The 285,825-nt window shown below is 44.0% G+C and overlaps 13 protein-coding genes, 3 long non-coding RNA genes and 2 pseudogenes across 27 annotated transcripts in view; 8 read left to right on the top strand and 10 right to left on the bottom strand.

The window, feature by feature from the left end:
• GPX5 (glutathione peroxidase 5) overlaps nt 1–4,778 on the bottom strand; it is a gene marked incomplete at its 5' end in the record, with an annotated part of 7,393 nt that extends 2,615 nt beyond the window's left edge. The window contains 3 exons of the mRNA XM_084794658.1: nt 1–117; nt 1,917–2,070; nt 4,692–4,778. The exon at nt 1–117 is cut by the window's left edge and continues 1 nt beyond it. Of these exons, the coding sequence (XP_084650784.1) occupies nt 1–117; nt 1,917–2,070; nt 4,692–4,778 (358 nt within the window). The remainder of the gene's footprint in view (nt 118–1,916; nt 2,071–4,691) is intronic.
• A 13,049-nt stretch (nt 4,779–17,827) lies between these two features.
• Nucleotides 17,828–25,208, top strand: GPX6 (glutathione peroxidase 6). Its single transcript, XM_084795117.1, has 5 exons — nt 17,828–18,073; nt 19,580–19,733; nt 22,034–22,151; nt 22,612–22,711; nt 24,254–25,208. Exons 1-5 carry the CDS (start codon nt 17,987–17,989, stop codon nt 24,458–24,460), a joined length of 666 nt encoding a protein of 221 aa, XP_084651243.1. The 5' UTR covers nt 17,828–17,986; the 3' UTR covers nt 24,461–25,208.
• A 17,692-nt stretch (nt 25,209–42,900) lies between these two features.
• On the top strand, nt 42,901–53,179 carry LOC311604721. Its single transcript, XR_014781623.1, has 3 exons — nt 42,901–42,915; nt 52,378–52,442; nt 53,121–53,179. It is a non-coding gene; the product is annotated as an uncharacterized lncRNA (long non-coding RNA).
• On the top strand, nt 51,366–52,180 carry LOC311604714 (olfactory receptor 2B11-like; annotated as a pseudogene). The gene has a single exon. The product of its transcript is annotated as an olfactory receptor 2B11-like (transcript).
• Nucleotides 53,180–56,264: 3,085 nt separating the features above from the next.
• On the top strand, nt 56,265–70,955 carry ZSCAN12 (zinc finger and SCAN domain containing 12; the record flags this gene model as incomplete). The annotated part of the gene is made up of 6 exons (XM_084796738.1): nt 56,265–56,336; nt 57,258–57,325; nt 63,849–64,105; nt 64,695–65,101; nt 67,246–67,390; nt 68,887–70,955. 6 exons carry the CDS (start codon nt 56,265–56,267, stop codon nt 70,029–70,031), a joined length of 2,094 nt encoding a protein of 697 aa, XP_084652864.1. The 3' UTR covers nt 70,032–70,955.
• Nucleotides 70,956–82,141: 11,186 nt separating this feature from the next.
• LOC311604704 (zinc finger protein with KRAB and SCAN domains 3) lies at nt 82,142–100,346 on the bottom strand. Of its 3 annotated transcripts, none has more exons than XM_084794764.1 (6): nt 100,250–100,346; nt 90,015–90,492; nt 88,462–88,609; nt 87,860–87,924; nt 87,490–87,613; nt 82,142–83,840 (listed from the first exon to the last, which is right to left on the bottom strand). In XM_084794764.1, exons 2-6 carry the CDS (start codon nt 90,429–90,431, stop codon nt 82,933–82,935), a joined length of 1,662 nt encoding a protein of 553 aa, XP_084650890.1. In that variant the 5' UTR covers nt 90,432–90,492; nt 100,250–100,346; the 3' UTR covers nt 82,142–82,932. The 3 variants fall into 3 exon arrangements, with proteins under 3 accessions (XP_084650890.1, XP_084650891.1, XP_084650892.1); XM_084794765.1 differs by lacking the exon at nt 100,250–100,346 and adding an exon at nt 99,971–100,243; XM_084794766.1 differs by lacking the exon at nt 100,250–100,346 and adding an exon at nt 98,819–99,179.
• Nucleotides 93,306–96,540, top strand: LOC311604718 (ubiquitin-ribosomal protein eL40 fusion protein-like; annotated as a pseudogene). The gene has a single exon. The product of its transcript is annotated as a ubiquitin-ribosomal protein eL40 fusion protein-like (transcript).
• A 4,885-nt stretch (nt 100,347–105,231) lies between the features above and the next one.
• On the top strand, nt 105,232–130,823 carry LOC311604719. Of its 2 annotated transcripts, XR_014781620.1 has the most exons (4): nt 105,232–106,455; nt 110,116–110,240; nt 111,421–113,846; nt 130,812–130,823. It is a non-coding gene; the product is annotated as an uncharacterized lncRNA (long non-coding RNA). The 2 variants fall into 2 exon arrangements; XR_014781621.1 differs by lacking the exon at nt 130,812–130,823 and having other exon boundaries at nt 111,421–116,570.
• Nucleotides 117,882–118,918, bottom strand: PGBD1 (piggyBac transposable element derived 1; the record flags this gene model as incomplete). The annotated part of the gene is given in 5 exon segments (XM_084795325.1): nt 117,882–118,117; nt 118,120–118,198; nt 118,201–118,356; nt 118,360–118,422; nt 118,424–118,918. Coding segments are annotated over 5 exon segments (924 nt in total). The 5' UTR covers nt 118,814–118,918.
• LOC311604715 (piggyBac transposable element-derived protein 1-like) lies at nt 120,856–135,484 on the bottom strand. Its single transcript, XM_084794783.1, has 7 exons — nt 135,304–135,484; nt 133,524–133,655; nt 132,165–132,633; nt 130,614–130,762; nt 129,426–129,521; nt 121,991–122,048; nt 120,856–121,317 (listed from the first exon to the last, which is right to left on the bottom strand). The coding sequence occupies exons 3-6, from the start codon at nt 132,504–132,506 to the stop codon at nt 122,033–122,035; spliced, it is 603 nt and encodes a 200-aa protein (XP_084650909.1). The 5' UTR covers nt 132,507–132,633; nt 133,524–133,655; nt 135,304–135,484; the 3' UTR covers nt 120,856–121,317; nt 121,991–122,032.
• A 619-nt stretch (nt 135,485–136,103) lies between these two features.
• ZSCAN26 (zinc finger and SCAN domain containing 26) lies at nt 136,104–166,018 on the bottom strand. 5 transcript variants are annotated; one of them, XM_084794768.1, is made up of 7 exons: nt 165,883–166,018; nt 148,220–148,461; nt 143,891–144,077; nt 143,732–143,791; nt 142,675–142,992; nt 142,271–142,388; nt 136,104–140,122 (listed from the first exon to the last, which is right to left on the bottom strand). In XM_084794768.1, the coding sequence occupies exons 3-7, from the start codon at nt 143,903–143,905 to the stop codon at nt 139,221–139,223; spliced, it is 1,413 nt and encodes a 470-aa protein (XP_084650894.1). In that variant the 5' UTR covers nt 143,906–144,077; nt 148,220–148,461; nt 165,883–166,018; the 3' UTR covers nt 136,104–139,220. The 5 variants fall into 5 exon arrangements, with proteins under 5 accessions (XP_084650894.1, XP_084650896.1, XP_084650897.1 ...); XM_084794770.1 differs by having other exon boundaries at nt 143,891–143,966; XM_084794771.1 differs by having other exon boundaries at nt 143,891–143,963.
• NKAPL (NFKB activating protein like) lies at nt 158,129–159,755 on the bottom strand. The gene has a single exon (XM_084794777.1). The coding sequence runs from the start codon at nt 159,612–159,614 to the stop codon at nt 158,415–158,417; it is 1,200 nt and encodes a 399-aa protein (XP_084650903.1). The 5' UTR covers nt 159,615–159,755; the 3' UTR covers nt 158,129–158,414.
• A 4,007-nt stretch (nt 166,019–170,025) lies between the features above and the next one.
• On the top strand, nt 170,026–175,700 carry LOC311604707 (zinc finger protein with KRAB and SCAN domains 3-like). The gene is made up of 3 exons (XM_084794776.1): nt 170,026–170,695; nt 172,559–172,715; nt 174,030–175,700. The coding sequence occupies exons 1-3, from the start codon at nt 170,279–170,281 to the stop codon at nt 174,887–174,889; spliced, it is 1,434 nt and encodes a 477-aa protein (XP_084650902.1). The 5' UTR covers nt 170,026–170,278; the 3' UTR covers nt 174,890–175,700.
• A 30,885-nt stretch (nt 175,701–206,585) lies between these two features.
• ZKSCAN8 (zinc finger with KRAB and SCAN domains 8) lies at nt 206,586–225,073 on the bottom strand. 3 transcript variants are annotated; one of them, XM_084794761.1, is made up of 6 exons: nt 224,932–225,073; nt 219,960–220,462; nt 218,620–218,788; nt 216,029–216,120; nt 215,600–215,723; nt 206,586–214,415 (listed from the first exon to the last, which is right to left on the bottom strand). In XM_084794761.1, exons 2-6 carry the CDS (start codon nt 220,377–220,379, stop codon nt 213,454–213,456), a joined length of 1,767 nt encoding a protein of 588 aa, XP_084650887.1. In that variant the 5' UTR covers nt 220,380–220,462; nt 224,932–225,073; the 3' UTR covers nt 206,586–213,453. The 3 variants fall into 3 exon arrangements, with proteins under 3 accessions (XP_084650887.1, XP_084650888.1, XP_084650889.1); XM_084794763.1 differs by lacking the exon at nt 215,600–215,723 and having other exon boundaries at nt 214,224–214,415; XM_084794762.1 differs by lacking the exons at nt 215,600–215,723; nt 216,029–216,120.
• A 5,339-nt stretch (nt 225,074–230,412) lies between these two features.
• Nucleotides 230,413–231,360, bottom strand: LOC311604717 (putative olfactory receptor 1F12P; the record flags this gene model as incomplete). Its single annotated transcript, XM_084794784.1, has 1 exon — nt 230,413–231,360. The coding sequence occupies exon 1, from the start codon at nt 231,352–231,354 to the stop codon at nt 230,413–230,415; it is 942 nt and encodes a 313-aa protein (XP_084650910.1). The 5' UTR covers nt 231,355–231,360.
• Nucleotides 231,361–235,346: 3,986 nt separating this feature from the next.
• On the top strand, nt 235,347–241,673 carry LOC311604720. The gene is made up of 2 exons (XR_014781622.1): nt 235,347–236,045; nt 239,931–241,673. It is a non-coding gene; the product is annotated as an uncharacterized lncRNA (long non-coding RNA).
• Nucleotides 241,674–244,136: 2,463 nt separating this feature from the next.
• Nucleotides 244,137–245,267, bottom strand: LOC311604709 (putative olfactory receptor 2B8). Its single transcript, XM_084794778.1, has one exon. The coding sequence runs from the start codon at nt 245,140–245,142 to the stop codon at nt 244,162–244,164; it is 981 nt and encodes a 326-aa protein (XP_084650904.1). The 5' UTR covers nt 245,143–245,267; the 3' UTR covers nt 244,137–244,161.
• A 12,368-nt stretch (nt 245,268–257,635) lies between these two features.
• Nucleotides 257,636–258,556, bottom strand: LOC311604713 (olfactory receptor 2W3-like; the record flags this gene model as incomplete). Its single annotated transcript, XM_084794782.1, has 1 exon — nt 257,636–258,556. One exon carries the CDS (start codon nt 258,554–258,556, stop codon nt 257,636–257,638), a length of 921 nt encoding a protein of 306 aa, XP_084650908.1.
• Between the last annotated feature and the right edge of the window lie 27,269 nt (nt 258,557–285,825).

Here is a 285,825-nt window from a genome sequence, read left to right as displayed (position 1 = left end):
TGAGCCCAGAGAGAATCTCTGCAAATTCTCCCGGTTCTTGCTTTCCAAACTGGTTGCAGGGAAAACCCAACACAACGAAGCCTAAGGGCTTCAACTCCTCCTGGAGAGCGTTCAGTTCTGCGGTGAGAAAAGAGACAGCATGAAGGCCTGACCTGGCCTCCCCGTATCCATGAAGGACCCCTTGGGTCTGTTTCTACCATAACCAACATATGGGAATTTATGTAGCTCTGGCTGACCGGAGGAAGATCCTATGGGTTAGTCATCTCACAGGGAAGGAAACAGAAGGAGAAAACCATGTGTCGCTCGGAGTGTCATGACTGCAGTTAGACGCGCATTCCGAGCCCGTCATCAGGGGGCCACACTTCTCAAACTCACACTCACACGCAGTTCTTTTACAAACAGGGATTCCCAGGCCCTATTTCCAAATTCACTCCTTTGAGTTGCAGCCCAGCCACTGTCGTTACTCAAAAGCCATACAATATTTAAACAAAGCTAGCTCCTCAAAGTTGAACCAAAGCACAAACCCCTGTGCTCCCATCCACTGCCCAATTGTTCTGCTTGGACTTGGATGGTTGTTTTCTTTGTTAACCTTTTCTGGCCTCTATGCCTTTAGTCTGTTGACAAATGTGAGCCTGTCACACTAGGATTCAGCTTGACCAATTGGCATCTCTCAAAGGCCCCCTTTAAAGTTAGAGACTGCCTCCCTATTTCTACACTTTCTCCTCTCTTGCCCCCTACCCCTTCTCGTCTCTACCATAAAACAAAACAAAACAAAAAAACCAACAACAACCAAAAAAAACAAGCCTACCTTCAAGCTCTTTAGTAACTCTTTCCCAGGTTTACTTATCTGTTAAATGCCAAGTGGAAAGTAAGTAAGTAATTTTTTAAATTTTTTTATTTTTTATTTGTTCTTTGAGATAGAGTCACCCTAGTACTCAGGCTGGCTTTAGGCTCATGACCTTCCTCCCTCAGCCTTTGGACATAGCAATAACAGCTATGCACCACCACGCCAAGATATAATTCATTTTTAAGGTCCCTATGAACTGATAAGGTGAATTATGGGTCAACTAAAAAAGCACAGGGAATTGGACTGAGTTTAAATATATGTTATTAATTTAGAAGACATCAAATGGTGCTTACAATATTAACAACGGGGCCTTCAGAACAAAAAGCATCCCTCAGCAAATGAGCTGGTATTCTCAGAGGGGCAGGAAGTGGACAGAGATTTTTCACTCTAAGACTTTTTGTTCCTTTGACTTTTGAGCCTTGTGAATACAATGTTTCTAAAAAGCACATGCATACCATAATAATCCACAAGAAGGACTTATTAGTTCAAGCAGCCAGGAGTCCTCTCCTGAAGTTCCTACTCTGGTTACATGCTACACCAGGGAAAACCCCCTGTGCCCCTTTTGTGGTTATTGTAATGTTCCCTGGAAAAAGTCTGGAAAAACATGGATCTTCTCTCCCGTATTTGCCAAGAACACTTGTGGAATTTTCTGATTCGTTGATATATTACCAAATACATTGGTAGATGTTGGTTCCAGGGGGAAATCTTTAAGCAGACACCAGGCCTACCCAAGAAAAGGGCCAACAGTTTTGTTTTCTTCTGTAAAGAGCTGGATGCTGTTTCTTTGAAGATCACGTGCTGCCCATCACTAGTATCTACACAACTACTGGCCTCTGCATGAGGATGTGAAGGCCGCCATAGGACAGTATACGCTGTGCTTCAGTAAGGTCCTTTAAAGAACGGGCAAGGTTTGATATGTGGGGTGTCGCCTGCCAGTTTGAGACACTGGGGAATGAAGTAAATTAAATTACCACGACCCAGAATTGGAATAGACTTCCCAATGTAACGACTTAGAATATATCCAGCTGGGAATTTTCATCATAGCGCCATATGGCTCTGGATTCCTTACCAGGGTACTGACTTGTCAGACTACAATAGGTAGCCACGTTGACAAAGAGGACGTGCTTGCCTGCATACTGCTTGAACTGAATGCGGTTCCTCCCACCAAGAGGGAAAGCATCGTAGTCGTAGATGGTCCCTTTCACGTCTTTGTAGCAGTCCATCTGGAAGGAGTTTGAAAGCTTTGTTATGCGTGACGAAAATGCCCCACATCTGTTTCATCACTCCAAGCTCACGTGAACAACAAAACAAAGGTCTCTGCCAGGACTCGGGGAACAAACGGGAATTGTGTAAGAGTTCAGAAAACTGGAAAGTGGGACTCATGTAGAGAGTGACACCTGTCACTCCACAGCAGTGACAAGTAGGTGGTGGCATGGAAAGGAGACTAGGCCGGGTGTAGATGAGTCGGGCTGAAAGGAACTTGAAGTAAATGATGTCACAGAGAAAAGAAGCCTAGCTTTTCAGAGAATGAGGCTGCAAGCAGCTGTGGATTAAAGGTACACTGCCTGGTTGCTCTCCGAGCGCTCCAGATGTTCATGGCTTGAATGCTTCAAATGGCTGAGTTACTTCTCTTTCCCCATGCCTTCTGGGTTCTCAGCCAGCTTGTGAACATGAGAGAATGGAAAGATCTCCAGCCTGGAATCCGATCTACCATTCAGTGTCTGTGGTTTTGGCAGCTCTCATCCCTGAGCCTCAGAGCTCCCAGGTTTGTCACTCTAGAATCTAGTACAGTTTTCTTAATGGAGTTCTCTCTTCTGCCTCTCTTACACGTATGGCTGTCTTATATGACAGCACTGTGAAAACAAACTGTGTATGTGCCAAAAAAGGATATGGAGAGTCCTAAAGTCTTATCTCATATGGAGATGGACTAGCCAGTCACATCTGAAGATATCTGAGCACATCCCCACATATCAGAAATAAGTTCTACAGGAAATTCTCATTGCACACCCTATAATGTAGGTCTTAGCTTTATGTTTCTGTCTCTGCCCTGGCTGGGTCCCTACAGTGTGAAGGTGGATGGATGCTCACCCGCACAGCCAGACCCACTCACTCTGCTGGGGGCGGGCAGCTATAAATTGCTCATGGAAGACAAGGAGTACACAACACAGGAAAAGAGAGCGGCAGGTCTAAGCCACCCACTGAGAAAAGCATCACTGAGCCAGCTAGAAGAAACATCAACACAGGCTTTCCCTATGAGCCAATGAAGGTCCAGACGGAGGCAAGGATTCAAGCCGGACTTCCTGGAAATGCTGCGGGCTGGGAAGGACGGAGACAGCACCATCTGCTCCCACCCAGAGAAGGAGCACTGCAAACCGGAAGCCTAACCTTCCCACTGCTGTACAGCTGATGGTTCTATCACTGGCATCATGCCTTTGAGGGGGGGGGGGCGAGGGGAGTGGGCAGGGAGCTACGGCAATGGTCATGATGTTGCGCGCTACAGTGCAGCATCTTAGAGAGGATCTGAACTTGAAGATTCATCTTAGCTCTCTGGAGGAGGGAGGGTTTGAGGCAGGGTCTCATTTTAACTTGGCCAGGCTGGTCTTCACATTCATGGCAGTACCCTGGCCTCAGCTCCTCGAGTGCCAAGTTCTTAGCAAGAACCACCCATGCCAAGATATTCCAACTCTTTTTTTCTCTTCGAAAAATTATATTTATTTCATGGATATGTGTATATGTGCAAGAGTATGTTTATACGTACATTGTGTGTATGTGGAAACAAACAGAGGTCAGAAGAGGTAGTTATAGGTAGTTAGCTGTATAGCTACCATGCTGGGGCTGGGAATCGAACCCTGGTCCTCTGTAGAAGCAGTAAGCACTCCTAACTGCTGAGCCATCTCACCAGCCCCTCCAGTTTATTCTTGATGTTGATTGCTCTGCTCTTTCAAGTGATTTTGAGCCTGGATGTTAGGTCTTCAAGCCTCTAGACCATCTTTTATTTAAACTCTGAGTCTCCGTGGCCAATAAGGCTGCTCTGGGTAACATAAAAACCCTATTTCCCCCAGCAAGTTTTCTTGTCGGTTTTGGTGTGAGATAAAGTCTTCCCAGACCTGCCTTTTGTAGAACAAATTATGTGCATAGTAATTTGATTTCCCAGCCAAGCTAGATAGTAGAACCCACAGATTAGGAAAGGGCAGAATTTATACCCCAGAATTTATGTCCCACTGTGTGAATGAGTGTTTGATGGCATCTACTGTCCCCTTTCCTCCTGTGGACGGCCCCTTCTACTGTGACACAGATGGAGATTGTTGACAAGGCAGCTGAGCTCCAAATTGAGAGTAGGGCTAAGACTGGGTTCTCAGACACGTAGTGCTCCAAATCAAATTGCTTTAGGATTCCGGGTCTGGTTCCCCCACGCATTCCTTTGTCTTTAAAAATCTACATTAGTTTTTGTTGTTTCGTTGTTTTCTTGTTGTTCATCACTGTATCTGCGACTGTTCAGCTCAGCCACTGTTCCAAACCCCAGTCCCTATCTCCTTGATGACCACAGCCATTCCAACTTCAGACCTGCTCTGATCTGATGTGGCAGGTAGGGGCATCCACTAAGGGATGCAGGGGAGAAAGAGCCGTTGTTAGGGGGCACCTTTCCTCTTTACCCATGTGCAGCTCAGCAACACCTGTTTATGAAAGTGAAGATCACCCAAGAAGGGAAGAAAGGTTTGGGGTGACCACCAGGAGAGTAAGACAGAGGCGAGGCTCTTGCAAGAAGGGATGGAGGGGGTTCTGGGAGCAGAGCACAAGAGCTTCCATGATCAGCCCCACCGAGCTCTCTACGGACCTTACTCACCTTCATCTTTTCCGGCTTGGGGATTGTCTGCACATAGCTGGCTAGAAGAAGTGGAACAAGATAGAAAATTCTTGACTGTGTAGTCATGGCTAGCATTGCAGATGGCTGGTCTGAGGGCCTGAGGTCTTTGTCCTCAGTTTTTTGATACCTTGACAAAGACCAGCCCATGCCTCTTGAGACCAATCACAGAGCAGCAAGTATTCCTGCCCAGTAAACCTAGGGAATTAAGTCATACCCTTGCCCACGCACGCCCCCATGAGCACTCAGGGTTCAACAATGTGGCGAGGGTCTAGAACTCATATAAATTCCGGCAGAACTGTCAGAAAGTTGTGGCGAGCCCTTTATAGACCCTGGAAGTCTTAGCTGTTTTTTCTGAGTGGATGCAAATATTGAGATAAAGTCAAACTCCCTTGTGAAACAGTTGAAGTGGACTTCTAAACTCTGCTTCTAGGGCTCAAGATGTGTAGCTTAGTGGTATACTGTATGCTTAGAATGCTTAAGCCTCTGAGGTTAGTGCATAAAAACAATGACAACAAATCCAACCAAGTATTCGACCTAACATTAGCTCTTTTTTTTTTTTAAATAAGAGAAATGCTTATGTAGCACACTGCTATATTGCATAGGGTTGGGCAGTGACTGAAACACTGCCTATTATTTTAGCTTTTAAAAAACAAAACAAAAGATAGAAGTTGGAGAAATGGCTTGGTGCTAATAGTACATGGTAGTCTTGCAAAGGACTTGAGTTTGGTTCCCATCACCCACATCTGGTGGCTCAGCAACTCCAGCTTTAGGGGCTCTCAAGCCTTCTTCTACTTCTGGGGGTGTCCACATGCACATATGTGTAGACAGACACACATGCATAAACAAATAAAATTCAAAAAATAAAATTCAAATAACCCTAAGGAATAGACTCACCTAGGATGTGTTCAGGAGAGGGTTGGGGAGGGTTGGAAACAGAGCACAGCCCACTGCTATGCTCATTATGGAAACACTCTCAAGGATTTGTAAGTCAGTAACCTGAGGAAGAGGGAAGTGGGCACAGCCCGGGAACTCAGTGGTCCTGTGGTAGGAGACAATGTTCTTTCTCAACAATAATCAAAGAAGAACAAATAAGAAAAGACATATCTGCGTTTATCAGATTGGCACAAGTTAAAAGGAGCGGTGGGACCCAGCCTGCATATATTCTGGCACTGGGTGCTCTTGCACACCAGGTGGGTGATGGGAAAATCCGAACATTGTCAACTGTTTGGGTGGCTACTCTGAATGCAGTGCTTTCTATTTCTTATTAAATTTGAGGGTTTATTTGTTAAAAAGCATATAAAGTAATGGGTTTCAGGATCATATTTTCACGCAAAACTCTGTTTCTGTTGATTGTCCCCTCCACTGCTCTGTCTCCTGCCCTCCCATCTACTTCCTGCTTCCAATAGTTTCTATCTTTTTTTGTTTTGTTTTGTTTTTTGTTTTTTTTTCAAGACCGAGTTTCTCTGTGTAACAGCTCTGGCTGTCCTGGAACTCTCTGTGTAGAGCAGGCTGGCCTTGAACTCACAGAGGTCCACCTGCCTCTGCCTCCCTAGTGCTGGGATTAAAGGCGTGCGCCACCACCTCCCGGCATCCATCCCACTTTCATGACCTCTGTTCTCTATTACCTTTCATCTCTCCCCCATTTCATTAAGACCCCCCTTTCCCTTTTCATGGTTTTCTTTCTAGTTTCATGACCTATATTAACCCTTCATACACACACACACACACACACACACACACACACACACACACGCACACACACACTCACATACTTGAAAGAAATAATATGGTATTGCCTTTCTGAATCTTTCTGAATCTGGGTTAATTTGCCTAACATAGTAATTTTCTTTTTTTCCCAACATATTTTTATTATTTGGAAATTTTACAGTATGCACCCAACCATGCTCACTTCCCAGTTCTCCCATGTCTGCTCCCATGTCATTGTTACTGCCCCCCACAAAGAAGAAAGAGGCCCCTTTGTGTTACCCATATACTCACTGGAGCATGGTCAAACTCCCAGTGGCCAGCCTCCCAAGGACGCTGAGTCTTTCCCCACCTGCACCCCCATGAAAAACTGTCACTTCAGCATCCCTGTCACAATTTTAAGGGTTCTCTTTTTTTTTTTTTTTTTTTTTTTTCTTTCTGGTTTTTCGAGACAGGGTCTCTCTGTGTCTAGCCTTGGCTGTCCTGGACTTGCTTTGTAGACCAGGCTGGCCTCGAACTCACAGCGATCCGCCTGCCTCTGCCTCCCGAGTGCTGGGATTAAAGGCATGCGCCACCACGCCCGGCTAAGGGTTCTCTTTTATGGTTTCCTTTTGGGGCTGTTACTTGGAGGGGAGTGCTGGGGCGGGGGGTGGGGGTGGAGATAGGGGTTGTAACCGAAGCCTTCTATGTTCCTCTTTCTCAAATGTGTCTATAGTCATCAATACCACCGCAAGAGGGGCTTTCTTGCCCTTTGCAATCAGCGGGACTGTGGCTCCTGGGCTTCTACATGGTGTCTGTCAACAGCACAGACCACATTAGCAAAATACCCTAAAATCATCATGATTGTTAATTGTAAGTTCTTTTTTTTTAAAAAATTTTTAAAGTTGTAAGTTCTTATTGCACTCTTTCTGATGTTCATCTTCCTGAACTTAAGCAAAGAAGTAGTCATGAGGCCATCTGACTCCTTTATTAGCAGCCGTTGGACTCTGCCACGCTGCCATGGTTGCTTTGAGCAAAAAGGCTATGGGTTAAAATAGCTAGCCAGACGATCCTTACCAACATCAGCCACCTGGAACTCTCTATAGACAGCTTGGGAACGTGATGTAATTATCAATCCTTGAGAGTGATTGTCCCAGCCCCTGAAGGCCCATCTCCAGCCAGGGCTGTTTGAAACAGCTTATACCAGACTTTTTGCTATGACAAGCCTTGATGAACTCTAGGTGATCCGGCAACCGTTTCTGCCTATGCCAGAGGGGCATTTTTTCTGAGGGCCTAGCAGAGGGACTACTGTGCTTGATGATAAAAAAGGTAAGGCTTTGGATTGGTCCACAAAAGCCTACGTGATTGGATCAGAGCAGAGGCTTGATGCTAAGAGGCAAAAGTGTCATTTGTCTAAACAAGTGGCTGTGATTGGTCCAGATGAGCTCAGTGAGCAGGCTCTTCCACACCCCACACTGCCTTTTCTAGTGTTGCAGCATTACACATTTGCAGTTAAGGCTGAGCTGTTAACACAAGGAGAAAACCAGCATAGCGAAGGCAACAGGAGCTCCTGTTGACATCTCGCAGAAGAGCGCGGCACCCAGCGCCTAACCGCTGAGAGTGGAGAGGCATAAAGGGCTACAAAGAGCCAGAGAAGAAAAAGCTGCAGGTTGCTAGGAGAACTGTAAAGACAAGGGCCTCAGACCCCAGGCCAAGAGCAGGGCCCTGGCCAGTGTTAAGGGCTAAGGGTCCCAATACCTAAGACCTGCACAGCAACTGCGACACTAGAGGGCACCCCTGCTGCCACTCCAATTGGCCTATTGCTGACACCCGATTCTCCCAAGCGCTAAGAGAGACAGGGTATCAGATAGGAGCCACCCGAACTTGTCCTTGCTTACACACCAATTCTATCTGGATAGACCAAAGGACTCCCAGCTAGCTGCTAGCTAACACTGCCACACAGATGGCTCATCACTGACGGAGAGACCCTTACACAGTTGCATGGATGTATGTGCATTTGAAGGGGCCAGAAGTTTTCCACTGAAATGACAAGGAATATAATTGTAACAGTTAAAAATCTCAGCTGCAAGTAGTTGGACATGCGCCTTACATCAAGTCTGGAAAAGCCAATCCAACGCTAACCTAAACTATGTCTTGAAAAATCTTTAAAAGCTTCCTGACTTGAAAACTCCTGTCTTCTTAAATGTGGTGGGAGCCGGAGTGGGAGGAGTCAGACCTGGTTTTCTTGCTCTGTTTTTCCCAGTCAGACTGTGGTCTTCCTGGAAGCTGGGATTCAGATGAGGCTAGGCAGTTTGCTCCAGGTCACATTCCCAGTGAGCAGCAGTTTGGATTTTAGTTTTTGTTCATGACATAACCCCACCTGAGGTTCCACACGAGGTTTCTGGTTTTAGTTGTTCTTCTTTTTGTTTTTAATTTTTAAATTTTTGTTTTTGTTTTAATTTTGTTTGTTTGTTTTAGTTCTTTCGAACACAAAGGGAACACATGCCAACCCTTTTGAGACACGGTACACTTCTCTCTCGCAGATTCGAATGGAATCTTCTGCAACTTCTCATATTCAGCTCAGACACTTCTGTTCACCCACCTTTTTTCCTTGGCTGTTCTGAGTTAGACCCTTTGTTGTTGTGGGTTTTGTTTGTCTGTTTGTTTTTGTTTTTGTAGATGCCCCATTCGGGCTCTTCCTGTCCTCTAGAATTCAAGAGTGAAACACAACCCCCCCCACCTCCCACCCCTACCCCCACTCCCGCTCCAGCCCTGCCTGCTGTCAGGGATGTCACTTCTGGTTACATAAATTGCATAGTGCACGAACCTGCTGAACACCAGGATCTCATTCGGCTTTACCACCAGCCAGTTACAAAGGCGGGGCAGACGTCATTCGCCCAAATCTGCAGTGGAAAAAGCAAGTTCAGAAAGGCAAGATGACTTGACTGAAGTCTCGAAATGGTGGAGATCCAGACCGGAAACTTGAATTCTTATTCAAATCGACTTATTTCTCCCCCTCCCAAGCCCCCACCCCCTCGCACCTGGTGGAAATCCCCATAATACATGTTTGAAAACAACTGTCCTTTTGTATTTAATGTTCAGGCTTATGTTTTCTAAGCCTTCTGAGCCTCCCCACCTCTAAGCCTGGTGTGATAAAGGTTAGGGAGGTATGGCCAAATTGTGGCTTGAGGCTTCACTGAGGCAGCTGGCTTGCTACAGACTTCCTGATAGGTCTGTCATTAATGCCAAGTGTCCCTCCTCCAATGGGCTCCAAAAGGAAATCTGCTCCTTGGAGGCTGAGATAGGGAAGTGGTGAGAGGAATAATGTGTCTTCTCGGAGGCCTTGTTCTTGTCCATTACACCCGATTGACTGGGCCGGAGATGTGTGTGGGAGACGGTGCTGTGTTCATGCCTAACTACAGGAATTCAACAACCCACACCGTTCTGACTCAAGTGCAAGAGCGGCGAGAGCAAGGGAGAAAGGTTTGCAACAAGCCAACACTACTGACTCAGGGGCCTTTGGATGAATTTGATTCTTTTGGCTTTTCAAGGTCTGACGGGTGTTTCACTGGATTGTCCCTTGGAACAAAGGGACAACATGTTCCAAAATAACAACTTAAAAAAAAAAAAAGTAAGCAAATGCTTGTCTCAGAAACCCAGAGTTTGGAAATCAAAGCATAACAAGAAAGTGTGCAGTGTCTTCACCAAGTGTCCTCACCAAGTTCTTGTGGACAGCTAATGGGAATGGAGACAGTTCGCATTGTGTTAGGGGTTTCTGGGACCCCACCAACCAACAGCATCTGGCATTGGACTTTTTGTGAATAACCTATGGTTTCTAGGAGAAAAACAGCCCCCAGGCAGGGGAACTCCAATTAAACTCTTCCTTTAAAATATTACTTTTTAGGAAACTTATAAAATAGTAGGTTTCTGTATGTTTTTTTCAAGTGTCTTAGTGTTAATTAACCCTACAGCCTCTTCTGCTATAACTCCCCTCATTTCCACCCATTTTTCTCCCTTACTCCTTCACACACCTGTGTGTTCTCCTATCTCCCCCACCCCCCTCCTTTGGCACTTTATATCCTCACCCATAAAGGCCCCTTACTAGTTTCCGGGATGCTATAGCTACTCCAAGCCAAACACAGATCTAAAGATTGGAAGCTGGGATCTGCATATGAAAGAAAATGTGGGCCTAGGGAGGTGCCTCAGAGGTTAAGAGCACTGATTGCTCTTCGAGAGGTCCTGAGTTCAATTCCCACCAACTCCATGGTGGCTCACAACCATCTGTAATGTGATCTGATGCCCTCTTCTGGCCTGCAGGGGTACATGTAGGCAGAGCACTGTACACATAATAAATAAATAAGTTGTTTTTTTTTTTTTTAAGGAAAGAAAGAAAATGTGGTGGTTTTATTTCTAGGCCTGGGTTACCCTACTTAGTATAGTTTTGCCAGTTTCATTCATTTACATGGAAATTGCCTATTTCTTCATAGCTCAGGGAAACTCCACTGTGTGCCTGTATTGTGCTTTGCTTACCCAGTCTTCGGTTGATGGATATTTAGGATGTTTTCATTTTGTAGTGATTGTGACCAGAGCAGCAATGAGCATGTTGTGGTACTAGGAATACACACGGCTGCTGGGGTAGCGCACGCAGAGCAGGCAGTTTATAATGTCTGCACAGACAGTTTGCAATGTCAGAGCAGCAAACAGGAGCACAGCGAGCATTTTAAAATGTAGCCTGAGTTCCCGGGTCTCAAAAATGTGACCAAAGAGGGCGGGATTACACCTGCCTCACGTGGGTTGCATTTCGGGAGAGTCATTCTGAGTGCATGAGGGAAGAGCAGGGCGCATGTATACCTTCCACTCCCACCCTTCCACACCCCCCACCCCCACCCCCGACCCCGTGTGGTAGAGAAGAGCTCTCTCTACCCACAGCGTGCAGGCAAACCTTCCCTTCCTGAAGCGGGTATGAGTATTTCCCGTGTTGTTCGCTGTAGAAACTTTCTTCACAAGATCGTCCAAGCGACAGCCGCTTCCTGTGCTGTGACGCGCAAGAATCTGCAGGGACTGTATTTCACAACGGTGTATGATTATGAGCTTATTTAATAAATGCGATTAGGAGGAAGAGAGCTTTATCTTATTTCCATGCTTATCCAAATCCTTCATCCAACTTCCCTTTATTAAAACAGAGGGAAGGCTTCCTTTCATCTTACACTTCATCACTGGGGAAAGTCAGGGCAGGAGCTCAAGACAGGAACTGATGCAGAGGCCTTGGAGGAATGATGCTTACTGCCTTGATCCCCGTGGTTTGCTCAGCCTGCTTTCTTAGAGCACCTAGTATGACCTTCTCAGAGATGGCTCTGCCCACAGTGAACTGGGTGTCCCACGTCAATCACCCATCAAGAAAACTCACCACAGGCTTGTCCACAGACCAACATGATGAGGGCATCTCCTCAGTTTAGCTGGTGCTTAGGGCAACAAGTCCAACCCTTGTTTCAGGACATCTCCAACTTCTTATCAAACCACATCAACAGCAACCAGGAGCAGCAAGGGGAGGCACCAGCATCCTTCTTCTTTCTCTGAGTCCTCAGTCTCTCTCTGGGTCTGGCATTTATCCCCACTGGCAAAGACCACAGCCCTGCATGAGGCAGTTCACTGCTGACAAACATCATGTACCCTCTCAGGAGGCAGTTATCAGTTGAGGACAAACTGGAGCAGGGCCCCCCCCATATCCCACAGCTGGGATTAAGACAAAAAAAAACTGTTGACATATAACCCAAAGCTTCCACACCATTTAGTCGGTGTCCCGGTTTCTAATACAGGAGTCCAAAAGGCCTCTGTGATACCTGAGTGACAGGTGTGCCTTCTGTTTGCCAATGAGATGACTCAAATGTGTCTTCAAAATGGTGCTAGTTGTTATAGAAATAAAGGCACAATTAGAAACTTGATGCCTTCACTTCTACCTTCTTGCAAAGAAGCGATAGTGACTTGAGATTTAAATCAATCATCAATGACCAATTTAAATAGTAAGGTTCAGGAAATGTAGCCTCCGTAAAATGCTCTAAACAACAGTGCTCGGAGCTTCTGAAGTGGGGCTGAGAGACGTGTGTACCCACAACAAGGTGCCGGAGCTCGCATCTCCCTACCCCATGTCCCGCCCTACACATTACTTTCATTTGCCCGTTCCTCAGTTGCATCTTTTATAATAGTCCAATCGATGTGAATAAAGTGTCCTCTTGAGTTCTTTTTGAGTTATTTAAAGAAAATGTTGGTGCTATTGAAGAAATTGTAGGAACACAAAATTTATTGCTGTTTGATCAGAAATACAGGTGGTCTTTTTTGGGTCTTAGGACTAGGCCCTAAAATGGGAAAATCTTGAGACAATGCACCTTTCGTCTTTAAGATATGGAAAAACAAAACAAAACAAAAGCAAAAACCAAAAAACCAATGAACAAAAACCCAAGTTGGTGTCTGCTGACTCACCTACCCTTCCTCGCTACAGGAGACCTTTAGATCAGGACTTCATCGCAGAGCTCAGACAGCAGAACACACATTTGACTCTGACTGTCAAGGGTTTAGCATTGTTGGTCCCTTAGCTCTCAGTCATTGTTAAAGCCAAGTTTGTGTTCTCTCTGGGCCATATACAGATGAGCAAAAGAGAAAGGCATAAGCAATGAAGATGTGTGTGTGTGTGTGTGTGTGTGTGTGTGTGTGTGTGTGTGTGTGTGTTTATGTGTGTGTACGTGTGCACATGCGTGCGCGTGAGCATGTGGGGCCACATAGTAGGGTAAGAGACAAAGGGTTTTAGTCTCTGGGACTTGTAAATGTACTTATAGGGCAACAATTTTTGCAAAAATGATTAAGATAAGAATTTTTTAGATGGAGGGATTATTCTGGGTTATCTGGATTACTCTTAAATGCAGCCACATATATCCATGAGGGAGGCAAAGGGACATTTTACTACACGAGACTGGGTGGGGCAGGCAGTGAAGGCTGTTCTGATGTTCACTTTCTCCGGCGGCATGCATCCCCGCCAGTACTGCGCTGCCTTTCCCACATATCCATCCTAGCAGGTGTGAAAGTGATGTCTCACTGGGCTTTACATTTGAAATTAGATGTTGTTTGGTCATGTTGATTTTTTTCATGTACCCTTTGGTCACTTGCATATTCTCTCTCTCTTTAAAGACAAGGTTTAAAGACATAAGTACGTATCCCAGACTAGCCTCAACTCTGTGATCCTTCTACCTCAGCCTCCTAAGTGCTAGGATTATGTGTATGCACCACACTTGTCTTCTACTGAGACTATCTATTCAGTGCCTTTATCCATTCTTTCAGCTTTTAATAGTATTTCGTCATTTCTTGTTGAACCCTCACCAGAAACACCTGCCACAGTCACATGATGCACCTCAATTTTTTAAAAGTCTCTGCTCTTTTTTCACTTCCAGAGACTTTACTCATGAATCTGTTAGAGTTGCACCTCACTTTCTACGAAAGTCTGTGCTACTTTCCTGTAACAAATCACCACACATTTAGTAATGGGTAAAGACCTTCTCAGGACAAAGAGAGTCTAGGCAGCATGATCAGTACTGATTGATGACCCTGGAACACAGACCACCCCAACAGAAGGTATGTTACCATATACAGGAAACAAAGGGGGTACAACATAAGTGGGGGGCCAACGGAGGTTATGAAAGGCACTATGAACGTTGTGACTGGAGTTACTAGGGTCAAAAACCTCGATCCTGGAAGTCCCAGTAAATAGATTCAGCCACCTCTCCCCAGCAGGCCAATTACAGAGACAACAGTGAAAAGCAGAGAAAGAAGAATTCATTCATTGTGGCCACACGGGAAGAGGAACAAGTAAAGAGGTCTCATGGCCCCCAGGCCCATTTCTGGGATATTGAACTGAGGTTTAGGTTTGCCTAGAGGGTGAGGGGTGTTCTTACCTAAGAAGTCCTGATCGATGTGTGCTGCCTGAGTTCTGGTCTGTCAAGCAAGCTGTCAGTGCTGTGTGACGGCTGTAGCTGGGAGTCAAGCTCTTCCTCTGGGTAATAGCTGAGCTTCCGCCTTTCCCTGCCCCCAGCACAGGACCCTGGGGAGATATTAATTCTTTGCCATCTGTTGGTTACATCTTTAGAGTACTTACAGTGTTTCAGATGCTGCGGTTATGTGTGGACACGGTGGCATCTTCCAGGCACATTACAGTGGGAACAATGGCCACCAACAGTTCCCAGGAAGGCATGTGTTTATCTTTACACAGTCTTTCTCTTGTGTCACCAACCACTAAAACATTCTCTCCTGATGCAGATGAAGTTAGGAGCTCTGGTAATAACAGAGCCTCAGGAGGACGTTAAGTCAGGGCCAGTGGCCGTCATAGAAGCTCAGGGTTAAAGCCACTGCCAGCCTGGATCTGAGTTTCCCTCAAGCGTTAGGCAGTACAAGAAAAATGTGCACACACACAAAAAAACATAATAAAGGAAAAACTACCACAAATCTATCACCATTAAGCCAGGTGGTTCATGCCTGCAACTCCAGCACTTGGGACATTGAAGCAGAAGACTCGCCATGAGTTCGAGTCCAGCCTGGGCTACATCCTAAGTTGCAGTCTAGCTAAGGTTACAGAGTAGGATCCTGCTAATAAATATAAATGAATAAATGAATGCATGAATGAGCAAATATGTACCACTCTTCACTTTCTCAACACGTCTAGTTAGTGCATCTGAAGAACAGAAACAAACAGGAAAAAAAATAAAGTCATGTGACCTTTTATAAATCTATGCTCTCCTTTGTAGCTGGGAAAAGGCATCACTGTAAGGCTCAGCCGTTCTTAAAGCTGAGAATGGGAGAAGGCTGAGGAACTTGGAGATGTGCGCCAAGAGGAACGCCTTCTGCACAGCTGCCCCAGGGGCCCTGGAGACCGGCATGGCTGAATCAGGTGTCTGTGACCAGACTCTGGATTACAGGCTGCCGAGAGCAGCACAGAGACCCCAGATAACAAAAGTGTGACTCCTAAGAGCTCACAAGAATTGGACTCCATCCTGATCCCATTTCCAGAGAAGGCCTTTTGTGTGAGCTTGGAAGGGGCAGGGCAGGTGGCAAAGAACTGGAGAGGAGGGGCTGGCTCGTGAACAGAAGTTGGCAGTGAAAACCAGGTAGATGGGAGAGGGTGCAAGAGGAAGCAGCCAGGAAATACAATTCTCACACCCACCTCAAAGGTTTTGGAACAACATTGTGGTTGTTATCTTATTAAAACTTCACAGTGATCCATTTTTTTAGGATAGGCAGGCAGAGATGACTACAAGTGTCTGCAGAGGAGGAGACCACAGCCCGGGCAATTCCTACCTCAGAGCCTGAAGTTTTCTCCTCAATAACTTCCCACTAGGAGTGTGCGCCCCTCATTTTTACCTGTCCTCTGTTAAGGAGCTCTTCCCCAGGGGCCAGAGTGGGGGTCAGAGTTCCGGACATTTAGCGCCAAAAGCCTGGCTTCATATTTTAAAAACTCGACTTTTTTTTTTTTTAAATTGGTGAAATTTCAAGAGACAGGACAAATGATGGTCATCCTGAGGCAGAACAGAAAGATGGGAAACGACTGACAGGGACACAAGAAGAGAAAGATCCTGGGATCCAGTTTGCCAGTTCTGGTGCCAGAAGGGCAAGAGATCCCAAAACAATGCATCAAGCCAAAACTGCCTGCAGAAGTAATTTGTATTTTCCTAAAAACATATCAGAGAAGAATGAATGTTAAAACCAACCGTTGAGTTGTTGTTACTTTGGCCAGAATGTGCAGTTCTGAGCTTTATTGTGCTGGCGTTCCTCATTCACCCTTAAATATAAACAGTAAGGCTTGCTAAAGAGCTTTGCAATTTCATTTTTAAAGTGGGTGAGTAGGTGGGTGGGAGGGACTCTTTAAGAAAACTATGGGGCTGGAAAGATGGCTTAGCAGTTAAAAGCACTGACTGCTGTTCTAGAGTTTTGAGTCCTAGCAGCTGTGTGGAAGCCCACAACTGTCTGGAACTCAGTCCCAGGGGATCCAAAGTCCTCTTCTGGCCTCTGCAGGCACCAGGCATGCATGCGGTGCACATACAAACACTGTGATAAAACACCAAAAACATAAAATAGAGGAAGAAAGGAAGGAAGGAAGGAAGGAAGGAAGGAAGGAAAGTAAGTGGTGTACTGGCTAGTTTTATGTTAACTTGACACAGGCTGGAGTCATCAGAGAGGAGAAAACCTCAGCTGAGAAAATGCCTCCATAAGATTGGACTAGCCGCAAGCCTGTAGTGCATTGTCTTAGTTAGTGGGTGATGGGGGAAGGTCCAGCCCAGTGTGGGTGCTGTCATTCCTGGGTTGGTGGTCCTGGGTTCTATTTAAAAGCAGGCTGAGCAAGCCAGTAAACAGCACCCCACCATAGCATCTGTGTCAGCTGCTGCCTCCAGGTTCCTGTCCTCTTTGAGTTTCTGTCCTGACTTCCTTCAGTGATGACCAGCTGTGGAAGTGTAAGCCAGACATCCCTTTTCCTCCCCAAGTTACTTTGGTTACAGCCATAGTAATTCTGACTAAGACAGGATGGCTGTAGACACTCACTCAGTATACAGGAAGCAAGCCCTGGGTGTAACAGTCAACGTCAGAGAACACCAAGTGTGATGGTAAACATCTGTATTAGCCCAGACCTGAGGACCAGATGTTCAAGGCCATCATCAGGTGCATGAAATCTTGCCTTAAAAAAAAAAAAATCAAGCCATGAATGGCAAGATAACTCCGTCTGTAACAGGTGTTAGCCTCACAAGCCTGAGGACCTGGGTTCAATCTCTGGAGCCATGTAAGGCTGAAGAGAACCAGCCCCACAAAGTTGCCCTCTGACCTCACATGCACACTCACACATCACATACAAAATACTAAATTAGCATTTAAATCTTTGCAGACTAAACTAGCATGTGTGGTTTTTAACTGTTAAACCTTACTTAAATCCTGAGCTTCACTCAGTTGTGCTATAAATTACAAGCTTTGAGAACTGGCCTAGGAAACGACAGCCGTATGTGCAGCTATGTTTTGGGCGTGTGCACTGCCTTCCCTATATGACTCTTTTCTAAATACCTGAGAAACTCACTAACTGCTTTGTTGTGTCTGATCTCGAAATCCTTTGCTGCAGCATGGGCAAGGACCTGCCTTTCCCTGAGCAGAGGTCCCCAAGGGGGAAGAGAGTTCCCCTGGTCGGGAGTACCTGTGTCTCCTGGCCACATCACTGTTGACAACCAGGGTCACTGCTTTTCAAACTTAGCTCGCATGCAAGCCTCATGAATGCTTTGTGGAAAAGCAGGCTGCGATTCAGTGGCACGAGTTACTGCAGTCACCGGGAGTGGGGAGGCATGGCATCTCGGGTTTCAGACAGAAAACTCATCCACCTTCACGTCACCTTCACCTGCCAGAACACGTGCCTACCCACCTGTCTCCTGTATCAGAAGTGGAGAGCGGGGAGAAGGTGGAGAGTGAAAGCAGCCCGCTGATTGGCTGTACATCTTCAAACTGGTGCCTGCCGGGGATAGTCAAAAGGGGTCACAGTTCCTAAGGTTCAAGATTCACCCGTTATTCCTTGTACAGCCATGGCCAAGCAGTTCTGGGCTTCCTGTCTTTTTCCATTGTTTTTGGCTGCCTTGGCTCAGGAGACTCTGAATCCTCAAAAATCGAAGGTAAGAGCCCTATAGGGGGTACCTAAACTGATTCTAACATCTGATAAGTAACATGGCTACCATGGGTTTCAGGGGTCTATCCTGTTCTCGAGGGGAGAGAGCTGCCTGACAGCCTTTCTTTGGAGCCTTCGGCCAATGGCCTTTCTGCCACAGCAGCTTTTCTGCCTCTAGTCACTGTGCTTTGCCACGTTTTCCATGCGTCTTCCCTGCTTCTCTGCACCCCATGGATCTGTGAAGTGAATACGGCTAGGTAACCTCCCTCATCCCTCCCTGATGTCTTTTCCAGTCCTCCTTGGTGGCTGCTTGACACTCCAGCCCCTGCCCTACTCCATGCTGGTCTGTGACTGGGAGCAGCCTACTGTTCTAGAAACAGTGCTTAAGCAGCAAGTGAGTTGGGAGGGAGGGCAATTTTTCTTAGACCAATTGAGCCAAACTCAGAGAGAGAGAGATAGAGAGAGAGAGAGAGAGAGAGAGAGAGAGAGGGAGAGGGAGAGGGAGAGGGAGAGGGAGAGGGAGAGAGAGAGAGAGAGAGAGAGAGAGAGAGAGAGAGAGAGAGAGAGAGAGAGAGAAGAGGAGAGGAGAGGAGAGGAAAGGGCAGTGGGTCTGGGCTCCCAGAGCCCCACGGGTAGGGAAAGAGGCACAATTTTCTTCAGTGCCTTGGTAGGGGTGGGGGATGTGGAAGGTGAAGACAGGGCTCAGCTCAGTATAAGGACTTGTCCTCTGATCTTAGCGCTGTTCTAAGGAGCTGGACAATCGCCACACTGTGGGGCAGTAGCCAAAAGTCCTCACAAGGAGCCAGGGGCAGGGGCTGGTATCCAAGCCTGTCCACATGGGGAGTCAGGCGCCATTCCTGTAAAAAAAATGCATGCATACGTCTTAGAAGGCAGAGTAGGGCTAATGCAGATGACTTGACCGACTGATATATTTGAACTTTAAAATCAGAGAAACTCATTGAAAATCTCAACCTCACTTGTGGCTTTGTTACTTATGTATCCTTTGCCAACTCCAGCTCTCTTCTGTAGAAGGTGAGGGACCCTCTCCTCACAGAACACTGTGACTCCCACACCTTAGCTAAAGTGAGAATCCACTGGTGATTGGGTCCCAGTCCTGGACTTCTTGATCCTATATGCCTGTTTGGGAGCCTAGCATTTCTAAAGTGCTCTCAGGATGTTTATACATGTCCTTAAGTCTGACCTTTGAGCTTGAGCCTCTTTGTGGGGGCATGCAAAGGGTAAAAATGCATGTAAAATTGATTGGCAGCTGTGAAGCTATAGGTTGTTTATTATCGGGTGAGATCACAACTCACTTGAGAGGGCGCCATCTATGGGCACCCAGGCCTATTCACCACCGATGCCCGCTTGGGTGTGGAGTTCCTCAAAGAGAAATTGTTCAGTATTTAGAATGTTAAGATATTGCATGAAGGATCTTCAAGTGCTTTGAGAATGCTGACGGGTGTTGAGGCGTACTGCGTATCAGGCCACTACAGTTACTTGTGCTATATCACAGGTGGATTGCAACAAAGGCGTGGCTGGAAACATCTATGAGTACGGAGCCAAGACCTTGGATGGCGGAGAGTACGTCCAGTTCCAGCAGTATGCAGGAAAGCACATGCTCTTTGTCAACGTGGCATCCTTCTGTGGCCTGACAGCGACGTATCCTGGTAAGAACTCAAATTCCAAATCCCTCCCGGAACTAGCTTGCCACATCACCCTACTGTGAGCACAGAGGCTTTTACTGTGTTGCTGGGACCTAGCGCTGAGAAAACACAATGACTGTGAGATGGGAGTGGACGGGGAAACCTGAAGCCACTCCCCCCCCCCCCCCCAATTCAGCCGCTTCTAGTGCCTGGATTACCTCATGCCCCTGAGCTGGCGTTGGGTAGTGTGGAGGAAGGATTCAAGGAACTAGAGCTTTACTCCGGATTAAGCACTGACAAGAAATGAAGAAGGGGGCAATTATGTGAGTGCTTATCTCAAGAGATCATAGCTATACAGTGAGAGAGACAGAGAGGCTGAAGCTGTACCTGGCAAAGCAGCAGCAGTCATTTAATACTGGCAAGGTGATGTGTGGGGTCATTTTGTGGTTTAGACTCTGAGTGTGTGTACGTGTGTGTGTGTGTGTGTGTGTGTGTGTGTGTGTGTTCGTTCAGACATGACTGTGGAGCATCTTCATTTGTCATGGTTGACCATAGTTGTGTACTATGGTGTTGATGGTCTGTGGAGTTCACTGATAGGACACCAAAGCCTCCCTGTGACTCCCAGGCCAGAGTACTGGAGACTGGTTTGCATTAAACCAAGAGTGAAAACGGGGAGTTATAGTACAAATGATGTCGCTGGAGATACAGCCCAGTTGGCAGAGTGCTTACCCAGCATGCACAAAGTCCTGGGTTTGGTCCTCAGCGATGCTCAACACAGCGCACAAACCTGTCATCGCAGCACTCGTGCGCTAGAGGCAGGAGGATCTGGAGCTGGAAGTCATTCTCAAACACTGGACGACTTCTTACGACCCTGCGTCCAAACCAAACCAAACAGCAGCAGGCGAGGGAGATGGCTCAGTGCATGACGTACTTGCTGCACGCATATGAAGACCTGTGCTCTGTTCCTTAGGACCTACAAGAATCCACACATGGTAGAGGCACACGCCTGTAAGCCTAGAACTAGGCGACAAGAGGAGAGGAGGCTGGTGGATTCTTGGGGCTGCCTGGCCACAGGTCTAGGTAAAACAGTGATTCCCCCTGTTCAGTGAGAAACTGGATTTCAAAAAATATTATATATATATATATAATGTATATATATATTAGAAAAAATAAGATGGGACCATCTACCCTTGGTCTCTGCACATTTACATGTCATACACACTCACACATATACAATGCCGCTGCCACCGCTACCACCACCAGGAAAGAAGACTGAGCTTTTATTTCAGGAGGCACCCCCAAATGACAGAGAAGAGGAAGAATGAAGGCCCCCCCCCCGGCAGCTGTAACTGGAGTGAGTGGGCAATCTGGGGGTGTGCTCCGTCCCTCTGCTGTGTCCATCATGGAAGAACCTTATATTCTTGTTGATGCAAATAAAGTCATAGTGATTTCTACATGAATTGTGCAAGCCACAGATATACTTTGACATGCTAAGAACTTTGTTGTTTTAAGAACGCAGAGATCCACCTGCCTCTTCTTCTAGAGTGCTGGCATTAAGGGCATGCGCCACCACAGGCCTTTGTAAGAATGTTTGTATACAATATTTTTATAGGCGCTGAGTTGGCCGTGTACTTGCCTAGCATGTATGAGCCCCAGGTGCAAGGCCCAGACTCTTTCTCCCAAGCACTAGGATTATCCACAAGCACAGTGTCAACCATGACAAATTAAGATGCTCCACAGTCATGTCTGAATGAACACACACACACACACACACACACACACACACACACACACACACAGTAGTGTGCAGCCGGACTTGGACCTTCTCTTTCCTTCTATCACTTCCAATATGCAAGGGCAAAGAAGCTTCTGGGAAAGTGATTACAGTGTCAGAGGTGTCATCAAAAGACATGGTATGGGGACAGGAGGAGGGTACGTCCATTTTGCCTGCCTTGTCATTAAAAACAAAAACAAACAAACAAACAAAAAATCTGGTCAAACCAATCCACCGGCGGATGAAGGCAATGCAGTCTGAGTCTAGCTTCCTTTTAGAATCCAGTAGGATTTTTCATAAGTCTAATCAGCATATGTCTGTTTGATTTAAGTAAACTCTGTGTGTGCCAGGCAAAGGACAATGAGACTGGGGAAATCCGGCAGCCATTGAGAGGCGTTGTCAGGGATCTGTGTCACAGCTATTTGCTCAACCTACTTAATGCCTGTAGCTTCTTAGAGTTCTTAGTGAAAGAGAGGTAAAGCCAGCTGTCCACCTCCTGAGTCTTGAGCAGGAAGTCTGCCCATGCTGTTGACGTTTCTTTTACCCGCAGAACTGAACGCCCTGCAGGAGGCGCTGCACCAGTTCAACGTCGTCATTCTGGGCTTCCCGTGCAACCAGTTTGGAAAACAAGAACCTGGAAGGAACTCAGAGATTCTCCTTGGACTCAAGTGAGTGTTACGCGGAGCCCTAGAGATGCCCTTCCCTTCATCGGCCCAGATACCTCCCCATTCTAGAATCTTCCAGAGTAGGTGACAGAACAGTGAGTGGGCTGAAGGCTGTTGTCACGGTGCCTGCCTTGGATTTCATCTTGCCCTGCAGGAATGGCCAAGTACTCTTTCCACACTTGGCTTCCTTGGGAAGATCCAAGGAAAAGACATTTGGGAGAAGGAAGGAAATAGAGGAAACAGAGATGAGCCAGAGCATCTGAAGTCAGACTACCCTGTGCCTAATGTCAGGGCTCCTTCAACTCCACGATATCCCTTGCTTGGGATCTTGATCCCAGAGACCCCTCCTGCTCCTCTCTCTTTCTGCGGTCCTTTCCGTCCCGTCGTGAGGACCAGTGCTGACCTTTCCTATCCCACCTTGACTTAACTTGGATTTTGTCAGGAACACTTTGCTTCCCTGTAGATACGTGCGTCCAGGCGGCGGCTATGCCCCCAATTTCCAGCTCTTTGAGAAAGGTGATGTGAATGGAGAAAACGAACAGAAGTTTTACTCTTTCCTAAAGGTGAGTGAGCAAACCTGGATCGGCCAGGTCGGACTCCCTGGAAGCAGTGGGGCTGGTGCCTGTGATGAGAAGGGATTCCTTAAAAGGGGGTACGTTCATGGAAATGAGGCGTGAAGCCAACATACATGATAGCTCTGACCTGGACCCACCTCCCTTTCTGACTGCTAATGATTTGTTCATTCAATAATCATTAATCAAATCCAGACTTTATTCAAGGAATTGTGTGATACAAGTTAACATGTATTAATAGGTTACCTGAAGGATCTCTCTTTTTTTTTTAAAGGTTTATTTAAAACCTAAATAAAAACCTAAATAAAACCTAAAAAAAAATAATTATTTTTTATACAATGTTCTGCCTGCATGTACACCTGCACACCAGAAGAGGGTATTAGATCTCATTATAGATGGTTGTGAGCCACCATGTGGTTGCTGGGAATTGAACTCAGGACCTTTGGAAGAGCAGACAGTGCTCTTAGCCTTTGAGCCATCTCTCCAGCCCAAAGATCTCTTATAAAGTCAGGAGATGACACAGACATGGATGAGAGAGAGCGTGCCAAAGGACAAGAACCACAGGGTAGCTGGGCGTGGTGGCACACACCTGCCATCCCAGTACTTGGGAAGGCAGGGGCAGGCGGATCGCTCTGAGTTCGAGGCTAGCCTGGTTTACAAAGAGAGTTCAGGACAGCCAAGGATACACAGAGAAACCCGTCCTGGGCGGGGTGGTGGTGGTGGTGGTGGTGGGGTGGTGTGTGTGTCAGAGTATTACAACCACAGAACACAGGAAAGAAGGACACGAGGATTACTTAGTCACTTGTCCCCAGAGAATGGTCTGCAGAACCAAGTTCAAGTTGTCCCTGTGGGTATTTTCACTCATCCACAGCAAGCTGAAACAAAAGATCAGCTTACTGAATACAAATTACTTATTCCAACAGGAAGGTATGGTGAGGCTACAGCACATGAACTGCCTTTTGTAGCACAAAAGATGAACACGTGAAAACTTGGTAGCTCATAACTCATACAGCCAGTCCTCACTATGCAGAGGCAGGAGGATGGCTCTGACTGCTAACTTAGTCTAAATAGTCCTCTCCAGGCTAGTCACAGCTACATAACATGGTCCTGTCTCCAAACAAAGACATGATCCTTACAGAGCTGTCTAATATGGAAAAGTCCTCTCCAGTGTGGAGGCTCATGCCTGAAATCCCAGCACTTTCACTTGGGAGATTAAGTTTTGTCAGCTTGACACACACCGAGCTTCAGACCTTATTGAGTGAAGTTATATATCCTTTTCCTAAGACATCATGATGAAGTCATAGACTAGAGGAGAGGCAGGACAGTGGGTGCTTTTCACTGTCAGACAATCTGACCTGGTTAGAATGGCCTTGGAGTGCTGGTGGCACTACATTGATATGTCTGTGATGGACTTGAAACATATGAAGGAGTTTAAAACATGAAGAAGTACAGTAATGGGCAGAGGAGACCGGGCAACATAGAAGCAGAAATGAGATTGTCTTTTCCATTTTTTTTTTCATATCCCTGCTCCAGAACTCCTGCCCTCCCACCTCTGAACTTTTGGGCTCTCCAGAATATCTCTTCTGGAATCCCATGAAGGTCCATGACATCCGCTGGAACTTTGAGAAGTTCCTGGTGGGATCCGATGGAGTTCCTGTCATGCGCTGGTTCCACCAGACTCCTGTCAGAACTGTCCAGGCGGACATCATCGAGTACCTAAACCAGACCCTCACCCTGTAGGACATGCTTTACAAGTAGTGTCTTTGCTCTACTCCCTCAGCAGCCTCCAGGTGACCACAGCACGCGCAGCACTACCTGAGTCCCTACTAAGGCGCAGGTGAGCAGCTCCTGACGAACTTATATAGAAGTTTATTTGTGGTAGACAAAACATGCTTGGAAAATAAAGTCAAAGAAAAAAAAATATGCCCAAATATCTGACTCTGATATATTGTTTTCCTAATCTACTCCAAAAGAAGGTCACATTTTAGAGTTGATGACCCAGACAATTCTATATATCGAAGAAGTGACCCACAAAGATCTTAATCTATCATTCACTGCCCTCATGGGTTAAAGGAAGTGGGGACGAGTGGCCAGATCCTCTGGGTTCCCTTCCCAGCCTCTGCTCCTCCCAATCTGGGCATGTGGTGCCAAGTTGTTGTTCTGTTTAGCCCACTTGGTGACACACCATCCTACAGTTTTCTTAGGGGATTCTGAAGATTGAGAGCAGAACCCTGCCTCATGAAGAGAGGAGCATCCCCACAGTGCTGTGTCCCAAGGTCCCCCTGGGTCAGACCCTCTCAGAGCCTCCCTGGATGCCTTTCTGTTAGTGATTTCTGGTCATGGTACCTGGACACAGATGTTCTTCACACCAACGGGTGTACTTTGGTCTCAGCCGAGTGTTCCCAACTTCAGATTCTTTCCTATTATCACTATCGCAAATAATAACAATAGTCTAATAAATAAAAGAACACACAGCAGATGGACTCGGAGTGATGTTTTTCAGCGACTATTATGTGCTTTCTTGACCTTCCTCTTACATCTTCAACATTCTGGTTTTCTCAGAAGTGTTCTAGAATCTTCCCTGGTACTGTTAAAAGCATCAAGCTGTACTGCAGACACATGGAAGCTCAGATCTGAAGCTCAGACATAGGTATGTAGCCCAGGCTGGCCTTGAGTTTCCAATCTTTCAGTCTCAGCATTTCAAGTAGCTAGGATTACAGGTCCTGCAGTTATGCCCAGTTCAGATTTTTTAGAGCCAGCCTGCTATGCTGACCACTTAGCTAAACCTTGCAAGCCCCTACAAGTTCATACTTATAGTTAAGCTATGGAAACATATAAACACAAAACAAAATATCAGAAAGCAACTAAACCTGATCTTGAATCAGAGGTGCCACAGCCCTACAGGAAGCCCTGCTGTCAATGGTCAGCTGGCTAAAGAACTTTGTTCTCTTCAGATGGAGAAGTAAGTGGGAGAGGTAGCTCTTCTGGTCTCTGCAGTTCTGGTCCTTGAGTGTCACAGCCCTAGTGAGAGGCTCTAGGGCTTGACATAGGTACAAGCCTAGAGGACCACAGGCTTATGGCTCTGGGCTCGACAGTGCAGTGATTTCCTGTTCCAGGTGTTAAAGGTGGGGAGTTATTACTCTGATTTGCTTGCCAGCAGCCTGGCACGTGAGAGCAGTTGTCATCTTTGGCTTTGATCTGGAACTGGTGGTGGAAGCAGTCAGTGCCAGGCAGTGCTGCAGCTCCCACACCCTAGGCACTGCGATCCAAAACTAGGGTTGCATCATTTGAGTCATGGATGGTCAAGCCCCTTGGTTCTTACAGCAGCTAATGCTATAACATCTGGGCCTAGAAATTTGGGACACTTGACTCTTAGGGCTTGGAGGCTCCATGAAACTCTTCTAGCAACGTTGGAGGGAGGTGGGGGTATGGGGGATGGAGGTGGGGGTATGGGGGATGGAGGTGGGGGCATGGGGGATGGAGGTGGGGGCATGGGGGATGGAAGTGGGGGCATGGGGGATGGAAGTGGGGGCATGGGGGATGGAGGTGGGGCATGGGGGATGGAAGTGGGGGCATGGGGGATGGAAGTGGGGGCATGGGGGATGGAGGTGGGGGCATGGGGGATGGAGGTGGGGGTATGGGGGATGGAGGTGGGGCATGGGGGATGGAGGTGGGGGCATGGGGGATGGAGGTGGGGGCATGGGGGATGGAAGTGGGGGCATGGGGGATGGAGGTGGGGGCATGGGGGATGGAGGTGGGGGTATGGGGGATGGAGGTGGGGCATGGGGGATGGAGGTGGGGCATGGAGGATGGAGGTGGGGCATGGGGGATGGAGGTGGGGGTATGGGGGATGGAGGTGGGGGTATGGGGGATGGAGGTGGGGGCATGGGGGATGGAGGTGGGGGCATGGGGGATGGAAGTGGGGGCATGGGGGATGGAGGTGGGGGCATGGGGGATGGAAGTGGGGGCATGGGGGATGGAGGTGGGGGCATGGGGGATGGAGGTGGGGGCATGGGGGATGGAGGTGGGGGTATGGGGGATGGAGGTGGGGGTATGGGGGATGGAGGTGGGCATGGGGGATGGAGGTGGGGGCATGGGGGATGGAGGTGGGGGTATGGGGGATGGAGGGGGGCATGGGGGATGGAGGTGGGGCATGGAGGATGGAGGTGGGGCATGGGGGATGGAGGTGGGGCATGGGGGATGGAAGTGGGGGCATGGGGGATGGAGGTGGGCATGGGGGATGGAGGTGGGGGCATGGGGGATGGAGGTGGGGGTATGGGGGATGGAGGGGGGCATGGGGGATGGAGGTGGGGCATGGAGGATGGAGGTGGGGCATGGGGGATGGAGGTGGGGCATGGGGGATGGAGGTGGGGGCATGGGGGATGGAGGTGGGGGTATGGGGGATGGAGGGGGGCATGGGGGATGGAGGTGGGGCATGGAGGATGGAGGTGGGGCATGGGGGATGGAGGTGTGGCATGGGGGATGGAGGGGGGCATGGGGGATGGAGGTGGGGCATGGAGGATGGAGGTGGGGCATGGGGGATGGAGGTGGGGCATGGGGGATGGAGGTGGGGGCATGGGGGATGGAGGTGGGGGCATGGGGGATGGAGGTGGGGGCATGGAGGATGGAGGTGGGGGCATGGGGGATGGAGGTGGGGCATGGGGGATGGAGGTGGGGCATGGGGGATGGAGGTGGGGGCATGGGGGATGGAGGTGTGGCATGGGGGATGGAGGGGGGCATGGGGGATGGAGGTGGGGGTATGGGGGATGGAGGTGGGGGCATGGGGGATGGAGGGGGGCATGGGGGATGGAGGTGGGGGCATGGGGGATGGAGGTGGGGGCATGGGGGATGGAGGTGGGGGCATGGGGGATGGAGGTGGGCATGGGGGATGGAGGTGTGGCATGGGGGATGGAGGGGGCATGGGGGATGGAGGTGGGGGCATGGGGGATGGAGGTGGGGGCATGGGGGATGGAGGTGGGGCATGGGGGATGGAGGTGGGGGCATGGGGGATGGAGGTGGGGCATGGGGGATGGAGGTGGGGCATGGGGGATGGAGGTGGGGGCATGGGGGATGGAGGTGGGGCATGGGGGATGGAGGTGGGGCATGGGGGATGGAGGTGGGCATGGGGGATGGAGGTGTGGCATGGGGGATGGAGGGGGGCATGGGGGATGGAGGTGGGGCATGGGGGATGGAGGTGGGCATGGGGGATGGAGGTGTGGCATGGGGGATGGAGGGGGGCATGGGGGATGGAGGTGGGGGCATGGGGGATGGAGGTGGGGCATGGGGGATGGAGGTGGGGCATGGGGGATGGAGGTGGGCATGGGGGATGGAGGTGTGGCATGGGGGATGGAGGGGGGCATGGGGGATGGAGGTGGGGCATGGAGGATGGAGGTGGGGCATGGGGGATGGAGGTGTGGCATGGGGGATGGAGGGGGGCATGGGGGATGGAGGTGGGGCATGGAGGATGGAGGTGGGGGCATGGGGGATGGAGGTGGGGGTATGGGGGATGGAGGTGGGGCATGGGGGATGGAGGTGGGGGCATGGAGGATGGAGGTGGGGGTATGGGGGATGGAGGTGGGGCATGGGGGATGGAGGTGGGGGCATGGGGGATGGAGGTGGGGGCATGGGGGATGGAGGTGGGGGCATGGAGGATGGAGGTGGGGGCATGGAGGATGGAGGTGGGGGTATGGGGGATGGAGGTGGGGCATGGGGGATGGAGGTGGGGGCATGGGGGATGGAGGTGGGGGCATGGGGGATGGAGGTGGGGGCATGGGGGATGGAGGTGGGGGCATGGAGGATGGAGGTGGGGGTATGGGGGATGGAGGTGGGGCATGGGGGATGGAGGTGGGGGCATGGGGGATGGAGGTGGGGGCATGGGGGATGGAGGTGGGGGCATGGAGGATGGAGGTGGGGGTATGGGGGATGGAGGTGGGGCATGGGGGATGGAGGTGGGGGCATGGGGGATGGAGGTGGGGGCATGGAGGATGGAGGTGGGGGCATGGAGGATGGAGGTGGGGCATGGGGATGGAGGTGGGGGCATGGGGGATGGAGGTGTGGCATGGGGGATGGAGGTGGGGGCATGGGGGATGGAGGTGGGGGCATGGAGGATGGAGGTGGGGGTATGGGGGATGGAGGTGGGGCATGGGGGATGGAGGTGGGGGCATGGGGGATGGAGGTGGGGGCATGGAGGATGGAGGTGGGGGCATGGAGGATGGAGGTGGGGCATGGGGGATGGAGGTGGGGGCATGGGGGATGGAGGTGTGGCATGGGGATGGAGGGGGGCATGGGGGATGGAGGTGGGGGTATGGGGGATGGAGGTGGGGGCATGGGGGATGGAGGTGGGGCATGGGGGATGGAGGTGGGGCATGGGGGATGGAGGTGGGGGCATGGGGGATGGAGGTGGGCATGGGGGATGGAGGTGGGGGCATGGGGGATGGAGGTGGGGCATGGGGGATGGAGGTGGGGGAGTCAGAAGCCTGCACTCTCTCACCTTCAGCCCTTCAATAGCCTGAGAATCTAGGAGGTCTCAAATCTGTTGCTGCTCTGAAAAGATGCAGATTCTATGCCTCTGGTTAGGAGAACCTAAACACTGTTCTGAGGAGCCAACCTTAGTTATCCTTCTGGCCAATGTGGGGGGGGGGGCGGGAATTCATGTTGGTTATTCGTTGATTGCGCCTCCGGCAGCTTGGTGGTGTTTCCCGGGCAGCAAAAGTAAGTAAGTGAGGTAACTTCAGAAAGCTCATAGGGACAGGCCGTACCCCATAAGGCTTGCCCTGAAGTGCCCTGCATCCTAAACCTCCCCCTAAAGCCACCATCAGCTGAGAATCAGGTGTTCAAACGCAATGTCGGTGCTGGACATGTCACATGCAAAGCACAGCCAAGCCAAAGCCAGGGGAAGCAGAAGCCAGAAGTTTCCTTGCTGTATGAGATGTGAGTATCCGTTTGGGATGTGTGACCAAATGATGACAGTACTGATAATACTGTAAAAGTACTTATAAATGCAACAAAAACTTTCCATTTCTCTCCTTGTCCAGTTCTTATGACTGGTCTTAGTTCTCAAGGAAAATTATGCACAAAACCTTCTAGAAAGAGGCAAACTGGCCAGGTGTGTGGCAGACACTCCAGCCTGCTGTAGTAGTCTGAGTATTAATATTACTCTCCTAGTTATCACCACCATAAACACTATCGCTGGAGAAGTTTGCTTAAGCCAAAAGTTCCCACAACCATCATGTGACCAGACACACTGTGCCTGTCCCACAAACACCTTAATGGGCAGTTAGCATCACAGAGGGAGTGGGTCACAAAATATTTAATGAAGAATCAGGTTCCGGGACGATGACCTCACTTAGTCCCTGGAAGGTCTACATTTCCCTGCTGCAGTCTGGAGTTAGTAGCAGAAAGTTCTGTTTGGGTGTTCGTTTATTTTTAAAACAGAGCTGTGTAAGGCGCGTTGGCCTCAGACTCAAGGCAATCCTTCTGCCTCAGCCATCCCAGTGTTGAGATTGCAGGTGTACACCACCACAGGCTTTGTTATTTTTAACGAGAGCAGCAAGAAGAAATCCCCCAGCCTTCTGCTTGATATTATAAAGTCCTTACGGTGAAAGCCCTTTGCGGAAGGTGTTCTGGGAGCTCTTAATTCCCCCATTTGCATTTGTTGGCGTCTCTCCAGGTCCTCCCCAGCCCTTAGAAGATGTGTCCTGCCTACCCCACCTCTGTAGAGCCGCTGGTTCCTAGAAGCCCATCCTTTACCCTGAATCCCTCCTCCTACCCAGCAACCCCAGCACCGCAAGCTTCCTGGCTCTAGCGCTGCCCTCCCTCCACCGCCACTCTGAGGAAACCAAGCCATTCCGGTTCCCAGTGTCCAGGATGCAGGCTCCGGCCTCCCCAACCCCCCTCTCCAGAGGCTTCTAGTGAACAAGTCTTTATGGTCCTTAGAATCCGTTTGATGAGGTTCAAAGACGTCATAACCCTGTGGACACCTGTAGCTGAAGATCGCCTTTACAAGCCCGCTCAGTCGCCAGCAAATCTAGCAGGCGAGCACGGTACAAATGGCGGCGTTTATTGTTATTTTGTTTTGATGCAACTTCTTAAGGAAGCAAACCAATAACTCACACGGCACGCACACGTGCCACACCTACACATTTTTCTACTACGCCTTGGGTGGTCTTTGTCAGTTACTCTATTCCCCCACCCACCCAGCCCCCACACAAATGCGGGTCCTTGAGACAAGAGGAAAATATCAGACACGGGGACTGATTCCTTTCGTGTGTGACGTCTGCAGCCTGACCAGAGAAAATGTAGCATCTTTGCTGATTCTTCTTTGAAAAACAAAACAACTACAACAAAATCCCCACAAAACAACAACAACAACAAAAACCGGGCATCTTCAGACAGTGTAAACTAATTTTCTCCCTCCACCGTGTAGAGCTAAAATGGGATAGATCCATCTGTCTTTCCCACCTGCCACCACGTGGCTCCATGGCTTAGCTGGTTAAAGCGCCTGTCTCGTAAACAGGAGATCCTGGGTTCGACTCCCAGTGGGGCCTTGTGTTTTCACATCTTTCCTACCAATAAAATGGAATTATTAAAATGTTACCTATATGGTCCTCACACTTTTAGAAACAACATAGTTTTTATGGAGATGAATGAAATTCAAACTTGGCCGAAAAAGAACAGGTGAACCAGATGTCATCACTTTTCATAAATTTACATTAAAATTTTGTAAGATATTTAGGGGCAGTTACAAGCACAGATATGCCCTATCCAGATCCTAAACATGTCCAGCACAGTCAGCCATTAGAAGAAAGGACTAGAATGTTTGTAGGGGGAGCTGGGCCCTTTGTCCACCTTCTCTGTTTTCACCTTGTAGGAGGAAACCCAAACCTTCAACTTGCCAGGCAGCCTCTGGACTACCAAGTGACACAGCCAGCTCTGTCTTTGGCATTTTGAAGACTCTGGGAAGAATACAAATTAATCCTCTCAAGGAAATAACCAGAAAGCGTTACAGATAATAGACTGGAAGTTAAAATTGCCTAGACCCAAGTATGCCTAGAGCAAGGAGAGCAAGCGAGGCAGTGCGGGGAGAGCAGATTGGAAAGCTGTGCCAAAGTCTCCCATGGTCTCATCCACTAACTCAACAAGTACTAACTGTTCGCCTTTTCTGTGGTAGGCATATTTCCGAAGAGAGGAAACACAGCTGTGAGCAAAGCTAACCGGAAACTCCGTGAAGTCTTACATGCCAGTGTAGGAGTGACATCCACAGCAAAATGAATATATACAGTAAGGAAATGTGTTGGCTATTGTGTCTGCTGGGGAGATGGACTTAAAAAATGTGTATGAGGTGGGAGTTTGAGTGGGTGAGAGGTGTGGCAGGTGAGAGGTGTGGCAGGTGAGAGGTGTGGCAGGTGAGAGGCGTGGCAGGTGAGAGGTGTGGCAGGTGAGAGGTGTGGCAGGTGAGAGGTGTGGCAGGTGAGAGGTGTGGCAGGTGAGAGGTGTGGCAGGTGAGAGGTGTGGCAGGTGAGAGGTGTGGCAGGTGAGAGGCGTGGCAGGTGAGAGGCGAGGCAGGTGAGAGGTGTGGCAGGTGAGAGGTGTGGCAGGTGAGAGGTGTGGCAGGTGAGAGGTGTGGCAGGTGAGAGGTGTGGCAGGTGAGAGGTGTGGCAGGTGAGAGGTGTGGCAGGTGAGAGGTGTGGCAGGTGAGAGGTGTGGCAGGTGAGAGGTGTGGCAGGTGAGAGGTGTGGCAGGTGAGAGGTGTGGCAGGTGAGAGGTGGGGCAGGTGAGAGGTGGGGCAGGTGAGAGGTGTGGCAGGTGAGAGGTGAGGCAGGCACCTAGAATCTGCTCCAGTAAAATCACTGGCACATGTTCTGAATATTGTATAGGCTTATTTGTGTGTGTGCACGTGTGCATGTGTGTGGGTATATGGAGGCCAGAGGACAACCTGTGGAGTCAGTTCCCTCACCATGTCAGTTCTGGGGACACAACCATGTCGTCAGGCTCGGTGGCTTGGTACCCATACCCCTTGAGCCATCTCTCTGGCCCCTTGTTTAAAATTTTCCTGCTCAGTGGAAGGTGTCATCGTGTCACCAATACATCACTGTAAGTACGATGAGTAGCAGCACAAAACAATCAGAAAACTGCCGGTAGCTGTGCCTGGATCTCTGTTCTGCTCGTTCTGATGGGGACCCTGTTGAAGTAGATCCCAGCCTCTCTTACCCTCAGCTGCCCACACAGGGGTTGAGGCCTTGCTTTAGCTCAGTGGGCAGAAGTTATAAGCTCTCCAAGTGGAGTCAACTAGAGATGATGGATAAATGTACCTGAAATATCTGAAATGAACACGACGCATAAACAAATGGTCAGCTACATTCTGTCCCACCCCATACTTTTAATTTTTATTTTTATTTATTTATTTTTTTTGAGACAGAGTTTCTCTGTGTAGCCCTGGCTTTCCTGGAACTCACTCTGTAGGTCAGGGGGGCCTCAAACTCAGAGGGTCACCTGCCTCTCCCTCCCTAGTTCTGGGATTGAAGGTGTGCACCACCACTGCCTGGTTTGTCCCTTTTTTACTTTAAATGTACGAATGAACACTCTAAGCATGTTTTGATGGATTGTATCTCCCTCTCCCGAAAGATATATTAAGTCTTTAATCCCTTGTGCCTTGTATTAATGTGACTTTATTTGGAAATAAACTTCTTTGCAGATGCAATCAGCTTTTGCTGCTGTTTTGTTTTAATCTGTTTCATTGTGGAATAGGGTCTCTTATAGACCAGGCTGACCTTGAACCCTGACCCTGCTGCTTTCAATTCCCAAGTGCATTCTGCTTCACCTAGCAGGAAGAGCTCAGTTTTGATGATGTTCTTAGTGGATTAAGTCCAGTCCAGTGACTGGAGATTTTTCAAGTGTAAAGAGGAAGATTTAGATTCAGGGACAGGCATGTAAAATAAAGCCCACATGAAGATGGAGACACAGATTGCAGAGACTTGTCACAAGCCAAGGTTTTCCAGGTAGCTACTGTTAAACAAACATGATAGGAAGTCACTGTGTTAGGCTAAGCTTCTCCAGGGGGTCCTTATAGAACAGACACAAATAAAAACCAGAGTGCCCTCCCGAAGTGTGTCACTGAGGGAGAGATTGGGGCTCAGAGTCAGAGGAATTAAAAGTCCAAAGGCTTTTATTTATTTATTTATTTTATTTATTTTTTTAGTGTGCGTGAGACTAGCTAGGTTATCTGTGTTTATTAGCTGCTGGTGACTGCGAACTAGGAGTCCTGTCGTGGAGTACTGGAGAGTGAGGTCTTATGCTTTTGATGTTATGTGCCTGAGAATGGCCTTTAAACTCTTAAGAGACACTTCTGTGCTGCACAGATGTGTTTTTAATCATCATAAGCCCCGTTTTGGTAAAAGCCCACTGAATGTTTGTGACCTATTGCGCAAGGATTTGGTTTTATACACAGAGCAGAGGTATTGGACAGAAGGCAGAATTCCTCATTCTGTCAACAGATGATTGAGAGCTGTTGATTACCAGTCACTCGGGACTCCCAAACTTAATAAACCCCGTTGGTCTTGAGTGACCTGCCCAATAACATTCGAAGCCTGGCATGGTGTCTCATGCCTGTGACCTCAGCACTTGAGGAGCAGAGACTTATTTAAAGACAGCCTGGGCTACATAGAGCGACCCTGCTTACCCCCCTACCCAACAATCAATAATAGCAACCTCTGCAGTCTCCACCACAATAAAAGACAGACTGTATACTTTTTTTTAAAGGACCTATGTGACCGTGCCCATGTGTTGAGAGAGGAATGTAACTAGTCAGTTTGTCCTCCCAGAGGTTAGCTACTGATCACCAGGTGATGGGTTACCAAGGCGGGTCCTATTCAGTCCTTATTATGTCACTGACATTGACAGCTGGTCCTAGGGTCTCCTAAACAACAAAATCCTATAGGAGCTAATGTAAGTGTTTCTTTGGAGTTGTTATGATTATGTCATGATGTAGAGCCACTTTGGCGTCCTATAGCAGATCTTGGCCTGTAATTGCGGCAGTGACACACGGAACTGTATAGTAGGTAGCAAGGTCTGCTAGCTGGCTTTTTGAGACCAGGTCTCAGCCTAAAGCTTGTAGCAATCTCTCCTCGGCCTCCCGAATGCAGGGGTTACTGTCGTACACCACCACACTCGCTTTAGTGGGTTTTACTCTTAAAATTTTAAAACTTGAAACACAACTATAAAGCCCCTAGCAACTCAAATCAATAGTGAAAGAAGTTTAACGGAATTCCTGATACGTCAATTCTCTGATTGGATGCCGACAGGCGCCCTGAAAAGGTTCCGTGGTTCATTTTTTCTCAAACTCTGCCACCTTGTGGTAGACATCTGAATTTGCAACTCCGGGTCAACTGACCACGGACCACACACCCCAAGTCCCTCGGAGACTGAGATATAGCCCGACCGAGGCGTGACTTCACAAGAACAAGATAGCGTATCTGAGTTATTCGAAGCCTCCAGATTTGTGTCAGTTTTCTAGAGCGTTAGTAGGTAACTGTCAGATGTATATTAGGCACATACTTAGCTTTATGTAACGAATTATGGTCGGTATATTAAAAACCGTCCAGTAAACAAGAGGCACTGAAGTAAAAAGAAAAAGAGTTCAACGGACTACATTATAAGGCCGTATTACATTCATGGTATGAGTCAGCTGTCAGAATCTAGATTTCATATAATAAAACTACAGGTTTGAGAAACGTTATTTGCCGCCAGGCTTCTTAATTAAAAAGCACTTGCCCTCTCTGAGGCTCGAACTCAGGACCTTCAGATTATGAGACTGACGCGCTGCCTACTGCGCTAAGAAGGCACTAAAAGCCGGCTTTCGATTAAAACTATTGATCCTAATTTTTTCACATTTCTATGATCACTCCGAAGTCAGATTTCCTCCCCCCCCCCTTTCTTTCAAGGAAGTCACCCCAAGCTGCAAGAAACTACCTACATCTGCGATACAACCCATCAAAACCATCAACTCACTTAAAACACTGAAATATTGTTTGTTTCTGTGCAGTTCGTGAACGTGAGCGAACTCTTTAGGTGACAATAGAGGGCGGAAGCTGCCGCAGGAGCAACCAAGCTTGTTTCCTAACTCCTGAGTGCCTCTACTGGTTTAGGCTCTAAAATAGAGGTAATAAAGAGGAGGTGAGCTAGTTTGGGGGACTAAAGAAATGGTGGAGCCGAGAGGCAAGTCCGGAGGGGGGAAGTAATTCGCGTGGTTTTCTTGTGCGTGTAAATTATTTTAAAGCTCCATTATCTGAAGAATGACACAACACCCCATGGTGTCCTCTAATACACTAAACACTTGTCACAAATGAGCTGTCGGGAATACAAGTGACACAAATAAGGACACTAAACTTGGCTATCAGCTGGGAACTCCTCAAATAGCTTTTATATATTCTCTAGAAATGAAATATTTTCTTTTGCCTTTGGGAGTTTTGTTTTGAGACAGGGTTTCAGTCTGTAGCCCAGGTTATCCTGGAATGTATGTAGCCCAAATACTCAGCCCTCAACCTCCCGAGTAATGAAATTTAAGAGGTAAAATAAAACTGTTATCAAAAATTTAGCTAGGTTTTATTGTCTCCACTTCATTTGTGAAGGAAAATGCTAGGGAGTTTAACCCGCCTCCAACGGTGTGTGAGTGAGAGAGGCGCAGAGACACACGCAGCTCTTTGGGGAGTACGCGTGTCCCACAACCTGCTGAAGCTGAGCACATACCTCCAAAAACCTGCCTGTGGGCTCCGGTGTTTCACCCCTGCTTTTGGCAAAGATTACCAACCCCTGATGAAGCCTGAGATTTGGGATTTGGAGAGTGAGCCCTTGATTTCTAAGGAAGGCTTCTACTGAGGACATCTTTGAGTAGGCTGCCGAGGCTGCCAGAGGTGTCAACAGGAGGGGGCGCCTGTTTGTAGATTCTGTTGGTGGTTGAGACGCCTACAGAATCAGTCATATGTAAACATACTTTCCTTTGACATCACTAAGGTCAGTCGTAGGAATTTGCTTGTGTGTAGTGTGCCAATGGGGTCTAAGGGTGCTAGACTGAGATGCCATTACTTGCAGATGTGGCTTCAAATCTCACCCCTGCCAGTCTTATTGTGAGCCTTTATGCATAGTGGCTTCCAGCTTTAGGCCGCCTTAAAGAAACGTGTTACTCTGCAACAAGAGCATGAAAGTGCTGTTTGTAAATCTGTCCCTTTTTGTCTTTAAAACCTTTGTTAAAAAAATAAGAAAAAACTGTGGTTCATAAGTACTGCATGTTACACTTGCCTTCATCGCTCACTCCCACGCAACCCTCCCTAAGCACTGGCGTCCTGAGCCCCTGTATCCCCAGAGCCTACAGTTACAATCACCCCGTATTGTCTTTGTTCACACAGGCAGGCGTGTTCAATTTTATGGCTATGTTACTGCATCTTACCATCCAGACCATGTTACAAACAAGCAACCCGTATGTTGTGTTGTGTGCCAACGTCCTACCCAGGTGAACCCATATTAGGACTCAGGATATTAAGGGGAGGTGAAACAAAAAGATGTTCTAAAGGGAGATAAATGTTCCATATTGCAACGAAGTTCCTTAAGCTCACAAAAGAAATGACTCAGGAAGTCCCTAAAACTGACCAGATTCACTAGGCCCCACCTTCCCCAAGCATGTATGTATGTACACACACACACACACACACACACACACACACACACACACACACACACATACACACACACTTTTGGGAGACTCTCAGAGTCTCTGGAACACATAAGAGAGAGCTCAGCCATATACCACAGAGCTTGGCCAATACATGGATTTTGCTTTCCACACTTCTGGCTTCCGAAACAGAAAAAATAAATTTCTTAGCAGCAAGCATGCTAGTCTATGCCTGTAACCCCAGCGCTTGAAAAATTGAGGTAGGAGAGTCATCAGGTGTTTGAAACCAATGTAGGCTAAATAGGGAGAGTTCCAGGTTACAGAATGATGTCCTGTCCGAACAGAAACAAAACAAAACAAAACCAAAAAAGACATATGGAACATATAGATCTATGCAGGGACATGCACATAAATAAAAATAGCAAAAAAAAAATCTTTTCAAAGGAAGATTTCATTTGTGGTAATTTATTAGAAACCCTCAGAGGACAAATGTTCTGTTTATTTGCCAAGTTATAGTTACAATCTTCTCTCTCACCAGGATCTACAGTTGAGCCCCCCTGCAAAGGGTGATGCTGGGAGCATGAGTGATCTACACACTGTAGACATCAGATTCCCCCCCCCCCCCCCCCCCGAGACAATGCCTCACTATGTATCCCTGGCTGACCTGGAACTCACTATATAGACCAAGCTGGCCTTCAGCTCAAAGATTCACCTGCCTCTGCCTCGGGAGCACTGGGATTAAAGGCGTGCTCCACGATATCCCTCAACAGGCAGAATGCATATAACGAAGTCATCGATTTTTACTTCTGATTTTTGTATAGGAATAGTTTTCTATTCCAAAGTTATACAAGATGTCTATCTTGGCATTTCTAGTGATTATACTTGTGGTTTCTCATTCTTTAAATTTTTTCTATCTATTCAGAATTTATCGTAGTGTCACATGTAGCATGTTAATGTCAGCTTTCATGCACCTATACACACAGTGATCCAGTTATCCTGACATGTTGCTTTGAGCAGCCCATCTGGGATGGTTACTTTTGTCAACTATGTAGACTCTAGTCAACCTAGAAGACTCTAAATATCTGCGAGGTGAGGAAGCCAACCCTGAATACAGGAAACACTTCCGTGGTTTAGGGGTGAATGCAAAGGAGACAGCTGGATGGGGCGTAGCTCAGTTGGCAGAGCCTAGCTCCTACCCCTGTCTCTCAGCTTACACATGTCATCTTAGCTCTCTAAAAGGAAGAGCAGAGGATCACAGGTTAGTCTGGCATAGAAAGGAGGCACAGTATCCCACACCAAATAAGGAAAGATACCCATCTGAAGATATCCACCACCACCGCTCAGGTGGATGCCCCATCCTCAGTTGCATGCCTTGGTACCAAAAGCCAAAACCACGCAATTACTACTCCCTAGCTGTGGTTCTGCTAGATCCTGTTCATAGCGCCAATTGTCGTGTGACAGACTTTTCCTGGGGAGATACAATGCACACACCTATGCACTTTAGAAAGGGAGCTTCTGACAGACCAATATAATGACTGCGCCAACATCCAATTTGGGGTACCAATGAGTCTTTTAGTGGGACAGGCATATGGGAGAGGGGTTCCTTAAAAGGACCATGGATAATCCAAAAACATCTGATGATTTTGCTGTCTTATACTCAGCTTATCCCAGATGCAGAAGGATAAATAGGCCCTCCCCCCTTCCCCCCTTACAAGGAAGCCATACCCTGATAAACACATCATAAGTTAAAGATATTCTTATCATGAGAACAAAATTGACTTTTGACAATCTGATCTGCTCTTTAGACTTTGGAAGAAATATATACTTTTTTCTCTTCATCTTTCTTATTCGGAGAGAGAGGCTCATGTAGTGTAGGCTGATCTCAAACTTGCTATGTTGTTAAGGTGGACCTTAAATTTCCGATTCTCTTGCTTCTGCCTCCTGGAGACTGTCCCAGGCATGCACTGCCACACCCGGGAAAGGTATATGCACTCTTAGACACAGCTAGTGAGAATATAGCATGGTGTGATTTTTATAGACGAGAATTGGAGAACAGCTAACAAAAATCACATGTGATTACCCTCCTACCAAACGCATTTACAGAAATCTATTCCAACTGTACACTTGTGAAAATGCAAAATAATACATGTACATTGCCATTGTTGCTGTTTATAACTGAAGACTAGAAATAATTCAGAAGTCCACTAGTTAAGGATTAATGAGTACGTGGTGTTATATGCCGGCGGTGGAATGTACTATGGCTCCTAAACTTTCATATGAAGTTTCTTGCCATGCTGTAACACTAACACTTCAGGAGAACACACTCCATAGACAGAGAGCACAGTTCTATGTATGTCCCCATGCGGAATTCGTCCTTTTGTGAGAAGCTGGAGAGGAGTAAGACACAGTACACTAACAGTGGCACAAGAGAATCGTAGGAGGGAGACTCAGAAAGAAGAGCGGAAGACACCATCTCCTCCAGGCCTTGCGCGTTCGTTGCATTTGTCTGAGACTTGAAGATCACTCTGGCCTCAGTGAGTCTTGTCTGACATTCTCTTTCTTCGTGTACGTGCTATGTTGTCTCACTGTTTGCCAGCTCCAGTGTTTCTCCTTTGCCATCAGATTTTATATCTCTTGGGACTTGCACTTTTCCCAAAGGATTGTTTTTTCCATTTTCTTTGAAGATCAATTGTTTTTTTCCTCCTGTGTTCAGTTTAATTTGTCTATTTTTATTTTAGGAAATCATTTTAAAATTATACTTTTGATATCTTCTCTTTTCTTTCATGGTCTTCCTTACTGATTATTATCAGATAGGTAAATCATTGATAGATGATAGATAATAAATAATAGATCTGTGATAGATGATTTTATTGGTTAGAATTCCTTAGAATAACAGAATTTGCCAGGTGTGGTGGCACACACCTGTAATCCCAGCACTCAGGAGGCAGAGGCAGGTGGATCACTGTCAGTTCGAGACCAGCCTGGTCTACAGAGTGAGTCTAGGACAGTCAAGCATAACACAGAGAGCCCCTGTCTCGAAAAGAAGAAGAAGAAGAAGAAGAAGAAGAAGGAGAAGAAGGAGGAGGAGGAGAAGAAGAAGAGAACTTATAGATTGAATCCCTTTCTTTACACACACACACACACACACACACACACACACACACACAGAGGGGGGATTTATTAGAATGTCTTACAGACTGTGGTCCAGCTAATCCAACAATGGTTGGCTATGAATGGAAAACCCAAGGATCCAGTAGTTGCTCAGTCCAAGAGGCTGGATGCCTCAGCTGGTCTTCAGTAGATGCGGGAACCCTGAAGAAGTACTGCTGGTGAGGAGAGGGCAGGCAGGCAAAGATCAAAAGCTCCCTCCTTCCATGTCCTTTCACAGGCTTCCTGCAGGGGGATGGCCCCGATTAGAGGTGGGGCTTTTCCCAGCTCAAAAGATCTGAATTTAAAGTGTGTCCTCCTATCTCAAAGATCAGAAATTGATCTTCCCACTTCAAAATAAGCAAAAGTCCCTTACAGGTTGGTTCTCCATTTTTGAATTTTAGTTAATTCTAGATGTAGTCAAGTTGCCAATCAAGAACAGCCATAGAGAAAAAATTAATAATGGCTTAACAAATCAATGATAGATAATAGAGAGTAGATAGATGACACATCAATAGATGATATATGATTGATAGATAATAAAGAACAGAAGATTAATAAATAGAAGATAAATTGATAAATAGTAGAAAGCAGATAAATAAAAGACGGACTGATGATAGATATATATGACAGACAATAGAGGACAAGTTGTTTACTTGGCTTCTTTTCTTGAATGAGTACTCTTGTTTTATTTTGCCTTAAAAAACAAACCCAAAACTTTTCCCTAGTAGCTTGATCTTTGCTATTCAACTATTCTAGCATTTTTCTGGTTTAGTTGCAATATTTTTCTTTTAATTCTTTACTGGGGTCTATCAGTTCTAACTCTATCAGTTCTAAATCTCTGTTTTGCACAAGTATTTCCCTTTTATATTTTAATTCTTCTTCTTCTTCTTCTTCTTCTTCTTCTTCTTCTTCTTCTTCTTCTTCTTCTTCTTCTTCTTCTTCTTCTTCTTCTTCCTCCTCCTCCTCCTCCTCCTCCTCCTCCTCCTCCTTCCTCTTTCTGAGACAAAGTGTAGCTTTGGCTTTCCTGAAACTCCTGTAGATCAAGCTGACCTCAAATTCACAGAGATCTGCCTGCCTCTGCCTTCTGAGTGTTGGGATTAAAGGTGTGAACTACCTCTGCCTGGATTATTTTTATTTTTTCCAATTCTTTACAGTTCCTATGATTTTACCCACTTTTTGTTGCTTTTTTTTTTTTTTTACTGTATTTATTTTGTGAACAGGAGTTTGAGGGCAGGGCATGTGTGCCATTGCTAGCATGGAGGATGGACTCGGATTGTCAGGCTTGGCATCTTTTTTCTTCTTCTTCTTCTTCTTCTTCTTCTTCTTCTTCTTCTTCTTCTTCTTCTTCTTCTTCTTCTTTTTCTTCTTCTTTTTTCCAGGCTTGGCATCTTACAAACCCCTTTCTATGATTTTCTTGCCTCTTTAGTTTTTGTTTGTTTGTTTTTTGAAATTTTAAGTGACAGATTACACACCCTTTTTGGGCATATACTTACTTTACCTGACTTTTTTCTGAATCTTTGTTTACTTACTTTTTTAAAATTATGAATATGTGTCGAGGGAGGTATGTGCACATGAATGCAAGTACCCAGAGAGGTCAGAGATTCCCACTGGAGCTGGAGTTCTAGGGAGCTAGGGTTGCAGGCAGTTAGTTGTTAACCACCTGATGTGATGTGGGTGCTGGGACTTGAACTCAGGTCCTCAAGAGGGGCAGTATGTGCTCTCAACCCCTGAGCCTTCTCTCCTCCCCTACTTAGTGTTTTTGATCTAGTTTCATGTAGCTCAGGCTAGGCTCAAACTTGCTTATGTGTTGTGAAAAATTGGTTACTAGTATTTACTACTAATCTATATAATTATTATGACAGTTAATATTTAACCAGCTATCAATCAATAAAAGACACAGACACCTGTTAGATTTTTTGTTTTGAGACAATGTTTCTCTTTATAGCCTTGGCTGTGGTGGAACTGCTCTGTAGACTAGGCTGGCCTCGACCTCAGAGATCCACTGGTCTTTGCCTCCCAAATGCTGGGATTAAAGGCATGCGCCACCACTGCTCGACCACCTGCTAGGTTTTAATAAGCCTCATTTCACCTGAGGCTGGGCAGATATTAACTCCCTAAATTATCTCCTCATCGCCCAGTGCCACATCCAATTTTCTCTGATCATTCCTATCTGGGCTGCTTCCCATCCAAAATAAAATAAATACTTGCATATGCTTTCCATCTGGGCTTTTTCTCACCAGCAATGCAGAGCCTCAGAGCCGGCTCCTCCCGGCCATGAGCGTCTCTCCACGCTAACTCATGGCAACTCTCCTGTCTCTTCTGTCATCCTCTGTCCTCCAAGCCCTCAAACCTTGTCTGCTTGGCTCTTCTCTACCCTGCCCAGGTATGTAGGCAACTTATGTAGCCAATCAGGGATAATTTGGAGGCAAGGTTACACAAACGTCATTTTGGTAAACGTGAGAGGGTTTGTTTGTCGAACAATACGGATGGGGGGAGACGTTAACATCTGCATACAAAGCACCAGCACTAGACCTTATTGTACCTCGGATGGCTCCGAGGATGAGCTTGAACCCTTGTTCCTCCCATCTCAGTTTTCCCAGAGTGCGTGAATTACGGATGTGCGTCCCCGCCTGTGTCTGGCTCTCAGGTAGTTTCTGTATAAGGTTGGTGCATCACAGGTGCAGAACTCATAAATAAGAACAAGTGATATTAATAACTCATCTGAATAAACATAATGTCATGGTTTTATGAGAAAATCACATCCACTGCCTTACAACATGTATTGGGGGCCTTTAGCACGGCTTTCTAAAGTTTCTCTATTCCTTCTGCACCGCTTGCCTGCATCGCTCCATCTTATATTCTGTCATATACACAAGAAGGCATCTCTGGTCTTTCCTGAACACGCGTTGTTACATAATGGCCTAGGTTCTTCCTTGTCCTTTCTTTTTTGGAGAGGGAGAAAAACAAATGTCCCCAGTGCTTAAAGTCTCTTCCTAGATTCTGATGTAATTTGTTATTGACATTAGATAACCAGCCTTGGGTTACCTGTTGTGCATACAATTTTCCAGATATTCCTAAAAAATTATTTTTAGTTTGCTTTTTAAAACAGGGTTTCTTTATGTATGTAGCCCTGGCCAGCCTGGAACTCTCTCTGTAGATGAGGCTGGCCTCGAACTCGGTATCCATCTTGCTTCTGCTTCCTGACTGCTGGGATTAAAGGTGTGTGCCGCCACAGCTCAGTGGGCATTACTGAATTTTAACCACAGTCTTTTTTTTTTTCTCTCTCTCTGTTTATATGTCTTTAGTCTTCAGAGAAGGCTTTTAGTCCTTAAGGGGATAAATAAATTAACCCCAATGGAATATGAACTTTAGTTCTGCAATTGAAAAAGCAGTCTGATTCTCTAATGCAATGACTCTCTGTTTAAGCACACACTTGTATTGCCTAGGGGACTAGTTAAAATACACTTGCTTTGGGACTTGGTCTCAGAAATTTTAATTTTATTTGGTCAGTGGCCCATAAATGTGTATTTTAGTAAGCACTCTGAGTGCTGTTGGAACAAGTGACTTTGCAAAACACTGGGTTATAATAGTGAACAGGGAGGCGATCTTAAATTGAGTCCCTCCTGTACCAGCGATGTTGTGCACTGACTCGTGAGTTGCATCTCTTCTCTTATCACCACATAGACAGAAGAAGTTATTTACCAGTATTCATTGTATCCATTTTTTTCCATATGGGATTTCAATTACCCAGTAATCTTATCAACCTGGATTTTGAGAATGAAGACAGAGGTTTATTGACGTTCACTGTAACAGAGTAAATGGCCAAGTTCAGTTTCAAAGCCAAGACGGTCTCATTTTGGAACCCATTACCTTCTCATGGTATCTGTCTTCCATCCCCTTAGATCCAAGGATGAAGTTTACAGCCATCAAGTAAAACAAAGTAGCAAGTAAAACTGAGTACTTAGACTAATCTCAAACCTTAGCCTTTTCCGCCTTAAGAATCATAAGATGGGGTGGCACGGGGCCGCGCAGTACGGGGTCTTGGAGTTCAAAAGATGAGGTCTTCAATGCATTCTGAGGAGGATGATTGTGTTCCAGAGCTACACAGAAATGTTCACCCCCCCCCCCCCCAAGAACGGCCTGATTGGGAGGAAAGACTTAGCGCAATGTATTAGAAATACCCAAGCCGAGATCATCCAAGATGGCGTCCATCACACACTGTGTCTGACCCACAGTACAGCAGTGACTGCAAAGCCACCAAAGGGCCATACTGAGGGCTCCAAAACACAGTGCTGGTGTTTCCCAGAAAGAAGGAAATCCCGTCATGTGGAGAGCCCATGCCCTTCCACCACAGGACCATGGACCATGCTCCCATGAGTTCCCAGGGACCCCGGGGCACCACTGCTGCCTCTGCTTTTCGGATTGTGGTCCAGCTGCCGTGCAGGCCAAGGAGATGGCATTCGATCCAGCTGCCGTGCAGGCCAAGGAGATGGCATTCGAGGAGGGGGTGCTGTTCGAGTCGAGCCCAAGAAAGGACTGCACTGCCCACACCACAGGCCGCATGGACCTCCTCTCACGGCTGGGGCCATGCTCAGTACCGAAAGCAGGATCATGCAGAGGAGGATACTAGGGGCAGCACCAAGGTAGGGTGAGGTGGGGTGGGGGCTAATGGCAGATGAAGCATGCAATGGAAACAGAATTGGGAGGCGTGAATCAACAGAGCAACAAGTTCCCCGGGACAAGAAGCTGAGCTGGGCCAACACCAGTGTTTTCTGTGAGCACCTCAAATGATGACTTTAAGGGGCCTTCACTTGCTACCTGCTTGATGGCCCACAAGATCGAGTACCCACAGGATTAGGAGGCCATCCAGGCCTTGACGGACAGCAACAATCTGGTGAATTGAACGAGAGCCAGAGAGCTGGCCCTGACGACACAGAAGCAGGAGAGCTGACCCTGAGGACACAAGAGCAGGAGAGCTGGCCCTGGGGACACGGGAGCTGGAGAACTATCACTACCCTGAGGACACAGAAGCAGGAGAGCCAACCCTGACCCCAGGACATGGGAGCAAGAGAGCCAGCCCTGCCCTGAGGACACAGGAGTGGGTCAGCTGGCCCTGCCCTGATTGAAAAAAAAAAGGGGGGGGGGGAGTGGGAGAATGTGCCCTGCCCTGAGGACACAGGAGCAGGAGAGCTGGCCCTGCCACAATGACACAGGTGCGGGAGAGCAGGCCCTGCCCTGATCCAGGGCTCTGAGTCAACCTCACTCCAACATCTACCCCATGTATAATGTATGACCTGCTGGAACACATGAAGAGGCCGGACCTGCAAATCCAAAGATTAAGAATCTCCTTGACACAGCAACAATGGGATATCTGATAACAGTCCCAATGAGGATCCGGTAACGATAATGTGGGCCTCAAACCAGACCTAGGACTCATAGCAATGAACATTTGAAAGTAAAAATATGTGGACAAAAGTTTATACTGCGTGATACACTACAGCTTCAATGACAAGATTTTTTATTTGTCTGTTTTATTTTACTGAGGGGAGGAGAAGGATTTTGGTGCATGATGTGTAAATCATAGACATTCAATAAAAGTAAAAAAAAGAATCCTAAGATGGTTTTGTTATTTATTCTTACGAAGAGAATGCACCACCCTAGTAAAGTATTGTTTAACTCCATTTACTCCTGAAGAAGGAAAATATAGAGTAAAACCTCAGATATCTGTATAGGAGGCCATCTATGAAGAACAAACTGATAAGGCCAGGCATGGTGTCACATACCTGTAATCTCAGCTCTTGGCAGGTGGAGTCCAGGGTTGTCTAGGACCCAGTGAGATGAAGGCCAGCCTGGGCTACACAGAACCCTATCTTAAAATACAGAACCAAACTCAAGTGGAAGGAAGGAAGGGAGAAAGTCAAGAAAATTCAGGTTTTGTTTTGTTTTGTTTTTTATCTCTTAAGCTGTACCATGCTGCTTCTGCTGTGTGCATTGTCTGTTTAATCTTCCAGTTCTTCAGATTCACAAGGTGGAGTGGGCATGGTGGTATGTTCCTGTAGTCCCACTTGGGTGCTCGGGATGGAAGGCTCAGAGGTAGACATCATCTTCAGCTACGTAGTCAGGAGTCATAATAACTTGGAAGGATAGCCAAGGGGTCTGGGAATAGGTGAGCTGCTTAAGTGTCTGAGAAGGGGTGAGCTGCCTAGGTGTCTGGGAAGGGGGAGCTAAGAGTCTATAACCATCTTCAACCTTGTCCTGAGGAGCAATTTACTCTGAGAAACTTTTCTTTCTTTCTTTCTTTCTTTCTTTCTTTCTTTCTTTCTTTCTTCCTTCCTTCCTTCCTTCCTTCCTTTCTTTCTTTCTCTCTCTCTTTCTTTCTTTCATTTTTTTTTTTTGAGACAGGGTCTCTGGACTCACTTTGTAGACCAGGCTGGCCTTGAACTCACAGCAATCCGGCTGCCTCTGCTTCCCGAGTGCTAGTATTAAAGGTGTACGACACCACACCCGGCTTCTGAGAAACTTTTCATGTGATAGAAATGGATTAAGACTGTACCAGATCATGTAAGAAAGAGAGAATCTAAATGTTTTTAAGGCAGTTAAAAAAAAAATCTAAATCTTGACTACGGTGAACCTGAACAAATGAAATCGGTGTGTGCTTCACACACCACTGACCTAAGAAGCTACATCTGGACTCTTATGTTTGCAGTGCCTTCACTTAGTGTTTGAATTCTGAAAAAATGTGAAAATTTTATAAACCCTGAACAAATGAGTTAATTTCTTCAAGCTTCAGGGTGTAGGTGAGGACCATCATAATGCCTATATTAGAGTGTGTGTTAAGTGATTATTATTGTTACTATGTGAGTTTGTGTGTGTGTGTGTGTGAGTGTGTGAGTTTGTGTGTGTGTGAGTATGCTTGTGTGTGGGTGTGTGTACGTGGATGTGAGTAGGAGTGTGCATGTGTGCCTGTGGAGGCTGGAAGAGGTCAGCCCTAGAGACAGAGTTACCGGCAGCTGTGAGACACCCAATGTGAGTGCTGGGAATCAAACTCTGGTTCTCATCTCTCAGGCCCTACTATTATTGTTACTAATACAATAGCTTGATTTTTGAAAATTGATGAGGTAAATTCTTCTCTCCCTTGATAGCAAGGTGAGATTAATGGATGGAAAAAACTGAGGTAATCTCTAATTGTAGCCAAGTTGGTAAATATAAAATGAATGCTCCAGGGAGGTTGACTCACCAATGACAGTCCCTCAGGGACGGCTGGTGCACTGTGTGGAAGCTGGTTTTATATGGCTCCGTGTCAGCCTTAGAATCAGGAGAGAATGTTTTCTATCACACGACCGGCCACATCTAGACTTGAGAGGCTCTCACTGGGTCCCTAGCCTGATCCGACCCACTCATCTCTCTTCAGACCTGAGGAATCTGGTCCTCCGGCAACATTTCTCCTAACTAGGTTTCTATAGCTGACCACATCCGCTCAATAAATCCAAACAAATAGAGGTATGTGCCAATGGTGTCCTTTTCTATCAACACAAGACTAAGTGTCCCTGGATTTGTTTCCTTTTATTTGGTTTTGAAAGTGGGAAATACATGAGAGTTCTGAGGTATGCGAGATCAGCCCAGCTAAGATATTTTCAGCTAACTGAATTCTTACTCTCCCAATGAAATTGCTGGCACTTGTTCATGTCACTTCAGTGAAGAATGAGGGAGAAGGTCATGATTACACACATTCCTTAAAATATAACACATTGATGATCAATTCAAGAATCAAATTTGGTGACAACGGCCAACAAGTCAAAAATCTTGAGGACATTTTTGAGAAGACAGGGCGTCATTCTTTTCCTCTGCTACGTTATCTGTGAATGCATGGTCCCCTCTGATGACTGTGCTATCTTCTCTAGTTGGAGACAGTCCCTTGTCACTGCCTTTGTCTCCATATGTCCCTGATTAAGTGAGTTTTCTCTGGTGCTTATCTTCACACAGCTAATTTCTGGTTGTTTGTGGGTCTAGTTTCTGAACCTCAGCCATGTTTTGTGATCTTAGAGGATAATATCTACTTTATTCAGCTACGTGCCCCAAGCCCCTAAGATCCGACTCACATAAGGACCAAAGCATTCCTACTTAATAATCTCCTGAGCTATGAATACCCCTTGAAGTGTAATCCAAAGGTGACTCATGTTGTCTCAAACATGGGCAGAAATGCTAGTTTCCAAGTCTAAAAAGGTTCACAGAACCAAAAAGCCTATGAAAAGGGAAGACTTGAATCTGTATTTTAAACCTTTAATTGACAACTGTAAAGTTATGACGAAATGCTTAACTACACAAAGGCAAAGCACAGGAGGAGGACAATGAAAAGTCAGCGCAGCCGTTCATAGTTCATAGGGGAACAAGAAGGAAAGATAAGCAGGTGTGAGTTGGGTTCACTTGGAAGGGCTCCTTAGGCTTGATGGACTGACATAAATAAAGCAATGGCTGTGTAATAGGTAGAGGTCCAGCAAGCTAGATCAGTGGTGTGCAAGGTCTATGGAGAGGCCTCACTCCCGCTTCAAGTCCAAGTCCAAGAAGAGGCCCTGAGAGGGGGAGCAGGAGAATCAGGACTTTCAAGCCAACTTCAGCTACACAGAGAGTTCGAAACCACCCTGGGCTACATGAGAGCCTGTCTTGAAAAGAAAGAGGATGAGGAAAATGAAGAGGAGGGGGAAGAGGAGGAAGAGGGAGGAAGGGAAGAAAGCAAAGCAGATAAGAGACCCAGAACGAGAATCCATTGTTCTAATTATGTTTGTAGCCTTGATTAGACCATGACTTAGGTAGTTGGCTCTTGCTTCCCGTGACACGAATGAGGAGCCACTCCTGCTTTTTATGTTATTTTCCTTTGTGTGCTTATGAAGACAGAATGATTACAGAGCTAAAGCACTCTGTGTTGGGATCTGGCCTTTAAAAAGAGTGGGTTCTTTGTATAGACCCACTACCATATGTCACTCACTTGAAACAGGTTAACTAAGGGTCCAGCCATGGCTGTGGATGAGGTTCTTCCTTTTGAACCCACTGAGCCATGGCTGCAGTAGCCCTGTCCTCATCACCTGTCTGGTATGATCAGTGGACATGAACGTTCTCTATAATCCTCCCACGATCCTCTATCACACACCATAGGGACACTAGCTAGTCAACGACATTCAAGTATGTCACTTCAAAACCAGATTTCAGTCATGTAACAAAGACAACAATTAAAACAACTGCCCCAGCTCAGCCAGTAAACCCAAACACATCTCTCTCATCACAATAAATTCACAAGCAATTCCTTTGGCTAAAATTCCTTAGAATTAAATCTTACACGTGATATCTAAATCTCTGTCATAAACTAGGACATCTCTACATTCATTTTTACATGTATTATCCTTTTCCTCAGGCTTCTCTTTTAATTGGTTCCGAGTGGGCTTGAGTGGGCTACAAGAAGAATTCATTTTCATTTGTCATATACCCTTTTCAATGGACAGATAGATTTTTTTTCTTCAAAATTTATTTTAGAGACATTTTAGGCTAAGAGAAAAGTTGAGCAAAGGTACAGAGATTTCCCATAACCCCCTCACCTCTGCACATATACAGCCTTCCCTTTCCTCCCACCACAAAGGAACACTTATTGTGATCAATGAGACAGCATCAATGGATTCCTGGCAAGTGAGCCCAGAACTTTCCACACACTGGGCAAGTGCTGTAAAAACTGGCCACATCTCCTGTTTTGTCTTTTGTATTACATCTTTTGCGTATGTTTCTCTTTTGGGGGCCACCTTTTCATTTTCCTGAGAGGTATAACATTTCAAGGAAGGTAGCTTCATCAGACAGAAGAGGAGAACTGCGTTGCGTAGGATGGGAGGGCAGGTGGTGGGATAGCGTGGTGTGCTGGACGCCCTAATGATGCTCATTCGGGTTCTTCCCCCATCAGTGTCCTTACAAGGGATCCAAAGTATATTTAAATTTGCTCTCTGGTACTGATTTCCTTATTGGTCAGGGTACCTAGTTGTAAAGGAGATAGTGCTTCTGATATCATAAGTAGAAAAACAACTAGAAAGGTAGTGCTTCACCGGATGGAAAAGATAGAGAAGAAAAGTTAGCAAAGAAAGAAGGATGGAAAAAAGCAAAAAGGGAAGGATGGAGGGAGAAGATGATACAGATGCATTGTTAGGTGATGTCACTATAGGTATTAGTCAGGAAGTTGTCCGCTCTGAATTTCTTAAGCCCCTTTCCTTTCTTCATCCCTTGTGTTATCATTCAACTACATTCAAGTCTTGGGGACTAGCATCTGATTGGATAACCCTGAATCACCTGCTCCCTCAGCTGCGAGGAATCTGGGAAACAACGCACTGCCCACCTGCCTTTGACGTTTTTAGTCAGAGAGAAGAAATATGTAAGCAATGCTACTGACAAGTTTTTCTAACACACCGAAGTGGAGAAAGAAGTTAACACATTGTTTGAATCCTGATTTGTTCAGGTGTTTCAAATTCCCCAATGAGAACTTTCTGTTAAAAAGGGAGTGGAGAGAGGCGAGCAAGCATTATATAAAACAACTTTGTCCCTAGAAAGAGCTTTCCATGTATTTGAAATGTTGCCTATAAATTATTGCATTCATTAGCACTGCTGTGATTTCTGTGGATGGCACATACCAGTTCTTTCCCCATAAAAATGTATTTTTTTCCTAGTGTCTTCAGAATTTCTGCCTACTTGTGATTTTTTTCCCCTCCCAAATCATTCTTTTTTTCCTTGAATTTTATCAGGCTTCTTTCCTTTGAACATTCAATGAAGCTCATTAACGGAGATTTTCCAGATGATTTCATTCTCATGGGCTTCACCAAATACCCATGGCTGGATCTTCCCCTCTTCGCGGTCCTCCTGACCTCCTATGTGTTCACATTACTGGGGAACATCGCAATTATTCTCGTCTCTCAACTCGATTCCCAGCTTCAAAGTCCAATGTACTTCTTCCTCACCAGCCTTTCATTTTTGGATCTCTGTTTTACCACTACGACTGTCCCTCAAATGCTGTTTAACTTACAGGGGCCCAACAAGAACATCACTTACATAGGCTGCATGGCCCAGGCCTATGTGTTTCATTGGCTAGGCTGTACCGAATGTGTGCTGCTTGGCATCATGGCCTTAGACCGCTATGTGGCTGTGTGCAAGCCTCTGAGGTACTCTGTCATCATGGACCACAGGCTTTGTCTGCAGCTGTCCAGCACTGCTTGGCTCACTGGCCTGGCCAATTCGCTCCTACAGTCTACACTCACCGTGCAGTTGCCCCTGTGTGGGAACCAGATGCTGGACCACTTTTTCTGTGAGCTGCCCGGGCTTATTAAGATGTCCTGTGGGAACACCACAGTCAATGAGATTACTTTATCAGTGGTGGCCACATTCTTGATAATGGGCCCCCTCTCCATGATACTTGTATCTTACAGTTACATTGCCCACACTGTATTTCGAATTCCTTCTGTGGCCGGGAGACTTAAAGCTTTCAACACTTGCTCATCACACTTGCTGGTGGTGTCTTTATTTTATGGGCCGGGAATCTACATCTACATGCAACCGTCAGAGGATGGCTCCCAAGACCTCATCAAGGTCTTGACTCTGTTTTACTGTGTCATTACTCCCATGGCTAATCCGTTCATCTACACTCTGAGGAACAAGGATGTCATAGGAGCTTTGAAGAGGCTTCTGAGGAAGGCCATTTCAACTAAGGAGATATGAAAGATGTTTCTTTATTTTGAATGGAAAGGCCCAGCAATAATATGAGACATTCTTTTCTTTTCTTTCTTTCTTTCTTTCTTTTTTTTTTTTTTTTTTTTTTGGTCTGAAGTAGGGAATTGCTGACCTTGAATTTGTGAGCTCCAGGCTGCAGCTTCTACAGTGCTGGAATTACAGGTGTGTATCACCACACTCAGCTTAAATGCTTCTATCAAAACCGCCCCCCCAAACTCCCAGTGCCAGGAATGGGTTACATCTTGATGAGTTGTTGGCCAAAGGGTCCCTAGACTCCCCCAGACAGCACAAGATATTGCCAGGGCTATTGGTTGTCCCCCACAACAAGCTGATAAGGTCCTATTGATAAACACATCAGTTATGTCAAGAGCATGAAGAAACTGAGCTGGTGCCCCAACTAGGGGCCTGGAATGTACTCTGCACACTACGGGATGAGAAAAATAATCAATATCACCCAGCTTGAAAACCTGCAACCATAGCAGCAGCTGCCTACAAAAATATACTGGTACAACAGGGGCATAAACGGGAGTAACCAGCTACTGCTTTTTTCCCCAATTACACGTAAGGCCCACTCCATGAGATGAAACCCATATCTGACACTATTAATGAGATCAAGAACATGAGCCTAGACAGATCACAGGCTTAGGGAAAACCTACTACTATTATTCTGCTAAATGAGCACAGCAATAAAATGAGATCAATAACATATTGCTGTGTCCGGTTACTTAACCCTCATCAGAGAAGCTTCTTCTTGCAGTAGCTGGTACAGCGTGCAGAGAATGAGACATTTTGAGCATTCCTCGTTAAATAAGATGTCTTTATTAAACCCCTCCCTTCAAGGCTCAAGGATCTATGCAGAAGAGGAGGCAGAAAGATTTCGAGAGTCAGAAGTGGAAGACAATTCCAAAGAAACAGTATGCTCCAGACACAGCAAGGTCGGTCCACAGAGACTGTGACAGCATGCAGAAGGCCAGCACAAGTTCAAAGCTGAAAAAAACCTAACGTGGAGAAGGGAAAGTTGGCATGAAATCCAACCCCTAACCAAGACACTATTTGATTTTTTTTTCTGAAATAGGGTTTCTCTTGTAGTCCTGGCTGTCCTGGACTTGCTTTGTAGACCAGGTTGGTCTCCTGCCTGCCTCTGCCTCCCAAGTGCTGGAATTAAAGGCATGTGCCACCACGCCCAGCCCAAGACACTATCTGAAATTGATACCTCAGGAGACAGGGAAAATAATTTTTTTTTCACCATGGAATGCCTCTGAGGTATATCAACCATTCTGAAAGGAGGAGCATCAGAGGAACTTGGATGGCCTAGGAAACAGGGAACTGGCCTCATGTGCTCCAGCAGCTTATCAATAAGGTAGATGTTGCAGTGGGCCAATTCAAAGCCCTGCATCTGGTCCTGCGAGGCATCTGAGCTGGTCAGCCCACAGGCTCTCCTGCTTTCACTCAGCAACCCCCAGCGCAGGGCCAGCTCTACCCTGCTTGCAAGGCCAGGTGCAGGGCCTGCTCCCCCAGGTGCACAGCCTAGGGCCAGTTCTCTCACTCTGGTGACCCAAGAGCCATCTCTTCCACCTGCCCCTGCCGTAGGTGGCAAGGGCCGAGGTGGGGAAGGAAGCTGTCTCTCCCTCATCTTCGCCACCACACAGCAGACAAGAGGCAGGGCCAGCTCTCTTGTGCTCACACCCCTGGGGGCTGGCTCACCTGTAACCTCCGCAGGCAGGGACGGTTCTCTGCTCTCATAACCCCAGAGCCAGCTTCGGTGAGGGTCAGGGAGGGCACCCCACCCTCTGCCACTCTGCCACACGGCAGACATGTTGCAGGGCCAGCTCTGCCATGTTTCTTTCTTTCCTATTAAGGTCTATTCAGGTCCTTTCACTAATTTTAAATTAGATTCTTTGGTTTCTTGTTGTCTGTATACTTAGTGTTTTAACTACGACACACCACTTGGGGGAGGGTTTTTCTGGTCTTGTCTATTGAGTGTTCTGTGTGGCTCTTGTGTCTGGGTGGGTGTGTCTTTTCCTGCCTTGGGGACGTTTTCTATGATTTTTGTTGAAGGTCTGTTCTGTAACACTGACCTGGCATTCTTCTCTTTCATCTATGCATATAATTCAATGATTTAGTCTTTTCACAGTGCCCCGCAGTTTCAACATGTTCCTTTTAATTTTTTTTAATTTTTTTTTTCTTTGCTTGTGTGGTCTAAATCCTCCACTTTATCTTCAAGTCCTGATATTCTATCTTCTACTTATTCTACTTGTAAGGCTTTCACTTTTCTAGTTGGGTTCTTAAGTGGTTTAATTTTATGTTCACTTTAGCCGCGCTTTCTTCAGGATTTCTTTCTGTGTAGTGAGTTTGGTTTGCACACACTGGATAGTCTTTTCCATGCCCACGAGCATTTTTTTTGTGCTTTCTTAGGCGCCACTTGGGGCTCATGCTCCTTAAGTTCATGGAGCTCTTTCTGTTTGCATGGGGTCCTCTGGAACTGGAGTGACAGATGCCAGCTGCTGATCAAACCTGGGGGCCTCTGGAAGGACAACACATTCTCCTAACTCATGGGTTGGCTCTCCAGCTCCTACAGTCTAGTTTTTCAATGGCCAAAAAACTTACTTTAAACGTAAAAACTCCATTTTGGGGTATAACGTGTTCAGATGGTAAACAAACAAAATAGCTTGAACCCCATTTACTCTAGCTAGAGATAGCCAAAGCTTTGGGTTAACTCTTTTGATTCAAATTTATGCAAAATGTATCAAACTCTAATAAAACCATTCATGGTATTTTAAGCCTTAAGAACTGGTGTTTCTTAATCAAATTAATGTGCAGTGTGTACACTGCAATTGCCCTACACTAAAATTAGCAAGGTTTAAAGAAAATAAGCAGCACTTGTATATTGCTAATAAAAATGTCGATGTGGCTGCTTAAAATGCATGATTCCTTCATCCACTACTTTAACTCCACTAGGCCAATGTTCTTGATTATTTTAAGTATAATAGCCCTATTATTTTCATGTGCCAATTTCCTTGAATTTTATTTATTTTTTCATCCTGACCGCAGTTTCCCCTCCCTCCTCTCCTCCAAACTTCTTTTCAGAAAAGGGCCAGCTTTTTTACATCAACTGGTGATGACATTTCAAGTTGCATTAACACTAAGCACTTCCTTTTCTATTAAGGCTAGACAGGGCAGCCCAGGAGAAAAAAAAAGGTCCCAAAGGCAGTGAACAGAGGCAGAGGCAGCTCCTTTTCCCATTCTTAGGAGTCCCAGAAGATCAAACTATCATGTGTCGCTTTTATTTAGATACCCAAAACAAAAATGTTTAAAGGGCCAAATCCAGATCATGATGGCAAATCATTGTGATTTTTAAACAAAATAACCTTAGCCTCGTTTACTCTAGCTAGAGATACCCAAAGGTTTTTGTCATTTCTTTTGTTTTTTCTTAATTATACAAAAGATATCAGCCTGTAATAACAACATTCATGGTTTTTATAGTAACAGAAAAAAAAAAAGCCACAAATTAAGCCACTTCCCGAGTCCATTGCAGGAAACTGCAAAGCAGAGAACTCCCAGTTATAGGTTTCAGATGACCTCTGATCAACCTTAGCCTTTTGATGTGTGGAACTGGATTTTGTTAAGCTAACCTATTTCAAGAAGTTTATATTTGTTGGTGACAGGATGTTAGGTCTGATACAGTGGTGGGCAAGCAGTAGCTATTTACAGGGCTAAAGGTGTCCATGCAAACTAACAACAACAACAACCTTCATGAAACTGCTTCCACACTGGGATGTAGAATTTGGGATAGCCCAAATCTGTGTTCCTAGTGCAAGGCTGCTCATGTTTGGTTTCAAAATAAATTCTTATTTTCCTTATGGTGAGAGCTGTGTTTTTGCTTGACAGTCTATTGTACAAAACCCAAATTTAGTCTTCTGTATGCTACTGACCTGTAAAAGGAAACTTGGCTTCAGGGAACAAGGACAGAGGCAGGCTTAAAACATGACAGTATTGTTAAAGCCTGATGACATGTCACTCAACGCCCAAAGGAAAAACTCCAAGACCCCGCTGACGGTGAGGGTCAAATTTTTCCACAGAAGACAATGTGTACCGACCAAGCACGCTGCAATCTTTTAAACAGTTTTTTTTCTTGCTGGGCAGGCAGCCGCAAGCCAGCAGGTTGCAAGGGTCAATGAAAAGCGGTTAGCTTGAGCTAAACCACACATTTTTAAAAGTTTAAAATAACAGACATGGTTTCAGGTGTGACCCAGTTTGAACAACTTCTTTGAGTAGATGTTATCTCACCTTCTTTACAGCACACGGAACCTGGCTACAGAACACTTTAGCCCTGAGTCTATTTTATTTTATTATTTTTATTTTTTGGAGAAGACGTCTTTTTCTCAGGTCACATCAGAATAAAGTGTACCTGGAATATCTTATGTGACAAAGTAAAATGGACAAAATACTGGGGCTTATTAAAGCACGTAGAACCAGTCTGAAAGGGCTCTAACTGACCACATTAGAACTCCCTATTAAATACCGAGTGCAATTGTAATGTCCAATCTTGAGATGGTTTAATGTGAGAAGCAGGCCAAGGAAACATCTTCTTTGCAATAGATGACAACTAATAAATGCAGAAGAACTAGACAGGGGTTAGCTCACTGGGCTGCTACGTACAATAAGCTAATTAATACGTATAAAGTCCCACGTTATGTCTGCGTATTGGTCGGGGAAGAGAAGGCAACAACACCCTAGCATCTCGCTAGATTGGAAAAGGATCCAGCAAGGTGACAACACACATCTGCTTGCCTCGGTGTCTTAGAGAAGTGTGCAGCTGTTTTTCGGATGGGGGTCGGTGTGGTGCACTTCCGGCTTCTGTGCTTACCGTGCCCCCCATCGCCACCCGGCTCCCCACTTCTGTGTTTGCGCGGCCAGTCGGAGGCGGAGGCCGGAGGCCAGAGGCCTCGGTGAGCTTTCGTCCGGGTTTCTTCCCAGAGCGGCCGAGCCCTGGGGAACCCGGAGCCTCTCACCCTGCACCCTCTGCACAGTTTTCTGGATGGAAGGCAGGCATTTTATTTTATCTCTTCCATTGAGGAGACTAACTGCAAGATAAACCTTCCTGTTTTCCCTGGATGTCTGTGGTTCAAGCACCTTCATGCTCCCCACAGTTAAAAAAATATGAAGGACATTCCAATCTTTAATACTGTACTTACAGAGGGGAAGGCTTGGTGAAAAAAATATTATATTCCTCTGTACTCTTTGGAATTAAAAATAATTATGAAGAGATAGCTGTTATGATGGAAGCAATGGACGAAGCAAAGTCATATCATGCAACAACTCTCATGTGGGAGGTTTCATTGATGAAGGGGTATTCAGAGGATGCTTCCAGTGAGGACGGAGGGAAAGAAAGAACACGGAGAGCAGAGAGAGGAGGCGCTTGGTTTTTATAAGGGGATATGGCGCATGCGCATAGGGAGGATATCTGACTCATGGCCACAGTGGCTCAAGTTACGTGAAAGGGTTTGACACAAGAAGGTAACGCGGTAAGTGAGGTGTTGAGTCATAATGAGGAGCTGAGGAAGAGCGTGGCTGCAGCCAGGTGCAGTGGTCCGCAGTGCCAGCCACTCAGGAGATGGAGGCCAGAAGATAAGTTAGTTGCACCAGTGAGTCTGAGACCAGCCTGGACCATGTAGTGAGACAGTTTCAAACAACAACAACAGAAACAACGACACCCAACACCTTACTTTTTCCTTAAAGTGAACCAAGCCAAGACGTGAGACATGTTAGAGAGACCACTGCAATCAACCACTTTCTGACTCATCTGTCTGAGCGCTTACTGCTTTCCCTGTCCTTCCTGAGTCATAGTGTCAACTCCCTAAATATTTTGAGCTCACATAATCGCGGGTGACACTATGACTTAAGAGGAAAAGAAAGTGTTTGTTTACTTCCATTCAACAACAACAAAAAACTTACTATGATTCTTAATATCTTGCCATTCAAATGGAAATCTAGTATACTTCACTTGAGTTGAACTGTTTCATTCAGGATAATTACAGTGATATCTACCCATCAGCAAACTATGGAAACTTTATGATGTTTTATTTACGTTTCTTCTTTATTACCTACAACAGTGTTATCAATATGTATTTATAGAAAGGGGCTGTTTTTGATATACCCCTTTACCTGTCATTAATTTTTCTGATTTTATCTATTTTTCTCTTTGCAAATTTTTTTCTGACTTTTTGGGGTTGGGTTCTTTGTTATTTTTGTTTGTTTTTTGTTTTGTTTTTGTGTTTTAGAAGAAATAATCAAGGGAGAATAATCAAAACTAGATCCAATAACAAACAACAGCAATTAATAATAACCTTAAAATGGCCAGATGTGGTGGTGCACACCATTAATCCCAACACTTGGGAGGCAGAGACTGACTGGATTGCTGTGAGTTTGAGGCCAATCTGGTCCACAAAATGAGTCCAGGACAGCCAGGGTGACACAGAGCAACCCTGTCTCAAACAAACAAACAAACAAACAAACAAACAAAAACAACAAACAAACAAACAAAACTTTAAAATGGCCACTTTCTTGGCCCTTAAGACTATGCAGAAACAAGGAATTCTGAAAATGAAAGTCAAGGAGAAGGAAGCGCATGTTCACAGGCCAAATTCTAGCAGGTGGAGAAATGGCCTTCAAACCAGCACAGCCTTGGCAGAGGCTACAGGCAGTTCTGCAGTCAGGAAACTCCTGGGCCAAGAGAGGCTCTCAGAAGCCTGTAGGAGCTCTGCTACCAATGACTGCACCCTGAGGCCCACAACCAAGGGCAGATTGTGGAGCTGCTGGTGCTGCTCCTCCTACCTGAGGCTCTTGCCTGAGGAGCTGCAGGCCTGGGTAAGCATGCACCACCTTGTGAGTGCTGATGAGGAAGTGACTGTTCTAGAAGATTTGCAAAGAAAAACGGGTGAACCAGGAGAACAGGTAGGAAAACGGAAGGAGTTTGCTTCCGTTATGGTTTAGATATGCAGTGCCCCCTCCTAAGGGCTCATAGATGGGGCCTTTAATAGTAGCTCAAGGCTCTTGCTAAAATGTGAAATTTCATCTGAGGAAGGCAGGAGATGTAAACATTCAAGCTAAGAAACAACTTGTAGTTAAAAGGATGTGTATAATAAGTAATCTTAATTTGCTGCGATGTGCTATGTATGTTGTTTGGGTTCACCTCTTTATTTAGTTAAACAAAATAAACAGTAAGCTGGTATGAGAGAGAGTTGTTAAATTGTTGAAAGAATTAAAGTATGCGGTTATAGTTTTTGTATGATAAATAAGGTTTTGTTTTGTGTTTAGAGATTTATTTATTAGGTATACAGTGCTCTGCCTGTTTGTACCCCTGCAGACCAGAAGAGGGCAACAGATCACATTGTAAATGGTTGTGAGTCACCATGTGGTTGCTGGGAATTGAACTCAGGACCTTTGGAAGAACAGACAGTGCTCTTAGCCACTGAGCCATCTACCCAGACATAATAAATAAGGTTTTTGTCCTAAGAATAATAAATAAAATAAAACTGTAAAAGGTTAGAGCAGGTCACAAAAGGTCTACATTGGACAAGGTTTGGTGACAGTGATATATGTTTGATGATTACAATTCTCAAAGTTGTGCTTATCAATGAATGTTTACATTTGTAAAAACAGACTTAATGAACAAAAAGTAGTCTAATCAAGATAATTACTTATACTTCTGCTGATTTTGTTAGATTTTAATCACTTGAGAAAACTGAGTCACACACACACACATTATTTAAAATCAAGGTTCTTCTTGTTGTTGTCTTATTATGCTTTTTTGTCTAAGCTTTATGTTACCCAGAAGTTAAAATTATAAAACTGATAATGCCATCCTTCTGGGAGTTCAACAAAGCTTGGAAGCCTGCACAAATGAGGATAAGAAGGTCAAAGGAGAGAACCGGTATTTTGGTCCTTGCCTTCTAACATCAGACAGCACTTAGAACGACAGTGGTTCTAAGGAGTGTGGGCAATATTCACATAACACCTTGCGTGGCCTCCTGCATCCTGTGTGTCCATAGACTTCCTCACCATGGAAACTAAGAATACATTTCCTAGAAATTATGTGCCAGATCTCTCCTCTGCTTTGCTTTTTTCTGGGTTCAAGGCTGTCTTGCCCAGACTCTTCTGCTCAGGTTTCCTGCCCATCCTGACAAGCTAGGGATCAGGTACTTATTAATATAGAAAGAGAACAGACTGGAACTAGTCTGGGCAGAGCCCTTTCTGGTGATATCAACCACTGAAGATGTGGTTAAGATAGCTGAACGAGAGAGGAGATGTTGGGGACAATAGGCCATATATATGGCCAATGCTCAGCCATCTTGTCAGAGCCTGCACCTTTAAGTCTCTGTTTTTCCCAGAGCTTGCCTCTCACCAGAAACTAGCTGACCCGGTTGTGGGTCAGCAGTTAGACTAAAGACAGATAGAGATGGAGCAACCCTGTTATGGTTTAGCAGTTAGACTGGACAAAGAGGGAGCCAGATACCCTGTGTGGCAGGACATTATGACCCTGCCTGGAATTCCTTATGTTTTGAGAAAGGCCTGCAGTTGGGTTGCTATAGCAGTATGCTTCCCTGCCTTCCGACTTATAAAAGCTGCTGCCTAACTAATAAAGTTTGAGAGTTTGATCAATCAGACTTGTTCTCCTTCTTTGTGTCTTGCATTTTCTTTCTTTTTTTCTTTCTTTCTTTCTTTCTTTCTTTTTTTTTTTTTTTTTGGTTTTTCGAGACATGGTCTCTCTGTGTAGCCTTAGGTGTCCTAGTCTCACTTTGTAGACCAGGCTGGCCTCGAACTCACAGCGATCCACCTGCCTCTGCCTCCCGAGTGCTGGGATTAAAGGCGTGTGCCACCACACCCGGCTATGTCTTGCATTTTCAACAGGTGACCTTCCTCCCAAGTTTTAGTGGAACCCCGCAGGATACATTATGCTCACATGAAGAAGGCTACCGGCAAAAGAGACAACGGGGAATCTTACCACAAGGAGACCCTTTGAAATTAATATTAAGAAAGAACTCTTTTTAGTCAGGTGAGGTGGCACATGCGTGTAATCCCACCACGCAGGAAGGCAGAGGCAGGTGGATCTTTGTGAGTTCGAGGCCAGGCTGGTCTACAAAGCGAGTCCAGGACAGCCAAGGCTACACAGAGAAACCCTGTCTCAAAAATAGAAAAACAAACAAACAAACAAAACCCCAAAACTCTTTTCAATGTTTATTATAAGAGGAACAGTTAATGGGAATCTTGGCAACGAATGCAATGAAGACACCCTTTTTGCTAACTGCTCAGTTTAATGCATGCCTAGTCTAACCCTACAGAAACTTAGAAAACCAGCAAGAACTTTCATGGATGGGCAAATATTTTGTATCAAGCTTTCCCCATGGATCATCTATGCAGCATTTAAAATGAACTCTGAAAGGAACCTGATGATACTGTGGTTGTTTGAATGAGAACAGCCCCTTTGGGCTCATCTAGTTGCATGTTTGGGTCCAGTTGCTAGACTGCTTAGAAGGATGGCGAGGTGGGGCCTTGTTAAAGGAGGTGTGTCACTAGGAGCGGGCTTTGAGGTGGCCAGGCCTGGGCTCTCTTTCTGCCTCTATCCTATCTTGCTTTCAGCTTCTTCTTCAGTGCCGTGACTGCCTGCCTGCCTGCCACCACGATTCCTGCCACATGGGTTATGGAATATTGGCCCTTGGTGGGCTATCTACCTTTGATAGAAGAAAAGATTTCTTATGGGAGAGAAACATGTACGGAAAGCTTTCTGACCTCCACACTGACATCCTGGCATAAATACCATAATACACACTTGCAAACACATACATGTTGAAAATAAAAATTCAAAGCAAAAATAGAAAAAGGGGCAGGCAATCGAGCAGTTCTAGATGTAGGGATGGGATAGTAGAAGAGACTGAAGGGGAGGAGATTTATGTCTCTTCTGCCGCCTGTCTTGCATCTCTCATGGCTTTGTGTTCCCAGTCACGTAAAGTCAACCTTATGTGGTTGCGGACAGATATTGCTAAGCGACCAGCGTACTCACGCACAGAGCCTGACCCAAAGCTAAAGCAGCAAGTGGGGTAGATGCGGTGAGGACAGAGATAGGAAGTCTTTTGATTCTGTTCCAATGACCTACCAAATATGCAGGCATTTTACACTATCACAGGAATCTCACTCTGGACCCTTTTGGCCTCTCCGTCCTTGGATTTCTATTGAAATAGTTTAAATGAGACAAACGGAGTAGCAGCATAGCAGGTAGACAAGCTTATTGTCCAATAGAGGACAGCACCGTCATAAGAGGTGAGGCTGGACAATGGGAAATAGCTTTCCTTACACTGTAGGGAAGCTTTTTACAAAGCCTCTAGGCCAGACACCCCCTTTCCCGAGGGGTGTTTTCCCATTCCCGTGGTTCACAGGCCCATTTGGACCAGAGTGTTATAAAGGGGCAATGTTATATCTTTCTCCTTTACCAGAAAGGCTTTGGCTACTTATCTTATAAAGCTTACGTAGTCATCCATTAGCAACGTTATGTTAATAGCCTCAGACGTGTGACGTAAGTACTATTCTTTTGAGCAGTAACCAGAGTGCTGCAGTTTCAGTTCTTGACTATGAGGTGGGGGTGGGGTAGGGGTGGGGTGTCTAACCCTAATCACATCCAGGCCTGCTAATATCTACCTTGTGTGAACTGATGTTCCCAGGGGGGAAAATAGCCCATCGGTGTTAGATTCTACAAGACTGACTGAATGAGTAGAAATTAGGCGGCTGCAGAGAGTTTTAAAGTTGCAGGTCCAGAGACAAATGGGCTTGTTCTGCATTTAGCTCTCGTTATACCCATTCATTGCCTGCCTCTCCGCCTGACTTAATGACCTTCTGTTTGTTAGGTTCTAACAGGTTCCACCATTCCAAAGGCTAAGAGATAGTTATCACCCACCCAACTCACATTTCCCCCAGTTGTTTTTCTAAGTCGTCTTGATTTATTAATTTTTCTTCTGGTAACCTACATCCAAGTTCCCGAGCCACAGTCCGCACAGTTAGCTCCATAATAAATTATGCCTTTGAGAGCTTGTGTTGCAAACATATTTAAGTACTACTTTGTTGAGCTTTTTTATCCAAGAAAAGAGTATTGCTTCCTGTTATGTTCATATTTGGCTTTTAAAGAGTGTTTTAAAGTTTCTCCCAAGTAAATGTGGCACATCTCTTGAGTATTTTTGTTGTTGCTTTTGTAGCGGAGGCCTTTTCATTCACACAGGTAGATACGAAGGCTGATTTTAAGGTTGTTTATATGCTAACTTACTAAATTATCCTTTTAGTATATATTTTTCCCTTTGACCGTCCTGGCTTTTCGAATTTACAATCATACTGTCAGCATAAAAAAGGACACGAGTTGTGGTTGAGGAGACTATCCGCGCTGAGGAAGCTTGCTCAGTCGGAAAGGATCCGGGAGAACGTCTCTTTGATGCATCACTAATCTCAGAGATACCGAGACGCAGACCGAGTTACGGGTGATCCTCTACGTCCCCCCCCCCCCCCCGCCCCGGTTTTCTCGCGCAGGCGCAAGGAAGAACCACCGAGTAGAAGAACTCCACGCTCCGCAGAGTGGCTCCGGGAATGCGGGCCTAGCGACGCGGCTCCACCGCTTCCGGCCTTGGTGGTTTCCCGCGATGACTTCCGGTTCCTGGGCGAGCTGGAGTCGCCTTCTCTGCGCAGGAGCGCTGCGGTGAGCGAGCTGGAGCTCCCGGCTGGCGGGAGGGCGCTGCCTGGCCTCCGCTCTTGGGGGGAAGGTCACCAGGGCCGCGGCGTGGACGCCTGTGGGTACACCTGGGGCTTAGAGCCTGCGGGGACCTAGGCCGGCTGCAGAACGTAGGTTTAGACTCACAGGAACGGAGGGGCAGAAGAAAGGCAGAGTAACCTCTGCTTAACCTTTAGGGATAGATTAAGTCCCGGCTAACGGCATTTAGAAAAGTCTCAAAAGAGCAGCAAGTCGTGCGAACCCTAGCTGTCTAATCTTCTTTTCTTTCCACTATTTTTTATGATACTGGTATTGAACTTCGCACTTGGTAGGCAGCACTTGCTCTTCCCTAACGCCGTCTACTCAGTCTAAAGTTGTTTTTTTTTTAATTTCAGTTAGTTGTGTTTTACTCTACGAGTTAAGTGGAGATAAATTTCTTACTAAGCCTTATTTCCTGAAGTTGACTTGCCATCTTTTTCACTTTTGTCTCTCTTTGTGAAAGTACTTGTATTGATCCAAAAATTAACTGGAGGACAGGCTTTCACCTGTCCCACTTAAATTCTTAGAATATGTAGTATTTGCTTATGGTACTTTGTGTTGATAGTGATGGCGTATCCCTTAGGTCCGCAAGTGAGTTGACTCGAAACACTGATAAATCTTTCATACAGCTGTGATGGCTTCTCCTGGTGATCCCAAGACCTGTAAGAACCAGGATGCGCCTCTGGAGAGCAGGCTGGAGGAAGAGTGTAAGTATACCACCAGACAAGACTGGAGCCTAGAAAGGAAGACTTACAACAGAGAAGTTTTCCGAAAACACTTCAGACAGTTTTGCTACCGGGAAACATCTGGACCCCGGGAAGCTCTGATCCAGCTCCGCGCACTTTGCCATCAGTGGCTGCGGCCAGACGTGCACAGCAAGGAGCAGATCCTGGAGCTGCTGGTGCTGGAGCAGTTCCTGACCATCCTGCCGGGGGAGCTGCAGGCCTGGGTGCGCGAGCAGAATCCTGAGAGCGTGGAGGAGGTGGTGACTGTCCTGGAGGATCTAGAGAGAGAGCTTGACGAACTAGGATATCGGGTAAGGAAAAAAAAAAAAAAGGAGGGGGGTGGGTTCTGTCTCCTAAAATTAATTGTGAATTTGTAAGCCACGGGGAAGTAGAGCATTTTCTCCCAAAGTGTATTGACACGGAAGTGGATCCAAAGGGACGTCAGTGTCATGGGAGCTTGGTTTCATGAGAGTTTCCTGGGTAGAACTTGTATGTTACATACACAGCCTTGAGCCTGTAATCTTCCTATCTCACACATAAGGCTGAGATTGCAGAGATGTGCACCACCACTCCTGTCTGGTCTTAGCTTAATGTACGGTGATAACAGTGCGCATGGTGATGGGGCTGTCTTCCCCTAAAAATTCCCCGGTAGAAACACTGGTGGAGGACCAGCTGTTAATCCCTCTGTCCCCCAGCTGTTGGTGGACAGCAAGAGTCCAATGCTTTGATGAACTCCTCACCAGGGACTTGTCATCCTGGCATCTAAATCCCTTCAGCTGGGCTGTAAGCAAGTTCAAGAAACTCATCGGCTGGCCAAGCTAGATTCAGCTGGGATCTTTATTTGGCCCTGCTACATCTTCCCAGGAAAAGTCATGCAGTATGTGTCTGCTGCCCCAATTCTGCATTAAACCAGAAGAGAGAAAATTCAGAGCCCCTATCCTATGTGAATGAGACGTGGAAATGAATGGCTGCACGGTTAGATGGGAGGGCTAGGGTGGGCAATTGTGCGTGAGGTATAAAAAGCCCATTTGTCTTGGAAAGGCGAAGTTTGAGTAGAAAAGTTGAGATACAGAGTTCATGACATTGACCATAAGCCTCTCAGAGTAAGTTTCCTTCTAGGACAAAGGCGTTAAGTCTTCTCTCCGTAGTGTACGTGAGCTGGACAGATTACGTAAAAGAGGCAGAAGAGAGACCTTCCTTATTCTTGTCTTCACTATGACAAGATTCGTTTTCAACCAGTGGAAATTTTGAGCCAAAGAGGAAATAGGGCAATTTCTTAGAAAAAATATTGGTTGTTATAACTGATGATTCTACACGTCCTACCGCACACAGGCAGGCAGCCTCAGACAGCAATAAGTGAATTGGCCAAGAGCATGTCAGAGGAGCTGAACTTAAGAAATCTCGGTATGCAGAATACGAACCTGTGAGGTGAAAGTGTAGTCTGACATTCGGGTATGAAGCAGACGGGAGAGAGAGAGGAGGAGTCCAGCAGTTTGAGACAGGGTCATGAGATCATGGCTGCATGAGGAGAACTGGTGAAGACATTCCTGACAGATGAAGACTGTTGGTGGCCATTCTGCAGGCTTTTGAGGACCACTCGTTTTGTGCCACACGCCATCAAAGACACTTGGAATGCAGCCGTGAACACCGTGTTACAAGGTCCTGCGTAGAGTCTAGCCTTCTAAGATGAATCTGCTAAAAACAGTAGAGAAAATGAGGTCGTGCCTCTCAAGAGACGGGTCACAGAGCTTTCAAGCAGAGGCAATGCTAACTACATAAGCCTTAAGTGATGCTAGTATGTCTAGGGTAGAAATACTTTGTTGAGAAGATGAAAGAATTAAATTGTATTATATATAGGGACTTACAGGCCATTATAAAGAATTTAGATTTTGGTAGATGGAAAGTCAGTGCCTAGCTTTGAGGAGAAGAAAAATATAAAGTAAATTTTGAAATAATCATTCTGGTTACTATCTTGGGTAAATTCTACAGTGGCGGTGGAGAGGCCTGTAGGTCAAAAGTAGAGTTAACGGAATCATTTTAGGAAGCTGTGCCTATTAGCAGACAGCCGGACGTCACCCAGGGTGGATCCCGGGAACCCTGCATCCCAGTCCTCGGGAGAGCAGCAAGTGTTCCTAGCCGCTGAGCCATTCTCCAGCCCTTGCCTCCTGGGTTCCTTTTTTCTCTTTTCATCTCTCCTTCCATCCATTCCCCATTTCCATTCTTTAAGCACCAGACAAAGATGTAAAAGTAACAGAAAATGAAAAGAAAATTAGCTGGGGAGGCAGGGAAAAAAGTTCCTGGAGAGGGTGACATTTTAAAGTGACCTTGAAAAATGAGTGAGATCCAGGCAGGCTGACTGCTGTGAACGAAGCCATTTCGGGCTTGCGCAGGCCGGGTGCCAAGGCTGTGAACACTATACCCTTGTTTGCTGTAGTGCGTCTCTCATTTCCCTCAGGCCGCAGTCCAAACAGAAGAGCAGGAAATGCCCTTTCAGGAGATGAAGCCTCTAGGAGCAGAGCAAGAGCCCAGTGCCTCCCTTCAGTCTGTAAAAGGCAAGCTGAAGTGTGAACCTGCAGAATGCGACAGCCAGGAGGAGCAAGGTAAAGAAAAGAAAGGGCAGGGCCAAGACAGGAGCCGGGGCTCATTTGCACTTCCCGCTGTTTCACTAAAGTCAGGCACGCCTGTCCAGAAACCTGATGCTCATGTGTAGACTTCCATGTGTCATGGTTTGTCACCTTTTCCTTCCCTTTTTTCCTTCAAACCCAGAGCCTCATGCATGCCAGGCAAGCCCTGTATCTCTCTAAGGTACCTCTGCAGCCCCCTTTCTTCTTATAAAATGAGTAATTTTCTAAATTCTGGCTTTATGTTGTTTAGGTTTACTTAATTTTATTCTTCTGTCAGCTATAATCCTTTATTCTGACCTCTCTGCTATTTGCAGACTTTGACCTATTTAGCAGCATTTCTGTCTTTCACTTGGACTACATCCTCAGTCCTTTTAGTAAATATGTTTTTGTTCTATGGTATCTGCAGCTACATGGTAGTCTGAGAGAAAAAGAAGTAGTTACTTACAAGTGAAGGGACAGCAAGATGAACGGGGCAGACATGGTCACGGTGGTGACTAAACGTTGACTCACTGCTGTACTCATCTCTGCTTCCTCTGGTCTTTGATTTTTTTTTAATAGGTAAACTGTCTTACGGCTTTAAAAGGATTTATAAAAAATATCCAACAAATAAATTTCTGTGCCATTTATTCACCTAGTCTCCTCCCCCAACTCTGAAGTAAATTGTCCCCTTTTTAATGTTTTTATGTTGACCTTCTAGATACTTTTTATAGTAAACAGTTTCTTCTCCTTTACACTAAGATGCTAGACTCTTGCACTTTTTATTTTTTAACAGTTGCTGATGGCATTTGTCTTTGGTGTTTTCTTACAATAAATGGTGCTACAATAAAGAATGTAGCATAGATTCCTATCTGTCGTTCTGTCGTGCCAAAAGTTATGTACTCTTACAATTTCAGTAGTTAATTGCAAAATTGCTTTCGGTAAGAATTTGGATGCATTTATATCAGCAATTTGTGATACCCATTTTGTGTGTATGGTGTAATGCCAAACTAATTAGGTAACTTCAGCGAGTGAAAAATTATACCTTGTGCTGCCAAGATGGCTCAGCAGGTTAAAGTACTTGCTATGCAAAGCTGACAGCCTGAGTTTATCCCCACAGTCCATGCTAGGAGAGAACCAACTTCCAAAAGCTGTCCTCTGATTACCAAACATGTGCACACTCACACATGAAATAATAAAAAAAAAATTTTTTTTTAACTGTATCTGTGCCTTTTACCTCATTTTTGCCTGATAATGGAGTACTGTCTCTCCCTGTGAGGAGGACTGTCTCCTATCTTGCCAACAGTGTAGTTTCCCTTTGCCTGGGTTTCTGGTGAGTTATTTTTTTCCTGTCTCATGTCTTGAGTGCTGTCTCCATCTGACTCCTCCTGTGTCCTGATGCAGTTTTACAGTTTGTAGTAGAATCTGGGGGCTGACGGGACTTTCACTTGAGTAATTTTATGGACAGTGGGTAACATGCAGGTTCCGTTTTGTAGTTTCAGGTGTGGAGGCAGGAAGTGAGTCCAGGAATGCAACTCTAACGCAAGGCCTTCGTGAAGGAATGGAAACAGAGGAGACTCCCTCCGGCAGATTAGCAAAGGGTGCACTGCAGTGTGAAGAAACCCAAGACCCTGCGGAAGAGCCTTCCGGTGCTTCCGGTGAAGACAGCCAGCCGCTGCGGAATGAAAATGGGCGAAAGCTGCATGGGTGTGAGGAGTGTGGGAAGACGTTCAGTCAGCACTCGCGCCTCATAGAGCATAAGAGGGTGCACACTGGAGACAGGCCCTACAAATGTGAGGAATGCGGGAAAACTTTCCGGTGGAGGACTGTTCTTATTCGGCACAAGGTGGTACACACTGGAGAGAAACCGTATAAGTGTAATGAGTGTGGCAGGGCCTTTGGCCAGTGGTCAGCTCTCAATCAGCATCAGAGGCTTCACTCGGGAGAAAAGCACTACCACTGTAATGAGTGCGGCAAAGCCTTTTGCCAGAAAGCAGGCCTCTTTCACCATCTCAAGAGCCACAGAAGAAACAGACCGTATCAGTGTCTTCAGTGTAAGAAAAGTTTCAATCGCCGCTCCACGCTGACTCAGCACCAAGGAGTTCACACTGGTGCGAAACCCTTTGAGTGCAGCGACTGTGGGAGAGCTTTTGTTTACAACTCGTCTCTGGTGGCCCATCAGGAGACCCACCACAAGGAGAAATCCTTCGCTCCCACTGGTCCTGCTCAACACAAGAGGAACCGCACCAGGCCTCATCCCTACAAGTGCAGTGCATGTGGAGAAGCCTTTGCTCAAAAAGCCAGCCTTACAGAACATGAGCGGACGCACACTGGAGAGAGGCCCCACACCTGTGCTGAGTGTGGGGCGGCCTTTACTCACAGATCAGCACTCACGGAGCATCAGGCAGTCCACACTGGGGAGAGGCCCCGCCAGTGTGATGAGTGCGGAGAGACCTTCAGACAGAGGTCAGACCTTAGTAAGCACCAGAGAGCGCATGGCAGAAGTACTCCCTATACGTGCAGTGAGTGTGGGGAATCGTTCAGGCAGAACTCAACTCTCATCCTCCATCAGACTACTCACAGAGGAGCCAGAACGCTCTCTGTGGTGACCACAGGGAAGCCATCTCACAGTGTAGGCTGATGAGGAATGCTGTATTTGTAACGCTTGGTGGCAGTGCTCCAGCCCTTGGTGCTATACAGAGACCATAAATATTTGATGAGCGCCCACTGTGTACTGTCCATTGCATGGGGCTGGGAAGGAAGGAAGTCTAACTCCAGAGTTCTAGAGCGTTTAGCCTGGGGTGTGAAAATCTGCCATAGTTACAGTAGAAGGGCCGTGGAATTGATGATGCGGCTCAGCATGTTTTGGAATAAAGTGGTGGAAAATAAGTATCAAATTTTGCAGGACAGATTCCTTGTACGCCTGCTCAGGAAAGATTTCTGAAAGATCTGGTTGGAAATGAGGGTTTGATGGGTAGGTCTGGAAGACGGAAGGGAGGGAACATGTAGGTAAAACCAGTGGCAGAAGCAGGGGTGCAGGTCTTCTGGAAGCCATCTTAAGTGCGGAACTGATGGGCATTAGCCGCAAATAGCGTGGGGGCAGGAGGAGGCTGCAACGCCAGGAACACTCTTCTCTCCTGTCTCTAAAGTATCTCCGAGTATAGTGTACTCATTTTAGAAATGATGTGGACATGCATGCTTGTTTATACAGCACTCATGATGCTAAGGCAGGTGGATTAGGAGTTCAAGGCCATCCTTGGTTACATAGGGAGTTCAAACCCAGCCTAAATACATGAAGCCGAAAGAAAAAGAAAACAAGATACTGGGGGCTGGAGAGAAGGCTCAGCAGTTAATAACTTTGTTGCTCTTGCAGATGGCCTGGGTTTGGTTCCCAGCACCCACATGGTGAGGGCTCAAAACCATAATTCCCGTTCCAGGGCATCTGATGGCTTTTTCTGACCCCTGTAGGCATGAAGCACACACACGATGCACGTACATACATACATGCAGAGCACTCCTACATACGAAAATAAAAATGACAGCTGGAATACCACATGGAGGAAAAGACCGGAAACCAAGTTCTTTTATCTGGCTTGTAATCCTGTCTTTTAACACCTGTGATACCCCAACATGGGTGAACCTGCAATGTCACGCATTTAAATTATCTGTGTGCACTGAAATGAGGCCCTGGGTTCAGGCCCAAAGCTTTGAAGTTCTACCTGAGCATGGGTGTGTTCAGCCGCTCAGAAGGCTGGGGGAGGATGGCTTGAGCCCACAGTTTGAGGCCAGCCTTGATAACAGTGCGCACCTCTTTAAATAGCAAGTGCTGCTGTCCCACTCAAAGCATTCATGCTCGAGGTGTTATTTTGAATCCTATTAAAGAAGAGCCACTATAGACTCCCAGAATACTTGTCCCCAGCGCCACAGAGTGGACATCGCCAGGGCCTAGCACTAGGGTTTTGGTATGGTCTTTGCATCCTTTCAAATTGAAGTGTATTATGGCTGGGGAGAGGCTGGAGAGATGGCTCAGTAGTAGTTAAGGGCACTGGCTGCTCTCAAGAGGATCCACACCAGATCCTGGCAGCGCAAAGCCACTGTAACTCCAGATGCTGGGAATCTAATGCAGTCCTCTGACCTCCACAAGCACCAGCCACAAAGATGGTGCGCAGATATGCATGTAAACAAAATTTGTACACATAATTAAAGACATTTAAAGGCTCCCAGGGGTCTTCTGAATTCAAGGCATGTGCCTTAAAAAAGAGAAGGAAAAAATAAAAAGACCAACATGGGGCCTGGAGAGGTGGCTCAGCGTTAAGAGCACTGGCTGTTCTTCAGAGGACCCGGGTTCGTTTCCCAGCACCAGCATGGAAACTCAGACCTGTCTGTAACTCCAGTTCCAGGGCACGTCACACAGACACATGTGAGTAAAACATCCTATTAAGCCCCTTATTTTCCTCTTTCCTACCTTGCCACGCAAACATGCTGCCCCTTAAGACTATTTCTGAGCACAACTGCAGTCTACTCTTAGCTTCTGTCCAGCTAGTCAGTGGATTTCAGGTCATGTGTAGGGACAAAGGGAAAGAAGACAGAATAATCATCCCATTCTTTAGGAAGTCCACTCCTGGTTATAACAACATGTCCATTTCCCCAGTGCCTTTCCCACAGAGTAGCATAGCAAGGTTGGGACCGAATGCCTAGTCATGGGAACACGCGCTCCCACAGACGTGATAATGGTTGTAGTGTTGTGGCTGTGCTGCTTGCATGTCACATTGGCTTTGTTTATTTTGTATGTGTTTGGGTGACACCTGCTATGGTGTGTGTGTGTGTGTGTGTGTGTAAATCAGAGGGCAACTTGGGAGAGTCAGCTGGACCTGGTGGGACACACTGAGGAGGCTGACTCAGAAAGATGGGAAGTTTCCAAGCTGCGCGATTTAGACCTCTCACAAAGAAAGGAAAGGGAAAAGGGCAGAAGACAGCTCAGTGTCGGAGTACTTTCTGCACATTAAATCTCCAGTACTGAAAGCTAAAACTGTGACTGCCCCCGGCCTTCCCGAGCAGCAGCGTTTGAGGAGCAGCAGGCGGACAGCAAAGCACAGGACCCCAGCTTAAGGCCAAGAGCTGCGTGTGTGGAACCTTTTCTCCCCTCAAGCTCACCCTGCCTCCCGCTAATCTCATGGAAGCTCTTTTTGTGAGAATATCCTCCTTACCAGGTTAATGCTGGCAGCCGTCCATCTACTCAGGAGCCACAGATGTGCTACCCAAACAAATGACTGCATAATAACCAGAGCTGCCCTGCTTGCTGGAATGCAGCTCTCAGAACTGCTTTCCATTCCTGAGTCTTGCCATTTTTTTGCTTTGCTCACCATGTGTTAACATTACATAGATATTCTTTCGGTTTCTTCTCTGCACACTATTCGCTATATCCTAAATATTTTGTAGAAACAGGCCTTGAGCAAAACCAATGGAATATGTTGTTCTGCTGAGGGATATAGTTGGTAACTTGTTTAAAATGTAGGAGCTTTGTTTAGCTTTTTGTACTTAAGAATACACCGTACCCCAAAAGGAGGGATATGAAATGTCCACATAGGCATCAAAGAGATCAAGCCTTGTCCAATGCAAAGAAAATATAGTGGAATGTGGCTAGGTAGAGCCAGATTGGCAACCCAGAGTCAGGGTGAAGTGGAGGACATGACAGATGTCAGGTGTGTCATAGGGGTGCTGTAGTTCATGACACAGTAATATCACAGCAGGACATTTCATGGTAAAACAAAAGTATATGGAGTGGTTGGGCAGGGCTGAGTCTCTAAAGCAGTGCAAGGAAGGAAGCTAAAACATGGTCTGAGTCTGCACTCTACTGACTCCAAGTCACACAGTACCCAAGCAGCTTTGTTCCAGAGCATGTACTTATTACAATGCATATTTCAACTGGAAAAAACATACATTGCATTAGTATTCAGGACTTGAGTTATTTTCTATAGAACGTTCTCAGTTCCTTTTAGTCTATGTAGGAGAGCCCAGACGCAGGTCCAGACACCTCGGTATTATGGTCTCATTATCTCTCCACAGTAAATCTTGTGTGATTTGCCCAGTGTGCCATAAACATCCTCCCATGTGGTAATCTGGACAATGAAGATTTGCAGAAGGCATTCTACCTCAAAGGCGAGCTCTCATTTAAGGGTCTGCCGTTAGCCCACAGCTGTTCAGACTGCCATTCGATCACGAAGCAAGATTTGTCTTCTCAATACAAGTCCTAGCTAAAGAGATGCTCCAGATGGTGTTCACTCAGCATGTCTGTAGTTAGTGAGGGCTCTTTTTAATTTTATAGTGTAGCATTTGCCGGAAGGGGGCATATAGTGGTGCATATCTGTGACCCCAGCATCCAGGAGGCTGAGGTGTGAAGATCACTTGAACTCAGTAATGTAAGCGTAGCCTGGGCAATAAAAAGTTCCAACCCCAAGCAAGAAGAAAATGTGTATGTTCTGTAAAGTGGCCCCTAGTCTTGGGAAATTGGAGAGTGGCGTGCATCATCTTGGACTTGGTTCTCAGCACTGAAAAGAGCATTTTCATTGGCTCCAGCTGTACCTCCCAGAGGTCAGACGGTGCTCCATTAACTCTGGTGGTCACACGTTCTTGAGTAACACCTGGGAATAATCAGTTGCTAACCTTTAGTGGAATTGCCTCCCAGCTTTTATCCCTTACTGGAAACTTCTCATACACAACCCTTTCTGAAACCCATTTTACTAGTTTTTTTTAATCTCTTCCAAATGTTCCTTGGGATAATTGGTAAGGCATCCTTGTACATTTTTGTAGATATAGAGTGTTTTTGTATATTTTGTATAAACTATGTGGGAATGTTCTGTGTGTTGTGTCTAACCTTCATATCATTCCATTTCATGTGAGCAATTTAATTGGCCCCCTAACTTACCTTACAAGAGCACCTTGGAGAACCTTTAGCTTCCCTTTGAGTACAGGTCACCTGTTCATATACACTATGACTGCGTGTCTGGAGCTGTTCATTTGAGCCTCCCAGAACTTTCATCATTACTGTTCTGTTACTTTGAGCCATCTTACCAAGAGCTCCTAAGTGGAGGCTATTTGTACCCTGTATTTATGTTTAAATTTCCATTACTCCACTCTAAACTTAATGTACATCTTATGTGTGTGTGTGTGCGCGCGCGCACGCGCCTCCATGGAGGCCAGAGGAGGCCGTTAGGTCCATTGGCACTGGAGTTACAGGTGGTTGTGAGCCTTTCACACTCGGTGCTGGGAACTGAACTCAGCTCCTCTGTAAGAGCAGCAAGAACTCAACTGCCAAGGTCTCTCCAGCTTCCTCAGTTCCTGTATTTTGCAGTTCTAAAAAGTCTCAGTTTGAGTTTCCACCCTAGGACTTTTGTTTCAAATATTTTAAATACTTTTATGATAAATTCTTGAGAGCTTTTTTTTTCTTTTAAAACAGATATATTCGTTTAACTTTCAGAGTCTGCATGTATATATGTGTACCTCATACATACATGTCTGGTGCCCACAGAGGTCAGAAGAAGACATTGGATCGGTCCTCTGCAAAGAACAGTAAGTGCTTTTGCCCACTGAGCCTTCTCTCCAGTCTCTTGTTTTCGTCTTCTGGGAAAGGATCTTCTGTACCATGGGCTGGCTGCCAGCCTGCCACGTAATTGAGGATGCCCTTGAAACCGGCGCTCCTGCATCTACTCCCAAGTGCTAGGATTACAGGCCGGAGCACCACGCCCCGCTTCAAGTTGTGGAATACAGGTGGCTTTCCTTTTGTTTTCTCCTTGACTTAATAAAGTATTTAGGACTGGGAGTGTTAGCTTAGTGGTAGAACCCTTGCCTAACATACACAACACCCTAGATTCAATCTCCAGTGCTACAAAAAAGTATCCTGGTTATTACAGTAGTTTGGCTATGATTTCACGAGCCCACTTCAGCAGACTTCTTCTGTATGCCACTCTCAGTAATTGACAGACATGCTAGACAAAAGTTCTGCAACGATATTAGAAGTGAAGAATGCCATTAACTTTTCAGGAAATACACATGAAAGAGTAACAAAGAGATGCTATATGTCGGGCCATACTACAAAGAGAAAATAATTAACAAGAATTGAAGTCACAGTTGACCACAGTGGAACACAGAAATAAAGTGGGAAGCCCATAAGGATTTAAAGGCTGAGCAGAATGCTTGTAGATAATGCCCAAGTCAAGGAAAAAGCCTCATAGGCAGCCTAGCCTTTAAAGAACCTAAGATGCAATGGTTGAGAATATGTGAGGCAAGGCTAAAGGGTGGGGGCAGTCAGCAAGATGGCCCAGTGGGTAAAGGGCATTTGCTGCCAGGTCTGACAGCCTAAGTTTGAATCCAGAACCCACATGGTAGAAGGAAAAACCTGCATCCCTTAAGTTGCGGTCTGGCTTCCACACACGTGTGCATGCATATCCACATACAAAATGCTATCTTAATTACTTTAATATGCTTAATTTTTGTGCTGTGTGTGTGTAGGTTATATGCGTGCCAATGCAGTTGCCCATGGAGGCCAGAGGAAGGCATCAGATCCACTGGAGCTGGAGTTCCAGACAGCTGGGAGCTGCCTTATGTGGGTGCTGGGAATTAAACCCAGGTGCCTGAACAGCTGTAGACACCCTAACCTACTAAACCATCTCTCCAGCCCCAAACTTAAACAAAAACAAACAAACAAACAAACAAAAAAATCGCTGAGAGGGACAACAGAACACTGAATGTTTATATTAGAAAAGAATATTCCCTAATCTGTAAGTTCCCGCTTCAATAAACAAAATGACCAAGAGCAAAATATTAAAGGCAACACAGGGAATGAAAGGATAAATATTTGTGAACCATGTCTCTGGCTGAATACTTTAGAACATAAAAGAACTCACTAAATAACAATTCATTTAGGTGTAAAGAAAAGCTGTAAACTGATATTTTACGGCTGGAGTGCATGCCCAACCAATTCTTGTTTTCTGGCCCATTCATACCACATTACCTCCCATGCACCTTCACAAAATTGCCTTGACTTTTTCCTCTTTGCAGCTTTTTTTTCCCAACCACCAATCAGCTGTGTTGAAAGAGAAGGAGGAGTAGAGAAGAGAGACAGAGACAGAGTTGTGTGATCACAGTGTTAAACAGCAACTGTCAGGAGGGGATGCTGTGTCCTCGGCTGGAATGTAGATACAGCGGGTCAAAAGTCCTATGGGGTGGTGCTCAGGCAGAGGTGCCCACAGCATCACAGAGCCCTTTTCCTTAAAGTGGCTGAGACTGGGCCAGAGGACAGTGAGAGATCCAGGGTCACAGGATCACATCCATACCAACATAGCAACAAGCACAGATTTACAGTAACATTCAATCTAAGTAGGAAGCCAGATGCCTATCTTCACAACACTTGGGAGGCTGAAACTGGCAGATTACAAGTTTAAGACCAGCTTAGGCTACATAGCAGACTGTCTCAAAGCAAAACAACCACATAGGCTCAACATATTGACATCAGGCAACTAAATTAATTCTGCCTTCTGTGAGTTAACCTCCAAACAGAAAAATATACCGTTGGATCAATGAGACTCTCTTCATATCTTGTAAACTACCAATGAAATATAGGCACAAACAAAGGAAAACATTTCTTCCTCTTTCCCACCAGTTAGCCAAGACTGTGCCACTGGTAGGATTCTGCTTCAGTCTGCCTACCTGTGATGTCATGGCTTACCTGCCCAGGGCTATATAAAAGGACAGACCCTCCTCGTGGCTCTCTGCTACCTCTGTCTTTTCTCTTCCTCTCCCTTCCTCTCTGTCCTTCTGTTTCTGTCACTCCCTCTGTCTCTACCTCTGGGCTACCCCCTTGCCCTTTCCTTTGCTTCCCACGCTCATGTAATATAATCTAATATCTGCTGCCTGGCATCTGGCATCTTATTATCTTATTTCTTATTTTTAATTATAAAAACTACCACATCCCAGTGAATCCTCACGTACCACTACCTGTACATCTGCATCTCTCTTTTCCAAAAGGGCATTGTGACACTACTGTCCCAAGCTGGGCATCAAGTTTGACAAAAAAAGGTAAAGTCATAAAGGAAACAGATTTTGGTGGGTTGAAAGTTAACCTAGAGTAAAAACTAAAATCTTGTGTCTCTTTTCCTACAGTCTATTCAGTTCTCTAGAGGGAGAGAGAGAATATGAGAGGGAATTATAACGGCTGGCTTACACAGCAGGGGGCTGGATTATGAAATAGTGACTGGACACACTGGAGGGGCAGAGAACCAGCTGGGGTCCGGAGGGTCTGGAGCTTAAGGCCATCCTTGGCTACTAAGAGAAGTTGAGGTTAAACTGGGATACAAAATGCACACCAAAAAAGTGTGGCAGCATGATGCGAAATTTTGAACGGTCCTGCAAATCCTCAGCTGCAGCATCATGTCTGCTGGACCACATACTTTGAGGACTGTGAAGGTGGTTCAGGAGATTAGCATTTGAATCCTGAATTCAGTAAGTACACTGTCCTCCACCTCAGCCCTCATCCAATCAATTAAAGCCCCGAGAGAATAAGAGCTGACTCTCCCTAAAAAGCAATACTACCAGGACACTGGCTTTATTAGTCCTTGGGTACAAATGGAACATTGTTCTTGAGTCTGGAGTCATTTGACTTTTGACCTGAAATTCACATCCTCAGTCTCCAAATTTCAGAAAGCAGCCTTCATAACCACACCACTCAAATCCATAAAGATACACGCCCCCACCAACACACACACATACCTGTTCAGAAAGCTCAGAAACCATGCCAGGTATTTTTTATATTTAAGAGCTCACACAATAGCTATGCGGTTTATTATTGAAATGCAAACCACTTAAATGAGAATCTGTTAAGACATGTGTCTATAGGTCTGTGAAAACCTTGATATAACCGAGCCTTGGAAACTCACGAACACAGAGGCTAAGATGAGCCTGTGTGGGGCACGGAGGCTGAGATGAGCCTGTGAGGGGCACGGAGGCTGAGATGAGCCTGTGTGGGGCACGGAGGCTGAGATGAGCCTGTCAGGGGCACGGAGGTTAAGGTGGGCCTGTGAGGGGCATGGAGGCTGAGATGAGCCTGTGAGGGGAACGGAGGCTGAGATGAGCCTGTGAGGGGCACGGAGGCTGAGATGAGCCTGTGTGGGGCACGGAGGCTGAGATGAGCCTGTGAGGGGAACGGAGGCTGAGATGAGCCTGTGAGGGATACAAGGCTGAGATGGTCCCGTGAGGGAGGTAGAGAATAACTTGATTCCCGTTCAAAAAAAAAAAATGCTTACTATTGTCCTTGGTTAGTGCAATAGTTTGAGCAGACCACCCTAGGCCCTGATCCAACTATCATGATGTTCTTCTTGTAGGTTTCTAGGACCCTTTGGGTCCTTCTATTTCCCCACCTCCTATATTTCTCTTACCTGGAGTCTCAGTAGGAAGTCCACACATCTATCCCAACCTCCTGGTAAATAAAGACTTTCATGGGACATGCTTTTTGGGCTAGTGCCCAATTATAAGTTAGTATATACCATGTGAGTCTTTCTGCTTCTGGGTTAACTCACTCATTATGATCATTTCTAGTTCAATCCATTTGTCCACAGATTTTGGGATTTCCTTGTTTTTAATAGCTGAGTAGTAGTCCACAGTGTAAATGTACCACAGTTTCTTTATTCATTCTTCAACTGAGGGACATTAGGTTGTTTCCAGGTTCTGGCTATTATGGATAAGGCTGCTATGAACATGGTTGAGCATATAGTAAACATCAAACCCCTACTTTGATCTACCCACTGGACAGGACATTCTCCACAGTTATGTGGAGAACAGGGACTGACTTTGACATGAACTTTGGTGCTCCATATTTGAGCACCTCCCCTTGGTGGGGAGGCCTGGTGGCACTCAAAGAAAGAATAAGCAGGCTACTAAGATGAGACTTGATAGCCTATGACCATATAGTAGGGGAGGAGGTCCCCCTTGGTCATAGACCTAGGGGAGGGGGATAGGGTGAAAGCAGGAGGGAGGGAGGAATGGGAGGATACAAGTGATGGAATAACAATTGAGTTGTAATCTGAATAAATTAATAAAATTTAAATTAAAAAATGCATTGTCGAGAAAGAATATATTATCACATAAGCAAAATCATTGTGAAATCAAGCTACAAAAGTCTGTTATATCCCAACTCCAGAATCTCAACACTGCTATTGTAACTATGGAAGGCTGCTGATGCCAGAAACCAATTGAGAAGTATTAGCAGATACAGCAATGGGAGCATTTCTATCCTAGTAAGTGTTAGACTAATGGAAGTTTGTGAGAAAGCAAGCAGGCATCCTGAGACTTTTGTAGAAATGACTCCACTTTAAATATATGTAAATAAATCCTTTCACAGTACTGACTTCAGTTGACAAGTGTAGGCTTTGAACTACTTTATTTGAGGTTCTTTAATGCTTACACCTCCCTTCCAACCCACCTACCCTAGATAGGAGAGAAAAGAGGTTAATGGGAACAGGAGAAACCTGACGCGACCTCCTGCCAGCAGGAAAGACGCTCGACACCAGGATCCTTCCCAAACACGCTTTATTGGGAGCGCCCTTGAAGCTGAAGCGAAAGACCCTGAACTCCCCTAGAGCTTGAGCTTAAATACCATCTAAAGTGGCGTGTTAACACCTCACAGGTTCAGGCAGAATGCCTAATTAACATATGAGTGCAGATAGGTCAACAGCTTACACAAGCGTAGTTACAATTAGCATAGTCCCCCTGACGGGAGGGGCAACTGGAGATAGCTCTAGCAAACGCATGCGTACTGGCAATTGTTTACAGGTAGCAGCACACAGACCAGCGCCATTATTGGGTGTGGCTGGCTCCTTACAGAAACCGACCTTTTTAGACTCAGTTCCATGGAGCAATTCTACTCTTCATAGTCAGGATTTCAGCAGACCTGTTTAAACAGCAAGCCAGCAATTCAGCAAAGGTGACTACTACCACAACCTCCGCAACCACAATGAGTTCTCTGGAGTCGTTCGCTCAAAGAGTGATGAATCCCCAACAATAAGAAGCCAAAAAAGCCAAGCCTCTTGTTTTGGAACTCATGTCTATGCCTATGTCTATGTCTATGTCTATATATATATGTATATGTATATATATCCTCTCAGAGTCTGAACTAGGATGTTTATCAGTTGGCAAAGACCATGCCCTGGCAAGAGATGGTTCCTCCACTAGTGAGCAAACATCACCTGCTCTCTCACACGTCTGTTTTCAATGGAAAAACACTGCACATCCTCACACAAGTCTGTTTCACATCCCACATTTGTGATCAAAACAAAAACATGTTTCCATCCACTACAGACAAGTCTGAAATTTCCACTGTGACTAAGGAAAAAAAGAGGCTGAGCTGCTGTGTCCAAGGGGAGTGAGAGTGAACATAAAGGTAATCACCATGCGTGGCATTGGTTACAGATGGTTTAGAGTGAACACAGAACTAGACAAAGATTGTTGTACTCATGGTGTAGTTCTGGATCCAAAAGCAAGCAATTCTTTTTTTTTTTTTCTTTTGGTTTTTCAAGATAGGGCTTCTCCATGTACCCCTGACTGCCCTGGAACTCACTCTGTAGTCCAGGCTGGCCTCAAATTCACGGAGAGCCACCTGCCTTTGCCTCCCAAGTGCTGGGATTAAAGGTGTGCGCTGCTACCACCTCCTGGCAGCAATTCTTATTTTACATATTTAGTATGAATTTACTGGCTTACCAAAGTGTGGACTTGGGTGGGGGGGATAGGGTCTGTGCAGCTTACTATCAATATGTGTTACAGTTTGTTGAAATGTCACATTCCTGAAACTCCCTTTAAAAAGATTTTTAGATCTATGAGTGTTTTGCTCCTATGTATATCTGGGCACCAAGTGTGTCTGGTGCCCCCAGGGGTCAGAGGCAAGTATTGGTTCCCTGCAATGGGCTATGGGTAGTTTCAAAGCACTGTGTGGGTACTGAGAATCAAACCTGGACCATTGGACCATCTGCATGAACAAGCACTCTTAACCTCTGAGCCATCAGCCATCTCTTCAGCACTCTACTGAAATGTCTTTTTTTTTTTTAGACAGGAATGGTTTGTGTATGCCTGAATCTCTTGGAACTTGCTCTGTAGTTCAGGCGAGCCTCAAAGTCACAAATCCTCCTGTCTCTGCCTCTCAAGTGCTGGGACTAAAGCCAGCTACTGAAATATTCTTAAGGAAAAGACTGAAGGCCACACTATGAATGTGACATTAATATAATTCTGGATTGTTTTGTGGTTCTTCTTGCTGTATATGGCTTATTTTATATAATGTGTAATAGTATAAATGTATATGTTAAAAAAAAAAAAAAGACTGAGAGCCAAACCAGAGTGCTCACAGCAGCACAGTAGGAGACAGGCAAACATCTGCAGTTAGTTCTTCCTTGGGAAGCTGGTCATACAAGGACAGAGCCAGCTAGCAACCCCGCTCCCTGTACTAAGCAGTGTGCAACAGAGCACATCCAGAGACCAGCTGCTGCTTATCCAGTGGTAAGGCTCCTGCAAACTGCTGCCCCACATGTACTAGATCCTTGAGTGATCTTGCTGTACCACGTGTACTTATGAACCTTCCCCAGCTGAGGGGTTGTTTTTTTCTCTTGGTAACATAACCCACTGCCTTAGCACAGTTGAGCCTGCAGATATGACATATGGAGAGGAGGCAGAATCTCTTGATTAGACCCAAGAAGTGAGAATCAAGAGGCTAAGTCTTAGACATTGATCACTTTATTCTGAAACTGGTTTTCACACTACATGAGTAGCAAAGTTGTTTTTTTTTTTCTATTTTTCTCCCAAGAGTAATAAAATTAACAGAAAAAAATATTAGTGGAATTCCATGGGTGGCATATTCACAATGACCTAATGCTAAGGAAGCTGTTTAAGGCACTCTCACAGAATTCCTAAATTAGGTAAAGAATTAAAAGATTCTAGCACGGTTACCTCACCTTCACCCCTGCCCTGCCAAGTAGGGGTTCTTGGCAAAAAACAAAAACAAAACAAAGCAGTACTACACTTATTCAATCTAAAACATCATTTTCTTTTTCTTTAAAGATATACAAATGGCCTTGGTGAGAATTTCCAGATAATAATGGGTTTTCAGAGCTATGTAGGAAATCTCACCCCTATACTTAATGTTTATTAGCACCTGTATACAAGGCACAAAACAGGACCTACGAGTTCCAAGTCTGACCACATGTGAAGGACTCATTAGCCTAATGAAGGGTCAGAGTAACAACCCCAAAGCCTAAGCATTCCCTCAGGAGACATGACGTGCAGGCCAAGGGAAGGCAATGTGTCAGGCAGGAAGCCCATCGGAATCCAGTGGTGAGAACTCTCGCAGACAACTCTCATAACCGCCTGTGATTTCAGTCCTTTTTTCTAGTCACCTTCTAGAATGTAGAAGCTAACGAGTCTCAGGCAGGTCCCTAAAATCTCAGGATGTGCACTATTAAACAGAGCCCGGCCCGTGCCTGCAGGTCAGCGAGAACTGTGGGTTGGCTTCAGTTCAACGGCAGGGGAACACTAACTTCGGAATGTACAGCAGGGGTCACTGTGACAGAAGTCTTCTTCCCCGTGTGTCGTCTCTGATGCTGAATAAGGTAAGAAGGTCGGGTGAAGCCTTTTCCACATGTTTGGCACTCAAAGGGTTTCTCCCCAGTGTGGACTTTTTGGTGTTCAATAAGGCTCGTAATCCTACTGAAGCTCCTCTCACAGTCATTGCATTGATAAGACACAGGAGTCTCTATGTTCTCCCAATGGCTTTCCACCCTACTCTGGCTTTCCCAGTAAGGTTCTGGAACAAAATAATCTTTATCCCCAGTGTGGGTCCTCTGGTGTCTCAGGAGATGTGAGCTGCGCCGAAAGGCTTTGGGACACATGTTGCACTGATACGGCTTCTCCCCGGTGTGAATCCTGTGATGTTCAAGGAGGCTGCAGCTCTGAGTGAAGGTTTTCCCACAGTCCTCACACTCGTAGGGCTTCTCCCCGGTGTGGGTTCTCTGGTGCTTGATGAGGTCTGAGCTGTGGCTGAAGGCCTTGCCACACTCTTCACACTCATAAGGCTTCTCGCCAGTGTGAACCCTCTGATGAATGATGAGCGCTGAGCTCCCGATGAAGGCTTTGCCACACTCCTCACACTCGTAGGGCTTCAGTCCAGTGTGGATTCTTTTGTGTTTACTTAGGCCTGAACTCTGAGCAAAACTCTTTCCACACTCACGGCAATAGAAGCGCCTAGCTCCTGTGGCACTCTTCTGTGTTGTCTGTAACTTGCCGTCCTGCTCACTGGCTTCCGCACCTGCAGGAACCTGGACAGCGTCGTCCCCCAGGAAGCACACTGTCTGCTCGGGCTTTTGTTCCGTGTGTTCCCCAGCTGGAGGCAAGTCCCTAATCTTAGCCTGCATCTCCTGGTCTGAAACACAAATGCCAACAACTGTTAATTATGCTTTGTGTCGGAGCACGGAGACAAGAATTTCCAAGGCCCAGCATTTACATGGAGAAATTCAGATTGAATAAAAAGGAGGATAACAGAAAAGCTAGGGAGACAGGAACACAGGAATGGGGTGTCGGAGGTTGGGCTGATGGATTTTTATGCTAATTACTGTTTGCTGTCTCTGTGACCCACTCGGACCTTGCCTAGAGCCTAACCTGTTTGACCAATAAAAGGCCATCACACCTGTGCAGGGCAAATGTGACAGGTGTTCCAGGGCTTGGGGAGAGAGAGGCTTGAGAAGAAGAGGGCTGGAGGAGAGGAGAGGAAGAAGGAAGGCTGCCAAGGGTGGAGGAGAAGCACATGGCTGGCGTGGATGGAGAACATTAGGAAGTTTATGGGGTTATGCATGGGAGGTAGCTTGCTAGAAATTATTAGAACCAGATGGCATAGTATTGGGACAGGGATCCCATACCATTCCCACTATGGGAAGTAGTTTAGGGAATTAATATCTGCCCTGCCCCAGGTTAACTAAGGCTATTTTAAAATATAACAGGTGTCTGTGTCTTGATCGATTGCTAGCGGGTTAGAAAATAACTGTCATAATAATAATTATAGGCCTAATAGGAAACATTGTTAGGTGATACTGGTAAATCAACCACAACAATGGGGCTGTTGGGAGAAGAGCATAACCAAGAGTAGTGGAAGTGGAGAGAAGGTGGTGAGAACGGGGGACTGCTGTGCATACACAGAGGAGGTGTGGGGAACCCCCAAAGCTGTAGTAATAGAAAGGCAACACAGACATATACCTAAGATTAAATACGCCACTTTCTCTGCTGGAGAGCAACAGGGCTGACCAAGCTATTCAGAGGCCGGACTATCGTTAGCAAGTCACAGATCTTGGATACTGAGCTACAAGATTTGAAGCTATCCTGCTAGACTGGGCTTTGCTTAAGTGTGATTGTTTTTATATCCTAGTGCTTCCCTTTTGGAGTAAATTATTTGACTTGTTCTTAACTTTACAGGACCCAACAGTTAAAGAGACTGGATAATTTTTTTTAAAAGACTGAATTATAAAGTGTTGATATTTTTAAAAAAAGACAATAAGATTTATAAAATTATACTTTTTATACTGGAATGTTAACACAAGGGTATGTCAACTGAGGAAGCACTGCCATCAGACTGGTTTGTGGCAAGTTGGTTGGTGGCATTTTCTTGTTTAATCACTGATGTTGGAGGGCCCAGCACATAGTCAGCGGTGCCGTCCCTAGGCAGGTAGTTCTGCCTGTACAAGAAAGCAAGGGAGCATTTCTCAATGGTCTCTGCTTCAATCTCTGCCCTTAGGTTCCTGTTTGAGTTCCTGCTCTGACGACCCTCAACAAAAAGACTGTGGCATGAAAATAAACCCTTTATTCCCTCAAGAAGTCATTGTATTTGGGTCATATAGTATTTATTAGAGTCATAGAAAACAAACTAAAAGAGATGTGGCAAGGATTGAGCACAGGAAGCAACAGAAAAGACTCTGTAGTGTTCACATCTATTTGGGATAGACTGTACTGGTTGACTTTGTGTCAACTTGACAGAAGCCAGAGTCATTAGAGAGGAAGGAGCCTCAGGTGAGGAAATGCTTCCATGAGACCCAGCTGTAAAGCATTTTCTCAATTACTTATCAATGAAGGAGAGCTTAGCCCATCGTGAATGGTTCTGTCCCTGTGCTGGTGGTCCTGGGTTCTATAAGGAAGCGGGCTGAGTAAGCCAGGGAAGGAAGCCAGTCAGCAGCACCCTCCACGGCCTCTGCATCTGCTCCTGCCTCCAGCTTCTTGCCCTGTGGATGACCACCACAGCAGCAGGGGAATGAGGCCAGCTGGATGCTAGAAGATCAGCCATGTGTGATGCAGAGGGCACAGCCGGAGCCCTTTGGAGGAGCCCGGAAGACTGTGAGTGAGCCTCAGATAATTGGACACTGTGTTATTTATACTGTTGGGGTTTGGCTTTGCCTGGTTACAGATTGGGATTGTGCCCTGGTTCTTCACTCTTGAAAAAAGGTTTTTAATTTAATTTTGATTTTTATAGGAGCCCACAGCTGAAAGACTTTGGACTTCTAAAGTTATTCATGATTTTAGTGTGAGATCGTGGGAACGAATAGGAAACGAAGGGTGGTAGCTTAACAGTGATGTGTTTGTGTGTCACGCCGACAGGGGTGGTCAGTTGCAGTGGTTGGTTTTGTGTCAACTTGACAAAAGCTAGAGTCATCAGAGGAAGGACTCTCAGTTGAGAAAGTGCCTCCATGAGGCTCAGCTGTAAGGCATTTTCTCAATTAGTGATTGGAGGGGAGGGCCCAGCCCACTGTGGGTGGGGCCATCCCTGGGCTGGTGGTCCTGGGTTCTACAAGAAAGCAGGCTGAGCAAGCCATAGAAAGCAAGCCAGTAAGCAGCATCCCCCTGTGGCCTCTGGATCAGCTCCGGCCTCCAGGTTGGTGCCCTGTTTGAGTTCCTGTCCTGACTTTCTTCAGTGATGAGCAGCAATGTGGGAGTGTAAGCTGAATAAACCCCTTTCCTCCCCAACTTGCTTTTTGGCCATGATGTTTTTTATAGCAGCAATAGAAACCCCAACTAGGACAAAGACAAAGGCAGTTATAGTGAACTATGCCCCGGCAGTGGCAGGCACACCAGAACGGAACATCAGTTCTCTGAGACAAAACTGGAGGTCCAACCATGCCACCAGTGAGTTGTGTGATGTCTGACAAGCCTGGTAGCCCTCTGTCCTTGCCTCTAGGGCCAGGGCTTGTAGCAGGGCCATGTGTCTAATGCTGCTTCTAACTCTCACACTGACTCGCAGTTCTTGTGGGGAGGCTCCTCAGCCTTTTCACTAGTCATGGATGGGAACAGGGAAGGGCAGGGAAGACTTTCTGTAGTTCACCGAAGCCATGTTCTCATGCATGCTCGGCAAGTGTGTTGTACTCTGAGATCGCAGCCCTGTACTATGACCTGAGCATCCCTCAGAGCCAGAACATTCGCAGGGATTCTCTCTGCCCCATTCCCCATCACTACAGCACTCAGAGGGTATGCTACTTGCCTTTTGTCAACTTGACGCAAACTTAGATATATCTGAGAAGGAATTTTAACTGAGAAGATTCCTCTATAAAACTGGCCTGTAGGCAAGTCTGCGGGGGCATTTTCTTGATTAATTAATGTGGGAAGGCCTAGCTCAGCAGGGCTAGCCCTGAGCAGGTGTTCTTGGAGTGCACAAGGAAACAGGCTGGCTAAGCCATGAGGAGCAAGCCTAAGCAGCACCCCTCTGGAGCTTATGTTTCTGCCTCTAGGTTCCTGCTTTGACTTCCTGTCCTGAATTCCTTTCATGGTGGACTATGATGTGGAACCGTAAGCTAAAATAAACCCTTTCTTCTCCAAGTTGCTTTTGGTCATGATGCTTTGTCACAGCAATAGAAACCATAATTAAGACAGGACAAAGAATCACAATTACAATCATTAAGGAGCTAGTCAATAATAGGCCTTCAAAGTGTGTATATAATTCCAAACGTAATGGGCTCAACAGCTTTTAACAGCCTAACAGGGGAAACAGGTTCTTTATATAAATGATAACAAGAAGCCTGAGAAGAAATTAGTCTTACCCAGGGAGACCAGGCTCCCAGGGTTCTCCTGCATTCCATCTTTGTAGAGGTTCATCTGAGATGAATCCTGTTCCGTCCATCTGGGGGAAAGGGCTGGGGCTACATCTTCCATTTTCAGCAACCCCTAAAAGAATAAAAGTCCACCAAAAAGATAGAATAGGGAATATCTGGGTTGCGATCCCACAGCCTCTCACACCCCACCCCACATGGCATGCTATGCGGAGTTAAACAGTGAACACTCCTGGAGATGGATCCACTAGGAACAGGGTGGAGGACGGAGGGTAGGGATGGAGACAGAGTGCTGAGGAGGGAGGACAGAGGGTAGGGATGGAGATGGAGTGCTGAGGAGGGGAGGACAGCTCTAACTCACCTGCAACTCTGAAGTGAGCCTGGTAGCTGACACTCCATCTTCTCCGCAGTGGCCCCCCTGGGTGACTACAACAGAAAGAAGCTCTAAGTGAGACTCACACTAGCACCCAGCACCTGTGTTACAGAACCCAGGGTAAAACCTTGACTAATAAATTTATGCAAATACAAGTTTATAAAATATTTCCCTTTCCAAATACCGATTGCTACCAGATCCAAAGATGTTCTCTAAAGATACATAAAAGCTCTTGGAGAGCCTGCATATGGGTCCTTGGGGAAAGCATTTGCTTAGTATGTGTGAAGTCCTGGGTTTCCTCACATGCATCATCACAAAAAGGAAAAGTAGGGGCTGGAGAGATGGCTCAGTGATTAAGAGCACTGTCTGCTCTTCCAGAGGTCCTGAGTTCAATTCCCAGCAACCACATGGTGGCTCATAACCATCTATACTGGGATCTGATGCCCTCCTCTGGCCTGCAGGTATACATGTAGATAGAGTGCTCATATACATAAAATAAATAAATAAATATTTAAAAAAAAAAAAAAAAAAAAAAAAAAAAAAAGGAAAAGTAAACAAACGCAGGAACCATAAAGCCTGGTAACACTAACCTCTGACTTCTGACGGCAGGCCTCCCAAAGACTCCTGCTTCAGCAGAGGCTCCATGGGCTCCACCTGGCCACTTTCTGAGCCCTGAGCTGATGACAACAGTACTGCCTTGGAACAAAGGAGTTCCTGCCCATCGTCATCATCTGGAACCTAGAAGTCATTCATTTATTTTTATTTTCCATCTGCTTCTTAGACATTTTCAAAGCACTTTCCGTCAGCTTGGTGCTGTATCCAACTTCAATGAGCACGCCCTCACTTAGCACACACAACTACTCCAAGGGCACAGCTCATCCAAGATCACTGTACTAAACAGTAAGGCTAAGCTGGGAGCCCAGGCAAACGTTTGCACAGCTCCTTCATTGCTTCTTATTACACACATGGAGATTGTGACCTGTTAGGAAAATGGTGACATAACTGCACAGCAACCCCTGGGGTGGTGGCTCTAGGTTAGTCTACAGAGTGGGGCAAACAGTAAGATACGAACACGCCCAGTAGGGTGTGGTGTGGGTTACCAGACCAGGTTCGCTTCTAGATCATGGAATCAGTTTCCAAGCTCCTTTCTCTTCTGACTTTCACATCTTTTATACAAAATGAAGTTCACAGACTTACGGTGACTTTTCACTGTTACAGAACTCAGGCAATAACTCCAAGTCCAGAACCTTGGTGTTGGTCACTAGTTAGAAGGCCATGAGTCCTTTGATACAAAAACACTAGTGAACACAAAGTGGAAATTGTCTCCTCAAACAGGCCAGAAGACGCAGGTTAAACACCTCCTGTTTTCTACCAGGGGTTCAAACAGGGGATCCATAAATTTGAATAGGAAGAAAAAACAAAACAAAACAAACAACAAACCCTTTTTAGATTCTAAGAATACTGTAGACTTTCCCTCCATTGTCAATGGGAACTACAAGGGGGTGGGGTGGAGGAATAAACACCACAGCACTGCCAGCAAGACCCTGTAGCTGTTGTCACATAAGGCAAGAAGATGCCTACAAAGTATTTGTATGTATTGCCACTGTGCTCAAACCTGTGCTTGTGCCTTATTTAACACAGGAATATCTAGCCGGGTGTGGTGGCATTCGCCTTTAATCCCACCACTAGGGAGGCAGAGGCAGGCGGATCGCTGCTGAGTTCGAGGCTACACAGAGAAACCCTGTTTTGAAAAACAAAACAAAACAAACAAAAAAGGTACATCTATATGCCAGGCACGGTGGTGCACGTCCGTAATCCTAGCACTCAGAGACGAAGAGGCAGGTAAATCTCTGTGAATTCGAGGCCAGCCTGGTCTATAAAAGTGAGTCCAGGACAGCCAAGGATACACAGAGAAACTGTCTTGAAAAAACAAAACAAAAAGTACATAAGCTTTTACCATCCTGCTCAACATATTCTATCCTAGCTTCTCTAAGACTGAGTTCTTCCATAATCCTTACACTTTGCTTCATGCATTGAACTAAGGGGTCCAGGTCACTTCGCAGGCTCGAAGCAGTCTGCCTCCCGCCCTCTCCAACCCCCACCTCCCCGTTACACACAGGACATAGGTCTCAGACCCTTCTACCTGCGGAGGCGTCTCATCCAGCTGCCTCTCCAAGTACTCCAGCAGCGCCACCACCTCCTCCCCACTGTCGGGGTGCTGCTCGCGCACCCAGGCCTGCAGCTCCCCCGGCAGGATGGTCAGGAACTGCTCCAGCACCAGCAGCTCCAGGATCTGCTCCTTGCTGTGCACATCTGGCCGCAGCCACTGTCTGCAGAGCTCGCGGAGGCGGCTCAGCGCCTGCCTGGGTCCGGCTGCCTCGGGGTAGCGGAAAGCACGGAAGCGCTGGCGGGAGCGGTCGGGCCCGGGGCTGCCCAGCCAACTGGCCTCCTCTGCCAAGGGGGAGGCCTCTTCCTGTTCCACCTTTATGACCAGTAGCTCCATCTGGTCCTCTGCAGAGTGCGAGTCCAGGGCTGTGCTTTCCCTTGGTTCTCTAGCCATCCTGAGCCAAGCAGTTCTCCCGTTTCACTGTAGCTGTGAGTTGTATTTCTGCAAAAGACTTCTGAGAGGTGGAGATGACTATCAGCCACTGTAGTTGCAAATGTTCCCCTCCTCCTAGGCCCAGGACCCTAAGGAAACTGCCAATGGGCAGGTGAAGGGATCCCCGTGTTCAAAATGCCTTTGTAGCTTCTAATTCCGTACCATCCTGGGGGGGGGGGGGGGCGGGGCATTTAGAGTCAACTACGCATGTCTGTGAGAGTGTTCTGGAGAGGTTAACTTCAGTCAAAATATTCACCGTGACTGTGGGTGGCATCGTTCTATGGGCTTGGGTCCCACACAAAAAAGAGCAACTGGAGCAGGTGTGTTCATCTCTGCTTCCTCACTAGACAGAATATAAGCAGCTACCCTCATGTTGTACTGTACCCTCAAACTGTCAACTAAAATAAACCCTTTGTATGCTTCTGTTGGTATTTTGTCACAGCAACAAGAAAGTAGCTAACAGAACTAGTGCAGAGGAAAGGCCATTGCTGTGATAAAGTTTACCGCGTGTTTCTTACACGCCCTGGCTTGTGGAGAGAACAAGACAATTTAGGGGTGTAGGCTAAAGCCCTGTGGCTACAAGATAAGCTTAGCAGGCCCTGCTGATGGGGCCTGCAATTCTAGAATGGCAGAAATACGTGAGCAATGGAGGCCTGGTTGATGGAGCTTCAGAGTAGAATACGGATGCTTTCAGGGACTGAAATAGAATCTGTTCAAGTTTACATCCTGGCAAAGAATCTGGATGCATTATGTCCATGCTGTGAGCACTTCAGAATGAATTAAAAATAATAATAATTAGAGTAATTTATTTGGCAGAAGAACATTCCAAACAGGATGGCATTCAGGCTACGGCATGACTAGTGCTCACTGCTCTTACTCAAATCAATAGGGGGAGAATCCAAAAATATATGGAAAATGTGGTTTGTTTAGGAAAGGTGTACTAGTGTAATGTAACAATGAAGTGCATGCAGACAAAGCTTCTGGAATTGCCAAACAAGCATCACAAAAGAGAAATCTTGTGTTCTACATCTGGAAAATAGAAAAGGTTCTATGAAGGCACAACCCACCCACCCATTCAAAATCCTAACATGTGAAACTCCTTTAAATAGAACATCACCACAAAAGTTCAGTGATTCAAAATGGCTGCCATGAAAGTATTTCCCCAGGGTCAGCCTCAAAGGCACACAGCGACCACTAAGACAGTGACACAAAGGAATCAAGCTACAATTCAAGCAAGCAGTACTTGAAAGCATCATCCACATAGTACTGGTTTACAAGCATGAAAGATAGAAAAGTAAAGGGATCACAGAGGCTTGCAGAATTCCAGAAAGACTAGGCAATGTGTGGTCAGATTCCCTGTAAAGGCCATGGCACGAAGCTGGGAGCATAAAGCCTGAATTGCAGTGGAGACTCCAAAAATGTAGGAGATGCCAGGATCACGGGATGGCTGCTGAGGACGGAGTAGAGCTGGCACAAGAAAGAGGTCACCTGAGCTGGAGAGGTAGAGCTGCCCAAAGTTGCTAAGCCCAGATGATTCCATCAAGAAGCCCAGCTGCTAGACACAGGAGTGCAGGACCTGGTGTCCTCCTCCTGGCCTTCAGCCTTGCTATGGTCAGACACAGGAGTGCAGGACCTGGTGTCCTCCTCCTGGCCTTTAGTCTTGCTATGGTCACAGCTTTCCCATCCCGAATAAGAATGTTTACTTTGTGACAGTGTACATTAGAACTATATTACTTGTATTATTTTTACAAGGGCTCAAAGTTAAGTGATTCCCTGAGTTGCAGAAAAAAACCCTGCTCTTATGTTCTGAAAAGTGTTGGCACTGTTAAGGACATCTGGAGACAAACTAAACACATTTTACAGTATAAGATGAATGTGAGTCTAGGGGCCAGGGTTAATATGTTATGATTTTTAAGTGTTGGATTTAGTTATCACAAGTTAATCTTGTTGACTTGACAGGGCTTGGGGTCCCTTAGAGGGCTCTCTGGGGGTATTTTAGAGAATGTTAACTGAAGTAAGAAGGCTCACTGTGACCATGGACAAAGGTCCTAGATCAAATAAAAAGCACAACATAAGTGCACCAGCATTCACCTCTCTCTGCTTCCTGATTACACACTTCAGCTGTCTGCGTCTGACTTCCCTACTATGGGAGACAGTATCTCCAAATAAACCCTTAAGTTACTTTTTGTTAGGTATTTTGCCAAAGTAATGAAGGAATCTGAACCCCACAATGAGCTCATCAAAGGCCATTCTGGAAATGGGTCTGAACACCTCATAGCTCTAGAGAGAGAATTTGAGGCTGAGGCAGCCACGTTTCAGTGAAGACACTGTCTGAACTCTCTAGAACCCTTCCTAATTAGTAACTGGCTCAGAGTAATACCATTAGAACCCCAATCTATGGCTGGCCCACTTCTTAGAGATGATCCCAAAGACTTGCTGTCTTAAATAATCACCACAACATTGGCTATGACACACTCAGAATGATCACACTGGTCACAAGGAGCTGACTTCTACCAGGAGCACCAATGAGCTTTAGGTGGATTTCAGCTAGAACCTACAGCTCCAAGCCCGGCTCCATTAACACTTTGACCCTGGCTTTTGTTTGTCTCTAAACAGAGAACTCAGCTGAGCCTGCCTGGCCTTCTAACTTACAAATAAAAGTGACAGGCTTTGTTTGTGTGTACTGAGGGTAACTTGTTAGGCATCAATAGGAAATGAGTATTTAGTTTTCCTCTACATTACATTTAGGGAAAGCAAAGGACCTCTATCAGAGGAAATACAACTGAAATTTTAATCCCTAGGTGCCTGTCTTAATGAGACTTAAATTCTCTCTGATAGCTCTTCAACGAGCGGCCAAGCGGCAGATGCCAACATGCAGATCTTCATGAAGACCCTGACGGGCAAGACCATCACTCTTGAGGTCTAGCCCAGTGACACCATCGAGAATATCAAGGCCAAGATCCAACACAAGGAAGGCAGCCCACCTGACCAGCAGAAGCGGACATTCGCTGGCAAGCAGCTGGAAGATAGCCACACCCTGTCCGACTACAACATCCAATAAGAGTCCACCTTGCACCTGGTGCTGCGCCTGCGTGGTGACATCACTGAGTGGTCCCTTCGTCGGCTGGCCCTGTAGAACTGTGATAAGATGATCTGCCGCACGTCTGCACCCGCGTAGTCACTTGCCGCAAGAAGTGTGGCCACACTAACAACCTTCGGCCCAAGAAGAAGGTCAAATAAAGCTGGCCCGTGACGCAGGAACCAAATAAAGTTTCCTTCCATTGACTGGAGCAGTTAAAAAAAAAATTCTCTCTGATGTGAGCTTTACCCAAACAAATGGTTGAAGACTGAAGCCTGGGTTCAAAGTAGTTTGTCAAGCAGGGTCTCTGAGCTTTGTACGAACTTTTGTTTTCTTCAGAAACATTAAAGTGTCAAGATACATCTCCAAGTCCGTATCCTGAGGGATGCAGTGACACCTTCTCAGTCGGCTACTCTGTACCCCTTCAAGACCAAACTTCTTGAAAGCTCTCCAGACTTAAAACTCCAGTTCTGTCTTTCTACCAAGGTTTCAACACAGATGTAGAGCACACCATAGGCCTCAGGAGTCTGAAAAGCTTCCTCCAGTTTCCACGTGCTACGGCTTCTCAGGCAACCAGGCTGAAGTTGCTGTCTGCTCCCAGCAACTCCCTTGTCCCTGGGTTACCGAACCTTTCTCTCGTGTCGTCTTTTTCTTCAGGACCCTCCTTCAGTCTGACCACTATCTCTATGCCTCAACTTCCTCATATGCAAACAGGTTAGTGCCGGCAGGTACGCTGTGAGCATTGTTTGTGTATTAATAAAGCTCTTGGAACGGGGGTGAAAATGTGGTGAGCAGTAAGCCAACGCCAACTAAAAAAAGTGGTACAGTAACATCAGGACAGTTCTGCTGCCCGTTCTCAAGTGAGAGTGGGCTTCTGCACTCTGTTCTTGACAAGCCCTGCCCTTATATCCTGACTCCCTTGCAAGATTTTAGCTCCTGTTTCTTAAACAAGGACTCCTGATCCCCATCTTAAGGTGCTCCCACGGTAGTTCTAACTGGAAAGTTTACAAACAAATCTGCGTCAATATGCTTCCAACAAGGCTAATTTTCTTGCTTCCTCCCCATTTTTCCACTGCAGCATTCTCTATGCACAGCAGCTCTTCCTATTGGCCTCCTCAGCGTCATGTGACTGCCTCTTCTCACTCAGTCCCCACAAGGATCACCTACTCCAATCTGTTCTTCCCTGGAACATCTCTCAGATCTTCTGTGTCTCTACCCTCCTAGTTACCAGCACTGTTGTCTCCAGTCTAGAAAGTAAGTGTCTCTCCTCTCTTTCCCCTCCTCTCTCTCTTTCCTACCACATCCTCCCAAGCTTCCATCAGACAGCACCTAAAATTCCTAACCAGGGCATGAATGGTTTCATTCAAGCTAGCACTGGTTTCTATATACCGTATTTTTTCAGACCATAAGACGCACTCTTCCCTGCCCCCAAACCATGTGTGGGCGATTAAGGTACGCCTTATGGTTTGATTATTGTTTTTCTTGACTGCTCTAAAAACTGGGTGCATCTTATGGTCTGTAAAATAAGTAATGCCTCCTGCTAGAATTGAACTTTGGGATTGTCAAACTCTAAAACTCATCAGAGACAGAGACAGGACAGGTGCATGTGCAAGACCAGTCTACTCTACATAGCTGAGCTCCAGGGCACTCCAGGCTATATAGTAAAACTATGTCTCTAAATAAATAAATAGTCTATGTTAGTAAACAGGCAGCAATACAGCCACCCCTAAAGGCTCTGGTGACCATGGGAAAACAGACAACACCAAAGCCACCGTGGAAGCATGCCATCAGAAACATGTCACCCCCAGCCAGCAAGATTCAGGTATGCACCGTGCGTGCGTGTGTGTGTGTGAGTGTGTGTGTGTGTGCGTGCGTGCACTTCCTGCACATGCGCTAGGTCGACCTATAAAGGGAATTCCTTCCATCCCGACATGTGTACGCCTACACATGCATGTGCGCTTTCTGCGCATGCGCTAGGTCACCTATGAAGAGAATCCCTCCCATCCCGACATGTGTACGCCTACACATGCATGTGCGCTTTCTGCGCATGCGCTAGGTCACCTATGAAGAGAATCCCTCCCATCCCCTGACATGTGTACGCCTACACATGCATGTGCGCTTTCTGCGCATGTGCTAGGTCACCTATGAAGAGAATCCCTCCCATCCCCTGACATGTGTACGCCTACACATGCATGTGCGCTTTCTGCGCATGCGCTAGGTCACCTATAAAGAGAATCCCTCCCATCCCCTGACATGTGTACGCCTACACATGCATGTGCGCTTTCTGCGCATGTGCTAGGTCACCTATGAAGAGAATCCCTCCCATCCCCCGGCCTTTCTTCCTTGTTGTCTCCCGAGACCGTCTCTGTATTTCTTTCCATTAATAAACCTCTAAGGGATCTGCTGCGTGGTGTGGTTGCTGTTTCACAGCATAACCCGCCCCATACATACAATCTAACCTGAGTTTCTTGAAAACAACTGTCCTCATCTTATTTTTCTATTCCCTAGGTACTAATATATCATAGAAACAGAATACATTTGTTACTGTGTAAGAGAAAGACTGGCTGGGTGGTAGTGGTGCACGCCTTTAATCCCAGCGCTTGAAGGCAGAAGCAGGAGGATCCCTGTGAGTTTGACGCCAACATGGTCTACAAAGTGAGTTCAAGACAGCCGAGGCTACACAGAAAAAGAAGAAGAAGAAGAAGGAGGAGGAGGAGGAGGAAGAAGAAGAAGAAGAAGACAAAGAAGAAGAAGAAGAAAACGATAAAGACTGAATGAGCACAAATGCATTAGGTAAATAGTTATTTTTCTAAATTCACGCATTTATAAGTGAGGTTACTTACAAGGTATAGAAAAGAGGGGACTAGCTTTTAATTATTAGAATGTTTAGCAGCACTTCTGGTTTCTACCCACTAGGTGACAATAGCAGCATCAAAAACTTCAGAGTTGCTGTTACCATGGAAACTATACACCACCACCGCAAGAGTGAAAATGTAGGGGTGGGGAATATGGCTTAATCAGCCAAGTACCTGCTGCACCAGCTTGAGGAGCTGAGTTCAGATGCCCAGCAACCACGGAAGCACCAGATGGTGGCATGCACCTGTAATTCCAGCACTGGGGATGGAGAGACTAGAGAAACCCTAGGGTGTGACGGCCAGCTCTTGCCCAATTGGTGAGCTCTAGGTTCAGTGAGAGACACTGCCTCAAAAACATAAATAAAAATAAATGTGGAAAGCAATGCAAGCAGATATTCAACACTGATCTCCTGCTTCCATGTGCACCCGTGTGCATGTACCAGTATAAACAAATGCACAAGTATTGGAACACAATCATACAACACACACCAATGTCAACTTCAAAATTGGAAAACCAGCTGATACATCTCAGTATTATAAGCTTACAGAGAAAGTCATGTGGTAAGAAGGTGGGGACACAGGCTGCCCCCAGAGCACAGACAGGCACACGTATTTCCTGTGGCTGGACGACAGACAGCAAACGGACAGGCAGATGTGTTGGAGCTCTCTGAGCCATGCGGACTGAATAAACGGAAGCACCTTTCTTTGTCCTTCACTGTGTAATCACAGAAGCTGTGTCAAATGGGCACCTAGTGGCAGCCCAACGTGCATGTGCCTCACAAATGAGCTCAAGTAGGCATAGCCCGTGCCAGAGAAGGCTGGATGGCGTATCCCACCAGAGTTAGAATGCGGGCACTGGACTAAGACATTTGTGAATGTCTTCTCTCCACCACTCTCAGATGTGTGACCTTGGAAATGCCACATAGTAACCAGTCAGTGGCTCAGTTTTTCACAGCTTCCGGGAGGCTGTGAGAACTGGGCTTCCTGAAAGGGATGGAAGATCTGATTCCTTTGAATCAAAAGGAACTGGGTTTTAAGCAAGAACTGACTACAAGGTTCTGAGCACACTGAGGTGGCAGTGCGCTCCTCTTTCCTCAGTGGAATTAGGAGAGCAGAACAAGGAAGGCTAGCATGACCAAGGGAAGGAGTTTCTATTTCTCACTATTTTCTGCACTTCAAGGGATAACATAGGTGATGGAAACTAAGTAACCTTGACTCATCCATTGTAGTTTTTCTTTTTCCCTTTTTTTTTTTTTTTGGTAAAAGACAAGGTCTCACTCCAGGCCAGAGTAGCCTTGAGTTCACCATGTAGCCCAAGATATTCTTTAACTCAGGGTAATCCTCCTGCCTCAGCCTCCCAAGAGCTAAGATTACTGGTGTGAACCATCATACCTGGGTGAGCATTCTATCAACTGTTACAAAGAACCAGAAAACACTCCCTCCTAATTAGCTGTCACAAGAGATCTGGGATACTATAATTTTATTCAAGTAAGTAAACCTAAACTTAATTGAACCTCCACATCCAAGAACATGTTTTACATGTACAGGTAAAAACATGAGAGCAAATTAAAAGTATTGAAGTCACGCTACACAACAGAATCACTGAGAAGCTTTTAAAGCCTCGTAACAGTTAGGTAGCCACGGCCAACTGAACCAGCCTCTAGGGTGGACCACAGGCCTCAGTATCACACACTTACTGTGTGATGCAAAGTGCAGCCAAGTGTGATCGGTTTTTGTGTTTCTTCTTCTTCTTTTTTTTTAAAGTAACAGTAGGATAAAGCAATTTATATGAGAATATTGAAAACCCAAGTTCTCCCACAAATAAATAGTGTTCCTAAAGAGGAGGACCAAGGGAAGGTGGATTAGCACAGATTACAAAAGACAGCAACTCAAAACAAATTATGTAGTTTAAACATCACCCACTTGTAAAACGACACGTGTGGGCCAATCAGGAACCATGAATGCAATACTGAAGAATTACAGTCAGTTATGTGTATTGTGATAGTGTGGCTAAATTAAAGTTCATTTTAGCTCTGACGCGCCTGCAGATGTATGGCTATGGTGTCTCTAGTTAGCTGTAAAAGGATGAAAGAAAGAAGGGAAGGAGAGAAGGGAAAGAAAGGAAAAGGGATGTAGAGGATGGCAGATGGAGGGACGAGGTAAGGGAAAGGCAGGAAAAACATGAATAAAAACATCTAAAAGACTGGCTGAATGCCTGGCCTACTACTGCAGTTTTTCTCTGACTAACATTTAACTCTTTACTAATACAATTTTAAATATCAAAGAAAATCTCTTCTTTCCTGGATACAGTCCAAAGCATTTTGTTGGTATAAGGGAGGCTAAGAGTAAATGCAAGGCTGAAAGGGAGTGGGGCTATTGGGAGAGGCTCTAGCGAGAAAAACGAGCATTGATACCTTCTTAATAATCAGTTCAAGCACTCATGTTCCATCACCTCTCCGATCTGGAGTCTCAGCACCTGCGCCGAGTACAGAAGTACAGGACCAGAAGACCATTTACCAACAGAAGCGTTTGCCAATAAGTAAGCCAAAGACAAGGGTTTTGATTTTGGTTTTTTTTGTTGTTGTTTGTTTGTTTCTGTTGTTAAGTTACAAATAGAGAAAAGAATGCTACAGGGATCCCTGTATATCCTGAGAATATTAAAGCCCAAATTCTTTAAGAAAAAGCAGGCAGAGGAAAGGACTTTCAAAGATCGCAAGAGGTATCAATTCAACGATAATGGTAAACTGTATTATGATCAAAGTTAGCTTTAAAAACCTGCAAAAAGAACACAGGGTGTTAGTGTGAACTCAGTTTCACATCTGTCTCTATTGACTTTACCGCCGATTTTCCTATCTACCAATCAATCAAATCTACCATCCATCCTTGTGACCCTCAAGGCAGGGAGGGTTCTTGGTGAGGGTCAGAAATCTGGCAGCTTCGCAGCACAGAGCAAAACAGCGATGTCTGCTTACAACAGGGTTCTTCTTCACTGCTGGCTACCTCTCACTGCTCCTATGTCTCAAGCTCCTCCTCCTACTCAAAAAATAAAAATAAAAAATAAAAAATAAAATCCCCAAAGATTTTAAAACTCCGTGAGTCTGGGCATCACAAGACACTACACGAACCACTTTTAATCTTTGCTTTGGGACAGGCTCTCCTCCAGAATGTTTTATTTTCCCTCCTAAGATACACAAATCACCCATTACAGAGAGCACTGGTAAATAGCACTAAGATTCAAAAGACAACAGCCAGTACGAAGGTTAGTCACTGAAAATAAGTGCTGTCCTAGTTAGAAATAGCAACAGTAATAATAACAACAGCAATCTTTACACTGTGTAGATTACCCTGTGCCTGGTACTATTTTAAGCACCTTGCACAAACGAAGCCATTTACTCCTCATAACAATCCTGTAAATTAGGCGATACCATTATCCCCTAAAATAGCAAAAACACAGAAAGGTTAAGGGAGAAAGTCACAAAGTACCAGAGGCCAGATTCCACCAGGCAACCTGACTCCAAAGTTCTGGCTCTCTTCCAGTGCCCCAGAATAAAGACCTTGGAACTGACCTTGTCTCCGGGAAAAGCAAAACTGTGACGTGTCCCATTTTCAAAGCTTAAGTACATGACCCAAGAACCCCATCGCCAAACACCCTGAGACTGACCATACACCCGGAACCGGCCCGAGGCGAGGCGCCCGAGGCCCTGTCGGGCACTGGGCCCAAGTGGCCACCGAGTTTATTTTCCCGGCGCCGCTAGGCCGCGGAGGAAGGTGTTTTGTCCCACCCCCACCCCCCATTAGCAGCCGGCCCCTCTGGAGGACGATAGCAGGAGGAGACCCGAACCCACCCGCGAACGCAGCACCGCGAAGCACCCCGCAGTCACAAAAGTACCCGAAAGTCCGACCCCCGGGGGGCGGAGCACAGGGCACTTCCGGCCTCTCTAGGCACGAGCGACACTCTGTGGTTCGTCCCCCCTACTTCTCCCTCCTCTTCGTGGCTGCTTCCTAAAAAAGACTTGTCTAAAAAAAAAAAATTTAACTGCTCCAGAATTACATCACTTTCCCTCTTCCCTTTCCTTCCTCGAGTCCTTTCGAAGAAACGCTCCCACCCTCAAGTTGATAGTCTTTTTCTTCACTAATGTTACATTCATCTATGTGTATATATGTATGTGCACAAATGAGGTATATATCCTGAGCTGGCTAAGTCGGATTTTTGTGGTTTGTGTTTCAAGGCTTATCACTCTGCATTGGACAACTACCAAGAGGGCTCATCCCAGGAGTAGACTACTCCATTTCTCAGCAGTCAATGGTGGCTTGTGGTTTTTTTGGTTAGGGGTGGCACCCTGTGAAATTTTACTCCCTTCCAAGTTAACAATGATACTGCCATTGTTTCAGTCGTGTGTGTGTGTGTGTGTGTGTGTGTGTGTGTGTGTGTGTGTGTGTGTGTGTACCACCGTTTCTAGGAGGGACTGTTTCACAGCTGACTTCCTAGTATTTTGGCTTCCGACCTTGTTTTTTGTTTTCCTCCTCTTTCTCCAAGGTCTATGAGCCATAGTGGGAGGAGCTGCCATGTGGATGTATGAGCTGGGGCTGGGATCCCCATGATCTGTTGTTCAGTGTATTGTGTCCAGTTGAGTTTTCTGTGATGGTCTCCATTTGTTGTAAAGAGAAGCTTCTTTGATCGGGGTGGTTGTTACATTTATGCAGGAAAATTGGCTCTAGCACCAAGAGAATTCCAAGGATTTTTCCAAGGACAACTAAGGGAAGATAGCAACTTAATGAGTCCTTGTATAGCCTGACATCTCTGTGAATAGAAAAAAGGAAAAGGAGAATTATATTTGCTTGTGTTAGCAAAAGGAGTCCTAGGAAAATGCCTAAGAAACTTACCTAAATGTTTAGAAACTGGATGGAAGGAGGAAATAACAGTGGGGGCAATGTGTTTTTAAAAATATTACAACTAGTTGCATTTTCTATTTCAATATTAATTATAAGCACATAACAGTTAAGAGTACCATTCTGAATGTCTTTTAAAGAAGATATAAGATAACTTAATTTTCAACTTAAAAACTTGATCATTTTTCATGACAAACACAAATAAGAAAACACCGCCTTAAAAAGACAACCATGCCAGTAGCAAGAAAACATAAAAGGAACTTCAATAGAAATAAAAGACTTAATTTAGTAAGGATAGATCATTGAGAACCAGACAGATATGTTGGCTCATGCCTATAATCTCAGCGTATGGGAATCTGAGGAAAGAGAATCAGTTCAAGTTCCAGGCCAGCTTGTTCTACATTGTGAGTGCCGGGAAAGTGAGTAAGAAAATATTTAAGCTATTCACAGAGTAGAGATTTTGAATGGCCATGTTGTTGCATCTAGAGCCTTAGTAGGCAATCCAGGCCTGGTACTTCCTAGTGATTTCTTTGCTCTGGAAAAGATGGTGTGACATGTCCCAGATGACATAACTCAGGTCTTTACTTATGTGAGTGGGCCTGTGTCTTCATTGGAAATATTTCTGTCCTATAGCAAATGTATTTTATCAAGGCCTTTAATATATCACATTTTGCTCATGTTTTCTGCATGATTTATAATCACTAGTGACAACAAACACAACACAATTGAAATTGCCCTGTTACTCCTGGTCCTTCTGACTATAACATGCTGCTTAGGAAAGGAACTGTCTGAGTCACTGTTCGATTTCTGTGAAGAGACACCGTGACCACAGCAGCACTTATAAAAGAGAATTCTACATCTGGATCTGGAGGCAGCAGGGAGAGAGGGACCCTGGTATTGGCTGGGGCTTTTGAAACCTCAAAGCCCACCCCCAGGGACACAGTTTCTCCAACAAGGCCACACCTACTTCAACAAGGCCACACTTCCTAATCCTTCTCAAATAGTGCCACTCTTTGATTACCAAGTATCCAAATCTACACGCCTATGGGGGCCATTCTTATTTAACCACCACATGAACTCTGGGAAACACCAGAAATTAAAAAAAACAATTTGTCCATCTTTTGAAAATATGAATATCTTATTCTCCTTTCCAAAAGAGATAGAATACACTTACAAAATCCATAACAGCATCTTATGTGTCAGATGTCCTACTCATCTGTTTTTTAGAATACATACCACACCTGGCACTGAAGCTTTGAGTGAGGCAACTGATTTGTTTAGTCTGCAGTACTTAACTGTCACTCCCTACGCTCTGTCTGGTTTTTCGGAGGAAAGGCAGTTGAGAAAAAGGAGGGGCATGTTGAGGACAACTTTGCACCCCCAACTATCATTTTCCTTTGGTGAGTGTTCATTGTACAGGACACTGGGTCATATAAGGACATTGATCAAATAATTATATAATAAATGCACTTTGAGCATAGCCCTCCTCATGTCCCTTCCCGCTATGCCCCCCCCCCATGTTTAGTACCCCCACAGCAGTGGTTCTCAACCTTCCTAATGCTACAACCCTTTATATTGTATCCTGCTGTAGTGACCTTTGGCACATGCCTTTAATCCCAGCACTCGGGAAGCAGAGACAGGAGGATCGCTGTGAGTTCGAGGCCAGCCTGATCTACAAAGCGAGTCCAGGACAGCCAAGGCTACACAGAGAAACCCTGTCTCAAAAAGAAAAAGTTATTTTCACTGTAATTTTGCTACTGTTATTAATTGTAATGTAACTATCTGAGGGTCTTTCAACCTCCAAAGTGTCGTGACCCACATGTTGAGAACCACTGATCCAGACAGTTTTGCTTCTATTTTTCTGTCATAAGCACAAGATTCTGTGTATCTATATGAACTCTGGGAACTACAAATGAAAGCATGCAATATTTGTCTTTCAGAAACTGAATTAATTTGTTTAGTATGATTATCACCAATTGTATTCATTTTCTGTCAATAATATAAGTATGTTCTTTACAGCTGAGAAAATTGTTATATATATGTATATATATGTGTGTATGTATATATATATATATTACTGTTTTTTGTTTTGTTCGAGACAGGGTTTCTCTGTGTAGCCTTGGCTGTCCTGGACTTGCTTTGTAGATCAGGCTGGCTTTGACCTCACATTGATCCCCCTGCCTCTGCCTCCCTGAGTGCTAGAATTAAAAGTGTGCACTGCCCCGGCCATACAGTACCGGATTTCCTGGAGCTGGAGTTAGTGGTGGCTGTGAGTTGCCATGTAGGTGTTGAGAATCAGACCTGGGCTTTGGCAAGAGTAGCAAATGCGCTTAACTGGTGAGCCATCTCTCTATCCCCTGTTTCCGGAATAATTTAACCAAGAAAATTAGCAGACAGAGGCTTAAGATGCAGTTCAGCTGGTAGAGCTCATCCTTAACATGTGCAGAAACCTGGATTCAGTCCCCTGTACCCCAAACAGCATGGGGGCACATGCCTGTAATCCTAGCACTTGGGAGATAGAAGCATTCAAGGTCATCTTTGGCTACACATTGAGTTTGAGGCCACCCTAGGAGATATATATCATACAAATAAGTAGTCCAAGGGCTTAGAGTCAAAAAAAGTGAAAATATTGTAGATGTCTGTCAAACATTTACATAATTAAAATTAATTATGTAAAACATTTACATAATTAAAATTTTACCTTCCTGATTTTGCTTGTAATGTCTGAAAGACCTTAAAATCTATAACATATGACATGATTTTTCCAGACTAAGTCTGCATTTGGTACCTATGTTTATAATTTTAATTTATTTTTCTTAGCTATGGTCTCCCACATAGTATTTTATTTTATTTTATTTATTGTAAAATTCATGAGAACGAGGGATTCATGTTCATGATTATTATAGAAGGCCCCAAAGCAAACCTTTAGCACAAGATTTATTAAGCAGACTTTGAGTAGGTAATAAAATTTAAAAGTCAGTTAATGGCATAAACTTGTAATTCCCACAATTGGGGGTGCAGAGGCAGGGAGATCAGGAGTTCAAGGCTTCCTAGTCTGACTAGTGAGTTTGAGGTCAGACTGAGCTATATGAGATTGCCTTACAAAGAAACAAACAAACACACAAACAAAGCACCCACTTAAGCTTGTGACATGCCTCATCTGCTCCTTCTGTTTCTGTGGTCACTACCTTGATTCCCACTCACAATAACATTCCTAGGTGCAAATGTAACCATCTTGCTCAGATTCCTCTTTTAGAGATACCAGAAAAGTAAGTGTTGGTGCTCTTTGCTGCACATTCTACCTTGTAGTTGTGCAGAATTGCTCCAATCTTCAAATGCATCGAGTATCTCAATCTGGCAGATTAAAATGGCAGATTAAAAATGACTTAACTTTCCCAAACAGTACTTACTTAAGCATTTGAAGTATTGCTAAAGCACTTTCAATACTGTAAAAGTTAGTGATAGGGCTTTATTATTACTTCTTTTAATATTTTCAATCATACTGAAGGCTGGGGCTATTTGACTCACTAATTCATAGCTGTTTTTATTGTTCCCGTTGGTCCCAGCTGCCTTGAGCAAGGAATATTAGTCACAGCCAGCTGGCGTAATCTAACGTGAAATCTATGTGCCGTAAGGGCCCCAAGGATACCTTAAGGAAACTACATGTTAACTTCAGCTGCTTGCTCAGAAGGCATCACCCAGCCCTAACTGCTTCAGTGTATGCATCGCCTTCTAAGGCATCATATGCTTTGGTGACCTCTAACAGTCATTTTCACCCAGGCCAGAGGGGAATTGCTTTCTCTGGTGATCCAACAAAAGAAAGATGTCGTGATTGGCGCAAACACTTCCTGCATCAAAACCTGTCATCATTGGCGCACACGCCATTGCATCGTTCTAACTATAAAGTAGGCTGTTCAGCTTACTGTTTCCAGCCAGCCCGGAAACATCCTCTGATACATCTTCGTGGGATTATCAGTTTGTGGAGCCCTCTTTCCTGGTTGTCCATGTGGCTGCAGACTTAGGACCGTGATTTAGGACTTTTGGGTGACATTTCAGGATCAGGGATAGGAAGTAGCAAAAGCTGGCCCTAAGTACTTCCGTTACTGGTTTCGTTGTGGCTTTAACTTTGAGGGGGATGAGTATCAAGTTTCAGACAGAAACTGCTTAAATGATTAACATATCTGTCTGCAGAGTTGAGCAGGAACCTGACGTAGACAATACAAAAAGAAGGAAGAAATGCCAGGCTTTTTATCATCGTTTAGTTACCTTGTGGCTCCAGGTGGGGTCTACTTTAAAGCAAGGCAGTTTCTACATTACCTGCCAGACATACATATGATGTACCCCTTAACTGACCGACAGATACTTAATTCATCTCACATTTAAGTGCTCTTCTCTGTTTCTCTCCTTCTTTTTCTCTCTGCTCTCCCTCTGCTCTCTGTCCTTTGCGCTCATGGCCCTGTCCCCATCTGCCTGTCCCATCATCCGTCCCCTATCTTCGTCGATAACTTCATAACTGTAATTTTCTACGGTTATAAATCATAATGTAAATATCTGATATGCGTGCTATCTGATATAGAACCCCTGTGAAAAAAAGGTCTTTGACCTCCAAAAGGGTCGCGCCCCTCAGGTTGAGAATGCGACTCCAAAAGAGAAATACGAGAGTTAGGAGAAAACAAAACAAAACAAAACCCGAGTTTCTGTTTTCGCCACCTCTCTCCTCTCTTCACACTGTCGGCCAAGGCTGGGGACCGGAACTAATGAGTACGAAATACAAGTGGCGAGCTAGCAGACTCTTCCGGTCCCAGTTTTAGTTCTCGTGGCCAGAACAGCGCCCCCTACAAACTTGGCCTCCTGCAATTTGGGCCCAAAGCGGGCAGCCACACGCCATCAAGGTCCAATAATCTTTTAATTCCCGAGAAAAGCTGCTTTTAGAAAGTGGCTTAACTTGGAGCCTGGACTCAGGACCGATGACGCATTTCCCGTCTTTGTGGCAGTCAGTTGCTCCGGAGCCGGAAATTTGGGACAGAGAGGCTTTGCTGACTCTTGGTTTCCAGGAGACATGAGGCCCTTATTTGGAAAGGGGTGAAGGAACAATTGCGCAGGCGCGATCCGACCTAGTTTCGGTGAAGTCCCGAGGAGGCTGGATCTTCCCAGCCCTGAGGTACCTGAGACGGGTAGAGGTGCTGATGATTACTGATTGTGCTGGGAGTGGAACCCATGGCATCTTACCGTAGGCAAGCACTCTCCCGCCCTAATTTCTGTTTCATGATGTGGGTATTGATGCCAGGCTTGTGCTGGGTACCATTCTAACGGTGAGACCATTCTACCGATCGAGCTAGACCTTTAGCCATAGCAGCACTCTTGTTTCATAACCGTAAACACGAGGTAGCATTTGGTGCGTATACTTTTCTTTGTTGTCAAACAAACTACAAGTATCATGACATGTTTCCCTCCCCATTATTTTTTTTAAAATAAACATTGTTATTTATATGTTTTTGTGTTTCACCTTGAACGTGTGCACGTGCACTGTACGCTGTCTGATGCCCACGGAGGCTAGAAGGTATCTGGTACCCTGAAACTAGAGCTACAGACGTTTTGTTAGCCGCTACATGTGTACTGAGAACGGGGTCCTCTCCAAGAACCATCGAGCCATCTCTCCAGACTTTAATGCGTTTCCAAGGACATTTTCCCACATCATATTATTTGCACACATAGTTAAGAGCAGGACCATTCCCTAATATGACACCTAGTTTACACTCAGATTCCCTCTGTCTATCTCAACAGATCATCCCACAGATTTTTTTCTTTTTCTTTTTTTTGGCAATTGATTTGTACCAACTAACATGCAATTGTAGGCCCCTTTTGTAGGCAGTTTAAAAATCTCCTTTACTTACAATCCCACCCCTCCCCTTGTTGAAGGGACTCCATGGGCTCTCTTCTAAATGACCTGCTTACAGATTTACTTGAGTCTTCGGGGGGTACTTAACTTACTCCTCCATTTCCTTGTAATTGTGACCTGTATCCTTTGGGGATTATGTTCCGACACAGGTGGTTGACATTGTTCTGTTATTGCTAAGTATGCCAAAGCTAATGAGGAGATGTTCTTACACGTTTATGGTTGTAGTTCACAGTAGGAGGGAGATGGGAACACATCAAACTGTAGTTGTTTCACTGCCTGACACACAGTAGGCACTTAGTAAATACTTATGAGAGGGTTTCTTTGTGGGTTACAGAAACTGTTAAATTTAGGAAGGATACTAAGGATACAGGGAAATACCTTGAAAACACCTTTGAAACTATAGCTTTTCTTTCAGTGTGTTATAATTGTATACAGGAGCTATAAGTTAATCCCAGACCTATAGGCATCCATTGAATGAGGGAACTGCGGTTTCAAAACTTAGTTTCTTTCAGCTGTATCTGTTTTCCAAAATTGTATCTTTTACAGGTCATGGTGAGGTCTTAAGTGGAAGTCTTTCTAGGTTCACTGCAATACCTTGTCTCTATTTTCTTCCAGCTGTGTTTCAGGCTTCTACTCTTGTTTTTGTTCTCCTTTTTTTACCCAGCAATGGAACTTCTTAGTGCACAAATCTAATCTTCTCACTTTCTTTTTCCTGTTAAGCATTTAGAACTTCCCTGTTCAGTCATACAATTCAAGCTCCTGTGTTCTTCATCTGGCTTGCCAGCCTAGTTCTTTGCCACTTTCCTCTTCCGGTTTCCAGCCTCCTGTCCTTGCTTTGGCCTGTGGCAAGACCTTTGAGGAGTCTCCCCGTCCTCAGGCCCAATGTGCAGCTCCCTCCTTTGCACTTAAGGATTGATTCCACTTTAATGATATTGAACTTCCCCCTTCAGTTTTCCATGAGAGAGAGTCCAACATTTTTAGCTTTTTATTTTAGCCTCGTGAATCATGTAAGTTAGTGTTTGTGTGCGCACATGCTCCAGTGCTGTGGAAACCAGAGGACGACTTTCGGGAGCTGGCTGTTTCTCAGTCTCTAATTCAGTTGTGAGGTATGGTGGCAGGCACCTCTATTGGTGGCATTTGCTGGCCCTCTTATGCATCTTTTAAACATCTTATATCACACATTTTGTTTTTTACTCATACTTACATTTTATAGCTAAGCCACCAGAACGCCCCTGACTGTCCTTAGAGACCTGATGTGCACCCTTAAATTACTTTCGTTCATGTCTTCTGTCTGGTCTGTGATATTGGATCCACCTCATGTGTCTTTTCTCACCAGACGATCTCAATCATTTTAAACTAATCCTACTGAACTTGCTTCTAATCCATATTTTTCAATGTTCTATGTCCAATGAGAGTTTTTTAAAGCGTCCTTTTTGTCCTTTCTTTAAACCTTCATTACCTTTACCTAGAGCTACCATATAGTACCAGATATTTCAGTCATTACACTCTGCTTAGAGAGGTCTTGAAGGACACTTCTAGACAAACATGCTTGGACCTAAAGTGGAGGAGCCAAACCCTCCTCCAAAACCAGCTTTCTAGTGAGCTCAAACAGCATATGTCAATTTGTAAGGTAAATTATATGTGATAAGGTGTATTGCGATAGGATTGCTTGCTATCAAGGCATGTCAGCTAGTTTTCTCCAGTGCAGCGAAAGCAAGGAAGAAAAGCCACAAAGCTTTTAAAAAATGACCGTTACACAGAAGCTAGGCACCATCGATTCTGCCATATTTCAGTAGAAATGTGCCATGAGCACTCAAGGAGAGGAAAATCAGATTTTCCCATCCTCCCACCTTTTTTTTTGTTTGTTTGTTTTGTTTTGTTCTTTCTGGTACTGAGGATTGAACCGGCTGCCTTGCTCAAGCTAAGCAAGTGCATTTCAATTGCACTATATCCTCATCCCCTTTTAAGTTATGCACCTTAACACAAAGTCTCATATTGCAGGATATTTGATCCCACCGTGAAGTGTAAAAATCTGTTTCTAATTGTGGTATGGCGTAGTCTTGGATCCTAGAGCTTTCTGTTTACTGTAAACAAGCACTTGTGATCTGAGCACACACCTTTACTCCAAGAGCTTTCTGTAAACAGATTAAATAAAATTAACCCTAGGTCAAGAGTTGAGTAAGTAACCAGAATGACAGGAAGTGAATGTGGGAAAAAATTAACATAGTGAGAAGTCTGGAGGATGGATAGGAAGTAGAAAGGAGGGACATTGAGTTGAAGGGTAGTTAAGAAAGTGTGGGGAAAGAGAAAGAATTTTTTTTTTTGAGTCAGGGTTCCTCTGTGTAGCCTTGACTATCTTGGACTTGCTTTATAGACCAGACTGGCCTCACAGAGATCCAGCTTCCTTTGCCTACCCAAGCGCTGGGATTACAGTAGTGAGCCACCAATTCAGACACATCAGAGGAGAAAGAGCTTTTGCTTCCCGGGACGTGAGTGGAATAGGAAGGTCAGCTGGGTGCTTTCTCTGCCTCTCTGAGCTGACAGGTTTTCACCCCAGTAGCTGGCTCCTGAGTCTTCATTAGTAAAATAGAATTAGTGGGATTTTGTTTTTTTTTAAAACACCATCTTACTAAGTTCTCCAGGTTGCTTTGAATTTGAGATCTTCCCCAGCCTCCTATAATTGGGATTTCAGATCTGGGCCACCAACCTCCACTAGATTTCACTGGTTAAAGGGAGATGCATCGAATAACTTGACCTATTTAATATGACCCCAGTTTATTGGCTCACTTTTTCTTTCTTTTTTTGCTCTTGGTGGGATATAGAACTTGGGCCCTTCCATTGAACAATCTTTTTTATAAACTCCACACTGTCCCTTGTATTAACCATTAGTTCAGGCTCTGAACATCTCTTATAAACCCACAGGCTCTAGATCAGAAGCATGGGCATTCAGAAGCGCCCTCAGAAGACGTGATGCTGTTGAAGGCCAAGCAGGAATCATCAGTTACCCAGTCCATGGAGACACAGCTCAAACCTCCACCAAGAACAAGGTCAGGACTGCGCAGGCCCATTCAAGGGAACGCTGGCGGCTTGGCATAGGGCTTAGTGAAGATTATGATTCTGAGGCCAAATTCCACGGGTTGGAACTAAGCATTGCAACGAAGTAGCTCTCAACAGTAGACAAGTAGGCAACCTTCCTGTTCTCAAACTTTTTATATATCTGACAGGGAAAAAAAAAAATCTGTGTACCTCCAGTAAGGCATTACATGAAGCTTTAACATGTTACTATGCACAGAACACTTAGAACTGTGCCTTTCATGTAGTATCTGCCTGTGTATATCCTTTGAGCCTTGCTTGTTCTTCAGCCATTTCAGATGTAGAAATGTGATAACTCTAATATCCTCGTTTAACCCATCCTTACAGTCTAACTTCAAGTTTTGCATTCATAGAAGGATTCTTCCTGATGTGGATCCTGTTGTAGAAAGATGGGTTCTTCTTTTGTTTTGTTTTGATTCAGCGTCTCTCTGTGTTAACCTTGGCTGTCCTGGACTTGCTTTGTAGACCGGGCTGGCCTCGAACTCACAGTGATCCACTTGCCTCTACCTCCCAAGTGCTGGGATTAAAGGCGTGCGCCACTATGCCTGGCAAATTATTCTTTATATATTAAATAATACAGTAGATTATTACAGCAACAGTTTTCTTTAGCCAGCTAACTTCCCAATGATTGACACAGAGAGACTATGGTTTATTTTTAAACTGTAAGCACTATGCTCGGCACATTCCAAGCTACTCTAATCCTACTACTTCTAGAACCCACACTTGCCAATCACTTGCCAATCTGATGACTCCTGGGGCGGCTTCTGCTCTATCAGTCTGTTCCTGCAGTCATGTGCTCACCACCATCTTGCCTTATAGGGACCTCTCTCTCTCTCTCTCTCTCTCTCTCTCTCTTTCTCTCTCTTTCTCTCTCTCTCTCCCTCCCCCACAAACCCAAGCTGGGGCACCTTAACTCTACCTTCCTCTCTTCTATCTAGTCATAGGCTTCAGCATCTTTATTTAGCCAATTAGGGATAACTGGGGAACATTCCTTTTCATCACATGGAGATAGTTCAGCATTCATAACAATGTCCATGACAGGGAGGTATCCAGATCTCAAGGCATTGGAATTAACATTTGAAACCACAGTTGGGTCTTCCTTCAGCAGGATCATTTATTATTGTTCTGTTTCAGGTGGTGAAACTATACCTGTAAACCAGGGGTTGCCGTCAAAGCTAGAAGTCTTCAGGGAATCAAAACATTTGGGGGCTATTACACTCCAAAGAGATGCTCCTCTGGATTCTAAGCACAGAGAAACTTGTAAACATAAGAGGATGGAAAGGCATCATCAAGACCCTGCTGGAGACAGATGATAGCGGTGCAGTTGGGGGGGGGGGAAGCTCCTGCACAGCTCAGTCCTCATTCAGCACCAGAGACTCCACAGCGGGGAGAAGCCACATGGATGGGAGGCATGTGCGAAGGCCTTCTACCAGAGAGTAGGCTGGAATGAACATTGTCGGAGCCACACTGGCGAGAAGAAACCTAAACAATGTAAGGAGGAGTGTGGGGAAGCCTTCAGTGGTCCCCAGTGACCTCATGAGCCATGGAAGAATCCACACAGGGGAACAGATCCCATGAATGTGAAGCAGGAGGGAAGACTCTCCACCTTAGCTCGCACCTTGTCCAGCATCAGCGGATACTCACTGGAGAGAAGCGCGATCAGTGTACCGAGTGTGGCAAAGCCTTTATTCAGAACGCAGGGCTGTCCCAGCATCTTCACATCCACCCCGATGAGAGACCTCACCAATGTAGTCAGTGCAATAAAAGCTTTAGTAGCAGAGACTCCTTATGAGTCACCGGAGAGGCCCCATTGGAGAGAGACCTTAGAAATGTGATGGATGTGGGAAAGCCTTCAGTCATCACTCATCAGGCATTTCACAACTCACCCAGGTGAGGAGTTTGACTAATCCTATGGACTTGTAGTCCTTGTATGTGAGGGGGTTCAGTAAAGAAACCGCCAGCATGACTGCTCGACGATATGGTTAAGATTTTTATTGTACATATGAGAGAAAGAAAGGAGAGAGAAAGAGAGAGAGAGAGAGAGAGAGAGAGAGAGAGAGAGAGAGAGAGAGAGAGAGAGAGAGAAGCCAGAGGCATCTGGAAGCCCAGAGCAGAGAGACAAAGAAGTAGACTGAAAATGGTCCTCTGACTGGCATGGCATTGCCAGGGCCATCTGTGAGAGAAGAGAGACTAACTAGGCACAGAGAGGAGGGGGGAGAGCAGTGAGGGTACCTGTAGTATAAGGAGTTTGAGCAGCTGTGGGCGAGGGAAGCCTGTAAGATGGAGGGGGTTAGGCTAGAGGAGAGGGGGAGACGAGCTAGGATGTTACTTTGGCCTTCGAAATGTACAGCAGCTACTCAGGATACTGAGGAAGCCTGGAGGCCAGCCTGGGCTTTGGTATGCTGGCAGGCACCACAGCTAGCATATGCCCTCTCTTTCTACCAGAGGGAAAGGAATGACTTCTTTTGGCAGGTGGGAACTGGTTTCGCAAGTTCCTGAGGAATGCTGGCTTTTAGCTAACTGCCTCAACTCGTACTTATTTGCACTGCCTGTGGGACCGGACAGTCCTCTAAATCTTGGAAAATAGGTTGTCTGTTCTGTTCTTACCTTTTTGTTTGTTTGTTTGTTTGTTGTTCCTTTGGAATGACTAGCTTTCTAAGAACCAGATACTTGTGTCTTCTGGATCTTTCATCTACGGATCTTCCAGTCAGCTTTTTGATTCTCAGGTTTTTGGTTCATCCCTAATGATTTCCCTTAAAGCAACCAAACCTTGAAATACATTTGGATAGAGAAGCTGTTCTTGAATAACACTGAACACTCTAAGTATTTGTGTGCGCTTTGTAAAGGTTGGGTGACTTTAAAAGATACTATGCAGTCGGGTATTTTTCTATAAGACATAAATGGACATTTACACAGGTAAAGAAAAGCTCAGACCTAGGCATGGTGGTACATGCCTTTAATCCCAAATGACAGTAAAGTTAATTTGTAGAAGGAAGCTTTTAAATACCAATGAAATATGAGATATGAAATAATGCACCACTGTGGCCTCCCTTAACAATGTGATGGGTGCAGCCTGGGTGGACCATTGGGGACTGAGGGAGTTCGGGGACTCTGGAGGGTAGCTGAAGCAGAAAGGGATTGAGACCTGGGAAAATGGAAGGGCAGAGAACAGGAGGCACACTAATCTTCAACACAGGTGCAGCGTTTTCAGGAACTTTTGTTTCACCCCTGCGCCCCCACTATTTTAAGCATGTACACCATGTTTCAGGGGTCAAAAGCCATTTTTTTTTTAAATTCTAGAGACCTTTAGAGAGAGAAAGTCAGGATCTAGAGTGGGGCCCCGTGCCGTGCGTGGGCATGGGTGCGCATAGTCTGCACTCAGGAGGCTGAGGTAAAAGGATTTCTGAGCCCATGAATGCAAGACCAGCCTGGATAACGCTGGCACCTTATCTAAACCATAAAAGACTAAAATGTTCTTTCATATAGATATGATTTTTATCATTTACTAAAAGGAGAGCAGGGTAGGACCAGTAAAGAGGCTCAGCTTGCCACCAAGACTGGTGATCTGAGTTCATTAGGAGACCCACAAGGTTGATGAAGAGAACTGACCCCGCCAAGTTGTCCTCTGACCTCCACATGCATGTTACGGTACACATAGTCGTACACATACATTATGCACATACACACTAACTTTAATATTTTTCCAGTGAGAAAACAAATCAAAGTTGTGAACTGGTGAGCTGTGTTTGCTTATGTTTTGTGTAAAAAAATTAAGTCTTGTTTGCTATTGTAGGATATACTTTCGAAGGTTTTTAGAGTTGTAATTATTTAGGAGTACACATGTGCCTGCGTGTATGTGCCCCATGTGCACGCAAGTGGCCTCTGAGGCCAGAAGAGGGAATCAGATCCCCTGGAAGTGAGGTTACAGGTAGCAGTAAGCCACCCAGTGGGTTCTGGGAACTGAACCCAAGTGCTCTGCGAGAGCATCATGTGTTCTTCATGGCTAGGGCATTTCCCCAGCCCCATCCACTCCCTTAACCGTCTCCTCTCTCTTTTCTTGTCTTTCTCTTTCTTGTTTCTCCCCCTCTCTTCCTCTGTCTCTGTCTCTCTCTTTCTGGGGAACCCCCTTCCTTCTTTCCCATGTTCATATAATAAACCTCTCAATATTATATCTATTGTGTGGTGCATTATTTCATCTCTCATATTTCATTTGTATTTAAAAGCTTCCTTCTACAAATTAACTTTACTGTCATTTGGGATTAAAGGCATGTACCACCATGCCTAGGTCTGAGCTTTTCTTTACCTCATACTTGCTCTACACCAGACTGGCCTGGAACTCCGACTTGTTTACCTTTGTCTCATGGATTAAAGGTGTGTTTGCATTCCAGCTGGACCTAGAAGGTCTTTGAATGTGATCTCTTGCCAGAAGAGCCATATTATTAATTAACATTTAGCCACTAAGCTATTATTTTTTGAGGATTTTATTGTATTCGTATGAGCATTTTGCCTCACTGTCGGTATGTGCAGCACATCTGTGTCTCCTGGTTTCTCCTGATTCCTACCTCAGGGCCTCTTTGCAGTCCTTCACTGGTTCTCAAGCTCACAATGACTTCATTTGCGTCATCTTCCCTCCCTCAGTATGGGAAGCGGCTGACAAATGTCTTTTATATTTCAGAGGAAGAATCCAAAGTTGGCCTCTCATTTCTGTGTCCTGGGGACTGAACCTTAATCTGTGTAGACACTCTGTAGTGGATGTACACATGTGTTTGGCTTTTGTTTTGTATCCCAAGTGTGGTATATGTAGTGGATGTGAACATGCTTTTGTTTGGATCCCAAGTGTGGGATGGGGAACGGACTTGTGGGAGAACAGGTGATGTTTATCCACTGAATCACCTAGTGTGGGGGCTTGGCTTTTGCCAGCTGAAACACATCTTAGTACAGACTCTACAGACTCTGAGGATATATATATATATATATATATATATTCCCAAAAAAGGAGGCAGGGCTTTTATATTTGGCTGTTCATCCATTTTGAGATGTTCCTAGAGAGAACCACTTCAGAGAATGTTTCCAGGCTCCAGGTTCTGGCTGCTGTTCCTGGTTCTAGCAGCATCTTTGGTTGAATTGCTGGTCTGCTGAAATCCTGCCAACTACACCAGGGGAATTGCTCCCAGGAACTAAGTCCCAAAAGGTCTACTTCTCCTGTTCCTGTTAACCTCTTTTCTCTATCTAGGGTAGGTGGGTTGGAAGGGAGGTATAAGCATTAAAGAACCCTGAATAAAGTAGGTTTGGAAAACATCTATTAAAGTTCAAATCTTTCAACCTAAATATCTTTCTAGACCTAAAAGTATCTTTTTAACTCCTAAACAACTAAGTTTAATTTTACAACTATCTGGTCTTTAACCCATCAGAGACTTGAGAAGGAATAAATATAATTACCTGAGTAAACAGAAGTGCAGGTTAGCAGCTTCTAAAATGAAAAACTGACAGAGACAGTTCACTGCCTGAACAGACACCACCACAGAACGTTGGAGCATCATCTTCAGCCTTCTGGCTCAGTATATCTGACAGACATATTTGTGAAGCAGGAACCATTGAGGACTTGCTTGCCCTGTCTTGGCAGAGTCTGGCCGTTGACTCTGCCTGCATCCAAGCTTGCCCATTTTTAGGCAGAACTCTGTAGGAGAATGAGGACATTTTTGTCTCGTGGCTGTTTTGCCACACTCGAAGCCATCTCCACAAGGAGGTTTTTTTTGATGCTCATCTTTTTTTGTGGTAGAGTGGGTATTGTCAGGAGTCAACCTGTCTTATTGTCAAAGAATCCTTAAGTTAATAAAAACATTTTAAAATGCCATATATTATAGGTTTTTGTCTTACCTATTTATAGAATTATATCTATCTGTTAAACCTAGCATGTATATTACTATATTTGACATGACCCTGAGTTGATCAACAATTGACTTGTATTACTTAATTATCCTAAACAGCCTACAATAATACTATCAGAGTACTGGAAGTAAACCATGTATTAATTGAGTTGTATGTGTATAATACCTCATATCAGAGTAGAACTATAATGTGTGAATAATAATATTAAATTTGAATTCTATTTTAATGTATCAAAATTAAACTTATTTTGTACCAATATACAAAATTCCATATTAATGAATTAAAATTAACCTTATTTGTGAGTAATAATTAAGGCCTTACATTGAGTAGATTCAATAATCTACTTTTTGTCCTATCATCCTATCTATACTCCCCTTTGTTTCTTTACAACCCCTATCTCCATACTTCTTAATGACAGTATACATCTATAGCCCAAGAAAGCAACCAAAAATCTATTCAACCCGTTTCTGCCCGCGCCGGCGCGCATGTGTGCGCACACACCACACACACACACACACACACACACACACACACACACACACACACAAATCACACAGCTATTTCATGACTGGCCCTGTCTCAAGTACATACAGTGCGATCCAGCTGAGACATTTCATTCCTTACACTTATGTCTTGTTTAGAACATTCTTTCCTCATGAGTTGTATATCTGTTTTGGACTATGGATTCAGTGCTGTTCTACAGAGCATAATATTGCGTGCATTTTCAAAATGTCACTCTTTAAAACAAAACAAAACAAAACAAAAAACTAACAATGGGGAAATGGTAGGGTTTGGCTTTGCTCTTTTAATATAAAAAATAATTTAACAAATAAGTGAAGCCAGGCATGGTGGCGCACGCCTTTAATCCCAGCACTCGGGAAGCAGAGGCAGGCGGATCGCTGTGAGTTCGAGGCCAGCCTGGTCTACAAAGTGAGTCTAGGACAGCCAAGGCTACACAGAGAAACCCTGTCTCGAAAAACAAAAAAAAAAAAAAATGTTTTCATATAGTTGACACAAAATTAGACATAAACGTAACATAAATTCAATACTCACAAAATGTTTTTTTAAAAACATTATTTGCTGTAACAATCTTTGTTGTAAAAAAGACCAGTTACCTACACCATCTCCATTACATTTGCTTTGGTAGGGTACACCTAATTACAGTTATATTGTGTGTGTGTGTGTTGTTACTGTGTACTTTATCTGCCCTAACCAGTCAGATTAATGTCATATCCCAAGTAAAAGCATCTTCAGAACCCAGGAGATTAAAGGAGAGCCTGGGTTACAGATTCTGTGCAGCTGCCATGCACTGTTCATGGCTACATCGATCAGGTAACTCACCAAAACCGAATACCCTTTCTTACTTCTTAATCCCACCCTGTACGTGGAAATAATTTGAACCGTTTTAGCCACACCTCCCCTGCCTTCCTCATACAATTTCACTATGGATGGCTGGCTCAGCTGCAGGAACTCTTCCTCAGCAGCTGCACAGCTCACTTCACTGACAGGTTCTATGCCCACAGCATTTGAACACAGACTGACGAAGCCATCACCATGCCAACGGCAGAACATTATCTCATCATTTTCTTCCACTCTGAAATCAAATTACCCCCTGCTCATCTTTTTCACATGCCTGACATTCATAAGGGGACATTTTTCCATTCTGTTTTCACGGATTGATCCTGTAGCCTTCACTCCCTTCTTCTTCAAAGCCGACTTGTAAAGAAGCTATCAAAACACAGGTGATAGGGATAGTGACCTTTCTCCAAAAGGACATCAGCAAAGCTCGTTATTAGATTTCCACCTAGCCCAAGGTCTAGCTCCTTATCTGTTTCCACAGCTGAGTTTTCTTGGTAAGGCTCAAACCAAACCAGATAGCTTTCTGTGGTTGTACCACACCACATTTTATAGCCAATTCTAAGAGGCTTTGCATTCAGCAATCAGTCACATCACAGCATTTACACAATGACTTGTCAAAACAATAGTATTCTTCTGGGGGGGGGGCGTGTACAAGAGGAAATTTTTATTCATTTGCCTTATGAGAGGCCTCAATTTTGAAAACTTATCCTTTTGATCTAGGTGGCTATTATCTGCAAAATGCAGGTATGAGAAAATCAACTCAAATCTGTCCCTTTTAATTGCATTTCTAATCAGGGTCTGATCAGAATCAGACACTTCCCGCTACATCCCCCTCCTGGGATGCCTTACGAATCTGCTCCAGAGCAGGACACCAAACACACGCCGCCGTTTCCTGCACTGTGACTTGCAAGTTGACATTTTTCTGAGAAGCATAATTATTGGTTTCATTGACAATCAAGTTGAACGTTTCATCATCAAAAAACAACTCAAAGAGCTCCACTGGGTTCAACTTCTCACTTTTGAGATTCAGAGGCCAGGAGTCCAGCGCCGACCAGCTCGGAAAGGTAGACCTGATGTCTCTTTTAGTCCAGCCTTTCGCGGGGCCGCGGGACGCCTTTAGCTTCTTCCTCTCCGGCAGCAGGTCAGGCTCATTGTCCTCCACCTCGGAGTCATAAGAAAATGCAAGGCCTTGAAGCAGCTCACTCACCCGAGACTTGTCTTTGCCCCTCCCTTCCCGACTAATGTCTCCCGCCGCATACTGCAAAGACGTAATGTACATCCTGGCCCAGGAGTCACGGGGAGGGTAGCAATTCCTGAGAGAGTTCAAATTTGAGACCGTCCTCTCAATAGGGAAAGTAGTAGGTCCAGGAATGTGGCGTGCACAGTCTCTGGGAAAAGAAGAACATATGCCACAAAACAAAACAAACCCCCAAATCTCTATCTTCCACACATGATAAATACAAAGTAGGACCATTTCCTGGGGGCATCTACTTGGACCTTTCCTGTTTTCCCGGGGAAGATTTGCTCCACTTGGCATTCTGACACGCCCCTCGCGGCCCCCGCACCCCACCCCCGCCTTTGCACTCACTCCTCAGGTGTAATTGCTGAACCTGAGAAGCTGGTGCTGGGTGCACAGCCCCTCCCCTACGGCCCTGCAGGAGCAGGACACAGGCTTTCTGGGCTGCTTTTGGCATGTGTTGTGCTGGGCAGGCCTCTACAGGACACACTCTTCCACTGCGAGACTTTGTTAGCTCTGCCTCTAAGCTCCTTAGCCAGGCTAGCTCATGTCAGCAGTTACTTGAGCTTTCCAGATCTGCTCAACTCTTGATTCCCTGCTCTCTCTTAACTTGGACGCGATCTTGTGTCAACTCACAGGTCTTCTCGGAGATCTCAGGATTTCCGAGCAAGGATGACTTAGCACCCCTTAGCTTTACACTCATCTGGAATATACATTTCTCTGAAGAGAAGCAAAAAAAAAAAAAAAAAAAAAAAAAAGAACTCAAATTCATTGGACTTGAACTAATTTGTGTGGGATCTACAAGAAAACAAGCTAACATTAGGATGGAAAGTGTTATTTCATTATACTTACACAATTATGACACAATTGAATTATGTATCACTATTGTGTGAGTGTACCATAGTGCTTGTGTGGATGTCAAAGGACAACTTAATAGAGTCACTTATAGCCATCTCCATGTGTGTTCTGGAGGCTGAACTCAGACCATCAGCTTGAGCGTTCTCTTTACCTGCTACCGAGTCAGCTCGTCTTTTCATCTGTTACTCTGGGACTTGGGGGAGGAAGCCCGGGAGTACCTGGGTAACGTGTGGCAGTCAGAAGACAACTTTTGGGAGTTGGTTCTCTCCTTCCATCATGGGACCCTGGGATGAAACTCAGTTGGTCAGACTGTAGTGGTGAGAGTGTTTGGGTGCTTTAAAAACCTAGTTATGTTATGTGAATATCTCTTTGCTTTAATCCCAGATGTGGAACAACAGGCTGCTTCACAGAGGGTTATTATGATTTGCCTCATACACCAGCAGAGTGGTCATGAACAAAGAGACAAAGTAGAAGCAATTGGATAGCCAGTCAGGATCAACCCTGCCCCAAGGAACTGGATGTCCCTAGTGAGCCGGAAGTAGTTTAAAGAAATCTGCATCCCCTCTCCCCTCTAACCTTCTTTCTGGCCTACTTAGTGTTGGAGGCTTGGAAGGGTTTAGGGTGGAGAAGGACGGTAGATGTAAGAACCAAAATGAAATAGCTTGCGAGAATAAGCCTACAGTTGGACCTGCACGGCAAGTATTCTTAGCCTGCTGGGCCACCTTGTTGGCTTTCTGTTTTTAAGATGTTTATTTTTTTTTGTGTGTGTGTGTATGTGTGCGTGCGTGTGTGCGTGTGCGTGTATGTGTGTGTGTAATGTATATGTGAGCTCAGGTGTCGAAGGAAGCCAGATGTACCAGAACCCCTGGATCTGGAGCCACCCAAAGTTGGTGCTGAGAACTGGGCTTGTGTCCTTTGAAAGAGCAGCGAGAACTCTTGCCCACTGGATCATCTCCCTAACCCTCTGTTGCTTTTTTTTGTTTATTTTTATTTTTAAGTTGTATTTTATTTTATGTTTGTGACAGTTTCTCTCTGTAGCCCATGTTGGCCTGGACCTTATTCTGCAGGCTAAGCTGAAGCTGAAATAAAGGCAATGCTGTTTTCCTGTCCCATCCTTGTAAGCCCTGGGAATACAGGCATGAACCACCCCCCACCCCCCACCCCCCACCCCCCACTTGGCTCTTGGTTCTTAAGATGATGTTATGAATTCCATCATGACATGCCTTTCAGTGCTGAAATCTAAACTCTAAGAGCTATGGTGCCTTAAGGCCAATACGGTGAGGTCAGGATCTGGGAGAAGGAAAGGGGAAGAGTGAGGTAAGGGAGTGGGGTAGGATGCGGGACTGGAAAAGGAATGTGGTGTTGCCAGAGGCTGAGGCTCTGAAATCATAGCAGGTCTGCCACACCAGGCTGTAGCTCCCTCAAAGTGTTTGTTACATGAAACAAGGTATTTTTATTCTGATAGGCACTATGAGTCATGGTTTCAGCCATCTGATGCTGCGTGGGAGCAGATTCCCACATTCCAGTTATAACTCTGCCAAGTTGGTGGGTGTCGCATCTTGTCCTACAGTAGGACTCAGCTCATCCTCACGAGCTTAACTAAAATTTCATTCTTCTTCATTTTAGCTTCCAGATACTTGTATTTTAGAGGTCGTGGTATAGCTTAGTGGTGGAGTATAGAGGATTTACTACAAGGAGGAAGAAGAGGAATAATAAAGAAGAAAAGAAGAGAGAGGTTTATATGATCTCAGAATTAGCTTCCTCTTTCCCTAAGATGAGTAAATGTGAGCATGGGGAATCTGCACACCCTGCCCTGTGCGTGGCTAACTATCACACTTTCCATCCGCCTGCCCCACACTCTCCCTCAGGCGCTAGAGAACGTCACCGCTTCACTGGAAGGCAGCCATCTATCTGCCTGGCATCTGCTCCTTTCCTCCCAGCTTTAGGAGTGTGTATGTTGCGTTCTTGTCTGCTCCCACACAACACTTATGGAGCACCTACATTTCCCAAAGCGCATTTCCTTTTGATCCATCCCTGCCTGTCTACCTTCAGTCCTCTCACAGCTCTGACGGCTCCTTCTCGGCTGTCCTGGCAGTTTTACTCCTAGCTACACATTTCTCCATTTACACGTGCATGAAAATATAAGAGTGATCAGGCAGGACAGAATCCTGAGGAGATGCTGGAGGTAACTGCTGCCTCGAGCTTTTGCAGTTGTTCCCTACTGACGAGGCATCCCTGCACTTGGGTCTTCGGATCACAGCAGAGGGGTGCCTCCTCTGTTGTTCCAGGGAAGCAGGCTTTGACTGGCTTTTCTGCTTCCATCCAGGCAGGATCTGGACCACTCAGGACATAGACACTTACCTATTGAGTGTGCTTGAGTTCTTCCCACCTTGTACCACTTCTTCAGAAGTGTCCTGCTCTAAATGAACAAAACTGTCATTAGTTGCAATTATGCTAAAACAACACGGTAACTATTATCCCATAAGTTACAATTAAATTAATAATTAGTCTATAACTCAGAAATATAAATGAAAAGAGGACAATCTCCTGGAGTATTGAATAAATGTTTCCAATGAAAACAAGTAAAAAATATCAACATATATCACAGGAGTGCACAGTTGCAATCGGAGAAAATGTAGCCCAGGGGCTGGGGGTAGTAACGCACTCTTTAATCCCAGCACTTGGGAGGTAATGTCAGGCGATCTCTGTGAGTTTGAGGCCAGTCTAGTTTACATAGTGGGTTCCAGGCCAGCCAAGGCCACATAGTGAGGCCCTGTCTCAAAACAAACAAATCCAAAGAACACCGGCCCCTCCCAAAAAAGAAGAAATTGTAGCACAGAGGGGGAGATAATAAGAAAGGCCAACTCAGGTACCAGACCAAGTAGAAAGCGGTCCTAACAGGGCAAGGCGTGTTTAAGGGAAATTATACATGGACAGTAGTGTTCTCGGTCAGGAGAACTTCTCTCGAGGCAAAAGGGACCAGGCAGAGGCACTCATGGGGGCTTTGACGTATGAAAGGATATCTGAAGGTATCAAGCTATATGGAACCAGGATGGGATTGAAAAGGATGCAGAGAAGTCACCGATGCAGTGAGTGCGTAGGGACAGAAACTGTGGGTCACAGGGGAAATGAACAAGCAGGGCCATCAACAGGAGACATGACTGGGAAGGGTACAAAATGGCCAGGGCTATGGCAGGTCTGCAAGCAGCAGCCAGGATGAAGGGCAACAACCCATAGCAATGTGAGGTCCCCAGTGGCCGAGGAGGCGGGGTTAATGACGAGAATAGAGACAAAATGGAGCCAGCCACAGCCTGGCTTCACTTATTACACCCATGGCCTCTTGCTGAGCTGAGCTCCCACTGAGCCTCCTCTGAGCCAGATGGGAGCACTCCTCTGAGGCAAGGGCCTGGGCTGTTTCTTCCCCAGTTTTCACCAGTGGCTAAAAGGAAAAGAAAAACTGGATGAAGAGCTACAGATGGTGTTGTTCTTTGGTAAGAACGGTGTGGTGGCACACACCTTTAATCCCAGCACTTGGGAGGCAGGGCAGGCAGATTGCTGTGAGTTCGAGGCCAGGCTGGTCTACAAAACGAGTCCAGGACAGACACTAACACAGAGAGACCCTGTCTTGAAACCTACATCCACCAAAAAAAAAAAAAAAAAGGCCCCCATAGCCTTATAGGTTTGAATGCTTGGTCATCAGGAGTGGCACTACCTGAGAGGCATTAAATAGTGGGTCTCAACCTTCCTAATGCTGCCACCCTTCAATACAGTTCCTCATGTTGTTGTGACCCCCAACCATCAAAACAGTTTTGTTGCTACTTCATAACTGCAATTTTGTTACTGTTATGAGTCATAATGTAAATATTTTTGGAGACAGAGGTTTGCCAAAAGGGTCATGACCTACAGGTTGAAAACCACTGGATCTCAACAAGGTGTGGCCTTGTTGGAGGAAATGTGTCAGTGGGGGTGAGCTTTGGGTTTCAAAAGCCCAAGTCAGTCCTAGTGTCTGTTCCTGCTTTCTGCAGATGCAGATATAGAACTCTCAGCTTCTTCTCCAGCACCATGTCTGCCTGCATGCTGCCATGCTCCTCACCCTAATGACAGGCTACCAAGAAGAGACTTGATACCCTATGAGCATATACAGGGGGAGGAGGTCCACCTCAGTCACAGTCATAGGGGAAGGGAGTCAGGGGAAAATGGGAGGGAGGGAGGAATGGGAGGATACAAAGGATGGGATAACAATTTAGATGTAATATGAATAAATTAATAAAATATATTTAAAATAAAAAGAAATTAAGTCTCAGAGGCTAAAAACATGCTAGGCCTAGGTTAGATTGTATGGAGGCTAGAAGCTTCCAGGACTAGGCCTAGGTTAGCAGAGGGAGGCAGTAAGCCTCCCAGACAACATTGCAGCCAGGAGAATAGAAGTTCCTTTTATATTCTGTGGGCAGGAGGTTTTTGTGTAGTTTAAATTCTGATTTCCTGTCTAAATGTTGTGTAAACTCTTCTCCCAAATTTGTCTCCCTGATATGTCAATAAAGCAGCTTACAGCCAATCAATGAGCAGGGGGAGAGAATAGGGCTGAACTTCCTGCCAGCCAGGAGAGGAGGAGTTAGGAGAAGAAACAGGGGTTTCAGCCACGGGTAGAGATCCAAGGAAGACCAGGAGGAAGGAGCTGGAGCCCAGGAAAGCTACAAAGTGCAAGTATGGCTGGGACGTTTGCTGGGAGTGAGACAAAATAACATAGAGGGCTAAGGATAGACGTAAACTGCTCACGATTGTATTGTGAAGCTTTATTTTAAACAAATATAAAAGGGTCTCAATTATTTCTGTGATAGCTGGGTTAAGAAATAATCACTGTTTTATAAAAACACTGTTTTATAAAAATAATTTCTACAACACTCCAGAGATAAGAATGCTTTAAAAAAAATGGAAAGCTCCTGCCTATTTTAAAGCAGGTTGCTTGGGAAGGGTCTTGTGGTATTTTTCTCTATGACCCAAGACAAAGACCCACATCAACTGGGTGGCCTTGAGCTACCCTACTGTAAAGGTGAAATGGTTTAGCCCCTACTGATTTGGCTTGGAGCCCCCCAACCCCCATGATAGTGACATGATTCAGTCTTCCAAGGGTGTAGGGGAAGAGCTAAAGACTTCTTCTATAAGCAATTGGACCTTTGACAGTTCCCTCTCTCTCTCTCTCTCTCTCTCTCTCTCTCTCTCTCTCTCTCTCTCTCTCACAGTCTCTGTCTCTTGACTTGGAAGAACCTTTTTGGAAGAAGCTCCAGTTAAGATAGTAATCCTCACTTTGGGCTTGCAGAAACAGCACAGAAGCAGCTGGCACGATCAAGGTAAAACAGTATTGTAGGAAAGAGAGCTAGGGAGCCTTCTTGGATTTGAAGGAGCAAGCAAAAGGAAAAGTAGTTAGATAGAATGACAGAGATAGAAAGAGATTTTTAAAAGAGCTAATAGTTTAGTTGTAGAATCAGGCTTGTAAATAGATATATTGTATATAGTTCAGAAATTAAAGTTACCTTGCTGAGCTAGCAGGTTTTTACCTCAGTATTTGCCTCCCATGTCTTCATTGGTATAAATGTTAGATAATTTAAACAGTTACAAGATTGCCTTGAGTCTCAGAAGAGACCTTGAACTTTGGAACAGTGTAGAAGCTGTTATAGACTACAGAGACTTGAAATTGGATGGAAAACTTTTTTTTTTTGGTATTATTTTATGGCTACAAGCCTATAAGGGGCCAGGGAGTGGAAAGTACTGGTTTGAATAAGAATGTCCCCCATTGGCTCACAGATCTGAATGCTTGGTCATGAGCGGTTGACACTACTTGATTAGGAGATATGTCACTGTTGGAGTAGGTGTGGCCCTGTTGGAGGAAGTGTGCCACTGGGGATGAGCTTTAGGGTTTCAGAAGCCCAAGCCAGTCCCAGTTATCTCTCTCTTTCTGCTGCCTGTAGCTCCAGATGTGGAACTCTCATCTGCTTCTCCAGCATTGTGTCTGCCTGGGTGCCACTATGCTCCCTGCCATGATGACAAGGTACTAAACCTCTGGAACTGCAAGCGTGCCCTAAGTACATGCTTTCCTTTGTAAAAACTGCCATGGGATGGCATCTCTTTACAGCAATAGAACACTGACTAAGACAGACGGTGTTAAAGATGTTGAATATTGAAGGGCAATGGTGGTGGTGGTGCATGCCTTTAATTTTAGCTCTCCAGAGGGAGAGGCAGGCAGATCTTTGTAAGTTTGAGGCTAGCATGGTCTACAAAGCAAGTCCTGGACAGCCAGTGCTACACTGAAAAACCCTGTCTCAAACAAAACAAAGCAAAGCAAAACAAAACAAAAAACAAAAACAAAAACAACAAACCAAACCAACAACCAACCAAAACAAAGCAAACCAAACCAAACCAAACCAACCAAACCAAACCAAAAGACGTTGAATATTGTAAACCTGTGGTGCAGCCACTCAGGGCCCTTTGTAAATGTGTGGGAACTTTGGGGTGTAGTGCTTATGCTCAGATCCAGCACATTCCACTGCTATTCAGGGCCGAGCAAACACTGGACATGTGATGATGTGTGGAACAGCCCACAGAGCAGCAAACTGTCCCAAATGGTGCAGGGCTTTGGAGTACCCTGCTAGACGAAACCTGTACCAATACACTTATACTGCACCTGGGCATAAGATGCTTAAGACTGTTTTAAAATAATACTGGAAACAAAGAAATTAATTTAAGAGTGTTTCCTAGAAGAAAGCTTGTATAGCATAAAGACCCTGTCACAAACATGGACTTGACTGTTCTGGTCAACATAACTACCTGCTGTGGCTGAAGAGCACATCAAAGACAACATGGACTTCTGAGGCTTCTTTTAATAGATTTGGATCCTTATAAGTCTAGAGATCTTGCAAATTTTCATAATAAAAATTATTTAAAATATTTCAAATCCATATAATTTAAAAAAATTATATGCTGTAATAATAATTTTGGTGGCTGCCTGTGGTTCTTCATCTATATTTGATATTGTCCCCAAAAGTCTACCATCTAGCTTTCCATTAATCTCTTAATTTTTGGTTTCATGTTCTTATTTATGCAGTTTTCCCATTGCCTGAAAAGGACACACTATCCCATCTTTCCCAGACTGATGTAGGCTCTCATAAGGAGGGCTAGTAAATTTCAAGATTGGATGACTTCTGTTTACCTTATCTCTACCCTATCCCAAAGGGCACAGACTTATTTTTATACCAAAAGCTTTCCTTTTTAAAAAACATTACTTCTCTTATGTTTCAAAATTACAATGTGATCACACCATATCCCCTGTCCCTTTCCTTCCCCCAAATCCTCTCATATACGCCTCCTTTCTCTCTTTCAAATTCATGGCCTAGTTTTTCATGAATTGTTGTTACATGTATATATGCATAGTTCTATTCCATATACATTCCTAAATATAACTTGCGCAGTCTGTGTAACGTTACCGGGATGTCTGTTTTCAGCCCTGACCATTTGGTATTGCAAAGATTTCCTTGTTTAAGTAATATTACCTCTTTTTACCATCTCCCCTTTATCTACATATAATTTGCCTAGAAATCTATATTGGTTCCCTTAGTCTATTATAAGGGCACAAAATTGTTAGCTTTAAAAAAAAATGTATTCTCTCAATGTCCCAGAGACTAGAAGTCTAAAATCAAGGTATCAGCAGGTGCCAGCAGGGCCATGTTCTCTTGGAAAGCCCTAGGAGAGGGTCTTCCTTGCCTCTTTTCTGGGATTCTGGATGCTATTAGTAATCCTTGGTATTTCTCTACTTGTAGGAGTAAGATGTTACTTGGTGTTGGGGAATGGTCTGATGTATTTTGATGCTAATTATTGCTTGCTGTTTCTGTGACCCACCTTTTGCTTAATAAAAAGCCATACCACCTGGGCAGGGTAAAGGAGATAGGTGGGGCTAGGAGAGCGACCTGAAGGGAAGAGAGGAAGGCAACCATGGGTTAGATGGAGGAGAAGCACATGGCCGGCATGGATGGAGAATCCGGCCCAGATGAAGAGCATTAGCAAGTATTTGGGATTATGGATGGAAGGTAGCTCAATAGACTTTATTGGAAGCTGATGGGATGGGATTGAGGCATCGATCCCATGTCTGCGCCACTATGGGATTGATAACTGCCCTGCCCCAGGGTAACTAAGGCTATTTTAAAATATAACAAGTGTCTGTGTCTTGACTGATTGCTAGCCGGCCCTACTGATAATACAGATAATACAGGTAATTTAAAAACAGTATCTCAGCCTCTGTCATCACCGGCATTCCTCCTGTGTATCTGTCTCCACCATCCTTCACATAAGGCCGTTCGTCATGGGGTTTGGGCCCACTCACCACAGTATGACCTCTTTACTTCATTATATCTTCAAAGAGATTCATTTTCAAGTCAGGCCATCTTCCTTGGTACCCACAATTAGGACTTACCATATCTTCTGAGGGGACAAAATTCAACTCCCATGTTAGCTCAGCTTCAGTTAAATTTCTATCTGTTTGGCCTTTTATAATTTGATTCAACATTAGTTTTCATCTTCATCTACCCTCTGACTTTCTTGGTGTCCTCATATTTATTCCTTCTTAATTTGTAATCATTGATTATACATTGGGGCAAACATCTAACTACTTTGCTATTTCCTCACATATAATCATACTGAAGCCTTTATAGTGTGGAATATATACTTTACTTTTCAATACATTTTTTAGTTTTTGGATTTTTTTTTTTTTTTTTTTTTTTTAGACAGAGTTTCTCTGTGCAGCCCTGGCTGTCCTAGACTCAATCTTGTAGACTAGACTGGTCTCAAACTCATAGTGATTCACCTGCCTCTGCCTCTTGAGTGGTAGGATTAAAAGCGTGCACCACCACAGCCAGCCTTTTTAATAAGTTTAAAAAAGATTTATGATATATATAGTGCTCTTCCTGCATGTACACCTGTAGGCCAGAAGAGGGCATCAGATCCCAGAATAGATGGTTGTGAACCATGATGTGGTTGTTAGGAATTGAACTCAGGACCTCTGGAAGAGCAGAGAGTGCTCTTAACTGTGTGTGTGTGTGTGTGTGTGTGTGTGTGTGTGTGTGTGTGTGTGTATGTATGTATATATGTGTATATATATATATATGTATATCTATACATACACACATATATATGACTGTTTTCTTAAATCCGTATTATATTACATTTATAGCAATTGGCTTTATATTTAAAGTATGTATATGTGGATGACATTTACAAACAGGTAGTTGATAAAAACATGAGGTATTAGGTCTGATGTGATTAACAAGAGGTCACGGAAGAGCAGAGAAGACAACAGCATAAAGAACAAATTCAGCAAAAGACCCAGGGAAGACCCTCCCCATCCTATGCGCACCTCCCTGCATTTCTGTCTCTTTCTGTTTCTGTATCCACAAGACAGGGTATGACCATGTAAACCATGCTGACCTAGAACTTGCAGTGACACCCGCCCCCCCCCCCACCTCTGTTTCCCAAATGCAGGAAGTATAGGTGTGTGCCGCATGCCTGGCTGAACAGAGAATCTTACACCACCCTCTTTACTCCTATCCCTTGAAATCTGAACGCACAGACTAAGGCTGAAGCCATGAGCATAGGCTGTCTGGATGATGAGCACACGGTCTGTGATAGTCTGTGACAAGTGAGCATGAGGGAACTGCACCTTCAGGCTGAGAGAGTGGGCCAAGAGAAGGGCAGCTCCGGCTCGAGGCAATAGGATCACTATTAAGCTCCTATAAACTTGACAGCTGCTCACCTGGAGCCTAGCTGAGTTAGACTCGGGGCACTGCTGCAGCTGCACTGTCTTTGGAACTTCCTTCCTGGAGACAGGCTATTCCTGGAGGAGCACATCCTTTAACGAGAGAAGACAAGAGCCCTCGTGATACACCACTGCCCTGGAAGTTGCCTTTGTTTGGATCCAGTCTCCTAAATCTGCCTTCGGTTTTAAAAACATCTAAAGCAAGATGCAGATTTTACCAACTGAGATAAAAGCACTGCAACTGTTTCTAAGCCTCTGATGCTTGGTTGTTGCTCAAGCGCAGAACTGAGCAGGAGGGAGACTTGGGAGTGCACTTTACTCACATACATTAATACAGTTAAAACCATAGATAAGAGAGGAGGAAGAAGCTGCTGGTGCATGCTGCAGCATCTGAGTAACATATGGTCCACTATGGTCAATCCTCACACAAGACAAACATCTAGTAGACAAAGGTCAAAGGTCAGGTGACTTACATTTTAGAAGTATCTTAATCTGTTGAATTAAAAAAACAAAGGAAACAAACAAACAAAACTCCACCCCCTACCAAAAACAATAACAGCACACACACACACACACACACACACACACACACACACACACACACACACTCTAAATAAATGAAGACAAAAAAATTTGAATGTACCAGTGATTTGATTTTTAAAAAAAACAAAAAACAAAAAGTAAATCCTGGGTTCAAGCAATCTTTCCTTAGCCTCGTGAGTAGCTGAACTACAGCCATATGTTACTAGGACTGATTTCATACTCAAAATTTGTTGAGTGGATCCCAAATATTTTAAGTTTTAAATGGTTTTATTTATGTGTGTGTGTGTGTGTGTGTGTGTGTGTGTGTGTGTGTGTACCCACACAGGCATGCACATAGAGGTTAGAAGACAACTTGCAAAGGTCAGCTCTCTCCTTCCACCATGTGGGTCCTGGGGATTCATCTTAGGCTGTCAGGCTGAAAGGCAAGCATGCTTACCCTCTGCGCCCTTATATATTTTACACAACACATACACACACACACACACACACACACACACACACACACAGAGAGAGAGAGAGAGAGAGAGAGAGAGAGAGAGAAAGCTTGAGACCTGACACACACTCAGGTCCCCTCTAGGGAGACAATGCATCTATCAGTGCCCTTCTTCCAGCATCCTCACCAAACTCACCTCTGGTACCCACCGCTCCGACTCCTGGGGGAGCTGTGGAGGGTCACATGTCAGGGAGCTGACCCCAGGCTGAAGGAACTGGAGGCTCTGATACTCCAAAGAGGCTCCTGGATACTCTGCCACCACTAGGTGCATGTCCTGTTCCTGACCATAGAAAGTAGCCTGGAGACAAAAGATTCACCTTGGAAAAGCGTCCTGGTGGGAGCCAGAGGTTGCCACCAAGGGATCGCAGAACACGCTCCACTGACCAATCCAGAGAACGAGCAAGGACAGACACAGATTCACTCAGCAAGTTAGCACTGCAGACTCACTCAGACGGGCCCTCCTCAGGGTCTGGGGACCCAATCAAGGCAGGCAAGAGAGACAAAGGTCTATCCCCAGAAAGACACAGAGATAGCGTGCCTGAGCTGTGGGGAAAAATGGAGTGAGGACTAGGGTCTGTACACTATCTCAAAATGTCTTTTAAAAAAATCGCAAAATTACCAAGGGGAAAACCAATAATTCTCTAGAGAAGAAACTTGACAAGCACTACCATGACCTGTGCGGGAAGGGCAGAAGCATCCCTGTGTGCCTCCTGAAAGGACTGAGGAGAGGACACCCTGGGTTGCAGGACCATTGATTCCACTGTGATGCCTGAGACTGTGAACTGTTAAGCGCTTGTCTCTTGTTTGGTGCGGTTGAGCCCTAGCGCATGCCTCTAATCCCAGAGCTTTCTGTACACAGGATTTCATAAAGTCAACCCTACATCAAGAGGTGGAGCAAGAAACCAGCTGACAGGGATTAAAGAACAGGAGGGACTTTGAGTTGAGGGGAGACTTAAGACAGTGTGTAGAAATAGGAGTTTTTAGGCTCTTGAGCTCTTCGGCTCCGTTTTTGGCTTTTTGGGCTTTTGAGGTAACAAGCCCTTGGGGTTTTTTTGGTTGGTTGGTTCGGTTTTTGTTTTTTGTCTTTTTTGTTTGTTTGTTTTTTGTTGTTGTTGTTGTTTTTGCTTTTCCTCCTAGGCTGTCAGCTGAGCTAGTGAGCCTTTGGGGACTTTTCCATCTGGATGCAAGCTGAGAAGGAAGATCAGCTGGGCGCTTTCTCTGCCTCTCTTGAGCCAGCAGGTTTTCACCTCCGCATCTGGCTCCTGAATCTTTACTGGAAAAATAAAACGTCTTAAAATTTCGTTTAATACAACCCTGCCCTCTGTGGTAGATATCTAGCCAAAGTGTACAACTTGGTGATCATATGCAGATGGTAAAAGCATGTCCTTTGCTCTTCATAAATACACACCAAAGTATTCGGAGGTAAAGGGACATACTTACAATTATCTGCCATCTGGTTCTATGTGGGAATCTGCATAAATGTGCATGCCTATGTACAAAAAATATGCGTGGGGTAGGTGGGGCACATCATGGAACCAGGGTTACCAACAGCTCAACCCGGGTGAAGAGTACAAGCGAGCTCTATGGTTTTTGCGGCCCTTCTTTAAATTATGAATTATTTCAGAAAGTAAGGTTAAGCATTAGCAGATATGCATTCTCCCCTCTATTTCTCCCTTACTAGCACATTGTTATGCTCTCACCTGCTGCCCCGGGTCTGGGTCTCCGTGCTGCGAGGCTAGAGTCGCCAGCAATGTTGCTGCCTCGTCACCGCTCCGCAGAGGACACCTCTGTATCCGGGCTCGGAGTTCGTTGGGCAGGATGGTCAGGAACTGCTCCAGCACCAGCAGCTCCAGGATCTGCTCCTTGCTGTGAGTCTCTGGCGGCAGCCACCGATGGCAAAGTGCACGGAGCTGAGCCAGAGCTTCCCAGGGCCCAGGAGCCTCCTGGTAACAGAACTGCCGCAGCGGGCAGAGTTCCTGAGGGTACGCCCCACCCTCCTGTGAGTTAGCTGGCTGCTCCCAGGTGGGATCTTCCGCCTTCATGGTCACAAGGCTGCCTTCATTCTCGGGAGCGGAACCCGGCAAAACCTCATAATGTTGAATTTAGAAGTCGCAGGAAGGGTCATTTAGCTGAAGTCTATGCTTCAGAAATGTATTTATAAATGAACATCTACAGTATAAGAATTGAACACAAAGTTAAAGTCAAATTAAAACCCTATGAAACATATTCTTATTTTTGTCTCCTCTATGCTGTGCTCAAAGGCTAACCCTATGGGTCAAAAATCATATCCTGAGCACTAAAGGAGTTGAGCCTAGAGATTAGGGATATACCATGAGAGAAGAAAGGCTAGCAATCAGAGTGACGGCCCAGGCATGGTGGCCTGTGCCTGCAACCCTGGCACGCAGAAGCTAGTGTGGACTACACAGTAAGTTCAAGGTCAGGCGGGCCTGAATAAAGAGAGTCCATCTCAGTGGAGCTGACCACAGCAAAACCTTCCACACCAAATGTGCTACACACAAGCTAGAGAGTAGGGACAGTTTGGCATATGGAGAAGCCAGAGAGCTATCTTGGCAGAAACACAGGACAGTTGAAAGGCTGATTATCGATATGCATCGACTATTTCACTTTACGTGCAGACATGGTACTGTGTTTCCATAGTTTCATATCACCAATGCTTTCTATACTGAGCTTGATCTTGCATTGCTCCTATAATTCCTGTCTCAAAATCTGTGCTGACCTATAACTTGCTTTGATAAACAGAGTAGAAAAGACATGACACAGAAAAAGGAAGTGCCCCTATAGCTCTCAGGACACTGCCATAAGACAACCATACTATGAGGAGACCCAAGTTTGTCACAAAGGTCACTTGAAATCAGGCCTCCTAAACTAAAGCCGAGCTGCCTCTAGAGCCTAGATAATTTATTGACTAAATACAGCTATATGTGTAACTCCAAGTAGGGCCAGCCATAGAACTGGGCAGTAATCCACAGACCCTCAAGAAACTTTTCATTATTAGTGTTTTATTATCTATCTATTTATTTTTGTAGAACAACAGATACCTGAAACAGTACACATGAGTACACATGGAGCAACTTCTTTATTCTTCCCTCATCTCACTTTTTCCATTTGTGATCTCAACTTCAGCAGATCTCTTTCAAGGACATGTACATCTTCTTCTGGTTCCAAGTTTCCTGTAGACTCCAAATTTCCAGTGTCAGCAGAATGCCTCCAGCTTCCCAAAAGGAAATCAGAGTCCCCTCACAGAGGGTTCATTACGTGTAATTCTCCACTTCTATTGCTGTCAACCGCTTTCCATGCCTTTAGGCTCTATATCAGGGCCTCTCTGATCACTGAGTTTGCCTAAGGGATGCTCTTACAGCTGTCCCTTCCTGTTTCCTTAGTCATCGCTTTCGCCCACTGTTACAGTAATTTTATTTCTTACTTCTGTCCTTCCATCATTCAGTGATTTATATTTCCTAAAGCTTTGGATCATTCTTGAACACATCGCCTGTGTTTGTGTGAAATACATTTGGCATTTACTATTTTCTTGCTTGTAACTCCGAAAATCCTTTGGATGGGATAATGTGTGTGTTAAAATAATGACCACTCAACAATTACTCAATTAACCAGGCCTACATAATAAAGTCTCCATCGAAATCCAGAAGGGCAGGGTTTGTGGAGCTCCCAAACAGCTGGAGGTTGATGCCTCCACAGAGGGCATGGGAGCACCACATCCCTTCCACAGAGGGCATGGGAGCACCACATCCCTTCCATAGAGGGCATGGGAGCACCACATCCCTTCGTCTTATCCCAGGAAACACAAGGGCACTTTCTACCTCACCTCTACGCTTTAGGATATATGCTCTATAACACAGGAGGAAGCCTATTCCCTGAGTTCTGTGCACTCCATGCCCTGGGAGGGGCGAGTAAAGCCCTGGTTTCCAGCCAGTGGGGTCAAAAGTGTAGGGAAAACAAGCTGGAGGTTACAACTGATGCTGAAAGTGGGAACCAGGCTTGCGCCTTGTAGAACGGAGCCTCGGCATATACAGCCCGCCCATCTACAAGGAATTGGGGAACATCTAGTGGTGTTCAGAGAAGAAACAACAGCTTGTTTGCTGGTGGGGAGACATCGCTACCACCTTTTGAGGTCAGAGGTGTGTTCCACAGTGACTGTTGTAGTGTGAGAGAAGAGTGAAAAAGAATTTTTTTTCCTTAGAGAATCTGATCTTATCTGAGTTTTACTTTTAGTTTACCACCAAGTATATTTAGTGCCTCATTATTTTCTATGTATAAAATTAATCCTGGATTAAAAGAAGTTAGTTCCTACCTACAAGAAAACCACGGTCTTCCCAATTCCTCATTCACCACACCCTGGCATTTGTCCTCCCCCACTTTGTAGTGGTCCGTCCTTCCAACGTGAACTCCCACTGGCAGGTAACCTGCTCTGTGGGTGCACAAGCTTCTGTAGCCACCCTCAAACCATGGGGAAAAGCGAGCCACACAGCTCCCAGAGGGGTGTGTACCGCTAGTGTATGCCTTCCATCCTTCAGTTTCTATTACAGATCAAGGCACAGCCATCCCTGCCCCTGGCAGAGCTCTACACAAACTCTAGAAACGCAGCACGTACCTCGTACCCAACAAAGACCGGTAGACTTCTTGACGGATGTAATAGATGGACCTGAGGGGCATTGGCCAGTGCTCTACTGTGCCCAGAATCTATGCTAACACTGTACGCCAGCGCCTAGTGCACAGCATCTAAGTGTGTCTATTCGCTGTTTAAAAGTTTAGGGAATGTGTGCAACGGGGACGTGTCGAAGTTCACTCAAGAAAGGCTGCTACCAGAGCCGGAGGCCAGAGCGCCACAGCCTGACGATGCCTGCTGTTAGTCCCCGAGCCAGCAGCGGTGCAGCTCGGCCGGAAGGGGTCCAACGGCATGAGGGACAGGGCGCACTTCCTGCAGACGGAGCCGAGCACCGAGGGGGCACTTCCTGTAGAAGGAGCTGGAGAACCCACGGCTACTTCCGGCTGCCGTCGTGACGTTTGCAACGTTGTCTCTACCTCTGGTGCACCGGTGGAGCCAGGTCATGGTTTTCCTTCCTGGCACCATCTTCTCCTAATGAATGAATCATGCACATTTACATAAATAATTTCAACCCAAAACCCGTGGGATGTACATGAGGGAGAGCTCTTGCATGACGTGCTTACTTCCCAGCACCAGAGAAAGTCAGATGAGTAAATACCCACAATGCCGCAAGGCCAGTACGTATACAGATTTTATATGTGTGTGAAAACTCAAGTGGCGTGAATTCAAGTGTTGGCCATATTTACATTTATTTCCTATGTGTGTGTTTGAATGGGCGGTAGTGTAGAGGTCAGAAAACACTGGCTCCTTTCATGAGCTACGGCGTATCCACGTTGCAGACATTCCCTACACTTTTAAGCAGCCAGTAGACACTTGGCTGGCGTTCTCTTGCTATGTGGCTCCCGGGGACTGAACTCAGGTTGTTAGGTTTGGCGACAAGCGGCCTCACCCGTGGACCCATCATCACAGTCTCCGTTCTCATAAATTCTGAGGACATGCCCTGGAATGTTTTGCTCAGTGAGCATATTAGCTTTTGAAGCATTTACGGACATCACAATGTAATTTGGCAGTTTATTTTTTATTTTGCTAAGACAGCTTCGATTTTTTTTTCATAGCAGCTTTAAAAATACTGTTCTGTATGTTTATACGGTACACACGCGCGTGTGGGTGCAGAGGCCAGAGGTCGATCCGGGTGCTTACCTCTATTGCTCTTCACCCACCCTTCTTCTTCTTCTTCTTTTTTTTTTTAAGACAAAAGCCCCTCACTGAATCTGGAGATCACGGGGTGGCCATCAAGCTCCAGGGATCCTCATAACCCCTCGCCACGCCCAGGGAGCTGACAGCTGTGCACTATCTCTGCCTTTTTACATGGCTGATGGGCGTCTCGGCTCAAGTCCACATGCTGTGTCATAGGCCTTTCAGCAACCCCGCCTCTCCCAGGCCTGGAAGCTTACTCTAGAAACATCCCAACAGTGGTGTTCCGTTGTAGAGGTCGCATAGTTTACTTAGCCTCAATAATGCAGGCTTAAGTTATATTCTTTATAAGCAATGCTGTAAAAAACACCATTCCAAATCTTCATTTTTGAAGCTTTAATTTCATTCAAAAATTACTTTGAAACTATAACTCTTTACAGTTTACAGTACAGTCAATAGCAGTAATTCCGTAAGAAAGTATTCTCGTTACACTATCAATAATTATGTTTTTATGTTGTTTTAAATATATTTGTTGGGTAAATACTACACACACAAACTGACAAAAAGTAATGTGCATTTAAAATTTAGATAGTTCTCTAATTTTTAAGGGCCATGCTGTTTAGGAGTAAAAGGAGACATTAAAGAAAGTCCAGAAAAAGAACATCACTCCCACACCACCAATGACCAACACTTAAAGGAGGTTCAACGGTAGAAACGTAAAGCATGTTCTAAAACAGGCTCCACTTACTGAGGGACAGCTAGCTTTCTTCTGAGGTTTAGGAATTCCAAGTGTTAGAAATGCCCACATGCAGGGTTTTCTATGGACATAAGCATTAAACGTCAAGGAGATGCATCATATGCCAACACTTATTCTGGAGGTGCCGGGGACCTAACCATAGTCCATGCCATCAGTTAAGGCCATATGACTGCTTAAGTTACACCTATCACATGCAAAGTATGGATAAAAGGGCAAAAAGAGGTCTTTCCTGGTTCAGTCAGTCCCCTTTCAGCACTTTCCCCAAAATTTGCTTAAAGGGTGTATCTTAGGCCAAAACTTTGACAAAGGAAGCAGGAGAGGACCTTGTTTTGTACAGAACTAAAAAGAGATGAAAGGAAGATTAGTGTCAGAATTGCACCCAGCAGTCCTTGGCTTCCTCCTTCCTCCTTAGATCTGACTGGCTGCACGCTGACCAGAGTCAGACCTGTCTTGGGCTGACTCCAGCCTTTCCTACTGGACAAGAAAAAGAAACTTCTCTAAGTTGCTACTTATTTGTAAACCAAGTGTAGCGAAAACAAGCTGTAATCATTACAAGGGTCCACACTTATCTTCCCAGAGAGGCATCAGGAAGCAGCCCTGTTCTCGAACTACATAGGCCCTGTGTGATGACCAACCACAGCAGTGTTTACCAGTCTGGCCATGGATCTGAGAGGACTCCTCCAAGCTTGCTTCTCATCACTAGCAAGACAGTCAACATAACATGATGACCATGATCCTCTCAAGCTGATGTTTTTAAAGACAGGGCTTCTGAGCTGGAGAGATGGCTCAGAGGTTAAGAGCACTGTCTGCACTTCCAAAGGTCCTGAGTTCAATTCCCAGCAGCCACATGGTGGCTCACGACCACCTATGATGAGATCTGGTGCCCTCATCTGGTGTGCAGGTGTGCATGCAAGAACACTATGTAAATAATAAATACACTTAAAAAAAAAAAGACAGGGTTTCTCTGTATAGCCTTGGCTGTCCTGGATTCCCTTTGTAGGCCAGAGATCCACCTGCCTCTGCTTCCCGAATGCTGTGATTACAGCATGCACCTGCATCTGACTTCTCTGTGATTTCTATCTTTTGGCTTTCTCTTACGTCTGATATCTGTGAGCTGACTTTATTTTAATGGTCAACATTACTTCAAAATATCATTTAAAACTTCTATCATTGGTATCAAAGGGAAAAAGCTAGTTCCCCCAGGGGACATTCACTAAAAAGTGTTTTTCAAGTAGTCACACTACTGGCACTGGAGTTGCCCAGTAAGAAAGTTGCTGCTTACAATAATTCAAGACAGTTCATTCAAATGACTCAAAGTCTCCTGCATAGTTTAAGTAAAACTTTGATTTAAAACTTGAAACGGTGTGACAATGTGGTTAAAATGGGTAGGAAGTGTAAGCTGGCATAAGCATCCCAGGAAGTGGAGTTACAGGTGCTGTGAGCTGCTATGTAGGTGCTGGGGACAGAAAATAGATGGATCCTCCGCAAGAGCAGAACGCGTTAACTGCTCAGTCATTACTCCAGTTCCTTAGGATATATATATATTTTTTTACGTGTATGATGTTTGCATGTGTGGGTACACATGTGTATGGGTACATGTGCATTTAGGTCAACATCAGAAGCCTTCCTTGATCACTCCCTCAATTGCTTTCCAAATCCTCCCACCTGAATCCAGAGTTTGCTGATATAGCCAGCCAGCCAGCTTACTCTAAAGATCCCACTTCTGCCTCCTGAGGGGTGGACCACAGGTGGGCCACTGCATCCACTTGACCTCTACATGGGAGCTGGGATCCAAGCCATAGTCCTTACACTTGCATGGCAACTGGTTTAACCACCGAGCCATCTCCCCAACCCTCATTAGTTTTATTTTATAGGAGCCTGTTGCTATAGTACTTGCAAAAATATCAGCTTGCTCTCTTTCTGTATAAATCTATAGGCACTTGACTTGCTGATTTAAGAGATTTCATTCGTCCATGAGGCTATACTTAAGAGATAAATAATCATGTTCTTATCACATCAAACGCTCTGAGAAGTTCTGCAGTGAATAGTTAAATTCTGATCCTACCATCTAGGGTGAAACTATTATAGTCTAATTATGGCTTAAATAAAACACAGGAGAGTGAGACAATGGAGGCCAATGGCTTCCAAGCATGCTGACTCCATGATGCCTTTTTAAAAAGCACTGTTTGCTTCTCAATGTAACATTCCCAATCTCAAACAGCATCAAGCCAGTTTGCTTTTGTGGTGATGTCTCTGATGCTGAAAGAGACCCGACTTCTGCCTAAAGGCTTCTTTGCATTCGCCGCACTGGTAGGGCTTTTCCTCATTGTGGATTCTCACATGCTGATCTAGGTGTGAGTTCAGGCGGAAGGCTTTCTGACAGACTGTACATTTGAATGGTTTTTCTCCGGTGTGAATCCTGTGATGGCGAATGAGGTCAGAAGTCAACTTGAAGGCTTTGCCACAGTCATTACAGTGATGGTGTTTGGACCGACCGTGGACTCTCTGATGGTGCGTGAGGAGGAGGGCCTTACTAAAGGTTTTCCCACACTCCTTGCATTCACGGGGCTCCTCCTGATTGTGAATTTTTTGGTGTCGATTAAGATGAGAGCTGCGCCTAAAATTCTTTCCACAGTGGATACACAGATACGGTTTTTCTCCAGTATGGATTCTGAGATGCTCCAAAAGACCTGCATTCTGGCTAAAGACTTTTCCACACTCTTTACACTGGTAAGGCTTCTCACCAAGATGGATTCTCTGATGTCTGATGAGGTGTGAACTCCTCTGAAAGACTTTCCCACACTGCTGGCAGGGGTGGCCTTTCTCTTTAGAGAGGCTTTCCTGATGTTCAGTAGGGACAGAGCTCTGACACACTACAGATTCACGAGGCTTTTCTCCTGCGTGTGCCTGTTCTTGTTCAGGTAGGCCTGAGTTCTGGACAAGTCCCTCCTTGGTCTCCAAGCACTGGCTGCTAGGATTTTCCTTGGGCACGGCTGGTTGCTTCACCAAGCACAAGACCTCATACTGGGCCTCAGTGGGTTCAGGTGTTGTACAAGATGGCTCCGCTCGTCCACAAGGGTCTGTTTCTGCAATGAGCTTCTCATTTGCACTCTGTGCCTCCTTACCTGAAACATTAAGTATGTATATCACTAATTATTTCATTTTTGGTGTTCAGGGAAATGAATCTCCAAATAAGAATTATTTCAATCATGCCATATATACAAATTTAAAATAATTAAAAGAAAAAAATTATGTGTATTTTGCCTGCCTGTATGTATTCACACCACATGGATGCAGTGGCCATGGAGACCATAAGCGGGTATTCAGTTCGCTGGAGCTAGAGGTAGGGAATGTTGAGAGCTGCAATGTGGCTGCTGGGAACCAAACAAGGGCCTCTGCGAAAGATCCTGGTGCTCTCAACAGCTGAGGCACCTCTTCAGTCCTCACAACACACACACACACACACACACACACACACACACACACACACACACACACACACAGCGCGTGCATGCCTTTAATCCTAGCACTTGGGAGGCAGAGGCAGGTGGATCGCTGTGAGTTCGAGGCCAGCCTGGTCTACAAAGCAAGTCCAGGACAGCCAAGCCTACACAGAGAAACCCTGTCTTGGGGGGAAAAGACAAAAGAAAACACCACACACTATGGAAAGAGAATGATTTACAAGAAATTATGATTTCAGGGGCTTTTTTTTTTCTTTCTTTTTTCTTTTTGAGGTAAGGTTTCATATGTAGAATAACCTAGGCTAGCCTAAACCATGGAGCAATCTTCTTTCCTCACAGCCTCTCAAGATGACAGTCATGTGTCAGCATATCCAGCTGGACAGCCAAGAAACTGACAACCATATTGGCTTTGGGGCAGGATAGGAATTGTGGCGGGGGTTATTTATGTTAAACGTTCTATTATGTGATATACATCACACACACAGAAGCTACTAAGCATATTCTTGATTCTGTTTGTCACATGGGGAACAGAAAGCACCATCAAACTAGGGCACCTGAGGACCATCAGATTAAGGGATGGTACTTTGAAAAATGAAGATGTGTTGGCCCAGTGCCAATTCTATCACTGAGTAGTATGTAATCCCAGAAAGATAGTTTAATTCCTTATCAATAAATCAACACCACCAGACCCATAAGACCTTGAGAATAACGCATTCACAAAAATATCACGTTGAAATATGAAGTGTTCCCCTCCAAGAGGGACTAGCAGGTTCCTGAAGCTATGCAAACGTGGCCAGTTTTTCTAGTTCTGAACAGGTCAGCTTTTGAAATAAGAACACCCAGGCATTAGGAGATACTATGTACTCAAGGTCCGGAGGGGAAACAGATTCAGAGCACAAAACAAAGTCTGGCCTTTTAACTATGGAAAGAAAAAAAGAAGCCAGACACTGATCTAGCCTACCGTGAGAGCACAGGCGGGACAACGATGCCGCCTCAGAGGAAGGAAAAGGGAGTGAGTAAGGGCTCGGAAAGCGGGGAACAGAAGGAATGGGGCAGGAGAGCCCAGAAGAAACGGGAAGGGGTGGGCGTGGTTGCCCAGCTTCTCTCTCTGCTCCTCCTCCCAGCGTGTGGCCACAGTTTTTCATATGTGGAACCACAGAACAGCATCACGCAGCTTGCTAAGGGTTTAAGCAAGGGGGAAACATAAATACGCTCTTATTTGCTCTTATTTAAAGGAGAGAAAATAACAGAAGGTAACTTAATGGAAGTATCAAGAAAACACTTTGGAAATTTCAAGGCTAATTGGTCCACATAGTTGTAGTTGAAATCAGCCAGGGCTACCTGTCTCAAAAAAAATAAATTAATGAAAAAATAAACAAAAGGAGGACACTAAGTTAAGAAAGAGAGCAGTGACAAAGGAGAGCCAAGGAACTGACCGTGCCCCCCACCCACCACTGCCACTCACAGACTTGAAGGAGATGAGAGAATGAATAAGGGCGCCCGGGCCTGAGAGGCGCTGCCTTATGTAAGATCAGCAGGAAGCTCTGGATCTGTTTTGTTCTCCTTGGTGTGCAGTTACACAGCTGGTTAGAGTGCTTGAGCTTTTAAATCCTGACTATGCTTACTGGATACTGACTATACATACTAAGTTTACTGTATATAGAAAAACCTCACTGACTAGGGAGGCTACAGTGTGGGCTGTCTATATACACTATACTGCAACAGACCTGACAAAATGCTACAGGTGCCAAGGCGGTGGGCACTGCATGGCTTACCATGATTGCAATGAGAAAGATGCCATTTAGTCCTTACCCTTCTCCTCGGGCTTCTGAACCTCACGCTCAGGCAGGACTGGCTGCTCCTGGGCTTCTCTCAGAGGAGCTTTCGTCACACGAACCAGCACGGTCTGTCGGACTCTTTGGACAGAGTCCTAGAGATAAGTACAGATAATCAGGAAACTGGTTTATAAACAAAAAATAAATAAATAAGATAAAATCACTTCACTGTTTAAAAAAAAAAAAAAGAGAGAGAAACTTAAGAAAAGAGGCAGAAGCATGGAGAGCTCCCTCACACCAGGGGATGGCAAGGGTGCGGTGAGGCTAGAACTGATGAGCGTCGAGCGAATGGTGCCCCTCTCACTGCTGTGCTCACGTCCACCTACGTGGCCTGGGGGCTCGCTTCTTACTCTCCTGCAAACGGGCACCTGTGCCCCTTACCTTCTGCTGTGCCGCTTCTCCACGGTGCAGCTGCAAATCTTCCAGTATTCCCACCAGCTCCTCCCCAGTCTCTGGGTGACGCTCGAGCACCTGGACCAGCAGGTGGTCGGGCAGGATGGACAGGAACTGCTCCAGCACCAGCAGCTCCAGGATCTGCTCCTTGCTGTGGGTCTCAGGCCGCAGCCACTGTCTGCAGAGCTCCCTGAGTCGGCGTAAAACCTCTCGTGGTCCAGTGCTTTCCTCATAGCGCAGCTGCCTGAACTGTTTGCACAATGGCTCCTGCCCAGGGCCTTTTCTGTTTCCTTGAACTTTGAATCCCTGTTCCCAAGCACAGTAGTTTTAACAGTGGCTTAAAGGGCAAACTTGAATCTCCAACTATATCTCCTTTGTTAGCCTAAACTTTGAGTCCAGTTTCTGTTCAACTCGCACATATACCCTAATCATTTAAGAAATCTCTCTGACAACTGGCAAACAAAGCTTAACAGTCTCTAATGTACCTACTCTTGCTAGTAGCCCACTCCTCTTTTCCTTTTGAGACCTCCCTCTGTAGCTCTGGCTGGCCTGGAATTTGGTATATAGTCTAGGCTGGCCCCACAGAGATGTACCTGCCACTGAGTGCTGGGATTAAAGTCCTACACCACCACCCACAGCTTCTAGTGCCCCTTTAAGGCTAATGTCACCAACATAAGAATAACTAAGTTATTTTTAAGACACCAAGAACTCTGCAGACATTACCCTGATGGGATCCACAGGCACCAGCATTAAATAATGACTGACCAGTTTGTCCAAGACAGATTGACAAGGACTGCTTTGCTCTTCTTCCTCTGGGCTTCTGTCCTTTTCCCATTTAATCCAGGGCTCTTTCCAGGGCCCTGAAGACAGCTTAGGACACTGTCTCCTGTTTCTTCCCGGTAGCCACACCCTACGTCATTGATTCCTATCTTATGTCACTACCATTCATCTCTCATTAGACTGAGTGGCAAGTCAGCAAACTGAGTCTGTTGGGACCCCCAGGTCAGACCGCTGATTCCACCAACAGCAGTGGTTCTCTCATTACCTGAAGCTCTTCCTTCAGATTCAGGGGAGCCAGAGAGTATGCACGATTTTGAGGGTGGATCTGGGAAGAAATATGCGTGGGAACAGAAGATGATCAGAACATGTTGTTGAAAACTCAAAGAACTTAACAACAACAACAACAACAACAGTGCACACTCACCAAGGCCAGGGCCATCCCTTGCTCCAGGAACTTTGTCTTGGAGAACTTTCTTTTGACTGTATCCTGAGGGACACTGCTAAAAACACAAGTCACAGAAACAGCAGTGCTAGTAGTAAGAACAGCAACAAATGCCTGTTCCTTAGGGTTGTTTCCTTCTATCCATTTGTTTTCTCCAAAACAGCTTCTCCTAAGTATATATAAACAAAGTGAGAAAACTTTTATAGGTTGCCACCCAATCTAGAAACAGTAATACATTTTAAAAATTATCATTTTTAAACTCTCACATGACTCCGTTGACAACCACAAATGAACACTAAAACTACTGGGTAAAAAGAGGGATGAACGTTCTTGGTTTTAACCACGATGCCTCGTATTAATAAAGAGAAAATAAATTGCAGTTGCAATTGCAACTGGCAGTTGCAAATGTAAGCAAATGACCAAATGTAGCAGCACTGGTAGTATGGCACCAATACCAAGGAACCTATTCCCTATGGAACATTTTTAATAAATATTATTTATCATGAATTCACTGAGGAAACTTGCCAAGAAACCCAGAACTCAGTCCACCTGCAACAGGCATGGATCCAACTTCCCCAAACCAAAGAGCAGATGTTGGGAGGCTATTGGTCTAGACTAAGGAGACACAACCAAGTGATGTCTGCATTAAAAACAAAACAAACATTTAAAGCCAGGCATAGTTGTATAAGTTTGCGGTCAACCTAGTAATTAATTTTAAAAGCCACTACTAGTATTTTGTTTGTTTGTTTGTTTGTGGTGTGTCTTGCTATGTTTCTCAATGAAGCCTCATTTGCCTGAGCTGAAGCATCTCTTTTATTCCAACCTGCCAAGTAGACAGGATGTGAGAGCCTTGTGCCTGCAAGACCTATTAATAGAAGCTTGAAAAAAAAATCCAAGGAAGGAAAAAGAAAAAAAGAAAAAGAAATCCAAGGAAGTGACGATTATTGGCCAGGAAATATTAGGTTGGTATAGTGATGAGAAGTTTATATGTCACTTCTGGAACACAGAGTGTGAAGATATTTGGTCAAATACTGTTTTGGGTGTGATTTAATATTTAATATTTAAATTAATAGACGACAGAGACGTCATAATGTATTGGGCCTTGCCGATCAGCGGGAGGTCTGAGGATGATGGGCTCATCCTCTCCCATGTAAGGGGGCGGGACTTCCTCTTCAGCAGCTTCAGTGAAGACACCAGTGTCTTCCTTCCGCCTTCAGCTCTGAACTAAACAATCAGCTTTGGTGGTTCATAGGTCTTAGGCTTGCACTAGAATGAAATTATTTGCTATTTTTAGCTTGCTAACTCCCCCTGAAGATCTCAGGACTTGAGAGCTGCAGTAATCATGAGGCAATCCTTGTAATAAATCTTTGACTCTTTTCTTATTCTCTTAAACATTAGCATGTATTAATTACGCAGGAAATGGATTTCATTAGGACATGTCATACACATGTATTTCTATCAACTGCCCAACTCCCACGTGTGTTTCAGTCAACTGCCCCTCCTACTCCCAACAATCCTCTTCTGAAACACTCCTCTTTCAACCTTCATGTTTTTATTTTAACAAATCTCTTTTTAGACATCTGTTGACCAAAATCAACATTAAAAACTGGTCCTATTTCTTTAAATAACTCTAATGAAGGAGCTGAAGAGATGGCGCTGTGGTAGAGAACAGCCTGCTCTTTCAGAGAATCCGACTGAGGCTCCCTGAGCCCTTGCTGGGCGGCTCACAACACCATAACCGCAGCACCAGGAGATCTGAGTTGCCCATCAGGCTTCCAAGACCAAGTGTACTCAGTGTACATACCTGGACATATATCAAGAACTTAAAAAGCAAATCTCCTTTCAAAGGCAATAAGAACTCTGATGCAGGCATATTACATAAAGTACGGTGACTCAGTTCTGTGATACGATGAAATATGTCAACACAATGGAGAGCAGTTTCACCTGTCGAGCGCCAGCTACCTTAAGACATTTAAGACAGAAAACTGGCCCCTCCTTTCATATTGTATGTATATAATTAATCAAGTTCTTTTAAAGAACGTGTATGGGTGTTTTGCCTGCATATATGTCCGTGCCTGCGCATCAGATGTGTGCCTGAACAGAGCCAGAAGAAACTGGAGTTACCAGTGGTTGAGCTGCCGTGTGGGTATTGGGATTGTGCGTCGTTCTTCTAGAAGACTGGCTAGTGCTCCTGACTGCTGGGCCATCTCTCTAGCAGCCTGAGTTATTTTGGCTCAACAGCTTCGTATCCCTCAAACACACTCTCACTGTATTTTTCTGTGACACGATCTCCTATTCAGAACACTCAGTGGTTCTCAACCTGTGGGTTGTGAGCCCTTTGACAAAGCTCTATCTCCAGCGGTATTTGCATTATAATTTGTATCAGTAGTAGAATCACAGTTATGAAGAAGCTGTTGTCACCACAGCAGGAGGAGCTGCATTAAAGGGTCCCAGCATCAGGAAGGTTGAGAACCACTGCTCTAACTGGTCTTCCTCACACAAACCTATTTCCCACACTGCACCTGTGTCTTCCTGAGGAGCCAATGGAGCACACCTATCTCTGCTGTGCCTGTTGCACAGGAGGACTCGCCATTACCACCAAGATCAAGCCTCAAACATTTAATATGCTGTTGATGACACTGGGAGGGAAGAATGGGAGGATACAAGGGATGGGATAACCATTGAGATGTAACAAGAATAAATTAATAAAGGAGGAAAAAAAAAGAGTTACCTTGAAAAAAAATAAAATAAAATTCACGTTATGCGGAAAAAACAAACAAACAAACATTTAATATGGTCTAAATTTGTCTTATGCTTTAAAAATCAAACTTGCAATCCTTTTTTTTTTTTCTTGGCTCCTTGTCTATCCCACACATGAAAAACCCTTTAGCATTTTTTTCTTCTTCTTAGTGATTGGTCACACCTCATGTCCCTTTGTAACAAGCATAGAGTTGCTCCACCTGTGCCTTACTTGCTACGTCAATCTCCACAGAGACCTAGTAAGAACTACTTTTAACGTTATACTACAGATGAAACTTGACTAGGAGAGTTGAAGAATTTACACAGCTGATCGTTCCTCCTCTTCCTCCTCCTCCTCTTCCTGTCTTCTTTAGGTTTTTCAAGGCAGAATCCCTGTGTAGCACTAGAACCCGCTCTGTTGACCAGGCTGGCCTCGAACTCAGAGATCTGCCTGCCTCTGCCTCCCAAATGCTGGGATTAAAGGCGTGCACCACAATACTCAGCTGAACTTCATATCTCTTTGTTCAATTTTTTTTTTTTATTCCACAAAACCAAAATTCTTAATTTCTCTCTCCCCTCTTGCTCATGTGCTCTGATCCAAAAGCTAACGCTGTGGGCTCCACCTAGCCACAGCTATCACAGCTCACAACAGTCAGTCTTCGGCGCCCACCAGAATGCCTGCCAGGTTTTCTTTTTCCCCAAGGGCCTCACTCTGTATCCACTAATGGCAATCCTCCTGCCTCAGTATTCCAAGTGCTAGGATTAAAGAAACAAACCGCCATACTCAGATGCAAGTTTTTAATTACATTCAACTTTTTAATTATTCTTGATTTGATTCCCGCCCGACCTCTAAAAATCTATTCCCAGTATCAATTTCCAATGACAAATGTTTTAAAACATGCCAGATTATGTCTTTCACCCCAAGACCAAGTTCCTCACACAACAAAATGCCCACCTTGTCCACACATTGAGTCCTTCTGGCAATCTTATACACTGGGCTGTAAAGACCCTGGTGACCTTTTATCCCCTAAATAATACAGACAAGCTCCAGCTTTTAGGCCTCTGTATTCGCTGTTCTCTCACGCATGCCTCTTACAAGCCGCTGACGTCTACCCATCTTCTTCGGACCATCTACTCAAATACTCTATTTACCTACAGTGGAAACTACTTAAACACGCCGCAGAAGCCGCGTGTGGTAGCCCCAGCCTATAAGCTCGGGGCCTGGAGGCAGAAGGAGAAACTGAAGTTCAAATCCAGAGTATCTTCTGGAAAATCAGAGAGGCCAAAATGGGCTTCACACGAAACGCTCCCCCACCCCCACCCACCCCCCCAAAACCCCAAAACAAAAAAACCCACAACAAAATAAAACTAACTGGACCCAGGTGTGTGGCCTCACATTTGTAATACCAGCGTCAGGATGCTGAAGCAAGGGAATATTACGGAGTTCAGCTTGAGCTACACAGCGCGTTCCAAGATAAGACTGCGCAACAGCACGAAACTGTCTCAAAAACTACTACGTCCTCAGCTTCCATCCCTCTCCCCCGCCCAGGAACAGCAGCTTCCGCTACGCACCGGCTTCTGGTCCTCCCACCTTCGAGATGTGGATCGCTCCTGCGTAGCTGCCAAACCCGCAGCTCGAGAGTCCAAGGGTGGAGATTCCAACGCCGCTGCAACCCGATCACACAGCGTCCCCTCGCTCTGGCCGCAGGGTCAGTCACGTCTTTCACTGGCCGTGTTCCAAGCCCTGGAGCTTCCGGCTCCACTCTAGGACGGCGGGAGGACTATGACTCGACTCGATGGTGACCTGGCTGGGTCTAAGTTAAAACATTTCGTTTTCATAAAAACAGACCCTTTCATTTGGACTGTTTTCATATACAGCCGTCATGTCTATTACTAGAATAACAAAGCTCTCGATGTAAATACAGCCACCTACTGTAGGCTTTGACCTTTTCCAATTTTACTTTTGTTGGGCCGGTGTCGAGTACCCCAAGAATATCCAGGAGGCAAAAAAGATGTAATAGCATGAAGGATCTTTAGCGGAGGCGAGCCCCTGCTCTGGTTTGTGTATGTGTGTGTGTGTGTGGGGGGGGGGGTTAGGTCTTTTTCCCTCCTAGCGTTCCAAAAGCGGGGTGGGGGGCGGGGGTCAGGGGGGTGTTGTGTCTCAGCTTGGCAAGTACTTATCAGTAAATATACATAAGGGGGTCTACTGTCCTAAGGTGACAGGCTGAAGAACATGGTGCCAAGGGCACCCAGTCTCCAACATTCTTTTGATCTCCTAAGTTCATCTCTTCGCTGAGGGGAGTGTCCCGTTTGGATTTCAGCTGAAGGTCCAGTGCTAACTGGCCTTTGCTAGGGGAGCAAAGCGAGAGTGGCAAGGCCATTTGATCTGGCTTCCTTATCTCCAGGAGGGCAGAAAGGAATGTGGTCACATGACTCAGACTAGGGGAAACTTAACTGCAGCTGCGCTTAAGTTTCTCTGCAGCTGTGTCTTGCGACTTGTCACTGTGACCCTGAGATATGGATTTTAACTCTTTGGTCTCACACTTTATTTCAGGTTCTTTAATGCTTACACCTCCCTTCCAACCCACCTACCCTAGGTAGGAGAGAAAAGAGGTTAATGGGAACAGGAGAAGTAGACCTTTTTTTTTTATTATTGTTGTTCGTTTGTTTGGTTTTTAGAGACAGGGTTTCTCTGTGTAGCTTTGGCTGTCCTAGACTCACTTTGTAGTGAGAAACTGTAAAATTATAAAATATAAGAAGCTTGTCCAACTTTGCTTGCCCAGTGGCCTGAGAAACTCTCCCAGTTCTCGTTACTGCTAACCTCAAGAATTCCACCCTAATTCCCAGAATAGTTACATGCAAGCTTCCAAATATCAGATGTACCCCATACAGTTTCCAGTAACTGCCCTAGGGACCCACACCCAAGTCCCCACAAGAGGTCTCCTAACGCCAGATGTTCTAATGTCCATATGGTTTAACTTGATAAGCAACCCCACATGCTTTGCGGTTTTTGCCTTTAAAATTAGCCTGTAACACTACTCGGGGTTCTTCACCTCCCGAGTGCTGAGGGACCCTGACACATCGACAATTGGGACTTCTGATGTGTCAGTAATAAATTTTACATATACCTCCAGCCTGTGTGACTTGAGTGGTCTCTTGAGGCGACCCCCTTCCTGAATTGGACTCCAGGGTCCAACAGTAGACCAGGTTGGCCTCAAACTCACAGCCATCCTCCGGTCTCTGCCTGAGTGCTGGGATTAAAGGCATGTCTACCATGACCAGGAATTGAGTCTTTCAGTTGGGCATTAGCCAAAAGCTGGTGTGATCATGAGGGTTTAATGTTACCATCCAAAGAAGCCAGTTTAAGACCTCATCTCAAACCTGCAGCTTTCTAGAGAATCACAGTTAATTATTGGTGCTCAAGTTTATTTATTCTTCTTTTCTCACCTTTGGCTAAGAAGTTCCAAAGACTCTCATCTGTGCCTTTTCCCTTGTATTACTTCGGAATGTAGGCAACCCAACACTGTTTAGTCTGGTTATCAAGTAAGGGTTCTGCAGTTAACTCAGAATAAACACGGCATTAAGACGGCTTGTGTGCAGATTAACTCAGAACAAAGGAATCATTACTAGGGTTTAAGCGCACAGTTTTTCCTGCAGTGTCTAACACAAAGTCCCCTGTCATCCTTCGCTCCCCTGTCATTCCCCACCGTTGTCCATTTACAAACAGGCTACAGTTTGGGGTTCATCTCAGTGAGAACTCCCAATAGGACTCCACCTTTTTCATGAACATGTAACCGGGGACTTTTGCAGCCTTGTACCTCCCATGGCAGGAGCAGATGTCAAATCCTGCTTCTAAGGTTTAAAACCCCATAAATATTCCTGGGTCCATTCAAAACTTTATAGAGGGGCTTAGCCAGGAGATAAAAATTTGGGGTCAAATTCTACAGTAGTCAGCCATACTTAGGAATACTTTCAATTGCCTGAGACTTGCAATGCTTTTTTGTCCTCCCCCCACCCCCTGCCCCCCCTGTCCCCCCTGTACCCCCCACCCCATTTGTCTGATTGTCTGCTCCTGGATCCAGGCAGGCTCCTCTTTCTAGGCTGGAAGCCTCAACCAGTAATTTTCACTGTGAATGGTTTAAAGTCTCCTAGTGTCCAGTTAGCAGACATTCTGAGGTACCATGGGCCCTGCAATATTAGGGCTTTTCAGTCTTATCCCAGAGGACTGGGTTCATGACAGTTTGGTTTACAGCTTACAACAGCCCGTAACTCCAGCTGCAGGGGATCCAGTGGTCCTTTTCTGTGGGCAGCAGTACACACACACACACACACACACACACACACACACACACACACACCACTTTAGAAAGAAAACTGGCACATCTTGATCCATCATCTCTCCAAAGATCATTGAATTCTAAATCTTAAACCCCACCCTCAGGCCACTTAATCCCCCAAATCACAAGAGATGGTACAGTTTAGAGTTGGAAACTGTTCAGCTTGGTTCCTGCCACTCAAAGATGAAAAGCATCCTCCAATTCCAGTGATTAAAAACCCAAGGAGTCAGCCCGAGGTGGGTGGTGGCGCACGTTTTTAATCTCAGCTCTTGGGAGGCAGTGGCAAGCAGATCTCTGTGAGTTCAAGGCTAGCCTGGTCTGCAAAGCAAGTTCCAGGACAGTCAGGAACTGTTACACAGAGAGACCTTATCTCGAAAAAACAAAACAAAACCCTGAGCAGTCTCAGGGAATGTGGTTCATCAGACCACACTGGCCAAGAAGAGTGGAGGAAAAGGCTTGCACAATATGTATTGCCTGAAGGTCTTATATAAATGCGCTCGTGAGACTGGGGCTTCTCTATTAATGATACTATTGGCAAAATGCATATCTATAGATGCATATATTACTGAGAAGTCCTAGCTCAGAAAATATCTTAATAAATCTTATTTCAAGAAATTTGGTTGACTCTACAATAGGCTGACCCAACCTGCGGGGTTCGACTAAAACTCGGGAGGGAGGTCACCTGTTGAAAAATGCAAGACACAAAGAAGGAGAGCAAGTCTGATTGATCAAACTCTCAAACTTTATTAGTCAGGCAGCAGCTTTTATAAGTCAGAAGGCAGGGAAGCATATTGCTATAGCAACACAGCTGCAGGCTTTTCTCAAAGCACAGGGAATTCCAGGCAGGGTCATAATGTCCTGCCACAGAGGGCATCTTGCTTTGTCTTCATTTAGCTTTAGTCTAACTGCTGACTCACAACAGGGTCAGCTAGTTTCTGGTGAAAGGTAAGCTCTGGGAAAGACAGAGACTTAAAGGTTCAGACTTGGACGAGATGGCTGAACATTGGCCATATGGCCTATTGCCCCCAACAATAGGCTTGCTAAGAGATCTTTATAATTGTTTTAAAGTATTATTTTATCTTAGGCGTGTGTGGGGTGTTGCCTGCATGTCTGTTTATGTCCCACTTGTTTCTTGGCACCTGCGGAAGCCAGAGGAAGGCTTCAGATTCACTGAGATCCAGGCGGGTGTGAGCCACCATGTGGGCGCTTTGAATCCTGCTTGGAAAGCACAGGCAGAGCCCTTAGCCACTGAGCCATCTTCTGCAGCACAGAAGCTCTTCTAAAGATGTTCTTTCCTCAGCGTCTCAACATCCTTCCTGCTTGGAAGGTAGCGGAGGTCCGACTTAGTAACGCCCTGGTTGTTACACACTGTCCACAAACGGAGACAGCCCATGCCGACACTTTCCTACCTTTTGTCATTTCTTTCTGCTGTCTGGGATATGTTGTGAAAGACAGAGCACACTCACCACCATGACGTTTTCCAGGGCATCAGGGTCCATGTTGGCAGTTTCTGATACAAGTCAGAATCGCTTAAGAACTTGGATGGTCTTCAGTGGATTTTTTTGTTGTACTGTCACAACTAGGTGCAGTCCTAGATGTGTGACCCCTTTCTAAGGCATTTCAGGGTGCATCTCCAATATCTTTCCAGATGTTGTTACCCAACTAGTTTTGATTCCAAGTCTTGTGGCTGCAGAAAAGGTCGTGGCAATCAGTTTCTCCCTCCTCTGGCCTTACCTAGTACCAGCCTCCTCAAGCCTGGTGAAGAGGATACACAGGGTCTGAATGCCTGGTCAGTTAGGCGGGGAAGCAACAAAAATGGAACTAAGAAAATTAACCCCTCTTAGGGTGGGGTTACCCTAGTAAGGTGTCCCCGAGTCTCTCCAATTCAGGTCAAAGATAGAAAGGGGAGTGTGGGCCCGGTAATACTTCAGTGGCTGTTCTTCTTGGCCTATACCCAGAGGGAGATTTTTAAGTTTTTACTTATTATGTGTTTTATACAAGTATTTGTGTATGTGTGTGAGCCACAGCATGCATATGGAGGTCAGACGGCAACTTGCAGAGTCCATTATCTCTTGGCAGTATGTAAAGATTCAACTCAGGTTTTCAGGCTTGTTGGCAAAGGAAATCAGTGGTGAGAATTCTCAAAAAGCTGAATGTAAATCTATCAGGTACTACCTTGCACTGTCAGTCACACCACTACACTACAATAATGTTTTCTGTCCCTCTCTCTACTTCTATAATACAGCAATATTGCGGGAGAGAGAGAGAGAGAGAGAGAGAGAGAGAGAGAGAGAGAGAGAGAGAGAGAGAGAGAGAGAGAGAGAGAATGGTGCGGGAGAACATATTTAGAACAGAGGTCAACCACAAATGTCTGTTCCTTGGGAGCTGTCTACTTTGTTTTTTGAAACAGGGTCTGTGCCTGGGTCCCGAGGCTGGCCAGCTAAGCTGAGCAGCCTGGCAGTGAGCCTGAGGGGTTGGCCTCCTTAGTGCTGGGATTCAAAAGTGTTCCACCAGGTCTGGCTTTCGGCCACAGCTAGGGTTGAATTAGAGTCCCCATGCTTAGGCAGCAAGTACTTCTTCAACTGAACTGTTTTCCTTAGCTCCCATTACTCTGAATAAAAACAAGCATATTCATAACTAGATCTTAAAGGAGAGGGACTGGAGAGATGGCTCAGGGGTAAGGACAACATTGTTCTTTGAAAGAACCTGAGTTCACTTCCCAGAACCCAGCTCACAGCTGCCTGTAATTCCGGTTCCAAGGGATACAACACCCTCTTCCAGCCTCCATAAGCACCACCCATATATGATATAAATTCACATAAACACACACACACACACACACACACACACACACACACACACACAGACACACACACACACACCATCTAAAATCCAGGAAATTACGGGACTAGTATTTATTGTAAATAATAAAAATCTTATAAATGAACCGAATAAAATTAACTCAAAGTTAAGTATTACCAAATGTGTAACTTTAAGTTTTCATACAAATGGACTAGCAAAACTGGATGCTTTTCATTCATGCTAACTATTTTAGTAAATCACAGTATACATTTCTGACCAAAAGAGGAAATAGTAAAATAAGAATTGGGAACACTACCTGAACAAAACAAAAACAAATACATTGTCAACCCCAGCTTCCCTTTGATGGTAAAGTGCTAAAAATACCTCCATAACAATCTGGCATGCCTGCCATAAGCGTGTGCCAGACTATAAAAAGGACAACCTGCCACCTGTTGCGCTCTCTCTCTCTCTCTCTCTCTCTCTCTCTCCTGCGGCACCCCTCCCTCACCTACTTCCTTGTCTCCCATGCTTCTACAATAAATTTCTGCAAATTTCTGTTTCATGTCATCTCATTTTTAATCATAAGAGGTGAGAGGTGACTCTAATGATTCATTCAAATATTAGACATTTCGTCCTATTTTTAGTCTACAACACACAATTTGATAATCACTTTAAAAAAAGCTGTTGTCTGTTTATAGCATAGTGTTTTGAGGTGAATGGGATATATAACCAGATTACACATCTCTTTAAGGCATGTTTATCAGCCAGGTCCCTCTCTGATGACAGTATCCCACAGTGAGCAAGTTATGCGTACAACAGAATTGTACTGAGAAGTTGTAGCTGCTCAGGCGCCTCCTCCTCTCAAGCAAGAAAGACAAAGATCAGAAAAACAAGTAGAAAGAAAAGTGACAGAGAAACATTTGTAGGACAGTTGGTAAGTTAATTTTGTATTACTTGAAGAGTTTTCATGATAACAAGCCCAACATTCCCCCAAATAAAATGGCCAAACACTAGTGTAAACACTTTAAAAGAACTGCAAAATCAGAAATGCAAAAAACAAAAACAAAAAAAATATGCCTTACTCTTAGAAAGAGAAAATAAAAAATAAAAGCCACTTTCATCAACCAGAAAAAAAGAAAAAAAAAGTTAAAAAAAAAAAAGCACAATGCTGGTTGTAATGGAAGTTTTGGTTTCTTTTAAAACTCAGTTATGTTATATAAACATGTTTTTGTTTTAATCTCAAGTGTGGGATTTTAGTTTGTCCACAGCTGATAATTGTTTTGTGTGGTCTTTGCCAGCTGCGGTTAGTTTATTTCTGAGGACTAAGAGGGCATAAATATGAGGGTGGAGGGGGCAAGGAAAGGCGGAGAGGGAGAGAGAGTGATGGACAGAGCACCTGGAGAGGGCGGGGAGAGAGAAGTGATGGCATTGAGGAGACAGGACAGTGATGTTGGTCTTGGAACTGGGGAATCACTCTATAAAGCACTGTTGTAATATCTACCAAAAACCAAAAGCACGAAGCTTGAGTGTATGTAACATTTAAGTTTTCATTAATAATTGTCCCAGAAAAGCCATTTTTAAAGACTTTCTAGCCTTAGTTTTTTCATAGTGTACTGCAATTTAATTTCTTCAATTTTGACCCCAGTAGATCATATATTCTCTGGTGGCAGTGGCTAAGGCCAACTTACAGACTAAGCCACAGTACTTACAACACGAAAAGCACTGTTTCATCTTTACCCAATAAATGTTTGTACAGAGGAAATGCTTTCAAGGCTGGTGCTCACAGCTGGTGAAAAGGAGTAACCACCACCCACCTCTGCAAGCCTCTGCAGTCCTTGCCCGTGCCTGGGGCACCAGCCTGCGGTCTCTCTGTCAGTGCTGCTCCACATCTTCGTATCGTGAACTAACACGTGTCTTTGGCTTGAGTTCATTTTTAATGACATTAAGTCAGAAGAGTTCCAAATGTCCAGTAACACTTGAATACAATGGAAACTATAAAAAAAATCACTTAAAAATTGGATTTGTATGTACTGACACAAACACTTCCAAGATGTACTGTTAAGTGAAAAAAACAAAAACAAAAAACAAAACAAAAACAAAGTGTCTACCGCTGTGTATAAAAATGGAATGTGATGACATACAATCTAAGCTTCCACCAGTTTCCCTCAAGTTCCGTTGGGAAGACCTGGAGCAAGATACAACACTCAAAGACAGTGTCCTTCTCTACCATGCTGCCCTTCAAGACTCTGGAACCCACTCCACGCTGTCAACTCTATGGGCCTTAATAGTTCACGATTTGAGCCTTGTAAAGGAAGCTTACTAAATAAGGTGAGTTTGGGCAGTGCTGAGATATCAGGGAAAACTGAGACCTAATAGCGGGTCTGAAGCTCACTCTGAGGTCTTCTTTGGAAATAACATCTCTTCATGTGCTCTGCAACCCTCTCCTCCCTTGCATCTCTACAAGTGCTTTTGATTTCTAGGTGGCACCAAACTACCCTTTGGAAGACTTAAGCACCTGGACCTTCTGCCTTTCTGTCTTGATTTCTGGATAAACCCTGTGTCTGCTTCAAACAGGATTCAGCCAGTAACTGTTCTTTACAAACATGCCATGAACACACACATTTTAAAATGCAAAGCTGCAGCAGGCACTTGTTGGTTGTCTACCTTCTCTGCTCAGCATATTTTCATCCTCCTTATGTAGCCTCCACACTGACCATACCCGCGGTGCCCCAGAGTAACTGTTCTGTTCATCAGCCAACAGCACATATTTTAAGCAGACACCTAACCAAACGAAGGTGAAAAGTTGTTAAGAATACCAAGTCAGACGTATTCTCTCCTGGCAGTGGCCTTGGAAGTCCTACAAGTATAGCACTGAGGTGAGGAATATGGGCCCACAGCTTATGTTGTGCCCAATGGCAGCTGGGGGCCGGGTGCTATTGAGAGACTGTACAGGGGAACCATACTTCTCTCACTGTGGAAATGGAATGGAAACAAATGGGAAGGAGAAAATGGTAGTGAAATGGTGGGAATAGATAATTCTGCAGAGCTATCTTTGGGAGGTGTTTCCGATAGTCGGCTTGGAGCTGGGATGTGGCTGAAGAAGATGTGTCTGGTGCTTTGACACATGTGAAGGCTGTCCGGGAGCTTTTCTCTCCTCTATTAGGGGAGGAAATTGTAGTTAAAGAACTTGCAGAAAATCCAGCGCTTCTCAACAAATCTCGTTTTGAAACTGTTTCACTACAAAGATGACCCTAGTTGGGTGTGGTGGCACATGTCTTTAATCCCAGCACTCTGGAGGCAGAGGCAGGCGGATTGCTGTGAGTTCGAGGTCAGCTTGGTCTATAAAGTGTGTCCAGGACAGCCAAGGGTACACAGAGAAACTCTGTCTCAAAAAAAAAAAAAAAAAAAAAAAAAAGACACTAACTACTTCACTAGAAGGACTAGGTAAAGAAACCCATAAGAAATACACAAACATTTGGAAATGCATATGGCACCTTAAATAAACTACTGCAGAACAACTTCAGGATGATGGCCTTAAATTACTGGCGGATAAAGCTTTCGGTACCTTTTAGTAACAAATGTGGAGAAGAAACTCAAGCACTGCTACTGGGAGAAAATACCTCCCAGCTTCCTGACTCTGCAGAGGAAAACAATACTATGTACTTTTACATCTATTTTCAGCTAAACTAGGCTCTGATGTCCATGATTTATGAACTCACCTCTTCCAAAATGTAGTGATAAAAATTCTATTATATCAGCAATTTCAAGAATAGTACATCTTAACAGATTACAAGACTAGCATCATCATTGGCCTTGCATATCATTGTAATTTGTGTATGTATATCCCACTGGCAGGAAATGGGAGCAGAGGAAGAGTGTGACACAGGGTTAGAGGAAGAGCAATACTGTCTTCATCTTACAGTGCACAGCATTTGGGGCTTCTTTCATACTATGAAGAAATAGCCTTGCATCAAAGTAAGAAAATGCCCAATCCCTTCTAAAAGAAATGTTCTTTCAAAAGATTTGGCAGCTCTTTTGTTCTATAAGGGAAAGCACTCTAAAGACAATGAGCCATGGAAAAGAAAGATGGGGAAAAGCTCAAGTTCTATTAACATTATTCAGTTATAAAATTCAATCTCTTTATCCAAGTCTCTTAACAACAGCCAGAAGAACACAGTCCATTGGATCCAAATAGTTTCAAATGATTTCAACTTCTTGGGCATTGTTCTCAAATTCTTTTTATCCTGGCACAAATTATTCCAAAAGGTAAAATACTCCTAGGAGGGGAAAAACTGCAGTAGCAAATGGAGGCGGGGCACACTTCAGATAAGTAGCACTGACTTTTATTCAGCAAAATACGACCTGTATGTGCACAAAACCGTGGGAGGATACGGAAGACAATTTGCTTTGGGGGGCGGGGTGGGGTTGTAAATCAGGGACAGGAATGACGTTCACCTTTTTGCCTATTCTCCTGCAGTTGTTTGTAAACTTTTCTAATGACATATCAGGAAGTGTTTTCCTAGGATGCTTAGTAACACAGTAAGTACAATAGCACTGGCAAATGGTAAAGCCATTTACTCTTATTTTGGTCACACAAAACCTTTGTTAAAAGTCCCGCAGTGTTCTTCTCACTTGTCGTCTTTCCCTTTCGTCTTTCTGTATACCATCTCTCGAAAGCTGGCTAGGATCTTATTCTCTCTCTTCCGCCTCTCTTCTTGGTTAAAGGATGCAAGGGCTCTTTTCTCATCGGCACTGTAAATCTGGTTCTCTTTACGCAGTCTTACAGCCTCCATTCGGCGATGCCTGCTCCCACTCATGACGTAACCTGAACATTCAAACGAGGCAATCTCTTCACTCGTCAAGCCAATTTCACCTCTTCGGGGGATACGCTTTCCAGCTTTTACGTATTCAGCCATAGCTGCACCTTCACCTGGAAGCAAGGCGTGGCCATAATTCAAAGGTTTCTCATCTTGAGAGGTATGTATTACAGGTGCTTCTGGGCCTATTAAATTCATGCTGTCCGCACTCACCGACTGTTCCATCCACGCATCTGAAAATTCCCTTTCTAAAGCTTCACAGCCCGTGTCACTGTATTCTTTCTTCCTCCTCCTCTTCTTGAGATGTTTTGCCCGGTGTTTCCTTTTCTTCTCTTTCTTCTTAGTTTTAACTTTCTTTTTATCACTATCAGAGCTGGAATGAAGGTCAGGGTCTGAATTGCTGTCATCGCAATACTTTCTATGCTTCCTTTTGGAGGGTTTTTTCTTCCGTTTTCTCTTGGCTGAATGACCAGTCTTTGTTCTTTTTTCTTCGTTGGTGAAATCTGAACTGCTGCTCTTCTGATTCTTGACCTCGTCTTCAGCTGGTGTGTGTTCATCAGAGTCTGGATCAGGGAACTTGGGTGACAATCCCCAAACCTCAGGCGCCCCCAGTTCTCCAATCCTCTCTCTCTCCTTCAGCCTCCGTTGCCTATAACTCTCCTTCTTTTCCTTCTCCAGGTCCTCCGCCCACGAGCGGTCTCCCGCATAGTGGTGATGGAAGCGGTACCCGCCACAGATGGAAGAGGAGGACGAGGCGGAGGCAAACGTGCGCATCCCCAGCGGCGGCGGACGCTTTCCAGACCTGGGGTGGCTGACGGGATGCACTGGGCGGGCGCTCTCCGCACCCCGCTCCGGCTGGAGCCCCTCGGGCCCGCTGAGGTGAGGGCCGAAACCGCCTACCCGAGGGGATCCTTTAGTGAGCCAGGCGGACGGTGGGCTCTCCGAGTCACGTCGTCGTTTCTGAGAGCCCAGAGTGTCCTCATTAGGGCGGGATCGGGGTACAGGCGACATGGGCCGACTTCAAACAGCTAACGCGGCGGTTACTCCAGAAATCACAACCAGGAGAGCACGCAACTCCCGCTCAACCCGCACACCGCGCAGGCGCACTAGGAGCGAGCGGGCTGTAGTTAGGTAAAGTAGCTGGTAAAGTCTGTAACCAGGGTCAGACCGCCCCCTGCAGCATCTGGGATATGGACACTTGCTTTTCACCATTTACATTCCTTATATTGAGCCCCCCACCCCCGGGGTAACAAAAGGAGTTATCATTAATGAGAACTTCTGCTTTTTAAAAATTTATTTATATATTGTTTGTTTGTTTTCTTTTCTTTCTTTCTTTTTTTTTGTTTTTGTTTTGTTTTTTGTTTTGTTTTGTTTTTTTTTTTTTGGTTTTTCGAGACAGGATTTCTCTGTGTAGCCTTGGCCATCCTGGACTCACTTTGTAGACCAGGCTGGCCTCGAACTCACAGCGATCTGCCTGCCTCTGCCTCCCGAGTGCTGGGATTAAAGGCGTGCACCACCACACACGGCTTGTTTGTTTGTTTTCAAGACAGGGTTTCTCTATGTGTAGCCCTGGCTATCTGTCTTGGAACTCGCTTGAGATCCACCTGCCTCTGCCTCCCAGTTGCTGGCATTAAAGGCCTGAGCCACCGCCTCAAAGCTATTTTTAAGTGGAGCATATGCAGCCCCAGCTGCCTTGGAACTTGCTGGGCAAGCAAAAGATGATCTTTAACTCCTAATCCTTTCCACCCCTCAAGCGCCAAGATTACAGGTTTTCATAGGCACAGCAGGCACCCCTTTAATAGATGTTGACCTTTGCCCTAAAATTTCCAGGGGCTCCTAGGGGCCTACATCCTCCAGAGAATGAACAATAGTGTACCTGCTAAGAAATAATTTAACCCCTTGCCCTGGCCTTAGTAAATCACTTATCCCTGTGGGAAAGGGGAGGAAGCAGTGTTCTCTACTATCCCTGTGTAAGGGATTGAGAGACAAGAAGAGCAAAGCAATTTCCTCACGCAGCTGAGGACTCCATATGCACGAGATAATTGTAATGCTCGCCTTTAAATGTGCTTCCCTCTAGCCCTCTAGGCTAGCCCTCTCGATTTGGTCATAAGGCTGTCTCCCTCCTGCTGGCAGTAAAAATAAATTCATTTGATTTTTATTCTAAATTTGAATTTAGGTTTTGAGTCTTCTTCAGTGTATTCGAACTTGGGAACACACCCCTCTCTCTCTCTCTCTCTCTCTCTCTCTCTCTCTTTTTTTTAATCATTGTGTTTCACCACCACCATGTGGCTCACAGGTCCGTTTTCATGCCTGCCTCCACCTTCTCTGCTTAGTGGGGGGTTCCTATTACTTGTACCCCACCTCCTGCCTGCGGGTCTGCAATCCCAGCAACTATGGAAACTGAGGCAAGAGGATCATTAGTTCAGGGTCTTATGGCAACTTAATGAGATTCTGCATCAAAAGGCAGAAGCGTGTTAGGGTGCTGCTTAGTACCAGAGGAGTGTGCCTACTGTTCATACAGCCAAAGGCACAGTTGCTAGTGACTCGGCAAACAATCCCCTTTGTTTTCCATTCGAAGCAAAACCCAGACTACTTCTGGAACCAACGCTCGCGAGTTTAAGTTTCTGAGCTAAGCGGATCAATTCCAGAGCCTTGCTTAACTTTGGTTCACAGACTTCCACTCCAGAAATATAGATGTGTGAGTCGGCAAGGTTTCTCCGCAGAAGTTAGTCACTTGGCATTACCTTCTGAAGGCACTTTACATCCCATAATCTGAGATGACAAACTTTCATGTGCACACGCATTCCAATCTATCGGGCTAAGCTCAGCTCACAAACTCCTAAAGTAAGGTAGGTCAAGACTTAGGGATGATACTTTGCTGAGCTACGTTTTTCTTATGTTTGTCTTTTAAAATAGCGTTTTATGTATTTATGTGTGTGTGTCTGTGTGAGTGTATACCATTTGTATATGAGTGCCTACAGGGGCCAGAAGAGGATGTTGAACCCCCAACAACTGTAATTACAGGCAGTTGTGAGCTGCCTGATGTGGGGGCTGACTATGTATATATATAAAATCAATCTCGTTTGGCTCACTGCACAGGACTCACTAGGTAGCAGAGGCTGACCTTGAACTTCTGATCCTCGAACCTCTACCTGCCAGGGGTTTGGATTGTAAGCATATGTGACCACACTCAGCTCTGATAGTAGGACTCCTAAACAATAAAATGAAATGAAATCCTTCAAATGAAAAAAAAAAATCTTCAAAAAAATCTAGACTCAGGGGCTGGAGATAAGAACACTGGTTGCTCTTCCAGATGACCTGGGTTCAGTCCCCAGCACTCACATGGTGGTTCACAATGCTTTGTTATTCCAGTTCCAGGGAATCTAATGCCCTCCTCTGATCTCCGTAGACACCAGGTATTCACTTGGTACACAGACATACGTGTAGCCAAGACACCCGTGCATTTAAAATGATGATGATTGTAAAATTAAAAACAATAGAGAGCCCATTTAGTGAGCGTGGGTTGCATATAATCTCATCTGTAGCCTGTACCTGCACAAGTGCATGTTTGTTCTTTCAAATTCAGTGTGTTGGTGTTAGGAGGTGGGGCTCCTAACTTTTGAAGAAAGTACTTAGCACAAGGGCTTAGCCTTCATGGTTGGAATCAGTGCTGTCATAAAAGAAGTCCCAGAGAGTTGCTGTGTCCCTTCAATGGCTAGATGATGCCCTCCCTTGAGAGTGAAGTGTGCCTGAAGCTTCTCAGGTAGGTTCCAGAACCCTAAGAAATACATTTCTGTTGTTTATAAGCCACTCAGTTTATGGTATTTTAGTTACAGCCATACAAAAGTACTCAACTTTATATCTTGTCATAAGTTTGAAGGGTCCAGTGTGACTGTTTTGTGAAGTGTCCTACAAATTTATCTGACTGGTTTGTGATGTAATTCAGGGTTATCCTGCCAGATCATGGTGGTGATATTATATAAAATGCAAGGTTTTTTTTTTCTATGCTCTGAATAACGACATGGAGACCTTTGTGTTTATTAAAAAGCTTCAGATACTATAGTTGGGCAGATACGGAGCTATTCTAAGCTGACAATCAAGGCCTGGCCTACTTCTCAGCCATGTGGCCTGTTACCTGTCACTTTAGTCTAGGCCTGACGCCTCCTTCTACACCCATGTCTCTATGTCTACCTCCTGCTCCTCTCGTCTCCACCTGAAACCCTCTCAGTGGGATCAGAAGTCTCGCCTCAACTCTCCAGCCTGGCCATTGGTCATTCAGCTCTTTATTAAAACCAGTCAGCTTTAATCCCAGCAGAGGCAGGGGAATCTCTTAAGAGTTCCAGGCCAGCCTGGTCTACAAAATGAGTCCAAGACAGCCAGGACTACACAGAGAAAGAAACCCTGTCTCGAAAAACTGAAAAACAAAAACAAAGAAACAAACAAAACCCCCAAACCAAACCAAAACCAAAAAAGCAATCAGAAGGTGATAGGAAAACAATGCTTAGAAAACATTGAGAAAGGAAATGCTTCATAAAAATGACAATGCTGAAGTCAGGCCCGTAGTCAGATCTGCACATGGCAGAGAAATCAGCATTTGAATAATGCAAAGATAATCTTTACACAGTGCACAAAAACATCACTCCAGTCACATTACATCAGTAGGCACTTAATATCAGTTTGTCCCAATATGTGTTCAGTAAGAAATTCCTAACAAGCAAATTAAAGAACAAATTAACAGCAAGGATAAGCTGGAATTAAGTTTCTTTCCAAATTGCTTTAAAATTCTTTCACAGGTATATTTAATGATCTTTGCACCAAAAAAAAAAAATCTATAAAAGCAATATTTTACTTGGCTTCGATAGAGACATTTACTAATGAGAACCAGCTGCAAAAAAAAAAAAAAAAAAAAAGTTGATATAGACTAGTGCTTATAACATAAGGTTGCTAGATCTGGGTAGGGGTTTAAAGTTTATGGCCTGTATTGTCCTTGGCTGGTGCCTTAGTTTGAGCGGGACCCCTGGGCCCAAATCTGCCTATCATAATGTTCTACTTGTAGGTTTCTAGGACCCTCTGGATCCTTGTACTTTGCTATTCTCCCATGCTTCTCTCAGCTAGAGTCCCAATAGGATGTCCTCCCCTCTGTCCCAGATCTAGCCAATGGGCAGAACATTCTCCACAGTTGAGTGGAGAGTGGGATATGACTTTCTCACATACTCTGGTGCCTCACCTTTGACCATGTCCCCTGGAGGGGGAGACCTGGTGGCACTCAGAGGAAGGACAGCAGGCTACCAAGAAGAGACTTGATACCCTATGAGCATATACAGGGGGAGGTAATCCCCCTCAGGAACAGTCATAGGGGAGGGGAATAAGGGGAAAAGAGGAGGGAGGGAAGAATGGGAGGATACAAGGGATGGGATAACCATTGAGATGTAACAAGAATAAATTAATAAAAAAATTTGATGGAAAAAAACCCCACAAGGTTGCTAAAGCACTGAATCAGTATTATGTCTGTTAAAACTGTGCAGGACACACATTTGCATGCAGGCCCACCTACATGACTTTAAGTAATCATTAATCTCTTTGTGCAGCATTTACTGCTTTGTAAGTGGGGCTAATCACATCCCTAACTTATTGGACGAGGGTGTGGACATTGGCCTTGGGAAATGTGTTGTTTTGTTTAAGACAATGATTCACGTAGACCAGGCTGGTCTCAGAATAGCTATGAAACATGGATGAGCGTGAACTCCTGCTTCTCCCCCTGCCTAACTGCTGCAGCGGTGGCTGTTATTTTTTTTTTCTTTCTGTAATGGGCACATTACCCTTAGAGCTTTGATAAATAACCAGCTTTTGTTACGTTAAGGTCTTTTGTAAATTCTCGTTGTATTATATGATTTCCTATAAGGGGTAGGTGAAGACACAGGATATTCTTTATTTTTAACTTAAGTGTGTGTGTGTGTGTGCATCTTTGTGTGGGTATGTTTATTACTTACACCAAGGTGCCTTTGGAGGCCAGGGATGCTAGATTCCCTAGGGCTGGAGTTACAGGTGGTTGTGACTGTGCCTGGTGTGGGTCCTAGTAATCTAACCCAAGCCTTCAGGAAGAACAGTAAATGCTCTTTTTTTTTTTTCATTTTTTTTTTTATTAATTTATTCTTGTTACATCTCAATGGTTATCCCTTCCCTTGTATCCTCCTGTTCTTCCCTCCCTCCCATTTTCCCCTTACTCCCCTCCCCTATGACTGTTCCTGAGGGGGATTACCTCCCCCTCTATATGTTCATAGGGTATCAAGTCTCTTCTTGGTAACCTGCTGTCCTTCCTCTGAGTGCCATCAGGTCTCCCCCTCCAGGGGACATGGTCAAAGGTGAGGCACCAGAGTATGTGAGAAAGTCATATCCCACTCTCCACTCTACTGTGGAGAGTGTTCCGTCCATTGGCTAGATCTGGGTAGGGGTTTAAGGTTTACCGCCTGTATTGTCCTTGGCTGGTGCCTTAGTTTGAGCGGGACCCCTATGCCCAAATCTGCCTATCATAATGTTCTACTTGTAGGCTTCTAGGACCCTCTGGGTCCTTCTACTTTGCTTTTCTCCCATGATTCTCTCATCTAGAATCCCACTAGAATGTCCTCTCCTCTGTCTCAGTTTCCTGGTAAGTGAAGGCTTTCGTGGGACATGCCCCTTGGGCTAATATGCAGATATAAGTGAGTATATACCATTTGAGTCTTTCTGCTTCTGGGTTAACTCACTCATTATGATCATTTCTAGCTCAATCCATTTTAATCACTGAGCAATGTCTCCAGCTCCAGAGACCGCGAGCACCCTCAGAAGAGAATCTTGTTGTGGTGCACAGACTCATGGAATCGAACCTTGAGGATGACGTTTGCCTTGGGTTCCTTGGTTTAGGAACAGCAAAAGAGTGAAGAGTAAAGAAGGACTGAGAAATACGGATCCTAACCCTGTTCCCTGGATACATTAGCTTTTGAAAGTCTCGTCTCTGGAAGACTCCTGGTGTGGTGTGGTATGTGTGTGTGTGTGCATGCGCGTGTCCTAGGTCTGCTTTCTAATGCTGTGACTAAACACATAACCGAGAGTAGCTGGGAGGTAACGTGAGGAACCCAGGGCAGGAAATGAAGCAGAGCCTGTGGAGGAACACTGCTTACTGGCTTGCTCCCCACGGCTCACTTGGCTTGCATTTTTATATGACCCAGGACCACCTCCTTAGGGTGACCCTGGCAGTAGTGGTGCAGGCCCTTCCCTCATCAATCATTAATCAAGAATATACCTTCAGAATCTGATGGAGGCACCTACTCCACTTGGTTTCCCACGTCCCACGGTATCCCAGCTGCTGTCAAGTCGATAAACTAAACAGCACATCCGGGTCCCTGTTTCTGTAGGTAACTATAGGAAATGAGACCTTGGTTCACACTGACATCATAATCCCAATGGAATCCTACAGGATGCATTTTGAGGTTTTTCAATATTCATGACTTCCAAGGGAGTAAAATGTTCCAATATCTTTAGTAGATTTACTTCTTTGATAAATTAATCCTGCCTATAATCATTTCCTACATATCTTTTCCCTCCTTTCAGTTGGGCTCAGTCCTTATATGGTATGACTGGTGTGGTAATTAATTTGATTGGATTAGGGTGTGTGTGTGTGTGTGTGTGTGTGTGTGTGTGTGTGTGTGAGTGTGTGTTCATTTGTTTGTGATGTCACCACAGCTCAGTCAGCAAAGTGCCTGCTGTGAAAGATGAGGACTAGAGTTTGATCTTCAGAACTGATGTGTACATTTTTGTAACCCCAGTGCTGAGGAGGCAGAGACAGGGGCTCCCTGGGGCTCCCTGCCCAGCTAGCCCAGTCTACTTGGTGAGCTCTAAACCAATGGAGCTTAACATCCAAGGTTTTTCCAGTAGTTTCTGCAGTCAGGAGCGTGTGCTCAAGGGTGTGCACACACAGCTATCTCCCAAACAAACAAACAAACAAACAAATAACTTGTGCTAATTCAGGACACTTTGGGATGCATCTGTGCTGGTGTCTCCAAAAAGGACTGGCTGAGGGAAGAAGAAGCACAGTGATTGTGGGTGACACTGTCCCCATAGGCTGGAATCCCAGACTAGATAACATGAGAATTAGAAGACAGATGACATCAGACTTCATCTCTCTCTCTGCTTCCTGATATGCCAGAACGCAGCCATGAGCAAGTAGCTTCCTGCTGCTCTCGCTGCCATGTTCCTGCCGTGATGGGCTGTACCCTCTGACCAAGAGCCCAGATGCATCTTTTGTATGTTGCTTCTTGTTGGGTATTTATCACAGCTGTGAGGAAATGACTAATGCCTCAGGTGGATCAGTTCTTTGTGTGTCACTGTGACAATGTCCCTGATAGAAACAGCTTGGGAGGAAGGATTTCGTTGGTTTATGGTTTTAGGTGGCCTTCAGTCTACTGTGGCAGGGAAGAAATGGTGGCAGTGGTGTGACGTAGGGGCTCTGCACATGTTAGCTAACTAGGAAGCACAAAGGGGGAATGTGTGAAGGAGACACAGAAAGATACAGCCTCTTAGGGCAAACCTTCAAAGGCCTACTTCCTCCAGTTAGGCTTCCCCTCCTATTTTTCACCCCCACCCCAATTGTATCATCATGTAATGAATCCACTAAGACATTATTCTTTCAGTAGCCTTTGTGACCACAGTGCAGAAGAGGTATGCTTTATTAACCTCATAGGCTGTTTTGAATCCACTCAAATTGACAAGATTAATATCACAACTGCTTATGCCAAAATGGAGCTTCACTCTGGGCTGAACTGCTGTCTCCTTTTCCATCCCTTTTAACTTGGCTTAGTAGTTTTTGGACTGAATTATTCACTAATAAGGAAAGTAGGATTTTGCTGAACCAAAAAGAAAATTACTATGGAAACTTTTTTTTTGTAAGTGTACAAAGAACATTACAATGAATTTCCTGTATGCCTTTCACCCAGATTCAACAATTACCACGTTTGCATTATTTTATTTGTTTGCTCCTTTCTTCCTCCTAAGTATTTGCTTTAGCAAATCTCAGACATTGTATTGGCTGTCCATCGGTACAAGTATTTCAATGTAAAGTTCTAGTGAATAACTTTTAAAAAATGATGGATGGCAGAGAAACCCTGTCTTGAAAAACAAACAAACAGACAGACAAGATAGAGAAGCAGGAAGGATGTCTCAGTAGTTAAGAGCATCTGCTGTTCTTCCAGGGAATCTGTGTTTGTTAGATTTGGGGGGGGTGTTTTGTTTTGCTTTTGCCAACTCAACAAAACTAGAGTCATCTAAGAAGAGGAAACCGCAATTGAAAACAATGTTCCCTCCCACCCCCGCCAAAAAAAAAAAAAAAAAAAAAAAAAAAAAAAAAAAAGGAGCATAGCTTTAGTGGCCATGGTGGTACATATCTTTAATCCTAGCACTCAGGAGGCAGAGGCAATCAGATATCTGTGAGTTTGAGGCCAGGATGGTATACAAAGTGAGTCCAGGGCAGCCAGGGTGACGCAGAGAAACACAGGCAACTCCATGTAGCATTTTCTTTCCTGCAGATTGATGTGAAAGAGCTCAACGCACTGTGGATGGTGCTAGCCCTGGACAGGCAGTTCTGGGCTATACATATGAAAGCAACCCAAATCAACCAGGAGAGCAAGCCAGTAAGCAGCATTCCTCCAAGGATTTGGCTTCAGTTTCTGTCCCAACTTCATAATGGACTGTGAATAGAACTTGTAAGCCAAATAATCTCTTTTCTCCTAAGTTGCCTTTGGCCATGGCGTTTATCACAACAGTAGAAACCATAACTACAACAGGATCTGAGTTAGAGTCACAACTGCCTGCAGCTCTAGCTGCAGGGGACCTGACATCCTAGTCTCGTTTCTTCAGGCACCAGCACACATGGAATACACACAGATACACATAAATAAAAATAAATCTTATAAAAGCAATAGTATAATTCTAACAGTTAAATTGCCAATAATTGGTTAGTATTGAGTTCTAGTTTTCCCCATTGTCTGAGGTCTCTCTCTCTCTTTCTTTTCTTTCTTTCTTTCTTTCTTTCTTTCTTTCTATCTATCTTTCTTTCTACAGTGTTATGGGAAGCTTACCAGGGTTGACCACTCAGACACTGTATATCCCATCAACGACTTTATTCGAGCCAGCTAGGACTACCCCTGAGTGTGTGTGTGTGTGGGGGGGCATGTAGGTGTGGCCCCAAGAGTCCAAAACATGGGTTTTTAAGGGCAGAGGCCTCATTGAAGCATCTCCCTTGGCAGCTGTAGTGGGAAATAAGCAGTTTAAAGCAAGCAGTTTGGCGGCCAGAGGGGAGTCCACAGAAATGGGCAGCTAAGATAAGGGGTTGGCTGCAGGGGGTCCGTGAACAAACAAGTAATGTCAACAAGAGTCTGGTATCTTAGCTAGGCCATCATGACTGTTAGTTCCTAGAATAGAATTGGGTAGCTTTCCATGGGATGCTCCAAGGAGATCAGATTCTAGTTAAACCTGGAAACAGCCTCAGCAAGAATGCAAGATGCAGACACCTCTGTACTCTCTTGCTCAGTTACAACAGGTGTTTGGTTCTGATCGGGGTTGAAATAAAATTTATCACTGCACCTGGCTGATTGCTCTATTGGGTTTCTTTTCATCAAGGACAGTCTGCCTTTCTCAGCTTCCGGAATCTCTGCATCAGTCAGTGCTGGTTTAGGTGGGGTTAGGGTGGGGTGCGGAGGAGGACTTGGTGCAGACAGTCTCTACAGTCAAGGCTGTAGAGACACAGGAAGGGATGAAGTAGGAACGGGGGTGACCCCTGAGGCTGGGGTCTAGAGTGTTTCTGGAAGTGCAGAGGCAGCTTGGATGCTGGCCATACACAAGCTGAAGAGCCCAGAAGAGTTGGGAATCTCTCTAGCTATTTGGGCAGGGGCCATAGTAGTGGCTATAGTGGCCCTTTACTGCCTATGGTGTCTTAAGAGGTAGCAGGACGTAGGGTCTGGAACAGGGTCTGGAGGATTTTTCTCTCAAGTGCTTTGGCCTGGAGAGTGAGAAAAGGGAGCAGCAGGAAGAGGGCAGGGCCAAGGGCCGCTGGGCCCAGGTAAGTGTGTGTCCTGCTTCTTTGGGGGGTTGGGGGTGGGGTGTTCCTAAGAGATACCAAATTTCCTACCATGTCCCACTTTTGCATTCTGCAACATCTACTTCCCACCTGAATCTTCATTTAGTTTTGTGACAACTGGAAAGGCAAGCTTTACATCAGAAAGAACCAAAGCCTAGGGTAACTTATTTCCTGGGAGTACACATATACTCCCAGTGTGCCTCCAGGGTCTATCCTTTCCCCAACAATAATGGGTTAATTTGGAAAGAACCACAGAGAAGAGCATCCTAGAGAGCCCAGGAAGTGGCTTGTGCTCCCACAATGCTTCCTGTGCTCTAGCCAGTGTCTAGATGTATTTTATTTGTCCTGGTCTGTCCCTTTGAGAATATTTATTGTGGGTTTAGGGTGGGGTGCAGAGGAGGACTTGGTAAAGGACAGCATTGTAGGTGACACCTGTGCAGCTGTGCCTCTGGGTGTCCGGGGCAGGAGGGGAGGGAGGAGACGGATCCATACTGAGTTCCCATCTCCCGAGAATTCTTGGACGATGCACTGCTTGCAGCTAGCTTGAGCCGCCGCCGCTTGGCCCAGAATGGCTAGAGAGTTGGGAGTGAGCGCGATGCTAAACGCTCCATCTGCAGAAGAGGGGACTGGGCTTCTGGTGGTGAAGGTGGAACAGGAAGAGGTCTCCCCCTTGGCAGAGGAGGCCAGTTGGCTGGCCAGCCCCGGGCCCGACCGCTCCCGCCAGCGCTTCCGTGCTTTCCGCTACCCCGAGGCAGCCGGACCCAGGCAGGCGCTGAGCCGCCTCCGCGAGCTCTGCAGACAGTGGCTGCGGCCAGATGTGCACAGCAAGGAGCAGATCCTGGAGCTGCTGGTGCTGGAGCAGTTCCTGACCATCCTGCCGGGGGAGCTGCAGGCCTGGGTGCGTGAGCAGCACCCCGACAGCGGGGAGGAGGTGGTGGCGCTGCTGGAGTACTTGGAGAGGCAGCTGGATGAGACGCCTCCGCAGGTAGAAGGAACAGGTTTAGGGCCTAAGACCTAGGTCCTGTGCATAGCAAGATCCGAGATGGGCAATTGCTTAGAGCCCGAGAAGTAACCTGGACCCCAGTGAATAGTTCGATGCTTTGTAGGAAAGCACAATGATTGCGGAAGAGCTCAGTCTTGGAGAAGCTAGGGTAGAGTCTGTTGAGCAGCGTGGTGAAAGTTATCTGTGGACTTCTCGCGGTGTGTGTTGAGTAAGACACAAGTACAGGTTTGAGCACAGTCGCAACAGATACAAATGACTTCGTAGTTGTTTTCTAGGCTTCTCACGTGTGACGACATCTGCAGTGTCTTGCTAGCAGTGCTGTGGTGCTTATGACCCTCCCCGCGCCTTTGTAGTTGCCATTGACAGTGGAGGGGAAGTCTACAGTTTTCTTAGAACCTAGAATCTAAAAAAGTTTTTTCTACCCAAATTCTCATGGACCCCTTGTTTGAACCTTTGGTAGAAAACAGGTTGGTTTTAACCTCCATCTTCTGGGCTCAAAACAAACAAACAAAAAACTAAAACACAACAATAAACCACCACCAAACCTAAAACTTTTTTTTTTTGCAGTTTCATCCACATCAACAATGTGTCTCCATCATATTGAGCACTACCTGCCCCTTCTAGTCTCCCACAGCCCCCACTTGCTCCCTTCTCACCTTTATACAACACCCCAACCCCCACCCCACACTTACTAAGTTCAGTTAGTGCCCCTTGCCGAAACACTGACTGGTCATGTCGCCTTGATCTTGTGCAGATAACCATAGCTCCCGTGAGTGCATGAGTCAGTACCCATGTCTTTTCAGAAGGTAGCATTTTGCACTACTCTCCTCCACCCCAGGTTCTTAAGTTCTTTCTGGCTTATCTCTCATGAGCTTCCCTGCGCCCTGGGGCCAGGGGTTGCTGTAGATGCCCCATTAAAGGACGAACACTCGATAGTCATTTATTCTCAGCTCTCTGGATTAACTGCTGCCTACTACCCAGAAAAGCATCCCTGGCTGTGGTTGAGGGCAATGCTAATCTCCACATACAAACCCATTTTGGCCTGTTTTAGGGAAGGGATTTCTTTTCTGCAGCCTCCAGTGTCCTTGTTTCGGAGGAGAAGTGATTGGAGCCTTCCAGCTGGTGACCAGGAGACCCAGGTTCTGGACTTGTCCTGAGCTCTGTAACAGTGGGAAGTCAACTCAGGTCTTAGAACCTTATTCTCTGTGAAAGATGGAGGGGATTCTGAGCTTTGTTCTACTATTAATGTCTGCAAGGAAACTAGTTACTTGGTTTCACATACTGCAATTGAATTTGTTAGTTTCTTAGTGACCCTGTTGGGTGGAGATTACTATGCCTATTTTTCAGATAAGATGTTTTTTAAAATAGATTTTCCCATCAGTTTTATTTTTATTTTTATTTTATTTTGTTCTTTTTTTTCAAGACAGGGTTTCTCTGTGTAACAGCCCTGGTTGTCCTGGACTCACTTTATAAACCAGGCTGGCCTCGAACTCACAGAGATCTACCTACCTCTGCCTCCCAAGTGCTGGGATTAAAGGTGTGCGCCACCACAGCAGGCTTCCCATCAGCTATATAGCGGTCGAGGGACAAAGCAATAGTTCATCCACAGGCTCTGCAGCTGGTCTGCCTGAGCTCCTGCTGTAGCATTGCTACTTAGGAGCTGGATGACATGGACGAGCTGCTGACACTGGGCCTCTGCTTCCAGTTAAAAAAATCTAAGGGTTGCCTGTGTCTCAGTGCGTTAATATTTTCACGAAGCTCTTAGACTCAGTGCCTAAAGGGCACCATACAGAGTGTGATGGGAAAGTTTGATTGAGGGGATAAAAGGAAACGAATGACTTTTAGGTCCCAACTGGCGACCAGAGACAAGGTCTTCTCTGCTGCAAGATGGAATTGCTGACGCCCTCCCAGGACTCACAGAGTAGCTACTCCCAGCCAGTGAAGTCTCTGCTCAAGCATGAATCTCAGGAATCCTTGGTGTGTTCACCCTTACAAGCCAGAGGTGAGTGTGTGTGTGTGTGTGTGTGTATGTGTGTGTGTGTGTGTACATGTGTGTAAGGGCAGAGTGAAAGAAGAGAGATCCAACCCAGGGCCTCACACGTGCCTAGAGAGTGTGCTACCACTGAGGTCACTTCAGGACAATGGTCACAAAGCATAACCTGGGAGTCTAGAAGTGACTTTAGGTGCTGCCTACAGTCCCTGCCCTCGGAGGTACGCTGCCAACTCACAGAGGGTAATGTGGCTTATCAGAGGCCACAGAGTTCTTTGGTGGGGCCTCCAACTTAGGACTCCCTTGTCAGTGACTGTGGGGAACACTGTCTGTGCCTGGATTAAGAAGAACAGAAGTGACAGTTTGTTGGAGACGGTAGGCCATATGGTCAATGTTCAGCCATTTTGTCAGAGCCTAGGTTTCTATCTCTCTAGCAGACTGTCATTTACCAGACACCAGCTGACCCTGTCGTGGTTCGGCAGTTAGACTAAAGATAAGATTTAGATGGAGCCACCCTGTTGTAGTTTAACAGTTAGATTAGATAAAGATAGCAAAATATTCGACGTGGCAGGATGTTGTGACCTGCTTAGAATTCCTTGCATCTTGAGATAGCCTGCAGCTGGGTTGCCATAGCAATATGCTTCCCTCCCCCCTGCCTTACAAAAACTCTGTGAAATTTTTCAATAAATGGGGCTTGATCAGAATCCAGACTTGCCCAAATTTCTTTGTGTCTCTTGTCCCCCCACTTGTCTGCCCCCTCCACAGGTACCCATTGAAGACCCCGCAGGCGAGGACAACAGTTCATATCATTGACCCAGCAAGTGATTTCCAGGGGTCCTTAACTTCCTTATCACATGTTTCAGGAATACTTTTACTTGCTCTTTATGTTTTGTTTGTCAAACATCTAATCTTGGTGTATAGCTCTGCCTTACTATTCCTAGGGTTTATGCCCTCACTCATGGGTCACATCACAGTGCCTGCTTTCAGTAGGCTTCTGGATAACCTCTCTAGACACTGGAATACAAAAACATTAAACTTTTCCTGTTTTATTAAGTGGGTTTAGGAGTGGTTGTGCTCTCTGGTTGGCTGTTCTACATCATGGTCTTAGTCCTCACCACCTGCCCACTTTCCACTGAATCCTGATTTGTTCTCAGATTTCTTTCCTCACCATCCTTCCTGCTGGTCCTCTAATTCCCACCTTTATTTCTGAATTTAAATATTTGTTCTGGGCATGCAGAGAGCTCTGTAACTTTTGCCTCCTTGCTGTCTTCTCAGACTCTCTTCCTGGCAAAGCATAATTGGCATTTGCTGACAATTGTGTTTCAGGTCTGCAAATAAAGACTGAGACCAGGGACTTGCCTCCAGCTGGGGAACACACGGGACAAAAGCCTGAGCAGACAGTGTGCTTCCTGGGGGACGACGCTGTCCAGGTCCCTGCAGGTGCGGAAGCCAGTGAGCAGGACGGCAAGTTACAGACAACACAGAAGAGTGCCACAGGAGCTAGGCGCTTCTATTGCCGTGAGTGTGGAAAGAGTTTTGCTCAGAGTTCAGGCCTGACCAAACATAAGAGAATCCACACTGGAGAGAAGCCCTACGAGTGTGAGGACTGTGGGAAGACCTTCATCGGGAGCTCTGCCCTTGTCATTCATCAGAGGGTTCACACTGGCGAGAAGCCATATGAGTGTGAAGAGTGTGGCAAGGTCTTCAGCCACAGCTCAAACCTCATCAAGCACCAGCGAACCCACACCGGGGAGAAGCCCTACGAGTGTGAGGACTGTGGGAAAACCTTCACTCAGAGCTGCAGCCTCCTTGAACATCACAAAATTCACACTGGGGAGAAGCCGTATCAGTGCAACATGTGTGGCAAAGCGTTTAGGCGCAGCTCACATCTCCTGAGACACCAGAGGATCCATGGTGAGAAAACTGCTCCCAGGCTTCTGCATGGAGAGGCCTGGGAAGGGCAGAGGAGCATGGGAGGCCAGTGGGACGATGCTGATGCTGAGACTTACCAGTGCAATGAGTGTGAGAGAAGTTTCACACAGAATAGGAGCCTCATTGAACATAAAAAAATCCACACTGGTGAGAAACCCTTCCAGTGTGATGCGTGTGGGAAAGGCTTTACCCGAACTTCATACCTTGTTCAACATCAGAGAAGCCATGTGGGGAAAAAAATTGTCTCACAGTGATCTGTACCACACCTGCCAGGCTTGCTGCTCACTTGTTAGGGAGCTAAAGACCCCCTGGGGCCCTTACTAGCTGCAGAGGGGCCTGAGTGTTGCCAGGACACACTGTCCAATGTGAGATGCTATACCTTGGCTGAGGTGAATTACCTCAGAGAATTATTACCTTTTATGTTCGAAAAGTAATGGAATGAGACTTCCTAACAGGAGGGGCTGGGGGTGTTCTCTGGATGAGGTAGCACTAAAGTGTTTTGTTCTCACTCTTAGGGTTTACAAGGCCTTCCAGAACAGTGGCCCTGAGCCCACACAATTTTCTCCTGGGTGGATGGTTCCAGATTTTGGAGTGTACTCTTCTTACCATTTGTTTGTCAACATGAACCCTTCATGTTTTGGTCACATTCCTGAGCTCTTGGCTCCCCTATTGTGTCTTATGTATAGGTGCTAGTAAGCATTTACTACAGGGACAGGAAATGACCTTGGAAACTCAGAAACTCTGTATCTAGATTTCTGAAGATGCTCTAATTTGGACCATTTGTGTTTGCATCTAATTCACTAAAGTTCATCGAATTCACTAAGGTTCTAGATGCCGAGTCAGCCATACAGTATCCATCCTAAGTGTTACAGAATTTGAGCAAGAGATGCCTTATATCTTTATGAGGCAAGATGGTATGGTAAGAATGCCTCAAGCAACTTCTGCAGACACAGGGAGCCGTCCCTGTCCAAAAACCTCCATTAGTGCACATATAGTTTTTCACTTTTTACTGTGAAAGTTGTCAGATAGTTAAATAAAATTCAATCTTATGCCCATAGGACAAAATATATAGTTAGGGTTTCTATTGCTGTGAGAAACAACATAGCAAAAATCAGCCTGGGGTGGATGGGGGGGCAGTTCATTTCCACTTACAGCTCATTTGTTACACGATGTCACTGAAGGAAGTCTGGGCCGGCAGCAACCTGGAGGCAAATCTGAAGGCTGGGAAGGAGTGCTGCTTCCTTGTTTGCTCCCCGTGGCTTGCTCAGCCTGCTTTATAACAGCACCCAGGACCATCAGCCCAGGGATGGTACCAACCGCAGTGACCTGGGCTCTCCCACATCAGTCATCAATCGAGAATATACCCCATAAGCTTTCCCTGAAGGTCAGTCCGGTGGTGGCATTTTCTGAGCTGAGGTTCTGTCTTCCCAAATGACTCTATTTTGTGTTAAGGTGACCTAAAACTAGCCAGCAAGACAAATTATGATACAGTTGATGTCAATTCTGCAATGCTCAGTGTATCAGTTACTTTTCTCAGGGCTGTGACAAAAAACAAAACAAAACAACAGTAACAAAAAGCCTAAAAAAGCAAAGCAAAGCAAAACAAAACAACCTGAGGGTTGTTGGGTTCGCGGTTTGAGCCAAAACATCATGATGGAGAAGACACTGGGGCAGAGTCCTGAGGTAGCGGGGGGTGGGGGGGGTGGGGGGGGTGGGGGGGTGGGGGTGGGGGGGGTGGTGGGAGGTGGTGGTGGTGGGGGTGCTGTGGCTGCAGTCAGGCAGCAGAGGTCAGTGCTGCAGAGGTCAGGTTCTGGCTGGCTTCCACTTTTCCCATTTTAACTCATTCCTGAATCTCAGACTATGGGATGCTGCTGCCCACATCTGGGATGAGTCTTCTCTCCTGGATTAAAACTCCCTGGATGCACCCTCACGGACACACCCAGAACTGTGTCTCCCAGGTGATTTCAACCCCAGTCAAGTTAACGGTGAAGATAGGCAATCACAGTCATTTCTCACTTTTCCCATTCCTTGGGCCTAGCCAAATTTTAGGACACATTTTTATATCCTTTTCCTCTTTGTATCAAATGGAATCCAGGCTTATACCAGCTAAGCTAAAACTTCCTCCAGGTCAGAAGATTCACAACAAATATTTATCATTATTATTTATGCCTTCATAACTCCCCTGTGGGTTGACAATGGAAGAATAGTGATAGGTGAGGCTTATAAAACACCAGTGGAAACTGTAGGAGGAAATATGTCTGCTAGAAAGCTGCCTGAGAATCTTGAATGGAAAGTGCCCCACAGTAGGAATGTGGGAAGCCAGGAATTGGTGCTGTTCCTTAACCATAAGAAGGGAGGTCTGTTTGATGGCCCACTTAGTTCATCCAAATCGTCTGTGCTCTTTGAAGACTGATAGCGTCTCCCGGGTCCTTTTTGCGACGTGATGCCATGCTTTAGTGAGCCTACAGCATGCTATTCTGTCTACGCCCACCACATTGTTTGAATTCCTGCTTTGAAGTCTCCCAGGCTAACTTCTGGCTTTTTAAAACAGAAGGGCTTTCCCTTTGATAATCCTCTGTAATCTCTCATTTTCCTCATTATCCCCTCATTTCCATCTAACTAAAACTAATGTAGCCTTCGGAAACTCTTCAGACATATCATGGAGTCTTCTAGCATGTGTTTTCTTTGTCCCTTTTCTTACTTATATGTCACCATGAAGCTGCTGGCCGATTACTCTTCTCCTTTAATACTTTCCTAGGCCCAAAGCCAAGTTGAGACAAGCTATATAAGTCAAGCAGGGTTAAAATGTAGGACGTGACAAAATTGTTTTAATATTTGCTTATGGTCCTAAAACTTCAATACGCAAAAATCTTCATGGACTGCTCGGCTTATTTTTCTTTGGTCTTTAATTTGCTCAGCTGTTACACGAATGTTGGTGAAGGCCTTTTACAAATCAGAACACTTGGTTCAAGTGTAACTTATGCTAACGAAGAAGCCCTGTGCCTCCTTTCAGCTTTTAAGCTTAAAGCTTCTCTGCAGAGGAGGGAAATATAGAAAAATGTTTTTAGAGCCTACTATTCTTGACACTGGATGGGCTCATAAAATACAAAAAAGTGCAACTTCTAATGTTTCTTTAAATAATTTTTAGGAATCTTGTGTTGACTGGTTGACCATTCTGTTTCATTTCTTCAACTGAAGTGAGGCATAAACTATCCATTTTCCTTCCTTCCTTCCTTCCTTCCTTCCTTCCTTTTCTCCTCCTCCTCCTTCTTCTTCTTTTTCTTCTTCCTCTCCTCTCCTCTTCTCTTCTCTCTCTCTCTCTCTCTCTCTCTCTCTCTCTCTCTCTCTCTCTCATCAAGCCTTTCCTACATGGCCCTGGTTAGCCTGGAACTCACTATGTAGACCAGACAGATCTTGTAGAGACCAAACCAATGCCATTTTGTGTTCAGGGCCTGCCCACCTTGGTAACCTGGAGTTCCACATACATTTCCAGGGAGAGCCACAAACTTACAGCTGGCAACCATTCTTAGGAGCTTGCACCAGGGACCAACCAATCAGAGCTACAGGTCACAGTGACCAGAACAAATGAAAAATTCCCCCTGCAGTCTGGCCCTGGTCCCCCAGCCAATCAGCTTAAAGGACAACATTCCTGTACCCCTCTAATCTATGATGTAACAGCAAGGCTTGGAAATGAGTTGGAACCCCCCCGCCCCCCGCAGTTTTTTTTCCTTTGAAAACCCTGTTCCCCTAGCGCTAGGGGCCACCATCTTGCTTACGAGGGGGTTGATGGTCCAGGCTCTGAGCTTGACTAATAAATGAGACTCTGTGTGATTTGTATTTGGCTGATTCCTGGTGGTCTTTGGGGGTCTCACGACTTGGCCATTATAGTCTTGAAATCATAATGATATCATTGGATTAAAGGCATGTGCCACAATGCCTGAATTAACTTATCCATTTTCCTGTCTCCTATTTGAGTATGATATTGGTTTTGACGCCTTTTCCCTACTTGGATAGAGTTCTAAGACATTTCAGTGAATGACCCATCTAAAGTTCATCTTTTCCTCATTTTTATTTTTATTTTCTGTTGTTGGGAATTTAACCCAAGACCTTGAATATCTGAAGTGCTCTATCACTGAGCACCTCTTTTTCCTTTTTATTTTGAGACAGGGTCTCACTAAGTTGCCCAGGCAGGCCTTGAGTTCACTTTGTGTCTCAAGTTGGACTTGAACTATTGTTCCTCCCTCCTCAACCTCCTCCCCTACATAGCTGGAATTGTAGATTAATACCACCAGGCCCAGCTAGATTTCTTCTTTATTTTGGCAAGGAATGTGCATATTCCTGCAAAAGGTTTTCTTTTCTTTGTTTGTTTGTTTTTTTCCCCGAGACAGGGTTTCTCTGTATAGCCTTGGCTGTCCTGGACTCGCTTTGTAGACCAGGCTGGCCTCAAATTACAGTGATCTGCCTGCCCCTGCCTCCCAAGTGCTGGGATTAAAGGTGTGTGCAACCACGCCCAGCTGCAAAAGGTTTTCTTGTCTCTTCCTTTACTAGAATAATTTACTTCATAAAGTTGAGAAATAGAGATGAAACACTTTATCTCAAACCTCTAATAGAAGTGCATTTGTTGATGGTAAAGATTGTGTTTTTAGGTTTCTTACAGTTTTGTGATGGTCTATGCTGTCATCTCCTTAGAGATCCGTAATGAGGACCTAGCCGCTAAGAAACTTAGCTATCTCCTTTTAATCCATTTTTGTTTTTAATCTCATGACAGTCAAAAGTAGGTTGACCAATTTATTTGAGGAAAGCATCTCTAGTCAGTTTTAAGTACTGTCTGCATATTTCAATGCTCTCTACCACAGAAACTTGTTATGTCACTGTGATAAAATAACCCTGACAAAGCAGCCTGTGGAGGAAAAGGTTTGTTTGGCTTTCAATTCCCAGTTACAGCCCATCACTGCGGAGACGTCAGGGTGGCACGGAGCTGAAGCAGCTGGCCACACTACATTCACAGTCAGGAGCAGAGAGCAAAGAATCAAAGCAGAATCAAAGCATCCACCCCAGTCCTCAGCTGGAGTTTTCCACTCTTATACACTTCAGAGTCCTCTTCCTAGGGGATGGTGCCACCCACAAAAGGATAGGTCTTCATACCTTGATTAACATAATTGAGATAATCCTCTGTAGACAAGGCCACAGGCCAACCTACTCCCCCAGGGATTATAGACCACTTTAACTTGACAAATAAAACTAACCGGTACCCTGACTATAGAAATATGTCTTTGCATTTGTGTCTACCTATACCTTTTGCTTGGTTTCTAGTGTTAGTGATTGATTACTCCCTGTTTACAACACCAACCAATCCAAGATGCTAGTTTCTGTCTACCTTCTTGATTAAGAGTAGAACACTGAAAAGCCAGGCGTGGTATAGTACAGGACTGTAATTCCAGCGTTTATTAGTTGGAGGCAGGAGCTCAGCTCCATGGCAAGTTTGAAGTCAGCGTGGAATGCGTGAGAGCCTGGAACTGAAGCAACACAAAAGGATGTCATATGTTCTTACTCACTGTGTGCGTTTTCTTACTAGAATTTGGGTAACTATCTAACACTCCATGAGGTGTTCATCAGCTTACTTGTTTGCTCTTGGTAAACCAGTCCACTCAGTGCTTTGTCAGCTCTTAGACCCACAGGAAGGGAGTGCACTGCCTCCCCTGCCCGAGACTACAAAGCTCCTCTCCTCTCTTGCTGGCCCTCAGCATACCCTTCCCAGAGGACATTTCTTGAGCTCACTGCATGAGAAACCAGCATGGGACAATGATGTTGGCCTTCTCCACTTCCCCGGCATGGCGGGATTGAAGGCTTGGTGGGGACGGTGCTCTTTGGTCAGTCTTTGTGAGTGGGCCCAACTGAGACATTTACGGTCAGGTCTAGAACTCCCAGGCTCAATGTTTTATCTCTTCCTGGCCACAGAGGAACTAACCTAGGCTTTCCCAAGAGCCAGTCCTTGCAAGGACTCGATCTCATTTTCTGAATGTCATGTATATGGGGAACACACCCAAGCTTTAAACAGAAAACACTGACAAGACCAATACCATTAACTATTGAAAATGCTTATCTTTTTTTTTTACTTTTATTGAATGTCTATGATTTACATGTCATGCACCAAAATCCCTCTCCCCCCCCCAGTAAAATAAAACAAACAAATAAACAAACACTCTTGTCCCAGAAGCTGTAGTATATCATGCAGTACAGCCTTTTGTCCACATATGTTTACTTTCAAATGTTTGTTGTTAGGAGTCATGGGTCTGGTTGGAGGCCTACACTGTCGTTACCGGATCCTCACTGGGACTGCTGTCGGATCTTCCATTGTTGCTGTGTGTCAAGGAGATTATTGATCTTTGAATCTGCAAGTCCAGCACCTTCATGTGTTCCAGCGGGTCATACATGGGGTAGATGTTGGGGTGAGGTCCACTCTGAGGCCTGGATCACGGCCCGCTCTCCTGCTCCCATGTCATTATGGCAGAGCCAGCTCACCGGCTCTGCTGTCCTCAGGGCAGGGCCAGCTCTCCAACTCCTGTGTCCTGAAGGCAGGGCCCGCTCTCAGGCTCCCATGTCCTCAGGGCCAGCTCTCTTATTCTTGTGTCCTCAGGGCCAGCTCTCCTGCTTCCATGTCCTCAGGGCCAACTCTCCTGCTCCTTTCAAATTGTCAGATTGTTGCTGTCTGTCAAGGCCTGGATAGCCTCCTACTCCTGTGGGTACTGGATCTTGTGGGTCATCAAGCAGGTGGCAAGTGGAGGCTCCTCAAAGGCTTCATTGAGTTGCTCACAGAAACCATTGAAGTTGGCCCAGCTCAGTTTCTTGTCCCAGGAACTTGTGGCTCTGCTGATTCTCACCTCCTGAGTCTCTGGTTCCATCATGTGCTGCATCAGCCATGGGCCCCAGCCTCTGTGCTGCCCCTAGTATCTACCTCTGCATGATCCAGCTCTCGGCACTGAGGATGGCCCTGGCCTGTGAGAGGAGGTCCATGAGGCCTGTGGTGTGGGAGGTGCAGTCCTCGCTTGGGCTCGGTTCTAACAGCACCCCGTCCTTGAACGCCATCCAGAAGTGGTTAAAAGGCAGTGACCAGAGAAACAGAAAGCTCAGCCAAGAGTTGACAAAGCTTTTCTTTCTGCCTGGTGTCAGTGTGAGGTGAGGGGCACAGGAATGTCCTCCACCTCAGCAAGAAGTCTTTTTAGCCTGTTATCTGGATTGAGGAAGAGGAACTCTGTCAAACATTCCCAGGCACCATTGTCATAACTTTGTACATGTGATTCCCCAAGATGCTCATTGGCAGAAAATGTGAAAATCCATTTATATTTTCCTACAGAAAATTAAATCTCCTCTAAAATAAAACCCCAGCAGTACGGTCAACAGGGGTAGTGTGTCCCATCATGCAGCAGCTCTAAAACCACGTGGGCCTCCTCTGCAGGTGACCTTAGAGTCCTGAACCCATTTAGCCACACCACTGGTGCCTGGGTTCCCAAAGCCCAACTCTCAGAAGACAGCGATGAAACCCAGTGCACTACCTGGTTTGGGTGTCAACGTGATACAAGCTATAGTCATCAGAGAGGAAGGAGCCTCATTGGAGGAAATACCTTCTTGAGATCCAGCTGTAGGGCATTTTCTCAATTAGTCGTCAATGGGGGAGGGCCCAGCCCACTGTGGGCGGTGCCATCCCTGGGCTGATGGTCCTGGGTTCTGTAAGAAATCAGGCTGAGCCAGCCATGTGAAGTAAGGCAGTAAGCAGCACCTTCCATGGCCTCTGCATCGGCTCCTGCTTCCAAGTTTCTGTCCTGCTTGAGTTCCTGTCCTGAGTTCCTTCAGTGATGAACAGTGCTGTGGAAGTGTAAACCAAATAAACCCTTTCCTCCCCAGCTTGCTTTTCAGTCATCGTGTTTTGTCGCAGTGATAAGAACCCTAACTAAGACACTGAGTTAATACCTGCTTTTAAGCTGGCTTTATGGTAGCAGACCAGAGGTTCCTCAGAATCCCTCCGAATAAAAACAACATTTACAGAAGACCCCTCCCTTTTCCTGTCACAATTGTTCTAACTTATCCCCTGAATGACTCATTGACTCCAATTACGTCAGTTACTATTTTCTAGTGTCCACCCTGCTCCCTGCCGTTGCTTGAGGGAAGAGGTTAGAGTGAGTCATCCCTGTGGAGTTGGGACACTTCCAATATAACCCAGTTAGAAAGGTGGGAAACCCAGTCCTGAGGAGGGAAGTGCTTCTCAACCTGTGGGTCGCAGCAGCTCCTTCCTAGCAGTTGCCTCTCAGATATTTACATCATGGTTCATAACAGTAGCAAACTTACAGCTATAAAGTAGCAACAAAACTTCTTTTATGCTCAGGGGGATTCCCCGCAGCATGAGAGACTGCATTAAAGGGCCACAGCTTTAGGAAGGGTGAGCATCAGTGCGTCAGCAGCTGGATAGAAGCCATGAGTCAGATTTTGAAAAAATGAGGAAAAGAAAATAAAACTCAAGCAACAATAGCCTTGAACCTTAGCCAAGGTCAGCATCCCAGAGTCTGTTGAAGCTAACTGCCATCCTAGAATCCATATTGCTGACCTTTCAGGGGAGAATGGGGTGTCGGGCAGGGCTCTGAGAGCCACTGAGCAGAGTGAATGCTTTAAATCAGCCACCTTGTTCCAGCATGTGCGTTTGCTTGGCTCTGAGTTTCTTTGACTTTATTTGATTGACATTACATAGTTCATGCTAGCCTGCCTTGCACAGTGGAGTCCAGGCTGGCTCAAATTCAAGCAGATTCCCAACTGTGGGATTAATGAAATGAACACTGAGACTGACTCTGAGTCACATAAGAATCAAGAGTCACCTCTAACCACAGAACAGGCAACCTGACTGCGTTACTTAGTATGTCAACTTGACACAAGCTAGAGTCATCTGCGAAAAAGTAATCTCAATTGAAAGAATGCCTCCACCAGATTTCTGTAGGCAATTCGGTAGGGCATTTTCTTGATTAATGACTGATGGGGCCCAGCTCGCTGTGGTGGTCCCATCCAGTATAGGTTGGCTCGTGTTGTATAAGCAAGCAAGGTGAGGAAGCCATGAGGAGTAAGCCAGTATGCAGGACCCCTCAATGACTTCTGCACTGGCTCCTGCCTTGAGGTTCCTTCCTCGATTTCCTGCCTTGACTTTCCAAAGCTATAAGATCAAATAAATCGGGTTTCCCCTCCCCCCCAAGTTACTTTTAGTCTTGGTGACTCATCACAGCAATCAAAGCAAACAAGAACACACATTAAATCTTGACTATTGAACCAGCCCAATTTATACAGGGGTTCTGGTTACCCAGAATTTCACATCACTTCCTTTGTGGTGACTGCTTTACTTCCATTAAGGTGATCTATAGCACTATTAGACATTGCTCTCCATATAAAGGCTCCATAGTCAAGTATGGTCTTCTCTCTTTTCCTGTTTGTTGTCAGAGTATAAGCTCACAAAACCCCTATGGAGAAAAATGTGACAACATCTTATAAAGAAAGAGAACAAAGATGTACTACATACCCTCTTAGAAATCATATACACACAACATGGCATATCAAATATATATATAGATATTACACAAGTTTGATCTCTGTGGCTGTGATAAACACCATGGGGAGGATAAAGGTTGATTGGGCTTAAACTGTTAGCCATAACTCAACACTGAGGGAAGTCAGGACAGGGACTGTTAGCAGAACCCACACAGGAAGGATGCTCAGCGTTGCCCTAGTTCTGCCCTTCCTATAGCCCAGGCCCACTTGCATAGGATTGGTACTGCCCACAGTGGCATCAATTGCAATCAAGAAAATGCCCCCAGGCATGTCCAAGACCAATCTGATGGAGGCAACCCCCGAATGAGATTCCCTCAGATAACTCTGGGTCAACTTGACCGCTGATGCTAACTAGGAGAGATGTAGTCAGCGCTTTTTGCAAGCAATACTTATTCATATTTACACATCATGCCACTCTCTTCCCTTACCCCAACAATTTATCATCATATGATACCAAAAAATGGAAACCCAAACCAAAAATGAACAAAACAAAAATAATATATGTCTGGGTGCTCAATTTGCACACTATTCTAAGAAATATGCTGGTATTATGAAGTCTGGTAACCGTGTCTGGTATAAAGGGTAATTGATGACAATTTTTGCTGTGTAGATTCTTATCTTTTTGAATTGTATGAATGCAGTACTTAATGAAAATAGAAATAAGGTAAAAATGTGAGGAAACAAGATATTTATTTCCCCTTTTGAAGATCATCCAAGAATAAGCCACAAGCTGGATGTGGCATGTGGCGGTTCACTCCTGTGATTCCAGCACTTGGGGAGACAGAGGCAGGCAGATCTCTGTGAGCTTGTGGCCAACCTGGTCTACAAAGTGAGTCCAAGATAGTCAAGGCTACACAGAGAAACCCTGTCTCAAAAAAACCAAACCAAACAAAAAGAATAAGTCACAAGTAGAAACTACAATGCTGATATTTCTCAGGAAGAAATCTTCACTATTTGCAAGGACTGTTACATGGAATGAGATTTTCTCTGTGATATTTCTAAAAGAAACATACCTATTCTGGTCAAAGACAAGGTCTGTGTACAATGGGAACTTTAAATGTGAACAAAGTCATACAAGTATGTTGGAAGGACCCTATTGTTTGAGGTTGCAGTCCTCCGGTCTGGATACCATTCTGATCTGGGCCTTAGGTGCAGGACCCCCTCTCCTCAGCAGAGCCTCTGGCTCTCTGCCTGACTCCATCTGGACAGTGTCTTTAGACATAGATGCCCCTAACCTCATCTGATATATGGCCCTTGACACAGCTCCCTGCTAGCTCTTTCCTCCCTGCACCTATAGGATAATTAGATACTGTGTTCCTACTCATATGATAGGAGCATCTGCCAAATGTAAAACACACATCCTAGAAGTGCCTGGCTCCAACCAATTACGAACACCTATCCTGGAAGCCCCCCTAGACAGCCTTTGTTCTCCTTGATTAAAGTTGAACTAGCTCCTGAACTGGTTCCCGGAGTGTTCGATCTCTGTTGTGCTTACGGCCTTCCAGGCCCTGCAGCTTGTCTTCTGCTCCTCCTGCCTTGGTGGGCTGGTGGCCCTCATGCCCCAGGGAAGAGGACAGCCACACAAGGTTGATGACTTATATGTCTTCCTAGATACACAGGAGTGAGGAAGATCCAGTAACCAGGGGTTCAAAGGAAGCCTTGCGGCATTGTGAGACCCCATGTAAAATATAACTAAGTACAAGCTTGTTAAATACAATTATCAAGAACCTTAGCAACAGTAAGGTTGGTCTGGTTTTCATGCATACTTACAACTAGTTTCTGTTCTTGTTGTTTGCGGCTGAGTCTCTGTTTCTGAGGCTCACCTGCAAGTCACTAGGTAGCCTCGGGATGGCCTTGGCCCTGTGGCCATCCTCCTGGTCCTGGCTCCTTTGCATTAAAGACGTTTTTTAATTTTTGTCATCACGCATAGCTGAGACACATTTTCATGAATATAATAACTCCTTAGTTATCTTCATCTTTCAGCTCCTTTAGGTTGTTGTGCAATGTTTTCCTACACCTTCAATTCATTTGATTTAGTGGAAAATGAAAATCTGGTGGAACAGCGAGGCATAAATCAGATAAGTCACCTGACAAAAATTGAGGTCACAGCAGAGATAAGGAGCAAGTGTGGAAGCAGAATGAGAAGACTGGAGGGGACCACTCACCTGGTGATGAAAAAGGAAGTAACTGACCGAAAGACAATACCCGTGATCTATGACTGCCCCGAGACAAAAACCAAACCTGCAGACACGTGGCAGTCAGGACTGATGCAAAAGCATCCAACAGTCGATGAGGATGGGATTCGAACCCACGCGTGCAGAGCACAATGGATTAGCAGTCCATCGCCTTAACCACTCGGCCACCTCATCCTGATTGGGGATGGCACTTATAATTTCTTCTCCCATGAAGGATTCCAAGAAACCTTTTGTATTACCATTTTAATAGCCTTTCTCTAGCTGAATCTCCAAAACTGTCTGAGTCAGCTATCATAAAAGATTTCACAACCACAACAAAAAGAGAAGTGCGCTTCCTTGGCACATTTGATGGGCTGAGCCAGTGTTTGGCACACAGGACTGGGTAGGCAAGGCAGTGGTCTTGCCAACTTGGCACCACGCCATCCTGAGTAAGTCTTTGGACCAGGACAGGAGGGAATCTTCATGAACCTTGTTCCTCCACAGCTGCAGTTTGCATTCAAGGGAAGGAATGTGCCAGCTTTCCCCACAGAACTTCCAATTCCCGGTTTCTGGGTTTCCAGTAACTTGGCTCTTTGACTCCCTTTCATTTGTTTCTCACTAACCCTCAGCTCCCTCACCCCCCACATTCCCTAGATTTGGCGTTGATCTCCCTATGATGGATCAGTGGGAACGAGGTTTGAAAAGCAGCGGCGAGCTGCAAAGCTGCCCTGGCTTTGGCGAAGGCCATGAAAGGCGATGATGTTGCATCTAAGGCAAAGCTGGTCTGACTGGAACTTCTGCCTTTGCAGAAGAATCTCGCTGAAGTTTGACAGAGCCTTCACTTTCCAGCTGCAGGGTGGAGAACATAGTTGTCTTCATCATCTCCGTCATTGGTTACTTCAGTGTTCAAGTAAGCAAGAAAACAAAACAATAAAACGCCAAAACAAAACCAAACAAAAAAAGCCCACCATGAAAACTGGTGAATTACTGAAGCATTCCAAAGATAGTTCAAAATCTAAGAACCAGAACTAAGGTGAACAGATATTTTCAACTAGTTAAACCATTTTTTTACTTCACAACCAAAGTTTTCTAAAGAAAAAAAAAAGTTCAAGCTGGGTCCCCTGGCTCATATCTATAATCCCAATACTTGGGAAGCTGATGCAGGAGGATTGCCATCTTGTTTCAAACAAGCCATAACATTGTGATAAATGTTAAATATGTTATTATCAGCAAAAGTGCTTTGAAAGTTATATAACATAGTTACTACTTGGTATTAGGGTCATTGGTTTTTATCACCTTAAGTGAACAGAACAGCTACAAAATACTAACCAATTACTTGAAACCACATCTACTAAGGAAAAAAAAAAACCTAGTAGAGAAAAAGACCTCTCCAAAACTTCACATTTATTCACGAGAAAATGATGAGTGAATGTATCTGAAGCTACTTGCTTAATATCTTGTTTGGGTGGAGGGAGGAAGCCTTGGGCACACTGGGAAGTGCTATTCCACCCAGCCTTAGAAAAGGTACCATATCACCTGCCTTTCTCTAATCTCACTCAAGATTTCTGAAATATTGCCCGTGAAAACTTAAATAGGCCCAGCAAGGTTAATAGAGAATTGCATAATACCCATTAACCTTAAAAACCTTAGGACTAGGGATGTGGCTTAGTGGTAGAGCACTGGTTTCATGTGAGTGAGGATCTGGGTTCAAATCTCATGACTGACAGAAGAGAATTAAAAAATTCACATCTTTCTTTAACTTAATACCAACAGTTTATCCCTGGGCACAGAATTATGACTTTAATGACTGATGATTTTAAAAGTACCCCAAAGCAGGACACCAGCAATCTCACACCAGCACTCTGGAGGCAGGGGCAGGCAAATCTGGATTTGTCCAGGCCAGCCCAGTCAGGGGTACATAGACACTGGCTCAAAAACAACAACAGCAAACACACAAAAATGATTATTTTCCTGCATAAATATCTCAGATTTTGTGGTCTGATCAGGGAAAAATTAATGATAAAGGAGACAAATAGATTAACAGCTACACGTACATTTCTTGAAAACATTGAAGCAGATGATTACTGTCATAATTTTTAAAAATTCCTTAACTTCAATCTCAAGTAACCAGAGGAAACTACAAATCTGAAACCTATCCGTGGAGTTGTAGAGACCGTTAAGTCCTTATAAGCCAAGCCCCGCTCCATTACGAGGGCGAGGTCAGCAGCTGGCCCCTACATAGGCTAAGCCTCTGTGAGGTACCAGCCAGCAGTGGTTCCAAGTAGGGGCTGCAGAGCAGGTGATGGAGCAAGGGCCTTCCATCAGGTTCTTGTAATTCCAGATCTGAAGTTTATGGCCTGAGGAGTAATACCTCCCTCGCTCAGGCTGTGCTGAGCTCTCTTGTACAAGACACATTTTTTCAACTCGTGGAATCTCAGAGCCACAACTATGTGATACAGTCTTTGCTTTTCTACTCACCCAGGGTCACAGGAGTTACGGAGTTTTATTTTGTTTTGTTTTGTTTTAACAAGCTCAGTTTGTGACTGCGTAGCCTGCATTCTTAGCACGTATCTGATGAACACTGATATATCAAATACTAGAATTTGAAATGCACCCCTCGCCAAAGTTCAAGGGAGACATAATCGAGTAAAAATGGTTTAAGGCATGGTGAAATCCATTGTATTCCTAAAATTAGGAGAAAGTTTTAGAATAGCTCATGCCTTTCATCCCAGTTCTAGGGAGGCAGAGAACTGCCTCAGAAATCTCCCCCAAGTAAATAAATAAAATAAAATAAAACAAAATAAAATAAAATAAAAGAGAAAGGGCCAGAAGGTACGCACTCTTAGAACATTGTGGTATCCTAAAACTCAAATTGGAATAGAACCCACAGACCCCAGTGCATGATGGGGTGGCAGCTTTCTCAGGGTGTCACCCAGGGCTTGAAGTATGTGGGAGCTGTGTCCCAGTGTGTCCCCAGGGACTCATCTAGGAATGCCACTCCCAGTCAGTCGCTAGAGGAGGGCCTTTCCCACATAGAATGCTTCAAGTGTGGAGGTTGGTCCACATCTGGTCCATTCTCTTCAGGAAGGATAGCTAATGAACGGCAGGGAATGCAGACATGGTAGCTGTGTGAATGCTACCCCCACTGATGCTCTAAGATGTGATGTACCCAGGCTTTTCCCCAGTTAGTGGTTTATATGAGATCCCAGGAGAGCACCCAGTACTCTCATATTCTTCTCTAGGGTGAAGGTAAAGGAATTGAGAATTATGGTGAGTACCAAGTTTTGAGCCTTCTGGGCACCTACAGATGTTTATACCAAACTGCTTTTGTTTGTTCACCATAACTGGTTAGAGAGAAATCTAATGGAGACCCTAGCTATATTCTCTCACCCAGAAATGTAGATCGGCTGGATACAAAATGAAGCTTGCAGTATACTGGCCTGTGATTGGTGGCTTCCTTGAGGCTGGTCACTCGCTTTGCAGTCCAAGTGGAAGGATTTGTTTTCCTACATTAATGAACCAATGCTCACAGGTTATTTGGACTATGCTTATTTTTAATGCTGCAGTTAACTTATTTTGTATAAGAAATGATAAGCATTTTAAAAAAAGAACTTTCAACATTTTTGTTTAAAGATTTAGTTACACAGGGGACTGTCTGCATGTACACCTGCAGAAGAGAACATCAGGAGTTGAACTCATAACCCCTGGAGAAGGAGTCAGTGCTCTTAACCTCTAAGCCATCTCTCCAGCCCCAGAGAGTGCAAACATTTTAAAAAGTCTCCTTTAACTCCTCTTTTAGGAGAATTTAAAGAAATACTCATGTTAAGATCACTTTTAGGAGAATTAAAATACACTCATAAGCCCAAAGAAGAGAGGTATTTTCCAGACCTGATCATTTGTCCTTGATAAGACTCTGTAGTATCAACCACGGGATTTTCCTGATTATAAGTCAGGCTGTTGTGTGCCCTGTGCTTCCCCTTCACACTGCTGTGGTCCTACATGATGTACTTCACCTGCCTCCACCCCTGGGGTACTGCGGTCACAGGGTTTCCCTGGCTATGGCGTTCCTTATGAAAGCTTTGCTTGGTGACCTAGTGCCGAAGCCTGGAAACAGCACTTCCTCTGAAGTAAAAATTTCCTGGAAGAAATTAGGTCAACAAGTGTCCCGGTTGTTTTGCTTAGTGCTTAGAGACCTTCCCAAGAGGACAGTGTCTTCATATGAATGAACTGTCCCTAATGTCGGCAATTCCTTCCCTACTGCTTTCTTATAGAACCCAGGGTCACCAGCCCAGGGATGACACCACCCCCAGTGGCTGGACCCTCCCCCATGGATCAGTAATTGAGAAAATGCCTTATAGCTGGGTCTCATGGAGGCACTTTCTCAACCGAGGCTCCTTCCTCTCTGATGACTCTAGCTTGTGTCATGTTGACACACAAGCCAGCCAGTGCAATATATAAATGTGTATGTATATGTGTACATGTTAGTGCACCAAAGCATGTAGGCTTTACACTTTTTCAAACCTACTTTATTTGGGGTTTTTTAATGCTTCTATCTCCCTTCCAACCCACCTAATGGGAACAGGAGAAGTAGACCTTTTTAGACTCAGTTCCTTGGAGCGATTCCACTGGCGTAAGTCTGCAGGGTTCCAGCAGACCTGTTAAACAGCAAACTAGCAACTCAGCAAAGATGACTGCAACCGCAGCCGCTGGAACCCGGAGCAGCACCCAGAAAAGAAAAAAAAAAAATATATATATATATCCTCTCAGACTCCATTCTAAAATGTTTATCAGTTGGCAAAGAACATGCCCCCACAAGAGGGGGTTCCTCTTCTAGTGGAAAAACATTACCTTTTCTTTTGCAAGTCTGTTTCCAGGGAAAAAAGCACCACACAGCTTCACACAAAGTCTGTTTCACATCCCATATGTAGGATCAAAACAAAAACATATTTGTATCCACTACAAAAGCAAAAGGCGTCTCTGGGGAGGAAGAATATCACAGAGGGAGGAAGAGTGACAACAGACAAGGCACAATGATATGTGTATGAAAATAACATTATGTTATAAACTAACAAAATTATTTCTAAAAATTAAAATTAGTCCTTGTTTCTAATATAGATTTTATTTTATTTTATTGGTTTTGGCTTTTCAAGACAAGGTTTCACTGTGTATCCATGACTGTCCTGGAACTCACTTTATAGATCAGGCTGGCCTCAGAACTCACAAAAATCTGCCTGCCTCTGCCTCCCAAGTGCTGGCATTAAAGGCTGAGGCACCACCTCTCTCCAATAAATCATAATCTCCTAACTGCATATTGAGCTCTCTCACCCTGCAAACCCCGATGTGGCTCTGGGTTGTGTTACTGCCTAGATAATATAAGTAATTTCTTCTAGTTGCTTCAGTACAGCAAAGTCCTGGGAACTTGGGGGTGCGAGACAGGCTGGATTTGCAGCTGGTTCCGTTAGCTTGTTTATCTTCTGAAGGCTAACCTTTATTCACGTAGAAACAGATCGAGGTATTCAAGCGCCTATGCACTGGTGATCTGTGAAGTTATGTCCTGATTCGGAAAGCTGCTTCCGAAGCTCTGAAACACCCATCTTCGGACAGCTTTTCTTTCTACTTTCTGGCTCTTCCTTAATTCATGGAGTCAGAAGAAATGCTTTAAAACCAAAGAAGGGCGCATGAAAGCAGAAAGAGGACAAAGAAGTCTAAGGTGTGTCTGTTGGGTGGGGGTGGAGGGTTCAAAAGAGTAAGAAAAAAGTGTGGGCCCTGAAAAGAAGGATTTGGAGGGAGGAAGAGAACCGGAAAGGAAGGGGACCCCGGGGGGCAGGTGGGACGACAGAGATATAATATATATAATGATATACAGATCAAAGTGTCACAAGGAAACTCCTTGCTCTGCAAAGCAACTTAAAAATAATATAAATTAAGTTAAATAAGCATCCTAAAAGAGAGACCGGTTGCGGACCAGAAACGCAGCTTTCGGTAGGCGAAGGCAGGAAGTTTGAAGGTTTGGTCTCAATCAACAGGGTATAAGAATCCTTCTCTATCTGGCTTCATTAATACTTTTTCCTAACGGGAAGAGCTCTCACTTACGGAGTCTCTTCTCCTCCGCACAGCCCTTTCTCTAGAAATGGCCACTGCAAATAGAAAAGGGACATCTCCCTAAGGAGTATCGCCACCAGCCCGGCTGTCGGGGATGCCAGGACACTGGCGGGTTGGCCCCAGTGGAGCCTGCGATCTTACAGAGATCCGCAGAACTAAGACACCATAACTAGCCAGGGAGGGAGGCGAGAGGGAGGGAGGCGAGCGAGCTGGAAAAGGAAGCCTTAGAGGTTTTTTTTGTCTGCGTCAGGCAGAGTGGAGACGGAGGCTGGAGGCTGAGGTTATGGTCAAGTGGTAGGAATTTTCTCAGGTTACACTAAGAGTATCTTAGTTTGGAAATGGATTTCCTATCTTCCCTCTCACAGAGTTTGGGGATTACTAAAGTACAGACGTTAGGTAAAGAAAGCTAAGCGCGGCCGCCAACTGACGGCGCGTACATCGGGGTGTTCCGATCCCAGCTCCGGTGCAGACTCAGGTGGGATGCATTTAATAATGGGTTCTGCACTAATAGCCGACAAAGAATCGGCCATTCGTACCTCACAGTGCAGTCGAAAGCAGATATTAATGAACTCTTTGAGTGTCTGATTAGATGAAACTGGACAGGCGATACTTCCATTAGAGAAATCTCCATCACAGGGGAACCCTGAAGCGCCCAGCTGCTCCCACGGGGAATCCTTGCACCTCGGTGGGTCTTTGTACTGCACACTCTTTACTGAGTCTAGGGTCCAGAGGCCTCCGCAGTCCAGAGGACCCCACAGAGCCCTACAGACCACATCAGCCCAGCCTGCCTCCAGCTAGCTCGGGCCAAGTGCTACGCCTGAGATCCTTCGCGGCAGGCACCGGGACGTCTCACCTGAGCCGGCTTTATTTACCCCAGGGTTTACTCATCCCGAAAGACTAAAAAGGTAAGCCAGGCAAAGAGGCTGAGGCGGAAGGATCAGCAACTCAAGTCCAGACTTGGGCACACACCAGTTCAGGGCCAGCGCGGACTACGGGCGACCCTGTCATAAAAACAAAACAAAACAAACAAACAAACCCACAAACACCACACAGTGAGATTGTTCAATAAACAAAAACTGTTCGTTGCTGTTATTATCGCCTCTCTCTCACCAACTCGTTGACTATCCTGAATCTGCTCCGTTCTGTGGACTGAAAGCAGGAGAGTTTCGTACCTTCTTCTAACTCCTTCTAAAACACACCTAAGCTCTCACACTACATGCAGTCTCCTGATGCAGGGATTTCCTCTGTAGCCCGACTTAAATAGGATCTTCCCCCTCTGCCTCCCAAGCGAGAGGATTGCGGACGTGTGCGGTCACGCCTTGGTTTTGCTTTTTTTGGTTGGATTTATTTTAAAGACAGGTTAGAGTCTCATTGCGCAGACCTGAATGCCCTGGAATTCGAAGATCAGAGTGCTGGAATTTACGACGAGCTGCACCAAGCAAAGATCACTTTATTTTTTAAATAGCAGAAAGAATGTAGTCACCTCCTTCGAGAGCTTCTAAAATTTGGTTGCAGAGCCAGAGAGAATATGGCTCAAAAGCTGGCCCGTACGGGGATCGAACCCGCGACCTTGGCGTTATTAGCACCACGCTCTAACCAACTGAGCTAACCGGCCAGACGTGAGCGTCTGTGACTCAAACCACAAAAGGAGACTTTGATTTGTGCAGTTTTCATCTTTTCCAAAGGAACCGTTAAAGCTATATTCACAAACTTAAGCAAGGAAATCTGAAATACTTTAGCATCAGATTCAGACCGAAAGCTTTAACAATTGATGAGCTTTTCCTGAAAAAACTCTCATGGCCCGATGCTTCACTTTTAGAGGAAGCCAATCTACTAGGTTACAAATGGCAAACTTCTCAATACCTTGTAATTTATTGCCTGTTTCTTTCCCTATGGGTCAAAACAAATCCTCAGAGCCCCGTGGTGTTGGGGAATGGAGTCTACAGAAGCGCACACATCAGCACCTGGGCTTAGAACTGAGGCTACCAATTTCACGGTGCATAGGAGACCGGCAATGGCTTTCCCTCTTGGAACGCAGAGGTGCCGGGAACCATGATGGTGCTAGGGACAGCACTTCTCTTCCAGGAATTACTGAAAACTGAGGAAGTAGTCCCAGACACGTGAACATTTTCAAAAATCTTTTTCGATGGTAATAACAAAATCATGCAATCTCTTATATCATGGGGTCAGTAGTGCAGCTTCGGCAAATGAACAAGAGAGGTATGGGAAACAAAAAGTAACTTGTGCCGAAGCCCGGGATTGAACCAGGGACCTTTAGATCTTCAGTCTAACGCTCTCCCAACTGAGCTACTTCGGCTTAACCCTAACTGTCTGACCAGCCATATCTGACCCTGACCTCCAAGGGTCCCCAGGAAGAGGACCACGGATGAAAAAAAAACAAAGAGATCAAGAAAAGAAAGAGCCCAAAGCTGGAGTCAGGAGGGCTGCGAGGTCTAACGACCCAAGCCAGCGAGTTATTAACGGCACAGCTCTTTTTTATATCCCTCAAACCGAGAAGGAGAAAAGGGCAGGAAAGGACACCAGACAGTAAATTACAGGGAGCTTAAGAGATCTCAATTTCCTCCTTTAGCAAGGTACATTCTGGAATGGCAAACAAAATATTTTACATCTTAGAGCTTGGAACATGTGACCACATACTTACGGGACGGGGGTGATTATCAAGCGCCCGATCCCGGACTGCTGCCCCGCCCGAAGCCCTGACAGTCCGTAACTGACCTTGCCTGGCTTGACCCTGGCAAAACGGCTACGTCTCATCACCTTCGAGCAGTCTGCAGTCCAGCACCCAACATTTCTGGATCAAACTTTTGTTTCTCCCTCTCCCTGTGCCTCTCCAGTCTAACGGGTTCTCTCTCCCTGTCCCCGTGTCTTTCTTCTTTCTGTGAAGCAAAATTTTCCTATGGTCTTATGTAGTTCCTTTTATGGACTTTCCATTACAAAAAAAAAAATTGTGTTTGCTGAAAATAAAAGGGAACTAGCAGGAAACAGGTAATGTAACGGGAGAAAAATGCCAAAAACGGTGCTGGGGGGTGGGGGTGGTTAGTTGGAAAGGAGGAAAGGTCTGTTCAGAAGGAGATGGGGGAGGGATAAATAATACTGTGATAAAAAAAAAACCACATTATTTTATGTTTACCTAAGGTTACAGAGTGTTCCTATGAGTGTGCCTCTGTCTGTGTTTAAATGAAATCACAACACACTGTATGATAACGATTCTCCCAAAAGCCATAAACTATTTAACAAAAACTGCAGCAGCAGGTATGAGAAACTTCCTCAAACAATACAGGCTGTGGCTGTTGCCCTTGGTGGCTCCAGAGGTCGAAGGTGAATCCCCACGGAGAAAAGAGCAGGACTCGGGCTTCTCCCATCTGACCCAGGAGCCTGTTCCGCCTTGAGAACCAGCTTCACAGCCCTGGAAGATGCTGTGTGAGCTGCCAGGGGAGGAAAGCAACAGACAGTCGTGTCCAGCTGTGATGCCTGTATTTTGTCAGGAACCAACAGCCTGACTTAAGATCTCCTTGACTAGAGAAACCTTTGCCTAGTACTGTGAACCTAGCAAATTGCACACAGAGGGTGACATCATTGATCTTAGAAGGTCATCCAAGCACTGCCACTCCCTGCGCCAGGACAACCCGCAAGGGCATTTGAAATACACCCACAGATAAGGGCAGCTCTCCCCTCTCATCAGAGAAGCTTCTTTTTGGACAACAGACAGAAACCATTACAGAAAGCCACAACTGGAAGTCGGCTGCAATACAGATTGTGACAAGGAAGCTACATCCATGAATTCTCAGCAAGGTGGCTGCCTAAATAAGACCTGAAGAACACCACCAATTGACATGCCAACATGGATGGAGGAAATCTCATGGAGACCTACCAATAGATGAAGGACTACATGTAATTAAAGGCTGATGAGAGAAGTAGCATTTGTCGTCTTTCCCAAGGATGAGGACCTCAATTGGGTACCCAATATTATTTTAATTAAAAATAAAATACTTTTGAAAATTAATTAAAAATAATTACATCAACAAAACTAAGGTTTTTCAAAAATGAAATAAAAAAATAAGTTGAAAAGCTAGAAAATGGAGTACCTTACTCAGTTTCAAAGTATGGTAGAAGGGAGGGAGAAAGGAAGATGGGAAGATTTGTAATAGTCCCCACAGTTGGAACTCAAGGCCTCCTGCAGCTCTGACAGTGTTCCCAGATTATATGACATTATCTAGGGTCATCTCAATGAGCACCCAAAGATCTCTTTTGCATTGAATTTTTCTATTCTACTGAGAATGGCTTACAGAGTCCATTCTGAATGCGCGTCCCACTTAATGAATTTTACAGGCTCATATCCCTGTCACTGTCAGTGGCTTCATTTCCCCTCTCATTTCATACCCTCCTCACGGCAGCCACAGTCCTGAGCCTTTTCGTCATCTGTAGTGGCTGTTTTAATTTAATAATCTTGTATATATTGAACCAAACAGAGTCTGCATTCTTCTGTGTCTGGCTACTTGCAACCAATATTGTCTCTGAGATTTGTGTTACTTATTATTTATTTATCTTTGTTGTTTATTTGTGTTGTTGTTCCTTTTGTGGGTGTGTGTTTGTTGGAGACTGTGTCCTGAACACTTGTGTGTGGTAGAGAGGGTCCCTGAGACCCGATCTCCCAGCCTTTTCTAAAACTAGGATTATAGGCTTGTCTGTCTTGATGACTGTAAAAACAGACTGTCCAAGCTGTTGGGGTGGTTCAGGCCTGTGATCAAAACAAACAAACAAACAAACAACAACAACAACAACAATGTCTTCTTTCTTTCTCAGCAACTTCCACTTGACAGATCGTGTACGATGCGCTTGTCTATCCCAATGCTGGATCGTCTCCAGCTCAAGGCTATTGTAAAAATTACTACCTGATCCATCTTCCATATGACTTTGGGTGAACAAAAGCACCCATCTGTCAGACTGACAGGCAGATAGAAGACATTTCTGGGTTGAAGACATATTTATATTTAGCTTTATGAAATGCTGCTAAATAATTTCATAAAATATTATACTTCTAACTTCCCATGAGGCTCATATTATGTCCAGCTCAGCCAGCACTTACCGTTCGTTGTCAGCATTTGCCTTTAGCTATTTAACCTGGGATGTCATGATAGCTGAACCTACTATGTGCATCAGAATAGCCTTCAACTTGTGGCTAGCCTCATCTAGTGCTGCCATCTGAGACTTGCTTCCCTGTGTTCAGTTTCCTCGGGTTTATGAAATGAAGTCTCACTTGGTGGCCAAAATTGGCCTTGAACCCACCTTGATCTTCCTGCCTCAGGCACTAAGGTACTAAGATACAGGCAAGAGCCACGATTCTCAACTAACTTTTTTAAAGTCAGCATATGAACTGTTATCATACTTTGTTCCCATTGGCCCACTTTTCCCACTCCTTTCCCCAATCTCCCCTGTGTAGGGTCTCAATAGCCCCTGGGCCAGCCTCCCTCAACACCTCCCAGCATTCCTTACTGCTCCTACCCTAAAGCTCCTCCTCCCCGCTACCTAGCCTGATCCCTACATCACTCAGCCATTTTGATTTTGGCTACACCCGGTTTCTTGGCTGCCTCTCTTGCTCTCCCTCCTGCTTTCTTTTCTTATGGTCTGGTTTAGTCTGCCAGCCATGTTCAGGCATACTCTTTCCTCTGCCTGCTTTCTCCCTTACATGTACAATAAAAATATTCTCTGTGCTTTAGTCATGCCCTCCTCCTTTTATTACATTTTTTTTTCACCCTGACCCTTCTATAACAGAAGTTTTGGGTTTCTTTTTAAACTCAGTTGTGTTATGGAAATAGGTTTTTGTTTTAAATCCCTAGTGTGGGATCTTAGTTTAGGCTTTAGTTTGTCCGCAACTGATAAGGGTGGGGTGGGGGGGTGGGGAGGGTGGTCTTTGCCACAAGGAGGGGGGCGTGGCTAGGATTCTGGGGGAAATAAGTAGGACAGAAAGAGGGTGTGGAGTGGTGGCAATGTGTCTGGTTTGGAGAGACCAGGGATGGACAGTGTGGAGGACTGAGAGAAACCAGTTCGACCGTGTCAGGGCTCAGAGGAGACTGCTTGCTGCATTTGCTGTTGAGGGAGATTGCTATGGCCCCCAAAGAACCCAACTGACTCTAAACAGTGGGAGAAGCAAAGGAGTCTGCACCCCTCTCTCTCCTTAACCTTCTTTCTTTCTCACCCAGGATTAAGTGGTTAGTGGAAGGGAGGTAGAGGCTTCAACACCCCAAATAAAATAGAGTTAGCAAACAAGCGTCAACACCCCTCCCTTGCTGCCCCCTCTTTCTACACGTATCTCACATATATTTCATTACTCTCTTCTTTCTCCTCCCTGTGAACAGCATTTATAGCTTCCTCACTAAGGCCCATGGCCTTCCTAGCTGCAAGCCAGGTTTACCATGAAAATCTTTGTTTTTCTGGCCACTTTTGTTTTTTCAATGATACTATTTTTTATATTGAAAAATGAAATCATTCATATTACATCTCAATTGCTATCCCATCCTGTGCATCCTCCCATTCCTCCCTCCCTCCTGCTTTCACCCCATTCCCCTTCTCTATGACTGTAACTGAAGGGGACCTCTTCCCCTTGAATATGATGCTAGGGTATCAAGTTTCTTCTTGGTAGCCTGCTATTCTTTCTCTGAGTGCCATCAGGCCTCCCCATCAAGGGGACATGGTTTCTGGCCACTTCTAAATGATATTTTTGGATGTCATTTGGTCAGTGTCTTTAACATGTGTAACGGCATATACAGTATGAGATTTTTAAAAACTGTTCTGTTTTTGAGTCAGGTTTCACTATACAGCCCAGGCTGTCTGGACCAGGTGCTGTCCAACCTTTTGATACTGCAGTATGATGCTGTGGTCTCCAGATGTGTTGGGCTGTACTCACAGCTATCCTGAAAGGCATGGTGCTTGTGGGTCACAGGTTGGCCGTGTAGGCTGCCAGGCATGAAGTGATGATCCTCTGCCTAGGCCTCCTGAGTGCTGGGATCACAGGCATGTGCTACCTCACCTCACTTACAACAGGTCTTCTGTTGAAAGGCGCTCATCATAGCAGCTTCTCTCCTTCCTTTCAGCTCTGTTATGTTTGGGAGCCACACACGCGCGCGCGCGCGCGCGCGCACACACACACACACACATACACACACACACACACACACACATATGGGATTTACCACCTTTTGCTTTTAAATGACATTTCTGTCTCAATTCTGAATGTTTAGAGGGGTTTTTTGTTGTTGTTGTTGTTCTTGGCTTTTTTTTTTGTTTTTTTTGTTTTTGTTTTAAACAGCACACACCTTTAATCCTAGGACTCCGAAGGTCAGAAGGTCATCAGAGAGATCTCTGTGTGTTCCAGACAAGCCTTGTCCAAACAGTGTGTTCCAGGGAGCCAGCCAGGACTACTTACAGATATCCTGTCTCAAAAGGAAAAAGGAAAAAACAAACAAAAACAAAACCAGAAAGTAGCACCTCATACATGTTCTATGCCTTATTAATCTTTTATTTTTCCCTACAGAAAAAATACTTATTTAAGATTCATCTAGATACACATCTAATTGTATATTCATGGAAACTATTCTAACCCTGTGTGTGTGTGTGTGTATATCAAAAGACATCATTTTTTAAAAAACGGAGGAATTACAGATTTGGAAATGTTATGTGAATTCTCATCTTGAAGGGTTCATATCCAGAATATGTAAATGATTCATATAACAATAATTTTCCAGAAGAATGCCAAGTGATCAACATATAAGCACTTAACTAGCCTATTCTTTGTCCAAGAGATGCTACTTCATCTTCTAAGTTACCAGCTGTATGACTAGGAAGTAGCCAGGGTAAGAATCGCCCCCAGTTAGAGTGTAGACATTAGCAAGACATGTAGGAAGGCAAGAATAGCTGGGTGGTGGTGGGGCAAGCCTTTACTCCCAACATTCAGGAGACAGAGATAGATCTTTGAGTTTGAGGCCAGCCTGGTCTACATAGTGAATTCCAGGACAGACAAGGCTATACAGAGAAACCTTGTCTTAAAAAAACAAAAATAAAATTAAAAACAACAACAACAACAAAAAAACAAGAGTTTTAAGGAGGGCTGATTTTCCCAACAGTGGTACACTGAGTTACAATGTAAAATGAATTTTTTTTTCTTTTGCCTTTTGTCTATGCGTCTGTGTGTGGGCATGTGCATATGAGTGCAGGTGTTGTAGAGGTCAGAAGATGTTCCCTAGAGCTGGAATAACAGGTCCTGATGAGCACCTGCTGTGGAGGTCAGGAATCAAACTCAGATCCTGTGAAGAGCCGAAGGCACTCCTACCCACCAAGCCACCTCCCTAATTCATATAAAATGCATTTCTTACTGCACACAGTTGAAAAACACTGGCTTAGAGACTACGTTTTATATTTAGTATAGTGAAACAAAATGTCTCATGGTCTGGTCATAGCTATAACTTTTTAAATGCAGTTATTGACAACTTTCTTTTCCTAGGAGGTACCATGAGTTTCCATATGCTACTGCCATTGCAACTTTGATTTCTCTTTTTCATGTGGCTTAAGAATTGATTTTTCAGCTGGGTGCAGTGGCGCACGCCTTTAATCCCAGCACTCACGGAGGGAAAGGCAGGTGGATCTCTGTGAGTTCAGAGGCCAGCCTGGATCTACAAAGCAAATCCAGGACAGCCCAGGCTACACAGAGAAACCCTGTTTTGAAAACAACAACAACAACAACAACAACAAACCTGATTTTTCCTAGTTTTGCGTCTTCTCTTAAATCTTTCCAACTGTCTTAAGAATTATCATACGTCAGTGCAAACTATTCCACATATACATCATGGTAGAAACAGAGCCAACAAGACCCACACTTGGATCTTCTGCAGGAGCAATGCATTATCTTAGCAACTGAGCTGTCTCTACAGTCTACAACCCACAACTTACAGTAGTTGGAACTTATTTCTAATTTCATATACATTTCACGGGTGAGAAGAATTTCAGCCATGTTAAACAGGCGTGAAAAATTAAAGTACAAAACCAAACAAAATAATTTAAAAGTACAAACTCCTCATGTACACAAATAGGGCTTATGGATTAAGGTGAGAAAGAGGCTATGGCTTGATAGACTGCAGGGACTTCTGGGATCACTACCCAGACTGCTGGGATTCCTATACGCAATAAAGCTTTGGCTCATAAACTTCCATCCCTGAAATCTGACCTCTCCTAATTGAACCTGACACATCAGTTAAATAAATCTTTGAAATTTATCCTAAAACCAATGCTAGTTCTAATCTAGCAAGCACTCCCCAAGTTTGTTCCACGATCACATCTACCTTTGCATACAGTAGAGAAACACTAACTGCAAGGGTCAGAAAGGAGAACCTTTCTTTAGGACGTGGTTTTCATTTTGTTTTGGCGCAGGACTTTCAGCCAAGTTAGGGGCTTATTTGGTTGGGAGGCCCCAAGGACTAGGGCTTTTTTGACCACCTGAACCTTACCTACTGGGATTCCTACCCACAGATAGTGACCCAACTGTAACTAAGGACAGCTAAGTACTCCGGAAAGCAGAGTGATCGTCAGAAGAAATGGAGAAGCACTAGGTAAGACTTCCTAGGTGTAGTGGAGAATAAATGGCCTTTCTTGACTCAGCCACATTGCGATTCAAACATTAATGCAACTTTATCAGTAAGAATGGCAACACCAAAACAAGAAACGCTTGCATGTTGTAACATTTAAAAATATTTTGATTTTGTGTATGAATGTATGTGCACATGTGCTATTGTGTGTGTGGAGGTCAGAAGACAACCTGTAAGAGCCAGTTTTCTGCTTCCACCATGTGGGTTCCAAAACCAGACTCAGGTCATCAGCAAGCCCCTTTACTTGTTAATTATCTCCCCAGCCCAAGGCAATGCTTAAACTGCATACTTTAATTCAACGTCAATAATTATGCATATGATGTAGAAGTGTGAGCACGGCAAGCCAGTGTGCATGTGGGCGTCTAACTTTTGGGAGGTGGTTCTTGTCTTCCACTGTGTCTGAGGGAGGGTTTCTTCTTTCTGTGGGTATGCTGCAAGCTACAGGTGCCGGAGCAGGAGCAGTAAAATGGGGGCGATTCTGCTGCCTTTGTCTCCATTCTCACTACAGGAAAGCTGGCATGACAGATGCCTGCTACACCTCATATCTGGCTTTCTTATACGGGGTCTGAAGACCTGAACTTAGAGGTCTGAACTAAGTCATCTCCCCGTCCCCTGGAATATGATATATAAACCCATGAGTTGTGAAGCTAAATTCTAAAGAGAGAGGACAGGTGCCTTCAGAGGCTTGTGTACAATGATGGAGCTGATTCCAGTGACTTCTTTTCTCCATTATTTCAAGGGAGGGCATATTGGTGATTTTTTTTCCTTGTTTTTTGTCTTTTGATGCAACCAAAGGTCTCTAGAATACCATCACCACATACATCTGTTGATGCTTTCTCTTAGTGTTTGCTAAGGTTCGAACATCTTCAGAAGGCTTTCCCACACTCATCACACTTGTAAGGTGTTTCTCCAGTATGGACTCTCTGGTGATGATTGGGAGTTTGAATCCGACTGAATGCTTGTCCACATTCCCTGCACTCATACGGTTTTTCTCCGGAGTGAATCCTCTGGTGATTAATAAGTGCTGAGTCCACACAGAAGGCCTTGCCACATTCCTTACATGGATACGGCTTCTCTCCCATAAGAATTCTCTGTTTGATGAGGGCTGAGGTCACACTGAAAGTTTTCTCACACTCACCACACTCAAATGGCTTCTCACCTGTCTGGACTCTGTGACGTTTGAGGAGATCTGAGCTCACACTGAAAGCGTTCTCACACTCACTGCAGTCATATGGCTTCTCTCTATTGTGGACTCAGGGTTATAATCAGGTGTCCTCTCACACTAGAGGCTTTTTTACACTTGTTACAGGTGTAGGGTTTCTCCCCAGTGTGGACTCCTTCATGTACAGTGAGGGTTGAGCGTACACAGAAGGCTTTCCCACCGTGATCACATTCATACTGTCGGCTGTTGGAGGGCCTGCCTTTATAATGTTTTAACTGGTCCTCATATAGAGAGACTTTTTCATTCTCAGGAATTTGTAAAGAATCCTTAATATGTACATTAGAGACATTTGCTCTGGGTCCATCCTTAAAAAATCTTTCAAAGTTAATGCTTTGCCCACAACTCTGCTCTTGATTCTTGAAATAATAAACTTTTTTTGGGGGGGGGGAATATATATTATGCACCGTAGGTATGGCATAGACACAGCAATATAATGTGATCCAGACTTAGCTAGAACTTTCAAACATCTGTTCAGTCTTTGGAGGACAAGCTAACCAAACAGTAGCCAGATCACAGATCAAATGTTTTTTTCATTCACATGCATTAAGAGAGCAACACCACAGAACTACCAGAATGAACACCTGACACAAATAAGTATTTCTGTGTGTCTTTCTTAAAGGTATTTAAAACAATCTGAGCACACACGAATATAAAACTAATGAGTATGGGCTCGGGACAAAGCTCGGTGGTACTGCACTTGCTCAATGTGTGCAGGGCCATGGGGTTGAACCGAGGCATTTGGAAAGAACAATGTATCGTTTGCACTTTACGTAACACTTAAAAACAAAAATTAACAGAAACCAACCCAAAGGAGGACCTCCCCCCCACCCCCCCCAGGGCAGAAACAAAATCAGGCTTCTGTGCGCTCATTCCTCCAGAAATTCCATCTTCAGCCGAACCAGCGGGTGGCTCCACAGACAGCAGCAGTTCTGAGGTTTAGGCTACAGGACTAAGCACCAGCCTCACCCGGGTCCTAGGCCCACCCCGCCCTCGCCTGCGCTCTGCCCGCCCACTCCCGCCCCTGCCCCGCCCACTCCCGCCCCTGCCCCGCCCACTCCCGCCCCTGCCCCGCCCACTCCCGCCCCGCCCACTCCCTGACCTCGCGGAAAGTCTGCAGCCGGCTCAGTGGAGGAGGGGTAAGGGGAAAACAAAAGAAAGAGGAAGGCTGGAGGAGCAAGGAAGTAACAGGCTCGGGTGTGGGGGCACACGCTTTTAACCCTAGCACTCCGGAACCAGAGGCAGAGGCAGGTGGATTGCTGTGAGTTTGAGGCCAGCCTGGTCTACAAAGGGAGTCCAGGACCGAAAGAACAGGCTGGTAACCAGCTAACTGACTCAGCTGGCCTAGAAAGGCCCTCGGCTGGTACTCTTGGTGTTCTTTAGGATGCTGGAGGTTTTTTTCTCTTTGGTCAGTAATGGAATGGGGGTGAAGGAAGGAGGTTTTTGACAACATTTTATTTTCATTTTTTAGAAAAAAAAATTAAAATTATGTAACATTTTATTTTTTTAATCACGCAGAGAAAACAATAAAATACTTTCCTAAAATATAAGAAAACTTAAAAGTAAAAATTTCAAGGTCAGACTGTGAGACCTTTCCTGGGAAAGCTGAGAAGCAGGACTCTTGGGAGAGAGCATAAATGATTCGTAAGAAACTTCCTATCGACCAATATCCCCAAGTCGTACAAATATTAAAAGCCACGTAAAGTATGCAACATGTGGTGATCAAGACCAAAACGAAGGCCGGCACAATGTCCATCGCATTATACCGTTAGCTCTGCTCAGTCTTGGTCAAGCAGCTGTGCGGGCTTTCTGCTTTCTTCCATTAGACATGGCTTTGCCAAATTCTGTCTAGCGGCCACCAAAGAGTATGTTTACTGCCCCGTTGTCTCCAAAGCTAAACCTTTGATAGACTGCTGCAGTCTCCTTTCCTTTGCTTAAGTATTTTATCTTTATGTATGGTAACCTGTGAAAGGTAGACTTGTGTTTCTACCCTGCCACTCGGCAGAGTGGTGGCAGATCTGGTGTTGAAAACAACCGTGAAACACTATCAGAACAGGTACAAGTGTATGTACATAGGTTATTTTCTGAAGTGCTGGCCACCAAATGGAGGTCCTTGTGCTGGTGAGGAGGCGACTGCTCTCCTTCTGAGTTACACCTTCAGCCTTGAAACTTCTTGTGTTCTGCAGTGCAGCAGGGTAACTACAGTCGACAATTAACTGCATCTTTACAAATAGCTAGTAGGGAGAACTCTGAAATGTTCCTAACATACACAAAAGTGTGGCGACAGATACACCAATCACCCTAATTTGACCATTAGGCAGTGTAGGTATTTGAATGTTACTATCCCATGCGTTACTATGTGCCAATTTAAAAAGTACTAGTAAATTTTTTTTTTTTACCAACATTCTGTTACCATGAATTCTAAATAGTAAGGCTTTTATTACTCAACTTAAAATAGTTCCTTATGTTGTGGTGACCCCAACCATAACATTATCTTGTTGCTACTTCATAACTGGAATTCTGCTGCTGTTATGCATCATAATGTAAACATCTGACACGCAGCCCCATGAAAGGTGGTGCCCCACAGACTGAGAACCACTGCACTGAAGCTTGGCCTTGTGAAGGACAGCCTCAAGGATCCTGTGTAGAGTCCGTAAACTCTACCCACTAGATTCCAGAAGCATCCCAGCTGCTCACCAATGGTATAACCCCAAATGCCTCCAGACATAGTTAAACTTCCAAACTACTAAGCAAACAGCAGATACAAAATCTATTTGTCGGGCTAGAGAGATGGCCCAGTGGTTAAGAGCACCGCCTGCTCTTCCAAAGGTCCTGAGTTCAATTCCCAGCAACCACATGGTGCATCACAACCATCTATAATGTAATCTGATGCCTTCTTCTGGCCTGTAGGTGTCCATGCAGACAGAACACTGTATACATAATAAATAAATAAATCTTAAAAAAAAAAACAAAATCTATTTGTCAGCTCATTTTATAGTTGTACCTTTATCAGATTAGGTTTTTTGTTAACTTTGGAAACGTCTTTGAGATTTTACATAGACCTTCCTAGATTTTTTCCCCCCGCATTACTCCTTGATACAGGAAGACTTTGATGTATTCTAGTACTTTATGGAGACAGTTCTGTAGTTTTAAAGTGCACTAAATAGTACACATCACTGAAAACCCTTGAACATTTTAATATCACAAAATCCACACAATAATTCAACAAGCATTTATTAAACACCTACTGTGTGCTCAGCACTGTACTAGGCACTAAGAGAGTGCAGTGATACAAATGTTACAGTTACCATCCCTGCCCTCAAGGAGCTTACAATTTAGTTTTGGAAATAAATAAAAATGTGAAACTGCTATACAGACTGCTAGAAAATAATTACAGAGCAAGGTATTAGTTAAGTGCATGGATCACAGTAAAACTTGAAAGTTAAGTGCTCAGGTAGAACAGAATAAGGAAAGATCTTGGCGTGAGGTGAACTCAATCAGGAGGTGCTGTCTCAAAAGACATAAAGCAAGTGAGTTAAAAGAATAATTTAAGTGGGGTGGTGGGGAAGTGGGGGTAGAGGGGAGGAGGGAGACTAGAGAAAGGCACAGAGGCAAAGGCTGTGAGACAACAGTAGAAAGCTGTAGGAGGTTTGAATGTGATGTAAACATGGCAGAGAGTGATGAAAGCTGAATCAGGTAAGAACAGGCTATAGAACACTGGTGAGAGAATTACCTGCTAGGGGCTGAGTAAAAATGAGATACCATGAAAATGGAGTTTGAGGATCATTTTAGAAATGTTATGTAAGTTGTCAATACTGAAGGGAATTATAGTAACCTGAAACTACATGTGGATCTATGTGGAATACTATAAGGTATGGTAGAAATAAAAACAAAACAAAAACCTAAGCAACAATAAAAACAAGCCTCAAGAAGAATATGAGAGAGGTCAGCAAGATTCTAGCCTTCTAGTGGAGGGCAGAAAAAGGTGAATGGATAACTTCAAGGTTAGGATGGGAAACACGAAAGGCAACGATTCTATTTTAGGATACCAGCATTTAGCAATGATATCTATTTTAAAGGAAAATACAAACTGAAGGAGAAGAATGGCAAGTTTTAGTTTCAAATATCAGGGTGTGTAGGTAACTGAGGAAAATTTCCCAAGCAATAAGATGACATACAAAGTGGGGAATATGAAGTCACTCAAATACATGAAATAACAAAACAGACAAACAGGGACACAGAAAAAATGAGTAAAAGCAGGATATGAAGATTACTTTTAGTATAGAGGAGAAAAAAAGACTAATAAAGAAAAGTTAGATATTGAAGAGAAATGACGTAAAAAGATACCATGAGACAAGAAAGGTGAATTCTTGAAGTATGGTGTACTAGTCAAGGCCTCTAGAGAACAGACCTCAGAGAATGGATCTCCATGTGTGTAGAGAAAGGGAATTTACTAGAGTAGCTTACAGTTTGTGGTCAAGATAGTCCAACAACGGCTGTCTACCAATAGAAGGCCCAAGGACCCAGCAGTTGTTTATTCCACTAGGCTGGATGTCTCACCTGGTCTTCATTATTCCCAGAACCTGGAGAAGAAGGCTCTAATTCTAGCGAAGGCATGGCCTTGCCAGAGCAAGGACGCAAGACCAAAAGCTTGCTTCTCCATGTCCTTACATAGGCTGCCATCACAAGTGGCCAGGACTAAAGGTGGATCTTCCCACTTCAAAAGATCCAGATTAAAGGTAAGTCTTTTCACTTGAAATGATTTAGTTTAGGGAAAACAAAACAAAACAAACAAACAAACAAACAAAAAAACCCTCACAGGTGTGTCCAGTAGTTTTAGTTAATTCCAAATGTAGTCAAGTTGACAACTAAGAAGAGCCATCTCATGTTCACCTCTTGCCAACTTGACGCAATCATATCTCCTTATGCCATGCTTAATTTCCAAATGAAAATAATAACCAGGTCATAATTACACCTAGCATGATATAACTATCCCATGTACAATTGCAAATACATTATATATTTAATCAGGTCATAGTCATGCCTACCATGTTAAAACTATCCCTTGCACAACTTCAAATACGTTATGAATTTAGAATAGATGGCAAGGTCCTTTGATGACATTCATTTTGTATTTCAAAACTAACTACTGTAGCTACAGATATTCTCTTAATCGATGTTACATTACATGATAAAGAAGTTGGAGAAAGAAAATACAAATATTTGTACAAAAATATTCTTAACAAAATAAGACAGAAACCATCCTGACAATTATAATCCTCACTTCTGTGGCTGGTCACATGGCCTTAGTTGGTATTTATAACTACCTTCCTCTACTACCCATTCTGCATTTCCTCAAAGGCAGAAAAGGCAGTATTTGAGGGGTGGGAGTACATTTTCTGTTGGAGGTAGAGATACTCCCTCAGGTGAGATCAACCTGTGAGAATATGAGAGTTGAAAGTTCTTAGCCTTCACCGGGCCCTCCCACACACCTCCACCCTAAGTTACAGGGCCACGGTCTTTACCAATGAATGCTCTTACTTTACCCACTGCTACCCTCTGAGGCTGGGACTGACTTTTCTTTGTGGCTCGCCTCACCTGAGCTGTGACGGCTGGAGGATCTCCTCCAGGGCACATTTAGAAGCCCTTAGACTATTTAGGCGGATCTGGAGCTGGCCACTTTTATCACTGAGTACATTGTTGTTTTTCGTTATGTTCTGAGATAGTAGAAATTGGTTAATTTTACTAAGCAGTACATTCTTTTCCTTTGTCAATTTATCCAGAGACTCCAGAAGCAACCAACCAGTACCATCATTTTCTTTAATTTTCTACAAAGTGTCAAGTTTTATATACAGTCACCAAATCTCTTGCCTCTCATAACTGGTGAATCAGGATAATCAAATGCATTGTAAAAGAGTTCACACCATAGGCTCTCAAAACACACTGAGTTTCTGAGAGGTCTCAATAACTGTAGGTATTGGCAAACTGGAAAGCCTATTCCAAATACTTTAAAATAGGACCACTTCTGGTATGAAAATCTGTACTGCTCAGGTTCTCTAGAACAGAACTTATAGAATGGGAAAAAACATATAAAGGGGATTTATTAAAATGGCTTACAAGCAGAGGTCCAGTTAGTCCAACAATGGCTGTCTACCAATGAAAAGCCCAAGAATCTAGTAGTACTCAAGATGACGACCACAAATAGCCATCACATATTGGGAAAATCAACATTATGAAATATAATGAGATTAAGAAGGAAAACAACAGCCAACAGCTGGGCGTGGTGGCACACGCCTTTAGTCCCAGCACTCAGGAGGCGGATAACTGTGAGTTCTAGGCCAGCCTGGTCTACAAAGTGAGTCCAGACAGCCAAGTCTACACAGAGAAACCCTGTCTCAAAAAACCAAAAAAAAAAAAAAAAAAAAAAAAAAAAAAAAAGGAAAACAATAACATAAAGCCTTAATGTATACACTAGCCATTCTACATATATTTTAGTGCAACAGTGACTATGAAAACCAATAAGAAATATTTTAAGAGCTAAGGCAGAAATGGGTTCAAATGAGTAACATATCTGAAAAATCAAGAATACAAGGCACACAGAATGGTGACTGGAAATGGGCAGGACCTTAAAAGGTTTCTCACTGTAAGCTGTGGATCAACTTATTACTGTCACCTGCCCACCTGCCCACCTGCCCACCTGCCCACCATGGAATCTGCTCACTCCTCTTCCCCTTAGGCAGTCTACAGAGAAATGTATTTGAGTCAGTAAGTTGTTACTGCTTTGCCCTCTTAGTTAGTCTTTTATGCATGCTTTACTGATAGAAGTTACCTTTCTTGTACTAAGAATCATGATACCTATGTCTAAAGAGTTCTCATTCCAAATAGTATTGAAAGCCAATTTTCCAGTAACTGCAGTGGATCCCCTCTACGCACATTATTTGACCTACTTTCTCTTAGGACCAGGGGCACATGGTTTTATTGGGCTGGCCAGAGTTTAATCAGTTGGTCATCAGTGTCTAGCACCAGGCTGTATAGGCTAGAATCTTGTCATTTGCTGGCTCTGTGACGTTGGTTAGTTCTCTAATCTTCTGTTTTATCATCTAAAAATGGGGCATGTGATATTAGCTCTTAAGTCAAATACATGTTAAACTTAGGGTTTAGTTCATAGCAAATGCTCCAAAACAAAACAAAACAGACATGTAAAAACAAGAGCAAAGCTATACTGGTCCATATTAGAATCAACTGCCACACTTCTGAATAGCTAACTGGCCTCATGGAGAAATTCTTTGAAACCTCAGAAGTTTCTCCCAGTAGAACGCTGATGGCAAGTGAGTTAGGGGAGAACCACTTTACCATGCCAGATCCTAAAATGAGAAACTAGGGAAGGGAGGAGGTAGCACTGGTGAACAGTTCATTTCAGAAGGAAAGAAAAAATTTGGCTCTATAGGATAAAAGTTCAATGAATGGCACTGATAGTTAAGAGCTCTAAATAATGTCATATAGGTTGATTGCTGCTTGAATTCAAGACTGAAAATGACTTCTAGGTATTTCTTCGAAGACTTTACAGCCTTTTCTATTATCATAGGCTATAACAGTTGGCCTTTTCTATACATGTGCTGAATTAGCTTTGATAACTCATTTATATTTTTTATTATTTGTAATTACGTTAATGTATATATGTATATGTCTATCTGTGTGCAGTTGCCTGTGGAGGCCAAAGATGCTGGATCCCCCTGGAGCTGGAATTACAGGAAGTTGCAAGCCATCCAATATGGGTGTTGGGAGCTGAACCCAAGGGTCCTATGCAAGAACAGCCTGAATTTGAAATGCTAAGCCATTTCTCCACTCCTGATTTTTTTCCTTTCACTTTTTAAGATTGAGCTCACTATATTTAAGACTGGCTTTGCACTTACTATGCAGACCAGGCTCGCCCCTTTGCCTCTGTCTCTTGAGTGCTATGACTAAAGTGTGCCTCGCCATAATGGCTCCAATAACTCATTTTAAAATGAGAACATTTTTTCATATTCACCCCAGTATAACATTAATATCCCCAATTATATTCTTTTTTCTCTGGACTTCTGCTAGATGCTTAGTAATTCTGAGATTGACGTGAGCTGCTACACATTACTCTGGGTACAATTGCTATAAAAGGGCAATTTCTTGGAAACGAAGGCAGATGCTCCAGAAAAGTATATGAAAGGTGTGGGCGTGCACATATGCACACACAGAGACATCTACCTTCTCTGACAATACTCTCATCTCATGTAACTTTCACACAAGGGAGCACTGCCCTACATAGAAATTCTGTCATACAGAGAGGCACAACCCAAGCAGGAAGCAAGGGTACAGACATACAGGCTGATTTACCTGCTTCTGGTGTCTTAAACTTTTTAGACCATCTTTAAAAAAAAATTTTTTTTTGGTTGGGGCTAGAGAGATGGCTCAGTGGTTGAGAGTGTTAGCGAAGAGTTAGGAATGGTAAACTCTATTAAACAGGAAGGAGGCAAACAGATAGGAGGATAAGAAAAATAAAGAATAATCAAAGGACTGTTCTGAGAAAGTTAACCACAGAAACTAAGATGGCCCTTTGTAGGACAGTCACAGGGTCAGTCCCCCCCCCCCCCGCCCCCGAGATGTCATCAGAACCTACTTATGTGTCTTCTGAGTAAGATTAATGGAATAATTTTAAGTGTGAGGGTTAATGTTGTAAAGAAAAAGTTATTCAGCTCCGACCCCACTATCTAACCAAATAGTCAAACACAAGATAGTTTTCTTGCTCCTCATTAAATAAGAATTCTAAGAATGTTCCCAATATTTGGAGGACTAGTAGCACTACTAGAAAAATAGTACTTTAGAATATGTATTTTAACAAGTATTTATTAAGTAATACGTATAATTACTTAACTGAGAAGACACTACATTTTAGATGCACAGGATCTGGTGTGTTATTCTAAAACCATTCTCATTACTTTACACAAGATCCTATGTTTTGCTGAGGCTTCAGAGGTGAAATACAGTGCCTGGTGACAGTGAGTGTGTCTTTGTTAGAGGACTGATGGAGTGTGCCAGAATTCAGAAGAATGAGGAATCAGAAGTGAGGTATCTGACAGATTACCACTATGGATACTGAAGATATGCAAATGGAAGGAAACAGATGGAAGATGATGATGGAGCTGCAGAGGATATCTGAGAAAGTTGGTCCAGGCTAACCATGTAGTCAGTGAGTTTATATAGACTGATAAGTACCCTAATGGGCCAAAAAAAGGATGGTGTCTATTATTTGTAAAGATTTTAATGTCTTTTTCAAGCTCCTCTGTCTCCTATGGGGTGCCAAAACTTTGATAGTGCAAATATTTTTCAAAGCACAGTAGAGGTGGCAGGAGAGTCAGAAGTCACCTTGAGGTACAACTGTGCATGCTCAAGAACAGCCAGGCTGAGTCTCCACTCACCTGGTTCTTTCCGTCACTCCTACCATCCTAATACGTCCACTTCCTTTGTTGACACAGGTACTGAGACTGGGCGTGGTGAAGGATATGTACAGATGCTCAGGGACTCAATGGAGTCAGCAAAGGTGCTAAATGAAGAAAAGTTCTAGACTGCTGTTAAAACTATAGCATTGAGTTTGTAGAGGAATATGGATTTCTATCTATCTACGAGTATTTAAGTGATTAACAATTTCCCTCTACGTAGGGTATTAGGAAGCTAGGTACAAATCTTAGTCTCATTGAGGTTGCCTTGGACTCAAGCAGCTTCTTAGATTAGGATTTACTAGGGCACCTTCAGAGGGATAACAGAAAATGACCATAGGAAATGGGAAGAAACAGAGAAGCTAGGAGTGGTCCCTCTCGAACTTAACAGCTCCTCATGGGAAAGACAAAACATAGAGCTGCTGGGGCTCTGCATCATCAAACGCCTCCAAAGACAGTCAAGCTAATCAGCTCCTATCAGGGACTGAGCCCAAACTACCCAAGTGCTACTCTTAGCTTTGTTACCACTACAGACTCTGCCCCCTTTCACTAGACTTTCCCACTACTACATAGTTTCTCTAATGATGAATAATGCTCAAACTATAACGAAAGCTTTCCCTAAACTCCTGGGGTTTCAGGCTTTTCTCCACTGTGGATCCTCTGATGTCGAATGAGACTTGATCTCTGAATGAAGGCTTTCCCACACTCACTGCACTGATAGGGCTTCTCCCCTGTATGTATTCTCAGATGCTGAATGAGACCAGTGTTCCCATTGAAAGCTTTCCCACACTCTTTACACTTATAGGGCCGTTCTCCAGTATGGATTCTCTGATGTTCAATAAGGCCTGATTTCTGACTGAAGGCCCTCCCACACTCACTGCATTTGTAGGGCTTCTCCCCTGTGTGGCTTCTTTGATGGCCAATAAGATGTGAACTTCGTCTGAAGGTTTTCCCACATTCATCACACTCATAGGGTTTCTCCCCGGTGTGAATTCTCTGATGTCCAATTAGGTGTGAACTATGACTGAAAGCTTTTCCACATTCACTACATTCGTATGGTCTCTCCCCACTGTGGATCCTCTGGTGCAGAATAAGGCCTGCACTCTGACTGAAGGCCTTTCCACACTGGTTACACTGATAAGGCTTCTCCCCGGTGTGGATTCTCTGGTGCAGGATCAAGCCCGTGTTCTGACTGAAGGCCTTCCCACACTCTTTGCAGTGGTAACGCTTTACTTTGTTGTGGATGTCCTGATGGGAAAGGAGGGCTGATCTGTAACTGAAGGCTTTACTGCACACGTTACACTGATAGGGCTTCTCTCCAGTGTGGATTCTCCAGTGGCGGACAAGGCCTGAGTTCTGAGCAAAGCTTTTCCCACACTCATCACATCTGTGCCGTCTCTCCTGTGTGGGATTTCCCTGCTGCCTCTCTAATCTGCCCAGAAGGTCTCGGGATTCTCCATGTGCAAGACCCACGATAACATCCCCGCTGCACTTGGCAGCTGCCTCTCCATGTGGCTGGATTCTGGTAGATATTACCTGTTTTGAAAATAATTCTTTGTTCTCAAGTCTGGTCTCACCATCTGAAATAAACATGTAGTAAACAATCATTACGGTCACTTTCTATTTTTTATACTAGAAGAGAGGGAGAAATGAAGTTTTCATGGAACCTACAAGTGCATATAATTTTTTCTATCAAAAATAGGGAGAGATAAATGCAGGCTGATCACGCAGAAGTAGCAAACAAAAGCCAACTGGGGAAGAGGTGTCAGGAAAAAAGGCTTTCCTGGTAGATGAATAAAGTTGGAAAGTGATCAACTGAGAAGTGTAAGTTGGCAGGTAGGAAGAGATAAAGAACCCCTACAAGATCTACTGCGTGGGAGAGAATGAGCCACACAGTCCTGACAGGGAAGTACAACTGGCTCAGGTGACAGACACATTCCAACGATGGTCCAATGGGAACTGGAAAAAAGGTGTGAACTCAGGGAGTACTACAGAGATGTCAATTTCTAACTGGCAAAATAAGCAGTATTTACTAAACATGTACAAACTGCAAGGAATTCTGGGTTAGAGAACAAAATGTTTCATTTGAGATCTCAAGAAGTCTCAATCTAATGTCCATCTCTTGAATTCTGAATTTCTTTTCTTTAAGATTAAAAAAAAATAAAAGCAAATTTGTAACTATGTGTGTCATATATGTATGGTATCTGCAGAGGTCCCTAGAGTTATAGTTACTTGTGGTTATGAGGTGCCTGATGTGGACCCTGGAAACAGAACGCTAGTCTTCTGGAAGAGCAGAAAGCACTCTTGTTGTTTTGAGCCAGGGGTTCTCTATGTAGCCTTGGTTGTTGTGGAACTCACTCTGTAGACCAGGTTGGCCTTGAACTCACAGAGATCCTGCCTGCCTCTACCGCTTAAGTGCTAGGATTAAAGGCATGTGCCACCACTGCCCAGCAAAGATTTATTTAATGTATATGAGTGCTCTATATAGAGCCTACATTCCAGATCAGATCATATTATAGGTGGTTGTGGTCCACCATGTGGTTGCTGAGAATTGAACTCAGGACCTCTGGAAGAGCAGCCAGTGCTCTCAACTGTTGAGCCATCTCTCCAGTCCCAGAAGGAAGCACTCATAACCACTGAGCCATCTCTACAGTTCTGCATCCTTGAGTTGAAGTTCAACTAAGTCCTCCAGAAATCTTATAAAGCCTCCAGAAACAAAACAAAGAAAAGCTTCTTAAGTTATAATAACTACAGCCCTCCTTACCCAGGGAGAACGTGTCTCTGTGTTTCTCGGGCCTGTCATCCCTATTCAGATCCTTCTGTGATGGAGCAAGAAGCCACTCCTCTCGAATAAGAGACACAGCCATGTCTTCGATCTTTTCCAAAGTCTGAAACAAAACAAGACCCTCATTTGGGGCCTAAAAAGGTTCCATAGCTCAAATCCAGTGTTGGAGATAACTACAGTGGTAAGAGAGGTGAGGAAGCAGGAATGTGTTATGCAAAGGGGGGTGAAAAACTGGAAAGAAGAGGAAAGGGCACTAGATTTAGTGGGGGAGATCAGATTGGTTTGTTACTAAGCAAGAAGATTCAGAAAAAGTTCTTAAACACACAGCACTACAGACAAGATATGGGCATTTGCTGTGATATTGTTGGACACAGACTTGGGCTTTTAGTGAGAGGGAGCACAACTCACCTGGAACCCTGCAGTGAGAAGTCTAGCTGTCACCTCCTGATCTCCAGAACTTCCTTTGTGGGAAGGAGTAGGACTCTGAGAAGTAGACATGGCTGAGAGGAGAAAGGAGCTATGAATTGACTAGTCTCACTATATAGGTGTGGGGGTTGGCATTCACTTATCCAAATTTATTTATTTATTTATTTTCAGCATCTATATGCCAAGATTTTTACACATAAAGTGTCGACATCTTGGACTCTGGTCCATATCCACGAATGCCCATAGAACAGGGTCAAATGAACAAAGTACACTGATTTCCTAGCAGGATCTGCTTTCTAATTTCTTCTCTACCAATAGTACTGTCTTTGTGTTTGTGTATAGCAGTCCTTTAGATCTTGATGTCCTAGAAAACTGAATGTGAGAACCAACCAACCTCTAGTAAGTCTGCCACCTTTCTGGTACCTGCCGTGGCTGCTGCTGCCTGCTTCTCATGGATATCAAGCATCTTGTCACCAATGCCAGCCTTGCAGTTAGACAACTGATATCTTGGGCAACAGGATTTAGGCCGTTGGCCAAGAACTATAGAATTAGCCAGTGCTGTTTCTTTAGAAATATGAAAAATTCACTTATATGCTGGTTGGGTGGCAGAGGTGTCAGCCCAGCACTCACGGTAGAAGTAGGAGGCCCACCACACGCTGGAGACCAGGTGACCTACACAGTGAGTTCTAGGTTAGACAAGACTACACACACCCTGTTTCAAAACGCAAAAAAATTCACTTATATAAAACAAAGTATTATAAATCCCATAAATGAAAAAAACACCAAACCAAACAAGGACAAACAGCCTAGAATATGGTGTTCTGCTAAAAATCAGCTATTTCTAAACAGCTCAATGAAGAATGTTTGCCTTGGATGAATAAGACGCTGACTTAAGGTACTCAGCACTTTCTAAAACAACACAGCCACAGCCACCCATGCCTCCACACACTCTCGGGGCTGGAACGATGGCTCAGTGGTAACGTGCTTTCTGTGGAAGTATGAGGTCGTAAGTTCAGAATCCCACCACCCACATAAAAGCCCTATGTTTGTAGCCCCAGAGCTGGGGGTTGGCAGAGAACAGAGACAGGCAGATCCTGGCAGTGCAGGTCAGGTAACCTAGCTGATATGGACCTACAAGTTCAGGGAAAGACCCCATCTCAAAAAATATGGTAGAGGGGCCAGAGAGAACTTGGGGGCAACGGTGCTCAAGGTGGATGCCTATGTATATACACCAATGACAATAATAAAATAAGGTGGGGAGAAATAGAAGGTATCCAACACAACTTCTAGCCTCCACATGTGCACCCACTGGTAAACTAGAAGGGAAAGAAGTGAATGTTTTCTCTAACAATGCAACAATGTGGATGGAAGGAATGAGAAAGTGACATTTTTAACTGTTTTAGTAATCACTGACTCACTTGAGAAGCTTCAATAAAGTAAAAAAAAAAATCAATAAATACTAAAACTACTGTTTTAGTAACATGTTTGATTAGTTAAGACTTAGATTTTTACACAGCTTCATGAGAATTTCTAAATTACTTAATTATAAAGGGAGGAACAGTAATTTTATAGTGACTAACCTAGCACAATTAATCTGAAGTCATCAAAGATAACATCACAATAGATTAAATATCGGATTTTTTTTTTTGCCAAATATGTACAACCTAAATGAGAAAAATATCAAACAAACCCAATTTGCATCCATTCTACTAATTCTAATCTATGTTCTTTAAAACTGTTAAGGTCATGAAAAGAATGACTAAGAAATAATGCAAAAAAAAAAAAAAAAGCTATATTAGGCGACACTGAAGAAGAGTTATGAGTAACTGCACTATGGCTGTGCGTGGGCTCAGGACCAGAACAAACACTGGGACAACTGGCAAAACACGAGCATGAGCTGTGGATTAGGTCAGCACCACAATTCCCGTGTCACTTATTTTGGTTATCAAAAATGCTGTCATTAAAAAAAAAGTACTTGCAAATAAAATACTGATACTAGCAAAATCTTTTAAAAAAATATCTGCTGTAAATGTACTGGGGTAACAAATGGGCAAACTCACTTAAAAAACAAAAACCCTTAAGTTCTTTGTTCGTAAGTTTACCACTAGAACTGATGGTCTACTGTCCTCTGGGCGTGACATGGCCATCACCCTCCTGAGCTCTCAGCCCCGAGACTGCAGACCTAAGACCTGCAAAAGACTGGGCCCAATCAGTTCTGTAGCAAGTCAGGAAGGTCATGAGCCCCTCCCCATTCCCAAGTAGGCACTTAACTGGCACTAAGAGATTTCTTCAATGGTGTAGCTGCTGCTAAGCCACCATGTTCCTGTAAAAAATTCTTCAGCCAACGCCTAACTAATCGTTGGTTCACAAGTTAGTCTTCAGTAAACTGTTTTCTTTGGTGTGTCTTTTGTGCCCCACCTGGGGTGACCAGATGTTTAGCTGCAGAGGAAAAGTTTACCTACTATTTCTATAAACATTCGAACCCAGAATATTGGGACTGCTCAAACATTGATGCTAGCCCCTCAATGACACAGGTACTCCAAATATGTCTCTTTCCTTTCTACTTTCCTCACCCTTATAAGTGAAATTTGGCCTCTCTCCTCTGTCCTGTGGCTTCTGGAACACTGGAGATTTATGCATGGTTGCCATGGGTTGGAGCTGAACACCGGAAGGTTCTGGTGCAGGTTCTGAAGGTACGACTTCCTCCCAGAGCACTCTGTGCCCCTGCGTATGAGCTGAGACCTAGAAACAGTGGGACAGTGGAGTTACAGAGAATTCCCTTGAGAGAGGAAGAGAAGGCGGCAGTAGAGTCAATGCCTTTGGTGGATGCTCACACGTGGGAAAGGAGGCAGTATGACGGCATTTACTTCCTAGAGCGGCAAGGACACTGCATTAACACGGAAAGAAAGCATTGGTTTCTGTTCAGTACTGAAGAAAAAAACTCTGTTGATATTTCTCTACTATATTAAACACCAATATTTTGCGCTCTAACTCTAGGATACAGAATGGATAACACAGATAACTCAAACAGGGCCACCTCCTCTGACCAATGAACACAGCCCCTGCTAGTGATCCAGGACCCCTACCTGCACTGAGCTGTGCCTACACTCTACTCTCAACAATGGGATAAATTTCTCCTTCCCCGAAAAACTATGAAACTTAGCTTGTAGCCAGTCATATCCCAGTTACATCTGGGTAAGGAAGGAAGGGTGCCAAGCAGACCAAGACTGAGAGCATGAGCAATTAGGCAAACTGTCTCCCTGAGAAAACAAAGAACCGTCCTCACCATGCCTGTTAGCAACCAGTGTTCTTTCACTCAAACCCCATAAGAAGCGGCCCCAGATAATTAGGTGGTCTGCCACTCCTGACTGTTATTTCTTGCTTTGCACTATTGTCATTGTATAGTGTTTCCTTGCTACTTGTACAATTTGTGTGGGTCTTTATTTCAATGCCTTAAATAAGAGGCCAAAAATACGGTAACATTTGGCTGAAACCCTGACCATTGATACAACGGGTACCCCGGAAGAAAACTAATTTAAGCTTATGTATCATGGTCCCATTTAGCAAGCAAGGGCAATAATACAACTGTGGGGATCTTATGAGGATAAAAAAATGATTCTATCCTTTACAAAAAGAAAAATTAGGGTAATTTTCATCCATATTCACAAGAAACCAGTGAGTAGAATTTACTCTTTAAGCCAGGCATGGTGGCACATGCCTGTAATCCCAGAACTCAGGGAGGTAGATTTTTGTGAGTTCAAAGCCAGCCTGTTCTACACAGAGAAACCCTGTCTCAAAAGCCAAAAACCAAGACCAAAACCAAAACCAACCAACAAAATCTACTCCTCAATGTAAGCCAATGTGTCTCCACCGAGCTTCCGGGAATGCAGTCACAGCACGCACGGCTACTTACTGGTTGTCCTAGGACATTAATCTGCCTTTCCAAGTCTTCCAGCAGGGTCACCACCTCCTCTCCATTCCCCAACTGGTGTTCCTTAACCAGAGCCTGCAGCTCCCCCGGCAGGATGGTCAGGAACTGCTCCAGCACCAGCAGCTCCAGGATCTGCTCCTTGCTGTTCAAGTCTGGCCGCAGCCACTGATGGCAAAGTGCGCGGAGCTGGATCAGAGCTTCCCGGGGCCCTAATGTCTCCTGGTAGCAGAGCTGCCTGAAGCGCAGGCGAAACAGCTCTTGTCCAGGTGTGTTATTTTCATGCACACTCGATTCTTCATCCCAACCGTGATCCTCCTCGATCTTGACAATGACAAGGTCCTCTTCAGGAGACTGGTCTGGTGGAGATGGGGCCGAAGAAGGCTTTCTTGATTCTGCAGCCATTGAGGGCCAGAAAAGCTGAAAAGGCCCCTTTCCTCGGCCTTCTGTATCTTCTTAAAAGTCTGCCGAGGACTTCCAGCGTACTTCTTCCGGAACAGAAAATGATAAGTATGTTAAGGTAAGGCAAGTCATACCTAACCAGAGCCCCTAAATAATCTGCCACAGCAAACCCACCCAGGTTGGAACCCTTCCTTTGTCTTTCTGTTTAGGGGCTCCAGGCGGAGCATGGAGAGCATGGAGACTCAGCCTAACTGAAATTCTGTACTTAATGTCAGGCCATTCTCAGGCCCACTCACGGCACTCCTTGTGGGACCTTGCCCATCTGCCACTTTCAACTGTTGTTTGTATTTCAGCTCTCAACCTTGTTTTTGTTTTTTTAGGTTTTTCGAGACAGGGTTTCTCGTCCTGAACTCCACTTTGTAGCCAAAGCTAGCTTTGAACTCAGAGATCCACTTGCCTCTGCGTCCTGAATGCTGGGATTAAAGGCATGCACCACCACCGCCTGGCCAACCTTGTTCTTATTCTCAATAGATGAGAGTACTTTCTCTATCCTCTAGTTCAACAATGTTTCTAACCCTTTCCTCTTCACTACCTAAGATTCAGCATCCCATTTACGCTCCATATTCTCCCTCCTGTCTCAGGACCAACTCTTAGACTTCATCTCTTACTCCCAGAAATCTATTTGGAGCAGTGGGTCTGCAAAGAATCAGAATGTCTTATCTACAATCCCCAAATCTAAACCCATACACCAATGGCCTTCCAGAATGTTATAGAAATACAGCCGTGTTTGAGTTGGACAACTTCTACTTAGCAGAAGATACCTGGTATCAATAAATATTGTATCTGTTTATTCTTATACAAATGAGTATTTACCTACTGGTGAGTTGTTTGCTATTCTTGACTATAAATAAAACTACATGATTATGTACACACATGTTCTTGTGTGAACAGTTTTTAAATCAGTGGTGTAAAACCCAGAATTAAGAAGTAAATTGCTGAGTCTTAAGTGTAGCATCTAAAAAGTTGCTGAGTTGTTTTTCAAAGGGGCTGTAATATTTTGTATTCCACTATCACTTGACATTGCATTTACAAAACTTAAATACTATAACAGGTGTATAGTAACGTGTCATAGTTTTAACTTGTTTCCTTACTAACAATGTTGAACGCATATATTTTGGTGAAGTATCTACTTAAACGTTTTGGCTCACCTTGCTTTTGTTTTCTGACAGTCTTATTCTATAACCAAAGACAGCATCTAACTTGTGATTCTCACAGCTCAGCTTCCTAAGTTATGGGACTACAGGCATTAATCACCAATTACTTACTTATGTAGTATAGAAATTATTTATGTATTTATTTAACTTGCTTAGGCTGTTGAGACAGGGTCTTATCATGTAGCCAGTCTGGTCTGGAATCCAACGTGTAGCACAGGCTGACCTTTGACTGGCGATCCTGTTGCTTCCACCTGCCAGGCACTGGTATTACATGCATGTGCCATCACACTTTGCCCAGTATTATTTTGCAACTGAGGTTTTATATATTGATTGTGAGAATTCCTTTTATATTCTAGATACAGATACACGAGTTACATATATTGACTCCCTTCCATTCTTTTAAGTTAATATTTGTAATTTTTTGAAGCATAACCATACCAAAATTTTTAAAGGATTGTACTTGATATCAAATCTAAGAAATGTCTGCTTAACTCCAAATCACACAGGTTTTCTTCTAAAGTTTGTAGTTTTAGGTTTTAAAGTCTATGGTCTGTTTTGAGTCACTCTTTGCAGCAGTGGGGTATGGCTAAGGTCCCCCTTCTGCACACAGATGACAATCTGCTCTGGCACCACTCACAGAAAGGATTACACACTTAATTGCTTGCTTTTTCATCTATCAGAGGAAAAAGAAAAGAAGAAAAAGAAAAAACAAAAAGACTCTAAACACCATCTCTGGAGTTTCTATTCTGTTATCTTGACCTGTAAATCTACCTTTTCTTGATACAAAGCTATCTGGAGATGAATTTTCAAATGTTAAAATCAATTAGCTCCAATCTTTCAACTTTTGTGTTTCTGAAGCTGTTTTGGCTTAGCTGGTTCTGTCTTTTGGTACACATATTAGAATAAGCTTATTGATTCCCAATAACACTGGAACTGACCTTGTGTTGAATCTATAGTGCAGTTGAGAGATGCTATCTTAACAGTATTGATATCACATTAGGAGTGACACTTTAACAAGCGTTCTCCAGTCTGTGAATATCGATAGCTCATTTCATTTAAGTGTTCGACTATTTTCATTATTTACTAAACTGTTTTCCTTACTCTTTATATCTACACATACTACTTTTCTCATAACTGTACCTAATTGGTTACAAAAAAGTTTTGCTCTCTTAATTTTATACTCATGAAAAACGTACCTTACTGGTAGAATTAAAGAACGCTAGAGGGCTGTACTTACATCACAGCACAACCCAGAATACGTCTACATTTGTAGTAAGAGCAACGGTTACAGCCAGGAGCCCGGGTGCACAGAGCTCACTCTGAATGCCGTTTTCTTGTGAGGCGTATGTGCACTGCTGGTCTCTGCTCTTATGTAGATAGGCCACAGTGGTGACTTCTTTCATTCATGTCCCACAGTGCTACTAGCTCTATCTTCACAAAAGGTGACCTAAGTAGCACCTGAGTGTCACCTTACTTGCTAACAGTAGGTAGATGTAATCAAGTTAACATGAAGTTGTAACTGGAGTAAGTTGGGACCATAATCCAGTCTATCTACTCTACTGTTAGAAAGACCCAGGTTTAGGAGACAGCTGAGGAGGTAAAGGCACTTGCTGCCAAGCCTTGACAACCTTTATATTCCCAGGACACACACGGTGGGGAGGACTGACTCCTGCAAGTTGTGCTCTCATCTGCTCTAGAGCTCTGCGGCACTGGCACGAGAGGACCTTATTCATCCTTCCAACCCAACTCAACGTCTCACTCTGTAACTCAGGCTTGTTTCAAACTAGTGACTTCCCAAGCTCAGTGTCCTGAGTACTATAGGTAATTACAGGCGTGCACCACACACATGACCCTCTTTCATTCTTTCAAATGACTAATATTAAACTTTTAAAAAGTCTTTTTTCCCCAGCAAGCTCTTCCCTCCTCAATATTAAAATCCAGAGTGGAGGGGATGGAGAGGTGGCTCAGTGGTTAAGAGCGCTGCCTGCTCTTCCAGAGGTCCTGAGTTCAATTCCCAGCAACCACATGGTGCCTCAAAACCCATCTATAATGTGATCTGATGCCCTCTTCTGTAGATAAAGCACTCATATACAATAAATAAATCTTTATTAAAAAAATCCAGAGCGGAATAAGGAATTAGTCCTCTAGGCATTCTCCCCTCTAATAATTTTGTACATACACACTTCAATGTTGGGAAGCACCTATGAACACTATCCTTACATATTATCCTTAGAACACCCAGTCAGGTTTATTGATTTATGAAAGTAAAGGCACCAATCTTAAGCTTCTCCTGGATCTAAAATGTTAAAGCCTTGACAACCAAGGAAGGAACAACTCAAACAATGCTGGCTTTTCAACAGCTGCAGGAGATGTGTTTTCCTTTCATATTAATTAAGCTTGAGAAATGTCTGCGCACTGAATGCAAACCAGGAAAGATATGCAAACCAGGTTTTAGAGACCAGGGAAAAGAAGATGAAACAAACACTATGCTTTGTAGTTATCTCAAATGGCATTCACTGAATTTTTTTCCTTTTGGATATTTTGTTATTATAATATAGGCTTAAGCATGAGGGTTAGGAGAAAAGGCACTCAGGAGAGGGTCTCACACACACACACACACACGATCCTGGGGATGGGTTCCTTAAAGGAGTGCCTTGAAAACTTACATTTTTATATTTAACCACAAGGAACTCAAAACGTGCACATTCGCTAAAGCAATGACTGCTGTGAATTTGTCAAGCAGAAAGAAGTATGTTGTCAGGTGTTGGGTCAACGGCTTAGATGTCTGACAAAGGTTACATTACTCATGGTTGACTTGAGTTTTGGAAATGAGAACCCACTACGTTTTCAAGCATCTATTTTAGTTTAATAAATTAAGTAAGCAACGTATTCTGAATACGGTTTAATTTTGTTATCCCGGAATTACTGAAAGTATTTCTTTTGCCCACAACTGTCCAGCCATTGCCAGCTACCATTTTCTGAAAACACTTCTTTTATGGGTAGAGAAAAAAAAGTTAAAAAAAACAAAAAAAAAACCAAAAAAACAAAGGTTCTCACAAGTGGCAGAGGTCTCAAAAGAAAAAAAAACTTTAAAAAAATGAATGTTGAGGCCGAAAGGCAGAACTGTGAGTAGAAACAGTTGGTACACGGGGGTGCTTTGCAAGTCAGAGCGACAGCAAAACAACACGCGACGACTGGCGATGAAGAAGCGAGCGACCCCGAGGGAAGTTGGGGCCGGTGCTGGAGCCTGCTTGGCTGCCGCAGACCCGCGGCCGACCCGCTCGTTCCCCGCGCTCGGGCCTCCGCCGCCCGCGCGCCCCTGCTCGGCCGAGCGCACTCACCGAGAGCTCCGCACGCTGCCCGAGGGCGGGAGGCGGCACAGCGCGGACCGGGAAGCGCGCGAGGAGACGCGACGGACACCGAACCCGGGCGGGACCCCTCCAGCCGCTAACTTCCAAACCCTCGGAGCCGCAGAACCGGCCAGCACGCATCTTGCCCCACAGCCACTTCCGGAAGCTCTCTAGGAACCTCGGAGGTCTCACAGCTCTATGGTAGGCCCGCGAAGGGCCGGAGCGCCGCGCCTCCTGGCAGTCAGGGACGCCAGGTGGAGGCCCATGGCGGATATCCTGAGAGGTGTCATAGCTTTAAGCCACCTAAGCTTTTGCCTGGTCAGCTTCGAGCTTCAGCTGGCAAGTGTAACAGTTGTGTGGCCGATCATAGATTCAGAGGCTCAAGAGTATACCTAACGGATTCTCCTTATTCCTTTTGGATACCCCGTGCTTTCTTGTTAATACTTCATGAATTATTCCAGATTTCCAACACACACTGCAAATTGAGGAATTTAGCCATTATAGTCCCTAGGAACAGTAGTAGTGCATCTTACATTACAAACTTCCTACTGACCACTGCTTTCCCTTTAATTGTGACGTATTCTCAGCCTCACGATATTTTATCACTGGAAACAACAAAACTTCTGCTAAATAACCACACCCCCTTCACTTAAGATTTAAAGAGAATATTTAGGCTATTACTTATGGTGAAAAGCAATGGACGTTGGTTTACTTTTTAATTTCGAAGATGACTTTTTAATCTATTTTACCTTGTCAAAATGGAGCTGGTGGGTCTCATTCTCATGTAGGGGAGATAGAGGAAATTTGACTGTCTAACCTAGTGTCATGTATTGAATGGCCAGGTGAAACCTAGAACAGATGGTAGGGGTCATAGTCAACCAGGAATTGTCAAGGTTGGGTCACAAGTGAACAATGGATAGTCCCACTTTTTGTTTTTGTTTTTGTTAGTTTGCTTAGAGTCTCTCTGTAGGCCTAGGTGGCCTCAAATTCAGGGTGAATCTCCTGTCTTACTTTCCCAAGTGTTATGATTATAAACATAAGCCCACACACTAAGTTAAAGACCTCTGAAGTAAGAGTTGATTCTTCTTTCAAAACTGAACTAAATTAGAAATAAAGAATATTTGACCCATATTGTTTGATTAGAGTTTTTAAATAATGACTGATGTTTTGCCCACATTAAGGACACTCGTGGGCTCTGAGGTAAATTCTGACCACCACTTAAGCCTGATCATTAAAGAACTTTCAGTCCTTTTCTCTTTTTAGTAGTGCTTATTTACCATATAAATTCTCTGATATTTAATAAGAGCTAAACTTAACCAGAGGTCTTCCTCGCATAGGGTTTTCAGCTGTGTGGATTCTCTGATGTTGAATAATACCTATGTGGCCACTGAGATTTTTCCCATACTCTGAACATTTATAGGGCTTCACTCCAGTGTGTATTCTATAATGTTCAACAAGATGTGATCACTGAATGAAGATTTTTCCACATTTATTACATTTATAGAGCTTCTCCCCGGTGTGAGTTCTCTGAGCTACTTCTGAAAGCTTTGTCACGTTCATCACATTTTTATTATTGCCTTTGGTTCCCTCTGTCACCGTTTTAATCACCTTTCATTTCACCAGCATTTTTAGATTCAGGATGCTGACAGATATCTTTGCTAAGTCTGTTTATAACCCCAGAGGACATCTGTATCTGTGAGCATATCTCCTAGGATGACTCTTCATTCTCATTCCTGGCTTTATCACTGCTGAGATTCAGGAATAGCTGCACACGGACCACTAAGACACCAGACTTGGATAGATGGAAGTTTATTGAACGCTTAACAAAGTCGGACCTGTCAGGGTGAATCCAGACTGTGTGCAGAGCCATTCTCAGAGTGAGTTTTTAAAAGAATAAGACTATAACCAAGCAGGAAAAAGCAATTCTATTCCAGGTGTGTTGTATCTAGGTAGATGGACAAAGTGTTTTAAGCTGTTTGGCTGGGGAACTTTTGGGGACTTTTCAGTTTTCTGGGAGAAAGGAACATAGCAGGGTATTGCAGTTTAACTCTAATAGAACATACATTTATCTTTAACTCAAGCAGAGCATGCATTTAACATCTATGGTTTTATTCTAAGCAGCATGTATTGAATTGTAGGTAAAAGGCTATTCTTGTGTCAGGCAGGCAAAGTCTTAGAACTTGAACTCAATTTCACTTCAAGATCAAACTGGAGACTAAAAAGAATATGGCTTCAGTTATGCTAAAGACAAAAGCAGGTGTTAGAAGAGGGGCTATGGTTATGCTAAAAACTAAAGCAGGTCTCAACAGAGGGGCTATGGTTATGCTAAAAACTAAAGCAGGTCTCAACAGAGGGGCTATGGTTATGCAAAAAGTTGAAGCAGGCCTCAAGAATCACCAATAACAAACAGTACTTAAGCAGATTGTCTTCCAGGTTTGAGAAATAAAAAGTCTATGGAGGAAAAAATATATAAATATAAAACAATAAAAAGTAATATATACTGTCACATATTTGGTACTATTTTGGTTTTGGTAATATTCTAGCATACTGTCTCAATATAGGAAAAAAAAAAACCCACCAAGAATCCAGAAAGTGAGATAGCAGGAGCATAATTTATCTGAGAATTTGTTGAGAAGAAGAATAAAAAATGTGGACCAATGGATTATCTATCAAGACTACACTGTGGCTAAGTGGAGACACTGCAAATATGCCAAGGATGCAGAGGACAAGGAATCAGAGAGACTGCTGGACAGAGGTTCACTGGGGACAGAAAGGCCAGAGGATAAAGACACAGACATATAGCATCTTCAGTGCTTTTCAGAATTGACCACTATTTCAATTTTTAAAAAATTGACAATACTAAGAATTTCACTTTGCAAAAGCATGTGGTACAAAATAGCACATGTAATGTTTGGGGCCATTTCAGGAACCATCTTAAACACAAGCCAAAGTTCATTTTATGATTTTTTTTTCTTTTGGACAAAATTTCATAAAGTCCAAGTTGGCTTCAAACTATGTATTTGAGAATGACCTTGAACTCTTTATATCCTCCTCCTCCACCCACCAAGTGTTGGGATTACAGTACCTGATCCACATCACAATTAAAAAAAAAGTGAAACTCAAGCCAGCGACTCAAACAGAAATTAAATATATCAAGCATTCTAACATGATACAACTGAAGATATGCTGTGACTTGATATGTGCTGAGGAACAGTGGTAGGAAAATCTAAAAAGTATTTTGTTTTCCATAATTATATTCTCTTTCTATAAAAGCAGAAAACTTTGTATATATAGTATAAACTTTTATTAGTCACTCATCATGAAATACACTGGCAATGTTCTTGTTTGCCTATACTTGTCAGTTCAGTGTTAAATTTTTTTCTCTCCCAATCCAATAACTGAAAATATTGTCTTCATTTTGTCTTCTCCTTTTCATTTTCTGCTACAAATGTTACTTAATGCCTTCTATGACAGACACTATTCAGAAAAGTAGAACTAGTGTTGAGCAGAAGACTATGTGCTTACTTTTATGGAATATTTGTGCGTGTGTGTGTGTGTGTGTGTGTGTGTGTGTGTGTGTGTGTGTGTGTGTACTGGATATTACTTATTAAGAAGTATTATTGGGCCCAATCTTGTGATGTCCTCAGTATGGATTATCACAGCTTCTCTAATTTTAAGGTGGCAACAGGCATGCCATACCCACAGGACAGAGCTCCATAACCTTTGTGACCTGAAATGCTTTTCCCACTTACTAACTTCATGACTAAATTCCTTCTTTTTTTTTTTTTTAGGGTGAGACACACATGTGGCATCCTCTAAAGAATTTCTCTGACTACCTTTTCCACATTACACTCATCAGTATATTTATTTACTGCCTCTAGCACAACTGTCTCCATGAAAGCAATAATCACATTTGCTTTGCTCACTATTCCTAGTGCCTTACACAAGTGATATATTATTTATTGAATGATCAATGACTTAAGGTTTTCAGGAAATCTATTGTCAACTCTAACCACAAATCCTTTTGCTATTGAGAGTCCCAACAGTCACCCACAAATTGGCTATCCCTGGATTAAGGCTGCAGCTACCCTACATGCTTAGCTACATGTGGAAGCAGTATTGTCTTAGAAAACACTTCCAGAACACAAACCTAGGCTGAAACCCAAAATACAAAGGCTCATTAGGACATTTGAAAAGACAACAGTGAGCCAGGTGTGGTGACACACACCTGTAATCCCAGCAATTGAGAGGCAGAGGCAGGAAGATTGCTATGAGTTCGAGGCCAGCCTGTTCTATAAAAGCGAGTCCAGGACAGCCAAGGCTACACAGAGAAACCTTGTCTCAAAAAACAAAAACAAAACAAAACAAGCCAACAGTGTACATGATCTCCAGAGAGTCTTCCACAAAGCACAAGGCTCAATTGTTTATCACATGACATAAAAATGTCTGCAATGGAAACAGGAAGGAAGGAGCATATCCATGAAGAGAAAGCTAAGTTGAGAACTTCAATTGGCTGCTCAGATGTCCTTGTTTTGTTTCTGCTAGTTGTTTGCATGCTCTTGTTTTATTCACGTCACCTTTGCTTGTTCTCTGAATCATGATACTCCCATCAACACTGCTGGATGTTGTAAACTCCTGATTTGAAGATCATTTCCTATCTGCCACTTGCTATTTGTTCTTTTACTTTTGCTTGCTATATACTTAATTAACTCAGTCATTTAAAATTGAAATACTATCTTAGATCATTGTCCTTACTGTAGAGAGCATCTGTTTCTATGAATCTTCTTGTCTCGCATGCATGAGCATTTTTCCAAGGAGTAGAACTACTGGGTAAAGCATATGAGTGTCCTTCCAGTATGGGCCTTTCACAACAGTGACTTTATTCTTTAATGCTTTTTTAAATGCATAACAAATATTGTTACATACTTCTGTCAATCATTATTGGCATGCAATCCTGGGGAATGAGCCATTCTGTGCTCGCTGTGGCACCTACCTCTATTAATTTAGACTTTTAATTTTCTTTCTTTCTTTCTGTTTGTTGTTGTTTTGTTTGTTTTTTGGAGACAAGATCTCATTATCTATCCCTGGCTGTCCCGGAACTTGCTTTATAGACCAGATTACCTTCAAACCCTTAATGATCCTCTTACTTCTGTTTCCTGAGGTCTAGGATTATAGGGGTGTTCCACCACATCTGGCAAATTTGGGCTGTCTTAACAATACACTCAAAAGCTGACTTCATATTTTATTATAACTTTTCAGGGCTCTAAACTCTAAATATTTGTATACAGTAATAAAATATTATGGAGCTCAAATGGATAAGATCCATGGTTATGTCAGTCTTTAGAATCTGTAGCAAATTGAGGTCGGTAACAAATATCATTAAGCATTTACTGTTAGCTTTTAAAATGGCAATACAAATAATGACATCAGCAGGCTTTCCTGCCTTTTGGACTCTTTTCAAAGCTCTACAAATCACTGGCAAAGTATTTTGCTGTGGCCAAGAGCCTTTTTTAAACTTCCCTTCAGCTCATTGTTCCTTAAGCTGTAGATGAAGGGATTCAACACAGGGGCTACAACCATAAAAATCACTGATGCAGCTGAGTCTTTTTCAGTTGAATGGTTGGGTGAAGGGCTCATATAGATTCCTGCGATGGCACCATAGAAAAGAATAACCAAGGCAAGGTGGGATCCACAGGTTGAGAAGGCCTTGAGTTTTCCTTCTATAGAAGTAATTCTCATCACAGCGGAGACGATGCGGCCATAAGATGCTAAGATACACACTGACGGCACCACAAATATCAGTCCCACCACAGACACAACCATCAACTGATTGAGACTGGTGTCAGAGCATGAGAGAGGGAGGAGAGAATTGATGTCACAGAAGAAATGGCGGATAATATTTTCAGAGCAGAAATGTAGTCGGGCCATCATGAGGGTATGCAGGAGAGGATTAAAGGTGGCAATGGCCCAAGATAAAGCCACCAGAGAGGTGCAGAGGCATGGGGTCATAATGGTGGAGTAGTGTAAAGGATGGCAGATGGCCACGTAGCGGTCATACGCCATCACAGTGAGAAGGAAATTGTCCATGTTAGCAAACATCATACAGAAGTACATCTGAGCCAGGCATCCAGGGTAGGAGATGGATTGAGACTTGGTTTGGATGTTCAGTAACATCTTGGGGACTGTAGCTGAAGGAAGGCAGAGGTCTACCAAGGACAAATTGGCAAGGAAAAAATACATGGGTGTGTGGAGGTGATTGTTTGAGCCAATGGCTAGCAAGATGAGTAGGTTTCCAAATAGTCCTGTTAAATAGAGACACAGGAAGAGTGCAAAGAGAAGCCCTTGCTCACCTGGCCAACTTGAGAAGCCCAGGAGGAGAAACTCAGAGATGCTGGTTTGGTTTCCCCTTTCCATTGGATGTACCTGTGTGAACTATACAGAAAACAAAGTTTCACTTGGTAAAACATAACTTCCCTTTGTATTGTTTTCCTTAACTATCTACCCAATCTCAGCCCCATTTACCAAATGATCTTGTGGGAAGGATTGTAAACTTTGTGAAAGCAGTCTTGGCAGGCTTTGCCCTTGGACACACCCTGGATACTCCCTGAGATTAACATTGAGATAGACTGGGTGGAGGCATCCTGGGCCTGGAATTCAGGAAGCGGACTGGGGGACTCCACCCGAATTATTGTGTTTCTAATCGACCCTCCATAGGAGGAGAGGACCAGCCCTTGCACGTGAGAGACAGGCAGGCAGTGAGGACAAGAGGAGACAGGAGGTTCGGACCAAGCTCAAGGGCACTTAGATTGGGAAAAGGATCAGCGAAGAGTCCGGACCAGCGCGCAGGCCAGAGACACCTAAGGATCCATCCCGTGAAACAGATACTGGAAGGTTCACTCTTGTTTCCTTTAAATATAATAAAGTATAATAAAGTTTAATTGTTAAGAAACAGAGCCAACATGATCTTTTAGACCATCCTGTCTCTTCTCTATTGCTCTCCACCAACATTCACTGAGCCCTGAGTGTGCCTCTCTGTCTCATCTGTTGTCTTTGTGCCTAGTTTCTTTTGCTCTAATCTTGCGCCATCAGAGTGCTCGATGGGTCTTCATCTCTCTCTGATCAGTAGGCAGAGGCTCTTTTACTGCTTCTTTATTAGTGTACATTAGTTGTACAAAGTACGATGATTCATTATGATATTTCTATTCATATGTAGTTTGCTCATACTCCATTACCCCATCTGGCTTCTGTTTCCCTCCTTCCCCACTCTTGTAAATACCAAATTATTCCCCTTTTATTTTTACAGCCATTTCTTCCTCTAGTTATTTTATATATTCGGCACTGTGTGTGCCTGCCTGAGTATCCGCTGTTGAATCACACCCCTTGGTCTGACAAAGTTAATGGCTCCTTTTGTTAAAGTAGGAACAGACGGTAGAATGTGGGCTTAAGTCAGTGTTGAAACCAGACTCCATCATCTGTGTTGCCCTGTCACTGTGGGCTCCTGTTCCCTGTGGGCCCCTGTCACCTGTGGACCCCATCACCCATGGGCTGCCCGGTCCACTTAGACTTACTGTCTCTGCTCTGGGTTTCTGCAATCAACTTCTGGTCCGCCTTCCTTCCCATAGTCTTTCCCCCTTGGAGCACTGCTTCCACCCTTCCCGTAGGATGATCCTTCAATCTAAAACAAAGATTTGTCCACTTTCCTTCTTAAACTGATTTTCACAGTTATATTTTTTGGTTAGTATATAAGGAAATGGGTCTTTTTATGATGTTTAGATGTTATCATCATTATACTTTGTTCTTATTCACCTCCTCTATGACTTCCTTCATCCCTCTTTCCCTTTCTTGCTGGTCCTCTGCTTTCATCAATTACCAACTTCTGTTCCCTCTCCCTCCCTTTAAACACCCCCTTTCCTCTTATAGTTCAGTTTGTATATAGGAGAAACCATACAATATTTATTTGTCTTTCTAAGTCTGGCTTATTTGTTTAACACGATGACCACTAGCTTTATCTATTTTGCTGTGAACATCATAATTTCATTTTCCTGCACTCAACAAAGCTCTACTGTCTTGTGTAGGAAAAAAAACAAGGACTGACAAACAGGATCATGTGAAAACAAAAAACTTCCGGTGTTTCAAATTCAATTCAATCCAGATTCCTAATTCTGTATCTATCACGGCTCGGTGTTCTTCGTTTTCCTTCCTTGCCTCTCAAGCCTTATATCTTCCTGTGAGCACTTTTTGCTCTTATAACTTTCTGAAACACATTGAAATTGTATCTCTCTATGACTTTTTCCACTTTGGAAATCTACTACCCTATGTAAAACTTTCCTAAATTACAACGCTGTTTTCATATAACTCTATTATCTGGAATACTCTTTTCTCTCCATTCTTTTTATTTGAATCTGATCATGTAAAATGTAAACTTCATATGCATAGAAAAAATTAAACTACTAATACATAGAATAGTATCTAGCATAGGTCTTTAGTATGTTGTTGAATAAATCAATGAATGTTATTTAAGACTCAGGCACCTTTTCTGCTATTACTAGATAGAAGTGTGTTCCCTAGTGTACATCTATGGTGATTGCCTCTCTGGCAATGCACTATAGAGTCAGTTTTTTGGAAAGCATATAAACTAAATCTTATTCACCTTTTAACCACACTAAGTTTTATAAGCACTTTTTAATTTACTAATTGAGTCAGACTAAGATCTTTTCTAGTGGAATGAATTGCATGCCACAGAAGGTAAGTTAAAAACCATAGGAAACTCCTTTGCTGGACAGTCCACGGCCTTGTGTCTGCGGTAGAGGGTTGAAGTCTGTTGGTGAAAACTAAAGAAAATGAAGTGACTCTCCCAGATCACTTGCCGTTGGCTGAATCATGAAGTGGGAATCTGAGTGCAAGAGAGCACTGGGGCTTTGGACTCCAGAGAACACACAGATCAAGGGAGAATTTTGGAGGAGTTCCCAGAAATGATTAGACTATCTTTCCATAGTCTGAAGACTTAACATAGTAGATAAAATTCCAACCTACTGTTTATAAGAGCTCTTATGCTAGAAGACAGATATGATTTCAGGAAACACAGGTAAGATGGAATTATATCACTTGGCAGTTTTTTTCCCATGCAGCACTTAAAATTTCAGTTGAATATACATTCTCTAGCATATGTCAAGAGCATAAAGGATATGATTTTTGTAATAGATTCTCAGGAGACCACAGATGAAGCAAAAGGCAAGCTATGAGCTTTTTAGGAAGCAGAACTAATAAAATATTAACCTCTAAAACCTCTTTTCTTGTGCCTTGTTCCATTTTCACATCACATTGTCCCAAGAGAAATGGCTGCTTTTATCTCTTACTATAATTTCATTTATGGTCCCAGGGAGTTCTCATATGAGCTCCCAGTCCTCTTCCTGGTAACGGAACCTGTTATCTGCCCTATTCTAATCCAGGCTTCTCTTTGCTACTATTCTGCCAGGGCCTGCTTCTGCAATCTCAATGCCAGTGGCATCACTCCTTCCACATACATGGTTGACGGGCAACCTTGTGATCTTTGTTGTCCACAGCACCAGCCTCCGGGATATAGGTTTTAGTATTCTCTGCCTTGAGAATAGCTACTTCCAGCATGTGAATTCTTCAGTTCAACTTAAAAGAGAAAGTTCTAAGAGAATACAACTTCTGTCTTTTCTTTCATTTTTACAAGTCTCTGCTCTGTTGCCTGGGAGACTTTGTGGTAGTCAGGGACTGGCCGGGTGAAGTGGGGTTGGTTCTTGGATAGAGCAAGTACGAATATTTAGGATTTAAACTATGGTCACTCTATGCTGTGTGAACTGTACAAGAGATGACACCTGCTTACTCAGAGGGAGGAAAAAAATAGATTTAGAGAAAAAGAGAATAAAGTTACAGTATGTGCATCATCCATGCCTCATGCCTCAATCTCTCTGTGTGCCATTGACCTTCATGCCATGCTGAACTAAACTCCAATTCCAGTTAGTTCTAAAGACATAGGCTCCTTCATTCAATTATGGTTTAGGTCATACATACTCTTGCTGTTTGCTTAGAAATCTCAACTCCAGATACTCTTTTTCTAGTACTTCCTCCATTTTATTTTCATCCATGCAGATTACTAGAGGTTCTCTTAAGCTCTTAGTATGGTTCTGTCAAAGGACATGTCTAAATAATGAAGCAGGAGTTTGCAGAGCATGCATAAAGGGACTATTCTACAACCATATCCTGCAAGGAATGAAAGTGGCTTCTCAGTAATTTATGGTGCACAAGAAGAGGCAGAACTACGCTGTAGATACTTCTGTTGCATAGTCATATGTGGCCATGTCAAGACATAAAGGGTGGAACAGCAATCACAGTCCATTGAGGGCACCACGCCTTTCACTTTTCCTTAAGAAAGAGTATCTTTTTCTACTACAAGTATAAATCAAGTAAGAGTACACAAAGCCAGCTGAGTAAATTCTACATCAATGCAGGAAATCATAGATCCTTCGCCAAGATGTAAAACACGGTAGTCAGCACCATCCAGCATTCTGCCACGCCACCCATTTTCAACCCTTGCTAATAATCACAGCAACCTTATAATCATGTCTTCATTTGTATTATTGTCACATGTGTATTGGGGTCCTATTATGCAGGCAATGTGTTTTAGTAGATCCAGGAATTGAAGCAAGATTTTTTTCTTTCCATCCATCCTTCCTTTCGTTTCCTCCTTTCCTTCCCTCCCTCCCACCCTCCTCCTTCCCCTTCCTTTTGGAGTTCTGGAGACTGAACTCAGGGCCTCACACATGCTAAGCAAGCTCCCCGACATTAAGATACTATTCTTACAGTCTCTGACAGAATTTCTGGACTTGAAATCTAGTCCATTCTTTGCTACGTCTCTACCGAATCTTGGATTTCATATCTTTAGAGGTAGGCATCCACTATTTGATTAATGAATTCTGTAGGTGGCTCATAGGCCTTACCTACAGTCTCAACTTGTGCTTGTCTTAAAAAATGATGTATTTTCTTCCTGTTTTCCAGGTCTGCTCGCTTCCCATGTTCACTTACCAGGCGCTCATACGACTTGTTTCAGTGAATTAACTTCTAAGTCTCACTTGGAGGTAATGAAAAATACAGAATGCGGGTCTGTTTCCCTTTCCTCAGAATGCTCACAGTTGAGAGAGTTGATAGTGGTTAAGTGGGTCACAAATGGTACAGTGTGAATGACAGTGACCAAAGGAGTTCTCCACATTAAAGCTCACTTGGAGCCCTGTGGGGACCCAATCTTGACGAAGTCCCTGAACTCCAGAAATAATTATTTTACCTCCTTTGTGGTTTTCCACATTGTCACTGTAGGGACAGTACTGCGGAGGATGGTTCTCCAGGGAGATTCAGAGAAAGTATCTAGTGATTGTTTGTGTGCTTCCAAGAAGGTTGTAGCTTGTCTGCGCACTCTCAGGACACACTCAAACAACAACTATCACAACAGCTTGAGGAATTTCTTCTTCAGCAGGGTTGACCTCCTAAATGTAGAGTTCTTGCTCCATGACTGAAGCAGTCTATCAGCATTATCTTCCTTCGGTTCACAAGTTCCTAAACTCTCAATTGTGCCTGACATTCAAGGACCAATTTTGTGACAGAGGAGATGAGGACATGCATATGTGGCTAGGATTCATGTATTTTTATCATATATTCTATTCCTCACTACTGGCACTAATGCGATAGTGGAATGAGCTTTTATAGGCTCAGTGCCTAGATTTTCCTTGGGCTAATACCAATGGTTTTGGAAATGTTCTGTTCCAGGATTCTGGATACACACGGGGAAGACGGCCAGTTTGTCTGGTGCTTCCCTGCTACTGCTATTCTTATAATGCACAGCTCTAACTGTCAAAAGGTCTACACCAACAAGTGGTTTTCTGTATAACAAATCTCTGGAAAACTAAATGGCTTAACACCAGTCATTTATATAGTGTGCAATTAGGTACATCAGAAATCTGCTATACAAAGTTGAGTAGTTCTGCCTTTTATTTCATTTGTATGACTTAGGTACAGGGTCAGCTTGGGGTCACTGGCGTTGGATGGTTTATGTCTGCTTGATATTATCCCCTGTCTTCTAGTAGAATAACCTGGGCATCTTCATATGATGAAAGAGGAGGGAGAGAAGGAGGGACAGAGGGAGGGAGGGGGGAGGGAGGATGGGAGGACGGAGAGGGAGAGGGAGGTAGAGAGAGGGGGGGGGAGGGAAGAGGGCGGAGAGAGTATATGTGTTTCAATAACTCCTGCAGAGAACTTCTCTAGTTACCTAAATGTCTCCCTCTAGGCTTTACTTTTTAATAGCTAATGGCTAAGTTTTTAGTATACAGGCTATTTATTTAAACCTTGAGAATCAAACAATGTATTTTTTAGAGATAAGATCTCTTGTAGTCCAGGCTGATGCTGGACTCACTATGTAGCTGGGGATGCCTTTGAACTCCTGTTCCTCTTGCTTCCACATTCTGAGTAATGGAATTATGGTTCTGCCCCTCCTTCCTAGTTTATGCAGTGCTTCATGCATGCTAGGTACATACTTTATCAACTGAGCAACAATGCTTACTTTCACATATACATAGTATCGATGTATATACACATAGCATACGTATTATACATGCTGATGTATATGTGTAATGAATTATAGCAATGATACAAGGGACAGCAAAGAGGAATTAGGACTATTTTGTTATTATTAGATACTTGTATAGCTGTGAAGCAGTTTTATAAAAACACATGTAGATGAGTAATGCAAACTTTAGGGAAGCTGATTAAGATTATAAACTATTTCAACCATAAAGTTTATTATTGAAATCCAGTGTCATGATATAAAAATGTGTAATTAAAAAATATAAGGAAAAATGAAAGTGGAAAACAAATACAATAACAAAGGACCAGGGCCGCGAGGACAAAACATTAGCAAATATGATAGATACTCATCCAACTATGTGGATAATAACCTTAAACCTCAATGAAAATACCAAGGTTGCCAGGGTGGCTCAAAAGATTAGGCTCAACTATATTATCTATAAATATTCCACACTGATTATGAATTCAAGCATAGAAGCACATAGTTCTAGTGACTATATTGATTTCAGATAGAGAAGATTTCAAAGCATAAAAATTACCAGCAATAATGAGGAATGTGGTGAAATACCCAAGGAGACCTAACTATCTTTGGAGTGCACACACCTGACAACAAGGTTTTAAAATATACAAGGCAAGCAGTGATCAAACCATAAGATGAAATTGGTGAATCCACTATTATCGTCAGGTAATTCATTATCTTTACTGCTGATGGTATTAAGGTCCTCCAGGTGAATAGAGCCAACAGAATACATAGATAGTTATGAGGGGAATTGATTAAACTGACTCATAGGATTAGAGGCTGGGAAGACTACCTGAAAGGGGGGAGAGAGAGCTGCTAGAGACTGAAAGGGACCCATGATACAATCCCAACTTGAAGAGGAAGATCTGGAAGACCCAAAGAGGTTTTGTTCAGAGGCTGAAGATGCTGGACTCAGATATCCATGGAGCCTGTAGCAGCACTTTATAAAAGCGTAGCAGCTAAAGGGCCAAGTGTGCTTGACTGTGAAGTCTTCCCTTCTGTTTCATTGACTCACCCAGACCCCTAGCCTATTGGACAATGCTAACCATATGAGAGTGCATCTTTACTGGCTGATATGTCAATCTTCTCTGAAAGTACCCTTACTAACATACCCTGGAGTTTTCTCTACCTATTTTCTAGGTGTCTTTCCATACAATCAAGCTGACAACCAAGATTAATCACAATACTTGCTATCATGGCAGACAGTTCTAGAAGGCAGTTCTAGTTAGTTGAAAGCTAAATTCCACAGCATTGTCAATTGACTGCATCAAGGGCTAAAGGCTACTTTATCTAAGAATATGAGACTAGGCATTCTGTCAAATTTCATATGGGACAGCCATGGAGATAGTTCATACCCTCAACTATAAACATACTTTCATAAAGTAAAGAAATAGAAGTAGTATAATGTGAATTCTGAAATCATACTCAGACAAGTGTAAACTGGAACCTAATTTAAACAAATAACTGAAGGAGCCCCACATGGCTATAGATTAAACAGGAGCTATAGTTACAGTTGCGGGAGCTGTCTGACACGCTTGCTGGGAACTGAATCCTGGTCCTCTGGGAGAGCAGCTAAAGGTCGTGACGATTGAGTGATCTCTCTAGTTCTAATCTGTACTTCCTAACAACATCCATGCTACACAAGAAATGTGAAGAGAAAGTTGAAATGCAACTGAGCTAAGCGAAGAGATAATTTATTGAAATTTCTGAGATGCCATGAAAGCAGTGCATATAGGGAAAAATACGGATGCATCACTAGAAGAGAAAAAGGACCTAAAACCAACAGGGTAAAGTTTTACCTTAGAAGACTAGAAAAAGAAAAGCAACTGAAATCCAAAGTCAGCACAAAACAAAGAAGCAAATCAATTTAGAGTAGAAAGAAATGAAATTGAAAACAGAAAAAAACATTAATGGAGACCATCGATAAAAACCTTTCTCAATGCTTCTAAATGATGAAGATAAGATGCTTTCCTTTTGTAAAACAGAAATGGAGATGCCAGGAGTAAAACTTCCTGTTATGATATGAAGAAGTGCAACACCTTATACACTAGCTGCAGCGGGAAATGGGACAGTCATCAGAAAGGTATCACACAGTGGGACACAGTCAGCCGGAAGCTAACCAACACTAGGGTAAAAACAGAACCTGAACATGCACTGCAATTTCGGGTTCTGTTGTTATTCCTCAGGCTTCTTACTTGTCTTGTCCTCTGATTCACACGACTTCAAATGTTGCCAGTTGTCTTTCTGTGTATGTTTGTGAGCATGTGTGTGCTTGTGTGTGGAGGTCGGATGGTAAAGTCAGGATGTCTTCTTCAGCTATTTCTCCACCTTATCTGTTTGTTTCTTTCTTCCTTCCTTCTTTCCTTTATAGACAAGGTTTCTTCATAAACCTGGAACTTGTCATTTTGGCTGCACTGGTCAGTAAGACCCTGGGATTCTGTTTCCATCCTACAAAGCTGGAATCATAAACGGACAATTTCTGTGGCCGCCATGCTAATGTGAAGCACGGCCCTGGGAAAACCAGCTTAGTTCCCCATGCTTTTAGTGCAAGCCATCTCCCGAGATACAAATGCCATAATAGAAGAAACTGTAATAAAGAGACAAGACTCGTTCCCCCAGCGAGTCTCTATTCCATAGACACAATACAATTCAGTTTTCTTTTTTTTGCAGAGCTTTTACTCAAGACCTGAGCTTCCCATGTATCTCCAGATCTCAGCAAATGTCCATATACATTGGCTATGTGTTTAAGAACACTTAAGTGTTTAATTTGTCATGCTAACCTTACTGGTGCTGTGCTGACTTCTACTCTCATGATGAGGACAGTCTGTCTGGACCAACCCTGGTATTCAACTTACATTCATTCAGGTTGCTTTCTGTCATTTTAGGTTTTATAGTCTGAGGGTATGAATGGAAAAGATGTGGAAACAAACAATCCATAGGTTTTCAGTTTGGTGCTATTATCAGTAGTGACGACATCTCTCTGTGTCTCATGGTGTCCTGCTTGGCATGAGACATAACCTTTGTTTGTCATTGCTGTAGTTCAGGTAAGCATGGCAGACAGACAGACATGGTGCTGGGGAAGGAGCTGGGAGTTCTATATCTTGATCCAAAGGCAGCAAAAGGACACTGTGTCACTGAGTGTAGCTTGAGCATATAGAAGGCCTCAAAGCCCGCCTCCACAGTGACACGTTTCCTCCAACAAGGCCACACCCACTCCAATAAGGCCACTTAATACTATCACTCCCTATGGGCCAAGCATTCAAACACATGAGTCTATGGGGGCCAAACATATTCAAACCACCACAAGCGGATACACTCTGTGTGTTACCAACCCCTTGATCACTTACTAGCTCCATTGGTTATGGCATGGACTGACATAATACGGTAGTACTTGTCTTTAACCTACCCCTATTTTATTTACCAATTGTCTCAAAGTTCAAGAGTACTCAAATGACATTGTGAAAGAGAGACTTGCTAAAGATAAGTTATAAAATACAGTCCTTAAGTGAGAAGCTGAATGTAGGCGTCAACCTTTTCCAAACCTACTTTATTCGAGGTTCTTTAATGCTTATACCTCCCTTCCAACCCACCTACCCTAGATAGGCAAGAAACAAGGTTAATGGGAACAGGAGAAGTAGACCATTTTGGACTCAGTTCCTGGGAGCGATTCCCCTCTCGTAGTCAGCAGGATGTCAGCAGACCAGCAATTCAACCAAAGTTGCTGCTGGAGCCTGGAACAGCAGCTGGAACCCGGACCCCTGAAGTGTTCTCTGGAGCGGTTCTCTCTAAGAGTGTCTCGAAGTAGAGTGATGAACAGGCACACAATACAAAGACCCCAAAAGCCCCACCTCCTGTTTTGGGCTCATATATATATATCTCCTCTCAGAATCTGTACTAAGATGTGTTTCAGCTGGCAACAACCAAGCCCCCACAGGAGGTGGTTTAGTCTTCTAGTGGATAAACATCACCTGTTCTCTCACAAGTCTGTTCCCCCATCCCACACTTCGGATAAAAACAGAAACATGTTTACATCTACTACAGCTGACAGTTATGGTCTTAATAAAAAAAAAAAACTGTATGGTGAGGTTCTACAATAAAAATCAATTTTAATCAGGTGAAACTATGAAGAAGTTTTGTTTTTGTTTTACTGTTACACCCCAGATTGAAAAAATATATAGCTGTATTATGTGTGTTAAGTAATGAGCTGAAATTGAAAGACAGGTTTGTGGGTAGAAGGAAAGACAGGATTGTCATGTTTACAACAACACTGTAATGCTCCAAAGCACTAGTGTAATGACAGCAAAAGATCCCCAAACTAAGTAAGCTTTTACTTACTGTGACAGATGGTATCATAGAGTCAAGAATAAGTCCGAACCGAAAAATATAGATTTTTACCAGAGAGACCATTTCAGGGGATGAAGAAATTGATTGAGAAAGGGTACCACCCACAACAGAGTAAAGACTTCAGCTGTCGCACAACTGGACAGTTCTGGAAAAGATGTTTAATTGCATTGGAGGGAGTTTCTGTGGACTGTGTATTCAGATGCTGATTTTTGTGTTCTGCGATCTGGCTACAGTCCAGATGTGGACGTTGTCACGCTCATTGAAGAGTCTTCTGTATCAACGGTGTGTAAACACTGCTCCACAATTTTCTTGAGTTGATTAATAGAGAAGCTTATGAGCCGATGGTCAGAGGAGAGAGCAGCTAGGACTTTTGTTCCTAGTCTGAGCACAGAGAGTTACAGCAGAAGGCAGAGCAAGTGAAAGGGCACGTGGGTGCGAGGTAGCCAGACTAGCATAGTTGTGCGAGAATAGATGAATATCTGCCCAGTTATAGAACTTAAAGCTTGTTGAATAAATCTGTTAGGTCTCCATGCCATTATCTGGGATCTAGGGTGGGTAGCAGGATAGGCCCTTAAGACCATCATTCAACATAATGCACCATATAGATGTAAAGAAAGTACAAGACAGGAGACAGGGAGGGACAGGTTTGCTCTGATATTATGTGTCTGTGCTGCACATAGGGTGATGTTATATAGGATGATGACACACATGCTCCAGGACACATATACAGAGCAAAGACTCTCAGAAATAAAATTTCTGGCCAGATGTGGTAGCAACACCTTTATTTCTAGCACTTAGGGGTCAGAGGCAGAAGAATCTCTGTGGTGTACATAGCGAGTTCCAGGCCAGCCAGGGCTTCAGAGTGACACCTTGTCTCAAAAACAAGCAGAGAAGCAGACAGACAACTACACCATGACAACAAAAAATAAGGAAGGAAATAAAAACTCTGTGTTGTGCCTACAGAACCAGACAGTGTAGATGGCAGAAGCCTCTCTATGGAAAAGCTTTATCCCAGGAATGAAAAAAAAAAAAGTGGAGGTGATAGGTTTGGAATTTAAAGTGATGCTAATAATAGATGAGTCATTGAAAAGGTCAAAGTTATACTTTTCATCAAAACACAGCCATTGCTTCAGGCTCTATCTATGAATTAACATCCACCAAGGGCCTTACAATGTGTCTCCATAAATTAAAAAAATGTTGTATGAAATTTTTGTATCATAAACCAATATGTTTTTCAATGAAACTAGTTGTTAAGAATTAAAAAAAAACAATAAAATGTCATTAAAAGAAAAAAGTCTTTTGTATCATACAATAAGAAAAATCAGAAGTCACTAAATGTTATCTATTACAAAGACAAAAATCACTACAGAACTCGCTCAACAATTTGCTAATTGATTTTAATTGATACAAAGGAATCTTCGTTCCATAATTTAATTAATGTAATAATATCAAACCTTCAAAGTTGCTGTTATAATAAGAAATAGTCAAGAAAAATATTTATAAACACAGTTTTCAAAAGGGTTTGATTGTGTTTTTTTAACTTTACTTTTATAAATCTGTTTCAGTATATACTACTGTACTTATATAAGTAAAATGTTTAAATACTTTAGAATCATTGATTAATTAAAATATTTTTAGATTTTTAATAAATATTGATTTTGTGAAAATATTCATTCACATAGAGACATACAAACACAAACACTAAATATTGTTTGAAGAAATTATATAGTCAATTCATGGCAATTAAAATAGTACAATTTTAGTTTAAAAATGATAACATTTCACTCTAATTTTTGTTTCAGGATTTACCAACTGGATTGCATTTTTTAAAAGATAGGATTACTATGAATCCTTGACCAGCTTGATACTCACTCTACAGGCAAAGGATGGCTTTGAACTTTTTTTTTTCTGGTGCTGGGATCACAGTCATGACAGACTGCATTTTTGGAAAAAAGATCCACATGATTATACAGAAATTATATATACTTATAATTTGTTTATTCCAGGTGGCAGTCTGTGACATATCTAATTTATGTTACCTTATCTTAATTATATCTCTCCATAAGGCAACTCCATAGTGACAAGACTTCTCTCTGATTTGATCGCCGATTAGGAATTCATCTATCAACCCAATTGAGTTCCCAAAACAGTGCTTGGTACATAGAGGATTCATGAGTATTTATTAGCTTAACTTAAAACCAGTTTCTAGATACACAGAAGTCTCCTGAAGCCTAAGTATTTACGACGGCAGCCTTGCCTTAACTCTTTCTTGACTCTGTACTTCCTGTCATTCTTCTCAGGGCACTTTTGACTTCCTTGTTCCTCAGCGTGTAAATCAGGGGATTCAACAGAGGAGTCACGAGCGTATAGAAAAGCGCAATGCTTTTGTTCACATCCTGGGAGTAACTGGAGGGAGGCTGGAGGTACATGGAGATGAGTGTTCCGAAGAAGATAGTTACTACCAGAAGGTGAGAGCCGCAGGTTCCAAAGGCCTTCCGCCTCCCCTGGGCTGACTTTATCTTCAGAACTGCATGAGTAATGTGGCCATAGGACACTAATATGAGGGAGAGGGGTACCACCAAGAAAAAGACGCTGACAGCGAAGAGTTCAGCCTCATTGATGAAGGTGTTAGTGCAGGCTAGTTTCAGCATCACCGGAACTTCACAGAAGAAATGGTCCAGTTGGTTTCTGCCACAGAGGGGAAGGGTCATGGTCAGTGCTGTCTGTATCACGGAATTGCCAAACCCCGTGAGCCAGGCAGTTACAACTAGCTGTAAGCAAAGCTGCGGGTGCATGATCACCAGGTAGTGCAGTGGGCGGCAGACGGCGGCGTAGCGATCGTAAGCCATCACAGACAAGAGCACACACTCCACTCCCCCAAGTCCCAGGGCGATGAAGAGTTGAGTCACACAGCCACCGTAAGTGATGGTCTTGTCCTTCCCCTTGAAGTTGAACAGTGTCTGAGGGACAGTGCAAGTGGTCAGACAAAGATCCATAAAAGAGAGATTAGAAAGGAAGAAATACATGGGGGTACGGAGGTGAAGATCCACTACCGACAGCAGTATGATGGTACTGTTGCCTAGGAAGCTCAGGAAATAGATGATCAGGATGGCCACGAAGAGAGCTGTTTCCAGCTGAGGCCTGTTGGAGAAGCCCAGAAGAATGAACCCAGAAAAGATGCTGCCGTTAGCTCTGTCCATTGCAGTCGGCCTGTGGGAAGCAAGAGAGCCAGCTCTCATCTGGAGGTTATTCTGTCTTCTACTCCTGAACAAATGCTGCCTAGTTGGGAAACTCGTCACGTTACTGCTCGCCAGAAGCTGCTTGCTATGTTGCTGTTTTCCACAGCAGCAGCAGCAGCAGCAGCAGCAGCAGCAGCAGCAGCAGCAGCAGTAGTAGCAGCATGTTCTACATGTTTTCTTGTGCGTTCATTGCTACCTCTGCTGAGAACGTGAGTGTGTTAAGCTCTAACAGGCTCAGCTCCTTATCTGGGTCAAGTCACCTAATAAATGGCAGAGGAAGGGTCTATTCTGAATTTACAGTATGGTCTCATGACTGGCAAGGGCCTGCAATTTTTTTTGTGTGTGTGTGGTTGGATGGACTTTAAAGAGCTTTGCGTTGAGTGTCTCAAAATTAAATCAAACTTTCCTCAATACGATACAAATCTGCTTTTGTTTTAATTTTGTCTTAGGTCTCACCGGAGACCTGAAATATTTTAGAATGGGGTTTCTAGTTCTTTTCTGCCCAAAGAAAACATTTGTTCTTTGGAAATAGATGGAAAAGATGGCATTTGGCAATCTATGGCAGAGCAATGCATTTTAATCCATATGCAAATGAACAAGGACAGGTCCCATAATCTAGAATAATTTTAACAATTGGAAAGCCATTACTGCAAGTAGATTTAGGTATCAGGGTACCAAGCTTGGTTCCTCATTAGTGCCATCCATCCAATGAAGAGCTGGGGACTGGCCAATGCTTGTTCTTTTCTCTCACGTTATAATTAAAAAAAAATTACTCGGAACGTTAATATCAGCTTCATAAAAGAACCATCTTCTCTATTTAGGTAACTGCTCCCGAAGCCCTCAATGCATTTCATCCTCTATAGACGTCCCATGATTCAAATTAATACTACATAGTACCAGGGCCTCCAGCACTCTGAACAGTTCTACCCCTGAGCTCCATCTCCAGCCCTAACAGCAGCACGACTATTACCTACAAACAGGTCTGGGCAGCAGCAGAGGAGAGAGATGAATTAGAACAAAATACAATGCCATATATGTATGAAGATGCCACAAAGAAACCAATTGCTTTTCATGACAATTTAAAAAGTTAAAAATGCCTTCAATATAACATAGCATGAAAATAAAAAGAAATGGATCTGGGTAAATTTCTTGAGCAAATTAAAAAAAAAAAAAGCTTAATTGGATGCAGAGTTGATGGCCAAGCTCTGCCAAGACAGGGTAAGCAAGTCCTCAATAGTTCCTGCCTCACAAATATGTCTGTCAGATAAATTGGGCCAGAAGGCTGAAGATGATGCTCCAATGTTAGAGAGAGAGTTGTGGGTGACTCTTCAGGCAGCAAACTGTCTCTGCCATTTTCTCATTTGGAAAGCTACTAACCTGCACTCCCAGCATACTCAGGTAATCAAGTTTATTCCTTCTTAAGTCTCTGATAAGGTTGAAGATCAGATAGTTTAGTTCTACAATTAAGATTAGTTGTTTAGAGGTTAGGATGTTTTTAGGTCTAGATAGATGTTTTAAGTTGATAATGATGAGATATGATAGATACTGATTTACATTCAGAATTTTAGATGCACCAAGATAGGAAAGATGTTTCCTTCAAGGCTGCCAAATACAAATAGCCAAAACACTAAGAATGTAACATGTATATAATTCCAGATTGTGTCATGGTTCATCTTGCTATAAGTAGTTTATTGTATATATGTGTAATAACATAAATGTGTATGTAAAAAATAAAAAATATATTTTTAAAAATCTGGAAATAAAACTATTAGCTCTAAAGTGGCCATAGGCTGGCTCGGCATGGTAGTCCATGCACCTAATCGGAGGGTAGAAGGGTTAGTTTTTCAAAGCCGTCTCCAGTTGCATGGAACGGCCAAGGATGAGTGGTGCTAGATAAGGCTGTGTCTTTAGAAATGGCCATAGATTATTGGTAACTAATTTAACATTACTGAAAGTTTTAGCTGTCTTGGGGGAAACTATGAACAATAGCCATGCAGTAGTTGCAATGTCTCCTGTAGAAGGGAAAGGTTAGTGCCTGCAAAGCTCAGTCTGTTTGGAAAGATGAGGTTTCATTTCAGTTTCTTCGCACTCATTGGAGATGGATGTTGATGAGCAATCAAGCATAGTCAAGGTTACATTGTGTTTTTATTGCTGTTTTGTGCGGGATCCTACTGAGCTCTGTTAATCCTTTATAAATGTAATCTCTCTATTTGCTGGCAGAGGAGATACCTTACCTTTTGTCTACGGTGCCTTTCTTGTTGGCCTCTTGGCTCGCTGACTCTCGTCAGTGACTCTTTAGTGGCAGGTACTGTCATGACAAAAAGAATAATTTGGAATTATTTCTAAAATCCAATAAAACGGGAGCAAAATGCTTGCATTCTAAGTATAAATCTGCCACTAATAAGTCTTGAGATTTTAAAGTTTGCATGCCCATGCCTGTTTCCCAGCTGTTTCTCTTTCCAAAGAGAAGGGACAGTGTCACTGCCTTTTCGTTCTTCACTGAAAATTGGGCAGGCTCAGTAGCTCTAACATCCTATTTCAATTAAGAATGCATCAGCAAAAACACATTCTCCAGTGACAACAGGTTTATAATTTCTTTCTCTTTCAGATTAATGGAGTCGTTTCAAGACATCCAGAATTCTAAACACAATGTGAACCTAAGAATTGATTTTTGGTGAATGCTGTTGGCACTTACCTTTAAATGTCAGTGTTATAGAGGGTTTTGTGTGACTCTTCAGGCAGCAACTGTCTGTGTCAATTTTTTTTTTACACCTTTGAAGCTGCTAACCTGCACTTCCTGTTTACTCAGCTAATTAATATTTTTCCTTCTCAAGTCTCTGATGGGGTTGAAGACCAGATAGATAGTTTTAAAATTATGCTTATTTGTTTAGGAGTTAAGATGTTTCTAGGTCTAGATAGATGTTTTAAGTTGCTAGAGATGAGATATGATAGATATTGATTTACATTCAGAATTTTAGACTCACCAAGATAGGAAATAAGTTTTCTTCAAGGTTACCAAATACAAATAGCCAAACCATTAGGAATGTAACATTAATATAATTCCTGATTGTTTTGTGGTTCTTCTGCTGTATGTAGCTTATTTAATATATGTGCAATAATATACACGTACATATAAGAAGATATTTTTAAAAAGAAGTAGCATCTTCTGCCCACCAGGATGTCCAGCTGAAGCCTCTTAAAGCATTTTAGTAGAGCCTCTTATTTTTCTATTATTTTCTTAAATGGCTCATTAAATTATTCTAGAACATGTTCAGATGATTTTGTTCCCAGTATTCCACAGAAGATAATCTGAATCAAGAAAGGCATACATTCTGATGAGATGTATGTAATTCATTGTAATCACAAGACAGAATCAAATTAGCACAGGCTGTTTCAAGATACATTTCCATATAGTTTCATGTGTTTTTCTAGGGCTGCCCATAATGAATAGGAGGGCTCAAGACTGCAGAAATGTCATGTTTCATGGTTCTGAAGGCTATAAGTCCATAATTAAGGTATGAGCAGGGCTGGGATCCCCTGGAAACCTCTACAAACTTGAATCTTTTTTTTCATCATTTTGTCCTTCTGGTGGTTTGCTGACACTCCCTGGAGTTATGTCATTTGTACCTGTGGAGCTTCAACCTCTGTCTTCATGTCAAACTGCGTTTTCTTTTTGTCTTGTAAGTCTAGTGGTTATATTGGATTAAGGCTAACTAAGTTAACTATCATGTCATGTTACCTGGGTTATAAATTCAAAGACATGGAGCAGAGTTTACGATTGATTTCTGTTGGGCTTTTTCTGGGGCAGGAGAGTGTGAACCCATGAAAATACCTTAGTTACATATGTCAAGTTGCAATGCTTTCTAATTGTACACTCATTCCCACTGAGCAGTGGAAGAAGAAAGCTGAAGGTATTAGTTCATAAATGAGATATACTGACCATGACCATTGCTGACACTATGAATTAGATAGTATTTATTTCTTCTGGTACATATATTATGAAAGTTACTTGCCAGGGACATACAGCCAAATCTTTTCATAAACACATCTTTGCTATAACTGAAAGTCTGAAATCAATACAGAGTGCACATTCTAAGACCCGTAGAGTGTCCCCATGGAGTTTAGTTTGAATGAAATAGAAAATATTTACACCCTCTTACTTCTTGCATGCAAGGATACTCTTATAATCTGGAAGTCAAGTTCCTATTCTAGTGTAGAAATTATTCCATTAATAAAGTTATGTACTGATATTATTTCTCCAGGTAGCACTAAGGATACTATTGGGTCTAAATAAAAAGTGAAAAGAACGACCTTGGCTGGCTTGGGGAGCAACCGAGCTGTGTTGGATCAAAAATATGGACTCTTCTGCAGACGAGTAACAAAGGTTGCAGACATCCAGCTGCCTTCTAGAAGAAGAAAGATGGTCTTTGAGCTCCAGAGACTGGTGTTGAGTTGAGATTTAATATCAGGCAAAATAAAATAACATCTTCAAATATGGCACATTCTGAGATTACCAGTCTCTGACCTTGGCTGAGGAACTGCAGGGCAGGGCTACGTGATGGGGTAGGTCAGATAGAACTCTTAGAGTTCATGTAAGTTTCACTTGAAAGTATGCTTTAAGTATGTTGTCCTTTGGCTGGTCTTTGAAAATGGACAATGATTAAATGCTACTCAGGCCTTCGAATTTGATAGCAATCTCTTCAAAAGTTACTGTTGACGTAACCTCTGTCACCCCTTTGGATTTCCCAGGAAGCCTGGCCAAACATTTTAGAGTCCAACTACCAAACAGGAGTTGAGTATGAATCTGGCCATGAATAAAAGGGCCAATGTTGTATTGGAGGGAATCTTTTTATGAGCCACCAAGATCCAGGATGACTTAGGGGAGTGAGATGCATCGGGATGTGCTTGTTTTCCAGTGGCCCCAAGAGTGTCTTGCCCCCTGTAACTCATTAGCCAGTGTTCAAGTATCCAGAGCTTGACGGCCTCCAGGGAGCAGCTGAAGTAGAAGGCTCAGGAGAGGTGACATCGACAGAGAATCCATCTTTTCCTGCCAAATTGGTGGTTATCCTATCGCCTCTGTTTCATTTCTATCTGACATATCTAGAATAATTGTTTGCACTTCAGGGGTCAGCCTTTAAACTCTTCATCTTTCAGAAATGCTTTTTTTTTCTGCATAAAAAGAAAGAGGTCCTCAAGTATAAAAATCTGGTTCTTTACATTATGATGGGCAGATCTTGACCCAGGGATCTTGCTCAAACTATGGTACCAGCCAAGGACAATACGTGGAGTAAACTTCAAACCCTTACACAGATCTAGCCAATGGACAGGACATTCTCCACAGCTGAGTGAAGAGTGGGGACTGACTCTCACATGAACTCTGGTGCTCCATATTTGACCACGTCCCCTGGATGGCGAGACCTGGTGGCACTCAGAGGAAGAATAGCAGGTTACCAAGAAGAGACTTGATACCCTATGAGCATATACAGGGGGAGGAGGTCCCCCTCAGTCACAGTCATAGGGGAGGGGAGTAGGGGGAAAATGGGAGGGAGGGAGGAATGGGAGGATACAAAGGATGGGATAACCATTGAGATGTAATATGAATAAATCAATAAAATTAAAAAGATGACCTAAAAAAAATCTGGTTCTTTACTCCATATTACTTAGTGCTTGTGCTTTTGATCCAGTAAGTTTTCGATGGTGCTTCCAACTGCACTGTCTTCCAGCATTTTTGAGACCTTGCCAGTCCGTCACACCTGGTCTACTCTCTACCATCACCGACCATATATCCACAGCCAAAAATGTGTTCAAGTAGCTCCTATCCGAACGATACAAAAAGGGGGCTGGCCGTGAACTTTCGTGATAGAGCATGTGTTCGAGGCTCTAAGTTCAAGCCGTCAAACTAAGGAAACAGACAAGAAGAATAGAATCAAAGCCACCCGATCGCTTTTGTTCTTTTTGAAACGACAGTTTCTCACATAGAGTCCTGGCTGACTTTGAATGCATGGGAATCCTCCTGTCTCACCTTGTCAGAGCACTGCAGTGGGAGGCCTGAGGTCTGGACCACTGTGGCCAGCGCAGTTCAATCTGCCTTCGTTCTCTTCACCCAGTGACTTAAGATTCTCAGTGAAGGCCGTAGGACTTGTACACTTCTCCTCCCAACAAAAATCCCATTGTCATTATTTCTATGCGTGTTACTCGAGTCGTGGTGCTTTCTTACAGTGATGCTTCTAACTCCTTTCCTGTCACACGGAGCAGGCACTCGATGTAGTCTGACGTCAGTGCCTTCCCATCCTTCAAAAAATCATGTTATTTACTAACAGCTTGCTTTTTTCTGTTATTTTTTTGGGTTCAGAATTACCTGTGTTAACCACTGAGATGTAACAAGAATAAATTAATAAAGAAAAAAAATGCTAAAAAAAAAAAAAGAATTACTTGTGTTTTTTTTTCTTTGCTCAGCACAAATGTCAAAATGTTTATTGGTTTCTTCTAATTATGTTTGGTGCTGGGGACTGAGGCCAGGGCTTTGTGAGTGGTAGTGCTGTGCTCTCCTATGAAGTGATACCACAGCGCTTTAATTTTTTTTTCCTAGTTGGAAATGGTCTCACTAGTTGCCCAGGCTGACCTTGAGTTCTTGATTCACCTGCCCCAGCCTCTTGAGTAGTGAGATTATCGCTGAACACCACAATGCCTGCCTGAATTCTATGTGTGTGCGGGGTTGGGGCACACGTTGGCATCCAGTGTCGTCTTCACTAGTTCTCCACTTTAGTGTTTTTGAGGCAGGGTTTGTCGTTGAAGCTGGAGCTCACTAATTTGGCAAGATGCTGCCTGACAGGCCCAGGCGTCTTCCTGTCTGTCTCCCTGGTTTGGGAACTGGTAGCACTTGTATTTGGGTGCTGGGGACACAAAATCAGGTCTGTGTGTTTGCACTTTATGGGCTGAACCCAGTCCATAAATTTTACTTTTAATTGACAAGATATATATGGGCTGCAATGTCTGTGTATTATGCAATGATCAAACAATGGTAATTAGCATATTTATCACCTCAAATCTTGATCGGACATAGTAATGAGATCAACTGAATTCTCGTTCTAAAGCTATCTTGAATATATTAATATTAACTGTCATTACCCTTCTTTGTAACAGAAAACCAGGACATACTCCCTCTAATTTTTTAAACTTAAATAGTTTATTCAGATTACATCCTGATTGTTGTTCCTTCACTTGTGTCTTCCTGTTACCCCCTCCTTCTCTCTTTCATCCTATTCTCCTTCCCTAGGCCAGTGACAGACAGAGACCTCCTCCCCCACCATATGGTCACAGCCTATCAGGTCTCTTCCGGATAGCCTGCTTCTCCTTCCTCTGAGTGCCACCAGGCCTCTCCACCGAGGGGAAGTGGTCACATAGGGGGCACCAGAGTTCCTGTCAGAGGCAGTTCCAATTCTCCACAGGACTGGAGGATCTTTGTCCCTCTCTGCACGGCCCCGTGAAGAAGCCCACACACTTTCTTCCTTCCTCACCTATGGGACTCTTAAATGTAAGAATTCAGTTAAATCTCGGCTTGCTCCATAAACCATCCCTTCATCTAAGTCGGGTCAACAGTGGCCTGAACAAGTCCCTCAAAGGAGTCACAGCAGTAATTGCTAAGCAAGATCTAAAATAAGTCACATTAGTACTCAACTCCTGCCTGGAAACCCCAGCCAGCACTAAGGGGGCTGAACTGCAGAACTGTGCATGCCAGGGTGACCTGGGCTACACAGTGAGATGCTATCTAAAAACAATGCCATCCAAACAACAAACAACCCTAAGAACTGAGCAGGAGTTGAGGCTCCGTGCTACTGGGCTAGCCTCACACACCAGCTCTGGGTTCAATGCCCAACACTGCAACAGGCAAAACAAAACACCCAAAGAGAGAAGAATGCATAAAGAGAGATGGCAGGTTTAGTTAGTGAAAAGGAGTTTGGGATTGATTCTTGTTCAGGATGTTACTCTAGGTTGATTTTAAATATTTAAAAAATAGATTTATTTTTTTGTATGCGTGCATGCCATGGCACATGTGAAGGCCAGAAGACAAATTGCAGATGTCTGTTCTCTCCATTGTGTGGGTCGTAGGGAATCAACTCAGAGTGACAGATTTGGAGGCAAGTGTCCTTAACCACTGACCCATCACAGCAGTCCTCTTATTTGGCTTTTAAAGGGGAACTACTGATAAGGCTTTGAATGTTTTCTAAGGATAATGCTTTTCTGTATAAATAAAAATCTGTTTACACATGACTTTGTTTGTTTAGACTTGGGACTTTTTTTGCTTAGACTTCTCAAACCTCATAGTGTGAGTTGTACCACAAATACCAACATTGACAGTTTAACAGTGTGGGGTTGGAATTCTCTGGAGAAACTTGGCATGGTGGTACAGGCACATAAGACAGAACACTCAGTAGGCAAATTTCTCGTTGTGCTGAAAACCTCCAAATGCAAGCTGGAGTCTAAACTCATTCCAATGCAGTGCATCCCAGACATTTTCTAGTCTAATTTATGTACATTATGGAAAATTTCAACTTTTATAAGTCAAATCCAGATAAGCAGGACTGTCATTCCAGTTACTCAGGGAAATTGCAAGTTCAAGGCCAGCCTTGAACTTAGTGAAGACATAATCCAAATAAAAAAACAAAAAACCTGGGGATGTAATTTAGTGGTAGTGTTTGCCAAATGAGGCTCATAGTTCAGTGACTAGTAACACACAAATTTACACACACACACACACACACACACTAATACATAAAAATATACATACAAACACACACACAAAGTAATCACACACACCACATTCGAACTTATCGTACAGAGAACAACATATTTTTATTGATTTATCTTTTTCCTCCAATAGAAAGGATATAGAAAAATTCACATTAGCAATGCCTTTTGATGTCTCTTCAGTAACACATACACAAAACTGAAACAATTTAGAGATTAGCATATCCCAATGCAAAGATGACAGATAAAGTCATGAACTGCTCCACCTTTTTTTTTCCAGATAAAATGTTTAATTGTGTTTTAAAGAGAAACTTTGGCTCCTGCCTTTTTCTTCATCTGGAATCCTGCAGTGGAAATGAGTTAGCCTCACCACTGGCAGAGACACCCAGCATATGCCGACTACTAAATTTTATTATGAAAATGATCACATGATGCAGGCAGTCGGACTCTTATCTCTTCCTCCAGGTTCCTGTTGTGCCCACAGCCGTTTGGAGTTACAAAGACCCCATCATACAGGTGAGAGCTGAAGGTGAGCGTGGTGAGTGATCAACCTAAGGTATGGAACACAGCAATTACCCCAGTGGGATTTATAAAGGTCAGGTTTTCCCACAATGTACATAATTTAGACCAGAGAGTGTCTGGGGATGAAATGCACAGTATTTGGAATGAGTATTTAGAGTTCAGTTTAGATTTGGAGGTTTTGGGCATAAGGGCACAAGACCTGGGGTTTGGGTGTGAATGGCTGTAGAGAGGTCATTAAGTCATTCTAAAGACAGAAACATCTTCTGAACTGAAAGTCAGACTGACTTTGCTTATTGAGCTTCATTCAAGAAAACCTTTTTTTCCTATTAATTTAAGAGTTTTTCTATTAGTTTAAACTTGCTATTTTTTTTACAAGGGATGCAAATTTATATTATTTGATGTAGTACCTAGCCTATAATATCAATCTAATAAACATTTTATGAAGAACAATGCCTCTAATAAAAAGAAAATACTTAGATTTTTGTATTAAGTCAAAAGTTTATTCAGTAATATCTACTGAAAACTTTGTTTATTTTTGGTTTTTCAAGACAGGGTTTCTATGTGTATCCCTGGCTCTCCTGGAATTTGTTTTATAGACCATGCTGGCCTCAGACTCACTGACCTACTGGAAATGGTTTTAATGGAAATGTAGGGTTTATTCTTTTTCATTAGGGTAGAATTCCTTAACATATTTACCTTTTATTTGTCAGTGTGTGTGCTGGTATGACTGTGTGTCATACAGTCTTCATGTGGCTGCTCATGGAAGCCAGAAGGCAGCACCACATCCTTTGTAAGTGGATATTAGCAGCTGTGAGCTGCAGAGTGGTGTGTGCTTGGAACCAAACAATGTCATTGGCAAGAGCAGCAGATGCTCGTAACTGCTGTGCCTTCTTTTCATCCCAGATCCTTGTGTTAAAGATGATAACAGGGAGGTGATAGGTGCAGATAAGAAATATTTCTCTTACTAGGAAAAGTATGAGACCTTAAGATTTTTCCAGAAATTAATCACTTGCTACTTTGTACACTCCACACACACTTTTCACATTCACTTTCATGGCTGCCGTATTAAAAATGTCCCGCAATGAAAACTGGTTTTTAAAGAATGAGAATGGAACAGAGGTTGAGGGACTGTTCAACCAATGCCTGGCTCAACCCAAGACCCAGCTCATGGGAGAGTACCAACCCCTGACACTATTAATGATCCTCTGCTATGCTTGACCCCTGACACTATTAATGATCCTCTGCTGTGCCTGCAGACCGGAGTCCAGCATAGTTGTCCTTTGAGAGGCTCCACCCAGCAGTGGTTTGAAACAGATGCTGAGACTCACAGGCAATCATTGGGTGAAACATGGGGAGTCTTAAGGAAAAGTGGGGGGAAGGATAGAAGGTCCTGGAGGCAACAAGAGCTTCACAAGAAGACCAATAGAGCCAACCAACCATGGCCCAGATGGGCTTGATAAGACTGAAGCACCAACCAAGGACCATGCGTGGACTGGACCTAGGCCCCTACACAGATGTAGCCAGTGGGCAGCTCAGACTTCATGTGGGTCCTCTAGTAAGAGAAGTGGGTGCTGTCTCAGACATAAACACTGTTCCCTGCTTTTTTTTTTTTTTTTATCACTTTCCCCTGGTGGGGCTGCCTCTCCAGGCCACAGGCAAAGAAGACACCCTCCGTCCTGATGTGACTTGATGAGCTGGAGTGGATAGGAAGTGCGGCTCCCCTTTTCTGAGAAACAGGGGAGGGGGATAGAGCAGAGGGAGGGAGGGTAGGGCTGGGAGGAGAGAAGGGATGGGGCTGTGAGTAGAATGTAAAGTGAAGAAAGAAAGAAAAAGAAAGAAAGAAGGGAAGAAAAAAGAAAGAAAGAAAGAAGCAGGGAAGGAAAAAGAAAGAAAGAAAGAAGGAGGGAAGGAAAAAGAAGGAGAGAAAGGAAGGAAGAAATAAAGAAAAGAAAAAGAAAATATCAGTTGAAAACAAAACAAAAAATAAATAAAATAAAATAAAATTGGTTTTTAAAGATTGGCATCCCAGGCTGAAGAGCTGGCTCAGCTGTTAAAGGCTAGCCTTAGAACCAAAAATGTAAGAATGAGAACTCTTCCACATACATCAAGACACTTGTGATAAATTCTTAGCATTGTGACTTGTGGTGTTAGGGGAGCTGCTTCCTAATCTGTAAAATCAAATGACATGAAGTAGATTATTTATTTTTTAAATATAAGTCCATATTAAAATCAAACATGGAATTTTAATGACACAAATTAAACTTAGAATTTCTGTATTTCAAACTTGGGAAACTATGTAGGTACTTTAATATAGCATAGCAAAGACACAATATTTAGTTTTCTGTTTTGTTTTCATGAAGCAGGTGCTCATGGAGCCAGGCTTATTCTGACCTCCTGATTATTGCGTCTCCATTTCACAAATTATGGGAAAAATATTCTGGGCTGGGATATTGTGCAGTGGGTAAGCGTATTTGCCGCTGGACCTGAAGGCCCATGTTTGATCCTTAGGACCCACATGATGGAAGAAAATAACTTTGTGCTGCAGGGTATCCTCCGATTTCTACATGTATACTGCAGTGTACACATGCTTGCATATATACGTGTACAAATAAATAAATTTATCTAAGAACATATCTCTATCAGGTTTTTTTCTGCAGGGCTCAACTTGGCCTCCAACACTTAGTCTTACTGAATGCTAGGATGACAGGGACACTTACACAGCTGTCTCTTAAAATGATACTATGGACCACATCTAGACAGATGTTCTATCTTATATATGCAGTGAAATGTATAGTTAAGAGAAGACAAAAGTAAGTGTTGTGGGATTCCATTGGCTCAGTTCCACCATCAAACAGTACACGAATGGGTAATGAGAAGAGTCATCGTGTGATTTCCCGCCACCGTCTAACTTCTGTCGTAATCCATCCATCCATAGCACCGGCGCATGAATTTGCTGTCTTAAGCAGATGTAGCCAACTTAGAAGGGTAAAGAACACATGTTTGGCATGTCAGCACAAGGCGTTCTATAGAGGAGATCTTACCTGACATGTAGGGAATAATTAGCATCTACCTGAGGTTGTACAGCATACACTCTCCGGCCTCACCACTGGGGGTTTTATTGGACAAGAAAAAGTGTTCGAATGAGTTTTAAGCTTCCATTCTACTAGTTACATCTTTGTGTTGAGTAAGTGAAAAGAGCAACTTTAGGGAAAGCTCTTTCACCTTACTTCCTAGTCACGAGCCTCTTCAGTGCTCCCTTCACATCCTTGTTTCTCAGTGTGTAGATGACAGGGTTTAACATGGGCGTCACCAAGTTGTAGAAGAGAGTAAGAAATTTCCCTTGGTCCTGAGAAGCATTGTGTCCTGGTTGCATGTACATATAGATGATATTTCCGTAAAACAAGGAGACCACAGTGAGGTGGGACCCACACGTGTTGAAAGCCTTCCGCCTTCCTGAGGCGGACTTGATCCTCATCACGGCTAGAGCAATGTAGCTGTAAGAAACGAGGATGAGAGTCAGGGGTACCAGCACGATTATCACGGACAAAATGAAAACAGTGCTCTCCACAGCCACAGTGTCCACACAGGCAATTTTTATCAGAGCTGGCATCTCACACAGGAAGTGCCTCACCCGGCACCTCCCGCATCGCGGCAGCTTCATGGTCACGGGAGACATGACCAGGGAGTTGAGGAGCCCAACACTCCAGGCCACAGACACCAACTTCCAGCAGAGCTGAGAATGCATAATGACTGAGTAGTGAAGGGGCTTGCAGATGGCCGTGAAGCGGTCGTAAGCCATGACGGCCAGCAAAACACACTCAGTGCCTCCTAGCCCTAGAAACATGAACAGCTGGACCGCGCAGCCGATGTAACTGATGGTCTTGTCCTGGCCTCCTAAGTTGAAGAGCAACTGGGGGATGGAGCTGGTGGTGAAGCAGAGATCGAGGAAGGACAAGTTGGTGAGGAAGAAGTACATGGGCGTGTGGAGGCTGGGGTCCAGGTGGGAAACTAAGATAATGACGATGTTGCCTATTAAAGTCACCAGGTAGAAGATGAGGACAAACACGAAGAGGATAGACTCCAGCCTGGGTCTGTCCGAGAAGCCCAGCAAGATGAACTGTTCCTGGCAGCTCTGGTTGCTCATGGCATCAAAGGTTGGTACACGCCTGTGGGAAAGCCATGGGAAATACGTCAAGTTCATGAAAGGCAAGCTAAGTCATCTGCACAGGGACAAGACCCGAAAGAGTTACATATTTCAACATCTTGAGAAGACCTACACAACACCTGTGGGAGAAAATCTTATTGGCCTAGTTTCTGTATTTTTGGATACCAAAGATATACAGAGCATTATAGAATATTTGAACAATACAGCTGTGTAGAAAGAATAGGAAAAGATGGCTGATACTCCACAATAGACCACTACTTCATTATTGATGCATAGCCTTTCAGTCATTTCTTAGGCGCACATATAACACACCCCTAAACAAGAGTGTATTTAAACATTTACCATCTGATTTTCTTTTCGGAGGTGCGTGTGCATGTGCATGAGAGAGAGAGAGAGAGAGAGAGAGAGAGAGAGAGAGAGAGAGAGAGAGAGAGAGAGAAAGGGAGGGAGAGAGAAAGGGAGGGAGAGAGAGAGAGAGAGAATGTTTGTCTGCATGTATGTGTGAGCACACTATCCATGTCAGCTCCCTCTGAGTTCAGAAGAGGGAATGAGGCCCCTGCAACTGGAGTTAACAAACAACTGTGCCCTGCCAAGTGGATCCTGGGAACCAAAGCAACCTGGCTCCTAACTCCTGAGCCAGCTCTGAAGCTCCATGTCTGAGTTCCCCTTTATTCAATATTGTATCAGAGTTTTCTTTAGTTTTAAATTTCTACAAAAACCAGTATTTGGTAATTCCATCACAGTGTTGGTCACTTTCTTGGTGTTGGTCACTGTTAATATTTCATGTGTATTAGATATCTGAATGGTCTATGGATGTGCCTATTTTATTGTGCTCTTCCTCTTAAATGTATGGCAAGCATTTGGACCAAAGAGATACACTGTTTAAGCTTGAAATTGTTTGTGGAGAGGTATGTAAATTCTTCATGCCTACTAGCTTTTTGTAGCTGAGAAAACATTATATTTCATCATTGAACTAGCATGTCACAGGTTCTATAAAAGTCTACCAACCAAGCTCAAAATCTCTTTTGGCATAATGAAACCAGGAGTAATGTTTGATTTAATTTTATTTATTGGAATCGAAGGGACAACCCTTCAGTTATTTGCCCGTTGAATCCACAGCAATATATAAAATTTTCTGAATATGATAAATTCTATCTTACCTTTCCTATAAAATTCTTATCTTTCTTTTCTTATAAATATACATTTACCTATATTATTATAAAATCACAAATTTATAGAGACATAATGATGCAAAGTTTTCAGTCAATATTGTATGCTAATAATTTCTTCCCCTTATGAACAAGCCTACAGTTCTCAGCTCATTGAACTTTAATGGGAATTTTTTTGAGACAGGAATTCACACTGTAGCCCTGGCTGGGTTGGAACTTACCTTATACACCAGGCTGGCTTCTAACTGAGAGATCCACCTGCCTCTGCCCCTGAGAGCCCAGCATGAAGACGTGCACGGCCATGACTTGACTTTGCTTTGAATTTTAAAATGACAAACATTCCCAAATAAGCTTGAATTAGAGATTTTAATACATTGCTGGAGAGTTCCATCATGTTACCTTGAAAAATAACAGGCTTTTTCCATGAAGAGAGAGCTATTTGTCAAAAAATAAACAGAACAAAAAAAATCCAGGCAAATCATTCTTGCATATTTAAAAATGGAGGCTAATCCAAAGCTCTGGACCTAGATTTTGGAAATCTCTAAATCCATTCAGTACTCACAGGAACCAAGCATCTCTTTGGTTGTGCAACATAATAGAAGACGTGAAAGCTTTAGGTTCCTTTGAACATGTCAAGGAAATGTCCCAAATCAGATAATTTAAGACAAAGACAAGTCAATGGCTTGACATGAATTGTTACTCAACACATTCACTTTGCATTTGGTAAAGTTCTTTCCAGGCCCCTAAGCACAGAACATGAGGCAGAAGCCAGAAGAATTTGGTCCAACAGTCTATTAAATTAAACCACAAGTTCATTACTTTACTTTGTAAGGTTAATGTGGCGTTAGTGCTTTCAGCGTCAGGTCTCTTCCAGGTAAAGAACTTTTTGGTTCCACCAGTAACTATGCTAACTAGTAATCATGACTAGTTCCTTCTGCAAAAGCCATCATTTCTAGGCATGTGAGTATAAAAAGCACCATGGAGAGTTCGGTCAGAGGGAAAGAGCCACCTTGATACAGCGTCTCACACACGCTGCTATGTTTCCACACAGTTATTTATATTTGTAAAGCGTCTTGCACATGATAAACAATGTTACAGCTACCTGTGGTGACTATGATAAACAGGACATGCCAGGTCTGTTACCCGTTATCAGCAGGAGGCTCTGTCCTATGGTACAGGGAGCAGAGAGAGCAGCAAAGACTAACTGATCTTGGTCAGCTCAAATTAGTTACAACTGTAAGAGGTCAGAGACGAAAGCCTTGCGTGGGAGTTACCTTCTGAATGACTTCAAAAGATCTCTGCAGGTTAAGTATTGATACAGCCTTAGGTCAGAAAAATCAATAGTATCCTACAAACACACAATTCAGTTTATGATTAGATTTATATTGATAAATATAAATATTCATCAAATATTTATCAGCCTCCTGTTACACACTGAACATGTGTTCCATCTTAGTGATACAATAATTATTAAAATAGATAGCAACTGACCTCGTTGATGTATAGATTTGTGGGAGAAAGCTGTTTATCAAGACTCACAATAGGACACAGATGGTAAGCAATGTACCAATGTATACACAGCTAGAAGTTATAATTGTGGCAGTTGAACACAGGCCTGTCTGAGTATCAAATCACAAGTTGCTAAGCCAGAAAGAAAACGTATTAATTAGAGGCCTCCAGCTGCAGTACTGGGCTTCACTAAGGAGAGCAGAGGACTCCGAGCACTTCACTTGATGGTTCCTTCAAATTGTCTCCAGAACTTGGCTTTCTGAGGCAAATAAAGGATGCACCAGTATTCATTAAGTCTAAAATTTCTGGATTTAAAGGAGATGAAAAAACAAAAAACAAAAAAAACCCTCCCATGCTGGAAGGAGAGAACTGACTGCCACAAGTTGTCTTCTGACTGCCACACGCATGCTGTGACACGTGTGGAATGTACACACTCACATCAATGCAATAAATAAATGTGGTCAAAATGTAAAAACTCCAGGGATCATTTCTTTTTGTAGTGCTGGGTTTTGAGTCCAGGCTTTTATGTGCAACAGGCACTTTGCAGCTTAGCTACTACCCCTGTAGATGAAATGTGCGATTACCTCCAAGCAACAGCTGCAGGTAGAATACATATCACGGGCAGCAGAGGGATACACAGAGTGAGTGTAGTGCACACTACTGGTCCTCTTCCCTTAGTGGGTGCCTGTTTTCTTTAGACGTACTGAGTAGTATGTACTCAGAGTTTTCTCTAAAAGATATTTACTAATCTGAATCTTTATCAGTGATATGTAGGCATGCTGAACGAATTCAGAAGTTTAAGTATATCATATACATTTGCATAGTCCGTGAGAAAGTGTCAGTAATATAATCTCCCCTATTCCTAATTATGACCCAGCATCAGGTACTAAGGGTCTAGGTGGGCAATCCGTACTAGAAAGAGAATCCACAGCCAGAAGCACTTCTCGGGAAGAAGAGAAGGTCTTTGGGTTTGTCTCTGGCCACTGTACAGATGTCGCATGAGGTGTGTACACAGAGGGAAAATGGAAAGCCTAACTTTTGGGTAATAATGAGGTTAATTGTGCTCCAAGAGGAGTACAAAGTGTCTTGAGGAGTCTAGATTCTTGTAACATTTTTTACTTTACTTTTAAACAATCATTTCTCCTTTTAGTTGTATGATTGTGTGTGTGTGTGCAAGTGTGCGTGTGTGGATGCACGTGTAGATGCTTGTGGCATTCAGATCTCCTCCTTGTGGATGCTGGGAACAGAACTCAGGTCCCGTGGAAGAGTAACAAACACCCTTAACCACTGAGCCATCTCTGCGGGGCTCTTATCTTTCTGAGACAGGGTTTCCCACTGTAACTCAAGCTAGTTTAGGACTTAACCATGTAGTCCAGGTTGGCTATGAACTCATGGCAATCCTCCTACCCTAACCTCCTAAGTACTAGGATTACAGGAGTAAGCTACCATGCCCAGCTCATTTCCAACTTTTCAAAACATTGCTATTTAATATACTTTTCATGATACTTAAACTTGAAAGTTAGAGAATTTTAGTATAACGTTGTGTTCCTGGGATCACCATCTGTAGCTGATGGATGTGCAGAATTCTTGATTTTTTAGGTTAAAGTGTATGTGGTGTGTGTGTGTGTGTGTGTGTGTGTGAGAGAGAGAGAGAGAGAGAGAGAGAGAGAGAGAGAGAGAGAGAGAGAGAGAGAGAGAGAGAGAGAGAGAGTGGGGACGTATTTGAGAGAGAGAGGAAGGTATGATATCTTATGTAAATCCTGGCTGGTTCGTTGACCTTGAACTTACACAGCAGCACCCTTGGACTTGCTGTCTTGACCTTGTGTACAGTAGCTTTGGCTCTGAGCTCTAACGCTTGGAGACTCCTAAGCATGATTTTGGTTATTGCTTCATGACCATCTAGCCCGACTCTGCTGCCATTCTACTCCATTCTACCATCTCTCACTTCCTCCCCTAGCCACTTCAGAGGACCAGACACCTGTAACAGCACAGCCAAGCACAGCTGTCAGACACGGCTTTATGGTTGATAGATAAGTAAGCCACAGTAAAAGAAACTATTAGCTTACTCTTAGAAAATAAAGCAATGAGGGATCTGTGTACTACTTGCCTCCTTTAATCCATAAGGAAGTGATGTCAGCATTTTTCTTTCTTCTTTCTTTCTTTCTTTCTTTCTTTCTTTCTTTCTTTCTTTCTTTTCTTCTTCTTCTTCTTCTTCTCCTTCTCCTCCTCCTCCTCCTCCTCCTCCTCCTCCTCCTCCTCCTCCTCCTCCTTCTCCTCCTCTGTTCTGGGTCCTTTTTCCTCTTCTGATAATTAGGTCTAGTCCTAGGAAGCTTGCCAGTGGTCTCTGCCCTTGAGGATCTTCTCTTCTGTGACTTCACCTTACAACCTGCATGAAGAAATCTTACAAGACGGACAGTGTAGTGAGCAACCAGTCACCAAAGAGATGCGCTGTTCCCATCTGCATCCCGACCTCAGGGTCCTTACATTCTCAGGGACGCTGGGCCAGGCACAGAGCAGGATTCTCATGAAGTCAGTTCCCCCATCAGCGGAGCAGCCCTGAAGCCCTGTGTGGGCTTCACACGCTCTACACCAGGAGTCTGGGAGGTGACCCAAAGACTCCTAAAGAAAGATACTGCAGTAGTAAAGACAATTTATATCTAAAATCTTTATAAAACACAGATTGGAGAACTAAAAATGTCTTACTCTCTTCACTGAGGCCATTGGGAATATGCGTTCCACTGTAGCAATTAGAGAAGTTTGCTGTTCTGTCCAGGCAGAAGGACCAGTGGGACATAGCTAAGAAAACTTAATGGTATATTTCCCTCAGACTCTGAGCATACTTGGTCAGAAAACATTTTTTTGAATAAGATATCTAACTATTTTAGCTTATCATTGGGATCTGATAAAAAAATTCTGTCGTCTTTTAGATTCTAGAAGTACTTTTACATTTAAAAAGTTTGTAATGATTTCTAACCATGGCATGCAGTTTATTGATCTGTTGACAAGAGTTCTTATCAACAGTAATCACCACAAATGGACACATTGACTTGATGAAAACAGCAGAATATTTTCATAGTTTGACTTAAGTCTACACTAACTTTTTGTTTTATGAGAAATAACAAAATTGGATTCCCATACGAAAATGTTTAATTCAGTTGATAATTTTTTTAAAGCAATTGGGTATCTAAGTCTATCTCTTAGGAGGTGCATAGGCAGTTTAATGAATAATCTTATCAAATATTCAAAGAAGGACTAATTACCACAATGATTTGAGACTACCAGAAACATGCGAAACAATAAATAAATGTATGCATCTAAATTATGCATATACATGTAGTAAGTATTGTTTGGACAGGTATGATGACATGATTTATTGCTTTTTGAAAGAACATTAGAAGCTGGAAAAACTATTCCCTAGGAAGTATCCTGACAGTGTTATCAGACTAAGATCATGTATGGGAAAAAAGTGCCAGTTTTATTCATGGTATGTTTGTCACAGTTAATGAATCAAACAGGTGCATTATTATTATTAATATTATCAAGTCTATATTGCTCTCGCATTCCCCTGCTGTGTACCTGATGCCCTTTTTGTGTTTAGGGTCATTGATGAAATTAGTATTATTTTTCACACTGTTGGGGAACTAAATAAAGGCTTAATATATACCAGACAAGAGATTTACCACAGAACTAAGATCCAGCCCCTAATAAGCTAATGATTTACTATTTAGTAAAAATAAGTGTTAAAACTCATTAAAACACAAAAATAAGAATAAGGAAATTATTTTAAATAATCTTAATATTAAATATTAGTATTATAGCAAAAAGGGCAAACAGATCAGTGTGACAGAAAAACATCTATACGTACCAATGTTATGATGAATTTTATTTTATTATTTATTTTGAAATCTTTACTTATGTGATTAATTTTTATGGTCATGTGTGGGCACTTGTCTGTGCACAGCATTCATTCAGGAGCTTTCAGGGTCTACAAGAGTTCCAGGTCCCCTGGGACTGGAGCTGTGGGTGCCGGGAATGGAACCCGAATTCTTAGCCACTGCTCTTAACCACTGAGCCATGTCTGTCCCCCCTATCATGAATTCTAGAGTTTGATGAAATTAACTATAAAATGATAAAATGAATCTGGAAATGTATATTTTAGTACCCAGAGGAGAAAATTTCATATAGTTTGAAACTTCTAAAAATTCCAAGAAATACACATGAGAACAGCTCTATGGTTTTGGAGTTACGGAGGCTTTGCTTAAAGAAGTGAAAAGCAGCGAAGTTACAAAAGAGATTATCAGTAAAGGGGGGCTGGCTGGCGTCCACAGGAGTTGTCTGTAGGCGAGCAGTCTCAGGCTGTAAATGTCTGGGTGGAGGGTGCCGCGGTTGCTAGTTTTGGTGCACACTGGTCACTGTGTTGCACTCAGACCTCAGAAGAAAGCGTTGTCATGCCTCTGAGCCTGGCTCGTGTTGGGAACGGTCTTCCTAATTTCCCATGGGTCTGAGTCCCTGGAGCTCTTGGCCTGGCCATGCCCATGCCAACAATGCACATTACTCAGGGCTTCATCCACTCAGCGTTTCCTCTGCTTCTCACAGTACTGGAATTCATGAGGCACAAACAACAAAACAAAACAAAACACATTCCTTCTACCTTTTAACTTTCTCTCCTCGGTCCAGAGTGTGCAACAGCAAAGAGGTGAGGTTTTTGATCTATCCAAATAAGATAATAATAACAATAATAAAATTCTAGCCTTTGCTCCACTTCATTACTTTTGTTGTGTGCGTTGAGGGGTGTGCACCCATGGAAGTCAGAGATGCTCTCTCTCATGCGGGATCCGGAAGTGCCATCTCGAGGGCCTGAAGCCCTTAGTCTTTACACAACACTTTTATGCACGCCATGTAAGGCACACTTAGAAGTCACACACTCATCTTTCTTTCTGATCTCGGCGTGGTTCGACTGAAGGACAGCTAGACGGGTACAACTATACTAGGAATTAGAGAGCGCATTTCCTGAGAAGGCGGCTTCTTATACCAAATGCATTGTGGGAAGAATGGCTGAGAGGCATGTGGGTGGAGCCAGATATCTAAATGGGACCAGTAGGGGAAAAGAAATAGCCAAGGGCCCTATAAAATATTCAGGTGAGCTTCTGCTCAGTCAATTTCCAGTGTTAAGCTTTTCTCATCCCAGATGTATAAAGCTGTCATTGTCCCTTTCATGTGGCTTGCCTTTCTGTCTTTCCTGATTGCTCAAAAATCCCCCAGACAAGCAAGGACAGTCTCACGATGTAACCACACAAAAGAGCCAACTAATCTTAATAAGAGCTTCATTCCACAGTTCCAGATAGCCGTTCATTTCTGTTTGTTTGTTTATTTGTTTTTGTTTGTTTTTTGTTTTTTGTTTTTTTTTGGTTTTTCGAGACAGGGTCTCTCTGTGTAGCCTTGGCCATCCTGGACTCGCTTTGTAGATCAGGCTGGCCTCGAACTCACAGCGATCCTCCTGCCTCTGCTTCCCGAGTGCTGGGATTAAAGGCGTGCGCCACCTGAATTATGTTCAACTCACTTCCTGAATGCCTTACTTTGTCATGTGATTCACCAAAGCTAAAACTAAGACAAATTTGTTTATAAATTGAACTATCATTATTCATGACCTGTGAATTCATAGCAACTTTCATTCTTTTTTTTTTCTTTTAATTAGTTAATGACTTTGAATTGAATTTTGGCAGCCTAGGCCAGAATCAAATTCACTAAATAGCAAAGACAGTTTTAAATCTGATCCTCCTGCATCTCGATTACCGGAGCGCATCAGCACCAGACCTCTCTAGGGCAGTGGGGGCTTCTGTGGGGGCTTACACTGGGCAATAGCAGAGCAGGGTGTGTTGAAAAGTCAGAACAAGGAAATAGCATTAAAAACAAAAAGGCTGCCTGGCAGTGGTGGCACACGCTTTTAATCCTAGCACTGGGGAGGCAGAGACAGGTGAATATCTATGAGTTCTAGGCCAGCCTGGTCCACAAAGCGAGTCCAGGACAGCCAGAGCTGTTACACAAACAAACCCTGTCTCAAAAAGAAGCAATAAAGGCTGCTTACACCAGATTATTTTATGTTACTGTTAAGAGTTGGTTCTTTTGTGGTTCCCCAAGGGTCCACATGATGCAGGCATGGGCCCTAGTATGGAGCCTGATTTATTTTTCTATTGATGTAATAAAAACACCTTAACCAAGGTAACATACAGAGGAAGAGTTTATACGCACCACAGTTCCTGGGGGAGGGGGATAAGAGTCTATTACCGTCATGGTGGGGAAGTGCGGCATCTGGAACACCGAGATGAGAGCTCGCCCTCAGTGGCACACTTCCTCCAGCGGGACCGTGTCTTCTAAGCTTCCTAGAACAGCGGGAACAACAGAAGACCAAGTACCCAAATGCTCGAGACTTATGGTAGACTCATGGGATTATTGGGACATGGTAACCTTACAAGGTGGGCCCTAGTGGGAGGTCATTATGTGGTAAGCTCTTGGAGGGGGCAATGGAAACCTGGAAGATTCCCCTTTCTGTCTTTTGCTTCTCGTTGTGTGAGATGGTTCTCGGCATCCTCTGCTTCTCTCAGGATGTGGGATGCATTGGAGCACTTAAATCCACGAAGCCAGGCAGTCTTGAACTGAAGCTATTAGCCCAAAAAAGCCTCGTCTCCTTATATGTTAACTGTCTCAGGCTTTATAGTCAAGACAAGTGATCGATATGTTGTTTTTTGGTAAGTGTTAATGAGAATGCAGTCCCAGTTATGCTGACTCGGGCTGATGGGACGTTTGTGATTTCAGAAAAATCTGGTCTAGTTTGGGATTTAAAAAAAAAGTGTTATCATCATCATTATTATTACTACACTTAACACAGTTGACTACTTTTTAAATGTTTGGTCTGGTCTGTTGGGGCACAATACAGGAACTCAGCCCACAACAATGGCCCCTCATGATTTTGTGTGACATAGCTTATTTAATATAGGCAAAGCCTTGCACTGGCCCATGATTGGCTCGGTAAGTCATGCACGAGACCTTGGCCAGGAGCTAAGTCCCTCAGTTATATACGCATCATAAAAGCTAACTGTAAGATGACAAAATGTTAGTGGAAAAATTACTTGTAGTGAGTAAAAAAAATGTGATTTTTTTTTTCACGAACAGGATTAAAATATACCTTTAGTCTTCTATGTCACTAACAATAGCTTTATAAATAAATGAGCAAAATCAGAGTTTCAAAGAAAAATTAAAAACTCATCTTCAGGGCTAGAGAGATGGCCAAGTGCTTCCTCAGAGGCTCCTGGTTCAGCTACCAGCAGCCACCTGGTCCACAACTATCCTTAACCTCGGTTCTAGAGGATCTATCAGCCTCCTGTGACTTCATAGGGCACCAGGGACTCACACGGTGCACATATATACCCTTAGGCAAAACACTTACACACAGAAAATGAATCTAAAGAAAAACCAAAACAAAAACCCTAACCTATTGAACACCCCTTCATCTTCACAGTGGAAGATATTTATAATATTTCTATAAATGGTAGATTAATCAACTAAATAAATACAATTTAAGCATAGTTACTTTAAGTTTTATTTTGTCGTACACGTTTTATTACATGAAATGTAAAGTGTGAATCAAGAATTTTATGACTAGCCTATGGCATTTAACAGTACTACATTTGTGCAATAAAAAGACTTATTAGTGGTCCCATAGCAAACTCTCAGCCCAGAGTAAGACAGGATATGATTATTTGGTATAAAAATCCTGTATCAGGAACTTTTTCTAGGAAGCATTCACTCCTTACTTGGGCTCATAACTAGAAGCAAAATGAAAATCTTGCATCTATGCCTCCGTTTTGCACCACCTCCATTGGGCCACTCTCTGGCTTCCGCAGGTAAATTTGCTCAAGGACCATCCATCTAAAACCCTGTGATGTCTACCCCAGTTCCTTCACCTTCAATGCTGAGAGCACACAGAAGCAGTGTCTGAATTCTGCTCCTTATGGCAGAGCAAGAAATGCTCTTAGCTGCTGAGTTGTCCATCTCTCCAGGCCAAGTATTTGTGTTTGTTCTTACAAAGGCCATCATCCCACTCATAAGGATTCTGCTTTTATGGTCTAATTATAAAGACTACACCTCTTGTCATGGCTAGTCTTAGTTACCAAACTGACTACATCTGGAATTAACTAAAATCTAACTGGCTGAGTATACCCATGGAGGATTTGTTTCTTTCCCCCCCGCCCCCCATTTTTATTTTTCTTTTTTTGTTTTTTTTTTTGAGATAGGGTTTCTCTGTGTAGCCTTGGAGGTTCTGGACTCACTTTGTAGACCAGGCTGGCCTCAAACTCACAGAGATCCACTTGCTTTTGCTTCCCTGAGTGATGGGATCAAAGGCATGTGCCACCACACCTGGTCAGATTTTTTTCTCTTAATTAAGTCCTTTTAAGTAGGAAGAACCACTTTTAATCTGCATCTTTTGAGGTGGGGAGACTCACCATTAATATGGGCCACATCTCTGGCTGGTGTCTCTATAAAGAACATGAGAGAAGGAAGTTTGCTCTGTTTGGCTGCCTGCTCTCACTTTCACTTTCAAGTCCACGTCTTCTCTGGCATTAAAGCATATTTCTTTGGGAGTCTAATGTATACTGCAGACCAGCAGAGACATCAGCCTTGTGGAATGAACAACTAGTATATGATTGGAGCTTCTGTTAGTAGACAGACATTGTCGTACCAGCTGGATGACAGCCTGTAAATAATTCTAGTAAATTCCATACATACATAAATATTAAATCTATCAGTCCTGTTTTTCTAGGGAGCCCTGACTAGTACACCTCCTAATGCCATCACATCAAAGGTTAGGTTAGGGTTATAACATACAAATTTTAGAAACACAAGTATTTAGACTGAGTGTATAGAGCTATGATGTGAAATAAAATATCATAATGGATGTTTGAGAGGATAAAATATTATTTTAATTAGGCTTATAAGGAATTAGAATATATATTTTATTGTATGACTGAGTTTGCTGAAGTTTTAAGTATTCATGCGTCTTTATGACTTTGAAGAATCAACAACCAACTGGACCAAATCTTCAGGAGAGGGCTCAGGCAAGCATGGGTTCATGGGCATCACATTAATTTCAATGATAATCATTTATCTCTTAGTTTTATAGTATAGCCTTCTGTCCTTTTATTGATTATTTCCTCCTCCCCACTCATTTCCTACCTTACAGATGGTGTGACGTTTATAAATACATTGCTACTACATTAGGATACCTTGTTGATGTAATGTTCCTGTACCCTTGAAACATTATATATATTGAAATTCTAATTTCAAAGGTTACAGTATTTGAAGGTAGGGTCTTTAGAAGGTGATCATGGAGGCACTGTTCTGATGCGTGAGGTAATTGTACTGATAAGAGAAAAGTGAGAGAAGTCTCTTGCTCTTCCTTCTGTGTAGCTGTCTGGAGAGAATGTGGAAGCCTGAAACACAGACAACGTCCTACAACAGAACACAGCGGTGCTTAGACCCTGATCTTGAATTTCCGCAACTGTAAGAAATCAATGTCTTGTGTTTTTAAACCTCTCATCCTGTTCCATCTTGTCATAGCGCGTGCGACATTGAAACACCTTTCTGTTACACTCAAATCACAAGCTTACCAGTGCATCCTCCATGGCAGCAGCATGTGGTTTGGTTCCAATCTCTCATCTCACCCTTTTGTCCTCGTCTCTTCTGTTGTCCTTACCTAAAATATATACCATGGAAATTTCTTCCTGGCTCTTTTGAATCAATGTTCTCTGAACTATGATTCATTCATTCTCCTGTGCTGCTTTACCTGAATACACTTCATCCTTTTGATTGCCATTTCAATTTCTTTAATTAAAAAAAATTAAACCTACATTCAACACCCTGTGCTCTGTGACCATGGGTGTTACACTGAGCAGTTGTAGCTCGTGGACAATGCTCACAGAGGTTGGTGCTTCTCCACTCTAGGGATGTGTCTCCCAGTTCAGAGGGCCTGGGTTAGGGCCCTCTATACCTCCTAGTGGCACAACAGAAGCCACATTACTTAATCTATTATATCACAGCATTCTCTCAATGATGATAGGAAATACAGCCTTACAAAAGCTAATTTGTGAGTACTAAGTGACTTCATAAATAAAGAACATAGAGCACTTCTAGCCTGTGGTAGCCTTAAGCACGTCTTCAGTGCTCACTTGTTGGAGTTATGGCGGGTTCTGATTGTGCACCCAGGTGTAAATCAGGTTTATCCTCTTCTCCCACGTGACTAGGAATTCTAAGAGAGCACAGGATTTCTAGCAGTTTCAAATAATTATTATTTTTTGGATTATAAAACTAACATTAACATTAAAGTCATGAAATACTTTGGACTTTTCAAAATCAACATTTAACAACTTGGAACACAATATTTATCAGATTATGTGAATAAAATAAAGGAGAATAAGAAGAGTGTAAATTGCCAGGGCTTCCGCTCTCTGCCACCAAATAGTTTATCCTGTTGAGCAAAAAGTTATCATAACTTTTTATAACGTTGATAGCTTTCAGCTGTCAAACAGAAGGTGTTAGCATGTTGGCTATTTTGTTATTATTCTATTAGGCACATGTAGGTTGTCATTGTTGAAGCTGTAGTGAAATATGAAATGCATAGTTTTTAAAAATTCACATCCCCCTGGCATTGGGTAAAGAGACACCATGTTGATGAGGGTGATCTTATATCAGTTAGGGACAGAGCAGGTGGCAGTCCTTTGACCATTCTAGCTTGATGCCTGGCTTGGTGGCAAAGCTGTTTTATGACTAGGACTCAAATTAAATCAAATCCAGGCAGCCCAGCACAGGAGAAGGAAGACAGAGAGAGACATGCATTCTCTCATGACACAAGGTATGGGTGAGGAAAGATGCCCACAGACGTGTTCGCTGTCCTAGCGCACTGGTGAGTCATAGACACACAGAGTCCCGCCTTCCACCACACATCGCAGCATGGGGAGAAGAAGACAGAGACCTAAGGACTGCTATGCCATTGATATATCTGCCTTCCAACACACAGCACAGACGGGCCATAGACACCTGCTTGCTGGAGGATGTCACACAGGGGCCCACCAACCTTCAGCGGGAGCCACCACAATATCCAAATATGTGGTGGAGAGGTGGGAGAGAAAGAAGCAGAGCAGCTTGAGCATATTGAGGAGGGATTTGATGGAGAGGCATAGTCTGTTATGAGTGGCCAGCCCTGTCACCTGGGGCCATGGTGAAGTCCCAGCTCGAGCTGCGGCTGAGGGTCATGTCTGGGTTATGGCTATGTAGTGGCAGAGGTCAGTGTTGATGTCCGTGGTTCATATTGCCACGACAGAACATCAGGACCTCCCTACTCGGGCCAAGTGGGTGTCCAAGGGCTTTGCAGAACTCCTGTCCCCCCTCCCCTACTGGCTGTGGTGCCCTAGATAGCTGTCTCTACCTCTCACCGCTGGCAGCACTTGGGAGAGCAGGCCTTGTGCCTTGGCCAAGCAGCACAGTGAAGCTGGTCCTAGGATGTAGGGTGTGGGTAAGCTGGACCTGAGGGCGTGAGTGTGGGAGAGCTGACTCCAACACTTGTCTGCTGTGGGGTGGCATGGGCACAGAGGTGACGTCCCTCCCTCACCTTTGTCAGTCGGGAAAGCTGCCCACAGGGTCATGAGCATGGGAGAGCTAGTCCGGCCCCTCACCAGCTGCAGCAATCTGAAGAGCAGACCCTACATCTTGCCTGGACAGCACAGCAGAGCTGTCGGGTCATGGGGGCGCAAGTGAGTAGGCCTGAGAAAGGAAGCATGAGAGAGCTGGCTCAGCCACTGGGACCTCTGCCTTGAGGTGGCTTGGCTTGGTTGTGGATGTGATGCCCTTCCTCCTACCGGGCCTCGCCACCTGCAGCAGTTGGGAGAGCTGCATGGTCATGAGAGCAGTTGAGATGGCCTTGTCCTTTGCTGGCTGTAGCACTCAGGAGAGCAGGTCCTGCACCTCGTCTGGGTTGCACAGTAGTGCTAGTTCTGATCAAGGGGGCATGGGTGAGCCAGCCCCAAAGGCAAGAGCACAGGAGAGCTACTCATCTGCTGTGAGGTGGTGTGAGTGCGTGAGTGATGCTCTCACCCATCCCTCGCGCCCGTATCACTTGTAGGCAGTTGGGAGAGCTGGCCCTCTCTCTCACTGGCTGCAACACTTGGGAGCAGGCCCTGCAACTCTTCTGGGCAGCATAGTAGGGATGGCTCTAGTGAAGGGTGCATGGAACAGCCAGCCTCAAAAGCAAGACTGCAGGAGAGCTGGCCCCACCACTCCCTCTCTTCTGATGTGAGGTAATGTGGATGCCTGCCGGGGTGATGCCCTCCTCCATCACCACCTGCCCTAGTTGGGAGAGCTGACCTGGAGGGCATGAGAGCAGTAGTGTTAGCCTTGCCCTCGGGAGAGTGGGCTCTGCACCTCACCTGGGCAACACAGTGGAGTTGACACTGATGGTGAAGGCACAGGTGAGCCAGCCCCAAGGGTGTAAGAGCTGGAGAGCTGGTCCAGCCCCTCACAGGCTCCAGCACTTGGGAGAGTGGGCTGAGTGCTTTGACTGGGCAGCACAGTGAAACTGACCTTGGACGCAGAGTTGCTGGGAAGCTGACCCGGAGGGCATGAGAGTTGATGCTGCCTCCTGCAGATGGTGTCATTGGGTAGTCTAGCTAGACCAGTGCTGGAGAGCTCACACTGGCAGTGTAGATATGGTAGAGCCTGATCAGCTCAGCTGCCACACAGGCCCAGAGCCAAGGCTATGAGTGCCCCTGCCCCCAAATCTGTATCATCTGTAAATGGTTGGGATAGGTGGAACGGCCAGTCCTGCAGATCCAAAACTGCAGAGTTGCAGTATCACCACAACACAAGGCAACAACAGGATAACTGGAAGGGGTTGTGGTAAGGATCCAATATTGATGGTATCATAGAAGCCAGAGACCCTGAACCAAAACAATGACTCATTGCAATGAACATTTGCAAGTGAAGATGTGTGGACAGAGGGACACACTATGACATATGCAGCTTCCACAATGAGATGTTTTCTATGCTTTGTTTGTGTGTGTGTGTGTGTGTGTGTGTGTGTGTGTGTGTGTGTGTGTTATTTTATGGGGGAGCTTGCAGAGTCAAAGGGTGGATATGAGGGGATGGAAAGATGAGCGGCACTGAGGTGCATCATGTGAAACTCACATAGAATCAATAAAAAGTAAAAAACAAACAAACAAACAAAAAAACCAAAATCCACCTCATTTATTGTATACTCTGTTTTCTGTGCCAGACACTAGGCAAGATGTTTATTTTGATTGTGTGTTGAGCAGAAGATCAAGGAACCACGTTTGGTGATGGCCTTTCATGTGGCAGAGTCCAGGACAGTGAGGGGCATCACATGACAGAGCTTGAGACGTGGAAAAACTGAGTTTTGACAAATCCCAAGATAATCTATGAACAGGTACCACATCTTACTATCTCATAATGTAGATTAAATTTTAGTATGTGGCCAGGTGTTCTGGCACATGACTAACTCAGAATTTGGTAGGTGAACTTGGAAAGATCATGAATTTAAAGTCAGCCTCTGCTACACGGTGTTTATGAAAGCCTGGGCTACAGAGAGGAACTCTGTAAGCAAGTATATCAACAAATTAAAAATAAACTTTGGGGAAAACAAAACATATTCAACATTTAACACTGAGATGGATTTCTCACAACAAGAAACAGAGCAACATTTAAAGAAGGCAATATAAAGAATCATAGAAAATTGACTATGAACCAACACAATTTCTTGACCCTACAATTCACTAGGGACACATACATTTTCAACCCAATTTTAATTAATTTGGACATCAGAGTAATAATTTCATGGCTTGCTCTGGGAAACATTAACTAAACAGTATCCTTGTCAAAATGGTTTCTTGCTGTTCCCACCAATTCAGAGTGATTAAGTTATAAACTCTACCTAATCCAACCTGTTCCCTGTCTTACAAATTTTATTTTATTGCCATCTGTTCTATCTATAACCTTATAAAGACCCTCCCTCCAGTTTTCTATTTTGAGATTCTGTAACATTGTCTAGAAAGCATTTGTGATTTCTGTAACATGTACATGTGTTAGTTATTTTCTATTGCTATAAGGAGGCACCATGATCAAGGGAATTTTGAAAAGAACGCATTTAATTTGAGTTTCACAGATGTAGAGGGTGGTAGAGTCTATGACCATTGTGGCTGGGAGCATGGGTGCAAGCAGACAGAAATCACACTAGAGCAGTAACTGAAAGCTTAGTGTTGGGACAAGGCAGAGATGGAGATGGAGGTAGAGAGAAAGGAGAGAGGGAGAGAGGGAAAGAGGGAGAGAGGGAGGAAGGGAGGAAGGAGGGAGGGAGGGAGGGAGGGAGGGAGGGAGAGAGAGAGAGAGAGAGAGAGAGAGAGAGAGAGAGAGAGAGAGAGAGAGAGAGAGAGAGAGAGAAATATTTAAAAACCTCAAATTCCCCTGCCCAGTGACACACTTCCTCCAACATGCCCACAACTTCTAAACCTTCCCACCAGATGGGGACCAACTATTCTAACACATGAACCTATGAAGCCATTCTTTTTTTTTCTCCCTGTTTGGTCTTGGCTCTTTTAAAAGAAATTTTAATTTTAATTTTATTAATTTACTCAGATTACAACTCAATTGCTATCCCATCACTTCCCTCCCTCTCTCTTGCTTTCACCCTATCCCACTCCCCTAGGTCTATGACCAAGGGGGACCGCCTTCCCCACTATATGGTCATAGGCTATCAAGTCGCATCTTGGTAGCCTGCTTATTCTTTCTTTGAGTGCCACCAGGCCTCCCCACCAAGGGGAGGTGGTCAAACATGGAGCACCAGAGTTCATGTCAAAGTCAGTCCTTGCTTTCCACATAACTGGGGAGAATGTCCTGTCCATAGGGTAGATCAGAGTAGGGGTTTGATGTTTACTATTGTATTGTCCTCGGTTAGTGCAATAATTTGAGCAGACCTCCTGGGCCACGACCCACCCATTATGATGTTCTTCTTGTAGATTTCTAGGACCCTCTGGGTCCTTCTATTTCCTCATCTCCTATATTTCTCTTACCTAGAGTCTCAGTAGGATGTCCTCACATCTATCCCAATCTTTTGGTAAATGAAGACTTTCATGGGATGTGTATTTTTGTTAGTGTCCAATTATAAGTGAGTATATACCATGTGAGTCTTTCTGCTTCTGGATTAACTCACTCATTATGATCATTTCTAGTCCCACCCATTTGTCCACAAATTTCAGGATTTCCTTGTTTTTAATAGCTGAGTAGTATTCCATAGTGTAAATGTACCACAGTTTCTTTATCCATTCTTCAACTGGGGGACATTTAGGCTCTTTTCAGGTTCTGGCTATTATTAATAAGGCTGCTATGAACATGGTTGAACATATGTCCTTGTTGTGTGGTGGAACATTTTCTGGGTATATTCCAAGGAGTGGAATAGCTGGGTCTTGAGGAAGCCCTATTTCCATTTTTCTGAGAAAGCGCCAGATAGATTTCCAAAGTGGTTATACAAGTTTGCATTCCTACCAGCAATGAAGGAGTGTTCCTCTTTCTTTACATCCTCACCAGCATGTGGTGTCACTTGAATTTTTTATCTTAGCCATTCTGATGGGTGTAAGATGGAATCTCAGAGTTATTTTGATTTGCATTTCTCTGATGTCTAAAGACATTGAGCATTTCTTTAAGTGTGTCTCAGCCAATCGATATTCCTGTTGAGAATTCTGTTTAGTTCTGAGCTCCATTTCTCAATTGGGTTATTTGGTTTGGTGATGTTTAATTTCTTGAGTTCTTTATATATTTTGGATATTAGACTTTTGTCAGATGTAGGGTTGGTGAAGATCTTTTCCCAGTCTCTAGGCTGTCTCTTTGTTCTGTTGACAGTGCCTCCTGCCTTACAGAAGCTTCTCAGCCTCATGAGGTCCCATTTATTAATTGTTGACCTTAAGGCCTGAGCTGTTGGTGTTCTGTTCAGGAAGTTGTCTCCTGTGCCAATGTGTTCCAGGCTCTTCCCCACTTTTTCTTCTAGCCAATTTAGTGTGTCTGGGTTTGTGTTGAGGTCTTTAATCCACTTGTATTTGAGTTTTGTGCATGGTGACAAATATGGGTCTACTTGCATTTTTCTACATGTAGACATTCAGTTATTCCAGCACCATTTGTTGAAGATGCTATTCTTTTTCCATTGAATAGATTTGGCTTCTTTGTCAAAAATCAAGTGACCATATGTGTGTGGATTCATTTCTGGGTCTTCAGTTTGATTCCATTGATCAACCAGTCTATTGCTGTGCCAGTACCATGCTGTTTTAATTACTGTTACTCTAAAGTACTGTTTCAGATTGGGTATGGAGATTCCTCTGGAGGATCTTTTATTGTTTAGGATTTTTTTGCTATTCTGAGCTTTTTGTTTCTTCATATGAAGTTGAAAATTGATCTTTAAATGTCTTTAAAAATATTTTGTAGGTATTTTGATAGGGATTGCGTTGAATCTGTAGATTGCTTATGGTAATGTGGCCATTTTTACTATGTTAATTGTCCCGATCCATGAACAAGGGAGATCCATCCATCTTCTGATGTCATCTTCAGTCTCTTTCTTCAGAGATTTAAAGTTTTTTTTTCAAACAAGTCCTTCACTTGCTTGGTTAGTTACTCTTAAGTATTTTATATTGCTTGTGACTATCGTGAAGGGTGTAGTTTTTCTAATTTCTTCCTCTGCATGTTTGTCATTTGTATATAGGAAAGCTACTGACTTTTAGAGTTAATTTTGTATCCAGCCAAATTGCTGAAGGTGTTTATCAGCTGTAGGAGTTCTCTGGTGGAATTTTGGGGTTCACATATATACTATCATATCATCTGCAAATAGGCATAGTTTGACTTCCTCCTTTCCCATTTGGATCCCCTTGGTCTCCATGGGTTGTCTTATTGCTCTGGCTAGAACTTCAAGAGGTATATTGAAGAGATACGGAGAAAGTGCACAGCCTTGTCTAGTCCCCTATTTTAGAGGAATTTCCTTGCGTATCTCTCCATTTAATTTCCATTTAATTTGATGTTGGCTATTGGCTTGCTGTATATATCCTTTATTATGTTTAGGTGTGCCTTGTATTCATAATCTCTCTAAAACTTTAAGCATGAATGGGTGTTGGATTTTGTCAAATGCTTTTTCTGCATCTACGGAGATGATCATGTGGTATTTTCCTTTCAGTTTGTTTATATGGTGGATTACATTGATCGATTTCCATATATTAAACCATCCCTGCACGCCTGGAATGAAGCCTACCTGGTCATGGTGAATGATATCTTTGATATGTTCTTGTATTCGTTTTCCAAATATTTTATTGAGCATTTTTGCGTCAATGTTCATAAGAGAAATTGGTCTGAAATCCTCTTTTTTTGTTGGGTCTTTGTGAGGTTTAGGTATCAACATGATTGTAGCCTCATAGAATGAATTTGGTACTATTCCATCTGTTTCTATCTTTTGGAGTAGCTTGAAGTGTATCAGTATAACTCTTCTTTGAAGGTCTGGTAGAATTCTGTGCTGAAACTATCTGGCCCTGGCCTTTTTTTGGTTGGGAGACTATCAATGATTGGTTCTATTTCTATAGGAGAAATAAGACTATTTAATTTGTTTATCTGATCTTGATTCAATTTTGGCAAGTGGAATTGATCAAGAAAATTGTCCATTTCCCTTAGATTATCAAATTTTGTGGCATATATGCCTTTAAAATATGATCTTATGATTCTTTGTATTTCTTCATTGTCTGTTGTTATGTCTCCCTTCTCGTTTCTGATTTTGTTGATTTGGATAGCGTCTCTTTGCCTTTTCGTTAGTTTGGCTAATGGTTTGTCTATCTTGCTGATTGTCTTAAAGAACCAACTCCTGGTTTTGTTGATTCTTTGAATTGTTCTCTTTGTTTTTAATTTATTGATTTCAGCCCTGAGTTTGATTATTTCCAGATGTCTACTCCTCTTGGGTGTTTCTGCTTCTTTTTTTCCTAGGGCTTCCAGATGTGTTGTTAGGTTGCTTCTGTGGGATGTTTCCAATTTCTTTATAAAGGCACTTAGTGCTATGAATTTTCCTCTTAGCACCGCTTTCAATGTGTCCCATAAATTTGGGTCTGTTTTTCCTTCATTTTCATTGAATTTCAGGAAGTCCTTAATTTCTTTCTTTATTTCTTCCCTCACTCAGGTGTCATTAAGTAGAGAGTTATTTAATTTCCATGTGTGTGTAGGCTTTTTGTTATTTCTCTTGTTGTTGATGTCCAGCCTTAGACCATGGTGCTCTGATAGAATACAAGGTATTATTTCAATCTTCTTGTATCTGTTGAGGCTTGCTTTGTGACCTACTATGTGATCAATTTTGGAGAAGGTTACATGGGGTGATGAGAAGAAGGTGTAATTCTTTGTGTTTACGTGAAAAGTTCTATAAATATCTGTTAGATCCATTTGATTCATGGTGTTGGTTAATGATGCTATTTCTCAGCTTAGTTTCTGTTTGAATGGCCTAACTTTCAGTGAAAGTGGGGTGTTGATGTCTCCCACTATTAATGTGTGAGGATCGATGTGTGGTTTAAGCTTTTTAAATAGTTCTTCTACAAATGTGGGTGCCCTTGTATTTGGAGCATAGATGCTCAGAATTGTGATGTCCTCTTGGTTGATCTTACCTTTGATGAGTATGATGTGTCCTTCCTCATCACTTTTGATTAATTTTGGTTGAAAGTCTATTTTATTAGATATTAAAATGGCTACACCAGCTTGCTTCTTGTGACCATTTGCTTGGTATTTTTTTTCTAGCCTTTTACTTTGAGATAATGTCTGTCCTTGTGGGTGAGATGTGTTTCTTGAATGCAGAAGAATGTTGGATTTTGTTTATGTCTCCATTCAGTTAGTCTGTGTCTTTTTATTGGAGAGTTGAGACCATTGATGTTGAGAGATATTAATGACAAGTGACTGTTAAGTCTCTTAATTTTTGATGTTTGTTACAGTAGAGAGTTTGTGTGGTTGTGTTTTGTGATAGTGTAGTTATATATTTCGTGTGTAATTTTGGTTGTGGCTTGTCCCTTTGGGGTGGAGTTTTCCATCTCGTAACTTCTGTAAAGCTGGCTTTGTGGATAGGTACTGTTTGAATTTGTTTTTTCATGGAGTATTTTGTTTTCTTTGTTAATGGTTATTGATAGTTTCGCTGGGTACAGTAATCTGGCCTGGCATCTGTGGTCTCTTAGGGTTTGCAGGACATCTGTCCAGGCCCTTCCGGCTTTTCTGGTCTCTGCTGACAAGTCGGGTGTAATTCTGATAGGTTTGCCACTGTATGTTACTTGGCTTTTTTCTCTTGCTGCTTTTAATATTTTTCTTTGTTATGTATATTTTGTGTTTTTATTATTATGTGTCGGGAAGATTTTTTTCTGGTCTATTCTATTTGGTGTTCTGTATGTTTATATGCATCTCCTTCTTTAAATTGGGGAAATTTTCTTCTATGATTTTGTTGAAGATATTTTCTAGGCCTTGGAGTAGGGTCTCTTCTCTTTCCTCTATGCCTATTATTCTCAGGTCTCATCTTTTCATGGTGTCCTTGATTTCTTGGATATTTTGTGTCAGGAATTTTTCAGATTTGGCATTGTCTTTGATGGTTGCTTTGAGTTCTACAATTGTACCTTCTAGTTGCGAGATTCATCCCTCCATTTCTTGGATTCTGTTAGAGAAGCTCATCTTTCTGTTGCTTACTTTCTTCTCTAAGGTCTCTCCTTCTCATTTTTCTTCTGTCTGTGCTTTTATCACTGTTCCCATTTTCACCTTCAGATCTTGAACTATTTTTATTTATTTCCTTTATGTAGTTGTTTGTATTTTCCTGAATTTTTTTCCAGTGCCTCTCTCTAGGCTTCTTTTATGTCTTCCACCTGTTTGGCTGCATCTTCTTATTTGATTACAGATTTTATTCATTTCCTCCATTATCATCTTCATTGCCAAGGATTTGAGGTCATTTTCTTGTATTTCGATTATGTTTGAGTTCTTAGGGTTATTTTCTTTGGGATAACTGGGATCTGGGGATGACGAGTTGTTTTGGTTTTTGTTATTTGCATTCTTGCATGTTCCTTTAGTCATCTTGCTATCTCTGGTGCTGTGTGGTAGCTTCTGGTGTTATTTACTGGTCATTGAGAGTGGGCAGTTGGTTAGTGATTATAGGTCACTTGCCCTTGCCTGTGGGGATCAGTGAGTTCTTCTCTGGAACAGGCAGATGACCTGGTTTCTGCTCCAGGAGACTTTATTCTATACCTTAAGCTCCTGACTGGGTCAGCAGAGGTAGGCTTCTGCCTGATGCTGTTCACGCTACTGAGGGGATTCAGACTAGCTGTGTTGGGGGCCACTGTTTAATTTTCTATCCTGACCTCTAGGGGCAGTCCAGCCTCTCCCAAGCATGTAGGAGACCCTACCAGGCCGTGGAGACTCTGGCTTTATCTGCCCAATTGTCCAGGCCCGGACTGCCCTGGTCCACAGACAGGTTCCTGCCTGGATCAGTCTAGATAGCAGACCCGTCTAGATGGCGCACCCTTGGAGGTTCAGTCCCACTGAGCTTCAGCCACAACTCAGACTCCCCTCCAGACACCCAGGGCAGTCCAGCTTCTCCCACAAACATGAAGGGGACTGTGGCTTTATCTGCCCAATTGTCTAGGCCCTGACCACCATGGCCTGTGACAGGTTCCTGCCCGTCTCAGTCTAGATAGCAGACTAGTCTAGATTGCGCACCTTTGGCGGCTCAGTTCCACTGAGCTATGGCCACAACTCAGACCCTCTTCCAGACCCTCAGGGCAGCCCAGTATGAAGCCATTCTTATTTTTAAAAAAAACCCACAAGCCAATAAAGCCAGATATGCTTAATCTGTTGTTTCACATAGTTAACTAAGAAACTACCAAAAAGCTCCCTCAAGTGTTACCTTAGTGCCTACCAGCAACACGAGTGAGCTTAAAGTCCTGCATAGTTTCATCATTTGATACTGTCAGTGCTGGTCATTTTAGTTATTGTATGCTGTGAGGTTTAATTACAATTAGAAAATTTACATTTCCTGAAAAAAAATAAGTAGACTGCCCGCCGCTCTTCGTTTCCTCTGCTGTTTCCCCAGGTTCAACCACCCTAGTCGCATCCCCAGCTGTGCAACAGAACACTTGTGACAGCCTTCTGCCCCCCACCAATCCCCATCTTCTGTGGATCCTACACATTTCCCCTTCCAGCTTCCCCCTGACTATTTGTTGCTTGTCCCAGTTTCCAAGCAAAGAAGGCGCCCTGATAACTCAAGGGACTCTCTATCCACACGTCTTCTTTTCCTTTATATGCAACCCCTGGAAAACCTGATGCTGTTACCCTTTCTTCTCTGATCACAAAGATCTCCTCCTCCAAACTTCCTTCTCCTAGCTCATGCCATTATCCCAACCTCCAACACCAGCAAGCATAACCTAGGAAAACACCAGCTGAACATGCCAGAGAAATATGTTCCCAGAAAATTCCCTACCAGATGACACATAGCTTCCACATTCTCCCAAAGTCCAAGGAAAAAGCAGAAACCAAGGCACAAAACATCCAACAGACACAAAACCAGAAATCATCACCCGAATATCATTCCAATTCTAGATGTCTAGACACAAGCATGAAAACAAACAAACAAACAAACAAACAAACAACAACAATAAGCCAAAAGAAACCATCCAGGATAATACATCTCTCCTGGAGGCCAGCAACCCTATGACAGCAGGCACTGGATATTCCAACATAGCTAAAGCACAAGAAAAGCCCTTAAAATAGCCTGTATGAAAATGGTAGAGTTCCTTAAAGAGGGCATGAATAAATCCCTTGAAGAAATACAGGAAAACCCAAGGAAACACTGTGAGGAAATGAATAAATCCCCTAAAGAAATATAGGTAAACATAAAGAGCAACAGAAAATGAACACAACTGTTCAATACTGGAAGATGAAGTAGAATTATTGAAGAAAACCCAAACTGAGGGAATTCTGGAAACAAAAAGTTTGGAAAATTTGAACAGATGCTACATAGGAAAACTTGGTCTACAGAAAACAATAGAAGAATCTCAGGTGTTGAAGGTATGCTTGAAAAAATGGATACACCAGTCAAAAAATGGTAATTCTAAAAATTTCCTGACACAAAGCATTCAGATACTATGAAAAGGCCAAATCTAAGAGCAACAGGAACAGGGGAAGGTGAAGAAACCTAGTTCAAATGCCCAGAAAATATTTTTAACAAAATCATAGAAAAATTTCCTAACCTAAAAAAGAATATGCCTACAAAGTTACAAGAAACATACAGGATACCAAATAGATTGGATCAAAAAAGAAGATTCCCTCAGCACATATCAATAAACACACTAAACATACAGAGCAAAGAAAGAATATTAAAAACTACAAGAGTAACACCAAGTAACATATATAGGCAGACCTATTAGAATTACACCTGACTTCTCAATGGGGATTCTAACTGCTAGAAGGTCCAATACTGATGTGTTGTAGACTCTAAGAGAATACAGATGGCAGCCCAGGAATTATACCTAGCAAAACTTTTTATCACCATAGATGGAGAAAATAAGATACTCCATGATAAAACCAAATTAAAGTAATATTTATCTACAATTCCTGCTTTACAAAGGGTCCTAGAAGGAAAACTCCACATTAAGGAGATTAACTGCAACTGTGAAAACATAGGGAATAAATAATTTCAGACCACCAAAAATAAAGGAAGGGACACACACACACACACACACACACACACACACACACACACACACACACACCATTACCACCACCACCACCACCACCAAAATAACAGGAATTAACAATCATTGGTCTTTGATATCTCTAAATATCAATGGTCTTAATTACTCAATAAAAAGACATAGGCTATCAGAATGGATGTGAAATAGGATCCATATTTTTGCTTCATCTAAAAATCATACATCAGCATCAAAGATAGGTACTATCTTGGGGTAAAGGAGTGGAAAAAATATTCCAAGCAAATGCACCTAAAAAAAAAGTTGTTGTAGCTTTAAAAATATCTAGTAAAATAGACTTCAAACTAAAATTAATCAGAATAGGGAAGAACACTCCATACTCACCAAAGGAAACATCCACCAAGATGACATTTCAATACTTAACATCTCTGTGCCAGAAACAAAGTCACTCAAGTTTGTAAAAGAAACAGTACTATGGCTTAAATTACATATTGACCCTCACACGATGGTGGGAGACTTCAGTACCCCACTGTCACCAATAGACAGGTCATCCAGACAAAAAATAAATAGATAAATGCTAGAGTAAACAAATATTATAAACAAATAGACTTATTAGATATTACAGAGCATTTCTCCCAAATACAAAATAACATAAGTTTTTTTCTTCACTTCATAGAATTTCCTTCCAAATGGACCACATATTCAGACACAAAGCAAGACTCAACACAAAATTTAAATAACCCACTACGTTCTATGTGACCACCACAGGTTACTGATGGATAACAAAAACAGAAACAACAGAAAGTTTACAATCTCATGAAAATTGAGCAACTCTCTACTGAATGAAAAATGGGTCAAGACAAAAATAAATTAAAGACTTTCTAAATTAAATGAAAATGAATTCACATCATATGCAAACTTATGGAATACAATGAAAGCAGTTCTAAGAGGCAAGTTCATAGCACTACATGTCTCCTTTAAGAAACAACAACAACAACAACAACAACAACAACAAAGTCAACCAACCAATAAACAAACCTGGAGCAATCTCATACTCTTAATAGCACACCTGAGAGCTTTAGAACAAAAAGAGAAAACATAATCATACACAAAAAGGAGTAGATGAAAAGAAATAAACTCAGAGCTAAAAAAATAAAACAGAAACAAAGAGAAAAATACAAAGAATAAATGAAAGAAAGAGTTGCTTTCTGAGAAAATCAATAGGATTGAGAAACATTTATCCAAATTAGCTAAAAGATGGAGAAAGAATACCCAAAATTAACAAAATAGGAAATGAAAAGGGGGCATAACAACAGATGCCGAGGAAATCCATGAAATCATAAGAATACTTAAAAAAAATCTGTACTCCATCAATTGAAAAAAATCTAAAAGAAATGTTTAATTTTTGTCTGGAGATACCCAAAGTATACCTGCTGGAAAACGGAAAATGAGTTTTCTATAATGGAGTGTCACCGGGTATATCATCCACCCTGGGACAGGCCCCATTCCCAGGAATAGTTGGTCAACGCAAAACAGACTCCATGTTTAGTGTGTGTGTGTGTATGTGAGTGCGTGTGTGCACTTTTGTTTTGGTATTTTTTGCCTTACTCCTTTTCTTTTCTTTTTTTTTTTTTTAAGTTTCCCTGTGTATTTTGATTTTTGTTTTTGTTGTTTTTCCAGTTTTTGAGAGAAAGAAAGGAAAAGAGACAATATGAAGTTAGGTAAGGAGGAAGGTAGAGAGGACCTAGGAGGAGGTGAGGAATTTGAAAAAAAT

The sequence above is a fragment of the Acomys minous genome (assembly GCF_964271855.1).
Source record: "Acomys minous genome assembly, chromosome: 9".
Lineage (NCBI taxonomy): Eukaryota > Metazoa > Chordata > Mammalia > Rodentia > Muridae > Acomys > Acomys minous.
This window is presented reverse-complemented; position numbering and strand designations above follow the sequence as displayed.

What these genes read in the sequence shown, in the direction of transcription:
- ZKSCAN8 (XM_084794761.1), bottom strand. Translation starts at nt 220,379, where the DNA reads ATGGCTGCAGAATCAAGAAAGCCTTCTTCGGCCCCATCTCCACCAGAC. An exon ending in GCCAAATTTCACTTATAAGG is followed by an intron (nt 216,121 to 218,619) that starts GTGAGGAAAGTA and finishes TTCTCCTCTCAG; the next exon opens with CCATGTCTACTTCTCAGAGT. An exon ending in CAGAGACACGTTCTCCCTGG is followed by an intron (nt 214,416 to 215,599) that starts GTAAGGAGGGCT and finishes TGTTTATTTCAG; the next exon opens with ATGGTGAGACCAGACTTGAG.
- NKAPL (XM_084794777.1), bottom strand. Translation starts at nt 159,614, where the DNA reads ATGTCGCCTGTACCCCGATCCCGCCCTAATGAGGACACTCTGGGCTCT.
- LOC311604709 (XM_084794778.1), bottom strand. Translation starts at nt 245,142, where the DNA reads ATGAGAGCTGGCTCTCTTGCTTCCCACAGGCCGACTGCAATGGACAGA.
- LOC311604707 (XM_084794776.1), top strand. Translation starts at nt 170,279, where the DNA reads ATGGCTAGAGAGTTGGGAGTGAGCGCGATGCTAAACGCTCCATCTGCA. An exon ending in TGGATGAGACGCCTCCGCAG is followed by an intron (nt 170,696 to 172,558) that starts GTAGAAGGAACA and finishes AATGACTTTTAG; the next exon opens with GTCCCAACTGGCGACCAGAG. An exon ending in TTCACCCTTACAAGCCAGAG is followed by an intron (nt 172,716 to 174,029) that starts GTGAGTGTGTGT and finishes ATTGTGTTTCAG; the next exon opens with GTCTGCAAATAAAGACTGAG.
- LOC311604715 (XM_084794783.1), bottom strand. Translation starts at nt 132,506, where the DNA reads ATGAAGGCGGAAGATCCCACCTGGGAGCAGCCAGCTAACTCACAGGAG. An exon ending in ACCCAGACCCGGGGCAGCAG is followed by an intron (nt 130,763 to 132,164) that starts GTGAGAGCATAA and finishes TTTTGTCTCCAG; the next exon opens with GCTACTTTCTATGGTCAGGA. An exon ending in CTCCCCCAGGAGTCGGAGCG is followed by an intron (nt 129,522 to 130,613) that starts GTGGGTACCAGA and finishes CTCTCGTTAAAG; the next exon opens with GATGTGCTCCTCCAGGAATA.
- ZSCAN26 (XM_084794767.1), bottom strand. An exon ending in GAGAAGCGGCACAGCAGAAG is followed by an intron (nt 142,389 to 142,674) that starts GTAAGGGGCACA and finishes ACTTATCTCTAG; the next exon opens with GACTCTGTCCAAAGAGTCCG. An exon ending in TCAGAAGCCCGAGGAGAAGG is followed by an intron (nt 140,123 to 142,270) that starts GTAAGGACTAAA and finishes TTAATGTTTCAG; the next exon opens with GTAAGGAGGCACAGAGTGCA.
- LOC311604704 (XM_084794764.1), bottom strand. Translation starts at nt 90,431, where the DNA reads ATGGCTAGAGAACCAAGGGAAAGCACAGCCCTGGACTCGCACTCTGCA. An exon ending in GGCTCACTTCAGAGTTGCAG is followed by an intron (nt 87,614 to 87,859) that starts GTGAGTTAGAGC and finishes TTATTCTTTTAG; the next exon opens with GGGTTGCTGAAAATGGAAGA. An exon ending in TGGGAGCCTGGTCTCCCTGG is followed by an intron (nt 83,841 to 87,489) that starts GTAAGACTAATT and finishes TTTGTGTTTCAG; the next exon opens with ACCAGGAGATGCAGGCTAAG.
- GPX6 (XM_084795117.1), top strand. Translation starts at nt 17,987, where the DNA reads ATGGCCAAGCAGTTCTGGGCTTCCTGTCTTTTTCCATTGTTTTTGGCT. An exon ending in TGAATCCTCAAAAATCGAAG is followed by an intron (nt 18,074 to 19,579) that starts GTAAGAGCCCTA and finishes GCTATATCACAG; the next exon opens with GTGGATTGCAACAAAGGCGT. An exon ending in CCTGACAGCGACGTATCCTG is followed by an intron (nt 19,734 to 22,033) that starts GTAAGAACTCAA and finishes TTTTACCCGCAG; the next exon opens with AACTGAACGCCCTGCAGGAG.